The 288,358-nt window shown below is 40.9% G+C and overlaps 10 protein-coding genes and 3 non-coding genes across 23 annotated transcripts in view; 10 read left to right on the top strand and 3 right to left on the bottom strand.

Moving 5' to 3' along the window:
- stau2 (staufen double-stranded RNA binding protein 2) overlaps positions 1-5,437 on the top strand; it is a 103,701-nt gene extending 98,264 nt beyond the window's left edge. The window contains exons 14-15 of one of the 2 annotated variants that reach the window (XM_087846112.1): positions 2,769-2,839; positions 3,921-5,437. In XM_087846112.1, coding sequence (XP_087702238.1) covers positions 2,769-2,839; positions 3,921-4,014 — 165 coding nt within the window. In that variant the 3' untranslated portion in view covers positions 4,015-5,437. The remainder of the gene's footprint in view (positions 1-2,768; positions 2,840-3,920) is intronic. The other variant, XM_035909425.2, reaches the window with a different exon arrangement.
- A 4,100-nt stretch (positions 5,438-9,537) lies between these two features.
- On the bottom strand, positions 9,538-20,695 carry rdh10a (retinol dehydrogenase 10a). Its single transcript, XM_006794611.3, has 6 exons — positions 20,062-20,695; positions 19,474-19,709; positions 13,068-13,166; positions 11,887-12,032; positions 11,181-11,312; positions 9,538-11,053 (listed from the first exon to the last, which is right to left on the bottom strand). Exons 1-6 carry the CDS (start codon positions 20,345-20,347, stop codon positions 10,930-10,932), a joined length of 1,023 nt encoding a protein of 340 aa, XP_006794674.1. The 5' UTR covers positions 20,348-20,695; the 3' UTR covers positions 9,538-10,929.
- A 1,657-nt stretch (positions 20,696-22,352) lies between these two features.
- On the top strand, positions 22,353-26,623 carry rpl7 (ribosomal protein L7). Its single transcript, XM_006794610.3, has 7 exons — positions 22,353-22,437; positions 22,940-23,039; positions 23,139-23,305; positions 23,704-23,841; positions 25,406-25,515; positions 26,042-26,257; positions 26,567-26,623. Exons 1-6 carry the CDS (start codon positions 22,424-22,426, stop codon positions 26,248-26,250), a joined length of 738 nt encoding a protein of 245 aa, XP_006794673.1. The 5' UTR covers positions 22,353-22,423; the 3' UTR covers positions 26,251-26,257; positions 26,567-26,623.
- Positions 23,934-24,025, top strand: LOC118454485 (small nucleolar SNORD12/SNORD106). The gene has a single exon (XR_004843759.1). It is a non-coding gene; the product is annotated as a small nucleolar SNORD12/SNORD106 (small nucleolar RNA).
- Positions 25,583-25,675, top strand: LOC118454487 (small nucleolar SNORD12/SNORD106). Its single transcript, XR_004843761.1, has one exon. It is a non-coding gene; the product is annotated as a small nucleolar SNORD12/SNORD106 (small nucleolar RNA).
- LOC118454486 (small nucleolar SNORD12/SNORD106) lies at positions 26,303-26,395 on the top strand. The gene has a single exon (XR_004843760.1). It is a non-coding gene; the product is annotated as a small nucleolar SNORD12/SNORD106 (small nucleolar RNA).
- Positions 26,624-27,043: 420 nt separating the features above from the next.
- Positions 27,044-32,125, top strand: c9h8orf89 (chromosome 9 C8orf89 homolog). The gene is made up of 7 exons (XM_006794608.3): positions 27,044-27,406; positions 27,497-27,542; positions 29,961-30,055; positions 30,334-30,472; positions 30,903-31,010; positions 31,103-31,158; positions 31,427-32,125. Exons 1-7 carry the CDS (start codon positions 27,208-27,210, stop codon positions 31,564-31,566), a joined length of 783 nt encoding a protein of 260 aa, XP_006794671.2. The 5' UTR covers positions 27,044-27,207; the 3' UTR covers positions 31,567-32,125.
- A 6,587-nt stretch (positions 32,126-38,712) lies between these two features.
- Positions 38,713-43,066, top strand: sbspon (somatomedin B and thrombospondin type 1 domain containing). The gene is made up of 5 exons (XM_006794606.3): positions 38,713-39,270; positions 40,198-40,392; positions 40,529-40,607; positions 41,203-41,379; positions 42,608-43,066. The coding sequence occupies exons 1-5, from the start codon at positions 39,045-39,047 to the stop codon at positions 42,723-42,725; spliced, it is 795 nt and encodes a 264-aa protein (XP_006794669.1). The 5' UTR covers positions 38,713-39,044; the 3' UTR covers positions 42,726-43,066.
- terf1 (telomeric repeat binding factor (NIMA-interacting) 1) lies at positions 42,827-48,931 on the bottom strand. Of its 2 annotated transcripts, XM_006794607.3 has the most exons (10): positions 48,703-48,931; positions 48,189-48,272; positions 47,663-47,790; positions 47,189-47,275; positions 46,935-47,084; positions 45,427-45,536; positions 45,314-45,337; positions 43,890-43,987; positions 43,700-43,773; positions 42,827-43,601 (listed from the first exon to the last, which is right to left on the bottom strand). In XM_006794607.3, exons 1-10 carry the CDS (start codon positions 48,884-48,886, stop codon positions 43,440-43,442), a joined length of 1,101 nt encoding a protein of 366 aa, XP_006794670.2. In that variant the 5' UTR covers positions 48,887-48,931; the 3' UTR covers positions 42,827-43,439. The 2 variants fall into 2 exon arrangements, with proteins under 2 accessions (XP_006794670.2, XP_035765271.2); XM_035909378.2 differs by lacking the exon at positions 45,314-45,337.
- Positions 48,932-50,627: 1,696 nt separating this feature from the next.
- Positions 50,628-143,997, bottom strand: kcnb2b (potassium voltage-gated channel subfamily B member 2b). Its single transcript, XM_006794605.2, has 3 exons — positions 143,355-143,997; positions 141,638-142,350; positions 50,628-56,447 (listed from the first exon to the last, which is right to left on the bottom strand). The coding sequence occupies exons 2-3, from the start codon at positions 142,220-142,222 to the stop codon at positions 54,465-54,467; spliced, it is 2,568 nt and encodes an 855-aa protein (XP_006794668.1). The 5' UTR covers positions 142,223-142,350; positions 143,355-143,997; the 3' UTR covers positions 50,628-54,464.
- Positions 143,998-166,212: 22,215 nt separating this feature from the next.
- trpa1b (transient receptor potential cation channel, subfamily A, member 1b) lies at positions 166,213-185,347 on the top strand. Its single transcript, XM_006794604.2, has 29 exons — positions 166,213-166,273; positions 168,045-168,171; positions 168,419-168,544; positions 168,953-169,115; positions 169,285-169,460; positions 170,004-170,111; positions 170,269-170,377; positions 170,859-171,004; positions 171,734-171,870; positions 173,408-173,456; positions 175,627-175,726; positions 175,826-175,926; positions 177,091-177,266; positions 179,283-179,447; positions 179,595-179,709; positions 179,871-180,037; positions 180,138-180,228; positions 180,396-180,455; positions 180,557-180,649; positions 182,136-182,206; positions 182,333-182,489; positions 182,641-182,730; positions 182,963-183,132; positions 183,213-183,342; positions 183,808-183,990; positions 184,178-184,246; positions 184,452-184,553; positions 184,665-184,783; positions 185,117-185,347. The coding sequence occupies exons 3-29, from the start codon at positions 168,449-168,451 to the stop codon at positions 185,328-185,330; spliced, it is 3,357 nt and encodes a 1,118-aa protein (XP_006794667.2). The 5' UTR covers positions 166,213-166,273; positions 168,045-168,171; positions 168,419-168,448; the 3' UTR covers positions 185,331-185,347.
- Positions 185,348-188,222: 2,875 nt separating this feature from the next.
- Positions 188,223-189,536, top strand: msc (musculin (activated B-cell factor-1)). The gene is made up of 2 exons (XM_006794603.3): positions 188,223-188,856; positions 189,087-189,536. The coding sequence occupies exons 1-2, from the start codon at positions 188,434-188,436 to the stop codon at positions 189,162-189,164; spliced, it is 501 nt and encodes a 166-aa protein (XP_006794666.3). The 5' UTR covers positions 188,223-188,433; the 3' UTR covers positions 189,165-189,536.
- A 24,852-nt stretch (positions 189,537-214,388) lies between these two features.
- Positions 214,389-277,259, top strand: eya1 (EYA transcriptional coactivator and phosphatase 1). Of its 9 annotated transcripts, none has more exons than XM_087846115.1 (19): positions 236,619-237,102; positions 242,673-242,817; positions 244,415-244,542; positions 245,169-245,234; positions 246,554-246,631; positions 249,129-249,195; positions 249,576-249,721; positions 250,588-250,725; positions 254,966-255,048; positions 256,671-256,857; positions 257,486-257,628; positions 258,348-258,431; positions 261,638-261,727; positions 270,445-270,503; positions 270,613-270,773; positions 271,000-271,114; positions 271,460-271,581; positions 272,379-272,479; positions 274,791-277,258. In XM_087846115.1, the coding sequence occupies exons 3-19, from the start codon at positions 244,419-244,421 to the stop codon at positions 274,869-274,871; spliced, it is 1,845 nt and encodes a 614-aa protein (XP_087702241.1). In that variant the 5' UTR covers positions 236,619-237,102; positions 242,673-242,817; positions 244,415-244,418; the 3' UTR covers positions 274,872-277,258. The 9 variants fall into 9 exon arrangements, with proteins under 9 accessions (XP_035765303.1, XP_087702241.1, XP_035765300.1 ...); XM_035909409.2 differs by lacking the exon at positions 236,619-237,102 and adding an exon at positions 242,248-242,603; XM_035909410.2 differs by lacking the exons at positions 236,619-237,102; positions 242,673-242,817 and adding an exon at positions 214,389-214,601 and having other exon boundaries at positions 274,791-277,257.
- The last annotated feature ends 11,099 nt before the right edge of the window (positions 277,260-288,358 follow it).

The following is a 288,358-nucleotide window of genomic DNA, read 5'->3' on the forward strand; positions in this document are numbered from 1 at the left end:
TGGTTTCGTTGCCTTTGAAATGGCTGCTACGAGGTCGATGATGATTCACAGTCAGATGCTGTCTTCAAACCAACTTTTAAGCAGGAAGTTGGCAATAAAATGGGAAACTCGGTCTGCTATCAGTTGGCAATCGGATAGTATCAAGTTGGCAACTACATGCAATCTGTTACATGCAATCTGTTGCATTGGACATACACAGAAAATCAAATAAACTCCTTACACTCAGAGTCCAGCCTGAACCTCACAGATTTGCAACAAAAATCGACAACTATTGCTGTCTGAGAGCGACTGCAGCCAGTTCAAGTGGAGCCGCGATTATTTGCACACAGGTTGCCTCCCAAAAGGTGTCATATATAATCACCTTTCAATTAATAGTCACCTCAACTACTTTTTAGTTGATAGATGCAAAAAAGTTCAATGTAATCACCAGGCAACCATTGATTTTTCCTACTCATAACGGAGCTGCCTTTCAAGTTTTACTCAAGGGTAACTGAGCTATAAGGTGGTGGAGTGAGTCAGCTGATTTCCATCCCATTTGGTTTTGTTGTGTTTGGCCTGTCTTTATATTCCTTTTCATTTTAGGTATGTAAATCTAATTATATAAAACGAATTCAGTTTTAATTGTATCCCACATGCGGTCTTTCTTCATCTCTCCAGCACCATCACAGATAATTGCTCAGAGACAAAACAGTAGAACAAGTTCCTCCTCAGACAGATAATATGTGTACTTTTAGACACAAAGTGTTAGTATCTCCAACAGTGATCACTCGTGTAGACATATAGATTGATATTTTTCCCTTAGGCAGTGTTATTAGAAAACATAGCATGCATTTTCATTACTATGCAGATGATATCCAGCACAGACCAATTCGTTTAATTACAGGCAGGTCTTAAAGACATAAAGACCTGGATGTTCTATGATTTCCTGCTTTTAAATTCAGATTAAACAGAGGTTATTGTACTAGGCCCAAGAAACACGATATCTAACCATATTACTTGGTCTGGATGGCATAAACTTGAGGAATTTCTCACATTTCTCTGTGAGGAATCTGTGCTTCAATGCACATATTACACAAGTATGCAGGGCTGCTTTCTTCCATTTGCGCAATATCTCTAACATTAGAAACATCCTGTCCCTCTGTGATGCTGAGAAACATTATGTTTATGGATTTATCATTTCTAAACTGGACTACTGTATCCCTGAAAAGCTTTCAGTTGATCCAAAACGCTGTAGTGAGAGTACTGACAGACTAGAAAGAGAGAGGATATTTCTCCCATATTGGCTTCTCTTCACTGGCTCCCTGTTAAATCCAGAATTAAATTTAAAATCCTTCTGCTCACATACAAGTCTTGAAAGTCTTTCACTCACAGACTGCTAGTTTACTTGTGTCTCCTTGGAAAAGTAAAATGAGATTTCAGTTTCCACTCCCAGGTCAGCTCCCAGTTTGGATTCACGAGATGGATACCCTCTCTACTTTTAAGATTATCCTTAAAACCTTCCTTTTTGATATAATGTATAGTTAGGGCTGGATCAGGTGACCCTGTAGACATCTGCCCCTTCCTGAGCCAGAGCCTGATTCTGCTGGAGTTGTCTTCCTGTTAAAAGCAAGTTTTTCTTTCCCACTGTCGCCAAGTGCTTCCTCGTTAGGGGGTCATTTGTGTTGATACCAGTGGTATTAGTTCTGCTGTTGGATATATTCCCCACCTACCCTGTATCCTCAATCTGTATTAAGAGGAACAAAAGGGCTCAGGTCATCTCGACCTTCATCCAAGATGAAGGTTAAGAATAATGGCAGGATCTATGATTTTTCCTTCACACTTGTCAAGATCAGGTAGAACAGTTCATATTGGGACATGTAAACAGCTGTTATATCAAACTGTGGTCAAAGGTTGTAAAGTTTTAATGTCACAGTACAAATGTTAAGAAAACACTGGTAACAAAACTCGCTTGTTGTTGTTGTTGCCTTCCAGGCCCAAGTTGCATTGTGTGTGTGTGTGTGTCTATGCTGCACCCCTTGACTCCCACACATGTTGTATATGTTATGATAGCAGGCGGGACCCTTCTCACTTTGCTAGCAGCCCCTCAAGCTGCCACAGGCAGGCAGGCAATGAGCAGGAAGGAAATGACTTCATGGGATTTTTGGTCCAAGTTTGAAAATATAGATAGCATGTAGTGCCGTTTTTAATGACATCGCATCGGATTGCTTCAAGTGGCTGGTTGTGATTATGAGCTAAATGTGGCAGACACGGTAAATTCTAAGATAAATATTCTGTCGAGCACATGAGGCTGCACTACAGTTTTCTTTCTCGGCCACAAATTAACCCTAATTAAGTCATTACACAATTAACAATAAAAATGTTACATACACACTTGTCTGTCTTTAGTGTGTTTTTTAGGCTAGACTGATTGGATTTTTCTGCGCACTGTGCGCCGAAAACTTTATGATTTATTCCGACCTGCTGCTTTTGTTTAGCTACGGTCGCCACGAATACAGATGTCACTCTGGATTGACGTAGGAAAATGCGGAGCAGCCAAAACATAAAGTGGAAATGTTAACCCAATAACGCTAGATAAACAGTGAGAAGAGAGAGGCCAAAGACAACAGAGAGTGAAGGGAAAGTGTCCTGCTGGCATCAGGTTTCCCAGACTAAGTGTTATTTGAAAAGCAGCTGAAGGGTGACACTCACTCTCTTCCCACCCAAATCTCCCTTCCTTCCCTCCCTCCCTCCCCACTCACTCGACCATCTGTTGTTCCTTCTCTTCTCAGGCTGCTCTAAGTGCCTTGAAACAGCTGTCGGAGCAGGGACTGGACCCAGTGGATGGCCCCATCAAGGTACAGTAAGACCTGAATGATGCCCACATGGCTGCTGGGTTTATTAACCAGCTCCAGCCAGTGATGGTGGGCTTAGATCAGCTCCATGTACACCCACGCACACACGTCCATCACTTCCGCTCGACATTTTTCTTCCATAGGAAAGCAGCGGTAGGCGTATGTATTTACATGCACTGCGTTCCTGTCAGTGCCGAATACTTTGCATGATCGCTATCACTATTAAGGCTCAGTCATGACAGACACAAGGGCTTCCCTTCATTCATTCTCTCCTCCACGACGAGGAAGGGAGGGAAGGAAGGAGGAAGGCCGACAACAGAGAATCAAGTGGGAAAGCAGGAGCACCGCAGGGGGGTTTTTGGAAAACCGGGGAGGAAATTACTGTCAAGCGCCTGTGGTGTATTTTCATAGTAGGTGTGCCCTGGAAGAAAAAAAAAGAAGAAGAAGAAAAAAAAGTTTTTTTTACAGCCCTGTGTCTCCTTTAGAAGAAAAAAAGGGGAAAGGAACAAAAGGGAGGAAAAACAACTGCAGTGTTGCAACAGCTTTATTTACGTCACCAACAGAAATGAGGAGCAAATATGGCAGCAATTACTCTTTCACCTGAGCAGTTAATCACTCCTTTCTCTTTCCAGTCTTTCCCCTTGTGGTCCTCAGACTCATTAAGTCACCCATACTTTTCTATTAGCACATTCTCAGTTGTTGTTTTCAGATGGTTGCCGTTGCCAAGATGAAAACACAAAGCAGTACAAATTTGAACCTACTGTCTTATCATTGTCAGTGCTATCAGAGATGATTATGTCCTCCTAATAAAACAGCCCGAGAACAGGAGCCACAGCTGATCAGTTAGTGTGAAACAGACTGAGGTCAAGGGCTTGATAAGTGTCTTGACTCATAGCTGAAGCACTTTCAGTCTGTCCGCTTGGACGTTCTTTTACAACAACAATCACCTGTTTTTCTTTTTGACAAAGTATTACTCATTAAAGACTGAGGGAATCTTTTCATGAGAAACCCGTAGAGTAAACTTCCCAGTACAGGAGTAATTATTGGCAGCATTCCCCTCCTAACTCACAGTTTCACTTTTCGTTTCAGACCACTGAACCATGTGGGAGGGAGGACGGACATTAAACAGACTAACTCAGGCACCACCACTCAGGTCTGCAAGGATTCAAAGGCTGTCGTCTAGGAGCTAACAACCCCCCGAACCTCTCCTTCAACATACACACTCCCACCCCCACCTCCTATAACCCTGATCCCACATAACCTCCAGCCACCACCCGCAGTCCCCACCCTACCCTCTCTACCCCTCACGATCGCCACTGTATCCTGCAAAACCTGTCAACATGCAATAGGGTGGATGTGCACCGAGAAATGACCGACTAAAACACCATTACCCGAGTCTATGTGAAGACAACGCTATCTTAACACGTTTATTGATGATTTCAGTCAAAATTTAGAGGACAAGATAAATGAATAAATACAAAAACAAGCTAATGATAAATGCATGGTACTGTGTAAAATCAAGGGAAGTCCAAAGCGATACCCTGCATAGACAATTTTCCCTTTGGATAGATGTTGGTATGGTTAAAACAAATAATGTACATCATGCCATTGAAATACAAAAGAAACACATTAGGGGAGAAAACCAACTTCCATACAGTAGCTTTTCTTTTTTTTTTCTTCGGGGGTTTTATATTTCCTTTTAATTTTTTATTTTATTTTTTATTTGATCTTATTTGATTTTATCAATCTAACAATGCTTGAGTACTGTATTTAAAATTAACCAATGCCAGTGCTGTGAAAGTTGTAGTTGTTGTCTTCATATATAGTCACCCAGCTTACCTTGTATGCTGACATAAAAAAAGAGTTGATCTATCTATATGGATGTGTATGACTTTGCAAGAGTATCATATTCCAAAAAATAACACAGAAAAGTTTTTTTTCATGTGGACAAAAAGGACAAAACTGGTGTTAGCAGTAATCAGTAGAAGTGTTGACCCCCCAGGAGGAAAGGTTGGGTTAACCTTTTCACATCCTGAGGGGGCCTACCTGTTTTAACATGACCCCGCACTGGCATAGCATCACTGGAGCATCACCTGATCAACGGCGGTGAATGGGCCGCCCCATATGTACTTTTTAGGTCATAAAATAGGCCAGTTCTCCTCAACAGTGGCTAGGTTTTTTATTTTTTTGCACACATCCTCCAGTGCCAGTAAGCTTTCAGAATAACTCCAGAGAGGTTTTTTTTGTACGGTCTGCATGAAAAGTTCTCTCCATTCCAGTGATTTTATGTCAGTGGATCGTCCCCCCTTCCTCCCCCCTCCGCCCCACAGTTTTGTCGATCACATCTACACCCATTGTGTGTGTTGTATTGACCCACCAAAGCATCAACTGGGTGCTTTTAATGCCTGCATTCTGGAGTGCAGCTTTTGATTGAAGAGAGCCTGTAGCTCTAACCTGCAGGCTCTCTCTCCCTAAAGGCCACTTTGGATCACTTTGTCCACTGACATTGAGGATGTGTCTTCTTCTTCGCTGTGAGTGCGATGTGTAATAAGGCTGTGTCTGTTACTGAAATGCAGTAAAAACACCTCAGTTCATGTGGAAAAAAACTGCTTCTTTGTCTCTTCTTTGCTTCTTCAAACAGGTGTAAAAAAACAATATCTCAGTGAATGAAATTAATGCCATTTTCTTTCTAAAAAAGCCACTTTTCTTTGGCACATTTTTAAAGGAGACAATGTGAGCTTAGATTAGCTGTAGAGCCTAGCGATGGCGAATGAACACTGATGGGATGTTACCTGCTGCTATTTAAATGGATTTTCATCAATTTTCCATAAAAACTTCCCCCATCATACTAAACCAAAGTAAAAGCCATTCATTTCTTTATCGTGTAGAAAAACTTGTAATTGCGCTTGTTTTTTCTATATTGAGAAATCTCAGGGATTAAATGTGGAGATAAACTATGTTACAGTGACAGGAAGGGGGTGTTTCACAGGTGTAGCCCACTATCCCTCAAAGTGGGAGATATGGTCCTGCTGGGGAGACTGCTGCCATCGGGGAGCGCCATTGGGCCGTCACTCACCAGTCCTGGATGGTATTCACATGAATCCCAGAACCCAAATTTTCTTAGCATTATTATGATTACAATGATTTTAAGTTTTTGGCTGTCAAAATTAGTCATCAGTAAAATGTTGATGTCCAAAATTAACACCCCAAACTGCCCTGCAACAGATTGGCGACCTTTCCAGGGTTTATGTCCCGCCTCTTGCCGTATGGTACCAGGGATAGGCTCCAGCCCGCCCACAACCCTGATAAGGACAAGCAGAAGACAATGGATGGATGGATGAACTCCACAAACTGCTGTTTCTCAGTTACATGAAAAAGTTAGTGAGTCCTCCAGAATTGTCTGTATCCGTGTGTAAGTCACACAAATCCTCCTGTCTGATAAAGATCTTCCAGTGTGGGATGTTGGTGGATTTTCTTATGACACATTCACATCTGGTCCTTTCTTATTGGATCAGCATCATGGACTTCACTCGGCTGTTCTAAAACACTACTCTTCTCCTATCTTTCTTTGGTAGATTTGAATTGATTCCTGAAAATGTAAATCTTTGAGAAATTGACTAATTTCATAGCTAAATTTTGCACTTGTTGAGGACAAATTTCAGCTGCTTCCTTAATAAGTAACAGTTTAATATCCTGAAGTGTCTTTGAGGGAAACAGCATGTCCACATTGACCTGCTTATTTGCCAAAAAGTTCCCAGATGTCCTTCACTTTCACTTTACTTTACAAATGAATAACTACAAAATCTCCGCATCATTCCAGCTAGTTAATCTCTACCACAAGCAAACCTACTTCTGTTATTTTTCTTCCTTGTCATGAAGGACACAGTTGTGTGCTCTCCTTGTAGATTATCAGCACAGGGGTGTATTATATCCACCTTATCGATCTCACACTTCTGTTGCCGTTCTGTCACTTTTACTTGCCTCCTTCATGTAACTCCACCACCTGTGCCGTTCTCCAGAAATCCAACAGTCTCTGCATCACTAGACCCGCTGTGCTCTCCCCCATTAGAGAAATGGATGAGCGAATGGGACAGTGGCGCTCTAATTCAGCTTCACTGACTAATGGACTCAGCTGGCAGCTACATCTCCTAGCTATTGAGGAGCGCCAAAGCTGTTCACATACATTAGCAGCAGATCTCTGTTCCAGAAGCTTGTTCAGGTAGTGGCGGACCAGCTTGAGGCCATGTTAGACCCAAGATGAATGGCCTCACTTTGAACCAACCAATATGGGAAGTGAGCATCACGTCCCAAAATAGAACAAAATCAATGGGACTGTGAAGCTTGTCTGTGCCATGCAAAAGGAAATGCCAGAGTCATTGATTTTTCTGTCTGAATTATGTCTCATTGACCCCCCCTTCCTGAAGTCCTCCTACTTAACACCAGGATTTTAAAAAAAGGGAGGGGAATCCTGTAGAAGCTGATGAATGTCCAAGAAACGCTACAAGGCAAAAACCTAATCTTGCATTTTGTGTACTTCACCACTCTATGTAAAGGGTTGTTTCACATACTTACTGAGCGCCACTCAGTCCCAACAGTAGCTGGAAATGGCTGCGCTCGGTGCTGATTGCCTCTGTACACAGAGGGATTGAGACTGTCAGTACAACGCTCCCTCCTATAAGAAGTAATTTGCCACCGAGCAACTTTATCCAGCCCCGATTAGTCACAGCAGAGGAGCGCTGTACGAAGAGGCTTGATAGAAACTTGCAGGGACCGATCAGCAGTGTCTGGAGGACGGCTGTGTTGTCTGTGGCGGACAAAAGGAATCGATTTGCTCTGTGGGGAGATAAGGGTCCGCGATCACACTGATAGCTGTGAGGAGGATTGATGCCAAGACTTGCCAGTTTAACAACTTAAGCATTTTTGGACTTGACATTGATTAGCTGAGTCCAGACAAGGGGGGGGGGGGGGGGGGGGGGGGGGATCAGCGTCTGGTAATGAGTTTTATTCAATTGGGTTTTTGTAATCAGATTTTTGTAATCTGTTTATGGGAAATTAGATTCTAATGAACCCTGATCGCATTTAAACATGTGTTATTAGTTAGAGTGACGAGAATTATTTGATTTTCATAACTACTATAAAATATGGCTGTTAAAATGTTTAAAAATACTTTTTTTAAAAAAAAAAAGATAACTCATTGAAAATGCACAGGACCTGCAGTGAGTATGTACTGCAGTGCTGTTTTTGAGTCATTTTACTAATTCTTAACATGAAAGATGCTTAAAGAGAAAAATGTATTTGCAGATTATTATGCCAGTGCTTGGTGGTAATCCAGTACATGAAAAATACAAATGTTTGCTTATTATGAAGTATTTCAGTGTCATTTTGTTTTTTGGTAGCTACTATATTTCGAGATAGTTTAACCCTGCTTAACTCACATTTACAAATGTTTCTAATTTCAGCTCAAAGAAAGTGTGCAAGCCACGTCTACAAGATAACTGCAAGAAATACCAGGGCTTACAACACAGTCGGTTTCTAAAATTGTCTTTGTCTTATCAGTGTTTTCCTCAAGTTTCAGTTAATTCACTGACATAATTCGGAACTGGTAATGTTCTAAAATAGATTTACACAATTTTATAAATAAAAGCAGTCAGTTTTTCCATGCTGGTGTTTGACTTTCTGTAATAAACTGCACCGTCTCTCACTAAAATCCCCCGAGTTGTTGTCAAATACCAAGAATGTGACCTCAAAGGCAACTCCAAGCCTGGTACAAACAACTCAGCAATTTGAACATGTGAATCCAAATGCAGCTCATGATAATGTGATGCTTTGCTGACACCAATTAGGAAATTTAATTTTTCCCCTCCTCTGGGTAAGTAAAAGGTCAGGGTCAGATACATAAACAGCTCCGACAGAAGCGGTAGAGTTTTTGTGGCATGATGGGTCCTTATTGTTCTTATTCTGACCTTCTGATGCCTTTTCTGTCATTTATGACTTTTAGGTCCTCTTTCCTTTTTAGTGGTTCAGTGTGACACGCCTGACTTTCTGTGACCTTGATTGACTATTTCAGACTGTTGGGTAAGCACAAACAAAAAAAAATCACATGCTTGCGTGTGCTGCATATAAGAGTATATTTACTTACAAAGACAAATGATTCTTACCATCTTTAGCCAACACCCATGTCTAAAGGGTGCCTGAGTCACCGTTTGAGGGCAGTGATACCGATACTAGTCGAAAAGAGAAGAAAAGGGCTGGGTGGGTGTCGCTGCAACAATGGAAACTGCACCCAAGAAATTCATCAGCATTGCAGAAGATCCTCTTTCCTGTCACTCACTGCAGTAATTCACTGAATTCAAAATAATTTCATGGTGCTCTGTGCTGAATAATGGTTTGATCTGAGGTTAGAGTGGATAACTACAGTCATCGCTGTGCAATTTATGACTGCAGCTCAGGTCACCAGACTTAGAGGCAGGAATGTGGGTGTAAACACTTCGCTGGAGGTCAGGATGCGAGTTTCCCCTTTTGATTATATTTAGATTTAGAGCATTTGTGCCTTTATTAGATGCAGAGATGAAGTGTGGGAAAACAGGAGTGGAATGACAGCTGCAGGCTGGATGTTGCACTCATGCGGTATGTCAGTATAAGTCAAACGGACAGTCGCGTGGTGACTGGCGGCTAAGAAGACACCGTGTAATAATCTAAATCACTTTATTAATTTAAGTTAGGTAGAGACACTAAACATTGGAACCACATTTGCTCTTCTATGGAGCAGTCTTCAGAAAAATTACAAAAAGAGGCTTATGTCATACTGTCAAAAAAAAAAAGGCAAAAAATAAGAGGTAGAGAATTTAGGCTCATCACTGACTGAAGGAATGATGCCTATTGGAATGTAGTTGAAATTCAGGGAAATAATAATAATAATAATAATAAAAAGGGTATATAAAACAGTCATTTATCAAATATGGTGGACACAGTTAGTTGGGGACACTGGGGTAATTCACAATATTTAAACATATACACTTTAACTGGACGAGGTGGACACTGGGCAGGTGTTAACTTTAGGGGAAAAATAATAATGAAAAGCTGTCTTTAATACATTTCCCTCAATCACATCAGTGTTGAAACAGCAGTTTAAAGTGGAGCTTTTTTTAAAAAGAAAAAAAATACAACAATAGGTAACAAATTTACATTATGAACGCATTAAAAAAAGAAATTAAAATCATCTGGATTTCTCCCTAAGCAGTACATTCTGAATGTGTCGCGCATGCCAATTCAGCCCAGGACGCCACTCCCTCGTGCGCTTTTCCTGCAGTGACAGGACCGCCGAGGGACACTGCTGAATCCCATTAGATTGGAAATGCTGTGAAGATTAAAGTCCGCTACAATCTGGCTATTGCAACGTTTCATTTGGATTGATATTAATATACGCTATATGCATCTAATGCAAGTACTGAACATAAGAAAAAAAAAGGAGTATAGTTAACTTAAATGGTGAGATTTTTTTTTCCTTTCCTGTTACTTTACTTTTGATGGCACGAGCTAAAAATCAGAGCCGGAGAAACTTGTTTCCTGACTGAAAAAGAGCCTCTGTGTGGGGTAGACGGAAACGCTGTGTTAATCCTTTCTACACGGAGAATGCTGGCAGTGTAGAAAAATCAGAAGAAGATAAACAAAAACCATCAGAAATTACAGTGCATGTCTACAAAAATAAAATAAGTGAAAAAAGATTACTGTTTGTACAGTAACATACTGTATATTTCCACAATGACACTAGATAAGGCTGGTGACTACATTACGTAAATAGTTAATTACTGGATATCTTTTTCTGTATGATTTCAAAACTAGTGACACAGTATATAGATGTTGGTTTCTTTAAACAAACTTAAAAAAAAAAAAGACAAAAAATAAATCCTTTGTAGTACACAGCTTTCTTTGTTCCAGAGGAACAATATGGTAAACCTTTGCATTTGCTCAATGCAAGTGCACCAGTCTAGATTCAGTCTTTTTTTTTTTCTTTTTTTCCTTCCATCTCCGTCCTCAGTGGTTGTTTCCTCATACTTGCAGGTTTAAATTCCCCTGTTCATATTGCAAACAGCACCCCCTAGATCCCATTCTTTGCCTCATTGTTGTTCATGGCCTCCTTTCTCTGAGCTAGGAAGGGGTACATGCACTTGTCGGCGCCTAGGAACCGGTACATGCACACAATGGCCTCGAAGGGCAGGATGCTGTGGAGACAGGACGGAGATAAGATTAGCGAGAGACACTGGATACCCCTGCGCAGTACACTGAAGGCCGATGGAGTGGGCCAGGAGGGTGGGGGTGGAGGGTTAAAACAAAAAAGAGGCAGCTCACCTTTTCATGAAGTTGACCATGTAGACGATGCGAGGCGTGCAGATCATGGGCTGGTCGGTGAGGATGGCCCTCATGGCTTGTTTCACGCAGAACTCTGGCTTCAGAGGAGGGAGAAAGGGTTCGATTTCCTTCCTGAAGGGAAAGAAATCACGGTCATCATTGAGAAAGGAATTCAGGGAAAATGTGCGTCAAATTTAGTTAAACTAATTAAATTTATGAGGAAATACAATTAGGGATGATTGAAGTCATTCAGTAAATTAACGTGGGTGGAAACATGAGAGGAAGTCTGAGAACACTTCAAGGAGCGCTGACAAACTTCAGGAAATCCATGAACATAAGTGATACTGGTACTAAGGATTGCTCCAAAATGGTGGGGCAATAAAGACAGAGCACATGCCAGCTGCTGACTGCACCCATCAAACAAAGTGAGGACTATTAGAGCAGCACGGAGGGCGGAGGGGAGAGGAGGCTAGCCCAGGTGCACCTGTTGGTGAGGTTTTCCCCTGGGAAAACAAAGTAGCCCTCTTTGTTTAAGCAGAGTGTTGACCTAAGGAATACCACTCACTTTATAATAACTGTAACACCACAGATTGTCAGCTGCCGCTTTGAAGTTTTAAAAATGGGTGTTTGAGGCAGTTTAATGAAGTGGAGATTACAGGTGACAAACTCACTGCAGGTGCACGAAAGCTTATTACTGGCCGCTAACCTTATCCTGCAGCCTTTAAACATTCCTGTGTCGACCAGGTACGGGCACACCAGAGTCATACTGATGCCGTCCTTCTCCGAGGCCTTCAGCTCGTGGCTCAGCGACTCGTGGAACCCGATGGCACCGAACTTGCTGGCACAGTAATCCTGAGGGAATGAAGAGAGAGGGAGAGAGAACGGGTTAGCTCCGTAAACCCCCTGCCTGCACCCAGGGACTACAGAACACTATGAAACATGCCCCGTGGCCACAGAGGTCTCTCTTTGCTGTTAATGATACATCCTCCACACACAAAAAACAACAAGGACAAAAAAAAAACACCCCAGAGTGAGTCCGCTGTTCTACGGTTTCATTAGCATTCTTCTCCAATGCTTCAGGAGACTGCGCTGCTTGGCGGGAAGGTTTTGATGTGGTTCACTGTGGAAATAATCTATTTTTTTTAAAGAAAAAGACCTGGGCAAACACGGATGCATGTCGATAAACAGAAAGAGGACAAAGGGATTGGTCTGTGCCCACATGACAGGCGAAGGCTTTGGTTCTAACTTGCACGTCTGAAGTGACATTTCAGGCATTTCCAGGAACCGTAAAAGCGTGACCAAAAAAAGAGTAGGCTTAATTTTTATGGATAAATGCTTAAACAAAAGTCAAATGTTATCCCTACAGACTGTTAGAAATGGATACTGTTCTCAGCTAAGGGGATAAATGAGAGCTCTGTTCCCTGACATATGAAAATGAAACATTCTAGGAGGACCACCGGTTAAATGACCCCCCAGTAAATATTTTATTATGCATTTAAAAAAAAAAAAAAACTATAGGAAGGAAAACCAAAACCATATCCATTGAAAGCTGCTGTGAACTGAATACTGAGTGAGCACCAAGTTGTTCACAAAGCAGTGATGAAGATGTCTCTGTCCCTCGGGGGAGCTGTCAGCTCATTCTGGCCCTGGGGCCAGAGCCCAATAGGGGCCCCACACCCCCACTGCTGAAGATAGAGGAATCTATAAGAGGCTCCCAATGCTCATCTGTGTTCCTAAATTTAACGGGTGGAGGGACAACTAGAGAAAGGGGGCCTAACCTCCCCCCGTCTCAGTGTGCTAGCTGGCACGGACGCCTTTGGGGAACAGCACTGGTTTTGGATGGTGGGAAAGATGGGATGTGCATGTGTTGTTGTGTATGATACTAACCTCCACTCCAGCTGTGCTAAATAAACCCAGGGAGCTGGCAACCGTCACAATGTGGCCATGATTCAGCTCCAGCATCTTGGGGAGAAACGCCTTGGTGGTCTAAAGGGGGGAAGGACAGAAGAGACAGAAGGGCAAAGAGAAAAAAGAGGAAGGTTAGTTCACTTGTGCAGTTTGTCTGTGCCAGAGCCCTTTGATCCTCTCTGCCTTCCCTCTCATCCCCCCCCCCCTCCTCTGTTTCTCTCCCTTCTCCATGGTGATGCAGAGAGAGGCGTCTGAATGAGAATTCATAACATGCATAAAAACAGACCGAGCGCTGGAGGTGCAGCATTTGAAAATATAAACATAGAACTTCTATCCTTTCCGAGTCAGTTACTGAAGAGGGGAAAGATGAAATGTCGCCCTCTCCGTACAGTCTGTGCTTTTCCCACACAGATCTGGTGCCCGCCGTTGGGCCCTGCACTAAAGAGCTGGTGACAACACCAATCACGGGCCTCCGTTCACTCAACACTTCCAACAATACAGTCCGGCTTCTCATCTACCTACACGGCCTCGCGCCCGGCCGGAGCGCCAGCCAGCAGAACAGTCTACAAGATGAAAGCGTTTCTAACTGGAGCGGTTCCACTGGCGAGTCCGGTGGAGCTAGCGAGGGTGGTGAGAGGAGCAGCACACACAGAGTTAGCCGTTACACTTGATTAACCTATGGATTCATTCCTCATTCTGCCCGTCAGCTGACTTTGGAGTTGCCCTGGACACAGCGTGAGCCAATCAGCAGGTGTGACATGTGACGGCAATGATAGGAACTGACCAATCACTCTCCCACTAGGAGGTCTACAAAAACAACCATCAGGCCTTTTGTTGGGAGCAGAGCTAAATCTATTCCAGTCAGATGTGTGCTGCCATAGTGAAGAACAATGCACGTGTCCTTGAGGACTGTTAAAATGTTACTGAGGCAAGACACACACACACACACACACACACACACACACACACACACACACACACACTAGACTGAGACTTCAAATAGCTTAGTAATTAATAAATAATGATCCTCACAAGGGCTACAGCTACAGCCTGCAGTATGTATTGCTTTTCAGCCGAATAAATGGACCTTTCCAAGACATCTTTGGGAAAGAAAGCTGTTTTCTGTGGTTGCTGTTAAATTGGTTAACACTGTAGAGAAACGATTCAGCCTCCTTTATAAACATTTTCCTGGATCGGAGCGCAGAGCCAGCGAGACGAGAGAGCGCGGTACCAGGTAGTACAGCCGTGAAACTTCTGGTAGGGGGAGGACGAGCCTCATTAAAACTGCACCCAGAGATTAACTGCATCGGCCCTACTGACCTGAAGCATAATCTCCGTTAAGCTTGACATTTGCGTTTAGAGGTCCCTCTCCTTGTTTAGTGAGGTAAATAAAACTGGAAGCAATAACTCACGTTTACAGAGTGGTTTAAAGGAAGGTGACTTCATCGCTTTGGAGTTTATTCTACAGTCAGGTATAACTGATCTGACTCCGTTCCAAACATCTGCACTTTTCCAGGACATAAATTGCTGCAATATTCAACTCATTGAATGATGGGGCCTAAAGAGAGGGAGTGAGAGAACATGAAGCCCGGGCAAAAGCTGAGAAAGACCTCTGCGAGCCAGAATGGCAGTGAAAGAGGGAGGGAGTTGCGTGCAAATGAAGCATTAACTTAAGATATGCCCGTAGCTGATTTGAGCCAGCGTCCCCCCCACCCCACTCCCACAGCAACTTTTAGAGAGTGGGGAATGACTCGATCTGGCACATACATTACTAGCAAAGCCAATACACAAATTCAATTGGACAATTCTGCTGAGTGGTCTGAGGGGAACTGAGAGGAAGGATGATTTCCTCTGATGGAGGACGGGTCTAAACGTGACCGACCGTCCCATCTCTCCCCACCCGTCCTGCTTCTCATGGCAATCCTGGCATGTGGGTATGACCCCCACTGACCTCTCAGACACAAAATGTGTGAAGGCAACCGGGGGCTCGTGTCTTACATCAGAGCTGCCGTAATTGGGTCTCAACGCTCCCTTGTTCCGCTAAATTACCCGCTGACACAGCCGGGCCTCCTTGGCCTATGTGGGGGTGCCCTGCCCGCTGCACCCCCTAATTGGTGCGTGCCCCCAGGAGCATTTAAGCCACACAAAGCTTCTTGCAGCTGGGGTGTCAGGCTGCATTAGTGCTAGCGCCTGACCAACAGGAATATGAACGAAATATTGGCCTTTGCGTAGGACCAGATGGCCATTTAATTGGGCTGACTTCTCCCTGGACGAGAGAACCAAGTTGGGAGGGAGAAAAAAAAATGCCTGAGCTCCGGAGCTTGTCCGATCCTGTAGTAGATCATGAAATCTGAGTGGGCTGGGCTGACGTTAGTGGTCATCGGGGATGACTGATGCAGATTGTTTATGTTGTATTGACCATACCAAGTGGTAGCCATCCCCTGCGTACAGCTCAAACTCTCAGTTTGGAGAACTGCTCTCTAGAAAACATCAGTGCACAAACATAACCTCAAAGCTCATCTGTAGGCTCAGGTTTTCCCCAAGTATGGTGTTTTATGACTGGTCAATTTGATTTTCTGGACAAATTAGGAGCTGGATAAGGAATTATAATTGTTTTATAGTCACGTTTTAAGCCACGGGATTTATCTGAATAATGAAATCCTAATTTTAATTCTGCTTTTGTGGTGGTTCAGGAGGTAGAGGTCATCTACCAATCGCAAAGTTGGTGGTTTGATCCTTGATTGCTCCAGTCCAACGCCAAAGTAACCTTGGGTGAGATACTGATCCCCAAGTTGTATAGAAAGCACTTACGCAGAGAGAAAAAGTGATTGTATGACTGAGTGTGACTGGGTGAATGAGGTAAGTTGTATAAAGTGCTTCGAGAATAGTAAAGCACCATATAAGCACCAGTCTATTAACATTTTCCTATAAAAATGTTTTATGTTTTTTTTATAAGTTTCTATAAAAAAGTAATGAATATTGTATGAGAACCATTAATGTCACAATAGCTGCTCAGAGTGATAATTCACAGAATGTCATGATCTTCTTTTGTTCTTTATCGCTTTTCTTAGTATCCACTTTATTAGTTTAATTCTATTTGAACTGAAAAACAACTTTTTCAAAGAATCAGTCAAGTTTTTTTTTTGTAATGAAAGGAAAAAGATTCTTTAGTACCATCTTATAAAATCTTTGGACAGAACAAGGAATTTAAAAGAGGTTTTTTTTTTTAAAAAAACAACAAAAAAACCAAACAATCATAATTAACACTCTTTCGCAGTTATTTTAAGAACTAAACTGCTAAATGGACGGGGGTAATCTTCAGACCAAAACACTAGAAAAATATAATTATCTACAGCCCATGAACAGGTATGTGCGGGAGGAGAACAGTGACACGGCCATGGCTAGCTTCACTGCGGGGTACAGGTGCACTGGGCTTGAGGAGGGGCCCATATAAAACCAGTCAAGTAGGACCCTTCTGCCTGGCTGCCTCCTTTCTCTGGCTACAGCAGGAATGCGGCCTGCGGAACTTGGCTCCTGTCGCCTGGCATCTTGTCAAGCTGATCCACAGACAAGAAACCAATTGTCAGATAAAGTGGGTCAGCAGCAGCTTACCATTACCCTCTCGCCTGTGGATGGGACGGCAGTGCCTTCCTTCCCCTTTTCTTTCCCCTGCTCTTTTCCCGCCGTGTCGCTCCCGAGCGCTCGGTGAGTTCGTGCTGTCGCACAAGAGGTGTAGGATTTCCACGAGAGGGCGGATAGCCGCTTATTGTTCACGAGCCACCTGTTGGATAACCAGCTCAAGATGCTGAGGATAATTTCCTCTCATGTCATTCCACTAAACACACACGCTAATCCTCAAAAACAAACTCTGGTGACACTGGTGGAATGACTGCACAGCCCCTTTCCCAGCATGACTAAGAACCGAGTTGCAAACATCACAAATTGCCAGCTGGACTAATCAAAGCATCGTCAGACAAATTCAAAGTGATGACCCCCCCCCCTTCTCATAAAAAACCTAAAGGGAGGAAGGGACTGAATCATAGCGGTTAGCGTGTGTGTGGCAGAGCCGGATGAACAGCGCTGGCCTCCGTGACTCCCATGCAGCTGCACCCACTGCCTCCAAATCAGGTTGGGAGGAGTCAGAGGGGCCTGTGGAAGGAAGACAGAAGAAGTGTGGGGTCTGAGCCGGGCCTGTTTGGCAGACACCCACGCGACACTACGATTACCATCCGCTTCCTGCTCACAACTCCATCCCTGCCTTATTCCAATACTCTGTCCAACAAATGAGGACTTGCTTATTTTTACACCCAGCTGTGCCATTTGTGGGAAACGCTTTGAACTTGCAGCCATTTGCAGTTGAAATCGTGGCTGTTTAAAAACCATCCGGGATTATGGAGAGGAGGAAGCTGGGTTTGGAGGGCTTGACATTGCCATTACAGTGTTTTGCCAAACAGTGACACAGAAAAAGCAGAGTACGATGCGTGCCTAAAGAAAACACACACCGGGCCTTTTTACGCGCACTGCTGAGACATCAAAATATACTTTTTTTTTTTAAAAAGAGAAGCTTGTCAGTGTGAGAAAAAAAAAAATGGCAAGCACACTTGGAAACCTGCTTCTGTAAACTGATCTGAATAGCTGTTCTTGCACTTTTCAAATACAAATTCTCCTATAACATACCTTTAGGGATAGCATTTTGTAAAACATGTGAAAACACGTGCCTTAACAGGTTTTTAAAGCTGGCCTAAAAGCCTTTCACGACGCGGACATACACTGAAGTTATTTGTTGAGTCAAAAACCACAAGTAAGCCGTTGGAGGTACCTGTTGTTCAGAAAAAAAGGGGAGAAAAAAAAAATCAAAAATCAAAAGGTTTATATAATACCTGCCACCTGCATGCAGTGACTAACTGCAGTGAGTTTGAAAGGAAAGTGGACAGTTCCCCTGTTAGTTTAATCTCTATTCATCTAGCTTGTGTCATTAATGAACCACATCCTCCATTCTGGCTGTCGCCATTCATTAAGTCCTTCTTTCATCTGCTCCCCCCCCTCCGCACACACACACCTCTAAAGAAACCGCGCTCACCATAGAATACAGGAAAACACAAACATCTATTTAAAAAAAAAAAAAATCTACTACCAAATCACTGGACCCTGACTCCAAATCCTGGATTTAAAGAGCACTGAGATATCCAGCAGAATGCTTGAATGGGGCATCCATTAAAGAGGAAATCCGCACAACCTGCGTGAGCGATACCACAAGAGATTTTTCATGCTCGATTAGGAAGCTTGAAGTCACTGTGGTTTCATGGCATGACTGAGAATGCCGTTCTCTGTAAACAACAAATAAAATAAAAAGATAAGAGCCTGGGGCCAACGCCTCAAAAATGAAGATATTCTGGATCACTTGACAATATGTTGTGACAACTAAATTCACGCATGAAGTGGGGAATTCAGAACCAGTCTGCCAGGTGAAAGACTTATTCTCAATCCATGCGGTTTACTCCAAACAAAGCTTATAAGCCAAATTTACACAGTCATTGCTGCTGTTCCACAGGGGGTGGCTATAGTGAAGAAATGCAATCAATTCTCATTAAGGTTGGTCTAAAGGCTCCAAAAGAGTAAACATCCATCTTTAAATTGAATAAAGCTCTTTATTAAATTTCTAATAGCTTTGGCAGTCTGCAACCACAGTCTTCCCACACCCCAAAAACACACAGACACACAAAAAAACCTGTGATAGCTGGTTACACGCTACAGCTTGTGCTTATCTAAAGCGCAGCATATTCACTCCATCAAGTCCACGTAGCCTCTCAGATAAGTAGTCACACTGAAAGGCTCGAGGAACGGAGCCAGAGTAAAAATCTGATATGCAACAAATCACCAACTGCCAGCAAAATGTGGTGAGCTGATCTAAGACAGATCCAACCTACGTACAGAACCCCGTTTCCATCACGCACAGTCGGTTTGTGCAGATCTGTGCAGCTGAGGAGATGAGACGGAGCCGCTGACATACCTCTGGGATCATCATCGGCTGTGGCTGCCAAAGCGGAGCAAAGGCAAAGATTTAAAAAAGCCAAACCCGTGACTTTCCTCTGGCAGAATGAAAGCAAGTGGAGCTGAAATCTGAACATGCAAGGCAACTATTTATGGTCATAGTTTCTTAGGCCTGGAGGCACACACACACACACACCTTTGATTCTTCAGTTTGGCACAGAGAAGGATAAGATTATGAACAGGCATACGAGTCAGAGCGGAGACATTCCTGTGAACCTGGCATCACAGTAAACACATTCAGCAACACTGTTCTCACTGAAACTTGGGCACACACATTATACCGTCACAATAACCTCAGAGTCGCCTTATTACAACAGCTTCTACATTGGCTCACCCAGAAGTGTGCATGACAGTTGACCACCATGGTCCGCTCGATCAGCTCGTCGGGACACTCCAGGAGGTGATGGCCAGAGACGACGCCGGCGTTGTTGATGAGTATGTCCACCTCTCCCACCTCCCGACGCACCTTCTCCGCTGTGGAATACACACTCTCGCGCTTCCCTACATCACACACATAGGTGTAGACCTGCGGCTGGAAAGGTGGGACTTCCTCTACCCCTCCAACAGGTCCTGCAGAGAGGGGGGGGAATAAAAGAGAGGGAAAGCAATAGATGATCAGTGAAAGTGTGTTTAGTAGGTTGATTAAGATTATGAAAGCTAATACAGCAAAGTTAGGTGAAACTGTTTAAAAACGTACTGTCTCCATATGGAAGTATCATTCCACTGTTTGGTTATTTAAAATGAAACTTTTGAAAATCTGAGGCTGTGTCCAGTTTAACTGACTCCCTCTGACACACTTTAGTTTATTCACTCTTACACTGATCAGGACTGCAGTGTGTGTTCTTTAAATAACACTCCACCGCCCAGAAAGCCGGCTGCCAGCCTTAAAGCTTAAACCTTAAAGCAAATAAAACACTCTTACCGTCTTTGGTTACTGGAGTGTCCAGTTCATGGTAAATCTGGCGCACCATCTCCGCCGTCTCCTCGTTGCTTTGGCTGTTTATGTCCCATAAGACCAGTATCGCTCGTCTCCGGGCGAACTCCTTGGCGAACAGCCGCCCGAGGCCGCTTCCAGCGCCGGTGATCAAGCACACCTGTCCCGCCACGCTTTTCTCCTTTGGCCGCACAATCCACTTGGCTCCGGCAGTTAAAAAAGCCCAGAGCACCTTCAGAATAACTACGAAGAACTCCGCAATTATTATCATCATCTTGGCCAAAGCTTTCTATCAATTCAAATAAGCGGCGGAAGACGCGCAGGGGACTGTTTCCTTCTTGCAACCTGTTTGCAGCAGACAGGATCAGGGAAACACCGACAAACTTGGATCACAGGAATAACGGCTTATAGAAATATGGTTTAAAAGACACAAAAAATGCGAAAGAAACTTAGGCGCATGCAGGACAGATGTATGAGTGGAGTGCGAGTTCAGATGCTGCTCGGTAAGAGTCCAGTTGCCACTATAACGCACAGTTGCAGTGAGTTATGAGCAGCTACTATCAAGTGAGCCTCCTACTTCCTCTGCTGCCTCTCCACTCATCTCACTCTGGAGCGCACCTCAGGCGCTATTTATGCTGTTCAGCCATCAACGCTGGACCCAATAGGAGAGGGACTTGAGCGCCTGTCAGAATGAAGGTGATGTAACCTGAAAGATTTTAACACGAATCTCGGACTTTTTTTGTATCCTCAAGGAAGATTAGACATTAAGCTTCCCTCCTGTTTGAAAAGACTGCTTACTTGTGCGTCTCTGTGTGCGTGTTTGCGCGTTTTAGGAAAATCCCAACAATGTAAAGTTTGATAACAAGCTGTTTAAAGATATAATTAATCTTAACAGCTTAAAGCCACGAGCCACAGATCAGGCCGCACTGGACCTGCAAGTCCAGGTCAATGTCCAGCCATACGTGGAGCAAACTAAAATATCATGTTTACAAAGTATTCCCACTTTACGTTATTATTATATATTACACATTATTTTTTCTGTTAATCAGAAACTACACTTAAAGTTATAAGCCAGCTCAAGACATATCCCAGCTTTGCCTGCAATGATTTCCTGAGATCCCCACGGAGGAAAGTGACGTCGGTCGGTTAGGTAAGCCACGCACCCGGCCAGAAAAGTGATACGTCCACGCGCAAATCGTTACGCGATCACGTTTCTTCCTAATTAATATAGCCTAATTACCCTTTAATTACAATAATAATAATAAACAAAACAGGCGCACACGAATCGTCTCCATTGTGAACACGTTCATTGCCGCTTTGCAGCTCCCCCCGCACCTCAGGCTATTGTTTACACCTCTTCCAGGTTGTGCAACCTTTGCCAGCAGCCTCTCACTTGTGCTTGTTTTGTGGGCGTGTCTGAGGAACAAACAGCTGATGGAAGAATCCTTTGTAGATTCTAAGGATAAAACAAATACGTGAAAAACACCTCCGGGGAAATGTCCTCTCCAAATGTAACAATGTGCCCAAAAAGGCAAGAAAATTACAGATAAAAAAGGCACTCTGCTTTTTCAAGAGTATTAAATGATTGATGGGCTTTATCGCTGGCTCGTTTAATACAAGGCAACATTTTTAATATAAAACTACCTGCATTGGAACAGTCGAATTGAGAAGCTGACCAATGGCAAAGCTCTATTTGGGCGACGTTTCACAATTAAATTAAAACTTGTGTCTTGCATTTTGCCTGTAAAATAAAAATAAATAAATGAACAAATAAGTGGCCTTCAATCGAGTCTATATCATTTTATGATTTTTTTCATAACCTACTGGGACATAACAGTGTCTGTTATACAGCCTGAAGCAAAGTGCTGGGCGGGAGGTTCAACGCTACAGGCGCTCTCTGATCGTGCGTTGCAAAATGAAGTGTTTGTGCCCTCTGCTGGTCAGATGGCTGCATAACGCCACCTGTAGCACGGAAGTCGGGCAAAGTAGCGTTTAGATTAATTAAAAAACGAAAAGAAAAAAAAAGAAACAATATAAAATAATGTATTAAAATAAGGCCAGGTAGTTCTACACCAGAATACGTATTATAGCGTTGTCTTACCTTTAAAACATTTGTTATTACAATAATATTCCTTGCAGCAGTCTTAGAAAATAGTTGTTGATATATTAACCTATAAATTTAAGGAAGCATTTATCCAAGAGCATTATTACAGCGGGTTTTGCTTAACTTTAGTTTTGAATACATCGCTATAATTTATCCATCAGGCAGTCGGAAGGACGCTCCGCAGAGGTCCTAACGCTTTTATCCCGCACATGCGCAAACGAAAAAGCCTCTTTCTCGGTGATCGCAATGGCGGACGCAGAGTGAGTGTTTCCCTCTGTGTTAAAATCTAATCACATCCAGCATTAAACTAGCCTCTGCTGTTAATTTTACAACGCGAATAAGCTATTTAGTTCATGTATGATAGAATAATAGCAGTATTGTTACAGATGGTGATTATTACTGTTGTTAAGGGTACTTTATAATAACTGAGTCCATATAGCCGAGTTCAACATGGCTGTCTCTTTAGCGTCTGTGGATTTTACAAGTGTCCAGTTCTTGTGGTTAAAAAATTAGAACTAAAATAATAGTCAGCTATTTCAGCAACCTTTGAGTTTATGCTGTTAAACCTCTCAAGTCTCGAAAGCTATTGTATGAAGTAGTATTTACCTGTGTGGAAGCCGGCAAGTGACAGACTGGCAAGCTAGCAGCCCCCATGATTCAGTCATCGTTTCTGTTGAGCGATGTACATGTGTTCAGGTATCTTGTCCCCCATCTCGCCTCGGATTTTTTCCTTACAGCATCTTTTTTTTAACGTTTAAACAGAAAAAAGGTTCCGGCGGTCCCTGAGAGCCTTTTGAAAAGGCGAAAGGCCTACGCGGCCATGAAGGCCATGCGTGTCAAGAAGCTGCTGGCTGAGAAAAAGGTAAAGTGAAGCTTTGTGCAGACAGAAGTATTCCCGTATGGATGGAGATATCGGATAGAGCTTTGAACTGCTTCGACGTGTTTTCCCTTTTGCATCCAGGTCCGCAAGGTGACCAGGAAACTGATCTACAAGAGGGCTGAGAAGTACCACAAGGAGTACAGGCAGATGTACAGGCGTGAGATACGTATGGGCCGTATGGCTCGCAAAGTGGGAAACTTCTATGTGCCAGCTGAGCCCAAACTGGCCTTTGTCATCAGGATCAGAGGGTGAGTGATGCGCACTGCTTGGGATTCCTCTGTATCTGGCTTAAAAGAACTGCACAATCAGTTGTAAGGTGTTGTGCAGGCAGTGCCACATGAGAGGATGTCCAGCAGCTGAGCCTAAAACGTTGTGTTTAGCTGCTCAGTTGCTTGTTAATTCAGTTGCTATTGAGAAGTCATTTTTATTGAATGATTAAGCCAGTCCTTGTGGATAAATACAGTTGAGTGGTTAATGATGCATGCTCTTTCCCCGACTTATCGACTCTGCTGATACACATTTGTAATAAAAAGCCAATAATGTTCTGAAACCACTCTAAGCAGCTTAATTAGGAAGTTGTACTTTGATGGTAAGTCCAAACCGTAATCACAACATACTTTTTTTTGTTTGTTTTGTTTTTTTTCAGCATCAACGGTGTGAGCCCCAAGGTCCGCAAAGTTCTGCAGCTGCTCCGTCTGCGCCAGATCTTCAATGGTGTCTTTGTCAAGCTGAACAAGGCTTCAATCAACATGCTCAGAATTGCAGAGCCTTACATTGCTTGGGGGTAAGGACTGTGTCACTCTGAAACCTGCTGTTCAGAAATAAGAAGTGATGGTGGGGGGTATTAGCACGTCTCTAAATAGGTGATACACTTGGAATGTGGTTAATGATGCTGAACTTTTTTCCCCATCTTATCGACCATGGTGATTACTGACTGAAACTAAGCCAGTTTTGTCTGAAACCACATTTCATAGTGGTAGGTGCCAGTGTGTTGACAAATGTGAGTGTGTTGGCTTCATACTGTAATGATGCAGCCAGAAACTTTTGTAACCTGGCATTTACTACAGTGGTCATTCACTGACACTTGAAATCAACACATTAAAGTACTGTTAAACAGTTTATATAAAAATAAGCCAGTGTCAAACTAAACACAGTAAATGCTTGGCTATATTTCACAAAGCTTTAATGTCTTGATAAAGACCCAATGGAAATGTTTGTGCTCTGTGTGTTTGACATTGCTGTGTGCTGCTGTAATGGAAGAATTTACCTGATATTCACTACAACAGCCCTGTGGAAGTGTGTGTTACTTGGCACGGGAGTACACTGTAGGTTAGACTTGTAGTGTTTGCTTTTTGGTCACCTTAAGACTTCCATTTTTGATATTTATATAGCTGGTTGGGGTTACTCCTGTCCAGTCATTTATGTCAGTCTTGTTTGGATGTGTCTAAGTGACGCTTTTAATGCAGATAACTTGATCTGTATTGGTAGATGCAATATTGTTGCCAATGTTGTACTAGGTTACTGATATTTCTTTATACTATGATGGAGTCCAAGAAACACCATCATCTGCCACTGTGTAATGCTTTGTATTTAACTGTATTTAACTTTGTATTTAGTTGACTTAACATTTTTTGCATGTTGTTGACTGTGTTAATTTGGCACATCTGCATTTGGGAGGAATTGTGTAGATTTAATATTTAAAACTAAACTTTTTCCTTCATAAGATCTTAGCAAAGCAGGATTGGTTATAACACAGAACAACCCCATAGATGCATTACACAGTGGCACAATATCCTGAAAGAAGCATCAAAGCTGCAGAAATTTGAATTGTTACCATTCAATCATACCAATTAGATTAAAACAGGATCCTCAGATTGGTCAGTTGAGTCTTGAGCCTAAATTTGAACTGTCAGGTTTAGTATCCAGGCAATCTGTAACGTTAATGCAATGAGTTTTACTAAATCTGTGGGGAGAATTGCCATTCAGATTGTAGATCATGCTTCTTCCCCAAAACAATAATTTAAGTGGCATTTACAAAAATATTAAAATATGAAGCCCAAAACATTAAGAGCTCAGATTTCATCTCTCCAAACCTGGCACTTTCATGTCTAAGCAGTGGTGGGCAATTTGCCAAAAAAAGATTATGTACATCAAACTCATTAGAAGAACTCAAATTACTTAGATTTACTAAACAAGTGTTTTTCAGGTATGCTTGAAATTTAAAGTATCTTTTGAGCTAAATAAAACAAAAATGAGTATTTATAATCCTACTTCTTTATAAATTAACACACGTTAACATCATTGATTTGTGCTCCTTTCAAAACTGTAACCTTTGCTCCCCCCCCCAGGTACCCCAACCTGAAGTCTGTGCGCGAGCTCGTCTACAAACGTGGGTACGGCAAGATCAGGAAACAGCGCATTGCCCTCACAGACAACGCTTTGGTGGAGAAGTCCCTCGGTATGGAAATGTTACAGTGCCGTTGAAAATGTTTGTAGTATACCTTTTAGGTAAATGGTTGGCGGTTGATGTGGTTAATGATGTACACTTTTTTCCCCGTCTTATCGACTTTGGTGAAAAAAAGGTTGAAAACTTTGCCAGTTAAGTCTGAAGCCACATGCCAACCTAACAGGACTTTACCAAAGAGAGATTTGTAGTTGATAATTCTTGGCTTGTACTGTATTTGTTGGTCAGACGTTTTGGAACATGAAATGGAAAGATGAGGCTTGCTTATCAAGCTCGAAGAGTTTTACTTTGTGCCTGAAAAGATTGAAAACATCAGCGCTTCAAATGGCAGCAAGCACATCTGGAAATGAGTCTTGTTGTCTAAATTAAAAGAAGAAAAGCATGAGTTGCTCCAAGCAGTTTCATTCTTGGATTACCTCTATTGGTTTAATCAGCCCTTCGCTTTTAAAATTTTGAAATGAAACACTTAAATGCTAAAGCTGGCTCGCAGTTCAATTTATTAAATGCTTTTCATCTGTAGGCAAATATGGCATCATCTGTGTTGAGGACCTCATCCATGAGATTTACACAGTTGGAAAGAACTTCAAGCCCGCCAACAACTTCATGTGGCCCTTCAAGCTGTCGTCCCCACGCGGCGGCATGAACAAGAAGACCACACACTTCGTGGAGGGAGGAGATGCCGGCAACAGGGAGGATCAGATCAACAGACTGATCAGGAGGATGAACTAAAGTCGTGGTGAGTTTCAGTGATATTTTGCAGGTTTTGAAAGTAGACTGATTCGATGTGGTTAATGATGCATATTCTTTTTTCCCCATCTTATCGACTATGGTGAAAACCACTTGTTAATAAGCCAACATTGTCTGAAACCACATCTTTAGTCATTGAGCTTTAAATCACAGACTGGGAGATCTTTCTCTTTGAAAATCTATTTAAATCCAAACATGGATACATGTTGAATGCTATCTATTTTTTATTAAAGATGTGTTCCTGAGACTTTATATAACATCAAAATTCTTACCTCATTGTCTTATTTTCTTCCCCCAGGTTTTCAAAAGGACTCAAAATGTACAATAAAAATTTGGAGGAAAAAAACCTTCCTGGTCCTGTCATTAATGTGTAAATGTGTTATGAATCACGCAGGTTGTTTGGTATTTACGTGTGGGTGTGGTTGTGTACATTATTACTTAATATATTAGTAATATAATATCCACCGTTAGCCAGCGTTAATATAATATCCACCCAGGGAGTTAACTACATAAATTGGGTAGTTCTCAAGGACACACACTTTTAACTTGTAAAAATTAACTAAAAACTATATTTGAAGGCAATTTACTGCATTTATCAAATAATTGTGGGCTAGCGGTAGCCTGTATGGATAAGGGATAATGGATAAAATACATATATATTTATCTAGGTATTATAGGACATAGTATTTGGGTACATTTCTATTAAACCTGGTTAGGAAACACAGAAAGCTAAATAAAATAAAAAAAACAATGCAGGCGAATTTTGAAGCCTGTTTCCATGGTGACGTGATGACTCGTTAGCGTTGTACCAGAGTGAGCTGCAGCCTAGCACTGCTGCTCAGGGATAACCGGTTTTAACCCATGTACCGTTAGCTGTGTCGTAGCTGTGTATAGCACTAAGGTAATGTATGAAGTATATGTTCGTGCGGCTGCTCCATCATGATAACTTGCCAGTTAGACCCGTCGATAATCACCGTAAAGGGGCTAATATCCCGGGAAAGCTCGAACTGCGGGCACCGCGGCCCTGATGCGGTTGGATATCCGACATACAGGAACTTGAGGATGGGAGCAGGTGGAGGGCAAACGGCTTTAAGGCAAAGTCAACCAAGGAAATTTCCTGTTATACAACCTTTGAGCAGTGAGTAAGCGTGCTCCATAAATGTGCCAGATTCATTCAAAGAAGCTAGCTTAACGGTCCGTAAAATGCTGAGCGCTGTCTGTGTTGTAGAGTCCAGGGACGGGAAACCTCAGCTGACTGGCTTCATAATTGGAGGGTAAGCTATGTGAATATTTTGGAAGCTATAAAAAACTACGCCACAGATATAATAAAAGAGATGTTCTCACAGTGTTTCACACTCGTTGTTTTTAACCACTATGCTAGTACAGACTGAAAGAGAGTGGGTAGCGTTACTGTTTCTGTGCCAGGCTTATATGGAAGACCCGAACTACTGTAATCCAACGTAATTAACACTAGACTAATGTCTGCCTGTTTTTATTTATTTTATTATTATTTTTTACCTATTATGCAAGTAAGGGAGGCTGGCACCTACTTATTGGCTACTCCACATCATCAGGCTTGCTCAAAAATACATAAAGATACGACTGCAAACATAAAATAAGACAAATTAATGCGGAAGTTCCGTAAAAACAAATGTAAAAAATTGCATGGAGATGCAAATAAATACAAAGGAAAACGAAAAGACCAATGCATTTCATCTCATACTGTATGAATAAAACACATTTTTAAATATTTGTGCTATTAATTGCATATCAATATATTTATTCAGTCATTTATTTAATTTTGATTATGGCATTTTTAGTGATACATAGATAACCATAAATAATTCCTTCCTGGGTTCCATATCCAGCCCACAACATGAACCACTTATTTCCTTTATAGAGCCCTGTTTTAGGGTGAGTATGAGTATATTAAGGTATTTTACATGATAAAAGATCCAAGAATTATACATAAACGGACTGGTACTTATATAATTGAACACTCTTTGACTCAAGCCTCATTACATAATAATATACATAATAATCACACTCACATTCATACAAGCACTAAGGACCTTGTCTAACATTCACACACAGTCACCCTGATGGATGCATTGGGGGGTAACTCGGAGTTCAGTATTTTGCCTTAGGGTAAGGATCCTTGCAGGACTTGCAGACTGGAAGAGCAGAGAAGTGAACCACCGACCTTCTGATTGGTAGATGACCCACTCCCTGAGACAAGGTCGCCCTGAATATAATGCTCAATAACACCAAGAAAATGTCATATTTTTAAATGAAAAGCCATACTTTTTTGCATACTGAATAGGAAATACTGTCAAGACATTGCAAAATAATGATTTGCTAATGAAACTTTACTGTAAAAGAATCGCCCACCTGCAGAAATCACAGAGCTGCAGATTTCAGCTGTCAGTTTTTTAATCTGGAAACTTTTAACCCCATGCTTCCTGAATTGCTTACTGTAAGCCGGACTGGTTTGATCTGTATTTCATACGTAGCATATGGCCAGAGTGTTCCTACATCATCTCTCCAGGACTGAGATGCAGTGACTGTGCCGGCTACTCTATTAGACACAGAATACCAGCTGGCTGCTTCCTCTCTAGATAGTTCCCTGCAGTGAAACTGTGCTTTGGTTCATTGTACTGCTGAAAAATGAAATTAGCTCCGATTAAGTTGTGTCCAAAGCATATGGCATTACGCATATGCAAAATGTAGTAATAGTATTTTGCACGTCCTTGTTCAAGATCCCTTTTGTTCTGTAGAAATCTTCTACTGTACCTGCTTGAAGGGCAGTGTATGGACTCCTCCAGCATATTTTCCTTTCTACTACATTTACAATTGTTCTAACTTTCAAATCTAAATACCTTGATCTGCCCACAGTACATTTTCCAGTCCTCCCTTTGTCCATTGTGCTCTTTCCCCCTTTCTAATCTGTTTATTTTATTGGCTAGTCTCAGATTTAGCCTTTTCTTTGCACTTCTGCCCAGAAGACCATATTCACGAGTCACCTTTTGACCATTATCCAGTTCAGGACCCATGAGGCATCCCTGCTTCTGACACTAGAGACTCATACACTGGCCTTCTTAGTCATTTGAAGGCGTCTCTCACATATTTTTTATTGAGGTTGGTGTTAGCTGGTGCTGTTGAGCGAGTTAGTGGTGTGAGAGTACCAAAAACTATTGTATGAAATATTGTTTTGTTTGACAATTTTCCATACGGGAAATCACAAAAATACTGTGACAAGTTTCAGAGGGAAGATTGTTTTTTAAAATTCATATTGAGCACAGTGCTAACATAATTATTGAAAAAGGGGGATTTCTAATCACCATTCAGCATTTTAACATGATAAAACTCCACTAGGAAACACAACATGCCACTCGACAGTGGAAGTAATGATTGCTGAAGGTGGGCCTCCCCTACGCCTCCACTGACTTTCCATTACAAATCAGTAATGGAAAATTATCAGTGAATCGTAAGAAATTCATGATGATTAATCATAAAGATTGTTACTGAAACCATTTTTATTTGATTTAATGTAAAAATAAAAAAGTATTTCTTTATAAAACTTTGACATTTGTTACTGCCATGACATGTTTTAGTTTTTTTTCTAGGTGGTATTCAACTATCTAAAATATAGAATCCACGTGTGCTGATATATTTTTCTCCAATTTTTCTAGGATGCCTACTTTAACCAAAGATGACAAGCTGGAGTTGCAAAACACCAACCCAGAGAGGGATCTCAGCGGGAGGCGCTTTCTGTTAGATAGAAAATGTAAGAACTGCAGAACAGGAGACAGCCTTATGTTAATAAAACTGAGAGGAAACTAAGGAGTTTATTCTTACTTCCCCACTCAAAATGGGCTGAATTTAAATTTGTGGCATGGGGTTTGTGTGAACTGACTGCCAACAGGTGGAGCTGTTGTCTTACATAGTTTTTATAGGTCCCTTTCCATTGACTCCAAAGTGGGACATTAGATACTTGCGGGAAACTTACAGATATAACCTGACAGTGGAATTAATGCATAGCAATTTTCTTATTCCCTTTTTAAGGTGTGATGTTAGAGAGGACCAAAACTGTGATTCCTCCACTGCCAAGAGACTACCATGTGCACAGACCTGGTAACCTCCCATCCTTCAGCCTCTCCAAGGAGCTTTCCCACAGCCACACAGGGCGACCCTTCACCCTGGGGTAACCTTTGGATTAACATCTTTTGGGCAGCTTATTGTAGCTGGAATTTCTTTAAAAAAAAAAGCATATTTCACGAGACAGCTGCACAGATATTAGTTATTATACTGAGTCACAGTCTCATGCGGGGTATGACAGATAACGTGAAGAAAGAGAAACAGCAGCCAGATAAAAGTATTGTTTTGACACGCATGCATTATCTGTCAGAAAAAAAGAAAAGCTCGTGTAGCTTTTAATGTTTAATTTTCTGGCAGTTCAAGGGCGATTACAGCTACAACTGAAAATCATTATGCTGCACAAAAATATTATCTCAATAACAAATTATTCTCAATCTTCTATTTATGGGAAAAGTGGGGTTTGATGGTCTGAAGCTTTGTAAAATGTCAGCTCTGCGTTCATTATACTCCGTAATGTTTTTACTTGCGTCTTCCAGGTACCCTGAAAGCTATAAACTGAACACAAATCGAGCTGTCCTCATTCCCTCAGCTTTAGTCCTCAGTGGCAGAAACACCTTTTCGGTTGAGAACTGCAAGCTTGGCAGGTATTTTGGCTTTCTAAACAAAATGTGACCAAGCCAGTGTTTTCAGTTATTTCTCAATGCAGCCAGCTCTGTTGTCCTTGTGTCGTCTGCAGGCCCAAGATGAAATATCCATCCTCCAACGTAATGACTGTTAAAGACAATCAGAAAAGTGAGTTCACTTCCTGCTTTGACTTCATTCTCAGCCTTAACACATCAGGGCCACGTGTACTGCCTTTACAGCACACTTAGTTTTGAAGTGAAAAAACAAACAACAAACATATTTTTGTGTTTTTATGTAACATGCTGCATATTATTCAAAAGTTTATCTATAATTAAGATTATTACTACTTAATAACAGGGAAATGTGTGCAGGATATTTAGAGATTAAATATGCCCTGTGCTTCTCTCCATCTCTTTCCATTTCTCTCGCCACATAGGCCAGTCCTATCCGGACCCAATGGCTGGAGCCTCTCGCTCTTTCATCCACAGGATATCTGAGCTGTCCTCTCTGGAGGGCGAGACGGTGAGGCAGGAAAAGCTCAAGAAAATGAGAAACCCTCGAAAGCCTCCATCCTGACAATCACCTCCTTCCCAGTCACACTGGTCGAGGTTAAAAACATTCGAGTCTGTGCCAACGACGGAAGAGAATAAACCACTTAGGGCGCCATGTTCATTTCAGTGGCTCGTTCTGACTGCTTGTTTGTCCTCGGTGATATTAGTTTGCTGCTTGGTATGGCTGGTGGTTACATTCTGGGATTCATAATTACATGTAGTATGGACTTGCTGCAACAATAAATGCCGGTGATGATTATTAGGTAAACATTTTCCAGTCTGACGCACAGCTGTCAGCAGTTTTCCACCCAGCACCTGCATGCAGGATATTTAATTTAGCTTTCTAATGGCTCTTGTATAATACGGCCATATTTCTTTCTGTATCATCTGTATCATATTTCATATGGTGTCCAGCTTTGGCCTCATCGTTACCACAGTGTTTCAGACTTATAGCATATCTAAGCTTTGTTAAGTAAGTGAAATATTGACATATATAGTAAATAGTTTAGCAAAGCCATTATTGTGCCTTGTTAACTGTCTTCCTGAAATTAAATAAATTTATTTTTGTTATTTTGAGGACCTTCCTTCATGTGTATAGCTTTTTTTTCACCACACAGGTTAATATGTGGACCGTCACACCACTTTTTGGTGCAAACACTACATATATACCACTACAATTAGCAAAATATGCATTCCATATTTACGAAACAGACACAAAACTGTGCCCCCAGATTCGAGAATGTGGTGCTGTCCCACACAACGCAGTGTTTTGCTGCTGAATACTCTTGTTCATTGTATTTGACAGCAGCCATGCAACTGTCTATTTTTGTGTAGAGAGAAATCGGGACGTGTGCGGAAATATGAGTCTTTTTGAATCGATATAAAAAGAACTGGTCCTTATGCTACTTTCTACAGCCGTCTATACTGGATAATTGTGCAGTGTTTGGCTACATATTTGAACCATTAATTCATTACTTGAACTATTTATAAGTTTTGTCCCTTTGGTGGAAGTAAAGGTTGTGAAAATGTCACATCTGACGTCACTTTAAAGTTTCTTTACAACCCTTTAAAATTTAATAAGATTAAAATTACTTGGCTCTGTGTGTAAATAAAGATGGAACAAGAAAAGAAAGAATTAATGGCTGAAATCGTTTTTCCACTAATTGCTGATGCGTGTTATCACGCTGCTACAGCTCCCCTCTGCGTTGCCCTGTGCCAATCAGAAAGGCGCAGGGGAAACAGCTGAGATGAAGTTCTGTCGCTGAGATCATTTAGTGCTGAAAGTGACAGATGAAGGCTTCTACGTAGTCTGATATACATTTAAGAGAGTTTTTGTTTCAGTTATTGTTTTTTTTCTCTTTTTGGCATTTCTGCTGGATTTAAACAAAGCAGCAAGGGAGAGGAGAAGAAGCCATCATCAAGGATATCAGTCAGTATGCGCGCTCTGAAACTCAACTGTCAACTGTGTTTAATTTCAGGGAGTGTGTGCCTAAGCTCCCTATTAAATAGCACTGAGATGTTGTCAAACGTCAGGCTCTGTTTGCGTCCCTCCCTCCGCCGGGATTGTGAGGTGTGCATTTCAGGGGCACACAGTGACCTAGAAACACAGAGCCATCCCCTTATTCATACCAAGGGAAGGGGGTGCATGAATGCCCAAATGGAGGCCGGGGCTCCCTCTTCTTGCAGGGTTTTTAGCGTCCCTTTCAAGTGTAGTGAAACAAAATGACCTGGAACAAACAGTCAACAATGAGGTCTTTAATAGGAGCTGTTCTGGGGCCTGCCCACAAGTGGTTTATCGTTTCACTGTAGTTCCACAGGAACCTTGAACAAACGAGACAGTGCTGAATCAAAAGTTCAACTGTCACTTAAGTCAAGGATCCGATAATGACGAAAACGCCAATTCATTTTATCTCACACTAAAGGCATGAAAGCATCAGAAACACGTTTTATGAACTGGAAAAAGAAGCCAGGTTGTGTTACTGTTTCACCTGACTTGACATTGTGCCAGGTGACTCTATCAGCAAGGATCAGAGAATGTAGCCTGTGTGCCAACACCTCAGATCAAAAATCTCCCAAATATGCTGTGCTGCTATCTAAATTTTGATGAGACAAGGTTTCCTCGAAACAGTTCAGGAGACTCAGATGTAAGTTTTTATTATTATTCACTGTGGCTGACTTGATAACACGTGTTCTCGCTGATCATTTTATCTTCCCACTTCTGGTTTTGTCCTTAAACTATGTGCATTTTTATACTAGAGAAAAACTCGTGTTCATTCCTTTTATTCATTCAGATGTGGTGCATTTTAAATTTTTGCTTACAACTCAGCTTTTTGACCTTCACGATGCTGCAGTCACGGCTCGGTATAACATAGACAGATGCCAGAAAAAGACTTTGAGGCCACCGAGATAGACAGGCACCAAAGATAGGCTCCGAGGCCACTCTTCATGCTGAACAGAGTCCTTTAGTTTGAGCAATTTAGGCTTTTCTGACAGAGAGGAAGAAACCCTGTGCTAACATCGCTATTAGGTATGAGATGAAAAGAGCCAGCTCGAGTCTGTGGAAAAGCACAGCGCTTTTCTATATTGAAAGTGTTGATCATTAGCAGTTTGCTGTGCACAACAATTATCACTTCGTTTGTATACTCTGGACCCCGTGTGTCTGGATTAGCATAAAAAAGGAAACATGTCTGGTAGTCTGTAGTTTGTCAGTGGTCTAAAAATTATGTTTAAGGATCCTAAAAGACAGTTATACAGTGATAAAAAAGAGGTCAAATCTTTTTTTTGTCTTTTTCAGAGCATCGTCAGTCAGGTGACATTTGTTTATTTTCATGTCATCAATCTATCCTACTAGAGTGATCTGTTATTCACAGGCATCAGTGAAATTTGACATGTTTGGTAACGATATATATATTTACACACTTTGCCCTTGACAGAGAAACGCACGCATGCATGCGCACTAGCCCGAGGCCCTAACCTCTCCACTGCTGTGTGACATTTAACGATGTGATTTATGAAATCTACCCTGATAGCTCCACCCTGCCACCTAGCCATTATCATCACTCGAAGCGTCATCTCTCTCAGGGGCAGGGCTCGGTTTCGCTCCCCACCCACACATCTTGACTCATCTGCCGGCTGCTGCTAATGTCTGCATTGATTTACATACATATGGATCCATATGCCAGGTGAGGTGACTCATGAGGGGACAATTATCAGTGACGATGTCAGGATCAGGCAGGGGAAAAACTTTCATCAATATCACATTCTCTGATGTCATTACACTGGCAGCTCTCCAAGGCCAGCCAGCTTGTAGAGCCATTGCTAGAGTGTCATCAGTCCTCTCCGGGGCCTACTGCTGGATCCGTAAACTATCCAGCAGTAATGACCTGTAATGAATGGAGTATCATTAGAAGGACGTACAAAACGTCTTGCCATAATAGACGCTGTTGTAAGTGCGACATGAAGAGCAAGGCTCACTGAGTGTTTGCACTGTGAATACGCCCTTTTAAAAACTTTTAAAAGTGTGATTTGGTGACTCGCCCTAAGTCAAACACCAAACTTCTCAACTCATTAAATAATAACTCATGTCACTGTGTGGCATAGATGCATACATAATCCACAAGAAATGCCCGTGCATGGATGAACTCAAGTTACAATGAAGGAAACTACTGAAACTCAGTTACATAAGAACAGATAATAAGAACAGACGGTGCAAAACACTCCCGCACTTGGAAAACCACCCAAATGTACAAATGTAGACGTGAAAGAATGTGCTATAAATTGAGAAGATAATAGACAAAGGCTTCCATTCATGTGGGAGGAACCGACTGTACTCATCAGGAAGAAAGAAACTCGAACTAATTACTTCGACCAGCTCTAATCAAATATTCTCTAAGAGCAAACATTTGGGTCTTTTTTCGCTTTGATGTTGCTTTTTTGTTTTTTCAATAGAAAGGCTTAAAAATAAAGTTTCTGTGCAGCACAGAGGAAGCATTTTCTTAGTCATGGATGACATCATCTTTACAACACATGCCATCTTGTAAAGGTAAATTCTAGTATTTGTCAACCAGAGCTTTTGATGTCAAGAAACTTTTTGAAACTATGGGAACCCAGGTCAAGTCTTCCCTTGAGGAGAGCCAGTTTACATTCCCCATATAGATGAGATGAAGCTAGGGCTGACCCTTCTACCTTCCCGCTGCAAGAAGGGGAGGACAGCAGACTTTCATTTATTACTAAATCGATCTTTCTTTGTATCTCCTTCTATCTCTGCTCTTGCCACAAATGAAGGGGATGGATGACGCAGCAACTTGCGACACTGTTTGGAGATCATAAATATGCTCTATTACTGTTGCCCGTCTTGTGAAACATTAACCGATGTACACTAAGATGACTGGGTGTGTTGCTGTAAGGCTGATTGTCTCCGACAAATGAGCAGTAAGGGCAGGAGGTCCATGGCTGGGAGCCTGTCACATGGAAAACACACATGCTTTGATGTGCGCTTCCTTCATGCTGAGGCTGATGCTTCTGAACGTCTTGCATCAGTGGACAGATCAAATCAGCACTATAGTTGGACTTTATGAGAAAGCAATTGGTTAAAAAGTAAGATACTTCACAGCTTGGATTATTTATTGTGTTTAATATTTGTAGATTTAACTTTAACGTACTTTAACTTTAACTTAACTTTAACTTTCACTGATTCAGACACTTGCTTCTTAGCGATGCCTCTGCTGATGATTGTGGTGGAGATGAAGGCTATTACTGTCGCTTGACCTACCTGCTCCATAGCATGAAGAATAATCAAAGGATCCAGCCAGACCCCCTTGTGAAAGATTATTTTTCAAGACAGCGAAGTATCCAGTTATTACTAGTGTCTAACTCTTCAATAGCAGGAGGCGTGAGGAGGCCTCATTTCCTGCTGATGCTCCCTGCAGAGGCCCCATTTGTTGGCCGTAATAATGTGGAAGAGGCTGAGCTTCTTCAGCAACAGTAACAGTCAGGCCCCCTGGAGCATATAAGTAAAGAATGGTTTTTGTCTGCCCTCTCCAATTTGTCATCATCAATCAGCAGCAGCATTAGAAATCCTTGCCATATATTGTGTAGCCCTCCATCATGCCATTAAAGAGGGCACGACTGGGCTTGTCCTACATTATAAAGTTGATAGTCTTTCATTTCACATTGAGGAGTTTCAGTTTTTACTGAAGAATTGTGAATTATGAATATTAACACTACACTGCGGTTTGTAAATAATGCAAACTGGAGCTCCTGTGCAACGTACAGCACTGTGAAAAAGTATTTGCCTCCTAAACCTAATAACTGTTTGTGCCACCTTTGGCAGCATGAACTGCAATCAAGCGTTTGCAATAACTAGCAGTGAGTCTTTTGCATCACTGTGGAGGAATTTTTGACCCACTTGTCTTTGCAGAATCGTTTTAATTTATCTACATTTAGGGGTTGTTTGAGGTCATACCAAAGCACTTCAACTTGAATTATGGCTGGACTTTGACTAGGTCACTGCAAACCCTCTTTTTGTTTTGTTGGGCCATTCAGAGATGGACCTGCAGGTGTGTTTTGGATCATTGTCCTGCTGCTTAAGCTGAGGGCTCTTGAGCTTTAGGGCATGAACTGATTTCTCCTTCATGATCATCTGGTAAAGAGCAGAATTCATGGTTCAATCTATTATAACAAGTCTTCCAGACTTTGAAAAAAGCAGAGCAGCCCGAGACCATCATATATTCTTTTTATAAAATGCTCGAAATGTCTTCGAAATGGATCTTCAAGATGTTTTTTGGCAAATGTGAGATGAGTCTTTTTATCCTTTTTGATCAGCTGTGGTGGGAACTCTCCCATGGAGGAGATTTTATCTCTTTATTATTGTTGAATCATGAACTCTGACTTTGACTGAGGCAAGTGAGTGAAGTTCTTTTCATGTTGTTCTGGGTTCTTTTGGGAGCTCCTGGATGAGTCATTGATGTGTTGTTGGAGTGATTTTGGTAGGCTCATGTGAAGGTTCACCACTGTTCTACATTTTCTCACTGTGGTTTGCTGGAGCCCCAAATCCTTAGAAAAGTCTTTGTAAATCAAAATATGTGGTTAATGACAATTAATTCATGATTTAGAAGAGGTGCAACTACTTTGTCACACATGGCCAAGTAGGTTTGGATACGTTGTTTTCTTTATTAATAAATAAAATAATCAGTTAAAAACTGCATTTTGTATTTACTCAGGTTATTTTTTTTACTTATATTATAATTAGTGTGATGAACAGAAACATTTAAGTGTTACAAATATGGAAAAAATAAGAAATCAGGAAGGGGGCAGATAATGTTTTCTTAGCATTGTATTGAAATGGGTTTTCATGTTGTATGCAGGTTATAACAGTATATAACAGGTTATCAGTGATTGGTAAAAGGAGATCTTTTGGGGAATATGATTCTTTGTTTCCTTGATAAGACTGATACCACTTTCTTGTTTGCCTTCATAATATGACCTACAACCAGTAGATGGTTATCTTAGATAAGCATAAAACTGGAAACAAAGTCAAGAAGGAATTAGCTTCCAGCATTTAGGAATTGAGTAGTGCATTAAAAGTCCTTTGTTTTTGTTTAAAACAAATAGCACACATGTTCAGAATTGCAGGAAACAACTGCACGCATAAAACAATTACCTTATTTATGGCTGAGCTCAGGGGAAGCTGATATGTAGATTTTTTTTGACAGCCTCTGACCAAGTGAAGCTAATCTTTAGTCTACATAAACCTCACAAGCAAAACAAACACACAGACAAAATCATACCCGAACGGTTTGGATTTCTGCTGGATTACAGGAACTTGAAAGGGAAAGAGAAAAAGGGAGAGAGGTGAGAAGGGGACGGTGTTATACAGTAGAACAATTGATTGGAGACCTGCCAAATTCTCACATTCCTCCCTTTCTTTTGGGACTCGGAAACCTGGGGTGGCAGAAGGGCACAGGTATTCTGAATAAAGAGGGTCAGAAAAAAGGTAAACAAGAATAAGGCAGGTAAGAAAGAGGCAAAAAAGAAAGAACAGAGGCGGGATGGTAAAGCATGCATCACCAGCTCACCCCTCCCTTGTCCTCATCGTCTCCTCCCGAGTGTGATCGACTGGAGGGAGGTGCTCAGCTGGGAACAGGGAGAGAGACACCAGCTTTGAGGAAAGGCAGGCACACACAACACGAAAGCCAGTGCTGGAATTGGGTGTTTTGTACTGTAGGTTGCATTGCAGACCTGTTTCTGGAGGGAAACTGAAGGGCTGGACACAGGAGACGGACACAGGAATTCCAGGTCACAAGGGCTCCTGTGGCAGAGCTCAGTCCTGGCTGGGTTGGGCTGGGCTGGTATTCCAACCTCTCCCTCTCACGGTCATGAGCATGAAAGAAGCAGAACCAGAGCAGGAGTAAACACAGGTAGAGACGTGTGTGAGCACAGACTGGGGGGAAACCAAGAGGCTGGCATCTTACTTCAGAGGTTGACTTCTGGCCTCACTCCGTCATGATGGGATTCTCTGTTGAGTTTGCCTGCTGGTTGCTGGTAGTTTTTGCTCTAGGTGAGAACCACCTGGTGAGTGGAGGTTGTTCAGGGAAGTGCTGCCGAGGCAGAGACACAAACTGTTTGACAACTGACTGGAGGATGGACCGTGTGCACGGCACATGCTACTGTGATGAAGGCTGCGTCAGAACTAAAGACTGCTGCTTTGACTACTTCACAGAGTGTCCAGGTGAGTGATGAATGGAACTGTTTGTTTTTTGGTGCGCACCTTAACTTTATGATACCCGACCTCTTGCTATCTTCTAAATCTGTTGTCCAGAAGATAAAACAAGACAAATTATCACCACTATCTGGTCATTAGTGGGCTGCTTATCACACAACATACCTCTAATGAGAGAAGTGGCATGGGTGGATGCGTTCCACATTTTCCCATACATGTCAAATTGTGTGCATTTAACTTCAGTCCTTTCCAACTCTTCTGTGCCTTTTGTTGTTTTCTTCAGCTTCTAACATGGCGCAAACCTCACATAATCTCTGATTTTGTGTTTCTTGCATGTGTCTCACCTGCCGCATTACAAAAAATAATCAGCACACCAAATAACCCCAGTAGCTCTGAGCCTAGCCTCATTTCAGTGGGCTGGCTGGCCCACATAATGGAATTAGTACAAATATTTTAAGAATGTGGTTCTGTCAATCAGTTGTAGCGATAACAGCTACAGTCAAACAAGCTAGGCACATTTAATATGTGTTATGGGCCAGTAGTGACTAAATCTGAATGTTTAATGCATCAAAGTGGAATCATAGAGCAGGCACAAAGAAAATAAATCACAGGACTCAGTCACTGATTGAGCGGCGCACTTGGCGCACTGTCAGAATACTTGTAGCAGAGCAGGAAGCACTAATTCCACAAGTCACAATCAATGCTTCATTAATCCAAAGTTATTTCCTGGATATTGAGTCACATTCCACTCTTCCACTGGAATATTATAATTATTCGTCCCTTAAAGAACAATGGTATATCTTATTGTCGATGGGAATCCTGGCACAAAAGCTAAGATCTTAGGGAGTGAGTCTTTGGTTTAAATGCAGTTTAATTGTTCGCTGCAACAGAGGATTTCCTCTAATAACGTTTCTCTCTTGATACTGGTGCCAACAGCTCAGGACTGTGTTGTGAGCGACTGGAGCTTTTGGAGCGGCTGTGCCAAACCCTGCCAGCCTTCGGTGCGAATCCGTGTTCGTCACATAGAGCAGCAGCCCCACAACAGTGGCCAGCCCTGCCCCGGCCTTGAGCAACGAGCTGGCTGCAGGGAATACAGAGACCACCTGGGTAGACACTGTGGCTTCAATTCAGGTATGCAACCAGATAAACACTCTCTGGTTTTACTGTATCTGCATTTTTGTGTGTGCGCGTGTGTGACGTTGCATGCATATTTTCTTGCATTTGAGCCTGTTTTGTAATTCATAGATGATCTGGTTTCTCTTATCAGGTCCTGCACTCATCACCAGCATGGCGTTTGCCAAGGGAAGGCCCAAGCACGACAGCTACGGAAACCCCCTAAACCCTGGGTAGGTTTCATATCATGGTACTATAAAGCCTGCAGACGCTCTCTGAAACTGCACATACCTCAGGAATCTTTGAATTCAAGAGTTGAAAGGTTCATGAATGCTTTCAGGGGAAAAACCTCTTTTTTTGTGCTTTGTATCACAAATGAAATTGAAAGGAGATAACAGCTCCACGTTTTCCTACCAACGAGCTACCTGTAGGTGTTTGCCCACCTGGCCTTCTGTCTACAGACCATTAAACATAGCGATGCTGAAAGACTGCCAACAATCCTTTGAAATGAAATACTCAAGGCTGTCACATGAAAAGCGCATACACAAAAGGTTGGGATGACAGTAGGTGCGGTATTGCGAGCAGTTCAAAGCATCTATATGCTTAATTATTGTTATTCCTTTCATTAGAGCTGTGTCCCTGCTACTGGGGATAAAGTGGGTTTTTCTTTTTTACTGATCAGTAATTCCCAATATCGCCTAACCAAGTGATGATGCCTCAATGTCCCTCTCCTGTGCGTTAAGGGTTTATTTTGTTTGAATTCTACTGTCTCAGTATTCCAGGATTTACTTTGTTCACCTTCATTACTCTAATCCTGTCACCCTTTAGGTTTTGTGTGGAATTCAAGCTAGAGTCACGGACGCCCCACTGCACTGTGGAGAACCGGCCCCACACACTGTGGATGCGCTACATAACAGAGGGCTTTAACGTGTGTGTGGCATGTGAACCTCCTGCCATGCGAAACAATACCAGCAGCTGCCAGGGAGACGGTCGGGAATCAGACAAGTATGCAGTTATCGGCCATTTTACATGTGTTTTTCCTCCAGTCCAGATATATTTAAACTGTTTGGCTGTTTACCAAAACACATTTAATTTACAGCTGAATGTGGTCTAAAAGGGCAGACTCTCAGCTTTTATTCTTATTTTTTTACAAACTGAAGGAACATTTAGGAATGGTGGTTATTTATTATGTAGCCCCCTTTTTCTTTAGGGACCAAAATATCTGACTGAAAAGCTGCTTCATGGACAGATGTGGGCTTCTCGGCTTAGTTTTTGAGCAATTTTGAACGTAAAACATCTGGAAAAATTCCAAGTGTACCATTTGCATTTGAAAACTGTGGGTTTGAACCCACAACTTTCAGATTTCAGTGGTAAAAACATGTGAGAGAGGCAGAACTTTAGAAGTGGTGAATGTTTAACAAAGAGATAATAACTCAATGGTGTGCTAAGCAAAGTAAAAAGGCATGATTTTCCATTGATAATTAAATAATTGTAGATGATCCGTTCTATGGTAAAAGAACACCCCTCATAACACCTAACCAAGTGATAACCATTGCCCAGGGGCAGAAAAACACATTTAAACATCTAACAATACCAGACAAGTTGTGAAACAGCATTTGTTTGGACTAATGAAAGTATAACATGTATATTAAGAAGAAAAAGACTAAGAATGTTTCATTATTTGAAGCAGACAGCAATACTTGCAAGATGGAAGACAGAATGAGAAGGGAACACAACCCAATCGAGCATGCACTTCAAGTCCTGAAGAGCAAACTAAATGGCAAAAAAAACTAAAGGCCTGGAAAACCATCAGGGAGGAGGAAACTCATTAATGTGCATGGCTTTCAGTCAGTCTGTCAACCATAACTAACAAAATCCTAAAAGGTAAACATTTTGGTTATGATTATGCTCACTTATCCAATTTGAGACCCTGAAAGGAGCTGAATTAAAGCTGAAAGTCTGCATTGAAATTGCACTTTAATCTATTGCACTACCGTACAGAGCCAAAGTTATGGAAATTGTGTTCCTGCCTACAAAGCCCTAACTGCACGATTTCACATAAAAATCTAAATCAGTTCATAAAACTTAAAACAGCTACAAAATTAGTCCACCTTCTGCTTCAACACTTAATGTGCCCTTGCCTTAAGCTAAGCAGTGCTGAGATCTTGTGAAATGACTATGTGAAACCATGTGCATAAAGTGGTATGAAACCAGTGGTTTAACTGTGCTGCAGGGAGACTGTGCTCCACTGGCAGGCGGTGGGGAACCCGCAGTGCAGCGGGACTTGGAAGAAGATCCAGAAAACTCAGCGGTGCGCCTGTCCTCCACAACACAGTTTTGTCTTCATCTGATATGGATTTCACGTGAACATCTGAAAACCAATAATCAGTGGGCAGCCACATGCCTCAACACATCGTCTCTCTATCAACACTAAGAGGAGGCCTAATTTTGCAGATATGTCTTTTAATATGGTCCAGATCAGTGTAAAGTATTTTTAAAAAGCAGATTTTCATACACATTAAAATAGAAAGACACTTGTACAGCATTCCACCTTTTCCTCACACACATTAAGCACACTTCCTTTTATTTTGGTTATAAAACAATGCTATTGTACTCTTTTCCAAATGTCTTGTCTTACACCTTATTTATCTAAAAAAACGTGGCCTTAAATATAAAAAACTAAAAACTTTTACATCGTTTCCTGTGATTGCTCTCTGGTGGTATGACTTGGTGCACACAGCAGCAGCAAAGCACATACACTGACACGGTTAAGGAACTAACTCAGCTTTAGCTGGTCAGCTAAAAAAGACTGAGTGAAATATACAATTATGTTTTACTGACACATTGTCACATTGTTACACATTGTCAAATTTACCCAGTCACAGCAGACCAACTTACCCAGATCACTGTTCTGTGCTTGAGCACCCTCTGGTGGTAAATTGTTTCAGTGCAAACATAGCAGAGCATGCAACTAAAATCATTAAAAAAAATCAATAGAAAAATCAGGTGATTTTATTTACAGGTCAAATGCTACATTGTACGAATTAGAGAAGCTCTGTGTGTCTTTATCCCACTTTATGTGCCCTCATTAGAACTCTCCAGCGGTCTTTGAGCATGGTGCCGGTGCGCCCTTCAAAGTCATAATCCATTAAGATACGAGACCACTTCCCCTGCCCGTGACGTTTAACACCATCCTTGAGGTACTTGTCCAGCTGGGAGGTCCATTTCTAGATAAAAAGGAAAAAACATAAACTCCTGCTTTCTATGCTTAAAGGAATATTTATAACTCCTTAAACTGATTTGTGGATTAATTGGTTCTACTTACTTGAGGGGGTTTTCTTGTTTTTTGTACCTTTTTTGTGTCTGGTGAATTTTCTGTCATCTGGGATAACTCTGATGCTGTAAGGTTTGAAATTAATTTACTTGTATTCAGGCTCAAATATGATGTGCTGGTAAATAAATTTCAAAAGAAAAATTCAGAAACCAATCAAAGCCACAAGAAAATTAAAACCCACCATTACTGGAGATTCGACGTGGAGAAAAATGACGCTTCTTGCATGTATCAGGCTTCCACACATCTGTATTTATGGTTGAGAGTAGTTTCCGTTTTGGTCTGTGGAAGAGTAATACAGTGCGACACAATTATTTCCTTAACCTACATGTGTAATTTAAGTGACCCTGAATGTGACATGGCAGTACTTCAGACACTGCAGATTTACTGGGATTTTCACAACCATCTCTAGAGAATGGTCCCAAAAGAGAAAATGTCCAGTGAGCGACAGTTCTCCGGGTGAAAATCCCTTGTTGATGTTAGGGGAGAATGGAAACATGGCTTTGAGCTGGTGGGAAAATATGCTGCAGGACAGCAACTCTGAATGCGCATCAAACGTCAAAGAAGATGCGCGACAGCAGCAGAAGGGCACACTGCACATCCTGATGGTGGGGGTCAGAATTTGGCACAAACAATATGAAAACACGGTTCAGGCTGGTGCTGTAGGGAATATTTTCTTGGCCTGTCCCCGAAATAGGATTTATGTTTCTATGTGAAATCTATGTCACAGGTACACTAATCAGAAACCCCTCTGAAACTCACACCCCAACTACTTTGAGTGGCCTCTTGATTCCTCCTGTGCATTTCCTGCTTCTTTCGAATGAATCAGTGAGAGAACATCAATCCCTGCGTCAATATATGGACTCTCAGATTGAATTCCTTGAGGGAGATTCCTTAAACTATCAAGACTGATGTGAGGGGATGTAAAAAGAAGTGGAAAAACTTCACCAAGGACACATTTTTTTAGCCTCTGGGGAGAAAACAAAACTAAACAAAAAAACCCAAAAGAAACTGGAAAAAGGGGACCTAGGAAGAGAAGAAGTCCTCGAATCATTTTGGCTGGCAGAGGACATAAAAGATCGGGACATAACTGTAACGCGTTGTGCACAAGTGCGAATGCCGACAAAGGCATTGGCCACAAAAGTCTGAATCAGCCGTTAGTACCAAGCAAGCATAGTTACAATGCCACAGGCTGCCTGAATATTGCCATATGTCCATCCCTTTATGGCCACAGTACTCCCATGTTCTGATGGCTGTGTGCCATGCCACAAAGCTCAGACCATCTCAAACTCGTTTCTTGAACACAACATGAGTTCACTGTACTGAAATGGCCTCCACAGTCACCAGATCTCAATCAAAGAGGGCAGCTTTGGGATGTGGTAGAACAGGAGATTCATATCATGGATGTGCAGTTGACAAATCTGCAGCAACTGTGTGATGCTATCATTTCAATATAGACCCAAATATCTGAGGAATGTTTTGAGCACCTTGTTGAATCTGTGCCATGAAGCATCGAGGCGGTTTAGAAAGCAAAATGAGCTCCAATACAGTACTAGCGAGGTGTACCTAATAATGTGTCTGGTGAGTGTTAAACATATTCTTACTGACCTGTGACATGTGGTGTTTCCTTTCCTGTTAGGACATAAATAAAGCTGAATATTTAGCATGAAGGAGAAGCCGAGTTTAAATAAATGGGGCTTTTCAAAAATACTACGACTTACTTTCTGTCCTCCGTGACATCACTGGCCTTCTTTGAAAGAGGGTTGTCCCGAGGCCCCTCGTCCTCCAAACCTTCAGTTTTGTGTGAGGACTGCACCATCTTTGAAGCTGCCTGATGATCGGAGATGTAGACATAACACAGACATTTAGCTCTGCTAATTTATGCATATAAATATGACCCTTTCATAAACTTCTAAAAACAACTAACTTTCTGGTCCAAGTAACGCTGTAATGAAAAGCAAAATTAATGAGGGCATTCATTAGCATACCCTTCCAAGTACAGCCATCAAGAGGTCATTGGCTTGCGTAAATCATTCATAAAACTTTCCTGAATAAGCGAGTCTGTTAGGCCCTGAGGACGACTCTACAGAATGCAGCAGTTTGCCCTTCTAACTAATTTGATGACAAATTGTCAATTAGCTATGACTGATAACATCACATCAGCACCTTCAGTTGGTCTGAGCGCCATTACTCAGGAGGATAAGAGCGTAGTTTCAGCACAAAAGGAGAAAAAAAGAGGAGAAATTAATATCTGCAAAAAATTGTTTGTTAAGCATTGCCTGTTAACTACTGAGAAACTTTGGACACCTCATGTACACCCATCAGCAAGCCACAGCATTAAAACAGGCACTGTGATTATCTCTTCACAACAATCCAGAGGTGCGATATATCAGGCAGCAAGTGAACAGTCAGAGCTTGAAGTCCACGTGTCAAAAGCAGAAAAAAGTGGGCGAGCACAGATCTGTGGATTTTCTGATGATGGCCAAACTGTAACTGTTATGCAGCCCCAGAGTCCCCATGATGACTAGTGTCCACTGATCGGTGTATTTACCCAAAAAAACCTTCCATCTCACAAAGAGTGCAAAGGGTCATACATTTTGGCTTGGACATAAGTTTGGAGAGACGAGGCTGAGATGGTTTCGACATGTGCAGAGATGGAGGTATGTAGTGAAAGAGCATATGCAGAAGGTTGGTGTGACAAAAGATGATGCTAAAGAAAGGGTGAGATGATCCCCTGTGGTGCTCCCTAAAGCAGAAATCCAAAAGAAGTCGACAACTTTTTGCAAAAAACCCCAAAACATTTCTAAGAGTTTAAAGTGAATTTTAAACTTACAACTTAGGAAATAAAATATTCAGCCCAGAACCTGAAACATAATACGTATAAATATATCTAGTCTAGTTTTTTAAACAAATATTTTAAGTGAACACAGTGCTGTATGACTTGTAGAAACTCAGTATGTAGGCCTGACAAACAACTTGTGAACTAAGGTTTGGATGGACATCATGTTGGCCTTGATTTTAAATGCACAAGTGACCTAGTAGAGCTTTAAATAACTGAGACACGAACCTGTAGGATCTAAAGGTTATTCTCAAAATTCTCAGAAGTGTGATCTCAATATTGACAATGATAGTAGTGAGTGTGATTTTTCACATAGTTGAGCAGACCTGTGTTCCAATCTCATTCTGATACTGGCTGTGACATAAAACACAGGTTCTGCAGGTGCTGTACCTTGAGAAGGTAGTCAGAGGGATTCTTCTCCAAATAGGCATCCAAGTAGGACTGGACTGTCTCTAGCAGGCAACTGAAGCTGAAGCTCATGAGGAATGGGTGGTAAGTCTCCTCCTGTGCAACTATTTTCGAAAGCTTAACTCTCAAACCCTGTTAAAACACATTAGTTGTTAAAATCTGTTACTGAATAATTAAAATGTTCCAAAATTGACCTTTATTTTGAAAAGGAAAGGGAGAATAACTGCCATACAGACCTGTGGAAGTTCACGGTTATTCTCAAACCACCTGAGGGCAGAGGAGGCAGAAGACCTTTCACCCTTCTCCAAGCAGACAACAACAGACTAGGCACAGGGTAAACGTATGACATTAGACTCAAAATCAATACAAGCAGCCAACATCAGGACTTAAACCCTGCTCATTTCATAATCAAACATCTGTATAGTTTCAGCACTGGTGTTGTGTTTTCCCCCCCACATAGTAAAATGTTTAGTTCCCCCAAAGAGAGCTGAAGGAAAACCACCAGCACTGCAATAGATCGTGTTTTAACTAGTTTTATTAATCACCGTTTCCTTTACTCAAGCATGACGCTCCTTTGTGCTCTCAAAATTGAAAAATGCATATGAGGTTAAACAAACTCTTTCCCTATATTGTTTGTAGCTCAATTACAAGTGAAGTAATCCCCCAAAGGCCCATACTGAGGCAGGAAAAACAAAACAAAACTTTATTACCTGTACAATCAAAAGGATGGCAACGTTTTTAAACAAACTTTCGTCTGTCACAGTGTTTTTGAGGTCTGACCAGAGTCTGGCAGCCGACATCAGAGGCATCACAGAGGCATCATCTTCAAACTGCACATCTGAAGAAAAACAGTGTTTTACAGGACAAGGAAACAGGAAGCCAACTAGGATGAAGGACAGAAAGAGTCTGCTGCTGTTAAATTTTTTTTTAGTAAAACAGTAGTACAACTACTCAGCTCCTTGTTAACGTAAATATCTAGTAAGTAAGTAGTAAGTACATGGCAGAAACTCAATGCAGGTAGACACTGTCAAGATGGGATGTGGATGTAACGGGAGATTTAGATCATGGATGTGGAGCTGACAAATGTCCACAAATCTAGGCCACAGAGAGTTAATGCATCACTGATGAAGAGACAGGTGGGTATATATATTTTTAGTCTGTGATTTCCAACCCCTTTCTCATCTTTAATAGTTTTTAATGTGTATTTTAATATAGGCTGGCATCATGTTTTCTTACCCAGCAGTTTTCCATGCATGACTCTTGCCAGGAAGTCACAGATCTTTGCTTTCTCATTTCTCTTAAGAGATAATTTCTGAATGGCTGAGGAAAAAACAGAAGAATAAATGAAAAAAAAAATTGTGTTAGGCACAACATTTTCAGAAACTTTGTGAAGACTTGCACGTATATTTACATTAAAGTTACCAACGAGAGGTTCCTCTTCCTCTCGTTTTTCTGAGTAAAGGTGCCAGTTGCATTTAACAACAATATGACAGGTCTTAACAAAAAAAAAAAAAATACATAAAAATAAACCTGGCTTAAAGAGTTTCATCTCGGACGCTGTTTTGGCGTCTACTCCTTAAACATATCTCACCTTTATATCTGTCATATTTTACGTGATATTTGGTTCTTTTATGTTTGTCCATAACAACCTTTAATCTTTAACTAATGGTAAACTTAGGAAGCTAATCTAACACCACTGGAATAATCATAAATTTAGCATAAATATACGTAACCTAGGTGCCTCACTCACTCTGGAAAGCTGAGAGCGTTTCGTTGAATTCATCACGTTTGCTCTCCTTAAAACTTCGACACAAACTTAGAAACATGAAGTCCGACATCCATCCTGTAGCTACGGCGGTAATGTGAGAAAAACTGACATCTTCTTCGAAGTTATTTACATCTGAAGCGGTTCTGTTATTATTTCCAGCCGCCATGTTTATGAATACTCCTGTTTTTCTTTTAAAAACACCCGCGCGCTCACCATTTACCAGCCAGTTTGAATTCGCTAATCGGACTGCAGCGCCCTCTGGCGTCCAGGAGGAGTAACTAAATATCAATATCACCTTGTTCAGATCGTGCCAAAACAACTTGAGGCAACTGCAAGTTGAAGAAGTTGTTCACTGCATTAAGTTTCAGATATAACTTGTAGACTCGTGGGGTAGTATTTAATTTTAGGTATAAAGCAATTCTCAACCTTTTATGCAGTCAAACTTTGAAAACTTGCCTTTCGTATTGTGGAGAACATTTGAGTACAGAAAACTCACTGTCATGTTTAAGATTTGAGGTTTATGACTTGCCATGTTACCCTGCTGAAGTAGCGTCTTAGCTGACAGGAGTGGCACCTGATGTGGTCTTCTTCTGCTGCAGCCCATCAAGCCGTTTCCCTCTGACCTCTGGCATTGCCATTTTTTGGGGGGGGGTGGGATGCCTTGGAAATATTTTCTTTTTATTGGATCATTCACTGTGAACCATACAGGTTGTGCAGGGTATCAGGTGAAATCAGCTGAGTATAACAGTTATAATAGTTATAACAGCCTTAACTTTATTTACTTTTCTGATTGTATCAGTTCTTTCATTAGGACCCTTCATGGAACTTGGAAGCAGGTCTGGAAGAACTGATTGTTGCAACAAAAAAGTGTTTTTGTGTGTGTGTGTTTTTTTTGTAAATAAAAATACATTTTTAATAAATATTTTGTTGCCATTTGTGTTATTTCTTTCTTATTTCTGACCCATTTTAGGCACTGAGTCATAAATTCAGAATTTTCCAAAAATGTAATTATATTACCTTAACTGATCCACCTGGTAATCCAGCAAATCAGTGACTTAGCTTCCTCCCCTTACCCCTAACAAGCCAAGGGGTACATGGCTACCCCTCCCTAAGCCTGGTTCTGCCAGAGGTTTCTTCCTGAAGAGACTTTTCTCTTCCCTCTGTCACCAAAATGCTTGCTCACAGGGGGTCATATGATTGTTAGGATTTTCTCTGTATCATTGCAGGGTCTTTACCTTAAAATGTAAAGCACTTTAAGGTGCTATATTTGGTGCTATATAAATAAAATTGAATTGAATGAGAACCTTCAAATGCAGTTAACACTGTAAGTATGTTTTTTATCAGAAATGACCTTTTCCCCCAAACCTAACAGAAACTTAAAGTGTAACTATTTAACCTAACCCAATAATTATATTCCTAAACTAACCAAAAATGGCCATAAAGATAAAGTTAAAGACAGAAAAAATATAAAACTAAGTAAAATTGTTGCCACACTAGAAGCAAAGAAACTATGTGAAAGCCTCTGCCACCACACCACGAGCCTTATTTGGGCTTAACTGGTTTTTACATTGCAAATTATTATTGGACAGAGAATGCATTTCCCTTTAAACACACTATAAATGTTGTTTAGTTGCATTGGAACATGCCTGGAAATGCACACTTACATTAATTGCATCGAATGGAACACATTTCCGTTCTGTAATAAATCATTTATCAACCAGCCATACTGCTGAGTTGTCCACATTTCTGTATATGGAAAACAAATTTGCTTTCTTGCAGCAAATGCAACATATTATTTTAATTGGTGTCCTAATTCAAACTTAAGTCTTTTCCCCCCCTCTTTTTTACTTTCCTGGCCTACAATCATCATCTCACATGCAGAGCAGGAAACACCAAACACACAAACGCAGGAGTTATACATTTATTTGTTATTCTGCATATGCTAATAGACGTAATGAGGAACAATGCTCTACACAAATGTTGACATACATACCATAACAAAGTGTTCTGTGGTCACATAATTGTTCAGACTACTACATGCATACAAAGATGTTGCTTTGTACAGAAACAGTCTGTAGGTCAGGATGTGTCTTGATGATAATGCTTTCTCAAAGCTGAACAGAAAAAACAATGGAGGCGGCAGAATATACAGAGATATAAGGACAAACAATGATGCTGTTTGCATTTTAAGGAGCAAGGTAAGCAGGTATGAGTGACACGGACAATACCATTCTCTCAGAGAGGGTAAAGACACGACGTTTCCACTCTGTACAGCATCACAGATGAATACGCCATCATGAGACAGTAAGACAGAGCACAGTCCTTTTTGCTGTCAGTTCACAGAATTAGCTGCAGTATCCACACAAACTTTATCCCGAGGGGATACAGCTGATCAATTCAAATCCCTTGTTTCTCTACCCTACCTGTCAAAATGAAAGATTACTTGAGGCTAACACAGACATGGTTACTACAAACAAGGGATGAAGGATTAATTGGAGTACAGAAAAAAAGTACAAGCTTACAAACAAGAAGGTTATGATCTAACCTCCCTTTATTATAAAGAAAAAAAAGAGATGAAAATTCAAACGAAGACCACCGCTGACTCCGCATTTTACTTCAGAGAGTACCAAAGAATCTGAGTTTCTGATGAGGGATCAGTAATATCACAAAGGTAACTCCATGAGGTCTCACATGAATCTCTGAACACTGAGTCAGAATATGCTACTTTGGGCAAATCGTATGTACACAGACAAAAGAAAGAAAATATGGACCACAACTGACACAATGTAACCATTTGGGAGAACCATTTCTTTTCTTGTCCTCGCCTTGTTTTTACCCGCTCGTAGCTATTCCTGAGGGCATGCCATGGGGTTAGAGCTTCTGAAGCCGGAGGGCACGGAGCACTCACTGGTGTCAGCATGGGAAATAATCAGATGGATCAGCTCAGAGACAGCAGGGATCTCTTCCGGGCTGTAGCCGCGCTCCCTCTTCGCCTCCCTTAATGGTCAGATGCCCATCCCTTTGTTTGTACTTCTTCCTGCCTCTCCGAAGACTGATGGGAGTGGATACTGAATGTGGTACACACATTACTCAGAAGAAGGGAGAAATATTGCAGCTCCCTGTTCTGGAAGCCAAGACATCGAAGTGGATTTTGACAACAACACTTCTCAAAAAGTACAGAAGCAGCTAGCTGACATTAGCTGTTCAAGAAAAACAAAACAAAACAGATAATCTATCCAATCAGAACATCAGAGAGTTATAGAAAACCTGAGAACTCAATATCATTACTTGTTTCTATTACATAAAGACCTGATTTTTCCTATAAAATTAGAATTTTTTTTCTGTACAGTGCTATATGAACAAAGCAAAATGACTCGCTACCTTCTCATAAACAGCCGTGTTATGAAAAGGCACGCATCATTTCAACCACCATATGGCAGGAAATTGTGGTCGTGCTCCATTTTGGTTTAGAAAAAATAGACTCATTCTCCACGATAATTCACAAAAAACAGAAAATTGTTTGTTTGTGGCCATTAAAATTAGATAATGTTAATATCTTCCACACATTTGCTAGATTTTTTTTTATGTAAATCTAACAGCAGTATAAAAGGCCCTGGTGGTCAATTTGGATTCTTATTCCGACAGATAATCAAATTTGAGGTCCATTAATACCTGGCTTTAAGGTGCTCAACAGCATTTTGCCAGTCACGCAATATGAAAAAGTAAAAGTCAGATTCTCATTTGCATTGTTTGTGAGATCCTAGTAGTCGTAATACTCTTTTTGCCTCATATTAAAGATATAACATCTGAAAAATACAAGTAAATTTTGCCTGTACACTTACAAATTCCCATAGACATAAAATAAAGTGCCACAATTCTTGGCCTGCATAGATTGCAGTATGCGATATTGCACATTCCACACCTTTCAGTAAAACAAACAAACAACCAAAATATGATTAGCGAAAAAGAATGATAACAAGAAAGAAAACAACAAAATAGTTCACCCACGTTCCTTCCTATCACTGCCATTCCGGTTCGTGTGGCTTTCACAAACCCCTCGCTAGTCTACGCCGACACGTGTCACGCTGAAAGAAATAAACAAATATTCCAGCAATAAATTGGAATCAAAGGCAACGTAGAACAGATATATTTTCAGTCAGTGTAAAACAAAAGCAAGAGAGACGACGAGAGAAAAAAAATCCTTTGGGTTTAAGTTTGACTGAAAATTGTTCACAATAAAACACGATAAATTACAGTCCGAGACACCACAGATATACAAAAAAATGCTTATCAGCAGGATTGGGTAAAGTTGCAGTAGTATGGAACAAAGGTCAACATTGATATGAGGCTGCTGAGGATGGGCCAATGAACACAACTATAATGAAAAAAAAACCTCCAAAAGCATACCTACTTTCAAAATACATGTTATTACCATATATGTTATAATGCATTCGAGATAGAAGAAAGCTTGCCAGTGTGCTTGATTTGGTCCATTGATATCAGAAGGAATACTGTCATTTTTTGTTGTTGTAATCTACCCCTTTTAAAAAGCCAAAATAGATAATGATAGTGTAACACATATATCTGTGTTAATGACCAAATCTACCTTGGTGAATAATAAGTCTTACCTCTTTTTTTTTTGTTTTGTTAAATGGAGTCTCACCTACATATTGTAGACTTTTCCTACAACCAATCTAGCCCTACTTATCACATTTCATTCTTAAAACTACTTTTAGATAGATAGATATATTTATTTATATAATTGATGTTAGAGAGTAAATAAGATTGTTTCCTCTGATTTGGATGGACTCAAAAGGCTGAACGAGGAGCATCTTAAATCTCAACCTAACGCCTGAAACTGCGTGATAAATATTGTCAGTAGCTTTAGTGTCTGATAGCTCATCTTCTTACTGGTTTGATAAATACTTGGCAACTACAGGTGTTTTTTTTTGTTTTTTTGTTTTTAGAGAGAATTCAAGGTGTTTTTATCCTTCTTTCCCACATTCATGAATTCAAAGATGCTCAAACTGAAAGTTCAACAGCTTCTATGAAAAACAAATATATTAATCTCAACGTTACAGCTTCATCTGTTATTCACGAGAAAAAAACAACCAAACAAAACAAAAACGAAACAAAACAAAGAAACAGGGCCATCATGAGAACACTTTGCATTGCCACAAAAGGTAATGATATGTTTCTTTTTTTTATAGGTCGCTACGATGCAACACCCAATCTGAGGGCTGTCTATCCAAATCCCTACCCCTTCTTTTTCACATTACAAATATTAGTACCCTCAGTGACTGTCTTCCCTTGCCATCTTGTGCATTGTCATTGCCTCAGATGTCCTAGTATTTACAGTGGAGCGCTTTCAGCAAACTAAGCACCGTAAAATATCTGTCCTTTGATTTTTTTTTTAAAAAGCATGCTTTTACAGTTCCTCTGTGCATTTCCTTCTTTTGCTAGAAAAGGAGACGTTATGTACATCTGGAGGACCTGCGTGTACGTGATTTGATGAATTCTCTGTTTCTCAAAAGTGTCCTCTTTGAGCCCACTGTTTCCCAGGATCTGCACAAAGCACTGCAGTTTCTTTTTCTGCAATTCAACAACAACACAAGTATAAGAGACTTGTCATGCCATGCAAAAAGATCTTTCACCACCGCTGCACCCTTGACTTTCCTCCCTGCTCTCCCAAACTTCAGGCTGAGGCTGTACTAGGTCTGTTGTCCCTCAAATGTCCCTTACATTCACATGCTGGTTTCACATGTTGGAGAGAGGCTGCCATCCCCGGGTATCAGGTGGATATCGGATGTAAACATGTGGTTCTCTACTTTGTGTCCACTTTGGTTGCTGTCAGGCTTAACCTCCTCGCCTGCCCCAACCACACCTTGGGTGCTATTTTGTGCTGCTGTCTTGGGTGACAATGGTGCAACCGCTGCTCCTGCCACCTCCATCAGGTGCTTCTCCTCATGATTCTCTGTGGATTGTGGATCTTCATCCCCTGGTGGGGTGTCCACCACCAGCCTCTTAGGGGCCAGAGGGCAGACGTCTTCCATTGTGACTGGAAGAAGCCCCTCTGAACTAGGGATGAGTGGTGATGTCTCTCCCACTGGAGACTCATCTTCCAGGATGCTGGAGCTGATGTCTCCAGGAGAAGTAGTACTGGGTGGTGTCAGAGGGCCTTCAGCAGAGGTCTTTGTGTAATTGACCTTCAACCCTTTTATTTTTAGAGGATTAATCCGTCTTGGAGAGCCCTGGATATTCTCCACAGCACTGTTAAAGCTTTCCCCTTCGTCTATGTAGAGCTCTGATCCATCACTTGGGTTGACAGACTCATAGAGACCATCTTTAAGAAACCTCTGGTCATCACTGGGCCTCAGTAAGCTAAGATTCAGAGGTGGCGGGGCCCTGGGGTGTCTGATATGACATGATCTAGCATCCTCCTCGTCTGAGTTTGAGCTCTGTTTTTCGATGCCAGCTGAACAGCTTCCAAAGTTTTCTGGCAAGGAGGGCTGGACTTCCTTCATCTCCATCCCCACCTCCTCTTTTAATGCAAATTCAGGGCTCTGGGATTTCTTCGGTGATGCCGGGGCAGTCATAGTTGTGCTCAGAGTGCTCATGGAGCTTGTAGTGTTGAGATTGCTGAAGGACTGTGACTTGGTTATTTGACTGTACATCTCCTCCAGTGTTTGAGCACTAAGGTGCTGTGGGGTCCTGCTTGTCCGCTGTGGACTTCCAGTTGTGGTGATGGTTATGTGATGGGGAGAACTTTCCGGCAGAAACTCTGGGTTTCTTTTGTCAGGTGATTTCAGATGGGTTTCAGAAGAGGCATGCCTGGTATGGCTGCCCCAGCGGCTAGGCGACAGATGGTTGTCAAGAGGCGTCTTGTTTTCTCCTTTATCTACCGCTACATCCATCAGTTCCATACTACGAGCAAAGGCATCTTTTAGGTTCATTGACACAATGCTACCATTCCTTTTGGCTCTCTCCAGAGCCTCCCTTCTCTTGATGGCTTTCTCCTGCCTCTTCTGCTCTTTGTAGAACTCGGAGAAGTTGTTTACAATGATGGGGATTGGTAGGGCAATGACAAGCACACCTGCAATGCAACACAGTCCACCTACAATCTTTCCAAGCAACGTCTGTGGGTAAATGTCACCGTAGCCCACCGTAGTCATTGTAATGGTGGCCCACCAGAATGAGGCAGGAATACTGGTGAATTTGGTGGCATCTTCATCTTTTTCAGCAAAGAAGACCAAGCTGGAAAATATCATGATGCCCATGGCAAGAAATAAGATAAGTAGCCCCAGTTCGTTGTAGCTCCTTCTCAAAGTAAATCCTAAAGACTGGAGCCCCGTGGAGTGCCTGGCTAACTTCAGGATCCTCAGTATTCTCATGATTCTGAATATCTGCACCACACGACGCACATTTTGGAACTGCAGCACGCTCCTATTAGACTCTGTTAGGAATATGGTGACATAGTAGGGCAAAATGGCCAGCAAGTCAATAACATTAAGTGGGCCTTTGAAGAATTTCCACTTATTCGGAGAAGACAGGAAGCGAAGGAGGTACTCCATGGTGAACCAGGCAATACACACGGCCTCCACATGGGCCAGGTTGGGGTTATCATTGAAATGGCCAAACTCATCTTTGTGCTGGAGCTCTGGTAAAGTGTTGAGGGAAAGTGCGATGGTGGAGAGGACGATAAACAGTATTGATATGATGGCTAGAATCTGAAAAGAGAGACAGAAATGAAGAAAGTATTAGTTTAACACTGGTAGAGGACACACTCTGCCTGATTTGCATTAAGGATTTTAAAAGATGTATAAATAAAGGTCTCCAGTATATGATATGAATCTAATGGAGGGTCTGTCTTTGGTTCAAAGGCACTGTGGGCGTGCTCATGAATATCAGAGCTCCATTATCCATATAAAGAATATAGAATATGCTAGAGTATTACATAAGGATAGGTCAGCAAGATAATGGAAAATGACACAAGGAACCAATGAGTGATTAAATGAATGAAGCATTGCGGAGCTTACTGACTGAGAAGTCATTTAAATAAGGGCAGTAAGTAGGCCAGAAATCTGTTTAGACAATAACTGTGAGCACGCGCGTGTGTGTATGTGTGTTTGTGTGTGTAGTCCCATCTACACCACATGACAGAATAAAATGATTTTGGCGCCATCTGTTGGCAAATGTCTAAAACTTCCCCTCTCATTCATTACTTTCACTTTAAAAAACGCACAAAGCTTTACAAATATTGTTTCTTCTTATGAAACATACAGTGAAAATATTGTTTCCCGTATGCTTATTTGAACAGTGAGGGGACGGGTATAATAATAATCTTGTATAATGCCATGAGGTCAGCACAGCATAAAGCTGAGTTTTAGCTGCAGCTCTTTATCTCGATGAGGATTTATTGACACAGATTGATTAAATCTGGCCTTAGATGCACTGACAATGGTTTAATATTTATAAAAGAAGTGTGTCATCTATATATGGCGAAGACTTTATGTTACGTGATGAGCTGAATATCTTCCCTCTTGCGCTGCAACTACACATAAAACTCTTTACAATGCTGCTGGGGTTAGCTGATGTCCTCTTTTTATTCCTCTCCAGTTCAACTCTGCTCAGCTGAGCGTCTCTTCCCACACAGGTGAAGCATCTCTGCACTACACTCGGTGCAACCCTGCATCACAACATCGACTGAAATCCAGGACATGTGAAAAATTAGCATTCTTTTGTGCAAAGCCCTCTGTGACTCGAGCAATATAAAGCCTATTAAAATCTAATGAAGAGAGATTGAAGCGACTCAGTCAAATAGGAAAACAAGGCACGCTGAATACTAATCACAAATCACATTAAGTTGCAGAACACATTGATGATCTTACATAAATTTACAATGTGTAGTCTGGAGACGCTCCCAGTATCTCCGCAGAGACTTCATTAATTTAGCAAATATTACATATTAGCAATACTTTTTTTTCTTTCTTGCAGTGGTTAGGGGTCAACCACTTCTGCAGTCCATCCATTAGCCTGTGGCTAACAATGACAAGCTGGAAAAAGTGGTCAGAAGGCTAGTGGCATTTCCTGAAGCAAACATATATAAATGCATTTTTGGTGCTGTTTTTAAATAAAGCAGGATCTCTTCTACTAATGCAGAGCAAAAGTGGAATCATGAAGCAGAATAAAGAAGGTGGTGTCCTGGCTCAGCAGAGGAAGTGTTATCGCTAAATGAATGCTGGTACTGATTAGGTTAAACCTATTAGCAGCTAAGTGAGGCAACTCAGGGCAAGCTTGGCACTGAGCTGAGGAGTCATAGTAAGGACGCAGATTGCTTCCACACCCCTCAACTTTTTGGCAAGCGCATTTCAGACTCACTCCCTGCTGCCAAACAATTTGATCGGAAGACCTTTGCTTGTACTCTTGTTTCTGAACAGCAACAAGGTAGAAGAGCAGATAAGAGCACGAGATAATAATTTTGGGGGTATACTGTGTCTTACACAGATGATTTTCTGATGTGGTACAGTATGGAGTGGAGTATATGTAAATAAGATTTACTGACGTGCAGGCAAGAGGTAAGTCATTCTTCATAGGTCGATTCTTTATTTAGATTTTACATTAACTGCCTCAGAGGACACAGTTAATCTTCTGCTGTTCCACACTTCAAAAGCTACACTATGAACAGCTGAAAGAATGGACATGCGGGCACGCACACAAACACACAGACAGAGACAAACTGATTAATGTTTTCATTGACCCATAGCCCCGCTGTCTCACTTTCACACACCCAAGCAACCTGTGTTCGGCAAATGCCGTGTAAGCTCGGGGATAAGAAGCGCTGAGGTGGCTTGCATTAACCTACTGTTATTGAGTGGGAGTAGTTAAGGAGATCAATTACTTGGACTCCTCTTTTCTCATGATTTGCATCCGCGGTTGCATTAAGTATAGCATCAAATGTCGTGAGTGGTGGATTAAAAAACAAAATAAAAAAAAGAAAGCACACTAAAGCCAGTTGACCTAGACGTGACTGTGAGGACGAAGGCTAACAGACACAGGAAGTGAAAGAAGATTTTTCACAGATGCGGCCACTTTCTAATCTGTGGAGCTCCTCTCTGACCGTGAGTTCAAACTGTTAGATAACTGAGATTAAACTATCTTTCAATTCCACCACTGACCGATGTGCCAGCACGCACCTTGGCAAAATGGTGAATGCTTGTTGTGTTAAAATGAAGCAATTTCATTTAAAACAATTAAGAAAGTTAAATATCAAACTACTGGTAATTATAACTTTATTAAATACATAAATTTTATACTTATCTATCAAAATATATTTAGACTTAATATGTAAGAACATTATATTTTATGTCAATTTATTTTCAAGCACAATTTATTAATTTATTTTTAAAACACACCAGGTTTATGAGTACAATTACCTTATTATTACTTTATTACTGATTTTAAGCATCAGGCTCCTTTTTGCGCTGACATTTTACTTCTTTCATAGTTTGTTTGAAATTTTTCTCCTCTTCTTGTGATTCTGCCTCAGGATTAGCATACCAGTCAGGTCATGGTCAGGCTGCTCCTGATTGGCTTAGATGGGCGGTCAATACATGGAATGATTAGCTGGTGTTTGACATACTTTAGCTGCCTGTGACCAATCGGGCTGCTGTACTCCCCTCCACTGGCTCTATAGTAGCAGAAAGCATATTGTGCTCTGAATAATAAGAGCACAATCAGGCCAAATCGTACACACAAGTGGGTCTGTACGGCAGACTTTTGTTGTAATGAAGGATTTCTTCTCTGTGCGTCACATGGACTTTCAGATGTATGCAGAGAAGATTTGCCTATCCTTTAAAACCTCATAGAGTCAATCAATTCCCAGGAGAGGAGTTTGGCCTGATGTCACAACATCGATTTTCCTTGAGCTCTCCCTTTGATCTGAGTTGTCATGTTGCTCCCAGAAAGAAACATTTGAATAATACCTGCATTTTTACATTGCATTATTTTGGTTAGTATGTTATGTGATGAGGTCACGCCCATGAGGTGTGCTCATCTTGGATCACCTAATGTGCACTGCTCTCGGTAGCTGTCTTGCATTCATACATTTAAGCATTTTTAGCAGATCACCCACAAAAAAAAAGCAGACAGCTTAGCACGACTGCACTGGGAAGCTGGTTCACTTTGAGATTTACAATGAGAAAGACAACTAACAAAATAAAGTTCTGAGTGTCATGTCTTACTTTTGAAGCTCAACCGATACATGGTAGGACTATCACAGTTTTCCTGGTATTTAGAGATAAACTATTTCCTTATATGAAAAGTTAATACATAAAAAGATGTTTGGGATAATTGAAACATGAAGCCGTCATGTGGTTTTTCACAACAAAGCAGCTCCAACTGTAGCACTGTTGGCTCCACATGTAGCAGAGAATGGTAAAAATAGTAAATGGCCTGCATTTGTATAGCACTTTTCTAGTCCCTAAGGACCCCAAAGCGCTTCACACTACATTCAGTCATTCACCCATTCACACACTGGTGATGGCAAGCTACGTTGTAGCCACAGCTGCCCTGGGGCGCACTGACAGAGGCGAGGCTGCCAGACACTGGCGCCACCAGGCCCTCTGACCACCACCAGTATGCAAACATGGGGTTAGTATCTTGCCCAAGGATATTTGGCATGCAGCCAGGAGGCAGCCTGGGATCGAACCACCGACCTTCTGATTAGTGGCTGACCTGCTCTGCCACCTGAGCTACACCCATGCATAACAAATGAGCAGAAGGTGGTTCAGAACAATTCAGTGCAATATTTTTTATAGAGCGTCAAATCACAACAACAGTCACCTGAAGGCACTTTATTTTGTAAGGTAAAGACCCGACAACAACACAGAGAAAAACCCAACAATCAGATGACGATGTCAAGAGGTTAAAATTTGGAACAGGTATTGCCACCTAAAAAACTAAAATAATCAAATGCTCTTTAGCCCGTAGCAAACACACTCTCCTCATGATTTAATTCCGCAGATCCTTAAAAGTAATTGAAGATATCCTGGGCGGACAGAGAATGGGGAGTGAAGTTGATCCAGAGGAGAAAACATGCAGGAGTCACAGCATTAAGAGCCCTCTTGAGTCGCTTTTCTGTGCCTCTCTTGAGCTTTATCTTCAGCCATCTGTCATCTCAACCACTTCTCCTGAAATTGCAAGAATCACCTTTCTACATCCTCCTCAAGAGGTCGTCAATAGAGGCACTAACTCTTCTATAAGTGTCCTGTCATCAGTGGCAGCTCGTGATTGCACAACTACATCCCTTTTATTGCGTCACCTCCTCTGCCTGCATTCGCATCGTTCCTGACTTTGAGAGGGGAAAGCTCTTGTGAGGATGAAAAATATTCTGCACCACACCAGTGGCCCACCTGCCAGCTATGTGGAGGCTATTGATTGTGTACACATCAAATTATGGACACTGAGCCAAGTCCAGCAAGAACCTATTGATAACCCTGCCCGAAGCTCTTATGGACTAAGATCCACCCTACAAGTCCCCACTGGCCAAACCTCCCCCACTTGGTTCATCAATTTGCGCTTGACAAATTGAGCCTTTCCTCAGGTATGATAATTTTTTGCTGCAGAATCAATCCAGATGATTATGGCTATGGTAATGTGGATTGATTTCAGGAGTTGTGTGGTATTTAATCTTCTTGGTCTGTATCTCTTCCAGTGTTATGACCCCATAAGATGTTGGATGGCACATGACAACTTGGCTTTGTGCAAAGTCTACTTTGCTAACGTAATGAATTACTTTATTAAGTTTACACGTGCCCATTGCGCTATTATTCTCATTATTAGATGCACATGCAGGATAAAGGTAAAATCCCCCTTTGTGCATAAATTCTGCTAATTAGCAATTGACAACAATTAATGGAAGCAGTGAACAAACATGATAAGACACATAGCTGGAATATTACTTAAATACACACACCCTTAGAGAGACCAAATATAAATCAGCAGCAAAGCAGGGGGGGGGGGGGGACCCCACCCTTCCTACACCATTCTGTCTGGTTGAGTGCCTTTACTATGGCCAGTTTCCAAGGCATTCACCAAGAGAGGGAGAGCAAGAGAGAAACAGAAAGAGATGGTGATATTTGTTGGCCATCAAATGTTTTGTTCCGTAGATCCTCCGAGGTTCAGAGAGGTTTGGAGAACTGCCCAGCCATTACGATTTCAGCCTCAATTCTAAAGCCATTAGTCTGCAGAAAAAATTACCGAGTTCATAAAGCACTGGGGACAAAAAAAAAACAAAAAACGATGAATCTGATCCAAATGAATTTCTTGAAACTGGTACAATACTTCATGTGTCCAAAACTGCTTTGTTACAATTTGCAACAAAATGAGAAAAATAAACCAGTTCAGAGTCCGTCTGGTCTACAGTTTTTAGAGACTCCAGAGTTGGATGCATGATAATGAATACTGATTATTTTCTGAAATCTACTGAGCTATTCATAAACTTTTGACAGCTCAAAGTGCAGTCAATAATTGCACTGGATATGACCAATGTGTCTAAGCATAATGCAGTATCACCGCTCTGTGTCACTTACAATTTAATTTGTTATCAGTCAGCTAGAATATATTATGTGCCCCAACTGTGCTCGGGAGCTTTCGCCAGAAGTCACGTTGTGATTTAAGTCACGTCTTCAGGGTCAATCTCAGTGAGGTGTCTTACAATCAGTGTGAGAGACGATCTCTGCATGTAAACATTTTATCTTGTTGATTATTTTGCAAAGCACGGCAACATCAACAGGGGATGCAGAACTCGCTGTCACCTTCATATTATCCTTGCTGGAGGCATGCAGCACGAAGAAACCAGAAGTTTTCAGCCAGTGTTTATGTTGAAACTGTGCTGGGTTCATTCAGCAGCACAAAAAATGCTCAAGTGGGCCTGACAGTGTATGAGAAGAAACCTTAATCAATAACCAGGACTCATCTGCTTGTAGGCCACCTGCACGTTTTGTTACCCAACTTTTTAAGTTAACTTTTAGGCAAAATATGACAGGTGAAAAAATATTGAAAGACCCACTAAGACCCACTGGCTGCAGAGTCTGATCTCTTTGCTAAACTTCACTGTTTCCTGCTTTCGTCTTGTAAAACACACTCTTCTGCGCAAGCTTTTCACACTCCCCCTCAAAGCCCTTTCACTTCTGTCCAGGCTTTATTTATACTGGAGGGATGTTTGTTTGTGTGTTTCTTTCTTTTTTTCCCTTTTTTGATGAAGCAGGGAGGGAAGTGGGCTAGTATGAAATATTTATAGAGCACATTCATCCAGTAGTCGCACAAACACGCCTGCACAGAAAAGGCAACACAGTTATGGTGTGTCAGCATGTGGTGCTCGATTACAGCTTAGAGGCAATTTGGACTGAGTGACATGCCCATGATTAGCAGTTTGAAAGATCATACATAGAAATTCACGCATTAGCTGACACAATGTGCTGACAATTCCTCCTTTGGTGTTTGTTCAAACGACACATTAGGCGAAGCTCATTAAGACTTTTACTAATTCAATTAAACAACAGCAATACGAGAGAAGTGCGCCAGAGTCATCTTTTGCCGTGTTGCACTCCGGAGGCATGGATATGCGGAGGGATGGATATTGATAAGCTTTCACTGAAACCAGTGCCATTATTGATTCTGCTTATAGGTCCAATTCTTTTATAAATCACTTCCTTAATGATTCATGAGCAAAAAAGTAGGCCGCCATAAATTTTCCAATATGAGCGTGGCTGTTTTATTATCTCTGAACCCTAATGCAGTGCATAAACAGAGCAGAAAATAGGCCTGCATGTAACTCAGGTGTGCAAAATCTCCAACTGACATGAGTTTGAATCACTGCTTTGCAATGCCAAACTATCTCAAAAGCATACCAACAATGATAAGACAAATTCAGTCATGATCACTGTATTTCACTGCATTTCAGTCTGCTGTCATTTATATTTGCCAGCATGGTTCTCTTCTGGGACCTTCTTGTCCTTCCATGACCTCAGTGACATTAACTAAACCAAATACAATGTAAAAAGTGAAGGTGGGTTGCAGAGCAGCTTGCACTTGTGCTGCAAGTATAGGAGAGCTGAAGCAGCTTAAAAAGTTTGTCCTATATGACAGCGGTCCCCAACCCCCGGGCCTCAGACCGGTCCCGGTCCGTGAGTCATTTGGTACCGGGCCGCGAGAGTTGAGGCTCAGGTGTGAAATGTATGGTTTTCAGGGTTTTTATCGGTTTTCAGTGTTATTTTGTTATCGTTTTTATCGTTAACTCGGTTTTCCTGGGTCTTTTCACGTGTGTTATGAATAAATCTTCTTTTTTTCGGTACTAGTACTAGTTTTATTTTGTTGTATTTATGCGCGACACCTTAAAGGCCGGTCCATGAAAAATATTGTCGGGCATAAACCGGTCCGTGGCGCCAAAAAGGTTGGGGACCGCTGCTATATGAGACAGCCAATTAGACTTGTAGACGGGTATCTGAGCCATCAGCTTATGTGGTTTCAGCTGCTCTACTGGGATTGCAGATGAGCCTGACTTCGAGGGGTGCCTGAACTAATGTTATGCTCAATTTGATTAGCTTGGCAGCATACAGTTCTGATGGGATGGATGATTTGTGGATTGCTGTCCCCAGAGGAGAGAGCATAGCATTTGGCTAATGGTAAGTGCAGCCTACTTTCAACTTTAGGCCAAAAGATGATTTTTCCACACTGCGGATATAACAGACTTTCTCTGACTCTGCTAAAAAATCGAGATGTTTTCAATGATCGAAATTTCTATGGTAAGAAAATTATTTACTGTTGGCATCATTGTAAAGTACTGATAGGTTACTGCTGTAGATGCTAAATTAATTAGCTGAGAATGCTAACATTTAGCTTGTGCTTTTGACAATGAAATGTCATTTTCAACTAATGCTATCAAGTTAATACTGAGTTAATAAACATTATATTTTATTAAAAAGTAAACAGGGAAGCCTATTACAGCAAAGCTGACCGATGTACCTTCACTAGGTCACAATGCAGCACAGCACTCAGGTAAAATTCAACATTTATGAGTGAGCTGCCACTAAATACATTTGCACACTTAAAGTAGCACCACCTTAAGGCCATGAGACACCATGAGTCAGCTAGGACAGCTAGGTCATGTTTCTCTCCCAACTTTGAGAGAAACTTTGTAACTCTTCTTTTCAGTTAGGGCCTGAGATGGATTTATTCAAAGCTCTGATAGCATCCTTGCGCTATCGGCTGACTGAAATAGATCCCTAATGCATATTCCATCCTGTAACACAGTCATCTACCTAAGTTATCTGATCTCTACGTCCAGTACAGTCTTTAGGAGAGATAATGATTGCACTTGAACAATGCTTCACGAGTCCATTAAAAAAAGATGTCCCATAACGTGGTGCTATTTTGGTCGTCGACTCAGCAGTTTGGCAAATTAATAGTTGCTGCAAAAGTGTTTCCCGCAGAGACCGGGCCTCCCAGGAAGGGCAGCGAGGAAAGACATGCAGAAAGCACCACAAAGACTTTAACGTAAAGAACAAACTGAGTTTCAGGCCAATGTCTTAGAGAGATCAACACTTTCAGCTTTCTCAGTTCTGGCAAACTTCAAAATCACACCAATCTTTCTTGCACTTTTCGCCTGGCTCTCTCTGTCCTTCCTCTGTAATCAGTCCAACACTGCTGCCCTCTTAGCCACTTTGCAGCCAAACATGGCCCATGACTTTCACAAGACAAATGTCAGGAAGAAAAAGAGACAGAGAGCGAAGGAGAAGAGAGCGAGAGAGAGAAGGCGGGCCAAGTGCAGGCTGTATTGACTGTGAGGCTGACATAAAGTTGTATTTCCTATTACACAGTGGAAATTACAAATATAGCAGAATCAACTTATGAAATTATGCCAAATCCTCACAATTTTAAAACCTGCAGTAATAAACAAAATATACTACTTCTATCAGGAGAAATATCCTATAAAATTAATTCCACTACTTGTAAAAAATATGTAAGAACTTGCCATGAGCTACGAGACAGGCAGAGCTGAAAGTCTGCATGTTTTTATGCCTTTTGTCTCCTGTTATCATTACTTTGTTGCTGCTATGGCAATTTTCTGTGTGTGTGCATTTCTACGATGAACAAGCCTTAGGCCCTTATGGCATGACAGCATTATTAACCTCTGTGCCTCTGACATCCTCCCCCCGAGAGAAGAGAGCAGAAGGCAGTCCACAGATAAAGCCAGTACCTACCACAACACACATACACACATTTACTTTATACGTCATAATTTTCATCTTATCTGTAGGAGCATATGACGTTTTTTCTTTCTTTAAAGAAAACAACAACAACAACAACAGATGACTTTCTTACATTTTTAATCATTTTCAGCCATGTGTCCTGCTTTCTCTCCGCTCTGTCTCTTCAGGGGGTTACAGAGCCAAGGCTGGAGAGAGCAGTCAGCAGGGCTAAGTATAATTACCGCTAAGTGTGCTAGCCCCTGTGCCTGTGTAGTGATCAGTGTGTTAATCACACAGGGCAAGGCACCATAATCAACACTTCCTCGAGGTATAGACCAGAGGGAGGAAGCAGAAACAAACACTTGGACCGTGTAACAGTTAATATTCATGATGCGCTGAGTGCTGCAAATAACTTGCAGGGGAGCTTGCCTGTATATATGCAGATAACAACACGGAAGGATCTCTTACAAGCTCCCATCTTCCTCTCCCCCCGAGTCTCCTGATAACATCATCCATCTGAGTGTGGAGGCTGCGGGAGGAGGGAAAGGCGGGGCGGCGGTGGAGAAGATGCATAAGTGTGTGCGCGTGTGGTGCTTTCTCTCCTGTCACCTCTCCCGGGTGCTTCTCCTTCACAGATAAGACTGGGAAAACCTCGCAGCAAAAACTCACTCTTCCACACACCTCCCACACGCATATGCACACTGGCCAACCTGTCTTAAAAAGACGCACAGTGTCACACTGAGCCAGCTCTTATGGTTTAGAGACAACGCCCTCTTATTAACCCCCTCAAGGCAGGCGTTGCAGATTTGCAACAGTTAAAAACTATACATATATACACATACATATTTTATGAGTTTTTTTTACTCAGAAGTACCACTGCAGGACTTGGTTGTGCATTAGCAACAAAAAGTTACATTTGAGCCTGAGAGGGTTAAAAAGAAAATCCCTCCCTTTCTCTCCCCCTCCTCCTTCTCCCTCTCGTACCTCTGTCTGTTATCCTCAATGACTACGCGTCACCCTGCTGTCTGAGTCAAACTGTGTAACCATGGAGATATCTCCGAGCACTACTAACGCAAGTCAAGTAGAAAGCAGCTTTGTGACTTAAACATAGTTTTTTCTGTGATGCTGAGCCTCTTTACCATTCTGAGCGCTCTGCAGAAGCCCTTTGAGCAGCAAGTTGACAGAGACAGATCTCAGGGTAAGGAGAGGTTACTTGGCGCATTGTAATTCAAAGCCAAAAATTCTGACAGCCTGTACAAATGCTATGGTGAATGCCAACAATATATATATAGATAACATTAGCAGTTTGGGGGAAACTTTTTGTTTAAAGTGGAGGTGCTTTAAGGACATTTTTAGGATATTTCAAACCGGAAAGAACCCTGACACCTGGGATTACCAGTCCACTGGTCATTTGCTGTTGTTTTAGTCAACTCAAGAGTGACTCTGCCCATAAGAGAGAGATTCTTCACCATCATGAGCTGAATTAAGGAGGAGAAAATGTTTGCAGCTTTGTCTTTTTTGCTGCAAGGAGGTTCATTGGAGTTGGGTTAGAAAGTTTCAAGCTTAATTTTAATGCCAAAAGAGCGAGTTGTGATAATCCGTAGCTATCCTCTCCATCCTTCACACACTTTGTGTCTGTCTTTCAGTTGGGACTGCAGAAAGACTAGCGGTCACCGAGGAGCCAGCTAATCCCAATCAAGTGTAAGGAGGAAGAAAGAAGAAAGCACAATGCTGAGCCCTAAGTGGCACTCCCCTTCTTTTATATTCCCCACAACATCAGCATCCACCTAAACACCATCATTTCAAAATGTGGACTTTATGAGATCTGCACTTTATGCAAATTGCATTTGTTGCTCTCTCAAAGTCTCTTTCAAGTTATATGCTGACACTGCAAAACTACACTGCTTCACTCTACCTTGTTGACTTATTGTTTCACAGCTTCACCTGCAAAGACAGGCCAGTGCATTCACATTTGTCTTCAGCACTGAAATATTCTTAACTTATATACCACACATACACACAAAAAAAACAAAAACAATTCTGGAGGCGAGCCTCAGCACACAGCCTATATTTTTGCCTCATTTTTTGGAATGTCTTTTTCTGTCTTTCTGCTGGGAGTCTGCAATAAATATAAACCAAATTCTGTTTACCACAAGTCAACTGACAACATGGGTTTTCTTTCTAATGAGATGCACCCTGATGATGTTTGCATGAATTTATTCATGAGTGAGGCTGACACGGGGAAACAAGACAGGCACAAGAGCAGCCAAGTAAGTGAATATGTAAATAAAAACTCAAACAACAGACAGCAAGAGCAACAAACGCCAAAGCCAATAAAAACTAATTTAAAAAAGCTTGAAATTTGATGAAATTACAGAATACTTGTTTTATATATCAGCTCTTAATATAAAATCATCTGGTCCTTAGCAGGTGTTAAAATGAGGAACAATAGCAACACGTGGCATATTACACTGTATCACTATATATTTGACAAAACTGAAGCCAAAATGCTGAAACTGTATGTGACAAACTAAGTACACCATTACTGGTTCCATAGAAAATTAAGAGGGTAAGTAGCAGCCAGGTGCTCATAATGAGATGCACTTAATTAACTGATCATCTGATCATCAGGACCTCTACAAAAGCAGACGTTATGGCAGTTTGCTGGTCTGCAGCATTGCATGTGGGAAGGGTTATATGGATATTTCCAAAACCGTTTTAAGTCCATCATTCTAAAGTGAAGATGATTAATCACAAGTGGAAAACCTTTACGGCACCCGGAGTGACCATCCCAGCAAATTCACTTCAAGGTCAAACTCTGAAATGCCAAAGAACAAAAAAGACCAAAGAGCTACATCTCAGACTCTACAGGCCTCAGTTAGCATCTTAAATGTTAAAATTTATGACATTAGAATTAGAAAAAGACTAAACAAGTATGGCTTGTTTGAAAGGGTTGCAAGGAGAAAGCCTCTAAAAGAACATGGATTAGGTTTGCATCTGAACAAATCAAAAGACTTCTTGAACTTTTAAAATTCTAAATAACCTGGCCCCTAGCTACTTAACTGATCTCCTCTATCCATGCAACCCGAAGAGAGCACGAAGATCCTCCAGCCAACTGCTCCTAATGCAACCAGGGTCTCGTTTAAAAACCAGAGGTGACCGTGCATTTGCCATCGCTGCCCCTAGACTCTGGAATAATCTCCCAGTTGAAATTCGTACTTCGGAATCAATTCAATCGTTCAAATCCCGTTTCATAACTTTTGAAACAAATTAGTTTGACTTTCATTCGGCCTGCACTACACCATGTAAATGCAATTTTAAGTATAATTGTACTATTTGTTCTGCCTGCACTGTGGTTTTATTGTGAAGCACTTTGATGTACACTAGTCTTTTAAATGTGCTATATAAATAAACTTTGAATTGACTTGGAACAATGTCTTCAAGACAAATGAGACCAAAGTGGAGATGCTTGGCCATAATGCACAGCTCCATGTTTGATGAAAACCAAACACGACATATCGGCACAAACACGTCCTGCCAACTGGTAAGAAGGAGGATGGTGGAAAGGTGGTGATTTGGGCTTTGCTTTGGGTTTTCCTGCCACAACAACACCTCGTGACTGCAAAACACCTGGACACCTAGTTCACCATGACTTCTCTGTATACAAAAGTATTTTAGAGTCAGGTGTGAGGCCATCTGTCTGACCTCTAAACTGGGAGGCGCAACATTTCTGGAGCACAAAGAGATCATCCTTAGATCAGACAACAGATTGTTGACCGCATACAGACACAGATACGTGTGAAAGTAACACATAAAGATCACTAAAATTCTAATAATTAAAACCCTGGCACGCCTTTGTTTTTTACAATTAAGCATGCAGCAGGTGATATTATTTGTCAGATGATTTCATAAAAAGTGCTCCAGAGGGCACCAACATCACAGTAAAGGTTGAATCTGCAGAGGTGACACCTAGTATGGAGCCACTGGGCTAGTTGGCATCTACTTGTTACTCTTAACACCCGTGCACCAAATTTAAAGACAGAGGCAGCCTTATGTGACTATATGAACTTCTGCATTGACTTATCTTCGCTGCTTTGCTGCCCTAGTTGATCTTTTCACCAACGTTCTGGTTTATACTGTAATTTCAGTTTGGCCCAGTCACCACATAACACCTTGACTTTGCTGTCTGCTTCTGGGGAAATAGAGAAGCTTAGCAACCATGGTGTCAATAACATATTGACGCTTGTCTCTGTAACCATAGAAACTTGTGAATGGGATCTGTGGTTCTCATGTGTGTAATGTAGCTGTTTTCACAAGAAAATAATGGAAATATTAGTGGAGATTTTGTGCTTTGATGTCTTGCTTTGCAAATGAAGGTTTATAACTCAAACCTACATCTGCACATATGAGTACACAAATACACACCTTAGAGCGATTTCTGCAATTATCTAAGCCGGGGCAACCCCTTTTACGAAGAGCAACACATGCTGCTCTCTCCCTTGCAGTTTCCCATGATGTTTGCTTTGGTAATGACTCATACTGGATCATAGTCAGTGGTTGTCAGCAACAAAAGAACAGCCAACAGACCACAATAGAAATGTGATGTTGAAAAAAAAAGTGGTATGAATGACTGAACAATTGAGCTCAGTGCTGCTTCATGGCTGAGACAAGCAGGGGGCACTGATAAGGGAGCTGTAATAGCAGTCAGACGTTTACCAGCCTTTGTTCCACAGCAAATGAGAGTGATGATCGCCAGGCTTGGGAGCGGCACTGGGTGACTGTTTCCATGGCGTTAGAATGAGTGTGTGTACATCTGAGTGGGTGGTAGCGTAGGTTGGGGTGGAGGCCTGGGTATTATTGATAAGTTGCTTGTCCTTGAGAAAAGCCAGATTGGGACGCCCCCGCTCTTCACGGGAGATTTCCTTTAATTAATCCAAATGAGGACACACTCGCGCGCACACACACACACAAATGCAGGCGCACACAGATGACTGCGAGCAGTGAAACAATGAAAGTGCAGGAGAGAGAAAGAGCAAATTTTTAACAGATGTTATTCAAAAAGTCCCAAGCTAGAATAATTTAATTACATTTTATGTTGTATTTATAAAAGTTTACAGCCATCTGAGTTGTGAGGATATACTTAGACAGTGTACCGCTTTGAGTTGTCAACATGTTCACAGTAAAATCTTGTGTGTGATGTTTTTATCAAGCTAATTACTACCAAATATAGCGTAAACATCAGGTACAAATCAAACTTTTGCTTTTTTTTGGATTAGAAAAGCATTTTTAATCCTTTGGATAGGATACCTCATCTGAAAACCATAAACACTTAACATCTTGCCTGCAGCGGTATAACTAATAATTGGTTTTAGCTTAGGAGGTAGAGCAAGTCATCTACTAATTGTAAGGTTGGTGGTTCGATCCCTGGCTTATCCAGTCTGCATGCCAAATATCCTTGGGCAAGATAATAACCCCACATAACCTCAGATCAGAGTCTGAATGTTAGACAGAAAGCACTTAAGGATTGGTGAGGTGTGCTGCATAAAGCAGGAAGAAAAGTGCTATATAAGAACCAGTCCATTTACTTAACTTTCGAAGTAGCGCTTTTTCTGTGTAGAGTTTTGTGTGTATTCTGTGTAGGTCACTTGTACAGAAGTACATTTTTGCATGAAATGAGTCAGTGTGACCATCCAGCTTATGGTCCAGTCAAATCAGTTGATCGCCACAGCTGCATTGGAACAGGTATGGGATTATCAAATCGGTAAGACGATAAGCTTCCACAATAGTCCCACAGCAAAAAGAAGCTGGATGCCTACCAGATTGTTTTTCTATTATTCCTCACATGGGGGAAAAGGTAACTGGTTACAGCCTCTTTAGATCCTTACCAAAGATAGACTTTAAATCCTATTACAATTATTCTGAATCATACACAGAGAGAATGATGTTAATGCTCATGCAGATTCAAAAACCCAAACTGCAAGCCCCTGCGGGAGGATGAGGAGGCACAAAAAGGGGAATTTCTGGTGTTGCACGACCACACAGATGGTAAATCCTGAATATTTTGATGGTACCTTTGCAGTACATAGGTTAAGTGCACCACAGCACAGTTTTTACAGCCCAGTGTGTGGGATTACAATGAGAGACGAGAGAATTAGAGGGTTGACGATACACGAGGAGACGCAGGAAGAGGCAAAAATTAAAGGCAAAAACTTGAAGACGATAATATTGTTAACAGTCCCCAGGAGGCTTGTGGATGCACAAATCCAAACGCATAAAAAAATCTACATGTGGGCCATGAAACGGTTTAGACAGAAGAAATGCTGCACTTCAAGCGGAAGAGCCATTTTTAACCAGCACGCTGGCAAGAATTTGCCACGCTGAATGTGCAAAGCACAAGCTCTGCGGATGAAGGTGACCTTTGAACTCCCTGTTTAGAAGAGTGCTGTCAGTATTAATAGTGCAAACATAATTCGACGTTCACAGTATAATACATGCAGCATAATAACAAACCGGCTTAAGTGCTGTAACACTTTAAAAATCTTTAAACTGAGCAGAGCGGAGCAGCGATGTGTTACTGCTCGCTAAAATACTGAAATTCTGAAATGTTTAAAATAATAAAAGAAACCAAAAACATTATACCATAATACAGGCAGGTTGCACCTCATTAGCTGAAGAGTTGCTACTTTCTCACATTTATAGGATTTCATATGATTGAAAATAGGATTCATCAAACACATGAATTCAAATATGACTCCCTGGCTTTTCAAAAAAATTGACAGGCGTATTTACTATTTTCAAATGTAGGCCTACAAATTCTTTAATAGAGTAATTTTGGGTATAAATCTGTAATGATGAATAGAAAACGTTTATTACTGCACCCTTGCTAAATTTTATGTGACAAGCATGCTCTTGTTTAGCCACAGCAGAATACAGAATAAGGATTTACCCAAGCAAGACAAAATTAAACAAGTAAGAGGGTGATAATGATGCTGGCGTGACAAAGAGGAAGGATAAATGTTATATTGTGCTCATACCAAAATCCTGTAAAGAGCGAATAAACAATTAAACCTTGACTTGTATATAATCCTATTAAAATTGTGCACACGCTGAAAGATCATGAATTTATTTCCTTAATTAATAACATTGGCTCCACAGTACTGTTTGTCTTTAAGAGAAAGGAGACAAGACAAAGTTAGGCAGAAAAGACACAATGTACTCACAAGAAATGAGCTCTGTTCAGGCTACTTCTAACACAGCCAGCCTGTGAACTTTATCTATCTATCTATCTATTTATCTATCTATCTATCTATCTATCTATCTATCTATCTATCTATCTATCTATGAGTGTCTGGAGTTGCTAATATATTTAGTTGTAGCTGCAAAGGTTCTAAGTGTCCATTAATCACTGTTATTACAGAGTAATAAAAAGCAAACACGGTCAAAGGCTACATTTTTAAAAGCCTAATAATTCCCATGTAGCACAAGGAGAAAACACAATAAAACCGGCAAATTATATCTTGATTAAGAAGGAGCCAGGCGTATTTCATCTATGGTTACATAAAGGTTATAAAACAGAGATGTTCTCCGATGACCTAATCTTCCCATTTTTCTTTCTTTGATGTAAGGGTCTTTCCTTCTCAAACACCAGAGTTAAGTTATTCCCTCTAATAAAAGCCCAGTGGAAAAGAAGCTAAAGAGTAAATCTCTGTGCGTAAGAAGTCTGATTTTGCAGATGTCATCAAAGAACGATGTCTTTGTTTGTTTTATTTACGGTTTTCTTGATGTAACTTGGAAAACAAACGGATAGGCTGTATTCTACAAAAGCCGAATCACAGTGTTGTAAGACCAGAGTTGACAACAGAAATCTTTGTGCTCTCATGAAAGTTTTAATGGTCAAGTTTAGCAAACCTGCATTTATAATTCATAACTTTAGATTTTAGTTCTTACTGAGCATGTGAAAAAGTTTGAGAATTATTAGTAAGAGTTTGCAGGCTTTCAGAAATTGCCCTGCTTTTTGAACTTTTATTTCCTACTCATTTGCCCCAGCTCTGCAAAACTGAGTAAGAAAACATTTGAACAGCACTTCCCACTGTGATGCCTGCTCCAGCTGCCTATGCTGGAGGAAGTCGAGGTCAAAATAATTGGCTGTATCTCTTACGGTGTCACTGATCCCTTTCCCTTGTTCTGCTATGTTGACTCTGCTGTGTGGCAGCAGGTAAACAATTTATTACAGTTAAGTTTCCCCAAACGGCAGGGGAGCTCTTCCTCTACATAATTTAAGCAAGGGTACAAGAACATAAGTCCCCTCTGTCTCACCCTGCTAGTGATGCACGTCGAGCTAACACCAGGCAAAGTGATTCTTCGCTGAGCAAACAAACATAACCACTCTCCACAACACTGCTTAACACGATTGATATGCTTGGGGCAAGACTTAGGAAATGCAGGCTCTCTTGCACACACACATAGAAAGATGACTAGGCTAATGTAGAATATAACAAGTGTTAATCGCCGCTCCTGGCTTTCAAGGTCGAATACCTTTACATACTATTAGGGAAACTAGCATAGCAACACATTATAGTGCAACAAATACAATTACAGGACACTTCTTATAGGATCTGACAATACTGTATAATTTTAACAGGATGATCATGTAGAGTTAAATGCACAGTATCATCACTGTCAAGTGGGAAGAGAAATGTTTGCTGCTGTTCTGTTAGGGTATAAATGTCACTGACAGGAAGAAACCTGCGGTAAATGATGCAGCTCTTAGTGACTGGCCCACTAGCAGACAATGTAATGAGGAGCATTAGAAGCCTCTAACTTTCCATGTTGACCTCCCATCAACATTCGGCCTCGTGCTTCAAAATTTATGGCACTAAAACGGACTGCTGAGGTACCCTGTGCTCTCAGAAAATCCCACAATCAATGTCACATATTGATTTTCTTTCATTAATTCAGGTCACACGGCCTCCCAGTGTGGGGCTTTTACTTTGAAAAGCCTGTTTGAAATTTTCATCAGAATTAATGGGGAGGGCTTTGCAGGGAAATGAGCTTGCATAAACTGGGAGGTATGTTTGTAATAATGGATTGAGAGGTATGAGCGCTCAGATGGACCAAAGGGATTAGTGGTGCAGCGAGTCAGATTTCTTTGTCCTCAACAAATCGAGTTTAATTCTTCTCCCTTTTCTCCTTTTGCATCTACGTAGTCTTCCTTTTTAAGGATAAAAACACTAGCTGGACTTTGGCGCGATACCAGTGTGCCACAAATATTGTCTCCGCTTGCAGCACATAAAGACGATATTCCTGAACCGCTGTCTGCTGGTCTTTGTGTAACGTGTGTGTGCATTGTCTTGGGTTTAAAAGCTTTCCGGTGCATCTGAATGATGATGTCATCGCTGGCATCAGTAGTTTCTGCTTGACAAACAGGAACAGTGGCTATCGTGGCTGCCAGCAGTTGTGGCTAAATTAGGCTTGGGGACAGCAGGCCACACTCTGATGTCACCGGTGGTCTCAGACCAGTTGCCACGTGAACATCAGTGGCTTTAACCTTGGCACCTAGATTACATTGCTTTCCATGACTGCATTCCCCTCCGACTATCCCCTCACTTTCTCCGTCTCATTTTGCACGATGAGAAAACAACACTGCCCGCCCCACGCTTTAGTGTTTCTGCTGTGGAACTGTGGAAATCGCAGATAAAATTAAGACCTCCAGATCCATATTTTTTCAGTGTCTATTGTCAGAAAGAATCACACGCTAAGTAAATACCCAGTAACATGCAGAGACAGCACTACAGCTTAGATGAGCCTTTGAAGTCTTGCAGGAATCTGTGACCTTGCTTTGCAAATTTATGTTTCAATATGGTGGAAATTGAAATCCTATGGTTAGATAACGATGTGGTTATTGGGAGCCTTTGCAAAACCCTGCGTAACATCAAGTGGCAATTATGAAAGCAGAAAATAAAAGGGATCAAAAACTTCTTAGAGTCACCAGTTGAGGGTGTCAATCCCCACAGACTTGCTGAAAAGACCTAACTTTTGGACATCTACGTTTACAGCTACATACAAAAAACTGTCTCTACACAGGACTTTGTGACACCCATGTAGGAAGCAACTTAAACTCTGCTTAAAAGTTATGCATGATCAAGGTGTGGCTTCTTCGAATAACAGGTGGCTACAGCTATCATTTATATACAGCGCCACGGTGACATACCACCCCTGCTTTGACAATGTCGAGAGTCCTTGTTGCACTTCTAAAAATAATCCTAAGAACAATCTGCAGCATCAGAGAGCGTACAATGAGAATCACTCGACACCACACACACACTACAATTTACTTTCCTGACCAACTGGCGTCATCTGGAGCAGACTTGATCCAACTCGGTCTGATCTGTTTTAATTCCACCAACGCAACTGTAATAAGCTTATTACAGCCATGCTTTGGTTGTCACGTAATGCCCACCCCTATTAATATTGATATTTGCCTTCATTGCCTCTGGCTCTTCTCCTCCTTTCTTTCCTCTCAATTTATCTCCTTATTTTAGCACAAATCCTGAGAGCGGTGTCTTGCACCCATCTAACACATCGTCACTTGTGAGTGAATGACTGGATGGAGAATCAGCGCAGTGTGACGCGGTCTTTGTTTTCTCTAATGTCTCTGTTCAGGGAGAGAAAAGAGACAAGTTGCTGAAGCCATCTGTTGGAGGATTAGGAGTAATCATGCCCGACAAGCAAACTCCCATATGATTCTGTGTGCCACAGTCAAGTTTATAACCACAAAGCAGGCAGATATTGATGATAGCAAGCGGGACCCACTCGTATGCTGCGTTGCGCTGGAGCGTGCGGCTTCACTGTGGGCTGCTGGATAAACAAACAATATTTTTCTCTTATGTCTGTGCGATGATGTTTGAGGCTGTTTTAGGAACACACAGAACATGTGTATGCCTTTAGGGCAAAGAGTGCTGTCATATTTTATGCTCTTGAATGCCTACATACCACATGCGGGAGCAATTATACACAAATGTTATTTGTATGGACACCAAATATGCTTAAACATTAATTTAATCTGTTGTATTCATTTAATTAGTTAAACTTATTTTTTAATCCCCCTCTTGCACATAATGAGGCTTATAGAATTAAAGGGTTAACCCCTGTGGACCTTTAGAGGCTCAGACACTGACCATTAGAGACAAATGACCACTATACATGACACGGCCCGGCGAGGCATTTCTTGCTGAATCAATCTCTCTTAATAATTAATCTGTAACTTTCTCTCTTTGTTTCCCAAGAGTGCCATTGCTTTGATCTTAATGGATCTGCCGACACATAATGCTGATTTGTCTGTAAAGAATTGTTACAAATGCCCTCCACTTACTTTATCTTTATTTGGAGCTGCCTGTTCTGGGTCAGCACTTTGGGCAGGTAGGCTATTTAAAGGAGTGTAAATGTTCAAAGACTTTTCATGGGTCCCAAAAGCGAGGCTGTAGAGGATGGATCAGGTGAGTGTTTTGGGGGGCAAACTGGCCATAAAATTTCCACAGAAAAAACTGCAATAGTGAAATGCTTAAAAAGGAATATATGGGAATATTTGCATTTCACTTATTCAGTTATTGGGTGTGTGTTTATAAGCAAGAGTACACTCATCTATGAATGAAATACACCTATCAGACATTTTATTAGGTACACCTTTCTAATACCAGGTTGCCTTAGTACTTTGTTCCACCACATACCTAAGGGGCTCTATTGGATTGAGACAGCTGCAATAATCAGCAGTTGTATTTAAACAATGCTCCATTCTGTAATGAGTGGTTCAGAGTGTGCCAAGATAATTTCCCCAACACAATTACGCCATCATCATCAGCCTTTGATACCAAGCAGGATCGATCCATATTTGATTTTGTTTACATCAAATTCCGATCGTACCATTCCAGCAGAAACCTAGACTCATCAGACCAGGCAATCTTTTTCAAATCATTTTCTATTGTCCAACTTTGGTGAACCCATGTAAACTGTAGCCTCAACTTCTTGTGCTTAGCTCTCAGGAGTGGAACCTGCTGTGGTCTTCTGTTTCAAAGTTCTTTATGTTCTGCTTTCAAAGATGCTCTTCTGCATAACTTGGTTGTAAAAAGCAGTTATTTGAGTTAATGTTGTCTTCCTATCAGCTCAAAAAAGTCTGGCTGTTTTCATCTGACATCAGCAAATCATTTTCACAGAGAACTCCTTTTCAGATCACTCTCTGTAAACCCCAGAGATAGTCGTGTGCAAAAATAGTAAATAGAAGTTTCTGAAATACCCAGATCAGCTCGTCTGGCACCAATAACCACGCCACATTCAAAGTCACTTTAATCACCTTTCTTGCCACATTTTGATACTCAGTTTGAACTTCAGCAGATCATGTTGACCATGTTAGATCTTGTATTAAAAAGCAGCAGAACATGTGTACCTAATATAGCAGCTGTGGAATGAAAAACAAGTAACCTTTGAATGTTCTTGTGATAAAAATGAAATGGGTGGAAAAAACAGAGCATCAACAAAATGAATCAGAGAAGGACGTAATAAGAGTGAAGGGAAGAACAAAGGAAACAAGGTCACGTGTCTGACTATCTGAGGAGCTGGGTAAAAATATCCTTTACCACTGCCTGCTTCATGACTAATGAGCTGCATTCACACACACTTTCAAACTAGGGGCCAGTAATTTATTTCTTTCTTTATTACAGCTTTTTTCCTCTTTCATTTTTAGATTAATTTCCTTTGTAAATTCCTCAGAATTCAGCTACAGGGCCAAAAAAAATCTGCATATACAAGAGCTCTCCAGTAGATGTGAAAGATTAGCTTAATTTTACTGTTCTGCTTGTCCTGTCTATGTGCATGCATTCACGTAGACACAGTGTGCGTGTGTGTGTGTGTGTGTGTGTGTGTGTGTGTGTGTGTGTGTGTGTGTTGGTTGGGAGGAGATGGGAGTCAGGCACATTGACACAAAATACTTCAGATGGAAGTAGATGTGGGAGGACCAAGGAATCTCCCCAAGAGTCTTTGCTGCATCCATGCCATATTTGGTGCTTCTCCGTTTCACTGTCAGTCAAGCCAAGTTTCAAGCACAGTGTGTACATCCTGTGGACCTAGGATAAAAAGCCTTTCCAAATAATTTTTAGTGTTTGTTTTATCTTGCTTGTACTGCCCAAAGGTTGGCATTTATGCTATCAGCACTATAAAGATGTGCCAGATGCTGTTGTTCACAGAAAAGTTTAATGAATTGGCTTTGAAATAGTTTTTGCAACTCAAGTTAGTGCTGGGTACGTCTGTGAGAATTCTAACCCATTTAACAAACTACACCAAAGTCAACTAAAGTAAATCATAAGAACTCTTGTGTGACAGTAAGCCACCTTCAGCTGTAAATAAGAGGCTAGTCCAAGCATGCCGGCCCCCATGAAAGAGCTACTGTCCTCCCAGCTGCTAAAACACCCCAGGCATCATGCACCCTGGCTTATGATCCCTGACCAGAAAACAAGCACAATCTTTGGTATCCCCTTGATAATCTACACTCCTCCAGACACACACACATATCCACACCCACATACGCCCATCTCTCTGTCCCTCACTGCTTTCACTTCAGAGCAATAGCTGAGTGTAGGAGCACAATCTGTATTTGTGCAAGTGTGTGGCAGTTTCTCCTGCCTCTCTCCACTGATCTGCAGCAGCGTTGGTGGGGCCGCCTACACACCTTCCACATCATCAGTTGCATCCCGACTCCTCTAAAGTAGTAAGTCCTGTGAGTGAGTCCATTACCGATGCCAACATTTTGCCACCATAAGCCTTCACAGTGGATGTTTGGAGGGCTGAGAGTAACTTGACATTGGGGGAACTGTTCCATTTTTAGACACTTGCATAGTCACAGGCCATTGCTGCTTTTCATAAAGGATTATTTCACAAGGGGATGCACCTATGCAGGCAGGAACTGAAACCTGTAACAGGAACTCCAAGACTTATCTCACACAGCAGCAATGAAAAACATCCACAGACGGCTACTTCTGCCTTGCGTTATAGCATCCGGTTAGATGGAAAACACGAGATGAAAGATGAACCTACAACAGCAAAGGACAGATTCCGACACAGACACAGACACAGACGAGTCTTCTGTGAAACTTATTATATATTAAGGCAGAGGAAACCTTCTATTAACTTCCCTCGGGCCTGAATGAAGACAAAAAGAAATCCTCTTATTATTTCTGTTACCCATCCCAGACTCCTCCTCTTCTTTTCTTTAAGAGACCACCTTTAACCCAACAGCAAAAGAGGATCCATTGTTTTCCTCCCTCTTCCGCCACACCTGTCACTGTTTGTGTGAACAAAAAGGCCTCGTGATGGGTAGATTGGTGCCTTTCATTTGTCTAGCCCATTGCAGTGCTTACTGTGAAGCTGTAATTAGTGTCAAGAACAAATTTGTTGGTGCTAATAAGGCTCCAAGCTGTGGTGCTAGCAAGCGCAACATGGCAACACACAGAGTGGAGGGACCAGATGTATCTGCTGTTGGCTGACAAATAAGTAGGCTGGAGAGCTAGAATTGGAGGAAGTGCCTGGCATTTTCTATCCAAGCTAGAAAAGTGTGGCTGTAAATGTGCCAGTGTTGGTCTCCTGGTGTTTTTGTTGGTTATTTGGTGAATACTGAAATAGTTCAAGAAATAGTGGATGCAACGCTGACTTTCATGGTGCTCAAGAAAGTTTGAGCACCACGAATGTCTCTTCGTTCCATCGGCAAGTCACATTTTTCTTTCATTCACTAATTAGCATCCACAAGATTATCATACACAGTTTTATAAAGGTAGTCATTGTATTCAGGTGAAGTAACACACTAATCCACTCTGGAGATTTCCCCTGGTAGCTCTACCATAGGGCTCACATTTATGGTTTTGTCCAAAAATGCTTAATTACTGGAGGGATTGCTGTGAAATCTTATAAATACAAGTAAGAATGAACCTCATCAACTTTGGTGATCCCTGACTTTTTACCTATTACGCTTTATTCATTTCCATCAGATTTGGCTTAACTTTTAATCTCATGCCAACTAAAAAGTGTGAACACGTTACAACAGAGACAATGAACGATGTAAACACTGTGTCCACTAAAAATCAGCCTGACTGTGATGTTTGTGTTATGATCACAGATGACACAAACGCATGGCACCTGCACTTTATAAGAAACATGCAACATGCAGGGAGAAAATTTAGAAGAAGCAACATGAGGAAAAGTGGTAAAGAACAAAGACAGAGACAGAGGGAATAGGAGAAAAGGTGCAGCTGCCTAACGAGGACCAGGTGAAACCAATAGAAGGTAATCACAACGCAGGAATATAAACAAAGACAGGAAGCAAAGGAACTGAAGGCAAACAAGGCAGGTAATACTTTCAAAATAAAACTGGAAAACAACCAAAATCTAAGAAACTACACACTACAAACTACAAAGTACACAGAGCTATTCTTTCATTCAAATTTGACAAAAAAATGTGCAACGCAACAATCTTATCGACCATAATATGACTGAAACCCCAAAGAGGCACCACAGAACAGCGAAATAGAAATAAAAATAACAATGAATCCACAGGATGACGCAATAATATTGCTGATTTACTTGATCTAAGATTATACTGTGGCACAGCAAAGAAAGCCTTGATGAAAAGATTTATGTACACTGAGATAATCTCTAATCCATAAAATGATCCAAAATGAGAACACAAAGGCCAGCTGAAACCACGCAACACTAATGGAAACCCTAAAAGGAGGAATTTTCCTACAGACTGGGGCAGAAAACATAATTTCATTTCCTGTAGGATATAATAGCCAAATCAATCATACCCATTTGCAATGGGTACAAAAATTCTGGATTAATCTATCTCTCTTAAGAGCTACCAGTTCTTTCTGTTTAAGATACTCCTCACCCTTCAGTAGAGTTTGTTCGCCGAGGAACTAGATCTCAGAATACCAATGCAACACCTAGGCTGTCTCACAGAAGCATGTTATCAAACAAGGTATTACTCCAATATATTCAGACAGAGATAATCCATACACGGTATGCTCTCAGCAGATATATGCCTATCAGAATTTTATTGCTAATAACTGAAGAACTAAAATCCTTTATTGTAGACTGAGGTATTAGATAAGCTCCTATGAGCTCAGAGAAAGAGCAAGAGTGTTGGTGCAGCTCAATTCACCTTGTTGTTTAGGAGATGAATGTAATTCATAAGTGAGAATATAAACTCCAATATGGGGAACGATTCTTCAAAACAGGGCTCAGCGTATTGGTTAAAGCAACTCAATTACTGTAGTTCACGGGGCCCATCAACGTAAGTAACAGGGGATTCAGGCAGTTGCTCAAACTGTATAAGCCCACTGAATATTAGATTTGATTGTCTATTCCCTTTGCTTCTCTTTATTCCACCCACCTCTGGCTCCTGTCCTTGCCTCCCTATCTGATGTCCCTGTCAAGACTGTCAACCAGAAATAAAGTAAGCCTGTTTATCAGATAGTGGACAGCATGCCAGTGTTGATTAAAGCGCTGCTGAACAATCTCTATTTTTTAAGAACGCAAATTGAGCTATATATTACAGCAAGACTCCCTGCCAAAGAAGAACTGGGTTCTCAAAATATAAGAGACTTCTGCTGTTTGTTAAATTACACTTCATGTCAGAATATAATAAGGATAGAAGCTTCCTTCTTTTACACACACAGTATGACTCATCATCAGCTATTTATCATTACAACATTTTTTCCTCTTACTGATTAAAGTCTGAGATAATCTTGGCTAGGTGAGGAAATGGACTCTGCTGCTTTGCCTGTGCTTCCTTTGTGTTTAATTGGCCTCTTTTTGTTGGGAAAGGTAAAGCAAATGCACGTACTGTTAAGTTAATCAGTTTAAGTTAGAGCACAGAGTGCACTCTGTTTTTAATCTATCTGCTATCAGCAACAGATGCTGAAAAAATGTTGTGTCTACTATAAATGGAATACATATTATATAAAAGCAAAGACATTGAAAATGGGGGGAATTAAATCTCCTATTATGGTATATACAATCTGACTGGACCTTAGTACATTTACAAGAGAAACCTCTTTTTTTTCTTTCTCCCTGTCTTTTTTTTTTATTTATACAAATGGCTCACACTCAACATCTGCTAAACATGGACTCATCTGTTTCACCCCAGCTGTTCCCGAAACTAAACATTTATGTTTAGGCAAATCGAAGCACTTGGTGGAAGTAAGATAAGGACCACTGTTAATGTTAAAAGCTGAAACTGTCAGTGTCTGGAGTGAAAGGGTGGGGGAGGCAGACTTCAACAAGAACAAGCAGGTTCTTAATGTAGGTTACAAACAGAAGTACAAAGACACAAGAAAAACAAGAAAAGGAAAAGAAAAACACAGGTATGGACACAGGGAACTTTACGGAATTATAAATTACATTGAGTGTTTAGTCCATTTAAATCGAACTCTGTTTTTTTTCCCCCTCGGTGTGGTTAATTTGTGTAGGTGTGAACACAATGACTGCACTCAGGTGTGGACAAAAGCAACAGCACCGAGACCCTTTGGAGGAGTTGGTATCGGTGCGATTCCAAATGAATTCCAGAGCGGTTCGTTTATGGCGTGAATGTGATCTGACCCTACTACCATGTGAACATTGCAAGTTTGAGCTAAAAAAACTTAGCTATGCATCAGTTGTATTCTTGGATGCAGCAAGGCACTACAGATGTGCAAAGTCAGTAACTTACTGTGAAATGAATGAACTGATTTGGACCAGAGTAGATGAAAATGCCCTTATATATACACAGAGGACTGATTAAGAAGGAGGATAATGAAACACTGGCGAAGACAATCAGGGGGAAACAGAACACAAAGCTAATGTAGGAGATGAAAATAAAACAAACCTTCAAAGTAAAACAGGAAATAACCAAAGTGATAAAGGCATAAATTGTAACACATGGTGAACTTGGAGCAAAGAAGACTCACATTAAACATAAACACAGACTAAGGGAACACTGGAGGACAAAAACATTAACACAGAAAGATGAGACAGAGGGAGGAACAGATACACCGAGGCAACCTGAACTAGTACTAATAGAAAATAAGACATTATTTCAGTGTTCAGCACTTAGGTCAGTGGCTGTGTTTTCAAAGTGCTTTATAAATGAAATTGTCTGGGCTTAAATTGGCATGAACTAAAGCACAGGATGCAACACTTAAACTTACGACTGGAATAACCACAAGGTTAACACAGGAAGACTTTCAGCCTATATATTTTATATAGACATCATATATCTATATAATATAAGCTTATCATATATATATCTAAACCAAAATGCACCTTAAAAACTATTGTTATGAAAAATTATGTTATATTGACTTATTGTCAAGCTCTTTATGTGATTAAACAACAAGCTGATCTCCTGATGCACGCTGACTGTAAGGTGTCAAGGATAAGCCCCAAACAGACTCTGAGCAGTAGCCGCATCACTGGTAAGTTATTTGTAACCCCTGAAACCAGATGGTTGGGAGACGGAAGAAACAGACAAGACAAGGTGGCTGGAAGGGCAGAAAAGATTACATAGAGGTCTGTTGCGATGAAGTTCTCATTTCTGTTTTTTTCACTCTTTATTCCTCTTGTCTATTTATTGCTCTGACCTGGGCCCTGCTGCTGTCTCTCCACAACATCTGCCCACCGGGGAGCTAAGCAGATTAATTGAAAGATTTGGATTTCTCTTCATTTAGCTTGCCTCACTCTGAGACTCTCCTTCCCGGCACACACACACACACACACACACACACACACACACACACACACTCACAACTATCCTGCTCAAAATCGCTCAACCTTTTCTCACGCAGTCCTCCCCGCCCGCCGCCTCCCTCAGCTACCACGTATCACTTCTCAGGCTGAGATGAAGAAAGACAAAAATAATGTCACAGGATTGTTTATAGCAACATATCCGGCTGCAGTTTCGGAAGCCCTCTTCTGCTTTGCGAGGAGAGTGGTGAGTTATGCTTATCGTTTATGGAGGAGATAAAAACAAGCTGGCAGCAGAAATTACAGGCCTGTGTGAGATGAGGACACAATGAGCTAAATAAAAAGTATCAGTCGACAGGGACATAAAGTTATGATCAATCCTCATGTAGGTTTCCACATTTGCTGATGTGCTAATGAGATTTTATGCAGCAGTATTACTGATCCTGTTACACAGAAGGGGTACTGGGGTTGCCCCCCAAAAAGACACCCTTCTCTGGTATGTGACATACACACATTTACTGAGACCGAAAGATGCAATTCCTAGGAGCAATTCCTGCTTTCGATGATGTGATATTCCCAGACAGCGAGGTGATGGGTTTTGAGGACATGCATGAATTACAGCAGAGGTAGATGGAGAAACTGGGGAACAGGGGAATAAAGAGAGTGGAGGAAATCAGGAGAGAGAAAGCAGTAGGTACGAGTCGTAATCAGGAGTTTTGAAGGTGAACCTTCAAGGTAGCTATTACAAGCTGTGGGCACTTGATTCTTCCAACCTGTGCATGTGCACACATGATAACTCCCCCCAAACCCCCCCGACCTCCTGTTTTCCATATAAAAGGTCAAGTTGCTTGCTTGTTTCCGAGTCAACTGATTGTCATTCATTTCGCATTAAACTTGAAAGTGCTTAAACCTGAAATTTGCTGATGAACTGAAGACCAATTTAAAAAAATGTCAAATGTTATGGCTTATAAAAATGACATTTTGCCTGAAAACCCCAATTTCATACCATATTAACAGCACTGAATGTCTTGAAATGTCAACTGAGACAAATCCAGCTTAGGTACCTTAGAATGCCTTAATTAGATAGGACTATGGTTTGCACGAGCTAATGACTGAGCAAATAATTGCATTACTAAAGATAGGTATAAACATGTACTTAATGTACACACACACGCGCACACGCAAACACACAGAGCTTGACTAACATGAATGAAAAGCTCTTTTATATAATAAACTACATCCTGCACTAAATTTTAATCCCGCTGGCCACACACAGACAGACCCAGACAAAAACACAGATTCTCAAGAGTGCCATAATGTGACTGTCTGATTTAGAGTATTGATCATCTGTGGTAAGAGGGTCCTTGGAGAGCATGGCATCACATAAAAGACAACATTACAGCTTATCAGCAGAGGCCAAAAACAAGGTGACCTTCACTTTACTGCCTCGTGGTTCCAGCATCCACCATCATCGATGGAGAGATAACTGTGTGTTCCCGGGTTTCTCTGTGCATGCAATTTATGTGCACATGTAAAGTGCGTCAGAGCATTTTCACAAGCCCAATAAGAAATGTCAGTAAACAACAGGCCAATTATAATAAAAAGTTAGATGATTGCCAAGAAGCCGGATCATTTAATGCAGATTTACCTATTTTTAGCCGAAGCCTAATAAGAATGGCAAAAATCTGAATAACGAAGGTTCAAGTAAAACTAAAACAAAAAAAAGCTTTAATAAAAGTCTGTATATCCTTCCATTTTTAGGACTCATTTTTTCCTTTAAAAAATTATTATATTTTTACTTGCCTGCAGTGATTTGCAAGCAGCAGTGAACCATTGTGCACAAGGAATTTATTGTACACATACGATTTTGAACATCCAGCATAATCCCAGCACAGCAGCCTTCCTGCCCTTCAGTCGTGCACAGACTGGGCTGAACAGCTTGTCCACACAACAAACAGCATAAAGCAGAATCATTAGCTAGCGACTGCAGGAGGGCTGAACACTTTTGCTTCCATTCTTGTATTTCTAAATAACCATATGGCTTATGCATATTTATGTACTGTATATATTTTGTATTTATCACACCAGCAAAGCAATCCCAGTCCTCTTCCACACTGTGAGGTACAAGATTTTTCTACTTATTGAACTTCTCTCTCAAATTGTTGCTGTGTGTGTGTGCGTGTGTGTGTGTGTGAGACAAATACATTCAATGTCAGGCAGCAGAGAAGTGAGAAAAAAGGAATCTTAGATAGACATATAATCCTCCCTGTGTCATTTATCGCTGAATATCTAGTAACGGACGCAGCCCATAGATGAAAGAAAATACAGGAAGGAGAAATGTATCTCTCTCCTTGACCCTGTGCTCTGACAGGAGTTTGGAAGTGCATCACTTTATAATCCGTCCTCGGGAGATGACAAATCTGAAGGGTCATCAAGAAACAACATTTTGTTGCAGTGTGATAAAACGCTTGTGCTGCCAAAGGAAGTTTGGAGTGATTTTATACATTGAACAACTCTCTTTTTTTTTAAATGACACAATTTGTAAAATGTAAAGAATTTGTAAAGAATTTAAATCTGACATATAATTGAAAGTAGAACAAAGATACTACATCAAATAGGGGAAAAGTTTAAATTTTATAAGGTTTTTTTAAGTGCTCATTTGAATTTGTTTTCACAACTTTTAAAATAAATGGGATAGAAGAAAAGTTGCATTTCTGTTTTAAAGACACCAAATAAACACTGTGGAATTGAGAAAACAACTGCTGTAGTTTTGAACGTTAATTGTTTGTTCGTTCATTCTCATCTCTCTATTGTCTTCTTTTCTTTTGTTGCGCTATCGGGGTTCACTCTAAGATTTGGGGATTTTCAGCTTTAAATATGAAAACTTTTGAGATTACTTTTACAGAGATGACAAATCTCTTTACACAGTAAGGCTATCAACCAGTGATTAGTTGCCTTATCTTGGTTAAAAGCCACAAATGAGAGAAACGCAGCCTGCCTAACACTGAATATAACCAACTTTATGAAATCACTACTTTGGATAGAGCCACAGCAGCTACACTGTACGGACAAAAGTACTCTCTGAATTCAGGTGTTTTCAGTCCCGTTGCCACAGGTGGATAAAATTAAAGCATGCACTCTGCCTTTACAAACATTGGTTGTTCTTAAGAGCTCATAAACTTGAGCATGGTATTGTAATAGGATGCTACCATCAGAAGAAATCAGTAAGTGAAATTTCTTACCTACTGTAAGCGTATTACTGCAAACTAGAAGCACTTAGGACTGGTTACAAGTTACAGAGTGGTGTCCCTCAGGCTCATAATGTATAAAAGTCTCCAAATATCTGCAGAGATCCAAACGTCCTCTAGCATTAACATCAGTACATAAACTGTGCACTGGAAGCTTCACACAGCTCCTGTAAGTGTAACGTGTTGGTAACCCAGACCTTTTGTCCATAAAGTGTATTTTAACCATTTCCAGATTTTATTCTGACCTATGCTTAAACAGCTTCTTGCTCTATCACCGTATTAAACACAAACAGATAGAAATAGAAGTATTTGTACATTTATACAGTTTGACTTCTGGTGTGATTTTGAATCAAGCCCTCGTAAGGTTGATGATTTAGGTTTCTATGCCTGTTCTATGCAAAATTAACAATGTAATGGATGTACATATTTCCAACTTGAACATTTCATTGAAAATCTGAGATCTGATGTGTGGTTGTAGTGTTCCCTTATTATTTTATTTACTTTTTTGAGCAGTAGTTTTCCTGGAAATCTCAGCAAGGAAGCTACTATCACTGTTTTATACAATATGAGCATGGAATTCTTTAACTAAAAAAATAAGTGATAACACACGCTACTGTGTGCTAAAGATAACAAAGATGTCCAAATAGAAATTATATTGCCTTTCCATGATAACATGGTTAAAATGCACTGACACATACTGGGCGAACCTCTTAGTAGTTTTCTACTCAGCAGCAATTTTCTTCAGCAAAAATAAAGTTGCAAAGTTTTCTGCTTCCCTATTTGCCCAGAGGGGTTAATTAAACTTTAATCTATCCTAACGTTGGTGAGAAATATAGACATTTCTTCAACCTTCATTCATCTTCATTTCCCAAGGCCATTCAATTATTTATTAGTTGTAGAGTAACTGTGGAACAACTGGGGAGCAGGCTCATATAATGTTGCATCCCTCAAAGAAGCCACAAGTTCACATTAACATACATCAATCACCTACGACCTCAATGTGTATCATCTGCAGCTTTCACACCAAGCTGACACTCGATTGGTGTAGTCCTCATACAGATGTTTACAATGATGCTAAAATTATTTCAATAATACGATATATATATCCATTTCTAATAGAAACAAACTAAATGATGATGAAACTGCAGGCTCCTTTTCAGGAACAATGATGAAGGCCGAAGGATGGTATATTGGGGAAACACTTTCTAAGTGCTCTGTCCTCCAGAATAAGAAACTGGTACTCCTTGCCAAAAACCAAAGAGTACCATAATCAATACTGCCACAGCTATTCCAGGAACAATGACAAAGTGGGCGTATTGAATTTTCCACATTTTGAATCAAGAGAGATGATTCTTTTCCTGAAAAAAAGTAAAAAAAAAAAAAGTCATTCCCGAGAACATTTTAACAAAACTTTTCTTTTTATATGCTTTGAAATACGCCACGCCGTGGTAGGAGATGATCACCCTGCTTATGATAATATATATAATATATATAATATACTCGTTGAAAAGCATCCAATTGATATGCGTAAAATATGCCTGACCAAATGTGACACGGCGGTAACACCACTACTTTCAATATGTTTAACCGCTTGCTTAAAATAACTCACATTTAATACTATGGGAGTCATTTATGACCTCTTAGAGTGCTTGTGAGTGTGTAGGTGTTCATGGGTGAGCATGTGAGTATTTTGTAGCGCTTTAATGCTGTCTCTTTTACCATGATTGCTCTTCCTCTTCTCCTTTAATGAGGTGACCAATGTTATGATTTTCTACATCCCACAGTATGAGAGGATGGATAAGGTGACCATAGCCTAGCAGCATAATCTATTGTATTTTATGAACTGGTGGCCATAGACGGACATTACAGCCTGTAAGGATGACCAAGTATCAGGAATATTGGCTATGGCAGTCATATTTCTTTATATAGTCAACTTTCTATTGCTTTTTCCTCCTATATTGTGCTGATGGCAAGGTATGTGTGACTATGAAGCAATCTACTCTGCTGGGCTTTAAGATTAGGTGCTTTTCTTCCCTCCATACTTTTACCTCTTCTCATTTTAACAGAAGTAAAATATGCCAACTCCGCTTCGATGTGTCTTTTGGGCTGAGTGGGACAATCTCCTTTATGGGCTCTTGGAGTGGTTGCTCATTTCTCAGGGTGTGGTAGCCCTCAATTTCACTTGGCCCACTGAGCTTTATCTCCTATGTATATTACATTTTACTTTAATCCACAAGAAGGACACCGTATCCTCTGTTCTGCAGTGTAATATTGATTGAACATAGTACAATATGCAATATGCAACATAAAATGTGATGTGAAACATGAATCCTAGAAGCAACGCAGTAAACCTTGCTAATAAGATCATAGCAGATGAAACCTGCCACGGTGATTTAAAAGACATGTCATAATTTTACCATATCCACAATATGTAACTGTAATAAACTTGCCCACAAACGCGCCGCTGTAAAATGGGAGAAGACTGTATCGGCTGGTTCTGTGATAGCCGGCAGAGCTGGATAAGGTGTTTAAAAAGAAATTATGGAAAATGCCGTTACGGAGAAAATGATCAATCTCTTTTAAGAGTGCAGCTGGTGGACCAAAGACTAGGTCAAAAAAGATATTTTTACATCAAGTGAAAAAATGTAAAAAAAAAAAAAAAAAAAAAAAAAGATCTTGGATTGGTTATTTTTCTGTCAAAAATACAGCAAAGTTCATTCATCTGGCCAACCTGTGAAAAATCTGGAAGTGGCTCTGCGAAATGTTTTTAATCATGAGACTTATCTGGCTTTAAGAAGTTACAAACTGCACACACTGACAAAGTATTTTGTTAAAACCTAACAAAATTTAAGATCCAGTGTGAGCTGAGACTTTCTGCTTACTTCTTAAGAGTTTAACAATTCCTTGTGAAAAACTACTTCCCGTTAGTCTCCACACTTGTTTGAAGTACTAAGATACGTAGTGCCCTGTAGCTGCTGTTTTCCTGGTGCCATTAAACTGGCAACTTGTGTCATAATGCAATAAGACAGCTATAACAAATGGAAATGCTAAATTAAGCTATTTAGCTATAATACTGCACCCGTTTTGTTAACAGACTGATAAGAGTACCAAAAAGTAGTGAGTCTTAAAGTCTGGCCATTTTTTGTTTTACATCATTAGTCTGTCAAGCATGCTGTTTAAACATTATTAAGCAATTTTCTAAAGACTATGGTCATAAAGACTACAACACTCGCTGGAGAATAACCCTTATACACACCATCAGCTTAGCGTCCATCCAGTTTATGTGAGCGTCTGCCCTGTGAGTGGCTGCCCTGAACTTTATAGGAACTGGCACCAACTTGCTTTGTTGATTTTTACAAGGAGTCATTGGACTCAGTCTTAATTCAGAAAATACAGCTTAATGCGGCTTTAAATATCAGAAATCGCTGCCAAGATACATCGTGCCCCCAGGTTCTGTCAACATGAGAGCAGATGGACAGACAAACAGAGCTCAATCCTCAACTCAAGGCCCAGCCCGTCATAACATTATATTGTAGCGATAACAGTCATAAATACAGATTTGTAGCCCTACTCCCTCATATTTTTATATCCTGCTCACAGTATACTGTATCTTGATCAGTGTTTAACTCATGAGGCACCATAAGGCAAAACAAAGCACTCAAAGTGAGCTTGTTTATACTCAAAGGATTTTCTGCATTACGTAACATTGGATTTCTCCACTTGGCACGGTCATGTTTCAGTTTAAATCAAAAGTGATGGGTTATAAATATTACACGCAGAACTGGCTTTATAAATAGCATAAATATAATGAGAAGGCACAGCTATGACCCCCCTCGTGCTAACCTGATTTGCTGAATAAAACACTCTTGCTTAACGATGATATGCTTGTCAAACGCAGCTTGAAACATGAGAAGGAGATTTAAGTGAGGAAAACAGGATTCGAGCTGAAGTTGGATCGATAAAAGAAACAGGGGCGACTTGGCGTTCTTTTTAAACTTTGCAGGTGTTAAAAAATAAAATGACTGCTGGTGGCTTTCCTGAGTGCTGCAGCTTTCTGATACTTGTAAAAAGGAGTGCATATGCTCTGCTGCTGTTACTCAAAAGCATATTTTCACAGATGCCTGTGGAAAAACAGTCGGTGACAGAGGAAGATAAGGAAGGAGACAGAGAGTTGGTGGCAAAGAATCTCCGAGGTGAAATCAACCCTCAGGCCAAGGAGTACGTGACAGTTTGGGAGGTCGAGGCAGGTCAGACTGTCAGGGGCACAACTGCAAGGTAGTGATTAAGAAGAAACAGTCAGCAATATGAAAATGGGATTTAGATGACTTCAGCCATGCTGGTTGGGTATCTTTAGTTAAGGGCTACAACAGAGTGGAGGTGAAGAGAAAAGGGAGGATATGTGGGAAAAGAGAAGATACTACACCCAAAGTGAAATATTATAAAAAGAAAGGGTTGAGTCACACTGCCCCTTTTCCTTTCCTTTCCTTTCCTGTCCTGTCCTTTCCTTTCCTTTCCTTTCCTTTCCTTTCCTTTCCTTTCCTTTCCTTTCCAAAACACACCAGAAGGTGTCGGGGGGAATTCTTTCAAACATGTTCACATAAGCTATTTGGTTTGAGAAGCATTGTCAAGAGTGTGTTTATACCCAACTGTTTTTTAATCACATTGTCACCGCTCACGTGAAAGAAAATTCGAGTGGAAATGGAGTAAAGTCAGTTTTGTTCGCTTGGCTGATGCAGAAATTTGATTACCTAGAGGAGTACTGCACCCACACTGATTTAACACACATAAAGAGTGGGACTTAAATGTTACCCTGAACAGATGAAAAGTGGCAGCAGACCAAAACTGTGTGGAGAAGCCAATCCCAGTTTCTGTGTTTTCGAAGTCTGAACTGTTCCTCCTTTTGGGTGTTTCTGATTTTCTTTCTAACTATAATTGATTCATTTTGTGACTTTTCGAGACTCTAACTTGGTCTTAGTCTATTGTTACCTTGATTAGTTTTATAGTTGGGATTTTATTTGTTTTCTTTATTTAACTGAGTATGTTTTTATTTTGCTGTACTAATGTAAGGTGACATTGAAGGTCTTTCAATGTGCTTATAAATAAAATGTATTATTATTACTTTTCACTTAATGTTCACACCGACTACTGGATTTTGTTATATTTCTGCTGGCATTCTGCTTTCACTACAGCAAATAAAGTGTCCCAGGTTGCTGGAGAGAGCTTTATTGTAAATAAGCTGTAGTATATCCCCCGTATTCAAATTGAATTCTGACACAGCTTTGTAGGCGTGTAGAGTGGGACCATTAAAACTCGGCTTACATCCACCAAGGTTTTAAAGGCAAACTTAGAACTTAGAAACTGAGACTTTTACAGGTGTGTTATATATTGTAACATATAGAAAGCACCATGTAAAGACTTAAAATGTCATGTCACAATTAACCTCTGACCTCTCCTTCAAGGTCAAAAGATTGATCTGAAGATTAAATGGACAACAATGCTAAAAAGAGCTGTTCAGAAATATGTTTCCTACTGTCATTGACACCATTAAGGTGACATATATGTAAATATCATGTTACTTTGGACTGCTTATCTCTTCTTAAAGGTCAAAAAGGTCAAACTTTCATAACTTTCACTCCTTTGTCTTTAAAACTATGCTTACATTTCTATTGCCTTTGTTTGCATTGATAAAATTTAGGAAGTGATACTGGTATATGGAGATTCTAAATATATTACAATATAGTTTGCATCCAAATATCACATTTGATCTCTGATGTCACTTTTACATTTCATTTCATTTCTTTCAACCTTAGCCCAAAATGTTTTATTTTTACTGCACTACAAACTTCAATTACATTTTAAAAGAACAAAGAAAACCAAATAAATATGTAAAACGTAATAAAATTCCCTTAATGGTAAATACTGGTTTAGATGCATCTCTCAGGTCCTGTGTCCGGTCTTTCCTTTTCCCTATTTCTTAATAACATGATTTTCAGATAGTGTTCATCTGTTGCAGATAGTTTTTAAGCCTGTCATTTCTTTATTTGTCCTCCATTTGTCCAGTTTCCTCATCTTTTTAATAGCTAATTTTGCAGAAGTAATAGAAGGGAGTGCCTCATCCTGCTAATGTCTGCTATATACAGAAAAACAAGATTGCATAGCTCTTTCAAAACCCATATTTACACTATCATCTCCTTTTTCATAGCTGTCTGTATGCTTGTGTGGAGCAGTTACTGTGAGAGATTACATTAAATAACACCGAACAGTGTAACGTGGCTAACAGCTCTGATAACTTGCTTCATTTGGAGCTCTCTTGGCTCTCAGTTCCCCTCAAAGGTCATCTCTGGGAAGTCAGCTAGCAATTGATGTGATTCAGGTTGAATGAGCTTGCAACAAAATTTCTGTAGTTTTCAAGCTGAATTCCTCTTTGACAAATGTTTATTTAAGTTAAAGTATTATCTCTTGTTCTCTTCGTTAAGAAACTCCGTAAACTGTAAAATGCATGTCCAGAGAGCACCCACGAACAAACCATAATCTGCTGGGACACACAGCAGATTCCCTCAACCATAACGCAACTGTTATGTGGTTACATTATCTCTCATGTATGAGATTAAATTAAGAGCTACTGTCACTTTAGCTTTGTTTCTTCTGAACTTCACATGGCAGCTTATGAGACTTTGACCTAATAACCAGAGGGTGACTAGCTTTTGTGTCTCTCTTTGTGGAAAGAACAACGATTTCTCAGAAATCGAGCAAAGGCAAACATTTTCCTCTGCCTCTGAATGACGGCAGGACTGTGATCATGTCACACTGATTTTTTTCTGAGGTCTGAATATAATTTTAGACATCTCATGTTTACCTTTTTGTACTTTTTTAGTGGTGCAGGGTATGAACAGAAACACATGAAAGAAATTATTTTGTGCTTATTCTCCATAAAATTGACAAATAAACAATTAAGCCGCTTAGGGTCCAATCAGTGAGTTTAGAAGCTGGCAGAGACAAGTTACCAAACTGCCACCTTCTAATAACACTGCTACTGTGCTGTGACGTGAAGAAGCAGCGGGAATATCACGCTGTCAGCAAGCACCACTACACACCCAAGTACATTTGCACACACACAGACAGACACACACAAACTTTCAGACCAGAATTAATGAGGTAAGAATGCCAGCTTAAAGCTCACTTGGGATAAATCCATGAATAGATGAAGCAAAGCTGAGGAAATTCAATCTGTTGTCCTAACCTTTGCTGCTAAGGCTAACGCCGGCTTCACACTCCTGCCTGTTTCATTTGCGATCATTGGACACTGTCGAATTTAGCCGATACAGCTTCCATCCATCACGTCCACATTGGCGATGATGATGGAGAGGTAGCAGCCAACCCAAACAAGTACCTAAAACAGATCTGAATGCATTCAGACATGGCATAATAAGGAGAAAACACCACTCTACATCGCTTCATCTAATTGTAATTATAATACCAGAGTTTAGAGAGGGAGAGTTGTAGCTGAAGCTAAGAACAGAGCGAGAGTAAAAAGAGGAAGGAAAAAAAAGAGCGAAAATAACGCGCCTGCCTTTTATTTTTCAAGACAGCAGTTCAAGCACACTTCAGGTCAGCTGCATAGCAGGGTCTTATGTAAGTGCCATGTTGTCAGAAGTCAACAAGTCCAACATCGATTTGCTCTTGCAAGAGTACAAGCAGTCAGCTGAGGAGTTTTAGACTACTGAAGTGAATCATAAAGTCACTCGGCCGCTCTGGGAATGTTGAAAATATTAACCCTTAAATGCACACGATCAAGACAAAAATAAGCAATTCTAATTTGGTTCCTGAAATACGATAACCCGAAGTTGTGTGAAAAGGTTCAAAACCTTCTCTGTCAAGTGATCAGTGTCAGAGTTCAGGTTCAGACTGAACTCTGACACTGAACTCTGAACTGATGGAAGTGAGCTGATTATTCGAACCACAGTCTATTAAAAGAACTAAATCATCTATTGCATCCTCTCCATCACAGGCATCTTTAAACCGCATTTCCCACTGATATGATGTAAAAGTCACAAAGACTATAGAGTTTCGTACGGCAGATGAATCAAAGTAAATTAAATCCATGACATTTAAGTCTATAAGAAGCTTAACACAATACTGAAATGTTTACATGAGAAATCCATCCTTTCTGGGAAGTTTTCCACAGACATCTGCCCACACCGGGCCAGGAGGAAGGACTAAGCTTTTGCTTTATGCATTCACATTCAGTACGCAAATGCTTGCGTGCAGGTCAGTGGGTACGCAAGCACAGGTAAATGCTTGTGAAACCTACCACTTGCACAGCCCACAAATAATAAATTTACACATCAATTTACCTCATGCTTTCTCACACCACGAGACAACCCTTTCGATCAACACTCCGACAATGCAAGCATTACTGTTTAACAATGAGCATTTCATGGTTGCCTACTCCACTGTGGAAACAAACTGCTGCACAGCATCTCCCATGTTCGGAAATCAATGGTCCTCTGGGTTCATTTCACCAATCACCTTCTTTTCACCCTCCTTGCTGCTGCCCCTCCCTGCTGCTAGAAAAAAAAGCTTGCGCCACCAAGCATGGCAACAGTTGCCTGGAGCTACCAAAGCTAAGAATAACTTGATTTTGGAGCAAAGGCTAGAAGAAAATCATTCACAAGAAAACCTTTGTAGATCCAGTTAATGAGTCCCTGCTCTCATACGCACCGTTCATTTTAATGCGATGCGGTCCTTTCAATTTACATAATGATCCCTTCACAACAAAATTAATAACAATTGTGCAGGAAATCAATCACTTCTAATTATGATATCAGAACGTAATTCAACCCCCCCTTTTTTAATGTAAACATCATTACTTATGCAGGCGGTTTCTTTACAGATGAAAATTCTGAGCTCATAAAAAAAATAAAAAGCGGCAATCTTGAATTAAAGCCTCTCAAATTGTTTGTGTGCCATTCGGAATTGAAGATGAGCGGCAGACAAGCCCATGAAACTCCGGACTTAAACACAGCTGTCAAGGAGTCACTGTGTCCTGCAGTCAGTAAATACAGTGCTCAGCCATGGCAACAGCTAAATACCACAGCACAAGTGGAGCACATTTTACCCACTGGGATCTTACACACAGATCCAACAAGTAAATGTCAAAAGAATATTCAAATAAAATATCTCAGGGGAAATAAAACAAGCAACTGTGTCCTTCTTAGCCGTGTTTAACATTTGGAATGTGAGAACATCGGTTCGGGACATCTCGTCAGCGTTTTAGGTTAAAGTGAGATGCCACTAGGATTTTTTCAAGAACACACTATTGTGCTGAATGCATACTACGCTGCGGTGACACCGCAGCTAAACTTCAGCTGATAATGTGAGGAAAAACATCAATCCTTCCTTGCTGACCTTTAACCATCTGTCTCTTTCTCTGCCCTTCTTTCCCTTATACCCTCTCTCTTCCTGCATCTTTCTTGTCAGTGTGTGTATTGCCATTGCTCTGCTGTTTCCTTATGGCTTTCTACTCAGTGGGATGCTCCATGTGACTGTGGATTGTGTCCCGATGTGCACCGGTGCGAGGAGACTAGGTGGGGACACATCCGTGTACCTGGCTCTCCTTGTGTGTCTGCGGTGCTATCATTAGCGCCAGCGCCTTTCCAAGAGAACTCTCTCTTTCCCCCGCCTTCTTACCGCGCTCTCCTCTCCACTTTTCTATCATTTGCTCACTCACCTGGGAGCGACAATTAGGGAGGCATTAGAGTGGTGAGCCAACCCTCCCTCCATGACCTCCCCCATGGGGAAAAATGGAGGGAGGCGAGCTGTAAAACCGCCAGCGCACGGCTGCACCCCTTCCTCAAAGGCTCTACCCTCTAAAAAGACACCCAGACGAACAGGACTGGCTGGAACAGTTGAGGATAAGTCATGACTTTGTGTTTGTCCAACTGTGGAAGGTTAGCAAGTTAAGGGATGAAATAAGTTACAGCAGCCTCAGTCTATCTGACCTCCCCCCATCTGTGAGTACACCAGCTGCAACAAAGCTGACCCCCAGGCTTACAGTTGAATCATTTTTAGTGTTGTTTAGATCTGTTGTGGCAGCATAGCTTTGGCATGATCCTAAATGACAGAAAAAATGAAATCAGTGCAAATACTTCCTTTGACCTTATTCTTCAGTGCTAGTTATAGTCTAATTATAGACTTCATTCATTCTTAGAATGATACCAGTGTGAAAACAATATATATGGAGCACACTGGCAAAAATAGTTACAATCACAGTGTTGAAGTAGTCATATAACAAGGCTTGAGACGGTTGCCCAGGTGAATGTGAGGTGCTTTCTGGACACCTAATGGATTAAATGCACTGAGCTGTAAAACCTGCATGATTTGCACCAGGTTACAAACTACCTAGATGCCAGATTTCAGGGTAAAATGCATCCCAGCACTGTTTGAAAATAATAAAGGGGCAGGTCCCAACACACGCAGAACAATCACAGACCTGGAAACTGCGAGTTAACATGCCAATATCGTTATCTGATAATAATGTCATTTTTGTTCTGCTGATTTGATATGCACTATTTACCCTTTCCTGCTTAAAATTAAAGGCTAATTTTTTGATCTATGTAATTTTTTCTTTTCTTAATGAAATCAGCCTTGAATGATTACAAATGTATGCTTTCTAATTGATGTTGTTGACTGCGCATCGAGATACGTGTTGCAGCATGCCGGAGTGCTACGCGACCTATTCATAAACAAAAATGGCCATGACTAATTGTCTAAGCTAAAGCTTAAATAACTGAAAATATAGTGCAGTGAGAGGAACTACTTACTATTCTACAACCGAACGTGGCCCTGGGGCTCATTTTCCTTCTCTGCACGGCTCACCCCTCTATTATTAGGGCAGAATTTGAGCAACATCTAAAGATAATTTCAGCAGAAAGCTTTCCTTATCACCTTGCTTTTTCTTTCAGTGGGGAGGATATGATCCACAGGGATCGTCCTCTACTGCTGTTTAGCACTGATTGATTTCTGATATTAGCCCATTAAGCTCTTATCAATGATTACATAACTCATCACATTTACATATTATAATCAACTCAACCACCCAACAACCTTAAACAGCATGTGTAAAAAATCAGTAATCATACATGTGACTCAATCCCCCCATGTCTTTAATAAGCTGTGAGGCACATGCATTCATATACATAAACATGAGCACTTGCCTAGCCATGTGCACACATCCCACTATACAGATTTCACATCCTTTCCAGCCAAGGAACTTGAATTCTCTTCAGCAATTTGGAAACCGCTCAAATGCCCCCTGACTTTTGTGTTGACTCTGTTTGAGTTTGAGAGTGAATAACAAAGACGCAAATCAGCAATAAAGAGGAATCTGAAGGCAAAGAGGAGGAAAAACTGACAGCCAAAATGAAAAGGACGACGATGGGGCCAAGAAATGAAGGACAGAGAGGAGACGAGAGGAAGAGAGAAGTGTAAAAGAACATAGGAGAGTAGTTAGAGGAGTAGAGTGGGTACAGTAAAAGCTCTCCTTTGGTTGGCATCCTGCCAGCCCCTGGACAGAGATGCAGCTCGCTGCTCTCCGCCTACTGACCGCCTCCTCATCTGAACGCTCACTCTGCATTAAGGGCTCCAATCAAATATTCATTCTCCAAAACCAGCACTTATATAACCAATACAACAAGTGCGTCTCCGAGCTGACCTGACTGAGCAGAACAATGTGTTACACCGAGCGAGGAGCAAACAATCAACCGTGCAGCAAACAAAGGGTCGGCAGCACGGGCCCACTCAGAGCAGAGGATATTCTTGTGCAGCAGCTAACAACCTTTGCCTGCAGAGTGCTCTGTTGCTGCTAATTAACAAATGGATAATTTCAGAGGAAAAGCAGGAGGCGCCGTTTATAGAGCTGAAAAAATGGGTTGCTTTTAATAATTACGTGGGCAAAACAGCTCTAAATAAATGATAAGGATGCAGAGATTAGAGAGTTATTTGCTCTTACATTAGAGGCAAATGTGCTTTCTGTTATGAACTCAAAACCTAGAAGCTAATGCGACTCTGCACTGTGTGCCGAAAGCACTTATACAGCAAATTTTAATACACTTATATCATTGTCTAACATTTTTTCTTTGCTACATTAGGAAATGTTTAACAATTACAGCTCAAATTGGCTGATTTTAAAAGAACAGACCAGACAAGGTGGAATTTAGACCTAGAAAAGGGCATCCTCTTATACTTTACCCAGTGTTACAGTGAAGTGAAGTCATGCGTCTATCACATTCAGTACATATTTTCCTTATGAATTGAGCTTTAGCTCTGCAAATGTTAACTCAGTCATTCTGCATCCTACTGGTTCAAACTTTTCTCAAAAGTTTTGATGGCTGGGAAATATATTACTTGTACTTCCTGACCTTGCTTCTTGGCATTTGTGCAAAATGATCCCAAACCTGTTGACGTCACCTATACAACAATTCATTTTTCTTATAGAGCAGTTCGTCAGCGCAGCGGCATTTTGAATTATGTTTAGCAAACCAAAGCAAAAGGCTGGTGCTTGGAAAAGACAGGAGACGAGAGCGGGATGAGAATGTGTTGTCAATGACTTTGCTGAGCACGAGGCCTGAATGGGTGACGTTCTGATGGGTGACTAGTGTGTGTCTTTGTAAAGGACTGAAACACTGTTACCTCGCACATGTTGAAAATATGTAGTACGTGTAAATGATACATCTAAAAGCTGGTCTGCTGGAACTCATTGTTGAATGACAGAATCTATAAATGAGTGACCCATCAATTCAGTCTATGTGGACCTTTTTTCCTTTATTCCTTGCCAACAGACATTATAGTAGTCACAATAATAAGTTATTTTAGCAAGGCTGAATCTATTTTGAACTTGCAGTTGCCTAGTTAAAGAAGATGGCGTGAGTTTATATCATAAACTTAAATAAATGTGTCTATTCCCCCCCGATCTCTGACTGCAGTTTTGCTGATTATGAATTATTATTAATTATTGCTATATATTTTGCACTTAGAGTGTGTGTGTTTGTGTGAGAGAGAGAATATGTGAGAAGTTGTTTTTGCTCCAGTACAAAAAAACCTCTGCCCCAGGGGCCGATCACAGAGTTGTTACACCTGTGCTGGAGTGTAAAACACTTCTGGTGTCATGGTTCTGGGTCAGTTGGACCCAGTATTTTGAGTTGTTATGTTAGGTGTGTTTTTGTTTTCTTATTCTCATGTAGTGCTTGCGGTGGTGATGATGATTATTATTAGAGTTTCATGTTTCTGTTTATTCGTGGTTAAGGATTTGTTGTCTCATGTATAGTTTGAGCTCCATGTATTATTTTCTGTCTGCCTCTCAGTGTCTGTGTCTTTGTGTAGTGATTCATGTTTCCTGTTTTATTGTGAAGGTCTGTGTCTCATGTGAGTATGTTCAGTTTTACTGCTCCCCTGTCTCGTTAACCCTGATTTCTCCCAGCTGTGTCTCCCTCCTGTCTTCCATTCCCTGATTACTTCCCTGTGTATACTAGCCCTGTGTTTGCCCTTGCTCAGTGTCGCGTTGTACCCTCAGGTTCTGCCTGTGTGTTGCCGGTTCCAGTATTCATTGTTCTATTCATGTTTTGTTCGTTGCCAGCAATAAAGCTGTGGTTTTCTGTTGAAATTTGGCTTCACGAGTCCTGCGTTTGGATCCCCACCTCCGCCTGCCCGCATCTGGTGAAGTAGTCCAACAGGGCATTGAAACTTGAAGAAGTACACGCCACAGAATTTATCCAATCTTAGCAGTAACATCAGGACAGACGTATGGTAGCACGTCTGTGGAGGTTCTCATGGTAATCTAAGGAGCTTGGAAAGAAAGTGACAGGACATCTTAAATTTAAAAGGCGTTAATTTAATTCAAAGGAGTCCAGTAATTTTCTTTCCAGAAAATGGACACTTACCTGATCCATGTGAGCTACCAGGAAGTCGGCCTGCTTAAAAACAGGGAGTCCTAGTTTGGATGGGCTCTGAAGCTCAGAGAGACCCATTCACCTCTTTGAAAGTATTGAACCATCCCTGATTCAATCTTATCACCATCCCAATAATTACACCAAGGGCAGGCCTCATCAAGGATTCACTCTTTACAACTCAAGGGCCATTAAATGTTGTCACCATGGTAACTAGCCTTATCAGCAGACACCATCGAATGCCTTTGTTTTTTTAGGGTTGTTTTTTGTCAAGTTTTCTTTTCAAGCATTTGACCGCTACGCGATGCCATCTCAGCAGAAGAACACTAACCCAGGACAGGAGAGGCCTGGCTGCACATGACAGCATGTAATTAAGCAAATCATACTAAACGCACTTTTCCTACCAGCTTCTTGCTAATTAAAAATCACAAGTACGGTATGTTTAAAGGGTATTGATGTCAATGATTCTTCTGGTTTCTGATCTTTGCCTTTTAGGCCCCTCTTCCGTGGAATCAGCTCCCAGTTTGGAGTCAGCAGACACGCTCTCTAGTTTTAAGATTAGACTTAAAACTTTCCTGTTTGATAAAGCATTTAGTTATGGCTGGATCAGGTGACCTTAAAGCCTCTCTTAGCTACACTTCAATAGGCCCAATTTGCTGTTGGCTTCCCACTATGCACTGTTTCTTCTTCACTCCCCTTTTATCACTCTCCATGTGTTTGCATTTAATCACTAGTTATTAGTCATTTCTGGCTCTCTTTCACAGTGTCTCTTTTGTCCTGTCTCCCTCTCTTCACTTCAAGCGGGGACAACAGATGGCTGCCCCTCCCTGAGCCTTGTTCCGTCAAGGGTTTCTTCCTTTTAACGGGGAGTTTTTTCTTCCCACTGTTGCCAAGTGCTCGCTTAAAGACATTGTTTTAGCATTGAAGTTTATTTCAACAGTACTGGCACCAAATTCCAAATGTATGATATTGTGGCTTCGGTACCCACCATAGCTTTAGCTCTGATGCTTCCTATGGACCCTCTTCAAGGTTAGTTGATTTAGGAAATGAATCAAACCTCCATACTTCATTGAAATGTTTACTGCATTTCTGACTTTTATGCTACATTAGAGAGTTTCAAGTCCCAACAGTAGACTTTGGCAACTGGATGTGTTTTTCTAAGTTTCCTGTTTCAGACCTCAGTCTCCAGGAAGTGAAATAGAGTGCCTACCATCAAGACTTTCATAACCTAGATGTTACTGTGTGAGGGAATGCCAAAGTCTCCACTGTTAAGTGGTCAGTAATGGCAAAGTAATTCAATCTGAGTGGGTTTTTCTCTTTCCACTCAAAACTTCCGGTACAATCGCTTCTTGTTATGCGGGCGAGCAGCTTTCCGGAAAAACACACCAAGACATCTTAGTGACTGCCAACAAGCCAATAATGCAATGGCAATTAGAACCCAATTATGGCTTCAATTGTTCTTTAATTGAATTGTGTTACTGCCTTACAGGGCTGTGTGAATAAAGCATATAGACGTAATGTGCATGCTGCTACTTGCTGAGGCATCACGAAGATGCTGGGGTTAAAGTCTGAGATTGTGTCTCATTTAGATCAAGGCTGTGTAGGATGGGCTCTAAGGCGTGAGAAGAGAAAGAAAGAGAAAATACAGACATTGAGAAAAAGCTCCAAGCTTAAGGAGAAACAGAAGCAACTGTGTTCTAGCACTGATGAAAGGTCATGATGACTCTTCTCTCACTCTTATTTCTCCTGCATAAATCACATATCCACACAATCATCCAACTTCTTTGTGTCCATTACGGTCTGCAGCTGTAATAGAAGAAGCAGTCAGATCATTTATTTAAAGTGGACCTATTATGCTTTTCGTTATTCTGTGCCTTTAGTGTCACATTAGTGGATGCTGATGGATATTAAACATGGCCAAAGTTTCAAATAATGACGTCAGACCTATGTAGAAGCAATTTCAGTGAGCCAGACTGCTTTGAATGTTGCTTTTCAGACAGTTTTTATTCTCTAGGATTGGTAACACATCAAGAGAGGGACATTTCAGAGTGTGAGCACAACAGCCAAATGCACCTACTGTTCACAACTTCTGGTTACAATCGGCAGCCAATCAGAAGAAAGTTGCCTAAACAGAAGGTCGTCTTTAAAGAGAGAAGAGCTAAAATGGATTGTATAATTATCCATTGTATAATTTAAATTTTTTTGAACTGTAAATCATGCAAAGCTGCTCTAGCGGATTTTAAAAATAAAAAAAATGAGAAAACTTGAATATAACATAACAGGAAAATGTAGTCCTACATTTATTACTTAAATTATTACATAAAAATGACAACAAAAAGTTGTTGTAGCTCCATAAAGAGGAGCTGTTTCTATACTTTGGTATTTCCCAAAGTAGAGGTTTGGGTGTGCTCTACAAAGCCACAAGATAAATTTAAGGCTCCTGAGTTGATTAATGGATAAGAAAACAAGAAGAAAGCTGTTCCCCTACACACATTTGTATTAATGTTCATTTCATTTGAATTTGCTTGCTGTTTCAACAGCAATATTTTTAAGCAATTTCTCATCGTTGCTGACTGCGTTCCAAATTTTAAGGCAAACTGCGAATTTATGATAGATTCATCTGACTCATATATATTTAAATCAGCATATCATTCAGGTGTTTGTAGCAGAGTATCAAGAGGTCAGTATGAAACAGAGATGGTTGCTAGAGAGGAACAAAGGTCGTCCTTATTTGCTTGATAGTTCATAGAGCACAGGTCATATTTGGCTGTCATTAGAGAAGGTTTATTGGGTGGCAAAATGTCACAGCATCACTGACACTTCCAGCTCACTGAGCTGAAGCGTTGTGAAAACCTAGAAGAAGCGGTCGGATATCATAACTGGTGCCAAGAACTGCACTGCTGTGTAACTACAAAGCATATCTTCCATGATGAGGTTCAGGGGATAACTGAGCTCAGCTCCCCTCCACTTTGGTTTCTGTAACTGGGGACACTTTACTCCTAGTTGCTGTACCTTCCATGGAAGCGGGCACAAAACTTTTTAATGGATGAAATTGCTGATAGCAAACCAGAGAGATTCTTTTATTATGTGATGAAAAACACAAGAGCATCCAATTACACACTTCACCAGTTACTTGTCGTGTATAAATGGTTCCTCAAACAAACAAACAAACACACACAAAAAACCACTCATTAGGTCAGAGTGTTTCTTAAAACATAAGTCAGCTATGCTGTCTTCTAGTCATTTTTTAATGATAACTTTTGATCATAAGATGCTTCTTCTGTAAATTGTTTAATCCCAACAATATTCAAAATTCACGAATAAAGCACTGGGCTTATGGCCTGTTGGTCGTTGTCTGCTGCAAACACCTTTATGTGACTAACATTTAACTGGTGTTTCTTTTCTACAAGACACGGATGCACACTGCCATAGCGCGCACACACACACACACACACACACACACACACACACACACACACACACACACACACATATATATATACACATGTATATATATGTATACATATATGTATATGTGTGTATATATACATATATATATATATATTTGCACGTATATATATATTTGACACATACACTTTCTCCCATCCCTTTTAACTAGGTTACCCTCTGTCAAACACTCGGTGAACACTGAGTCAAAAAGAACATCTCTGAACATACTGCTTGTTAAACACGATCCAACCGTCTCCCTGCTAAATGCAAACAAACGCACATGCAGAGAAACCAAAGTGAGTGTCTTGTATATATGTCACAATGTTATGAATTATGGATGTCCTGCGCTGAAATCTATAGGTGGAAAATCTTATGCAAGCCAGCTGTGGTGTCATATTCGATGAAGCGAGACGGTTCTTTAGAAAGTCTACATCTTTATTTTGGTTGACGCTTTACTGCATGCACACGTGTAACTTACATATTGGTGTACCTCAGCTCGTGTGTCGGCACACTAAACACTACACAGAATGCATTTGGGTGACTTTGTTGCACACTGTGCACCTAACAGTGTTAGGTGTCGCTCAGTAAAGTGATAGGTAGGCTGGATGCCAACATCCATCCAATTATTTACTGTCATTGTTGTGTTTTCCAGGAGGGCACTCTGACAGTACACATAAAAGACATGATGAACTTGAAGACAGCACTCTTCACTGACCCTGCCTCAGCAGTTGAGTCTAAAACGAACGCTGTGACATTTTTATAAACTGTTGAGAGCATCAATAAAGTGAAAAGAACACCACTTCGTAGAGCTTTCAATTTAACATGAGTTGATAACCAAATAGTAAGATCATACATTATAATCGAGAGCAGTTACACCAAGGAAATAACCATTGATCCTAGCGACGTGAATTGAGACAAATGGGAGATACGAGCAGGTGATTCTACCTGGAGGGTGTGGATGGAAAAAAAAAGTCAGTCTGTAATCGAACATCATCAGATCCAGACCTCCAGAAACACTACTCTTATATTTCATTCACACCTATTTCATGGTTGTGCTGTAGATCACTTCCTGTTAAAAGGGAGTTCTTCCTCCCCACCATTGCCAAGTTCTTAGTCATACAGGATCACTGACTTGTTGGGGTTTATATATTGTAGCTCTTTAAAGTGACTTGAATTGAATTAATTTAACACTTATTTTGAGTTTACTTTGAATCTCTGAATCCCATATTTATGTAACTTGGAAAAAAAACAAACCAAAAAACAAACAGTGCTTTATCTCAGCAACAACACTGCTCTGTGCACCTGTGACGTTTTTTGGTGTAAAGAGTAAAATCCTTGCTCAGTGACAACAAGTGCTTACGAGAAAGACACTAAATACCCACTACATACAATTCTTATCATTATCGGCCTCTTTAATTGCTGTATGGGTGTTGTATTACAACCAACCATGGCATGCCTAATTCCACTTTGCAACCCATTAAAATATAAAGTGGGTACAGCTAATGGTATAGTTTTAAAATGTGTAATGTTCCACATCTATTGAGCTCAACAGGCTCTCTTCCAACAAGTGTATTTAGCTTTCTAACTCAAGAACACACTAGGGACTGAGGATGGCCCTTTGTGGTAAGAAAGCCTTCCCTGGTAATGGCAGTAATATCTAAGGGCTTTTACCATCTCTATTTCCCATAATACACTTTATAGATGTTTCAGTATCCAACAATTAGTGGCATCCTCCCACAGTTTAACATTAAGGACCACAAAGGCCAGCTAATGTGAATATTGTGATGCTAATGCTTGTTTTACCCTAATGTACATCCTTAAAAGGGGACTGTCTGAAAACCCAACAGGACAGCTGTATCTGCATGTTCAATAATTTTTTTGTATTCCCAATTAAAAGTATATAAAGTTAGATCCATAATTTGTTGGACAGAGACACAGTTTTTGCAGTTTTGCCTTTTTTACTCAAGCAGCCAGCATGTGATTGAACTGAAGACTTTCAGCTTTAAGGAGTTTTACAAAAATGCTGCATTAAATGCTGATTACAACCATTTCTATACACAGTCAACAATTTTCAAAGCCTAAAATGTGAATGAGCAATTGACTGACAAGCGGTTTCATGGCCAGCTGAGGCCTATTTTCTTGTTATTTCATGACAAATTAAGCAGACATAATATCTCAAGTTCAAAGAGTTAAAAACCAGTTATACCTTCCACTGCTGAAATCGGCAGTCAACAGGAGGTAGCAGGGTGAATTGTTTACTGCAGCAAAAGTTTACCAGCCTATACTCTCTGCTCTCTCCTCAGATTAAGCCAAATGCTGCAAAACAAATCAGACACAATACAAATGGATAATGATCCAAAAAATACTCCGAAAGCAACCAAAGAGATTCTCAAGGAAAGGAAATGGTATTTTTCAGCGGCCGAGTCAGTTACCTGATCTAATCGGAACATAAACAGGGTGCACCTTTAAGACCGATTGTCTGTATGATCAACTCGGTCACCTATTACATCTCCAAGTTTCTGGCTTTGATCCTCAACCCGCTGATAGGCAGCTCTGAACATCACATCCAGAACACCCTGGATTTTGTTGAGAACGTGACAGATGTCATTATGGAGGCAGGTGGAACCATGGTCTCGTACGACGTTACATCTCTCTTCACTTGCATCCCAGTCACGGAAGCATTGGAGGTAGTCCGTAAGAGATTACAGGATGACCCCAACTTCAGCAACAGGACCACTCTCAGCATCGACCAAGTGTGTTTGCTTTTGGAACTGTGTCTTCATTCCACCTACTTCACATACAAGGCTCAGTTCTACAGGCAGAAACATGGGTGTGCCATGGGCTCCCCAGTTTCACCCATCGTGGCCAATTTGTACATGGAATAAGTGGAAAAGAGGCTTTTGCTATCCTACCCTGGAACACCACCAAGCCAATGGTTCAGATATGTGGATGACACCTGGGTGAAAATCAAATCTCAGGACGTACCACATTTCACGGGTCACATTAACTCGGTGGACGGACACATCAAATTCACCAGGGAGGATATGAAAAGTGGCAGGTTAGCCTTCTTGGACTGTGAGATTTCCATCAGTAATCGGGGACATCTAAAAGCTGACGTGTACCGTAAACCTACACATACGGATCAGTATTTAAGGTTTGACTCTCATCATCCACTGGAGCACAAACTGGGTGTCATCAGGACGCTACAACACAGAGCGAACATGATCCCCACTGACAGCGGCCAAGGAGGCAGAAGAACAGCACATCAAGAAGGCCCTGAGTAAATGTGGTTATCCCAGCTGGAATTTTGTCAAAGCTGGGAAGGCGCCAAAAGAAAGCTCCAGCCAATCCAGGAGAGAAGGACCTAAGGGGGCCTAAGGGTACATCTTTCGCCATCTTACAATGCTGTGATTGCAGCCATTCCCCATCTCTGTGAATGGTACTCATGGCCATTGATCAGTGGGTTTTGGTCAGTGGTTGTTGATCAATGGTTATGAGAATTTGCATAATTAAGATTAACGAACTGACCTCCCAGCCCATCGTTCCTTCAGTGAGCTGGTTTCAGTCATTATGCAAATGTACTGTTTATAAGATTTGGGGAAACCTGCAGTCAGCTGAGACTGAAGAAGTCACTTGGATGAGTGACGAAACGTTTCTCCCACAAAACGCTACGTCCAGATGAACAGAATCAACTTTTGGAGAACAGAGTACAGTTTACAGTTATTGAAGAGGGATACAAAAAAACAAGAAGCAACTGAAGGAAAAGTCCTTTCCTAACGGCCCAGCAGAGCATTTCAAGGGAGGAAACACAGCATTTGGTGTTGTCCATGGGTTTTAAGATGGCTTAAAATGGAGGACTATGTATAAAAATGGCTGTAATCCATAAACAGTTTATGCAATATTTTTGGAAAACTTGCTTTATAATCCACTTTGTGCAACAAATTACAGATCTAAATGCACACATTTCTTTAAGATGAGTCCTAACAGTAACATCTAAGATAAGATACATTAAAATGTAGTATGTCAAAAACACAGGGGAACAATGCTACAGTAAATGGCAAGAGGTATAAACAATAGCATAAAAGCAAATCAATACATATGATACATGATTTATGAATGCAGGCAGTTACAGGGAGTGTGCCAGACTCTATGCTTGCTGCATGGGTAAGGATAAAGTAGAGCCATGAATCATTTTCACATGGCAAAAGCCATGGATAAATTGCAGCTGGCTAGCACTGAGGCATGTGCTGGTGGTGGCTACTAGACTGGATCTGCAAATTGCCAGCGCGACGGACATTATGATGATGGCTTTCTTCTCTAAGTTGCTGAAATGAGTCTCATCAGAGAGCACGGACAAACTCTCTGTCTCAGTTAACACAGCCTTTCATGCAATGCCACACCTGCTGCACTGTGCGCTGAACGGGCCGGTGCATCCTATATGTCAAACCATGACCAGAAGAAACAAAAAGGAAAGTCATCAAGTCCTTGACACTTGCAAAAAAATAGACCTTCACACACACCCAAACACGCACATCTGTGCTCAGTGTCCATCCCATCCTGATAAGCATTGTCAGAGATAATGGCTTTGTTAATGAAGTGAGACCTGCTTGAGACCAGCAGCTGATACAGCTGATGGTTATCAGTGGGTGGAGATGTCAATGGTGCAGTAATAAAGTGAATATTTCCTGAGGCACACTTTTAGGACGAAGATGTGCCTCACTATGTACTAACACGCTTATCTCTGCAATCAGTAATATATTGATCGTGCGTCTGTCTGTCTAACGTTATAATCGGGCATGACAGCGACCTAATGAACATATGGTGCGCGTTCTGTATTTGCACGTGAATCTATAAAAAGCCTTCAAACTGATCCCGCACCGCTTCCTGCAGTCAGCAACATCACTGAGCTGTTAATGATGGCTTTCATGTGGAGCCCTTGCAAATTACAACATGCAACTGTAACAGAAGATCACTGCAGGTGTTTTTGACCATTAGTAAGCCTACCTAACGCATATCACATATATTTAGCTGCCATCACAGAGAAACAGCACGTCTCGTAATAGCCAGCAACTTGGTGGTATGTGAATGTGTGGAACGTTCCATAATGTGTTGGTTATTTCAAGCTCCACATTGATCCTCATTACATCTCTTCACCTGTTGTTCGCTGACAGAATTGCTAATAGCGCTGGACTGGAGAAACTGTTTACGGGCTTTTGTGATAAAAGAGTGCATCAGTGCTTTCAATAAAACCGGGCTGGCTGAACAAATAAATTCTGCTCACGTTCTTTTATCCGCCACTGAAACCCTTCAGGTGCGTCAGAGTGTCATAGAAGCAGCTCGCGTTAAATTAGACCAAGGCTAATGTCACCCCAATCTCAACAGGCTGGCTAATTACTGTCATCCTTTCATTCCCCGGAGATGAGAGGTCACAGAGAGGTTTGGGAGAGGCAGTCAGTGTAACTCCTCCAAAGAAGGATCTTCCAAAAAACAAGTCAAAGGCTGCCGTCTTCAGAGTAGGAAGATCATCTCATAACACTGCAGCGATGATCAGTCCTGGTCAGTGTGACAATAACAATAATTTGTAATTTGATTTTGTCAAACCTGAGGCAAACACGTCGTTACCACAAAGCTGAATTACACTAGTAAATTACACTGATCATTCCCATCTATCTATCCTTCCCTTTTCAAGGTGACTGACAGCCGTCTGCTCACACCCACTCCTAATTCCCATCAATCACAAATGTTTCCGGCATTATGCCCATTATGTGTCATCCAAAAAGAGGCAGTGACACAAATCATTCACCACATGCTCGACTGTTTCTGTCAGATAGAACAAGCATAAAAAATTGAATGAGGAGATATGGAAAAACGGGGAGAGGAGAGGGTTGGAATGAAGACAGGAATGGAAGGAAGGAAAGAAGGAGATCTGCACACCCACACAAAGGCCCCATTAATCAAAGGGCTGTCCTGCACGCCTCGTGACAAATGAAACAGAATAATGGTTTCTGTGACGAGGAAAATATGGGATAGAATGGCCCTCACATTGTAACGATTCCCACATTCTTCGTCTATATCTGGATATCAAATTAATACCAGCGTACCGAGTGCCTGCACGACTCCATTTGCCACATCAGCTTATCTTCATGGATTAAGCAACTACTAAACATGTGCAAAAGAATTTAAAAATTAATTTACTAGTTTGGGTTTTTTTCCCCGTCAATTTTCAGCCTTGATCAACGACTGCATTACTCCCCAAATGCAGGCAAATTGGCGAGCACACTAATGATAACAAATTGCTCATCGCCTCAACTTTTCCAGAGAGGGCTGTGACATGAAGGTATTACAGCAAAGAGGCAGGTTGTACTTCATTTCATTGCAATTCACTGAGTTGTGAGAGGCCTCACGAGATACACAGTGGATTTCAGCATTAATGATGTTATGGCCTTGGGCTAGAAACAAACAAAAAAAATCTACACAAAAGTGAGGTTCGCTTACTTTGAAACACTCAGTCTGAGGAAGAGCACGTAAAGACTACCCAGCTGATGACTTATATAACCTTTGAGCCTTAACTCTAAGGGTAACAGTGAAAAGTGCAATTTTCTGATCTAATTCAATCATATCATTTTAAACAATGCTTTGACATTCATGTCACGTCTGAACTCGAGCTACATGCGTGCACGGTTGTATATCATTCACACAGAGGCAGGCAGTAACACATTAGTTTGCCAAATGTTGCTGTGCTTGTTTGTTTCTTTAGTAACGACCACTGCAAGGTATTACTCTTTGAAGCTGAAATTGCATTTATTAATCCCAGTAATGCAAACATCTTTCAATGCTTTGAGGGGGCTTTTTTTTTATCAGCAGTTTAAGGTCATTTTTTATTAATTCGGTCTTTCCGTGTTCACTGGAGAGACAGTCCAGTACTTCTAGCTCGGGGCTAGAGCTCTGTGTGGGGTAGTTAGCTTTTACTGAATGGGAAAAAATAGACAAAAAGTGAGCTTTCACCAACTCCAAAGTTGTTTTATTTATATAATATCTGGGTAACACTTTATATAAAACACACAAACCTCAGTAATGATGATTTAATGCATGAATGCAGGGTTAATCACAGACCCGTGATCACCCTGAAGAACTGATTAAGTCACTATCACTTTACATTACTGTTCACACTTGATAGATCATCAGTTAAGGGATGTCAATTCACAGTTAGTTCATACATGAAGTGATACAGAGCCAAATTAGCTGGATTAGAGTTACATAACTTGTTATTTTAGCGCCTATTTTCTCCTAGTTATAAGAGTATGTTGCTGTTTTTTAAAAGCAAACTAGTCATCAGAAGCAAGCGCTTACCAAGTAACCCTAAATGAATCTTGTTTAATTAAAAAAATAGCGTTTGTTTTGCTAAATTAAAGCAACCCATATATAAAAGAATAACTGAATTGCATGGTTAAATTCCTAAAAAATAGAAAGCTCACCAAAAATCGCATCCCTTGCTCAACGATATGCAAACAAACTTATCATCTGAGTAAGTGTGTTACCAGCATAGCCACGGTGCATGTGAAATGCATGCAGATAGTGGTGATAAGGTTATCGAAATCAACCATGAAACATAGATATACAAAAGTTTTACCATAAGAGCTTGTTGCGTGCTTGGTGCAAAATAAAGTAAATGACAGCCTTGTTCATGCAATGTTACAGTGGTGAGTTGGTCTAAACAGAAAAGGATATGAGCTAACAAGCTAGCAGGATTTTGAACCTTAAAAAAGAAAAATGCAGAAACTCTGGGAGTAAAAAACTGGTATTTTATATAACAACAAGGGTAAGTTGCATAGAGATGGCAGATGTTGCTCAGCAGGCAATGCTATGATGATATTTAATCATTTATTTGTTTATGTGCATTCCTAAAGCAACATTTTAAAAAGGATGAATATCCTTAGCATCCAATTTGACTGACAGAATACCGACGTAGATGATTTATTTCCTGATTCCACAATTAAATTCACATTCTTTACATTGCCCACGAGTTCCTGCATGTGGCGAAACTATATGCAGAGGAGCAATTCCTCCACACCACCCGAAAGAATAAATTTGCAGATTTTCCTCATCACGTACCATATCCAGCTGCACAGCACCCCATCAAAACCCTGCATTTGTTCATAATTGATGGTCTGCAGCACTGTGGGACTCAAAGGGGAGAATACAATATTGCGTTATTGCTTGCTTAAAGTATGAGGACGATACACACAGTGTGTTTGGACTGTGCTAACACCACAGAGAGGTGAGGAGAGAAACAGTTTCACATTGAATTTTGTATTGGATGAGGAAATGAAAGATATTACTGTAGCCACACACATGGTTCTCAGCTCAGGGTTCTGCCCTTCATCTGGGGGTTTCACATGAAATGGATGTTATGAAGTTTGATGAGGTAAGGGGGGCCCTTGTGTGACTGCTAGCCTCGATGTATGAACATAAAAGAGAAATGTCAAATATGTATTTATTCATGCAGTATGATTAGATGATGTTTAAAGTATATATTTATCATAATAAGCCTCTGTGTTGCATATTTTTCTCCATGGAGGTGTGGGTGTACATACTGTACATCTGTGCATATCCGTGTGTGCGTGTGTTTGTTCTGGCTATGCAATATAGCTGTTGTTCTCTGCAAAGTAAATATAAAAGACAGGAATAATCCAAGAGAGATTGCCTTTGAAACCACCAGCATCATCTCACAGAAAAGAGGTTTATTCTCTCTGTCAGGTAGAGTTCAAAGAGAAGAAAAACTCCCTTTTCTGATTCTCTGCTCAATTTGTCTTCCCATATCTCAACAGACTCCCCCCCCATCAAAAAAAAAGAAAAAAAAAGTGTGAAAACGAGCTAATGATGAGCCAATGATGTTATGATGTTGTAAATGTCACCAAGTGGACATCCACACAGATTTCCTCTGAGTGCTTCCTTGCACTCCCACAGAAGTCCATTAGCTTGTCATTCGCTTTCTTTATAGTCATTCAGCTTTTGCACATGGCCCGTGGCAGTATGGAGCAGCATGATCCACATGAATAACAATATCTGATTATTCAGACAGCAGCCAAGTGACTCAGCTGTCTCTACTGTATTCTATCATCTCATCTCTTCCTTCCTTTTCCTTCTGTCGTTCTCTTGCATCTCTGTCCAGCCATTTTTCTTTCCCTTCTTTCTTCCATTTATCTCCCTCTTTTATTAATCTCCTAGGTTATGGTCCATGTTGTTCATTTTACATCCTGTCTTCTTTTCTCTTCCTCCCTCTTCTTGTGTGTGTGTGTGTGTGTGTGTGTGTGTGCATTCTCTTGTGATGTGGAAAGGCTAACTTTGCCAACGGTCATGTTGGCTTTTGTTGTGTGGGTGGAATCACAGAAGGATGAGGGGGAGTCTGCCACATTCATAGGACAGGTAGAGCACAGTGAAGTTAGTCCTGCTGTCGAGACAGAAATAAACCCTGGGACAGCGTTCCCACAGGGACCCCCTTGTCTGTTTCCACCTTAGAATACACCTCCAACTGGATATATTTAGACTAAATGGTCTTGTTCATATTTCTCCACATATTTCTGCCTTAAACTGTGAATGACTGAAGAAACAAACCAAGTCAAAAATACAAAAATACAAGCCTGTCAAAAGTTTAATAAGACATAAATCAACTAAAACAGCGCAGACATGAAAATTATAAGCTTTTCTCAAAATCAGTAACTTTATATTCATAAAGATTTCAAAGCCGACATGAAACTGGACGTCTGCAGCCTGCAGCGTGAAGTTCTTTATCAGACCGCTTCTCTTCATCGTTATTTCCTGTCATATTTAAACATTTGCATTTAAACAAATCAAAAATACATAATGTTGCTTAGATCTGTAGACATGTTTTAGTCGGATAGGATATGTAGGATATGTTTGGGTGCACTAGCTGTAACTTAATCCACCTCTTGCTATATGTAAAGCAGGTATACAGTAAACAGAGAGGCTGATCTTAATGATGTAACCTTACACCATGCTAGAGTCTGCTGCCACCAGTATGAAAACAACAATATGGGCATTATTCAGAATACTTCCTGTATAGTGGCTATTGACGTGAAAAGAGGATGACCAATAGTACAAATTAATTATTTGTGAAGTCAGTATTTCAAATGCAAACAAAGAGCAGCAACATGGATTTACTGGCAGGTTAATAAAACAGCAAAAGCAGCTTCTGGTGGTCCACGATTGCTATGACGTGAATGGAAATGTGCAAGACGCCCATTTTTTCTCCTAACCATCACTCACAAAGTCAGCCAACATTGCAGTCATGCTTTCTAAAATGCAGTGGCCTTTGATGAGGGAAATAAGCGCCACCGAACTCCAAAGAGCTGTCCTAGTCAGCTTGTTTCACGTCTGTGCAAAGTGCACCTGAACAGTAAAGGTGGTCCTGTCACACGAACCAAACCAACTCATCAAAAGAACTCTGTCCTTTACTTTGCCTTTCGCTGCCACTCTTGCGTCTTTATTCCCTCCCTCGCTATTTTCAAAGGACTAACTTTTCTTTTTTTCCTGTTTCCTATTATCAAGAAGTCCTTTTTTCTCCCCCTTGATGAAATAAAATCCCCTCCCCACGCAAATACTGAGAAGTAGAAGCATTCTCATTAGCATAAATGCAAGGACAGATAATCCCCCCCCACCTTACCCTTCAGAGCAAACCCACATTCTGCCCATTTCTCCCCCAGTGCTTGCTTTCCCATGAGCCTCTTTGTGTCTTTCATTTCACCTTCTCTGAAGCGGGAGACCTGTCAACCTGAAACATAAAGCTTTAATTGTGGTAACGGAGTGCTACCCTGTGATGATTGGGGCCACAGGGATCACAGTTGCAGCAGGGTCACTGTGTTGCTAGCAAATGTTGGGATACGGTGGCACTGATCGGGAACACGTGCAGAAATGCAGGTGCCATTAGTCGCCTACAGGACACTTACTTAGAAACCATTAGAGCGTTTAACAAAGGCTGAGTCAGGACGTGTGTAATTAATGTAGGCACGATAACTTAGCTGTCCTACTGTACCAAATGTTGTGCTACCAGTTCTGTGGCTTGGGGCTTTGTTTGATAATTACCCTGTTAATGAGAGTAAGAAGGGAAGGAGATCAAATCAGTGCAGATAACCGGGGTTAAGTGAATTCTAAAGACCAAAATGTCCTTTCGTATTCTTCTGATGTACTAATTACAACTCAACAGACCCATATGATAATCCCTGTTGCTGTTGCTCTTTGCAACAAAAAAGATTACAGTCTGGAGAATTCGGATCAATCTTGAGGAGATCGAATGCCACAGAAGAATAACAGATTCAAATGATGATTTCGCTCAAGCCCAGATGAAATTTAAAACACGATATGAAGGACATGCAGTGTCTTCTGCTGTGAAGGATAGTTGGACCTGTTGTCCACACCTTTCCTCTATCGTGTTTTACTGTCACTCACAGACCAAGACCAGCTGGCTGATAACATCATGCCATTCCTCTGGGGAAAGCCACCCTTAATAAAAAGGAACAAGGTGACGAGACTAGTAGGTTAAACAACATAGTTCTGCAGCATAAACTATGTGAGGCTCTTCCCCCTTCGTTTTTCCCCTAGGTTACTTTTCATAGGAGATTCAAAAAAGAACAGATGGAAATCAATCCGGGTAAAAACAGACAGCAGGTGCTCTGGCTCTGTAGAAAGGCCAGGGATTGATCGGGGGGGGAGTGGAGGAGAGATCGTGGGCACGAACCAAGGCCTGGGCCAGTGGCCAGAAAGTACGCAGCTGCACAATTGCCACTGTCCTGGCCAGAGCTGCGGCGAGGCGCCTCCATCTTGTGCTCAGCGTGTCTAACGCGCTTGATCTGCCAAGTGCTCCTTTTAATTAACTACTCCATACAGCTGCATAATTACTCCTCTAACCTCCCCTAATCAGTCGCTCGCTGGTGCATACCATATTTTTCTGCCCTTGTTCATTGTTCATTACCTGGGTGTTGCTCATACTCAGAGCAAAGCCAACAGACAATGCAAGGTTGACTCTTTTGCACAATGGGGAGTGCGGGCTAAGTGAATGTCAGCGCTACTTTGGCACAAACCTTAAACGCAGGAAGAACAAAGACCAACACAATCACTAGAGTTATTGTCTGAGTGGGTTACAAGCTGCACGCTGTGTTCTCCGGTCGCTTCTGTTTGGATGTATTCACCAGCTTGTGCATGTTTTGTCTCTATAATCATGCAGCTGTATCACAGTAAGGAAAGAGACATAATTGCATGCTTTCTTTTACATTCAGCCCAATCCAGTGGGAAGTGTGAAAGTATCCACTGTTGTCTTGGTTACATCTTCCGTCTTGTCTTTTCTTTCTCTATAAATAACTCTAAGGGGTATGAACTCAAAGGAAGCCCCCAGTGATATGAGTCAACAGTTGGAACACAGAGTTAGGCACCAAGTAGGAAAAGATAATGACAAAGTGTTAACAATCACACTGGAAACAAGGAAAAGTGAATGCAGCCTTACAATGCGTATTAGGATTAGGAAGTGAGGTGGACACGGGAGATTAACTTGAACCACGCAATCTGTCAGTATATCAATAATCAGGCCATGTTAATGAACATTACCCTCGTGTGCGTATCAGCAGACTAATACACAAAGCAACACAACACAATGGCTCGTGATTCCCATGCTTGTGGTAGCATGACCTTCTCTTAAGCCTGTGTAAGAGCAATCTGACACTGGAACAGAGCCGACGTGGATTCCGGTGTGTTGCTGCTGATCCCGGCTGGCAGGTAGGATTTAGCCCAGAATTTTAACTGCAATTTGTATTTAGATGCTCTGTTTTTAGTGGAGGTGTTGATGGTTGCATGTGTCGCACCTGTTTTCTCTGAAACTCATAGAACGTTATAGCAGTTTGCACCAGTTATATACAGTGTGTGGGTCAAGATACAGTACATTTAAGATGACAAGGTGACGCATAGAGGTGACTGCCGACGTTTAACTGGCACTCGAAAGTTTGAGCACATTTCCCCTGTTTTAGCTTCACTTCACTGGCTGCCCATTTCTTTTAGGATTCATTTTAAAATTCTTTTATTTACTTTTAAAGCTCTCCATGGCCTAGCTCCATCTTATCTCTCTGAGCTGCTACAGCCTTATACACCCACCCGCTCTCTCAGGTCAGCTGATCAGCTGCTCCTGAAGATACCCAGGACTGGGCGTAAACTTAGAGGAGATCGTGCTTTTGCTGTAGCAGCTCCAAAACTGTGGAACGAGCTTCCTTTAGAGATTAGACAGGCCAGTTCTTTATTTGTTTTTAAGTCACTCTTGAAAACCCACCTCTTTACCCTGGCCTTTGACACCACGTGAGATGTTGGTTTTTATTTTTATTTTAGTTGTTTTTAGGTGATTCGATGCTGTTTTATCTTGTTTTTGTTTTAATTTAGGGCTGTTTTAATTTGATGTTTTATGTGTTTTATTTATTTATTTTGCTGTTTTCTGTTATTCTATTGTTTTAACTTATTTTCTGTACAGCACTTTGTTCCTGTGCTGGGTATTTTAAAGTGCTTTATAAATAAAATTGGATTGGATTGGACTGTCTGGGGTGTCTGGCCCATTGCTACGGGCCATTCGATCCCTATACAACCGTTGCAAGAGCTTGGTTCGCATTGCCGGCAATAAGTCGGACTCGTTCCCGGTGGGTGATGGGCTCCGCCAGGGCTGCCCTTTGTCACCGGTTCTGTTCATAATTTTTATGGACAGGATTTCTAGGCGCAGCCAAGTGGCGGAGGGCTTTCGCTTTGGTGGCCTCAGGATCTCATCTCTGATCTTTGCGGATGATGTGGTTCTGTTGGCTTCATCGGGTGAGGGCCTCCAGCTCGCACTGGAGCGGTTCGCAGCCGAGTGTGAAGCAGCGGGAATGAGGATCAGCACCTCCAAATCTGAGGCCATGGTTCTCAGCCGGAAAAGGGTGGAGTGCCCACTCCGGGTCGGGGATGAGGTCCTGCCCCAAGTGGAGGAGTTCAAGTATCTCGGGGTCTTGTTCGCGAGTGATGGGAGAAGGGAGCCGGAGATCGACAGACGGATTGGGGCTGCGGCTGCAGTAATGCAGACGCTGCACCGGTCCGTCGTGGTGAAGAGGGAGCTGAGTGTAAAAGCGAAGCTCTCAATTTACCGGTCGATCTACGTCCCTACCCTCACCTATGGCCACGAGCTGTGGGTAGTGACCGAAAGGACGAGATCGCGGATACAAGCGGCGGAAATGAGCTTCCTCCGAAGGGTGGCTGGCATCTCCCTTAGAGATAGGGTGAGAAGTTCGGCTATCCGGGAGGGGCTCAGAGTAGAGCCGCTGCTGCTCCACATCGAAAGGAGCCAGCTGAGGTGGTTTGGGCATCTGACAAGGATGCCCCCTGGGCGCCTCCTGGGTGAGGTGTTCCAGGCATGTCCCACCGGGAGGAGGCCCCGGGGCAGACCCAGGACACGCTGGAGAGATTATATCTCTCGGCTGGCCTGGGAACGCCTTGGTGTTCCCCCGGATGAGCTGGAGGAGGTGGCTGGGGAGAGGGAGGTCTGGGCCTCTTTGCTTAGGCTGCTGCCCCCGCGACCCGGCCCCGGATAAAGCGGATGAAGATGGATGGATGGATGGATTGGACTGTGCACAGAGAGCATTTTGAAGATTTCTGAAAATTTACACAACTTTTTAAGGCACAATTAACACAGTTGGTACAGTGTGCCCCAACTTCAATGATACTCTGATAAAAAAGAGTAAAAGAAGACTTACTACTGCAGCATCAAGTCAGTAAAACATCTGGGATATTGAGCAGAGGGGGTTGATAATCAACATTTCCCTCCTCATCTTTTCTGACTGTTTTTTCACTAGTTTTTATTTGGCTATTGTCAGTGTCACTACTGATATTACGAGGCGATGCCTGGACCTTATAGAGGCTGCACAGGTAATCCAACTTCTCCAGGATGGCACATCAATATGTTGATGAAGGTTTGCTGTGTTCCCGGGGCTTTCCCAGTCTCAAGAGCATGAAGGTGATTCGAGGAGACAGGCTACTCTAGGAGAGCTGGGCAGGACTGTATAAGGCCCTTAACCCAGCAGCAGGTCCAGTATCTGCTCCTTTATGAGAGCAGGTTCACTGAGAGGGAAGCCATTGAGAACGTTATGCTGCCTGTAACATTAATCAGCCTGATCAGTTTGGTGGTGGGTCAGTGATAGTCTAGGGAGGTATATCCATGGAGCGATGCACAGACCTCTACAGGGTAGGCAATGGCACCCTGACTACCATTGGGTAGGTCTAGCTACATTTTTACCTAGATTCCTCCTGGTGCACCACAGTGTTCAGCCTCATGTGACGTGAGTATGCAGGTTTCTATAGGATGAAGGAATTGATACAACTGACTTTGAATTGATGCTCGCCTGAATTAAATCCAGTGGAATACCTCTGGGACATTATGATTCAGTCCATTCGACGACGCTCTAAAGTATTTGTACGTCTTAAGGTCTCATCTTGGTTTTCCCCACAGGTGAAACTACATCTGTGCGTAGAAGAGTGAAAATGTGTTTGTGTGGACACTCCTCAACAGGTATTACTCCTGATTTCTACTGTAGGATTTTCTAACTTACAAGCATGTCGAAAAAAGTATCTCATGTGCTTTTCTCTCTGTCTTATATGTAAAAACATGCAAAGGAGCGGTAAAGCACACCTAACCCACAAGCTGTGGCTGTGTCATACTGGCTGCTCCCATCCTGTCCTCTGAGAGTTTTAACTGCCTGTCTGGGATGGCTGGGTGATGTCACCGATGCTTTCCAGTGCACTGCTCTTGTAATGGAGTCAATTTAGCTTCATGCTGAGCCATTTCTGTCCAGCCCTACCCCATGAAGGAGACATTAGTCCCCCTACCCCACCCTCCATCCTTCAATCTCTTGTTTCTTCATCCCATTTCTATTTCACTATTTCACTTTCTGCTGTTCTCTCTCCATACATGCCGCTCTGCTCTTTTATATCCTTTACGTCCACATTTACATTTTGTTTTTCATGCTACACCTCATCAGCTTGTTGAACCCCAACCCAATCCGATAAATGTGCTCCACCCATCAAAGATGCGGCCCTGCATGAGAATATAAACGTAATTGCATTAAAGTCAAATGGAAACTGCAGCAAAAAGTCTTGATTAAATACTAATCAGTGGCACTGTGAGCAGTGATAGGGCTTGTAGCAATGTGTAGCACACACTCAGACTGAGAAAGAAGCTCACACAGATATCCTCCATAGTCTGCAAGTGTATTTTGGAATAAAGTAAACATCACTCTCCCCGGGTTGTTCAGCTTCTTGGAAGCAGTTGTGTGGGAGTGTGTTGTGTTTAAACACCCCACTATCTGAGTCGAGCACTCCTGCTGCTTCCTTTGAAGCTGCTTCAACTTTCATATTCTCTCTGAACAAACACACACACAAAAACTTTAACCACAAGCATAAAACACAAGTTGTTCTCCATCACTTTCAAAGTCAGTTGTGGTCATTCCCTCTCCACTGTCTCTCCACCTTCCAGTATCTCCAAAAGTATGCAGTATTTTCCTGTAGTTCAGTTTCAGGCATCAGCTTTTTATTACGTACTTACACCCGTCCAGCTGCTCGCTCCATCCCTTCAATTTCTGCCTGCTGCATGACTGCACAAAGGAGGGATTAAGTTATCAGGATGATAAAGTGATATTCATACACTTCTGTGGCTGCGCTAAATTTAACCTGTTGCAGTGGAGATTGAACTTTAAATAGCCCTGTCTGTGTTTATGCCAGATTAGTACTGGCGCATGCACGGCTCACTTGCTAATTTGCCTAATTTGCCTTGTGAGGTGGCATCAGATTAGCCGGTGTGATGACTTGCACTACTGCCACGGTGAGTTTGCCATTTAGAGCCTTCCCAGAGGATACAAGCAGAAAAAAAGGCCACATTTATATATATATATATATATATATATATATATATATATATATATATATTTCAAGCACCAGTTATGTTCAACTGTAAGAAGTTAGAATACATAAAATAGCATACAATTTGGGCTGACAGGTTATATGTGGTCTCCTTCCCAAGGGATAGGTAAAACACAGGGCTGATTTCCCAGCTGAGTAAAAGAACAAGAGATAGGGGGCAGGCGTGTGGGTGGATGCCAGAAAAAGCGACTGTCATCGAGGGGGAAAGGAGAAAGTCAGATAAAGTAAGAGGTTAGAAAGAGGTGAAAATGAGAATAAAAATGGGGAGAAACATCTGTTTTTAGCTAACAGTTTTAAACCTCATCAACATATTCCAGATCACAAACTTCCCGATATGTGTAGCATCCCAAACCAGACCTGACGCGCTTACTTGGGCTTGTTTGTGCTTGTACCTACTGTACATTATGCTCTGTCACAGTTTTTGCTCAGTCGGCTAAAACGAAACATGTCCCCTCATGTATATTATATATTTATATGAACAACATAAACTCCGAACTTCATAATAAGAGACACAAGTCAGGTCAGGTGAAAAAGTGTTCACACAAAGCAGAGAGACCTCTGTGATGGGAGATTCATGTCAGTTCGTTGATAGCTGATGGGGGGAAGCTTTTCCACCAAAAGAACAGAACATATGCTCTGCAAAAAAAAAAAAAAAGTGCCACACTTCAATGCACAGGCTGAACACACAGGGTCATTAAACATTTAGCTCATTTTCCAGTGGCCTAGGAAGGGGGAAGTCACCAGCAGCATTGCCAAATATAACATTATTTTATTTGACAGCAATATTGATGAAATTTTTAGATTGAGCCAAACATCAAGTAAACTGAGTTAGGAAATTATTTAGGAGCTATTGATTTTCAGAATTGTGTTTTTCTTCCACAGTCAGTCTACTATGTGGCCTCACAATGAACACTGTGTGAGGCACTCTCCAGCTGAAGGCAGCAGCATTAGAGGAGAGGAGCCCTAAGTTATCAGTAACATCTCACAAATAGCAGATAGTATCCTGTTACGGGCACAGAGTCACAACCTCAGCCACAGCGCCGTCGCTGTGAAGCTGTGTCGACTCCACTTCTTCATAATAGGCTTTTATCCCTCCAACTGCTGCAGTCTGTTACTGTGACACAGTGTAGCTCTCCTCTCGCTCTGTGGCTGTGGTAGTTCCCTGTTGTGGCTCCATATTTCATTTTTTTCCCTCTTACCCCAAACTTCCCATTTATGTCTGCTAGCACTTTGTTGCAATTCAAGTAAATGTCGTGTCCATCAATATTTTATATCAAAGTGCATCCTTCTTACTAACTTCTTTAGAATAAGACTTCAGTGCAGCTGCCAGACACAAATGAATGTGTTCTCAAAGCACAAAGCAGATATGTCTGGCTAACAAGGTTGGAGACTTCATGATTACACTATTTAAGTTCAGAGGAAAAAAAAACCTGTCTCAGCAGAACTGGAACTCATCTAGAGTCCATGTTAAAGAACAAAGGAACTGAAGGGAAATTTGTTTGACATTTACTAGTTAGATGGTATTTAATGTGTTCTTGTGAATGGAGCTCACACTTTCTGCAGAACACTTGAATTGCAATGTGCTTCAAATGATGCTGCCCATGCAATGTTCTACATGACTGGCTGCAGAGTGCTACATTTGCACTCCTACACAGTCAGGCAGGCATGCACACACTATACATACATGCAAGCAGTGTGCGCTAATGTAATCTGCAGGCTCTGTGCACTGTGTCGTTTGGCACAGGCCCCTGTAGGGGCCAATAGGAATGCTCTTATACATCGCCTATTACAGCAGGTAAGTGAGCTACGCCTGCTGAATACAGGCAGAGATGTGACCACACTTGCATGGAAAAACACACTGCAAAAGCATAAAAAGAAATGGACCCAATATATTTTCAAATGACTGTATGTCTGAAGAACCTTTTACAATAATGCAAAATCCACAGTTTCTTCAATAGTCAACCACAGAATGCACATAAAGGAAAAACTATGGTCATAGCAAATAAGGTATGATTCAACATGGCAACGACTCGCAAAATCAGGCAACTCAAAAAAATGTCCATTGTGTTAGTAATATTTTACCTCTATTCTAGATTCAACATTAACATCAGTTTAGAAGGCTGTTACATCCCATCCATCCATCCAACCATCCATCTTCTTATTCAATTCAGGGTCGCAGGGGTACTGGAGCTGACCCCAGCTTCCACTTCCACTGGGCAAGAGGTGGGGTACACCCCAGACAGGCTGCCAGTCTACTGAAGCACTAAGACAGGTTAGAAAAACAACCATTCATGTTCGCATTCACACCTATGGCCAATTTAGAACCACTGGTTAATCTAACATGGATGTCTCTGGATTGTGGGAGGAAGCTGGAGAACCCAGGGGGAACACACAAACTCCCACTACACAGTATATACTTGCATCAGTATTTACCTACATCAAGCGAAAAAGCCACTTTTATGAATAAATCATAAAATGAGATGTGCAAGTCTTATCAGATATGCAAAGTATGTTATATATTGCATGTAGACAAGCTCTGTTTTACTTTTACAGTTAATATAAAACCAAACTGATGCTAGAAAGTTGTGCAAAATGAATGATGAAAGCTAAATAGCTGATTGATATTTGCATGTGGGGTTTGACACTACAAATTACTGTTTTCAGATGACTTATGTAAGTCATCCGACCCACTAACATACAAACCAATTCCTTTTTTAAGTCCACTTTTAACCTCTCCCCTTGCTGAATTTTTCTACAGAGACAGAAACGTTTCCTCCAGATTAGACCGTCAACCTCAGCAACCCATAGCGTCCCTACGTGACTCCAACCCTTCCCCATTAAGCCAGCCAGGCCACACAGGCAATCGTTTTAATGAGCTCACCTATGGCCTATTTGGACTTAATCAGATTTATGTTAGTGATGCTAATTGATTCCTTGCCATCACGAGCGTGTGTTTGTTGTGACAAGCAGGCGACTGGGACGTGGCAGCTGATACTACGGAACAGGGCTTTTAATTTCTGCCCTTAGACTTTGCTGTGCCGTCACAGAGGATTAAGGCAGCGGCACATCAGGTTGGTGGTGTGTGTGCTCGTCAGACAGACACACACGAGGCTGGATTTATACCTCGCCACGCCAGACTTAATCCTTGCAAAAACACAGACTTTGGCTTTCAATTAGAAAAGAGTAATTTGTGGAATTTTTTTGTGTTCAGTAAGACAAATTACACCACTATGATTAAATCAGTGTGACTCTTACACAAGGGAAAATGGTAAACATTTTTAAATTAATATTTATTAAACTTTTAAACGGTTAAGCATAAACAACATTCCTCTGGCACAACTTTCCACTGGCAAAGTGTGTTTGCTTCTCCAGACACATTCCTCTAACTCGGAGGAGATCCATCGGCTGTATAAACCTGTAAATGAGAGGGTTACTCATCTCAAGAAGAGAAATGAAGCAGTGCTAAAGCAAGCCAAAATGCAAACAATAACAAAAAAAATCAAACAAATTTTTGATGTAAAATATATCAGCATGCAAATTTGAATGTGTATGCTTCAATCTTTGTAGAATCCTGAGATAAATCTAAAGCGGTATAGAGAATTGAAATGAAACTGGAAAAATTTTATGTTTTTTTTCTTCTTTTTGATTGGATTAAATTGTCCTCAGTCAGAAGTGCCTTCCTCCCACATAGCAAAACTGGTATGGCCCAGATCTGGCCCACACAATGTGCTTACACAGGGTCCACATACCGCAAAGAATGACAGCGATTTGGTGGCCCAGACCTGGTTTGCCAGAGGTGGCCCAGCACAGGGCCAGTTGCAGACACACTGCTGGCCCTGTGCTGGCCCAGAACAGCTTAAGCTCTGGCCCCAGATGTCAGCCTAATGTGTACCTTAATCAAGCCATGTAATAACAACATGTGCCGGAACATAATAGTGCAAAAGGAACATGTGAAACAGTAAATGGACGGATTCTTACATGCCGCTTTTTCTACTCTCCTGGATTACTCAAAGTGCTCTATACAACACTCACACACTTTCTCTAAACTGAGCGCTTCTAAACTGAGCGCTTCCAAACTACATTCATACACATTCACACTCCTGGAGGAGCCAGGGATGGAACCACTAACCTTCCGATCAGTAGGTGACCTGCTCTACTTCCTGAGCTACAGCCACCCGGTGGAAAACATGAGTAAACCCTCACTAGGTTTTGGATAAAGTGTACACTGCATTTGAAACGTTGACTACCATAGCAGTATAGTATTGCAACATGGCATTTAGGTCTTCTAACTAAAATAGGAAACTAGGAACATTTATAGTGCCATCATTGCCAGACCTGGCCCACATCTGGTTGACATACACTCTGCCATGACACCAGTCAGTCAGAAGTACCAGCTTGATGCTGGATCCGGGCCAGACCTGTTTTCTATGAGCCTGGGCTACATAAACCAAACCACAATCGGGCCAGATATGGCATGCCATCACATAAGCAGTGCCATCTATGCCAGACCTGGCCCATATCTGGATGATATACCACTTACCATGCCAGAAGTCAGCCAGCAGTGCTGACTTGACATCACATCTGGGCCAGACCTGTCTGCTATGTGGGATATATACTCCATTGGAAATGTTTTTCCAGCTTTCTGTTGTCCATTTTTGGTAAACCATGTTAATTTCTTTTTATATCTGATAGGAGTGACACCCAGTGTGGTCTTTGCTGCTGTAGAGCATCTACTTCAAAGTTCAATGTGTACCACATACCTTGGTTGTAGTGAGTCAGTATTTGAGTTACTGGTCCTTTCTTATCTGCACAAAGCAGTCTGGCCATTCTCTTCTGACCTCTGACATCAACAAGGCATTTTGAGAAAAATCCCAGTAGATCAGCAGTTTCTGAAACACTCAGACTGGTCCACCTGGCACCAACAACGATGCCACGTCCAAAATCATCTATATCACCTTTCTTCCCCATTCTGATGCACTGTTTGATCTTGAGCAGGTCATCTTGACACACTCAGGTTCTTGAATGCATACCTTGATTGCTGCCATGTGATTGGCTGATTAAATATTTGTTCTAACGAGAAGTTCAACAGGTGCAGCGGCTGGTGAGAGTATGTGCGCATGGATCTGTGCTTAACAACTAAAAATAAGTATTAGTCTGCAAAAAGCAAATAAATGCAAGTGAAATTCTGGTCCCCAGGTCCTGAAAAATTAAATTTGGAATTATATTAATTCAATTCACAATGTACTAATCAAAACACATCTTACATGTTTGTACTAATTTTTGACCATCTGCATCTACAGAAAAAGTCACATGAAACAGGACAATACTGCACACAAAAAAGAGCTTCCCAACAAATCAGCTGTTCAGGTTCTTAAATGCAAGCTTTAGTTATTTCACCAAGGAAACACTGGATGGCCTTGAATTTGATCAGAGGAATACACACACAGACAAACAAATCTATACATGCATACATATGATATTGCCTCTACAGTATGCTCTTATGCATATACAGCCAAAAGGTAAACCTTCAAGTGCATCACTTTGTAAATTGCATTGCCTCCGCTGAAATTATGTTTAAAGGGCACGGTTTCATCGGCTGTGACATGTGAAGAACGAGAATGAGTGCGTACTGAAACAATAACAGATATGAGTCATGCATCCAAATGTGGACGAATCAATACCTTACTTGATCTAATGCTTCACATTATAATCCACATTAGCCTTTGCCCTTTCATACTGCAGCTATATGTTTAAATGAGACCTCTTAATCTGTCCCTGTATTTTCAACTAGTCAAGGTTTTAGTGTGTGCATGATTACAAACGGATCTGTACTCCTCCATGTGTCTTAATGTGGCAACCTGGCAGTTTTGTTGGTATTTTTTAGAGATAAGCTTCTCCTTACTTCTGCCTCTAATAGAGTCAAAATGTAAAGAATTTTAATACAGAGCTTTACGATGTCCATCTGTTGCGTGGAATTAATTTTAATGCAGCTTTTAGGAGGTTAGTGTCACTCAAAAAGGGCAGAACTGTTATAATAATAATAATAATAATGATAATGGATTGGATTTATATAGCGCTTTTCAAGGCACCCAAAGCGCTTGATGGTATAGTTGGGGAACGCAAGAAGACAGAAAATGTGAGAATAGCGAGACTGGGAACGGGACAAAGGCGGCTGCTCCTTTGCCTCGTATCACCAGTCATCCATCAACATTAGTATTGTTATTTGCTTTTAGACACCTTATTCATTACCTTGTAATAGGAGGCAAAGCTAAAAATGCTTCAGAGTCTTAGGTGGCCTTTAGATACTGTCATGCTACTTAAGGGGGATTTATTGCAAAACAAGTATACTTTAAAAATCTTTATTTGGGCCAGTGCCAGGGAACAGTGGCCAACGCCAGTAAGTGTGGGTGCGAGGCAGATTAAAGATTTACAGCAGGTTTGGCTTATCCTAACAGAATATGTGGCAAGTTCAATGAAAGGCAAAGGGGAAAAAATAGCTACAAGGTGACATTTCAAAACATAAGTGAGAAATATGCATCTTTTCTCCTCAAATATTGTTTCTGCTGAGTCAGCACAAAAAGACTTCATTTACTCTTTGGGGAACTTTAGGAAAATTACCTCTTTTATTTGCACGCGGCACCTACTCAAGTCATTATTATTACTTTATAAATCCGGGGACTTGAATAGCTCACGTGCTCATGTTCAAAGTGTTATGCACAATCAAAACACGTCTCACACGTTTGCTTGTTTGCGGTAATTTTCACCATTTATGAACACCCCAACACAGTTTCAGAAAAAAAAACCCAACAACTTAAACTCCAAAAAAACACAAGTGTAACTTACTAGGTTTTAAGACTTTGTGAGATAAATCTAATAATATCAACCCACCACCTGCTTTTGCCTTCTGGCTCCTCCGTGATTATCAACCTGCCTGCATGCGCACGGCACCAGAAAAGATGAGAGGAGGAGAGGCTGTGCCACTGCTGACAGACCTCACAACGCTATTGTGTGTATGTGAGTGTCTTCAAAAAAGATTCAGGGGCTATTTTAGCTCATAATTCATACTTATATGTAAGTAGTAGAAAAAAATAACCCAAAAGAGCCACCCCTGTTGAAGCCATTGTTGCATGTATATAACCTTGCTTATATTCACGATGTTCATGTTTTAAAAGAGATACAATATAATATATGACACAATATAATCAGATCTAAATGTTAATCTTCACTTTCAATTCAGAGAGAGGGAATTCCAGCAAAATGTTAGAGAATTTGCACTCTAACAGTACTGGGTGCTAAAGCTTCCTGCTATGCTTGCTCTCTATGCAGAAGCAGTAATGTTTCTAATAACTCTGAAAGATGGTGTGTACAGATTTTGTAGTTTTACAGCACAGGCGGGATCCCACCATCACCCTAATCCATCTGAAATCTTATTTTTTTTGTTTTCCTTCCCGCACTTTAAAGGAAACAACTGATTTGGGAGCAAGGGTGAATGATTGCAGGACAATAAAGTATGATGCAGGGCAGAGAAAAAGAGGCAAACAAGTATATTTTACACAAAGATATGGATAATCAAAGGAGGCTGTAACGAGAGTCAACTTAACGGTGAGCCACTGAAGGTGAATCGCATGAAGGAAGGAGCTGAGATGCTGTAAAAGTAGCACTGAGTTCGGAAAAATAAACAAAAGGATCTAGACATAAAATACACAACATTGGTCGCAGCTGAGGGAGAGAACCGGCAAACATCAAAAAGGCACACAAGTCTAGAAGCAGCACTGTATTTCATTGGCCACTGACGTTGCATTGTTTAAATAAAATGAGACTGGTGGACCTTTCAGCACACCGGTCAATACCTGAGAGTCACCCTATCGATTGGCAAGGTGCTGGAAAATGTCAACACCCAAAAGACCAAAAGTCTTTCCAGATCATGCAGATGGAGAACAGATCCTTCCTGAGCTGGCAGCAGCACATAAAAACACCAAGAAAAATTGTGCTGTTATGTCTCTGACAGCACTTCAGATAAGGCACAGATTTATTGGGCTTTTAGACTTTAAGATGAATGCAGACCTCTTTTAAATGTTTGCCTGCTGACAGTGGAGAGCAGGCATCTGCACCTACACACAGGGATACTGTTAAATGTGACATAGGTCACGTGGTCTGTGTGTAGTGTGTGTGTGTCATCGTCCCTGTGTGCACTCTGACCAGCCGGGGTCACTCTCTTCATTGGCACTAAGCTGATTACAATCACACTAGGGAGCCAAAGAGCTGTATCAAGGCCTCTTGTCACTTTGCCTCACTAGATACAAACTGTCCATTCCTGCTGAGGGCACATTAGTGATTTGTGTGAATGACTTATTGCTTCCATGAATGGCCTGGGAATTACATAGGAAGTGCCGGATGAACAAAACCTTGCCATCCCTCTTTGTAACTTATAGAGTCATGCTGCGCTTACTGTATCTTGTTGTGACAGAAAATGGAAATAAAGTATTTAGATTAACTTTCTCAGTAAGATGCAATTTAAGCACTCAAGCATGTAAAGCAAAGGAAAGTTACTGTGGTCAGCAATAAGGCGCTCTGGTGGTGAGGCAAAAGATGTGGGAGGCTTGCGTCGAGCACGCAATATAATCATTTCTTCTGTCACTTCCTGGAGTGCGGGGAGACAGCAAACAGCTGGCAGCACTTCCCACAGAGACGCCAACGGCATGATGACACAAGAAAAAAAAAAGTGATAAAAAGAGGGAAAGACGGATATGAAAATGAAGGCGGTCCAACAGAGGAGCTAAAACAGGAAAAAGACTTAAGACTGGAGAAAGGAGGAGGTGGTGGAGATGAGAGGGAAACCCGTTTGCCCAGTCACAATCGCTTCTGCTTCATCAAGCCAGTATCCATGAGGCAACGAAGGCTACCAGGTTGCTTCAGCCTCGCTTTGTCTGTTTCCTTTTTTTCTATCAAGTCTTCAGAGGCTCCTTCATAGAGCAGAGATCTCCAATACATCTCCCCTGTCTTGCAAAATCAAGCCCCTCTTTTGTTACTGATGCTCTGGAGACCCTGTGATTGCCCTAGACAGGACTTTCACAAAAGCCAATTTCACTGCTTTACTAAGTTTTGAGCAGAGGATAACTCATTTTTAAATCTCGGCATAACTGAAAGGCAGTGTTTTCCCTGAATATGTGAAAATGTGAACTCATTTAAATGCTGCACTGCAAAATAGGAAATAATATTAGTGTCAGCGAGAATTGTTAAAGCATCTGTTATAAATGATACAAGCAGAAAATTAAGGAAGACACCTAATTGGAAAAAAGAAAATGATCCCAGTGGGGGGCGGGGGGAAAGTATTTTGAAAGCAAGTTTTAATCAGTGAGACGTGAACCGTGCTGAAAATGTAGAGCAGAAGCGTTTCCCTTAAATTTGCATCAGGGGTTGGCTGTGGGGGCTGAGGTACCAGCTGCTCTGCCTCACACACAGCCTGTATAGAGATGAATTGCTCCCTGGGTGTCGATAAGTCACCATGGCACACCACGGTCACCATGGAAACAATGCAAACACAGCATTTCTGAGGAAACAAGTAAAAAGTTGATTACACACTTCTTTCTGACTGAAAGGACTCTTCCTCCTTAGGAAATCCCCTCTTATTGTCAGGATTTTCAATGCATATTCAATGTTTTTGTTTTTTTAAAAGCAGCGATTCTGCTTTTATGGCACCTCAGATGTCCAAAAAAATACTAAGACAATGCACAACTGCAGTTCCTGAAGCAGCCACCTGAGGCTGTTCTCAAAAGCCAAGCCAATCCCAACATATCTATCTATAACAAATTTTCCCTTCATAACCGCTGAACTGAGCTAATTATTTAAATGGTGTTAAGGCTTAAAGTTATGCATAGGGGTATTGTTGCTTTGAGTGACTGTATCCAGTACGCTGCGTAGATCAGGACAATTAAATGAAATCAAATGTAATCAAAAGTGACACTCAGAACCTCTAACTAATCTCACCCACGTTGGTTTCTCTGGGTTTTTTTGTTTTTAAATTGTGTTAATACTTCCTCTGTTATGTAGCCTCACTTTGAAAACATTGTGAAATGTCTCATCAGGTCACTGAGCAACTCTAGCAGATTCTACCTAATAAAAATGCAGTACTTGGAAACATTTTTGCCAAACAGAAAAACTAAAAAACTAAAATAGTTTCAGAGACCAAAGTAATTCCACAAATCTGTTCCTACGCACAATTTCCCAAAAATATCCCAGCTGTAGAAGTTGAGTATTTACAGTACAGACCTACCGAACTAGGGTTAACTAGCTCTAACTTTGAGCCATGTGTACTGTTTACAGTGTTTTCGTGCGTTTCTGTGTGTTTGATTTTATGAAGCGTTATAGGCTGTTGTGAAGTTATTATAATAATAATGTATTCAAAAAGTCCGCTCTTTGGTTATGCAGAGTAAAATAGTTTTTACTTTTATGTTACGTAGCACCATACAATCTATGGATGAACCTTGCTAGCCATTCTTGCTAAAGTTAGCTGACAACTCTGGATCCCACCCTCTCATCTAAATGCTGTCCAAAATAACATGCCTGGGGTCACTTAATAATATCTAAGAGTCACAGCTGGATTTCAAACAAACAGTGGGTGATATCTTGATTCATACCATACATCTGTTTTCTAGGTAGAACCAGCAGCATACTGTCCTGCACCTCTGGTATTACACAAAAAGTGAAGACACTGAGCCAATGACCAGGATGCACTTCTCTGATGACTGGTAGTCAGTCACACACATGAAAGACTGAGAGCCAAATATAAACACCATAATGAATAGTAATGCACTCCCATGTCAATGCTCCCAAGATGGAACAGCAAGAAGGATCACAATTCAGCTTTCACGCTGCAGGGAAGTAATGACAGAAATGTGGAAAGAATGGAAAAACAGCAGAGAGAGGAAAGGGCGTGGGAGGTATATAGGAGGAAATGGATGATTGTAGGGTGAAGGTGATAAAAAGAAATGTAAAGGGAGGCTATGAAGAGGGTGGGGAGACTATTAAATGGTATGGAGACAACAGCATCTCACTCGCTGTGTTGTGAAGCCCATAGAAAGCTGGCTCAGCAGCATTTGAAGGTTTTCAGATAAACAGGTGTGTTATTGTGTGTGTGTGTGTGTGTGTGTGTGTGTGTGTATTGCACATAGACGTATCTGCTTGTGTGTTTACTGAGGGCAAAATGCGTGTCTTATTCAATGTATGTGCAGAGATTTGGAAGACTGGCTGTGAGCTCAGCATACACAATGTGTGTGTGTGTGTGCCGGGGGGACTACTGGAGCACGTAAAAGAGACCCGATGCTCATAGCATTTAGAATGATGACTCTCTTCTCGCACCTGTCGTCTCTCCATCTCTCCCTATTCCTGATCTCTTCTGGGACAAGAAAAAAGAACAACAGACAGGGTGAGCAAACTTCCCTGAGAGACAGCAGTGGAGGAAACAGGGAGGAGATGAGGAAGGCAGAAGGAGGAAGGAACACATTAACCTCTTACTCTGGGCGTCACTCGAGCTGCCAGCACTGGGCAGCGCTAGCCCTAGTTGGTGGTCCATATGCAGCCACTTCCAGCATTTCAGTGGGGTTTATGTAGGAATTTGATGGCAGTCAGATCTGAGGTATGCCCTGTGCAACGTGGAATATATGTAAGAAATTGTTTATTGCAGAGCTTTACAAAGCTTTGCAGCAGAAGGCAGCTGTTTTTGGCATACAGACTCTCACCCACTGTTGCGCACCACCTGTCGTGTACAAAAAGGCAAGAAGGAAATGCTAATGATGTGAAACATTTGGCAGCCAGAGAGCAAGATATTTTCCATAGCAGCTGGTAGAGACCAAAAATGAAGCAAAAGGGTAGTAAAAACAATTTAGATTTATTATGACACACAGAAAAATTTAATTAGAGCCCAATCAATACCTGTATTCCAGTAATTTTCCAATATTCCATTTTTTTTCTTTCAGACACACATAACAGTTATGTGGCAGGGGTGTGGTCTGGCCTGTTGCAGTGGAGGGGTGTTACAGTGAGCTCTCAGGGCAGTGCCGAGGTGTGGCAGAGAGGGCAGGTGTGACCGCTCTAGGTGATCATCTTCTTCTTCTCTGTATGTTTAAATAGTAACGGCAGGGACGGAGAGGAGGAGGAGGAAGTAGCTGCTCCTGTGCGACTGGTGCCAGAACATCAAAATACAGTTGCTTAAGCAAAAATAAAAACAAACCTTTAGTGCAATCCAGTGTGCGTGTCGGGTCCTTACAACAAGTTATTTATTTACTTGCTTACACAACGCCCGACTTTGCTCAGATCCGCTGTTTGATGTGTTCCAAACATGGTTTTCCAATGGGAAAGTTGCAGAGTGCCCTCTGGTGGAAAAACTATGCAACATCAACACTCGTGATATGGTTGAAGGGTGTTTCTTCCATCTCTTCATTACTTTTTAAATATTAATATATCGGTTATTATAAATGCTGATACTGATAGACTGGCAAGTAGCTACCGACGAATAATATTGGCCTGTTGATAAATCAATTAGGTCATTGTCTAAATAAATTTTTCTTTATTGTTCAAAGGACAGCTATTGCTCCAATTTTTTTAAAACTTTGATTTAAAGTAAATATTTCTCTATTATTTTTGATTTTTTTTTTTTTTTGGGGGGGGGGGGGGGGGGGGGCAGCGTCCAAGTGGTAATAATTTTGTTATTCTGCAATTTAAGTATAAGATTAGGGAAAATTAATTGAACACTCCCTCTAATATATTTTACAATCACTATACAGGGTAATTTACAAGTTAATTTATTAAATATAAAAATAATGGCAGAACAGTATAGCCGTACCAAGCTTGCTCAGTTGTAGGTGAGGTATTAAACTGAGGGTATAATAGCACAGTTACTTAATAGACTTCAGCTATCAGCCCTCTCACACCATCTGGCCACTCATTAGCTTTGGTTTGTATTGACCTTGTTGTTTATGCTTTAGACCAATGCTTAAAAAAAGAGGATTTGCTTGTTGATCTTCTCCTTTTCTGTATTAGTTAAATTGTGTGGCTAACATAGTGAGGATTAGACGTGCCTCACGAGTTTCACTTAATGATGTCTTCATTCATCAATCACTACACGCATTGTCAACTGCAATTAGCCATAAGACAGGCCCCTGGGCTCTTTTGGGATGCCACTGAGCTCCATTCAAACTGTAATTCCTCGGCACGCAAAATCCCACTAGTGATCATAACTAAAGAAAGCAGCACTGGGTTGTCACAGAAGTGTGTGTCACAATAAACGCATACACTGATGGAGGGGAATTTTTGAAATAAAATATACAGCAACAATTTAGTACTGAGACAGATGAACTTTATGTGCCATCCCCCTATTTGTCTTCCCCAACCTCTTTTGCATCACTATAAACGTTCCCTCGCAGATACAAGGCTTTGTTTGGATCAATAAAGAACTGCAGTGTCCTAACCTCCCCCTCATTTTAAATATGACCCTGGGATACCTCTGCTATAAAATCCACATGGGATCCAGTCTGCCTCTTAGCAGTGCAGGATAATCTGACACAAGCTCAATTTTCGGGGTATTTCAAATTAAAAATTGCTTTTGCGTGATGAAATGTCAGTGTAATGTTATCTGTCTGTATTTTATGCCACACTTACCACTATTTTTGTTCATGTAGCGGTCGATTACAGCAATCCGAGAAAATCAAACACACCTAAGGCATGAGTGTAAACCCTTATAAATAAATGCAGTATTAAATTCGAGCTGCAAAGCAGGATTTCACAAGTTTTAATGCAATTTTATTCCTACAGAGCCACGTGAAATGACCCTGTCAACAGATGTCATAGTACTCATCAACGTGGAATGCTTTTGTTAGGAAAGTTGATATTTGCTGCTTGGTAACATAACTATAAATTCAGACAGCACTAACAAAACAAAGGACAGTGGAAAGTACTCTACTGCTTACAGCGCTAGTGCCATTTGTTGTCCATGTGTGGAAATTCATGTTTAGAGTGATTAAATAGCAGAACAAACTGGTGAGTATTCAATGTGCATACAACAAATCAGCCACTTCAGCCACCATCAAAAAACGCTTTAAATGAAGGAACATAAGCACTTCTTTTTATAGATGAAACTGATCCAGGGTATATTTTGAGGGAATGAAAATCCATTGCTTGTTATTGTCAGGGCTCTTGCAAAGTTCTTGTTATCCCCAAAACAATATTTGATCACTGCACAAGTGATCGCAGCCAAAGATCATCTCAAAAATTATATTTGGTTGCAGGTGACATAGAGAGAGAAGAAAGGCTGCGGTGGATGGGGTAAAGTTTTTCCTGGAACATCCTGATGACAAATGCTTCTGCCTCTTCTCATGGCGGGACTATAAGAACTCATGCCACCTATAATCTAGCAGGTTCTTTCTTATCTGATTATGAATGCTGGGTAAAGAGGATTTAGGTGCTGGTGTCTAAATGCTAGGCTGTACTGATTACAGGCCTGATGGAAGGCTTATGCAACGAGGAGGCTACACGAGGAGAGAAGGTGCGCTCTGTCCAAATGACAAACTCGCTTCGGCTATGCATCCTGATAACGTCTTCAAATGTAACACGATAACTCCCATAGATTTGAGTTACCATTACTTCCTGTACATGGATGCATTGCTTGAAAAAACAAACAAACTTGGAGGCACAAACAGTATTTGCAAAATCAAGGTCGGTATTAATCGGAGAGGCTTTTCACAACATAGGTAAAAAGTAGCTACAACGCACGTATTTCCCCAACAAGCTGAGTTTTTGTCAATAATATGCCAGCACTTATATATTTAAACTTCTGAGAACAGACCACGAGTCAGGCAGAGATGAAAGAATGATTATGAAAGACAGATTAGCGGGTCCACCTGCTGCTTGAATCTGACACAGAGAACATTTGACGTAATGCTGACGAAATGCCACGCTCATTTTTCCTTTCCCCATCTCGACTCATCTTTGACTCAGGCAATATCAGAAACTCCATCGATGTACACACAAGGCCAAATGCTCACTTCAGTGCTATAAAAGCCTGGAAGGAAACAGATGGATGGACGGGAAGGGGCTGCCTGCGCTGATGTGAAACAACGGGCGGCATCAAACGCCGTGGAGTCGTGCCACAACAGTATGCTAATTGAATTTGCTCCTATCACATCCAAAGCTACGCATTAATATTGTCACTTCTGCCGTCGCACATGTCCCGTTCTATATGCGATTCTATAAATGAGCCAACAAAGCCAAACGGGCAGCGTGTACTGTGGATTTACCGCACCGCATTGAGACGGATGATTATGACAACACTGACATTCACACAGTGACATTTAGGATGCGTGTTACAGTAAGGTATTTTGTTACAACTTCCTTATACGGTGCCATCATCATCATCATCAACAGTGGACCGACTTTGGCTGCTTCCAAGCGTGGGAGGACCACACAGCACAAGGCTGCGCCCATGCAGTCCCACTGCTTACCATTTCCACTAGCTAGACTAGCTTATTAGATAAAGGGGAGAGTAATGTTGCACATCCACATTAGGAGCAAGCATAGGGCTGGACATGGCCTGTGTGTGTGTGTGTGTGTGTGTGTGTGTGGGTGGCTGGCTGGCTGGCTGGGTAGGAAGGGTGGGGGAACAGAAAGAAACACTGGTCTCTTTAAAATGCTCTGAATCCTCTGCTATTATTTTCCGGGGCTGCCCATATAGACTTTCTCTTTTAGAGTCACTGGTGTATTAAAGCTCTAATATTGTGCATTACATTATTAATGTTCGGAAAGGTTTATCTGCAAGCACTGCATGAAACAAATCAAGATTAAGAAAAGATGCTGCTCTTGCATACTGCACTATTAAAACTGAGCACTGTACGCACCCATGTCACGACTAATAGCAATAATTTTTAATACTGACTAAACCGCTAAGATCTGTAGCAACTGTTCGTTAGCATCGTGATACTTTTTATACGATTTGGTTTGGGGGTTTTTTTGCATACCATTGTGTTTATTTAAAGGCAGAAACAAATGCATTGGGGCCATCTAATAACATTTTCCATCTCACTGACAAAAACCACTTCAAGTGGAAAAACACAGGCAGGTTACAAACTGCATGCACAAGTTACATTTGCCATCTTGGCATCGTGACTGTTAAAGTGCATTTACACAGAGAAACATCAAGGCAAAAATAAATTCATATTTCCCAAAGCAATCCAGCCATTTTAATACGACTTCCTTGTGCAAGCTAGTGTTAAGAATATTTGCTGTAGAACTATACCCATGACTCATTATAAACAAAAAAGGTCGGGGCAGCACTAAGTCCTTCTGGCTCAATATCAAGGATGACACGTTCTACCGGATTACAAGAAATTATAGCCTCAAGGAGGGAAAAGATGCAAACACCATCTTAGGTTTTATTTTTCAGAGCACAAATGCCACTAAATTATTATATACAGTATCTAATTGACAAGTAGAGATAATATAAAAAATGTATATACGTGTGTGTTTGAGTTTGTATTTACAAAGAGAGTGCAGTGACAACATTTTATGTAAGAGGTGGAAACTCTATTATTTGCATCTATACTGATTTACTAAACAATATTAACGTTTACAAAAAGGTTCTTTTAATTTTTTGCGCTTGATATTAAAATGTACTGACCGCACCTCTGTTTAGAAAACAGCGCAACTTTTTGTAACTCCCCATAAAGCTAACCACAACTACGAGCGCTCACACACCGTTTACGAAATCTGTCCCTTACATGTGTGATTTAATTCAACTCGCGGGAGCTCGCACTACAGTGCACGAGCCTGGAAGATCTTTTCTTCTACATGAAATTCTCGCACGCCAAACACCCGACAGTGCCCTCCCCGCCCACCCACCCATGCGAGAGGGCACTAAACCAAAAGTCACAGCAACATTAAGAAGCCACCGCACTGCCGAGTGTTCTCTTTCTTTGGACCATTCATAATTCACTGAGAAAGATTTGCAAAGATCCAGCTCAGCATCCTGAGGCGTAACTTACATGACTTCATCTCTTACATCACTCTCTCTCTCTCTCAGGGCTTTCCTTTGCCACTATCTTGTCCACAGCAGCTCTCCCTTCACTTGTGGCTCTCTCTAAGCACCTTTTTTTCTGTTTTGGTGCAGTGTGTGCTAGGCTTCTGCCTTTTCCCTTCCTCTGCCAGTGCTCCCAAAGCATGAATGAAATCCTGAAAGAATGAAATCCTAAATTGATGGACCCTTCTGAAAAGGTCGGCCCTCTTATGCGTTACCTTTATTTAAGGGCAGAGCGGGCCAGCGGTAGCATTAAGTGTCAGACTGGGTTCCTCGTAAATCTCATAAAGCCTGCTTTACAGAAAAACAAAGAGAGTGAAGGGAAGGTGTATATTCTATGCCGTAAGACTCTGTGATTGCATTTGACAAAGGGCTCATATTGCTTTGAATAAAAGCACATTGCTGTGTACCAGGCTTGTAATGGCATTTCCCTGGTAAAGGGCTTTCAAGGCACATACAATATGTGCCCCATAAAAGGCTTCCCTGACCTCAGGGAGCTGCCATCTGACAGTCCAGCAGCCCTGGCAGGTTATTTCCAAATGTACTTTCAACTGCAGATAACCTTAGTGAAATCACAAAGCCGAGGCATTAGAGTCACATTCAAGCTCGTCTTGCAAAGCATTCTCCAGAACGTCAGTGCCATTTGAATTAGGGGGGAATTTCCCTTTCAGGTTTCACAGGCTTTCCCCATGCAATAGTGTACAGGTCAGCAATACGTAGACGTGTCTGGAGACTATGGGACTATACTTGGACTTATCAGTTTAAAATCCACACACATATCAAGTTACTACACTGCTATCACCAAGGTTTGCCTTAAATTAAATATTGCCAGCTCTTTAATTAATTTAGGTGATATAAAGCTTCCCCCGTTGAGGATGAAATCAATCATCGAGGTGAGGCGGGGTCCTGGTCAGTCACATATCACTAGTTGATGTGTGGGTAAACAAGCTATATGCATATAATACAGGAAGGCAGGAAAAAAATAAAACATCTATAGGAGCCTGTAAAATGAGCTGAACTTTATGCATTGAGAGTTTGCATAACTGTGCCCATTTCAAAGCTGAATATTGCACCATAATTTTAGCACCGGGGGTCTAAAATTGAATCGAGCACGAATTCCAAACTGTCCCAGTTGAAGTGAAACAGCTTTTGCTTTAATGGAAAAGGGCTCAGAACAATGCATCATCCAATGTGCACTGTACAGTACATTAGACGGGGATGATGTTTCTTGGGTCACGCACACAGGTCCCTGTGTTTATGATCCTCTGACGTGGAATATAATTCCGATGAGCCCTGCCCCGCCTGCACTGCTTGATGATGGGATCAGGATACTAAATTACCAGTGATTGGATTTCATCAAGGCTGACCATTCTAATTGAGGACTGAGTGAGGGTGGAATGAGAAGGTGGAGGAGGAGGAGATGTCATCGTTTTACAAGGAGCAGCCATGACAAAATGGCAAGACAGTCACTTGATGTCTGTAGTATTTATCATGTTGATTCAGGGCATGAATGAACACGGGGCTGTATGTGACTGATGCAGCATTTTTCTAAACATGTGGAAAGGTGGGTAGTAGCTGCACCGATGACTACCTCAGCCCTCAGTCACACCAAATAAAGATGCCTTTATTTATATACAAGTATTTATAAAAAAGGGCTATAGAAACTGTATTTATCAATACGTATGCAAGCACCTTATGACATTTTCCTGACTCACAGTCTGAGTGAGAAAGAAGTACATCTAATCAGTAAGACTTACGCATAATAGAGCCACATGAGAATATATGCTTGTACCGCTCTGTCCAAGAAATGTACCGTTTTACAAGTCATGAACAGATGTGGTCTATTTTATCCAGGCAAAGAAAGCCAGACCAGAAGCTGACACTCCTACCGATTATTTCATCAAAGCAAATGAAGTCAAACTCTTTCTAGTCCAGTGATTCCCACTCATACTAGAACTGTGCGTTTTTACTTAAGGATGATTTTTCATCCCTATATTCTGCTTTTCCTCCATCTGTACAAATTGTTATCCACAGACAGCAGCTTTCACTACATTTCAAACCGATGAACTCATCAGTATTTTTGTTTTTACAGGATAGATCTGGCCTTTGATAACCATGTCTGCAATGTGTTGTGGTCCAGGGAGCATGTTCAGCTTTGAATGTGAACATGAAATGTGAGACGGTGTGATCGCACTTCCAGTTTGGGTTTCCTACCTTGGCAGCCACTGAGGAGTTGGGTTTCTCCAGGAGATCCCACAGTTTCTTCCTCTTGTCCGGGCAGCAGGTGTTATCAAACTCTCCCTCTCCCTCCCTCTCCCTCATAGTCTCTGCCTCCCTCCGCAGTTCCTCATTCATCTGCTCTTTTTTCTGGTGGTAACGGGCCTGGCAGCAAGACTCCAGGTAGATCTCATCAATACCCCAGTAGTCTAACTCCTGGCCAAACGACAGGGCGCACATCTCCTCCATCATGTGCAACTTGCCTGTGCGGTAAAAGTTCAAAATGGAGGTGAAGGCCCCCGGGTGCCGATCGAAGAAGTATTCGTTTTCATTCAGGCTGTAGTCGTCACAGATTTCCATCAGGGACTCGTGGCTGTTGCACTCTCGAAGCTTGCCAAGCCGGGTCCTGGGTAGCCGATCCAGGGTCCGCCACAGGACTTCATGGTTCAGACCCCCGACGTTAAGGCGGACTCTGCGGGAGCGGGCTTTGGTGCGGATTATGTCGATGGGCTCAGGGGGAAGCGAGGGAGCAGTTCGGATGTTGATGGGCTTAACTCCGATTGGTCCGAGTTTCTCAGCCATGGTGATGGAAAAGAAGACTTCTGGGAAGATGTTAAACTGACCTCCTCACCCCCCCCGAAATATGGGAAAATTATTTAAAGCTCTTATGTCAGTTATGTTGGCTCGTCTTTAGGCAAGTCCCTCCATGGCTGAGAAAACAAAAGAGAGAGGGTGTGAGATGAGTGAGTGACTGATGGCACATTTGTTAAATCAATTGCAGCATCAAAAGAGACACATTTCACCTCCAAAATTAGAAAACAAATGCGATCTCTTCAGTTGGGAACAGTCACCTGTTACTTCATATTGTCAAAAAATAGCATCAGCCGTGCAGCGTTATTGATCCCACATTTCTATGAAGGTGTTAGGCAGAATCAATGATTTTGTCAATATGGCTGCTTTGCTTTGCATTCCACTCCAGCAGCGTTGTAGTGAGGAAATGAACTCCTGCTACTTTCTGTGCAGCCTGTCGGCCCAAATGGGTCATGTGCCATTACTGTTTAGATGCACCAATCTGGAGGCATGTGAGGCAACAATTTTTAACTTCTCATTATCATATATCATTAGAGTCATATTTTATCAGTAAAATTTAACTCCCTGCACATAAACAAAAAGCTACTAAGGAAAACTATTTTGACTGGGATATATACATATATATATATGTATATATGTGTATAAAATTCAATATTTTATAATTAAAAGTTGTAAATATATCCCTTTTACTAGCCGCACAAGGGTTTAAAAAATAAATTAAAAACATAAAAAATAATGAGAAATAAGTCTATGTAGCAGGGAATAATGGGAGTACCCTTGGATGCAACAGTTTTTAGTTACATTCCCAACTGCCGTATTATCTGTATCACGAATTTGCCACTAGGAAGCCAATTTTACTATCCACATGGATGTGTATAAGAGGGGCATGCACAGCGATAATATAACTGTAGTATAATCTGAAAACATCGCATACCTGTTACACTGCTGTTTTTTCTTATCTGTGTTCAGTCCACCACCTACCTTCAATCTAAATCAGTCTAACAATCCCTGCTGCTCTGGTAGCGCACATTCGTTTTCGACTCACTTCAAAGTAGAGTTTAAAAAAAAAGAAAAGGAAAAAAAAGAAAAACAGCAGAATATATGGTGTAAAAATGAATCTCACCTTGCCTTGACAAACCACCTTTTGCATGCAAACTCCTCTTGTTCCTGAGGGAGCAGAGGACGAAAAGGGAGTCGGGATCTCCCCTTCAGTCAAGCGGCTATTGCTGTAGGAAGCACTCCGCCGCGCAGAGAACGCGCGCCCCACATTTTGTGTGAAAATGAGTCGAAAAGAGAAGAAAAAAGCGTCAACGTCTTCCTCTGAAAATGTTCATCGGGAGAACGGACAGTGTCGTTTCGCCATGGGAACGCCGAGGAAATGAGTCCTGCGCCTTCATCCAAAAGCTTGAAGACAGGGGTTCTGAATCACTGTAACTGCAGACGTAGAGCGCGTAAAAGGCAACGAGAAGGAACGGGATAAGCGAACTGCGGAGTGTCCCGCTGTATACTACATAAGGAGGAGCAGAGGGGCGCACATGGGCTGCACCACATCCTAGAGGTGAAACCAAATCAGAAGCGGGCGGAATATTATTTTTCTAAAACAGAACAAAATGTTCAGTTGAGAAGTGTTCGATTTCTAATCACGGAGAGCAGAGATTTTTAAAGTTACTGAGCGAAATCCTGGATCATATTACCCTACAAGAGCAGTCACGCACGGCAAATCAAAAGCAAAATCTTTACAATACGTCTATAGTATATAATACACCACTGCCCTATCGTTGCTGTGCGTAAAGTGTTGGTAGCAAAGGATAGGTGCACTCCTTGCCGTAGGTGTGACTGTAAATATTGCGCTGTATTTCCTGTTTCGGTGGAGATTTGAAGTTGGATTATCACAACACGCTGCTGTGAATAATCTTCAACAAAATTTCTCAGGATAGCAGTTTTTACATTTTACCAAACTACTTTCGGTCACTCACACACTAGCATGGCCGCCACCTATTGTAAGGAAAACAGCTAAAATCTCACATGTATTTGGCATTATACACCAGATTGCTCCCGTTTCTCCATCTCTCGCTCTCTCAGTGCACAGGAATATTGTCCAGTACTGCGGTGATATTTTCTTATAGAGTCTACTCATGTGTCAACTGAACATTTCCCCCTTAGCTAAGCACTTTTCCAGAAATTTGATTATACGCTGCATATGTGTAATCAATTTCTCTGCCATGTTCTTTCCTTCGAGTGACAATTGATCAATACTGCTGCACTGACTAAAGAGAGCCTGGTGTGCATGTAGCCTATACTATTTCTTAACTGTGTGGGCACAATGTTTGAAGGTCAGTATTGTTTTGGTGGTCTTCACAGATTTTGTACATTCCCACAGCACACTCATGGCAATCACATATCACCCCGATTAGTTGTTTGAATGTGACCTCAGCAATCTGGCGGTCTAGTGCATAGACTAAGCTGCATTTGCTTTGGGACTGTTTTTTGGCAAGAGGATTGCAGGATTTGTGCGAGTCTACAAATGCAAAGAATCTATTATTTTACACCCCAATAAAAGTGTTTACCACTTAATCAGGTAATGATTTAAAGATGTATTCATTTAACCCCTTGTTATCATGGGTGTATTAATATGACAGGCCTCAGGTCTGCTGCAGTGAAGCATGACTATGACCCCTAAGTGACAGATGTAAAATATTCTGCTGTTGACAAGAAAACTGCTGATGACAAAGGTTGTTGATGAGGGTACCGAATAATGATTAAGAGTAATCGACTGTGTCCCCTTTCATTAATTATTGCGAAACTGGCAGCCAATCAGTTATCCCACGTGAGGTAGCGCAACAGGGCAACATTGTGCAGCTTCTACAGCAGTGATTTGTGTTGCGTGCAGTAATGTGTACTTGCTGTAGATGCTTCCAGCCCTGTGCTAACACCACCTGCATGCGCGGGTACTCCAGGGAGTTGAAGGCAGCCTGCATCCATCCCACCATGTGGGTGGAATAATTCTAGTTACCAGCTTGATATCTATAATTACCAACTTTCCAACAGGTTACAAAGACTATAAAATGTTTGTTTTCTTTGGACAGTTTTCTTCTTCTCATTCCTGTGTACTATGTGGGCATTTGTGCTTGTGTGGGCTGTTGCCATAGCAACCCAAATTGTAGCATCATGCTGAAGAAACACTTTAGGCCACAGAGCCAGATAGGCTTGGATATTTAGATAACCAGCGTTGCTGTTTTGTTACCGCTGAATGATTGAATCACTTGTTTGGCCAATTAACCTTGGGCGTCTGTAGTCGTCAGATTTCCTCGCACAGTTTGAGCATGATAGCGGGCTCATGGAAGAATTCAAAAGAAAGTACTTGGCCACCTTCCCACCTACCTGCTCTCTCTGTAACATTCTTATCAATCTCTGACCAAAGAGAAGTTGACTGACTGCACCGGCTGTCTCATCCATGAGCTGTCACTGCCTGCTGTATTTTCCCTTTTCAGTTTGTCATAAAATGTGTCCACTCCATCATCCAAACAACACCGTGGACACACTTGCACCCCACAGCTCCTGCCTCTGACGCTGTCAGCACATAAGAGAGACACATCATCGCCCGTTCGTCACACAGTCATTAGACAGATACACCGAGGAGCATCACACCAATGATTTTTCAGCTTCCTTTTACTGTACTGGGTTCTGAAAGTGTGAGTGTTTCACATAAAAAGGAAGCACATGGGCTGATCTTAAAAAAGAAAATGTTAAAGAGGCGTGTGTGTGTGTGTGTGTGCATGGTGAAAGAGAGAGGAAATATGGATGCTGTAATTTACTGTCAGCTTCTGCAGGAGTGGGAGAGCAAAAGTTAAATCCACTTAAATTACAATAATAAGCATTCAATCAGTTTGGAACACCTTTCTATTATAGGAAGCTGTCATGGATTTGAATATTTGCGTTAGAAAAAACCCCACATGGGTGGATAAGGTTAAAAAAATCTGCTTTCTCTTTTTTACTGCTTCCTGATCCTTGCTTTGACAGCTTGAATGTAATGTAATTTTCCATTTTTGTCATTTATTATTCTGCAAAGTTCAAAGTTGGAAAGGTTTTTGGATGGCTCGATGTGAGGCTGCAAAAATGTGAGCCCGGAGACTTTGTAAGCGTGCCGTGACACAGTGCTCAAATGTGCTTGTGGGTGCGACAGCGTCTGGTGCGTGCTTCGTTTTGTTTGTGCGTGTGTGTTTGTCAATAAGAGGGAGGAAACACACCATAGCAGTAGCCTGTTTATTCTCTTTTGCTATTTTTAGCTTCTGGTCATGTCAAGGTCCACACAAGCACCCACCCACAGTGGGCAGCAGTGGCCTTCACTGTAACGGTCAGCTGCAGACTGGAATCATAAATCTATGTCATGTCTTCATTCATTCCACAAAACACACCTGTTCACCTCTGATGCTGCCAGCATCACCTAATGTGTCAAAAATACACACAACACAATGAACACGCTTTGGTATTTGGTTGTACAAACTGCATGTATGCTATGCAGGCTTGCCCTCAGGGGTTAGCGGTCTAAGTATGTACCAACTACTAAGTCCTGGTTCAAATCCAACCAAGGACTTGTGCAATATGTCATCTCCCTCTCCATCTCCCCATGTTTGTTGTCACTTTTCACTGCCATCAATCAAAATAAAGAAACAATACCCTAAAAAAAATGTATTTATCAAAGTGTATGTCCATGGTGCTCTGGTCTCAGCTTTCTCTCTGGAGCCGATGTTAGCTGTGGACAAACAAACATGATTGATCACCCCTCTGTGATGCTGGTTATGTTTGCATAATACATCCAGGGGCATGGATCACTAATTGACTGGGTGTTGTTTTCTTTCTATATTATTATTGGTATCTCTGCAGCAACTGCCTGTCAATTGCTCTTTAAAAAAAAATCGTCGTGTCCAGCACAGCACAGCAGAGGATACATGCTGCCACATAGACACATAGATCCTAGAGTCTTGTTACAGCTCAGCATCACTGTTTTCCCAACACAGAATGCCACATCCGTTGGAGCACAGCTTCTCCAAATTTCAGGACTTTGCACCACACTCATCTGCATTCATCGGTGTGAATAACACTGCCTTGCAGAGCAGACAAGATGCTCAATGTCCCACCTTAACCCAAAGTGCTTGTGGCAGCAGGATAATGTGAATATAATGTACTTGGCATAATTGCTGCAAAAACACCCACTCTGGCAATTTGACCTGCTACTACTGTCAAGAGACAGCTTATAAGGGTAAGCATTTTTTTTTACAATCAGGGCAGGTGTGAAAGCAGTGATCACTGCATGTTGTACGTTTAAGTGAAAGACAGGGAGGAGAGACCTTGGAATGAATAGCAATGAAGTGGTGTGGCTGCCAGAGACATTAAGCTCCGATGGACAATTCAGTCTGCACCCGAGCTCCATGTGTCGTTTAACTATCGACTTCTCTGGAGCATAATGCTCTGTCAGCCTTTATAATATCATGTAAAAAGAACATTAGGAAAACTGCTTTTATTTTTACTTGCAATGCAAGACACTTACCAGCCACTTAATTAGGTACTGTACACTGCAAATATCTATCATGGCAGCTACTCAGTCCTTTAGGCACGTAGAAATGATGAAGACATGTTCAAACTGAGCATCAGAATGGGGAAGAAAGGGGATTTCAGTGACTTTGAACACAGCATGGTTGTTGGTGTGAGAAGCTGGTTTGAGTATTTCCGAAACTACTGAACTCTACTGGGATTTTCCTGATGAAACCATCACTTGAGAATGCTCTGAAGAAGAGAAAATATTTGTCTCGTTGATGCCGGAGGACAGAGGAGAATGGTCAGACTGCTGTGAGCTGGTGGGAAGGCAACAGTAACTCAAGCAATGGTTGCAACTAAGTTATGCAGAAGAGCATCTCTAGATGCACAATATGTTGAGCCTTGGAGCAGATGGGCTACAGCATCAAAAGAGCACACCGGGTGGCACTCCTGTCACCTAAGAACAGCGAACTGAGGCTACAGTTCACACAAGCTCATGAAAACTGGACATTTAAAAAAAGGGAAAACACTGTCTGGTCTCATGAGTATTGATTTCTACTGTGATATTTTGATTATAGGGTCAGAATCTGGTGTAACCAACATGAAAACATGCATCCATCCTGGCTTTTATCAATGATTCAGGCTGCTGGTGATGTAATGGTGTGGGGGATATGTTCTTAGCACGTTTTGGGCCCATTAGTACCAACTGAGCATCGTTTGAACACCACATAGTTGCTCACCATGCCTATCTGTTTATGACCACAGTGAAGCCATCTTCTGATGTCTACTGACAGGAGAATAACATGCTCAAAGCTCAGATCATCTCAAACTGGTTTATTGAAAGCCGTTTGGTAGCGAGTTCACTGTACTCAAATGACTTCTACAATTACCAGATCTCAATCCAATACAACATGTTTGACAAGTGGTGGAACTGTGATGGGTTGTTGAATGAGAGATTTGCATAATGAATGTGCAGTAACTGTGTGATCTGTCATATCAATACAAACCAAAATCTCTGAGGAACGTATCCAACGTATCTTGTTAAATCTGTGCCACAAACAATTAATCAGAATCACAATCATAAAAAATATATCAATTCCAGAGGAAAACAGAGTAAGGCAGTTCTGAAGGTAAAAGGGTGTCAAACCAGACACTAGCAAGGTGTACCTAATAAAGTGGCCAATGTGTGCAATGTTTTATAAAAAGAATTATTCCACCCAGATGGCTGAGTTGCAAATGATTCGTTCAGAATAACAAAACTTTCAGGTTGAATATGGTGAGCTGAAGAACTTTACATGAGCTGAGCTCTCGGTTCAAAGCAAAGTTTCAGGGATACACTCTAGACTTGAACTGAAATAACAGTCTAAGCCTTTCACTTGACAGATCAGTCATTTGTTCATTGATCATCCACAGCTACACAGTTCAAACTGCTGGAATAAGGTACGGCAAGTTTAAGAGTAGTGATAAATCATAGAGCTTGGAAAAAAACTTCTAAGTCATTAAAAGCTCTTGTAAATGAATCATACAGTTTGATGTGCTTGTAAAAACTGTTCTCAAAGTGATAGTGGAATGCAGCATATATCAGTCTGTCGTGTTTCAGTTGAGCGAGTGGGACTATGTCATTGAACCTTTGGTCCTTTGGTCCAGTTCCTCTCCTTGATTATAATCCAAATTTAGCTACATTGTGAGAATGGCATTTTCAGTTTCCATTTTCAGAGCACTCATAATCTGTCAATAGATGCATTTGGTTACAATGTTTTCTCCCTTTGCTGCTTTTCAGTAATTTCAGGAAAGTGCTTGTGGTTCTATATTTATATCTACTCCAATTTCATTGTGATCCCCACAGTTTCTGTTTGATCCGTCTCACCAGCTAATGTTTTGCTGGTGTAATGGCAGAGAGACCCATCTACCCCTCTGAGGCTTGCCTGTAGCTCTAGCATACTGCTTCATCTTCAACAGTCCCTGTAAAAAAAGCTGTACTGGAGTAATTCAGCAAATGGAGTTTAAACTGGAAACTGGATCCTGAATCTGAAGAAGCAGAAAAGCAAATTTAACAGTGTCACCTAAGTGGGTGGATCAGAATGGCAATTGCTCGCACTGTGCAGTGTTAGAAATTGGAGAAAAAAATAGCCTTTGGCTTGACAACATTATCGGAGGTCTAATAATATGATGCTAATGTTTAATAAAACTTTTTCAGTATCACCAGCTTTGATAAGTTAAGAAGAAATGCTTTGAACACCAGCATTCAGAGAAAGATTATGCACATCTTTTGTATGTTGAGAAAAATACTGATGACTTAACATTTCTCTAATAATGTCTTTTAGTATGTTAAAAACACACTTATGGGTATGCTAATGATGTTAGAAATTTGATTTGCACTGGACAAAGGTGAACTGTTTCTGATGATAAAAGACTGGTTTTGTGCAACAGACTTAGCAAAACAAACACAAAGCAAACTGTTATATCATCATCAGCGGCAGCAGCATTTCATATTGATGCTGGGCTGCGCTAATCCATTTAGATGATTTCTTTTTAATTTATACTGATCGAAGACAGAGGCTCCTGTGCTCGCACTGCCCTAGTCAGAGAGTTGCATTGATACAGTTGTCAGTGGTGTAATTAGGTCCACAGGTAGTGTTGTGGTGTTATGACTCTTTCTGCAAAATAATGTGAAAGATTAATCATTTGGACAGGAAACCAAAACTTTCCCAATCCTGGGAGGGATACTGTGATGGGCAAATCTCTTCCTCGGCTTACAAATGAGCACAGAGGAGAGAGAGCAAAGTGAGAAAGTCCAAAGTCACAGTGAAAAAGCAATGTTAGTTAAATATTTCTAGCATTAAAAAGTATAGCAAAAGGAGAGTTTGCTACAGCACCAGCACACATACTGGACTGAGGTGTTATAGCCCATTGTATTATTGATACTGTAGTTAACTGCTAATGTGTTGCAAGGCCAATAAAATTGTCTTTTTGAGGGAGAATCGTGTCCTTTATGGCTAAAACAAGCCTAAAAGACCCATGAGTATCCTCCTCATAGACTACCAGGGAAAGGAGCAACTGCCACAACATATTATTGCATGCAGCAGCTCATGCGTTCTCTTTTTGTGTAATAACTTTTTGTTCATTAATATGATGTTTTATCAGTACTTTATGTGCTGTGCATTTGTTTACATTTGATAAACACATACAGACTATAATAAGCTAACTATATATGTCCACACATGCTCTATGTCGATGTATGCAGGCAAACACGTGTGTAGGTCAAACTGGGTCAGACGGTGTGGTCTTATCTTGTTTCCTGCGGTTTACCTGTTGATGTGCGTCTGCGGTCATATTGAGGAGGGAACTCAGCACTGAGCTGTCTGGGTTTAACTAATGAAGATGGCATTGCATTGACATTCAATCTCCCCTCACTTTAGCGCCACTTCCAACAGGACTCTGTGTGTGTGAGTAGGAGTGAGTAATGACCTTGAATATGGGTATTAAGTAATTTGTCAAGTCAATAAAAACTGAGCAGTTGTTGTAAATAATCACACATTACTACACCATCAGCATCCACAGATGATATGATTTTTATTCAGGGCTCCACATTTTGAACTTTAAGCATAATGCAAACTGCTAGAGGGCTTTTGATGGACATGCTCTGAGAAAGTGTCTTTCATTTAAACCAGTCTGTTGAAATCGTTGCTAGTCTACGTCTTGTTTTCTGTCCTTGATAGTAAGTGATTCCTGGCACTTGTCACACAGTCAGCGACCCAGAGAAGTGTCATATACAGAAGACTGCTTAGCAGCCTTTCCACTGCAGGAACTTGTGGGTATAAAATATTTAAAGAAGTAGACTCACAAGGTAAAGTAATTTTTTGACAGCTTTAAGTAAGTGCACCTATAAAGGTATGCACCTTCAAGGCATTCCTCAGGAGACTTAGTTGGAAGTCAGGGCGGCTAAGAGGACTGTATTTATGCAGGCAGAGTCATTCAGGAGGCAAACTTTGAAAGGTGGAGCCCTTTTGGAGGTCAAGCAAGGGAACAGAAGCAAAAGTAAGGATCTTCTGGGGATTGAGCAGCAGTGTGTGCCTAGTGACAGAGACGCTGGAGTTCAGGGCACCGTGCACGAACATGCAGAAGGCTGAGATCTAAATAGTAGACAGCTATTAGACAGCACAGACAGATGATAGATAGAGGTCAGTGGCCAAGGACAACTATGCAGAGGGCGTCCTTCCAACTCTAAAGCTGACTGGAGGTCACTGGTTGATTTTGGGCTGTTAAGGTCATAGGCCAACTTAGGGAACAGACGTGGTATCGGCCAGCTCAGTGACTGTCTACTGACTTGGGAAAAGACTGGACAACCGAGACTCAAGAACAGAGAAGATATCGACTGGCTCGGACTCAGAAAGAAGAAAGAAGGGAGAATCTGAGTCAGTCTAGGGAGTGTGAGGAATGCCATCTAACTGAGGAGCAGGAGGAACGTTGGCTAATGTGGGATTGGGAAGACCCTGGGCCAGGACTAAAGACCCAGGTCAGACTCAGAAATAGGAGAAACTTCAACCAACTCAGTAACTGCCCTGAAAGTGACGCGTTGAATGTGTTGCTCAGCCATTTAAGGGATCTGTACTTAAGATATAAAATAAAAAGATTGTTTTAAAATAAAACAGGAAACAGACAAACAAGACCATAACACCTACTCCATAAAAATAATGTTTTTCTCCCCCCCTGAACAGCCCTGAATGAGTCCCACAGGAGCCTTATACACAGTAGGAAACACGCACAAAGGTGCAGGCTGCTCTACAACAGGCTGCTAGTTCCTGCAGTGGGATGTTATATTAAAATATAACATGCATTGACAATATGAGGGTTTCATAATGGTGATAACAAAAAAAAAAAATTGGTTTATTTAAATTATCCACTGCAAATTAGGGGCCAGGCACTTTTCCAATACTCTACTTGTAGATAAACTGTGCACTGGTAAGAAAATATGGTGAACAGAAGTGCTGACCAGCAGGTTTGCTCTTGCGTAGTGCTTTAACCCAGACAGAGCTCTGGTTTCTCTTCTTTACTTTCACACAACCTATGTATATTGTGCAAATATCCACAGTTAAGGTAATCCCTCTGATTTCAACTGAAAAATGCAACAGTGCCTCCCCTCTCTATGCATCCATTTCTGTCCCCCTTTCTTACTCTGACTATACAGCAAGACACAAGTACTATACAAACACAGTGAGACTCTCAGGTTCGTTTCACCAGAACACTGTGTGTAAGCATTTTCACTGTCCATTAGTTTGGAAGGCCATTGTTGTGATTCAGAATGGGGCCGTTGCAGAAAGTGAAGTTACGAGACAACCCGAAAAGGAACTTTTGCAAGAAAGATTTCATTTCTTAGAGAATGCAATGCAGTATATCATCCAATTGCCTTTAAAGGTGGCAGTTGTTCCACAAAGACTGCAGTAGCTCATTCTGATCTAAAGACGACACTGTGGGTCTAATAAAAATCTGGACTCGTGTCTATATACAGAACGCAGAGTGCAGCTCATAATGCCAATGCACTTCTTAAAAGGCTGACATAAGCATTTGTTGTGGCTTTTTTTTCAGGTTGGTCTGCTTGTGTTGCATGTTGTGTCATACACGCACACACACATGCACACGCAGTTCTTTATTGCCTGGTATTTCAATATACTTAGCCATCAGGAGAAGTCAATAAGGTTTTTCCTGCCTCTGTAATTCTAAGGCAGGCTATACTCTGAGTGTTTTCTGTCTTACCCACACATTCTCACATACCCTGTCCTGTCTGTATCAGTTACATTAGGAACTACCAACCCTTCAAACTGAGCCAGGGGAAGACCCGGGTGTATAGATTTTTTTTTTCTGAAAGGAGTCTAGATATTTATCTCCTCTGTGAAGAGATTGCAGTGAAGAGTGGAAAAATGGAGTACCCGTTTCTCAAAATACATTTGAAGTAAAGCTCTAATTTCTACTACGTATACATAAATCTATTAAGCTTTAGCACTGATTTTGGGAAACAATGTCTTTTAAAAATAAATGTATATTATAAATCTGACACATGTCCCACACTTCAAATCCCCACTGACAAGGAAAGCTCAATACTAAGACTCCCCTTCCCCTCATCCATCATGCAGAGGGCTTAGCAATCCCAAGCAACTCAACGTGCCCTTTACCTAGCACACAGGTCCAAGCCCTTGTCCAAATGTGGAGTCATAATGAGAAGTATCAAAATGAGCTATTGCTGTCATCATAAAGAAGGACCCCTGAGGACAGTTGGCGGTCCTTGGATCATTGCACCCACATTAACCTTCCTGTGAAGGGATCAGGCACAAGCTTTCTTTCACAAGGGAGTTGGGTCATTGTTCTAAGAATACAGTTTCTGTTTTTTGGAGGACATTGATATGATAGAGACCTGCCTCTGGGAGCTCCCGTGGCAGAAAGCCCTTAAGGGAGACAGAGAGAAAACGAATAAAGCCCTGAAAGGAAACGGCAGACAGCCTTTGGCAGAGACGGTAATGTTATCCCCGAGGTGTAAGTTACAGAGCAGAGGTTAGTGTGCTATCCAAACTCTAGCCTTTTGATTACCGTGACTGCTGCAGGTGTAATTAAGTTAAAACAGTTTAATTATGTTGAGTAGGATTCAATGAATGTTTCATTGTAAACCCTAGTTAGTGGGAGTGCTGTAGCCTGAGACAGCTGGACCACCCAACGGTACATGAAATACAGATATTTGGATGGGATTCTTGAAACGGGACCTCCAACTGGCAGCGCGCTCAGATATTTAATATGAGCCAAAAGTCACTTTAGAGGAGCAGGTGATCAGTTTGATAGCTCGTCCAGAAATATCTTTTTTCTTTAATAATTATAAAAGTCATTAACATTTAATTCTTTTTTTAAAGCTAATCCTCCCACATCCTGTGGAATTAAAACTGTAGCTGTTTGATTTTAGCAAACCAATTTAAAATCCATCATCCCTCATGCTGTGACAATAGATGGGTCCCATTACTTTAGTGGATTTAAATGTTTATATATTGCAGCCACTCTGTTGTTAAGCATATTGTTGGCACATTTTTCCCACGTGCATTAATCGAGCTCTAATTGAGAGCTTTCAGCAAGTCATGGGATGATTTAGTCAAATCAACATTAAACATCATCGCGCTTCTCTTGCTTTTGAGTAAAACACACTGTATGACAGCTTAACCTTAAGTACACAACACAATTTTTTTCCCAGCCCATTCTGCCACAAGCTTGGCTGGGTATTTACTGTCCATTGAAACGGTATTGAGTCCTGTCTTTTTTAATGACTGCATTCATCAGTATAAGCTTTCAGTCATTTGAAATACAGCTGGACTGCGTTCTATGCAAGGTGTTTAATTGTCTGTTCTCTAAAAGCCCTCCCGGTATTTTATTGAACTAATTTATTCTGAATAGAAACCCTAGAGGGTATAAAGCCATCTGTTTGACATTGCCAGCTGGACTCTGTCCGATAAGAGACATTTTTACAATGGGGTTAAGCTTCAGGGTTTAAAAATACACAATGAAGCGAGATCGGTAAGCACGGACTGGAAGAGGTACAAAACTGTTTCCGAACTATGAATGAGAAGTTGCTGAAAACACACTGATAAGGTCTTAAATTCTGATCTTAATCTTGTGTGTCCTAAACCAAAGATAGAGTGTTTGGAGGAATCAATAATCTACAGGATGCAGGAAGAGACTATTTAAAACCAGCTGAGATAAAAGCCGAACACCTAATAGTAGATAGAGGGAAATTTGTGCAACAGCAATGAATAAATTATCTGCCTTTTTTTTTTAACTGCAAGGTCAGCTCTGTTGGCCTCCTTCTCCAGGGAAACCTCCGCCAACTCACATGAGTTCACCCACAAACACACACTTTAAATCTAGTCCCACACACTGGTCAATAGCAGGCACCCCCACCAACACATTTCACATCTTCCTACACAGGAATGCATCTTATGAGAGCGGGCGCGCGCACTTGCATCAAGTTCTGTCTGCTTTTGTACACATGCATGCATTTGTGCCCCCCCCCCCCCCCCCCCAAAAAACAAAAAAACAAAAAACAAAACAAAACAAAACAAAAACCTCAGAGGACGGTGTGCTATAATGAGTACTGAGTTATACAAAGGGCACCTTTACAGTAAGCCTCTTGACCTGTGTATGTGGGAAGCTGTTTGCTGTGAGAGAGGAGGTGGTTAAAGGGTGAAAACGGTTCCCAGCAAATACTCTTACATTACTGCACAAAGGAGGCAGCCGATAGAATACATTTACATTCAATATAACAAAACTCTTTTTTAAAATTTCCACATTGGGGCTTTCTCACAATAATGCTGGCACAACAGTTTTACTTTAATGTACAACTTCATTAAAAATCTTACACATCTAAAGGTGATACACGAGGTAAGAAGAAGCATATTTTAAGACCCTGCCTCGGCTGTATGTATTTTACAGTATATATGGCCTCATATAAATTTCTCCAAAATAAATCGAAAGGTTAGAGAATGATTAAATTTTTTTTTTTTTTTTAGAATTATTTATTGTGTGCTGAGCCGACATGCTGGGAATAATTTATTTGTGGACCATCAAAAACATTTATGAGTCTGTTTCAGCAGTATGCTCTAAACAAGAAGTCATAAATCTACCACTGTATCCTCACTCGCCTCTCTCCCTCTCTCTCTCCACCTTGCTGTCTCTCCTTCCGATTCTTCTTCCGCCCATTTCTCATTTTTCAGGGAGCCGCATCACTCGAGTAAGTGCCTGGGCCTAAAGATTTGCCATCAATTCAAAATTCATCAGTCGTGATTGGATTTTGGCGGTGGAGAAAAAAATCGAGGAATCTGTTTGATTCGGTGTTGCCTCCTAAATAGCAAAGTGGAACACATTTCAAAGGTAATGTCCTTCATACAGCAGTTCTGGAAAAAATATTAAAAAAACAACAGCCACAGGTGCCGCGCTCTTGTGGACGGTGCTGCACTTCACAGCCATATTTGCACATTTGTCAGATAAGCATTTCCTTTCCAGTTAAAAAAAAGCACAGGCTGTGTGTTTAAGCACCACATAATATTTATGAAGGGCGTGTTTGAAATATAGAAACACCTCCTTCCATTTGTCTCTCAGCATAAGTGTTCCAATCATTAATCTGTGTTGTCTCCACAAGGTGGTGTCATGCTCATTAGCTCACTGTTGCAGCTCATTGTGTCAGCTAGTCTGACTCCTGCACTGATGTGGATATGTCACATGAGCGATGCTACTGCTTCCATTCCCAAATCTATCTGATAGAAATAATGGAAAGCCGTGTAAATCAAGCCCGCAGTTAACTCTGATGCATGCTTATTTATTTTGTTTATTACAGTCAGTTAAAACTGTCTGTGTGGGGCCCTTGTTATCCTGCAGTGTGAAATGCCAAGCGGGTCTGTGCAAACCATTTCATCGCTGAGAGCAGTTCAGTAAAGTGAGACAGTGAAGCCAAACACTCATTACCACAATTTGGAGAGTGTAGCTGCCTTGACCCGTGCACTGACCTTCAAAAATAATAGTTGCAGTGGTGTGGATGCAGTTCATTACTCACAATGCCTGCCAGTCTTCCAGCTCACACATCCGTAGTCACAAAATAAGGGCCAGAATATAAGAACATCCTGGAGCGGTGCACTGACTCTCGTGTCTGTTTCTCGCCGTCCTTCCAACCAAAACAATTCAGACTCACAGTTGTACTCAAAACTTAAAAAAAGCTTAAAGAGTATTTTTTTCCTTCTAATTCCATGCACTTTTGCAGAAGCAAATGTTAGCTAATTATGCAATGCAATTAGAGTAATCCCCTTTTGTTACCAGTGGCACATTACCCCAGTGGCCAGCTAGGATCACAGCTAAAGTTACTTAAGCACGACCCCCCTTTGGCGTCAGGGTTAACAAGCATTGCGTGTGTCAAGTAGGTAAGACTCAATATTGAGTCATGATCAGCTTACTGATTCACAACCAGCATTTGAAGTTTGCAAGAATGAGCTGAGCTTTAAATGTTTGTCAGCCTACATCTCTGTGGTTATATAAACTCCGGCACAAATCGGAAGATGTTATTAGGATTTTGGCCATTTTTATACTGAAAATCTGATCATTATATGCTGAAGAGGTGGAAGTATATAGTATGTTCTGCCTAGCAACAAAGCCCTAGCAACAATTAATGAAAAAATACATTGTATGATTTATATGAAACTGCTGCTCTAATTCATGGACAGTGGATACAGGATACACTTGCAGTTTTCTCAGTCATTTTGGTCTATTTCCTTATACCAGGAGTGTAATTTTCACCTCCCTCAATGCTTGTCTCAAAACAGTAAAGGTATTTCTCATAACACATAGTCAAGTGTGCAAAAAATAGTAAAGAATCAAAACCTTTTTCACATATGTCAAGTCAGTCCATCATTTCAACTCTGTAATCAATCAATAAAAACCTTTTTACTACCATTTCAAGACAGACACCTTGTACTTTTATTAAAACCTTATTAGTTTTGGAGAGCCCTGAGTACTGAGGTTTAAGAGTACTACAAAAATGTAGGCCTATGTATGTTTATAAAGTGTTCAGATGCAAAAATGAAATGTGAAGGATTTATTTGAAATTTACACAGTGTCACCGAGAAAAGCAAGATAGACATGTACAATACATGTGAAACTTTTCTTCTTCTTTTTCTTCTTCTTGCTCCCTTCAGGGGTCACAACAGAGAATCATCTGCCTCCATCTCCTCCTGTCCCTAGCATCCTCTTCTGTCACACCAACCCTCTGCATGTCCTCCTTCACTACATCCATGAATATTCTCTGTAGTCGTCCTCTTCTCCTCCTGCCTGGCACCTTCCTTGTCAACATCCTTTGTCTAATATTTCCACCATCCCTCCTCTGCACATGTCCAGACCTTCTCTGCCTTGCCTCTCTAACTTTGTCTCCAAACCACTCAACCTTAGCTGTCCTGCTGATGCACTGATTTCTGATCCTGTCTATTCTGGTCACTCCCAGTGAAAATCTTAACATCTTCAGCTCAGCTATATTCACCCAAAACACATTTTTCATCTGGAATAATTCTACAGTTTGATCCTTTTATGTTGCTGACACTAAAAAAGTAGAAGCATCTGATTTGTAGCTTATACACCCTTAAATAAGTTTAGTTGATAGTTTAATGAGCAATGGCCATAAGCCAAAAAGAGAGAAAAGCAAATTGTTGTGGAAGATGAGGTGAAAGCAATGGGAGGAGAATCTGAAGCCGGGCATTATGTATTATTCAGTGGATTAAATCGAGAGTTGACAAACAAAGTCAACCATTGAGGTTAGGAGTGTGTCACCCCTGCAGTGAATGAAATGAGGCAGAAACACACCCAAAACTACACCACCCCAACATAAACAGCAGGAAAACCACTGAAGTCAAGCCTAGAAAGAAACTGAAGAAGACCTTGATTGTAACAAGCAGTCTGACCATTCTCCTCTGACCTCTGACATCAACAAGGCGTTTTGACCCAGCGATCTGCTGCTCACTGGATATTTTCTTCTTTTTTTCTGATCATTCTCTGTAAACCCCAGACATGTTTGTGTGGGGAAAATCCCAGTAGATCAGCAGTTTCTGAAATACTCAGACCAGCAAATCTGGCACCACCTTTCTTCCCAGTTCTGATGCTCAGTTTAAACTTCAGCAGGTCAGCTACACCAGTCTTTCCCAAACACTGAGAAATGATCAGGCATGCCGTGGAAGATGATCTGGTTCCACCTCATAAGTACTCTAAGTCAGCGGTCTCCAACCTTTTTTGCGCCACGGACCGGTTTATGCCCGACAATATTTTCACGGACCGGCCTTTAAGGTGTCGCGGATAAATACAACAAAATAAAACTAGTACTGGTATCGAGAAAAAAAGAAGATTTATTCATAACACACGTGAAAAGACCCAGAAAAACCGAGTTAACGATAAAAACGAGAACAAAATAACGCTGAAAATCGATAAAAACCCTGAAAACCATACATTTGACACCTGAGCCTCAACTCTCGCGGCCCGGTACCAAACGACTCACGGACCGGTATCGGTCCGAGGCCCGGGGGACCGCTGCTCTAAGTAACCGGCGTTAGTAACGGGTAGAGTAATTACATTATCTTCCACTAGAGGGCAGTACAACTACCTGCTCTAATTAAATGGGTTGCTGCCAGTAAAACAGAAGAAGACAAAGAAGAAATTACATAATAGTCATGCATTGTGTAATAGCAATAGGCAAATATTTGAAAAGAAAAAGTAGTCAATCTGACCTGGGTCCTGGAGAAAATTCCGACCCAGATGGAGGCCCTAGCTTGAGTAGAGGTCAGAAGAAAGCAAGAAAGGTATACTGGGGACAAACCAAACCTATTCTGATATGCCTGGTGGGCAGGGAGAAGTTATCAATATGCTTTTTGTGACATTTTTGTTTTGTTTTTGTGATTTTTCTCATGTGAAAAATGTGCCGTGGCTCCAAAAGGTTGGGAAACACTGAGCTACACCATGCCTACATGTCTAAATGCTTTGAGCTGCTGACATAAAACAGGTATTTGCCTTAACAAGGAGCTGAACAGGCATACTTAATAAAATAGTTGCTGAATCTATGTAGTGTGACTTCACTGGACTATATGATGGTTGGTCTACATTCTCAGATTGTTCATATTTTCTGTTTTTTGATGCATATAGTTTCATGAGTATCATTTGGTTATTGAAGCTAATGTTTCCAGTCGCTGCCTGTGTTGGTGCAATGATTCTTCAGGTCAGTCACTCAAGTGTGACTATAGTGTTAACAATGTGCACAGGACACAGCAATGACAGATGGAAGAATACTGTTAAAGAGGATTAAAGGTTGACTCAGGAGAAGTGGTCCTCGGGGTGCAGCAGAGAAACAGCTGCAATACACATTCTTCTATTCTTCAGTCCTAATCTGGTCTTGTCTTGGATCTGTCTGTTTGGTGAGAGACAATTTTTTACTATAATCTCTTGCATAAATGTATTTAATCACAGATAATATGTGGAAAGAATGTCATCAACTGTACGTCTGTAATACAAATAATTAAAAAAAGAAAAGAAATTGAACAAAAAAAATTAAAAAAACGAAACAAAAAGGGACCGCCACCAAACACAATACTCCCCTCCAAGTGTGTGAGGGCACGGCCTTACAAACTGAACAGATGGTGTAGCTGGGATGGAATAATATGATACTTTTTTTGACAAGCAACAGCAGCAGTCTGTGTAGCTCATGATTGTTTTTCCAATTTGACTGGTGCGAATCAACACAGATAATCACGAGCACCAGGATCAAGGATTTAGATCTCAAGGGGGTTCCAGCACTCATAATGCTCACAGCAGTCTCAAGACAGTGCAGTTGAGCTCACCTCAGCTCATCTCCGAGCAGCTGGGGTTTGATGTGAAAGAAAAGAAAGACAATAGAAGTAAGAGAACTGCAGCAGTTCCATGTTGCCTGCTGTAAGGGATTCAGTTGCTCTTGCACAGATTCTCATTCACTATAACTTTAACATGTTTTTGAATTGCTGACAGAGCAGAGGCAAACTACAACAGGCTGCAAAACTACCAAACAATGCCCCTATTAAAAGCACTTATTGTTAAAACTCCTTAAAATTTTATTAATCTCCCACTGCTTTAATAGTGTTGGGTTGGGGCTCTGAGGAGGCCAATCCATGACTAATAGTATGCTGAAAAATGAAGCTGCTGTCGGTGAGACACTTTCCAGTAGATCTGCATGGTTGTGGTGGCTGCAGACACTCACTATGGTACCTATCTCCTGACCTCCAACATAAATGTTGACGCAAATTTGAACCCAATACTCCATAAATAGTAAATGGGCTGTATTTGTATAGCACTTTACTAGTCCCTAAGGACCCCAAAGCGCTTTACACATCCAGTCATGCACCCATTCACACACTGGTGATGGCAAGCTACATTGTAGCCACAGCCACCCTGGGGCGCACTGACAGAGGCGAGGCTGCCGGGCCCTCTGACCACCACCAGTAGGCAATGGGTGAAGTATCTTGCCCAAGGACACAATGACCAAGACTGTCCAAACTGGGGCTCGAACCGGCAACCTTCCGATTACAAGGCGAACTCCCAACTCTTGAGCCACGATCACACAAGACTGTTCCCACTCATTTTCTCCCTGTTTGCCTTCCCAAAGAATGGCTTCTTGATGGCCACACTTCAGTGAACAGTAGATGGATCAACTGAAAGGCCAGCTTCATCTCTCAGTTTTTTAGACTATTGCCTTTTTCTTTTGGCCACCACTTGTGCAGTTTCCTCAGATATTTTAAGGCCCAAGACCATAATGAGATATGCCAAGTCATTGACTAATAGCTCTTTGGGAATCACCTTGTTGGGATAAAATACTATTGCCAAACTGTGTTATTTTTGGTATTTTTCATATACTTAACTAAAGAAATTGAAATAAAATATATAGGGTAATATAACAGAGAGTTTTCCAGCGTTGAATTTACCCTCACTGATGCAGAAAAAGATGACAAAGCAACTGAGGACTTGTCACAAGTCAACTGAATGTACTACAGTTCAGTAACACTATAAACTAGATATCCCAATGTAGACTCAAAATGACTACACTAGTATTTTAACAAAGCTCTACAACAGCTTATTTTATAAATTTAACCTTTATTTATACAGTAGTCCCAATAATACTCAATGTCTCAATTACAACAGAGACCTGCTTTCCACACAGCTTCAATGATACTGATCACCAAAACCTTCGTAACACTGTTGTATTCCACCTTAATGCCACTGACAATGCAAGCACCATACATTTCTTCCTTCCAAAAGCGGACTGTATAACAATATGTCTCCATGGCATAATTTCATATCTCAGTTAAGCCTGAAAAGAATCCTTTGAGCTCTTAATTATATGCTTAGAAAGAATCTAATCCCCAGTATGACTAAAGAGATTTCCTGTGCAAACATATTTTTATTGAAATTTGCATCCTCATTTCAGAGTCGTTTACAATGGCTGACAAGCCAGTCATTCTCAGAGAGGAAAATCACTGGAAACATCATAAAATGTTTTGTTTGCGCTGTTGATTTAATGGATGGGGAAATGACTAGTTGTTTTCACTGCAGATCACTCACTGGTGGCACACGAAAAACCAGACACGCTCAGTAGGTTTTCAGCAGGAGTCAGACTGGCAGCCGTAGTTCTGCTGCCCGAGGTCACCGCCACACTTAAGAGGTAACCTCATTTATAAGTGATGGAAACACCAACACACTTGCACACGTTTCCAGGGCCCCATATGTGCACACGCATATAAAGACGCACGCAAACAACACTGCAAACTTCTGATGGACGGCTCTGCGCTAATGCACTCAGCATATCTCTGCTCTCAGCCACGTTAACGTACCCTTTCTACACTTTGTAAACTAAGAGGTTTTCGTTCTGCAACCGTGGCAATTTAAACACCTCCTTCACATGCATCACAGTTAACCAAACCATGCAGATGTGCAAAATTGCTAATAAACTTCTCAGTGTTTTAATAATATAGCGATATCAAATATGTGCATGTGGAAGCATGTATGAAATGAATTTTTGTTTTGTTTAATGGTGATTTTTCCACCTTTGGCATGCCCTGAAGCAATTCTGCCCACAGGTGCCCTTCCAGCACTAGAGCCCAGTCTGTGACTCATCACCTGTCCTGAAGTCATATGATGCACACAGCCCAACTTCGCCATTTAGAAGTTGCTGCGCTCTAAATACACCTGCCTGTCATCTAAAAACTATTCAAATCAGTTTGCCATTAAATAACCATCACACATACAGGGACACTCGTGAATGCTGTTCCTAAAGCAAACTTAGTCAAAACACACACATCCTCATCACTTGTGCGCTCGCGCCCACCGCACATTTCCAAGACAAACACGGACTTATTGCTGCGCAATAGTGTTTACTGTACATACTGCATTCAACGTGAGCCTAGAAAGTCATCAATCTCAGCTGGAGAGATAGTACATGCTTTGTGACTCCACATCTGCTGCATGTGTGGCTTTCCCCTTGGACAACGACACACTTCAAAGATAACCTCGCAAGAACAATAACCGGACAAATATTAGTTTTGCTCTGTGAGGCTTATAGGAGGAGGATGTGGTTAAAATATACCTGCTGACATTTAATACACCGGTTTGTTATTTGTTGGTGTGCAGCAAAACAGACCTTAAGGATCTTTAATTAACTAATAAAAATGTTTTGTCATTAAATTGTTTCATAAATCACAAAATGGTGCCTATAAATCAAAGCTGTGTCAGGTTTTGAATTACAGCTCGTTTTCAGAGTTTCATGATGTTTGCAATAAATATTTGGTTGTTTCATAAAGTTTTTGTACATTCTTAAAGACAGATTTCAAACATCTAGGTATTTCTGTTCAGCTGTTTTCAGCTCAAGTAATAGAGATATCCATATATTAAAATGAAACAGAGACATGGTGATGTTTCAAGAGGAAACTCTAACTATTTTTTAATCATAGCTCATCTTTTTAGTTGTTAATATTTGCTCACTAGGACAAAATTGTCACTGGTTAGGCCATGAAGGTTTTCTGGCTGCTGGTTTTACTTGTGCACCCCACTGCATGTTCTCCACTGATTCTGTCCTCTGGTTCCTGCTCAGCCCGCTGACTTCTCTCATCGTTTTTACAAATATAGACTTTCACGGATTAAAAATGCATGCAGAAAGAGTAGCAGTTGACCTTTTCTGTGGCTGGACATGTCCTGTCATGGGGAAAATACTTTTTTAAGTACATGAGATTTCTTTTTATTGTAGCAGCACAAGCAGTGACTGGGGTTAAATTGGGCCTATTAATCCATCCATGCGAGAAGTGCAGTAGTGAAGGAGTGAAATACCATCAGTTTTGCATGTATATTGTCATGAATGAACTCAGGAAAAGGTGTGTTTTCAGCTACAATAATAATAATAATAATAATAATAATAATAATAATAATACAGATATCCATATATTAAGATGCTTCTAAATACACAGAAAAATGGTGATTTTCAAGAGGTAACTCTAACTATATTTAACAGTTCTTTCATAACTATAGCTTGTGTTTTTAATATTTGCTCACTAGGACAAAATCCTCACTGATTGGGCCATAAAAGTTTTCTGGCTGCCAGTTTTAAACTGCACGTTCTCCACTGATTCTGTCTTAGACAAACTGAAATTTTAATCTAATAACACCAGTTATTAGTTCATAAATATCTGCACCAAATTGCATGGCAGTCCATCCATTAGTGGTTGAGACACTTCACTTAAAAATGCCACAAGGTGGCATTAGAGGAAAAGTCAGGAAACCTCAACCGTGCTATACAACTGTTGTTGTTTCCAGACGCTGACATTTTTATATGATAGAAGAGAAGTGGAACTAGACGATAAGTAATATGATCTAAAAGTTATTATGATTCATACACTGGTGAAATGAATCTCTCTTTGTTTCCCTTGTAATTTGTTTAATAGGTATTATTTTGGGATATTTTTGGAAGTCATAATCCAAGCACCCAGCAGGTGAAGATTGTAATCCTTGGAGCTTAAGAAATGGCTAAAATGTCTTTAAGTTTCCTTTTACTCTATGAGTTTTTAAAAGAATGGCTTGCGGTTTTCAGTTTCTTTTGATGTTGTTAAAGGATTTTTTACATGATATCCAACTTAATTCCATAATTGGAACATCAAGCAAAACTTTAATACACATTTCATATTGATCTGAACAACTCTACACTTAGTCTCCTGATTAATGTGGAATAGAAATGCTGGTATAATCCTTAGTTAATGATACACCTTATCTGATAATCCTGCCTGATAAAGATTCACTAGGGAATACTCAGTAATCCTCAACAAGGAGGTCTTTAAGGTCATCTTTAGTCACTTGCTGAGTCACTTCAGAGCAGAAGCACAAGACTTTCACAAAAAACAAACAAACATAAAAGGCTATTGTTTCCATTATAATCACTGATTGGATAAATGGTATACGGTAGGCCATGTGGAGCTGGGTGGTCAAGTTTCATCTGAGGGGAGCCTTGACTTTCAGATGCTACTAATAGGCAGAATCCTACATACTTTCAACCCATTTTAAAGATGAGCACGAGCTTTGGTTTCTTCAGTTCGTCATCACTTTTGTGGGAAAAGACGAGAGAGACGACAAAATCCGTAAACGCATCAGCAACTCACATCTAGACACATTAATTAAACCCCATTGTGAAGGAGAGTGAAGTATCATGTTCGCTGTTTAATGTAATGCTGCCAGTTAAATATCCTATCACGTTACACCATGGGCTTTTCTTCTCTTCTGTGAAAACAGCACGAGAGCCATTTGGTCACAAGGGGCAGCATTTTGCCTGCATTAGATTGGGAGATGGACAGGGAAATAGCCAGCTCACCACACTATTTAAAGCCCTTTCACAGGCAGTAGTGAGGAGAACGTCCAGATTGCTCAGCTCAGTAGCAGCATCTCGCAGTTACAGTAAGTAATGTCTTTGATGTTGTCTTTAAGGTTTTGAGTTTGCGTGGGGACAAATTTAACATTTAATATATAGTCATATTAAATATATGACTATATATATTTGATCTCTGGTTTTATTAGCAGCGGATATGGAAATGTCAGCTATCCCACAAGCCTGCACACTTCATTATGTTCTTGTCCATTAGAGTTCATTATTTATGTAACAACTAATACTGCAACATACAGAAGCTGTTTTTAATCCACTTGTTATTTCTCCACTCATATCTACTCGTTATTTTTTAAGATAGTGTTAAAAATTCACCCTCTGAAGTAAACACAATTTGTGAGGGTAATGCTAGTCTATTCAGTTTAAATGTGAACAATGTGCACTCATGCAAGGGTCTCCTTGTTAAAATTAAATATATCTCCCGCTTGTTTCCGGATTGTTTGGGAAATGTGTTTACCAGTGCCTATTAGTGCACTTCCTGAAAACCATCTGCAAACTAAATAAGCAAATCAATTAGAGAAACCAATGGCACTTATTTACCGCAGTTGCCTGGTAATGACAGGGAGGAGGATATGCAGTGGGGTCGTTATCTAATTCGCTAAATTAGAAGGAAATGAGGTGACGCCGTCTTGGACTGTAATATGATGTTTTATCAGGACCACAGACCAAAAGACATGAAATATCAATGACTTGTATGGTAGAGGTAATGCACTCAAGTATTCAGATCAGTGAAGGTAGTGCTGAAATATTGATGGGCGATCATGAATCATAATGCAAACTGCAAATCTGCCAATAAATGCAAATCCAAGTGTTGGATGTTTTGAGCATTACTGTTGTTTTGTTTTGAACAACCCCCAGAATAAAAAGTCTTCATTAGCCTTCATTTTCACAAAGAGACTAGTTTAGTATGTTAGTAGCATCTTTCATTGATCAAGTGCATGCGATGTCACTTTAGTGCTTTAGCTAAACACAAATTATACTCATGTTGTTAAAAATCATCACAGGTGGTGTGACATGTTTTCCAGAAACAGTTGCACTTACAGTACTTTTATACATGTAAAGGATTTAAACTAAACCTTTACCTTGATGTAAATATGCTTGCGCTTTGGAATGCATGCTTTTTAAAAAATATTTGAATAATAAAAAAAACCCAAATGCAAGTAACAAATAGAAGACCATATTATTAAATATGATTAAATATGCATACATGTGCTAAGTGTGTCTTAAGTACAGCATCTTAGACACTTATCCTTTCATCCACCCATTAGTCCAGCTTGAAGCTATCCCAGCGGCCAAAGGGCAAGAGGCCAGTACATCACAGGCCTACACGATTTAAGTGTTTATTTATTATTATATTGCTCTAATGATATATCAATAGCATACTAAGGGCCAAACTATACTAACTAAAAGCTGTAAATTAAATTAAACCCTATAAATAACCTATAAAAATTAACTCAGTGATCATTTTTGACTTGCTGATATTTGAAGTGGTGTCTTTATGTTTTAGTGCTTAAACTTTTGGATCAGGTTGTTACTGACTGAGCATTAGTCAGTGTGTATAAAGCACCAACAAAATGTGCAAATCAAACAGTAAAACGTAGCTGCTGTTCTGACCCGAGGAACAACATCAGCGTACGGCAAATAATGTAGGTCAAGGAGATTTGCAGTGAAGATTCTCAATAGTAATTTGCTCACCAGAAAAAAAAAATGCCATTTATTGTTTGGCCTTTCGATGGGACTGAAGGCAATAAAATTACAAGGTCTATCTCAATCTCACTCACCCAGGACCACGCAAGGACACCTGGGACTGGCTCAAACAAGCTGACCTGCAGCGGAGGACATAATTGCTTTCTTCAAGTGCAGGGCTTCAACCCCCACCACAAAGACTCAACGGATGTGAATACCCTTCTGGGTAAAGACAATGTCCTGTGCCCATGTCCCCTCTAAACATTAGAAGCCTGTGTCTTAAGGTTTTATTTGCACTATCTATCACATTACGTTCTAAGTTCTTCTAGGCTTGCTCATCTGTGGCTTGATTGAAATTATGGCATCGTTCTATCTGTGTTTTCAAACTGCTGCTGTCATGTGCATCAGTTTGCACAGGTGTGAGCACTGGGGTTCACATGCACACATGTCACTGCTTTCTTTGTTTTTATTAGGGCTCATGTCCACAGAGTCTCAGCTAAGTGATGAACTTCAGCAGGGATGTTGCACGGCAAAACAGTTGTTATACATATGTGATAGAGGATGACGATCCGGGCCTGGCAAATCAAAATATATTTGAGGTGAGGGCAAAAAACTTACTGAAAAAAATATGCATGTCTGTAAAAAACTTACTCATTTCTGCCACAAGTATTCACAATATGAGAAGGTTTATGTAACTCGGATTAATCCCAGCCCAGTGTATTTTTAAGGAGGAGGTTAAGGAGGCCTAAACAATTCTAGTATTACATAATAATAATATTACATGAGTTTTCAACGAATTGGATTGTAAAGTCTGTTTTTATACAAAACTAACAAATGGCCGTTATATCATACTCCAGTGATTATATCAGAAGGCACACAAGAATAGTTTGAAATGCCTTCTAGCATAGTGTGTTCTTTGGTAAAACACACTTTGAACAAACTGGAAAGCAGAAAAATCAACTGTTCTGTATTCTTTGTGTTATATTACTCTATATAATATCATCTAGTTGGCTGAGAAGGGTGACCTAGCTCTCCTGGAGAACCTAGTGAAGAAGAGCCCAGAGGTCCTCAGTGAAAAAGATGAATGTGGAGCCAGTCCCCTTCATCACGCTGCCGCAGGGGGTCACATCACCCTCATTCAATTCATCTCCACTGTCACAGATGCACAGGGTAAGTGCACCTAAGTCATCGATCACAAGACGCAACGCAACATGTTTTGTGACTCGGCGTAATTTCATTTCTAAAGTTACTGCATGGAAAAGGGACATTATTTTTGCACATTATATCTGATACATACGCATACAAACCTTTCTGCATATGCTCTTGTATCGTCTCTTAGACCTGAACAGCTGTGATGAGCAGGGCAATGTGCCCCTTCACTGGGCAGTGGAGAGGAACAAGGCAGAGAGCTGCAAGGCTCTTTTGGACCTGGGGGCTAACCCCAACATCCTCAACACTGCCCTCCTATCCCCTCTGCACTTGGCTGTCAGCCATGGACACAGCAACCTGGTGGGGGTGAGAAGGCTGATACTGCACAGTTGATGTGATAATTTAAAGGACAGGAAGTGTGTTTTTCTCTTGAATTCCTGTAGTTAACAAGGTCAACGCAGAGCATTCTAGCACTTTATTATACAGCACTCAACTAAGGGTGTAAATCCCCTGTGATTAAATGTAATTTCTGTGTATGTTATTATATTTAGATGCAAATAGTTAAAGGTAGGTAAACTACAATAAATGGTACAAAAAGTAATTTTTGTTTGTTTTTTTGCAGGAATTAAAGTAAATTTAAGTAGTGTGACAATTTTAATTACAGTATAAACAAATTTAAAAAAATTTAGCTGGTAATTTAGTCAAATAACAAACAATATTTTCCCACCTTACATCGTATGTACTGTACTTTTTGGGGCATTATGGAATGGCTAAACCTTGTCTTTTTATGTCTTTATTTAATCTTTATTACGTTGATGTGCTTGATGGATTTTCTATTATTCAATTGCCTTTTTTTTTACTTATGCTGTACTTAAAATTAGTTACTGTTTTTATATCTCTTTCATGAAGGTGCTGTTGTCCTACAGCAGTACAGACTGCAATCTAAAGGGAGACCTTGGAAACACCCCACTGATGCTGGCTTGTTCCCTTAATAACTGTGAGGCTCTTAGCATGTTGGTATGTACGAGGCTCCACGTTGTACCGCGTACCTACACCTTACTGCAAATCATAACTGCGAACTCATCATGTAGCTTCCTCTTGCTGCAGCTTTGCTTCTGACAAAAGACCATCTCTCTTTGTTTTCGCTTCTCATTCATTCATATATCCATCAAAGTTAAAGCATGGAGCGAAGCTTTGCCAACAGAACAAGCTTGGCCATTTCGCCATGCACACTGCTGCCTTCGCAGGTGCGAAGAAAGCCATGGAAGTCATTCTCAAGGCTGGTATGATGAAAGAAAAATGCTACATCAAAAACTCAAAGTGCTGACAGCAATGAAAATGTCTTTTACAAGGCCAAGCAGCATATTATGCTGGTAGATTACTCCCCCCCCCACACACACACACACCCCACCCCAGATAAGCACTTGGGGTATTTTCTGTAGGCTAGACATCACAAATGATAGTATGTTTATCCACAGTGGGAGGTCTGTTTGGTAACTTTGGTGCTTTTGGACAAAGTTTAGTAAGACCTTAAAATATTTACAAATGTAAATGCATTTTACATTTGTGTGCTGTCTTTTTTTTTTGTTGCACAGCCCATGTTAAATATACACATTACTCATTACATCTGCCTGCTAAATTCAAAACAAGAAAGCCACTAAAAGTCAAAGACGGAGATGGTCATAAGAAACTGCCATTACGGACATTTTCACTGCATTTCACGTTCAAGATATAAAAACAATTTATTGAATTCTCTCCTGACAGGAGAGGAGTTAGGCCACTCGGCTGTGTGCCACATGAACTATTTAGACAAGACCAAGAGCAGCCCCCTGCATCTGGCTGTACGTGGTGGGAATATCGAGGCCATCCGCCTCTGCATTGCTACTGGAGCCAAAGTTGACCAGCAACAGGTACTTCTATTATAAAAGATAACAAGATGTAAATCACTACATGGCCTTTTCATAAACCGTCTCAAAAAGACTCGGCATACATTCATTTGATTTTCACCACTGTTTTTACCTACTACTCAGAATGCCATAGCCGGATTACACATTTTGGTTTTCACCCCTACTCTGCCAGATTTGCATTGCTTTTTAAACAAATCTGGATTCCAACACTTGTAAAACACGTTGTCACCAGAGGGTCGCCTTCTTTGTACTGTTAGAACCCGTCAGTCTTATCACACCCATCTGGGAGTGATCGTTATGTCTTGCCCTGGGCTAGTGGCCAGAGCTACATCAGCAGTAGCGAGTACAGTAATAGCTTCGGTTGGCCAAATTGATACAAATTACATCCACTTACACTGTGAAGCTGAGTGGAGTGATCACTGGCCTCCTCCTGCCAGTCCTGGTTATCTCATTAAAGGCTTGTGTTACAGTCCCCAGTGTTCAGCCAAGAAGTCTGGGACTTACTTTGCTAATGTTACACAGAGGAAACTTGCAGGATTTCTTTGTGTGAATCACGCATGAGTATACTTATTCATATCTTTCTGTTTGTGCCAGTTTACATCGCTGCAGGTTTATAAAAATCTCCGCAGGGTTTCTGTATGCAGCAGACATAACTGTGTTTGATGAACTTGTAAATTTGCATCATATTCCGCATTCATCACTTGTAATGTATCCATGTTTGTCGGACTCTAGAACGACAGGTCTACACCGCTTCATTTGGCCTGCACCCAGGGAGCTCTTGAGGTCATCAAACTGATGCTGACTTCTGTTGAGCAAGTTGAAGATATCATCAATCTCACTGATGGTGCATGTCAGACCCCTCTACACAGGTGGGTCTCTCCTTGTCGTTCATTTCCGATGCGGAAATTAGTGCACGGATCAACCCCCCCCCCCCCCCCCCCCCAAAAAAAAAAAAAATAAACCCATTGTATTTAATCAAATAATTAATCATTAAGGAGAATATACTCAGTATAAACTAAATCAATACTGATCAAGTAAATTTCATTTGACCAGATTCTTCAAGTCTAATGTTTTACATTGTACTTATGTAACAAAATTACATAGAACATTTAAATCGATTCAGATTATTTAAAGTCAGCATCTGGGGCATAAATATTTTTTGAGTGTGTTGATAAAACTTAATAATGCAGCTGCATGTGGTTATGTAGGCTTTGTAGGCTGATAGTAGCCATCAGAAACTGTGCATCAAAGATGGGCATAGGCATCATAACCACACTCAGTGGTTTATAGTCTTGTTTTGAAACCTGGAGCATATAAGCTTCTCTATCATGGTTTTGGTCATAAGTGAGGGGGAGAAAGCAAAGGCGCTAGGCAAGAAGACTGTGACAGCAACTTCTTTGCAAATTGCTTTTCTGTAGAATTTAAAATTGGTGCCTTTTTGAAATGCAAATTTCATTGTTGACAAAATGCAAAGCATCCTGACCATGCTGACCCGTGAGAGAGCAGAGAGTTGCTGAGACTCCAAAATGGAAAATAAACAATATCTTATTAACTGTATCTCAGCATCCAATTTTAAATTAATCTCCATAGACAAGAGTATATATATATTCTGTTCCTTGTGCTGAACAGTCAGTGAATGAGAGCACAAAAGGGCAAGTTTCCACTATTTCCTAATTCTAGTTCATAATTTTATTGGTGGACATTGTTTTAATTAAAATGATCTTTGTTGCGATACCAATGAAGTTCTGTAGATATGCAATATTGCAATTGCTACTCATTTGCTTGCTCATGCTATATAAAGATCACTTTATCTGCATCATATCAACAGTAAAACACATCCGCAAACAAGATAATTAGATATAAACTCCTTAGGCTTGGCAAACAAAACGACGAGCCTGAGGAAAGCGATAATGATATAATTACATAATAAAGATTTGCTTCCCATCCACATAGATTTTATCTAAAAGCTATTTGTGTTGGCACTGACAGTAGCAGAACAAAGGACAAAGGTCCTCCCTCTGTGTTTTCATTCTTATTTAGACGCCATTGCTGTGATGTGCAGTGAAATAATACCACAAAAGGCCTTTTAAGCACAATAGAAATATGTCATCTGGTATCTGGATGATCAAGTATACTTCAGTCCATCATTTAGTTGTGGGGAAAATCATCCACATAAGTCTCTTTCTTAATGGAGAACACAAACACTTAGTCATTAAAGTGTGTCAACAAAGGGAAGCTGTACAACCCTGAAGATAAAAGTGTGACAATAAAGGGAAATCTGGCTATTATGTTGCCGAATGAGAACTAAATCATCCTCACTGCTTATCTGACAGCATGAGTAAGACCTTGACTCACAAAGTAGTGCGCTGAACGGCTGGTTTACAACAACTGTGTTTACTTTTCCAGGGCGACAATATTTGATCACACGGAGCTGGCGGAGTACCTAATTTCTCTGGTAAATAAGATACACATGAATACACACAAACGCCACGCAGCTAGCTCACCTGACATGACATGTCCGGTTTTATTATCAGATATTTTCTGATTGATTTTTTATCCTTCGGTGCATCAAAGCGACACAAACATTATTAAAACAGCAGTCCCCCCCCACATATGCTGAAATCTAAAAGGCAGATAAACTGTGAATCTCTGATGTGAATCTCTATTCACTGCAGGTTAGATTTCAATGAGTAAAATCTTCCACTCGACTATGTTTGTTCCCATTGCTACAATTAAACAATATTTGCTATTTTAAATACACTCCTGAGTAAATATTACAGGTGCTGCCCATTGCTTGTGGACCACCTGTCACCATCTGTTGCACTTTGATGGTTCTAATAGAATGGTGTTGCTAGGTAGGAAGCATAGTCCAAGTTTATTTCAAGTCTACTCTTTTAGATGCGGCAAGCAGTAGATGAACCTTAGTGTGTTTATCTCAAAAACTATGAAACGGTGGTCTGCACGTGGTGATTTCACCTTGCAGGTGCCAGCAGAACATCAAGTCTTAACACAAAGACGTGTGGGTCATGAAATGTTTATTTCGTTTAGGTACTATTTTAGTTCCCCATCTAAAAACGTTTTTCTCGCGCATGGCACATGTGCATATATTTGTGGAAATCTCAGATAGAGGTGTGCAAAAGCAGGTTCTTGTGTTTACCCTAACTATAGAGCAGAGGAAATAATTATTTGATGCCCTGCTCAATTTGTAAGTTTGCTTACTTCCAAAGAAATGAACCATGTCTAAGTTTTATGGTAGTTTCATTCTACTCTGGAATGATACTACTAGTATCAGCCAGAAATCCAAAACACACACAAAGGTCATGAACTGATTTGGATGTCAGTATTGATCGCCAAACAAAACATGACATAGTATGGAAAGACTGGCTGCCAGGTTTGCACACATCTCAGGAGGCATTTTGGCCCACTCCTCTTTATAGAAACTCTCCATGGCCTTATTCTTCTTAAGCCACTCCTTTGTTGCTTGGTCGTTTGTTTGATGGGTTGATGACCTATCATCAATCCATCTTTGGTGTTCTGGCTGAGGGATGGAGGTTCATGGCCCGGTCCATTTGTCTGTCAATGCAGTTAAATTGTCCTGTACCCTTAGCAGGAAAAACCAAAGCATAATGCTTCCACCTCTGTGCTTGACTGTGATGTTCTTTGGGTCATACTCAGCATTTCTCCTCCTCCAAACATGGCGTTTATAGTTGATGGCATAGAGCTCGAATTTGTTTTCATCTGACAACACCACTTTCAATCGCTAGAAAACTTAAAAGGAGGCCATTCATGTAGCTTCTCGAGCAGGGGGACCTTGCAGGTAGTGTGTTACTGTTGATGTTTTTCGTGACTGTGGTCCCAGCTCCCTTTAGATCATTAACCAGTCCCTCATCCAGCACCTTTCTCGTGATCATCCTCAACCCACGAGCCAAGATCTTGCATGCAGTTACAGACCGGGGGTGACTGATGGTTATTTTATATTTCTCCCTTTTCTGAATAATTGCACCAGTTCTCACTGATGGTTTTCTGGCCCATTCAGCCTTGTGCAGGTCTACAATCTTGTCCCTGATGTCCTTTGGCAGCTGTTTGGTCTTGTCTATGTTGGTGGAGAAGCTGAAATGGAAGAAAGTAATTCTGTGGAGAGTTGTGCTCTATAAACATAACGCATTCAGGAGTATCCGTAATTGTTGGATTGCTGGATTGATTTATTGTTGTTTTTGTGCCAGATGGGTGGCACACAGCCAATCTTATTTCACTCAGTTAGATTCAAATCAATTTATATCTTTTATGTTACTTGTTTGTTCTTGAGTTTTGGTTGATAGTCTGCCTCTCTCCATTAAAATGAGACTACCATCATTTCTTTGTAATTTAGTTCATTTAAAATTCAGCATGGGATCAAATTGTTTCCCCACTGTTTACTTTTTCTGCTATCATTACAAAACATCACCTATTGGTCTGATTTGGTCAAGCTAAGTTAATGAAGTTTGTTTAAAAGGACTTTTAAATGTGTTCGCTGATCCTCTTAAAACTGAGAATACTGTGGATGTGTATTCATTGCTAATGTGCACATAATGCTTTTCATTTGTGTGCTAAAATTAAAGAGGTAACTTAATGCATTCTATCTTCAGGGTGCAGACATTAACAGCACCGACTGCAAGGGAAACTCTCCTTTGCTGCTGGCTACGAGCTGTGGAGCATGGAAAACTGTGGCTCTGCTGCTGTCAAAAGGTGAGCTAAAGTAAATGACTTCTCCACCAGTAGTGCTCATATAATCTGCCTGATAATACAGGTTGTAAACACTTATGCAAATGTTAATGATTTTTTTAGGAGCCAACGTTAACGTGAGAGACAAATGTGGCTGTAACTTTCTTCACCTAGCCATTCTGCAGCCAAAGGGCCTGAAAAACCTCCCGGAAGAAGTACTGCAGGTACTGCCAATCGGTCGGTAGCTTATTAAATGCACTGAATGCTGCTTAAACAAAAATGTCATTAAGTGGCTGGAATCTAATTACTGCACTGTCCTTGATCAGCTTGCCTGGAGCCTTCAAAAGTTGCGTGCTTTCAAAGCCAGCTGATCGAAGTTCATTACACTCTCGCCAAAGCCATATAGTCCTTTAAACACTGTGAGCTTTTTCCTGAAGCTACATCACTGTTACAGCTTTCAAAATGATACACAAAGACAGACAGCGTGAGAATAGCAGATCACAATAATTTTGTAGTTTCTGTTCGAGTATGGATAACTGTCAATTTTGTCATGTGCATAAAATATAGCATTTCAATTTTTTGCATTGCTTAGTATGCACTTGTTGGCCACTTTGTTAGGTACAGTTTCTAGATTCAACAAGGTGTTGGAAACATTCGTCAGAGATTTGGGTGCATATTGACATGACAGCATTACACAGTTTCTGCAGATCTGCTCCCTTCCTCTCACAAATTCTCGACTCTACCATCAAAATACTGCAGAAGAAATTGATATTCATTAGATGTTTTTTCACTCTTCTCTTGTCCAATTTTTGTTGAGCCTGTGTAAATTATATTCTCAGTTTCCTGTGCTTAGCTGACAGGAGTGGGACCCGATGTGGTCCTCTGCTGCTGTAGCTCACCTGCTTGAAGGCTCAACACAAACATACCTCACTTGTAACAAATGATTATTTGAGTTATTGTCACCTTCCTATCCTCTCAAAGCAGTCTAGCTATTTTCCTCTGACATCTGCCATCAACATGGCATTTTCTCTCAGAGAACTGTCATTCACCAGATATTTTCTCTCTTCTCTGTAAAACCTAGAGATGCTTGTGCAGGGAAAATCCCAGCAGTTCATCTGTCTCTGAAACACTCAAACCAGCCCGCCTGGCACCGAAAAACTCATTCAAAATCACTTAAATCACATTTCTTCCCCATTTCTGATGCTTAGTTTGAACTTCAGCAGGTTACCTTGGTCATGTCTACATGACTGAATGTGCTGAGTTGTTGCTATGTGATTGGCTGATTAGATACGTCGAATAATAAGAAGTTGAACAGGTGTACCTAAGTGGTCGCCTGTGATTGTACAGTAAGAATGAAGTAGATGTGTTCATAATGCATTGGATTTTAGCTCAACAGTGTGAAGGCACTTTTAAGCTGTGAGGATAACGATGGCTGCACCCCACTCCACTACGCCTGCAGACTGGGAATCCACGACTCAGTGAAGAACATGCTGGGCCTCTCGGGGCAACTTGGCCTCGCATGCAAGTCCAAGGACAAGAAGTCTGCTCTGCACTTCGCTGCTCAGTAAGACTTAACATAGCATAGATTTTCACTCAGTTACACAAACTTTGGAAATGGATTTGTTCAAACAAATGCAAAGTCATGGCTGTTGAAATTAATCAGATGATATCGACCACTGTATGATGGATGATGTGTAGCATATAAATCGTTTCTGTTTGTTAATTTCAAGTACAATTTTTAGCTGTAATATCACCTAGTGCTGCGTGCCAGTGTAACTCCAGTGTTATTGTAAAACACTATATGTAGGTGTTACATCCACACAGAATTTCAAAGGTAGCTATCCATCCATCCGTCCATGCATGTATAAACAAGTATTTGCTTCTTTCCTGCTTTCTTAGTGTTTTGCATATTTGTCACGCTTACATGTTTCAGGTCATCAAGCAAATTTTAAAACTAGACAAAGATCATTTGAGTAAATACAAAATGCAGTTTTTAAATAATGATTTTTGTTTTATTAAGGGAAAGAAAAAAGGTATCCAAACCTGTGCTGTGAAAAAGTAATTTTCCTCTAAACCTAATAACTGGATGTGCAAGAACTGCAAGAACTGTCTTTCACATCACTGTGGAGGAATTTTGGATCACTCTTTTTTACAGACCATTTTTAATTCAGTCGCATTGGACACTACCAGCGCCTCGTTTAACTGTGGGTATGATGTTCTTTTTATGAAGTGCAGTGTTCATTTTACATATGGGACAAAAACTTTCCAAAAAGTTCAGCTTCTGTCTCGTCAGTCCTGAAATATTTCCCAAAAGTCTGGGGGATCACCAAGATGTTTTTTGGCAAATGTGAGACGAGCGTTTGTGTTATTTTTGGTTAGCAGTGGTTTTCACCTTTGAAACCTTTTGCCCAATCTTATTGTTGAATCATGAACTCTGACCCTAACTGAGGCAAGTGAGATCTTCAGTTCTTTAGTTGTTGTTTTGGATTCTTATCTGACCTCCTGGATGAGTAATCAGTGCACCCTTGGAGTAATTCTATTAAGCTAGGCACTCCTGGGAAGATTACCCAGTGTTCCAGGTTTTCTCCATTTGATTGGCTTTGTATTCCTTTCCAAACTGAAGAAGTCAGTGACTTTGTTTCTTGTCTGTTCTTGAGTTTCCCTGGATCGTAGCATGATGTGTTGCTTTTTGAGATCACTTTGTCAGACAGGCTCTCTTTAAGTGATGTTTTGATTCAGTAGTTCTGGCAATAATCAGTCCTGTGTGTAGTTAGGACAATTACTTTTTCCACACAGGGCCAGTTTGGTTTGGATAACTTTTTTCCCCTAATAATTGAAGTTATCATTTAAAAAGTGCATTTTGTATTTATTCAGGTTATCATTCTCTAATATTTACATTTGACTTATGATCTGGAAGTAAAAATAAGCAAAAAACTAAGAAATTTGGAAGGATGAAAAATCTTGTTGGCACCGTACTGTATGTCCATTTGATTTGTAGTCAATCAAATGGACAGACGGATAATAAAACATCATTCCTTACTGTTCAGCTGTATAAAACCTCAATAGATTCATGCACCTAAAAGCTTTTAGAAGATTAATTCAAGTAACATACCTTAAATATTATGTAGTGACCCAAAGGAGCTGTTACAGGAACAGCATTTAATTAGTGAGGCACATGTGAACAAAATGTTACTCACAGTGTTTAATGGGTGGATTTTCAACATTATTATTATAGATTTTTCTATCATGTACACCCATTTCATTAGAACTAGAGGGCAGATGAAGGCCATGCTATGATATCATACCATAACTCTTACAGAAGCCTCATTCTCTACTGTACAGACAATACTGCTGACCTGCTTAAAAGATTCAGAGACAACAAAACACATCTCCCAACTAAATATGTCACTTCTACTTTGTTCTTCTTACCGCTCCTAGCATTTTAAGCCTTTATTGCTACCTAGCCTACAGCCTACAGATTCAAACCTGCAACAGTTGCCATGGGTGTCTTACAATAAAATTGTCTATGGAGCTCTACCATTTCTCAACAATACAGTGATTCTACTTTTTTTTTTTTAAGGTATGGCCGCATCAATACATGTCACCGACTATTAGAATCCATTACTGACTCTCGTCTGCTAAATGAAGGCGATGAGCGTGGCCTGACTCCACTCCATCTGGCCTCAAAAGAGGGACACACAAAAGTGGTGCAACTGTTGCTGCGCAAAGGAGCTCTCTTCCACAGGTAAAGCCAAACACACGTTGTGTGCACAGAAACATGTACATGTGCAAGCATAAAAAGTACACTGCTCAAAAACATTAAAGGAACATGATGGTTTGAGTGATCGTATTTTACAGTATACTAACCTGTAGAGAAATGTCCTGTTGACAGTGATTACAAGGGCTGGACTTGTCTGCACCACGCTGCTTCTAAAGGATACACACAAACGATGGATATCCTACTGACAGCCAATCTCAAGCTGCTGGATAAAACAGATGAGGATGGGGTATTGCTTCCTGTTACTCCAAAAAATTCCTGACGATTTTTATGCTAGGGTTATTTTTCCAGTTTAAACGTTAAAAGACAAATAATTGCCATTGGCTCCAAATAAGTCATCCGCCCCACACTGTAATGAATCTGAGAAGGTGTGTTCTGTTGTACTGACAGAACTCGGCACTCCACATCGCAGCGAGAGGTGGACACGTGGCTGCGGTCAGGCTGTTGCTGGCCAGGGGGGCAGAGATCATCTTAAACAAGAACCACACTTCATTCCTCCACGAGGCTTTGCAAAATGGAAGAAAAGACGTGGTCAATGCTGTAATTGACTGTGAAAGGTATTTTGTCAATACAAAAACAAACACTGAGAAATATTAAAGTGACTCTACAATCCACTGGTTATAGTCGTGTCTGTAATCTTATTATTTTTTCTTGCAGGTGTGCTGAAGCTGTAAGTCTGTTCAATCCCGAAAGTAGTCAGCGATGCCCCATACTAGACATGATTGAGTTTCTGCCTGAAACTTACAAGGTTTGCTGCTGGCAAAATAAAGAAATAATAAAATAAAATAAAATCCATGTCATAAATCACTGTATACGGTCATCATAACTCACATCTTTCAGCATTTTTGTGTTGTGTGATCTGTTGTTACTTACTAAAGATTTAATTCCTCATCACTGTGCCGCTTCTGTCAACAGCATCTTTTGGACCGCAGCATGAGGGAATCTGATGATGACCACAACAGCCCCAATTACCACGTAATCAAACTGCACAATCAAAAACACACAAAACACACACTAAGGATATTATTTGAAACACTGATCGGGAAAAAGATTAAACAACTCTTTTTGTGGCCTAGATTGAATATGACTTCAAATGGCTCCAAGCTCCGATTGAAGTGAAAGGGCAGACTTACAATGGGAATAAGGTTCTGCCACTGGCCGCTCTCAACGTAAGCAAACCTTTTTTTTTACTCTTTTAACGGCTTCAGAATCCAAATGTTGTACTTCCACATGATTCACAAGCACTCGAGCTCTATTTCTGTCATGCATCAGCATCTAATGAGGCCCTGTAGACTTCACCGCTTGCCTTGATAACTTATGGGATCAGGATTGGCCTGTCCCTCCTCAGGGGCAGTGATGACACTTCCTCTATTAATTATTGGAAAGTGACAGTGACAACTACATAGTCGCAGTGTGCGGCCTATTCAGAAATGTTTTTAATTTCTCTACATAGTTTAGTGAGGATGACACTTTTATAACGACGTTCATTGTGCCTTTTTTCCCCACTCTCTTCCTGCCTTGAAAAATCACAAAAGATCATTCAAGCATCCCTGCTGTGATGCCACCACCAGCACTCTGCCCTTAGCACTCATCAGGAATCAAACTTCTCTGATTGGTTGTTAGCAAACAAATAATAGGCTTCTGTGTCCTTGGGCAAGACACTTCACCCGTTGCCTACTGGTGGTGGTCAGAGGGCCCGGTGGCGCCAGTGTCCGGCAGCCTCGCCTCTGTCAGTGCGCCCCAGGGTGGCTGTGGCTACAATGTAGCTTGCCATCACCAGTGTGTGAATGTGTGCATGAATGGTTGGATGACTGGATATGTAAAGCGCTTTGGGGTCCTTAGGGACTAGTAAAGCGCTGTATAAATACAGGCCATTTACCATTTACCATTCTCCTCTGTTCTTGCTACAACCTCCATGTGTTGTTTACATGGTTTCACCGTTACAGACATTCAGCCCACCCTTATCGATATAAAAATTGTGAACTAAAAGCTTTTGAGCATGTTACAAGAGAACAGGCCAAGAGAAACACTAGCTGTAGCCTCTAAAATGGCCAAAAAACAGTTCACCTCTGCAAAACATTTTCATCAGGAAACAGAAAATTGCTGCCTCCATGAAGGTTGGACATATTATTACAGTGTTACATCTGCATCAATTTCAGCTCGTTGTGCTACCTAAATTGCCAGCAGAGGGTAGTTCAAGCGGGGTTTAATCTGCATGCAAATGTTCACAAATTTGGTGAGTGGCCAAGTCTACTGAGACCTAATAACAGCCTGTGCCAAATCACTGAGGCCAAGATACATTGTGCAATCTTTCCTCCAGTCCTCTGCACAGCAGCCACCCCTTCTTTTCTTGATAGCTTTGCACTATTTGGAAAATTACGACATCTTTCCGTAAATGTTTTAAAAAAATACAGCACCAGTTTACTCCTGCTGATGTCATCGTTTGTTAGGCCGTCAATAACTTGCTGTCAATAAAGAACAGTCAGGGTCAAGAGTGAAGTTTCTCACTGTCTCCGCCCTAAACCCAAACAACAGAGCGGCGGAGCTGGACTATTTCCAGCGTAACCCCTTTGGTTCTGCAGTGAGTACCACTGCTTGTGCAAAATGTGCTGTGTGTACTGACTGTGGGTCATTATTCTGTTACACCTCCTGCAGGCGATGGTGCAGTACAACCGCATCGAGCTCCTCAACCATCCCGTCTGCAAAAAGTATCTGGCAATGAAGTGGTGAGTATTCAGGAGGACTTGACCCATGACCCATATTTATTTTTACAGATTTATTCACCCTAGTCCAACTCCAGTTAACATTTTACCTTGAACGTTGGTCCATGGTGTCCTCTGTTTTGTCCACAGGGTTGCTTATGGGAGCATAGCTCACGTGCTCAACATGTTTCTCTATCTGTTGGGCTTGCTGCCCTTAACTCACCTTATTGTGACTCTGAGACCCTCCGTGAACACTAGTGACACGGGCGAGCACAATATCATCATGGTTCCCGTATCTTTCACAGAGGTACTAATGGCTGTTGAGATGAGTAATAATGACTCTGACAGCATTATGAGGAAATTGTGATTGAAAACAAATGATCTGTCATTCAAATTACTAGAAAAATGCATCTTTACAAATGTGCCATTCAAAGTACGTCTCAACATTTGTTTCACAGCAATGTGTGTCCTTGTCCTTCTGCATGGTGATGGTCTTGGTTATGAACATCTACTCGATAGGAAAGGAAGTGGTGCAGATATCACAGCAGGTACTGTCCTCTTATGGAAGTGTCATTACCTCACATAAAACATGTGCCCATAAATCTGTGCAGCACCGGGTCTGTGTGGACGCACAGGCAATCAAGTGTGATGAATGCGTGCCCCCAGATTTAGATTTACAGCCCCTACTGAATAGCAAAAAGTCCGAATGTCACCTCCATGCTTAAGCTTAGCTGTTAAATTAGAAAAAACCCTGATTTTATTCATCTCGTTGCTTCAAAGCGCTGGAAATACTTCACGGATTACTCCAACCAGAGCGACTGGATTTCAGCCGTCTTCTCTATACTGTTCGTCGTCCCCCTCATGATCAATGCAGAGGGTTCTTTACACTGGCAAGCGGGGGCCATAGCAGTTTTAAATTCCTGGATCGGATTTCTCCTTTATCTCCAGAGGTACTATTCACTCTGACTTAAATCCTCCACTTTCTCATAAAGTTGAGGTCACCAACCTGTTTATTCTCCTGTTTCCTCAGGTTTGAGGGAGTTGGCATCTATGTTGTGATGTTCGGGGAGATTATGAAGACACTGGTCCGTATTGTGTTGCTGTTCTTCTACCTGATGTTGGCTTTCAGTTTGGCCTTCCATGCCCTGATGCTCAATCAGGTATTAAAAGAATGCAGTGATGCATATAACCATACATTTCATGCAGGATGAAAGGGTATCATCAGATTTTCAAAATTTTGCATGTATATCAATGATCTCCAGAGGATTCCTTCAGTAACACGCAGACCTTTTTAATAACATCAGGTCACAATTTTTGTAAGAACATTCCCCCCACCCTTTCTTGTACCATCACACACACCTTAGAAAGCCACCAGAACGCTGTGTTCATTCACCACTGCATATTTTATTGACATGGCTGCTAAAGTCACCTAACTTTAAAACTTCACTGTTGGTCAAAATTTAGGCCTGCACAAAACACTTGTGGGGATAGAACAATTCTTTAGTGTCCAAGCTGGGTACAGAAATGATTAAAACCTAGGCCATCTGGATGTCTGTTATAATAAAGTGTTAGACTGATTGTTACTAACATGCAATCACACGTTGCTGTTCTTTTTGTATCATTAGAGGGAGTTTAACAGCGTGCCGCTCTCTGTGGTACAAACCTTTGTGATGATGGTCGGGGAACTGAACTACCAGAACAACTTCCTGGATGAGTATCTGAATCATCGACTACCTTTTGGTATCCTGACATACTTCATTTTTGTGGTCTTTGTTCTGTTCATGCCAATCCTGCTCGTGAACCTGATGGTAAGCACACCCTGATCCCCAGCTGCATCTTAAAGTAGTTTATGTGGCTATACATTTGGCTTGTATGTTACTATAAAAATTTCTGTTCTAGTGCTTTGACAGCAATTGTATCCAATCATGCTCTTGTCATAAGCTTTGTATTTTCAAAGGTCCTAACCAAAGATTTTTGTCTTTGATTGTGTTGTAGATTGGTTTAGCAGTTGGAGACATTGCTGAAGTTCAAAGAAATGCTGCGCTGAAACGGATAGCCATGCAGGTTTGTATTAAACCAGGTTATTTTTTTTAACATAAAAAATACTTTGGATTTGGACTTTTTTTGATGTTGTGGTGTTTTGCTCTTGAGCCATTTTAACAAAATGCATGGAGCACTGACACATAACAAGATGATATATATGATATCAATGATATATTCCTCGCCCAAAATCGAACCCCTGACTAAATACCAGCCCTTCTGACCCCAGATTGATCTGCACACCGCTCTGGAAGATAAGCTCCCTTATTGGTTTATGAAACGAGTTGACAAAAACTCCATTACCATCTATCCCAATCACAGGTGTTCCAGGGTAAGCTGAAAAAAAGATGAAACAGATGATGTGCAACATGATGATTTATGTCTATAACTTATAGCAGCGAAGGTTTTCTCCTTTATTAAACCTTCACATTTTTGATTGCAGCACTTTCTGAAGAAATTTTTCTATGGTGAAGAGGAAACCAATGAAGTCTGGAATCATCTGCAAGCCAAATCAAAGGCATGCACTTTGATCGAGAATGAGCTCAAAAAGCAGAAGACCAGGTAAGGCATGCACATGAAAGTCAGTTTTCATATTTCTAAAATCATAAAAGTGTGCAAGCTTATTATTGCGGTAATGGATGAGTATTACAGGTACAATGATCTAGACTGTGCATGCTGAAAGCTAAAGTGGGAATTAAGGAAAAGTAGTTTTTGATGCATGAGCGACCCCTACAGATCCCACTCTGTATCTCTGTTTCTATAGTAAGCGCATCAAGTCACCCAGGAGTCTGACCTTCCAGCAGTCTCATTATAAATCTAGGCAAGAGCGAATGAAGTCTGTCACTAAGTGACATGAATTGATTGTTTTGTCTTTGTTTTTCGTTTTCCCTGCAGAATGAAAGAGATGTCATGCCTGCTAGAGAAGCAGCACTGCCTCGTAAAGCTCATCATCCAGAAAATGGAGATCGCCTCTGAGGCTGACGAATATGACGGCCCCGTGAACGTCAGAGGGAGCACGTGGCCCGCTTTAGGTCAGGCTAAACCAAGCAGAGATACTACATCTCGGTGGGTCCCACTGATGAAGGCCATCGAGGCCAGGCGAAAATGAAGACGATGAAACAACACAAAGTGTTGTGTTCACTGCAAAGTGAATTGTCTGAAAAGACTAGATCTATATGGCATAAAAAGATATTAAATAGGTATAAATGTAATCACTTATATTCCAATTTAACAGCAGCGTTCACTATTTACATGTTGTAACAGTAGTAACAGTTAATTATATTGTTATTAATAGACTTGTCCTAACTTATATGTGGTTTTTTGAGACATTACATACTTAAAACGATAATATTAATGGTATTATTGCAAAATCCTTCATTGTTGGATAAAAAAGTAACATTTCTTGTGGTGTAGGCTACTTTTAAGTTATACCACTGAGCTACTGATAAATGATTTCATAGTGTGCAAGCAGTACTGGCATATTTCTATTACACACTTTTTGTAAAGTGGCTTGAAGTCCAACTCCTGTTCTTTTACTCTATAGATAAGAAGGTTCATCAAACCTAATTTAAATCTAGTTTTTCATTAGATTGACATAATAAACATAGAATTTGTAGCTACAATAACAGTGTGCTTGCATCTATGTATCGTCCATCTGAAATGTGTGCTGTTGCGCCATCTTCTTTGGCTTGTTTCTGTCATTATTATGATGCGCTTTATCACATCTGCTCTTGTAAAATGGTACACAAATAAACATCATGACATCAACAGAAGCCTAATTCGTATATTTTGTCATAAAATTCCAGCACACTGTTGGGCACAACTTACTAAATAGCATAAAACAATAATAAATACATAAATTAAAAAGGTTACAGAAATTGATGGTTATAGTCTCTGATTTGTGCGCTTTTCACTCAGCAGCTTAATGTGCTGCAAGCTTCTTCAAAGGCAATCATGGGAATCATAAGTGGCTGGGAGGGAAACTGAGTCAGGCCTGTGACATCATGAGCCCGCACCTGTCTCTCTGCTTTTCCCAGCTTAGGGCTGTGATAGAGGTCAAGACCCCTGAAAGTCTTTGCTGACGGACAGATGCTTGCTCTCCCTTCAAGTCAAGTTTTCAGTGTTATTTATTATCGCTGGCCCTGAATCTAATTATTCCCAAGGCAAATACAATAACCATGTAGCCATTGGTTAAACTTATTTTTTGGACAATATGTTCTTCTTATTATTCTTCTCTTTCTTTCTTTTTATTGAAGCACAATATGCACAAAATGACAAACGAGCAAAGTTTTATCTCAACCTGTTTCTCGGTGACAGTGAATGAAGCAGCAATGTGAAATATGTGTCATACAGCCAATACCTTTCACTGTTAGGTTTTTTTTTTTAAAAAAGAGAGAAACACTGTAAAAAGAAAATTAAATCCGTCAGCAGGATCCTATAACTCGCACCTTCAAGAGTGTCACTCACCTTGCTGACGGATGCAGTGATGGAGGATGAGTTGGCAGCATGCCTGAAGCTCTGACTGTCATACCAGCACAAGTAGAACCTAATATTTCAGAGTCGTGACATATCCAAGGGTGTGCTGAGCAGAGGGATCCCTCAAAGCAGCAGCTGATCTCTGCTTTTGTGAAAATTGCTTGGAAAAGCAGGATTACAGGAAGCAGAGGAATGTGTCCTTGGATTAAGGAAACATTCTTGCATTCTTCTTCTTCTATGACAGAGGAAAATTGTTGGAACTGGTAACAATCAATCATATTACAACTGAGGTTTTTAGTTGTTCAGAAAGGTGTGACTTGAAGCCAACATGCTGGAATAAAGCTTAACTGTCGGGGTACAAGGCGGCATCGGGCCCAGTGCCATACAGTAATTTCCTTATTTTCTCTCATGGCCCCTGCGTGGCTGCAGGGGCTGAGATGTATGCTTGGCCAAAATCAAGCATACATCTCAGCTGCTGTTAAGTAATCCTTGGCAATGCCTGGCTATTGTCATAAAAAATATAAAATTTCACACATATTACGTGGTGTAATAGCAAACAGGGACCTGGGATTTTCTGGAAATATCTTTCTTGACAGACAAAGAGACGGCGCGAGCAGAGAAAGTATGAATCAAAACTTGAAGAGAAAGTGTGGCCATTCAAGTTTCTTCTAAATATTTGTTTGCATTTTTGAGAAGTGTTTGCATCACACTGGAACACGAGCGGTCTTCTTAGTGTTGCACAAAAGTCAGCTTCCCATGGGATCTCAGCAGAGACACTTCTGTCCCTCTTCCCCTCTGCTCTACAGCTCAGTCCTCATATCGCTGATTAAACCACCAAACCAACGCACAAAAGAAATGCAAATATGGCCAAGACACCCAGTAAAAATATTTGTGATACTACAAGAATGAAGATGGTGCCTCCTTGCCTCTGCCACACCCATGTCATGCCAACGCTCCAGATGTCATGGGAACCAATAACAGCTGGGGCTCGTACACACAGGCTGCGTGTGAAGCGCTGCTCCATCTGCAGAAACCCAATCCCTCTGTGAACGCAGCGAAGGATTAAACACTTTTGATAAGGTCCTCGAGACCAAAACACATCTGTGGGACCACAAACCGGAGGACTTTTTACTGAATATAATGTAGTTGTAATTGTTGCAATGGACTGAACCTAAATCAGGGAATTAGTGCTCGCCAATAAATTTAGAATGTTTAAGGAATTTGCAAAAAAAAAAAAAAAAAAGGGGGTAAAATTATTGCACAAACAGCTTTGGAGGAACTTCACTGCATCTTTTGCTTTAACTATCTCTGAGGGCAAATAGTTGACAGGACTTAACTTTTAAAAAAAAGATGCAAATGAGCAACATGTGTCTTTAACAGTTTACACAACAAGATGGAGTTGTGGTCTCACTGAGGTCATGGTCGCTCGGACAAAAAAGGGGGAGGAGAAATGCTCAGAAAAAAAACCTGTGCAGATGCCAAGTCCATGACACTTAAATTAGAGGGATAGCTAGGCCATGTCTCTTTAGACAGAGCTGTCTTTAGTTCGTGCAGATGGTACTGTAGTGAATCAAGGGTTGACGTTGTAGCGCTTCTGTGGGAAAAAAGTTTCAGGGTTACCAAATGGAAATTTAAAAAGGAGGTGCTGACTTGCAGCCTTTCGTCATTTACTTCACTGTTGTCTGTCGTCCACATTGCCACTCCGGTCTGTTTCCCCAGGCGCAGGTGGAGCAGCCATGTCCACTGGCTCTGCTGCAAGTGATGCCGAGGACGACGAGACACGCCACAAAAGGACTACCGCTGCCTTGGAGGCCACCGCGCGAAAAGTCACCTGCTACAATCCCAACCGGTACTCGGAGGAGGAGTTGGAAGACGAAGGTGTTGAGGGGAGGATCAAGCAGGAGCACAGACTTTCCAAAGCGCACCAGAGGGAAACGCGACAGTCGCAGAGGAACGCGGCTAACGCCAGGGAGAGGGCGAGGATGAGAGTGCTGAGCAAAGCTTTCTCCAGACTGAAAACCAGCCTGCCCTGGGTCCCAGCGGACACCAAACTTTCCAAACTAGACACCCTTCGTCTCGCTTCTAGCTACATTTCCCACCTTAGGCAGCTTCTGCAGGATGACCGATTCGAGAGCAGATTTGCACACCCTGTCAGTCTGGTATGAATGCCAAACTTTTACAGCCATGACAGAAATCAACTTTTTCTTTTATACTTTTACACATTGCTTCAGCAACTATAAAACTAACTGTCCTCTTCTTCTGGCTTTCAGTATGAACCCTATTGTCATCTTTGCTGACATGACAGAATGCATGATTTTTCCAAAATGAAAGCCATTCTGAATTAACCATTGTCATTCTGAGCAAATGAATTTGTATTCTTCTCCAACAGACCTGGCCATTTATGATGACAGGAAGGTCAGAGGAAGACATCTCATCATCTATGAGACTTTGTGGAGCAACAGCTTAGGCGACACGTCTTCACCCACCAAGCTCAAGCTCTTCGGCTAAAACCTGAAAACAACAACAACAATAAAAACAAAAAGGAGGGGCATCAGTTTGACCCCATTTTAACCACATGCCCTAAACAATGACTGTGAATTTAAAACTATTGTGTTTTACTGCGTGCATGTTTGCTGAAATCAGTATTATGTCACATTTACACTGAGTGTAACTTCTAATCTTCATTTATGCTTGATTTTTTTGTGTGTAAAATTTGGATTTAGCAAACTTCTTTAATATCTTTCATCCCATCAGTTTGTGCACAGCATCATTAAACTGTTATATGGCTGAACACACTTTTGATACATTAAACAGTTTTGGCAGCTCGGCCTGTGCATGATGTCCAGTTGCAGTTTGATTCTTTCATTCTGTTCTATGAGGGAATTTAAAAAAAAAAAAAAAAAACACCTCACAACTTAAAATACTTTCTGCTTTTTGCTAGTTTGGCTTGACACTATGACAGTAACCACAATAATTCACCTGTATTGTAGATCTATTTATTGTATTTGTGTTTTAAAGTCTTTGCATTTGAGACAATGTGAGAATCTGTCTGCATTTATTGTTTCCATAGAAGTTCACCATTTAGCCATATGCATGTATCCATGCATTGAGAACTGCTGGATAATTCGGCACATCTGCAGGAGATGAACATCAGAAAGCGCTCACACGATAAAAAGCGAATTATAAATGTTGAATATCTGTGCCACTTGCGTAAACAAAACCTTTTAATTATCAGTGTGTACACATTCTTGATAGATGCACTGAAACGATAAAGCCAGGGCAAATATTGGACTTGTCACACACATACAGGCTCCGTAATGAACTCTAAATGTGACATTTAGCGTTGTCACAAAAGGTCCAAATAAGTGGCTCAACCAAATCAAAATGCTAAATTTGTGGTGGTCACAAGGTTAAAGAAATTCATCTAAGTCCTCATATCAGCTGCTTGGAGCCGCCACACATGACTTCTCATTTTTGGCAGCAGGAGGTTGGAAATCTTGAACACCGCACCACACAGTGATAATATTCACATTCATATAAGAGACAAGTTCAGCGAAAAAATCAAAGGTCACTGGTAGAATTCCTCAGTAACCTGCACCCCTCCATACATTGCATATACCTCTTGCGGGAGCACACACACTCATCCAACTCCATGCTTAGTTGGCAGAGAGAATGGATAACGGTGATCTCTTGATCTGGGGGTCATTTTATCCAGTTAAACCCCCCAAAATGATGTGAGTACAGATGGGCTGAGATCCAAGCCCGGGCAGTCTGGTGGGACAGACTGACAAAACAGTTTAAATGAAAGAGAAAGAAAGAGGGGAGAGGATGAGTTTTCATCAGGTTCATGTAGAGCTGCAGCTGTTGCTGCATTGGTGAGTTTCCCAGAACTCTGAACTGCTCTCCTGGGAGAAACTGGCCACTCTCTTGGACCCGGAGTAGCTAATGAGCTGCCTTCTCACACTCACTCCGCCTGTTGTCGTACCATCTACTTAAAAATGTGGCACTGAGGGACAGCATCTTGTAAATGTCTGATGTGCAACTTGACTGCACTGCAAATGAGGTGCCATTAATCAAAGCGTGGCACGTCAACAGAATGATGATATTTGGGCAGTGAGCTGATTCCTTTCCTGAAGTTCCTGAACGACTGAAGGTTTTTTGGTTTTTTTGTGTTTTTTCACAAACCAAACAATTTGTCTCGGTTTATGTCAACACTGGCCAGAGCAAATGAAGACGCCTAATGAGACTTAAGCTGTGTTTTAGAGCTCGTGCATTTTGTAAATGTTGCATGAGTGGCATCTAGTGGTGAAGACTGTGAACAAAACACGCAGAAGTTTAATTTACTCGCATTTATGAGAGGAAAAAATATTTAAATGTATATTTTAGATATATTCAATTTCCATAACTTTGTAGATTGGGTATGAAAGACTCTTTTAGAAAAAGAAAGTCCACAGTTTCCAGGTAAAAATGCTTCTTCTATTGTTGATTTAATTTACAACCATACACGCACACAGTGACAGTCATTTCTAAGTAAATGGACAATGTCAGTTTGCTTCTTCTGGTTTAATATTGTTAAAAGAAGTGAAATGATTTCATTTCAGCATACAGGATTTGTATATATTTTAAGAAAAGCAACTCTTTATTAAAGCCATGTCATCTAGTATTGGAAAATAGAATAGAATAGAATAAAATAGAATAGATTAGAATAATCCTTTAATTGTCCCACAAGGGGAAATTCGGTTGTAACAGCAGTAAGAAAAACACATATACAAACAAACAGGACACAGGACACAGAACAGAAACATACACAATATTTTTACATATTTACATCAAGGAAAATAGTTACCAAAAACAGAGTTCTGTACAGTTATTAAAATTAATAAAAATTAAATACAGATAAGAGGCAAACCCAGGTTGTAGTGTGAATCGGTTGATAAAATAGTGCAAGTTAAAGTGCTGATGTAAACATCTTGGTTTGTTGGGAGCAGTTTTGATTGTACAGTCTGACAGCTGCAGGAAGGAAGGACCTGCGGAAACGCTCCTTCATGCATCGAGGATGCAGCAGTCTGTCACTGAAGGAGCTCTGCAGTCCTTCTGTCTCCCATCACCTGCACTGGGTCCAGGTAATAAAAGCAGAGACATCAGGGAACATTTTTTGTATGGTGTAAAACTAGAGCTGTCCATTATAACAATAGTGACTGAGTTTAGCTGCCTCTGCGTTGTGTTCATGCTGGCACTTAAGTTAATACTGAACCATTTCTGTTCTATCTATTCTAACGGAGTCAGAATATATGAAAAACTACAAGAGGTAGTTTGTACTTGTTAAACTAAATCCAAGTGTGTAGAAGTCAATTAAAAAAACAAAAAACAACAAAAAAAGACCTCAATTTCAATCACCCCTAATTTAATAAAGCTACAGTGACAATACTTTCAATCCTAGAGTGTTCCCAGAAGTCCTTTGCTTTTATAGTTTTTTTTTTGTTTTCTTTTCTTATTGCAAAGCAGGAAACCCTAAACGGTTCCTCATCTGATAAAGGGTTAAAAATCCAGATGTAGAGCTGTAAGGTCAGCTGAATCAGAAATGAAATGAGTCTACTGTCAGTCAGACTTTTAAATGCGTTTACAAAATGTTTGAATATTTATCACCAGCAGAGGTCAGCACATCTTCACGTAAGTATTCAGGGTAAGGCCAGACTGAAAGTCTAACTACCCTCCTAAAATTGTACAGCATATTTAGAATGATGTTAAATTGATATTACATTGATTTTCAGTGATTTTTCCTCTATTGGTTATTTATTTATTTATTTTTAACAATAATTCGAATGAGAATACACCAGCAGCTCATTTCCTCTCTTGGTTCTCGTTTCCATTCTACACTGAAATATGTATTTCTTCTTTGTCTTATATATATTTATTTTATTTTATTTATTATTCTTTTAAAAAAATCATTAGAATGAACACACTGTTTTGATATAAAATTACCTAATCAGCCATCAAGGCTCAGCACCATCGAGTTTTTTCTTCTTTTCTTCCCCTTTTTTTTTTGTACATCTGAATTTTTTTTTTTTTTAGTTGTAGAAGAATTTCCATGAACAGGAAGGAAGTGTAGCTCCAAAGCCAACATCGGGGGGTTCAGGAAGGCTGCCGTTGTAACTACCCCAAAAACACTGACTTTAGGCCTGCAGACTGCAGGAATCCAGACTACATGCTTTGACCTTTTCATAACCACAGTCAGCGTGTTTGTTGTTCAGAATCAAGTACGCCAATACTGCTAATGAGAAAAGGCATATGCTAATCCCCAACTGTTTAAATCATGCTAATGTACCTGCTTCTCCATGGGGAGATTAGTTCCTCTCCAAGGTTAATTTAAAAAACAAACCTACGATTGATTAAAAAAATGAAGTTGAGGTGATTTCTGTAATTAAAAAAAAAAAAGTAGTATTTTGTATTATCGGTAATTAGTTCTTAAGATAACTTGCTGTATTCTCATTAGCTTTTATGCTATGCCTATATGTGCCTACATCTCTATGAATACGGATGTGATCTCGGCAACTTCCTTTTTTAAGGTAGTTCTAGAGTGAGGGAGAAAAAAAGTGTATCTGTTTTCTCTGGTGCGTGAGTGTGAGAGATAGGGGCAGACGCAGCGAGGCGATCTGTCTGGTGCACAAGACTTCCTGTTACTCAGTGGAGATGACACACTCTTCTGTCAGATGATTGGGTTACAGCGCAGGGCTGGTAGACTCCTCTCAAGAGAGGATTCAGGCTCTTTGTGGCAAGACGAGGTGGACGCGCTGAAAGGGAAGGCAGACGCAAGTGAATAATAAAAGAGCAGAAGAAGACGGCAGAGAAGATGCACAAACAAGGAGGGGCGAAGAGAGCTGAAGGTGAGGTGGATTGACAAAAAATAAAAACAACATCCACGCAAGCCTCCAGGCCCTTGCTTGGCCTCATTCACCATTGTCTCCCTAACTGGGTGACAGGACAGGAGTATCAGCCTTGCACGGCTGTCTGTTGACTGGGTAAGCTGCTGAGCTTCTTGGGTGGCGTCCTGGTTCCAGTGTTCCTGCAAACAGGAGCCAGAAGAAACAGATATTTGCGTTTGCTCTCAGGGCATGTGAAACAGTCCAAGCCATGTTTACAAGGATTGGGCGGTGCCCCTCGGGCTTATTATCTTGTCCTCACCTTTCTTTCTCTCTCACAAAGAGATTCACACCAACAGGTTTTTTTTCCCCCCACTATGCTTGCTTTATGTTCACACTGACTGCACATTTTCACCCATTGTCTCTGAGTTCCTGCTGGTTTTGGTTCTGCAGATATGTACATTACTGTGTTGCAATAAACAAGCTATGAATCATGCCATTTGTGCCCAGTAGTAGGTGCACATTAAAAAAAAAGAATGAACGAAATCCCACATGCAAAGTTTTACCTAAACACTCTTTTTAGGTTGAAAAAAAAATCCATAAATTCATTATTAAATGGAATATAAATGACACAAAAACATCTTTTAAAAAGATGACTCCTTTGGCATTAACACATAACCCTAATGAGGTCAGAATTTTTTTTTTATTTAAAACAAGGATTTGCACTAAAATCCTCACCACTAGACCGAATAGCTTTCACACTTTCTAAGCTGGTACCATCGTCATTCCAGTTCGCCCTCCGGTGGCATATTCTCCCCGAGTTCATCTTCTGATGTTACAAAGATGGCCACAACCTGACAATGGAGATAATATTTTCCTTTACAATGGCTCCCACTATCTGCTCAGGGCGAGGGCTCAGTAAGTAGCCCGGGTTTTCCCATCCCTGTCAGACAGCAGCCCAGCCCAGTGGAGAAATGAGTCCCCAGGTTGCTTAAAGGGCTAACCTGTCAGCGGTCCAGAGGGATTAGCCATTCACAGCCTCCATATTGTTCTCGAGGCCACAATAGGCTGCATGGGGCCCGACCCTTTGTCATCAACTCTGTTGTGAACCTTTGCTGGGGCAACAAAAATGTAACACACCTGCAACTGTGGATTAGAACTTTTTACCACATTCTTCTCCTCTTGTTTTCTCTTGTCTTTTCTTTCTTTTTTTTCTTCTTTCCGGGCACTTTGCCCGTGGCTGTGCTGTCCACATCAAAAGGCATCTTTAAGATCCCAAAAAAACAACCCCCAAAATCCTTAATTCACGAAGGAATAGTGGGGAATACAGGCAGAGGTTTTAAAGTGCAATTTCAAAAAGAGAAAATAAATATTTTGGAAGATACGTATCTATACAATTTTTGAAATCATTTACAAAATTTCACAAAATTGCTCTAATGAAACCATTTACGTGCCCTGAGTGTTTTCACAAGATCAAATAAATGACAGGAAGGCTATCTCTTTCAGGCATCAGTCTTATTTTGACATCCCTGCATCACCTTTAACCTTAAGGAGAAAATATTCTGTCAAGGGTCTCTGACTGCCACATCCCAGCAACTAAATCCCAAATCCAACCTTTTTTCCTAAGAGCCTTGAACTTTCCATGACCACATCAGAAATCAAAGCGTTTGCACGGTTATCATGTGGAACGTGATGTCTTTAAAAAAAAAAGTGGAAGAGAAACATTTATTGTAATATTTTCTTCTTTAATGCCTCTGAGGAGGGCTTAGTCTGCACAGGTGCAACACAAAAGTTTTAGGTTTTTTTTAGAGAGAGATTAATATTATGTTAAATTATTATGTTATTATGTTAAATCTTAATCTTAATATTAATATTAAGATTTAACATTTTTTTTACACTCATTTAAATTTTGCTGAAGCATTTTTTTTTTTTCAAAATAATAGCGTCTTTTCATTTTTTAACTTGAAAATTGATTCAAATTGGAAAGTTTTTCAAAGGAAACTCAGTTTGACTCTGAACTGGAACGTCAAATAGTTCCCTGTAACCAAATTATTCACATTGTATAAGTGCCAGAGATCTTCATCATCACCATACATTTGGGATCATTTTTTATGATACATCCAGAGCCAAATTGCTGGAGTGGGGATTATCATTACTGCACAAAATGATCTCTTTGGGCGAACCCTGGGGTCACCGTCATACATAAGACACAGCTGACAGTGACACTTGGCCAGTTAACACTGTGTGATTGATTACCTGTAGGCTTGCAAGTGCGCATGCAGGGTTGTCTGCGCGTGTATGAGATGTACGTGTGTCTATGTGAATGCGTGCGTGTCTGCAAACCCCCTCCCTCCCCGAGAGAGCCTCTATGGCCGGATGGTGTATCAGATGGCACGTTAATTACTCAGCCTTCAAAAGGGGGCTGTCCTGGGTAGAAGTGAGTAGAGGACTGATGGCTGTGCGGTGGTCAGGAGAGGCTGCCTGTAGGGAAAAGGTGTAGAGATGAGGGGCACATGTGGAGATCTACATGTGTATCCCCCCCGCATCACACAGATGGGTGAGTGCTTGCACAGGTGAGCGGCGAGGTTATCATAATGAGAAGACAGATGTGAAAAACTGCCACTCTTTCTCGCCCCGCTATGTTGTGTCTTTTGGAAATTGAATTGAGTGGTGGCAGTTTCAGAAATGTATGCAATACAGCTTGTGCTGTATCACATATGACGTGTAAAGTGGCAGCTCTTTACACATCAGCAATTGTTATTTGTAGTACTTCCTCTACTACCCAACTAATTTTGGACCAAAAGTGAATTATTCTGCTTTTAAATGTGTTTTGGTTGCCACACCTACCAATAAAGAATACATGCAATGTGTAAATGTTAAACACTCTGCTATATTCACCAGCTGGACACTGAGTTTGTTTGAGAGTGCTTTAGAGATGGGCTTCTGTGGGTAAATATGATGATAATGGTATAAATTAACACAATTAAAGGCTGGAAAACCAAAGTAGCAATCTGAAAGATGCTGTGGAGAGCACCTGGAAACGTTCTTTCTGTGGTTTTCAGCATAAATCTAAAAAATTATAAAAAATTATTGATCAAAAACACTTGTTTGTCTTTACATATTTGTAAGCACGTGTTTGTCTGTGCGCTTGAGTGTGTGCGAGAGCAGTCCACAGCCAACAAACAGGAGGACAGTGGAGATGGGCACTGGCCTTTGACCCCACCTGACCCTAACCATCCCCCTGGCTTTCAGTCTACTACCCCATCACACACATAGACAGAGCTTATAGTTCCCAAAGCCCTCTCAGACCCCCTTCTTCTGATCAGATCAAAGACCCCGGGAGTTGAGAGGGACCTGACCCGTGGGAGAGGTGGAGGATCCTGCTGTTTGGCTAGTCGTTGGTGTGGAAAGAGGCAAACAGGCAGCTTCAAGGACAGACTGATGGAGCCCTAAATCCATAGAGGTTTTTCAAGGCCATGCATGACAGAGGAGCCCGTTTGTTCTGTCGTCATATAGAGACATAGTCGCAGACTTGAAAAGACACACAATCAGTGTTTCTCTCACTATCTCTTCCTCCCTCGCAACAACGGAAAGGCACCCACTCAGACGCTCACGCACACTCTGTATCTCGGCTTTCTCTTTGCACGTGTAGGCGTCTTTCTTTATATTCTGGGCCTGTCACTCTGATTAATTGGTGCCTAATAACGGACACACAGCTAATATTAGGGAACCTGTTTTTATCATTTTCTGATGTGTCACATTTTAATTCTCTCATCTATATCAAAGCTCAGAGTGTAGATGCAGCTCAGCAATATTAAAACACAGTTCCCTGAAAGTGATTATGCTGTATCTAAACTAATACATTATTATTTATGACTGAATGCTGATATTTTGGAAAGAAAGTCATGCAAAAGGCCTGCTGCCTCAGCCCGTGGCTTTGATTAATCGGTGCGATAATGACGACACGTCACAAACCCTGGTGGGTGTGTAATCACCATAATCATTTAATAATTATGTTGTATTCATAATGACTGAATGTTTAATGATGTGTTTACTCAGTTCATCCTCACTTGATTAGATCTAATAACACCTCAGAAACAGAGAGTAGTTCTTTTGTTTTTTTTTTAATAATAATTACTTGCGGCTCTGGTGGATTTGTAATTGGCCTTTTTTTACGCATCGAAATGTACAAACAGTGATGGCTCATTTGCATCTATATTGCAAATGAGAAAACTTAATAATATCTAATGTCAACAATCATAGGCTTGAATTTCACAATCTCTCATAGCTGAGGACCATAAAATACAGTTTTGTAGCATGAAATTTCCTTTGAAATCCCAGAGACACCTGATGCTTGTTTGAGCTACTCCATGCGTCTCAAACCAGCCTCCTCCACGTTTTTATTAAGCACCCTGCAATTTCAGATCCCCGTGTTCCCCTCCCGGTTTCCTCACCCTCTGGTGTGCAACAAAAAGACACACCACAACGCCGCTCGCCGACTCCCTCGCGCTTCTCTGTCTCTCCTTTTTCATTTACAAGGTGACAAAGCTCGCTGCAGTGTCTCTGTGCAGCTGGCATCTCCAGTTAACGGGGAGCTCCCATGCGATCTATCTGCACAGTGCTCATGTTATCTCCAGCGAGGGCATTTAAAGCTCTATGTCTTTTCCACATGGCCCAGACTAGTTTAATTACTCAGCTTTGCCTCAGCTGTAACTGTTGCACGCCCACCCCTCTGTCTGACTGTGTGGGAACTAGAACGGAGGTGGACAGGGTCTGTATATAATACAGTGATATAGTACGTTAACATACAGGCATATAGTGTGCACACTAAAACAGGTGACTAATAAAAGGAAATCCACAAGTTGATCACTGCAATGAAGGAATCCGGTGGCTGTGGCTATGGTGTTTGGGGGACATTTTTTCCACTTGTTCTGTTTGATGAAACAATAACTGCACAACCAACACAAAAAAAACCAACACATAGGATGATTTCTATCCTCAAGGGAGTGCTCTCTTGTGGCATGCCAGTGTTGCAATCTGGAGATCACAAGGGGTTACTGGATAATTTGATGAGCTTAAAAATGACGTAGATAATTTAGTACGGCCTTCACAGCAAGAGAAGTGAGCAGACTTCTCCCCAGCAGACTTCCAGAGACTCCAAGAATCAATGTGAAGGTGGCTCAACACTTTACTAAGACACTTTACAGGGTTTCCCCCCCTTTATATCTCTTCCATTGACGCCTTGATGGACAAGTACTTAGATTTTTATCTTCTAATACAATTATTATTCTAGTATTATTATCGCCATGATTTAAACAGTTCTTACTGAGTTACATTAAATCACTCTATGTCCTAAATAAACTTCAAAAGAAGTTCCCACTCTTATTCTTGATTCTTCCACAAAAAAAGAAAAAAGACAGCTATGCCATTCATGAATTCTCCCAGCCCCATAACAAAATCTGACACTCTACAGCCCACTATAATTAGGGGAGGGGTCACTATGATCTAAATATGTAAGTTTTACTGTTGGCAGAGATGCGCACAGGGTACTTATTCTTTTTTAGATCTTTTCACCCCAACATGAAAACATTTTTTTTACTTTTTTTAACTGTTTATTTGTTAATACTCATCTTCAGTGATGTGCAGTAATAAAAAGCTTTGCCTTGTGTGAAACAAAAAGATATAAATTCTGATTTGACCGGGTTTAAATTTAATCTTGGGTTATTCCAAGAGGTTATTCCCATAATTCAACATTGTATAAAATAATGTAATTTGCCCGTACAAAAGCTAGCCAGAGTTGCGTTCATGTGATACTGCGGGCAGACTGGGTCAGGATTCTCTGGCTCTGAGCAGTGCGAGAAGTTGAGACTCTCTGATAGGATCAGCTCGAATGACCTTTTCACTCCTCTACTCTCCTCATCCCCCCCTTCGCTCCATTCCCTCTTGGCACCACTGGCGCTGGGTGGCACCCAAGAGCTGCTCGGCCCGAGGGGTAGGATTGCAACAACCAGGGCCTTGACTCACATGTTTTAACAATTTCCTCCATTCTCAGCAAAATTATGCAAATATTTTAGTCCAGTTTCCTTGAGTCTGGAACACCAATTAAGAGTGTCTGTTTGGTTTTCATGACAGCTGTTGAGGAGACTTGCAGACAGGCAGGCCCTTACGCTGGAGGTGAAGGGCTCCCGGCATGGAGGCTTGGACCCAGATGTAAGACATGCAGATACACAGGAGGCTGCACACAGCGAAGCGCTACTGATGAAGTGAGAGTGGAGCATAAAAAGCAGGAGAGTATTGAGATAAAGAGGCTGAATATGAAGCCTGAGAGGCGGAAGATTAAAGCTCACAAGTGGGATAAAACATAGCAAAGACAGATAGGAAGATATTAAGAAGATATTAAGATAATATAAGTGGGATTTCAAAGACATTAGTATACATGGTAGGGTTACTATAATTTTCCAAAGCCAATATAGATTTTAGAAGAATAGCAGACCTTCGGCTTGGCATTTATTTAAAGAAAACCTCCTTTCAAACTTCCTTTTGGCTTTCAATGCACCAACATAATTGAGGCTTATCAATCTGTTGTGATGAACTTCCAAAACTGCTCTTTCAGCTGCCAGTAAAGCCTAAGTAGTGTGCTATTCCCACCATTTAAAACTAACAACATCAGCAGGTCACAATTTTAAAATTAATTCAGTGCTTGTTTCTAATCAGCCCTGCTTGCTCTGTGATTGATTTTTTATGCTGTCCTTTATTTTCCTTTTCTATCTCTGGCACGTCCACCCTTAATATGCTTAAAAAAGGCTACAAAGTCCACTCTAACGCTCTGGAAACCCAGCGTTGCTTTGAAGGAATGATGGCCCAACAAACTCTCCAGCATGGTGAAGGTTTTAATCGAGGGGATTGTGCTGTCTGGATAAAAGTTCCCCGTGCTCTCCAAGGGGGGGATGGATTGAGGTCATGGCATTAAAGTATCTCCCTCAGTTCAAAGGTGCGCATGAACGAGAGTCCAGGAGAGAGATTCATCTTGGTTAGGAGAAAACCTCTTGAAAGCAGGGCATGTAATTGCACTATGGGGCGTGACAGACCATATCGTTATTAAACGGTATTGTTAAAGGAAATAGGAGAAAGGGGTCAATTTTGATGTAAGTCACTTTATTGTGACATTTGATACGAGCCCGTCACAGATGCTGGTGATAGATTTAGGTTTAGCTTTGATGAGCCTATCAATCATTATAAAAAACAACATGAAAGTTGATGTCATTTGGGGGGAAGGAGGTATTTTATATAATTTATGTGATATTGCTTTCTAAAAGGGCGAGATGAAAGGTCTAAAAACATTTTTTAGGTCAATATTGGTAATTTATTATAGCAGGATTTCCCTCAATACGCCATGACAATTAAACATTTTGGCTCACAACTTTTTTCTTCTTGTCTTTATCTATGATTGTGTGCAATTTACCTGAAAGGAGTTGCTGAGAGTTGAATAGGGGAATCAACATCACTCTCACATTTTCTCACAGTCCACCAACTGGTTTATAGCTCAGCACAAAGACGATAAAGGCGATAAAGGGTGTTACTTAGCTCTGGCCAAAGTTGTTTGTTTCAGCACTCACACTGTTTTATTCCATATAAAACGATGTATACAGCTACTGTGATTCAAAGAGGTTGTGATACCTGCTGCTGGGAGAATTTGCTGCCTTCAAATAACGTTAGTGATTTATCTCTTTCTACTAAGCTTAGCCAACTGGCGGCTACCTGGTTTTATTTCTCTTATCAAGTCTTGAGAGGAAGCTCAAGCAAGTAAATGGTACAAAAATGTGCTGAGTATTTTAAAAGCCCACAATAGGAAAAGGTGAAATCATTTAGTGTCACCTGCCAGTTGTGTCTAGTCCTTTTATGTCATTCAGAGTAATGGACTTCTTCATCTCTCACTCTGCATAGTCTCCCTCTCTCTTTCCCCTGTTTCCACACTCCCCCCTCTGTGGTGTCTCCCAGAGTTCTTAGCGTGGCTGGGCCTTCCTGCTCCAGGTGGTCTGCAGCCAGCCACCTGTGTTGTCTTTGTGGCCCTGTCATCTGTCTCCGGGCAGGCTTTGTGGGCTTGCCAGTGTGAGGACAGGCCTGGTGAGCTCCGATGATGGAGATAGTTCTCTCTGCTGCTGCTTCTCCCAGATTCTCCCAGGACTCCAGTGTTGCTGGACACAAGGAGCTATGTGTACACTCCCAGCCAGGACCAAAAAGAAATCCTGGGAAAGTGTCTGAATTGTCTTCAATCTTCTAATGTTGTAAAGGATAAGTCAAAATGATGACGTTCATCCAAAGGATGGATTCACAAGTTCGCACATTTAGATTTTAAATAATGGATTAAAGTTGATTTTGGGTCACCTCAGGCTTTATACAGTAAGTATCATTAGATGGCATTTTATTTTTTTTTAAGATGGCCTAATCTGGTTTCTGTGAGTTTTTCTCTTTTAAGAAAGTAAAAAAACAAAATCAAGCTCTGACTCACAAGCTTTCTAAGCCATTGCCTTTCCATAACACTTGTATACAGGTACTAAAATAACACAGCATCAGAAACACAAGCTGTAATGTGCTTTACCAGGATAATGCAATTTTCTTAATTTCCAACTGAGAGAAACATGATTCAGCCATGGCGCCTATTTTTTCTTTCTCTCTCTACATAACACCACAGAATAAAAACCCAGGTGAAGAGGAAAGAGCTTTGTAAAGTTTTATATGAAGCAATTCTGGTTTGTCTGGCAATTATTATCTCAGTTAACAAATTCATTTATTTATTAATCATTTAATAGCTACCTGACAGGTGAACTAGTCACATTTCAACTACAAAAAATACCAAAAAAAAAATGTTGTTTGTAAGAAATGTATTGAAATGGGCCCCAGAAAGCCATTAAAACCCAGTCAAATGATTGTTAGTTCTCTCATGTACCTCTTTGATCAGGGCTGTCACACGGGCTTTATTGAAGTGGCAAAAGAATGACGTTAATTTACCGTACAGTCACGTAAAAGTAACCAGGAAGGACGTGATTTAGGAGCAAACACTCAACAAATAAACAAAATAAACTGATGACTGCTGTGAGGTCATAGTTTAGCTACTTCTTTATTTACCATTACACCAATACGTATGCTCAACATCCCGGGTAACCCTCCCCACTTCTTCTTCCCTCCATTTCCCCTCCGTTACATATTCAGAGTTTTATTTACTCCTCATCCGGAGGGGAGAGTGTTGATAAATGACGGCGCGGCGCCCTGGGACTCTCCTGTTTAAGGAGCGCCGAGGCGATTTATGAGCGCGCTCTCGCAGGCTTCACCGTGATTAATCGACGCCGTCCTTCGCGGCCACAGGCGGGGCAGGGGCAGCCGGCCCTCCACTGTTTGGATAGGGAGATAACATCAAAGCAGCCTGCTGCTTGTGTTAAGAAAATACTGCATTCTGGGTCAGCGCAAATGAATCCAGGAGGAGCCTGAAACTGTTTTTAATGGCGTTCCCATCGATATATTATCACTCTGCACAATTTGGGCGTATAGGTCCTTAAATGACATGTGCAAATGTCTTTGTACCTTCAACCCCAGATGGTGCTTGAGGCTAGGCTTGACTTTGATGATCTAACTGTTTATGGCATGCTAAATTTATGAGTGATGTGTGAGTGTGCCTGTCAGTGAGGGTAAACATTACCAATGTGATTTCCCTTAATTACTAAGTAATAATATATTAGGTTTTTTTTATAGCTAATTAGATTGTGGTCTAATAGTAATAATATTAATAATAATATTAATAATAATAATAATAATAATAAGAAGAAGAAGAAGAAGAAGAAGAAGATGAAGAAGAAGAAGAAGAAGAATTGAAGTGGTAATAAAAACATCAGTTAAATTTGCACACCTGCATCGTTGCTCAAAGGTCAGGGTGATGAGCTGGATGCTTCAGGGCTGCTCTTGCTGCAGCTCTTTTGATCTCTTCAAAATGACCTGTTCACCACAAGGCTAGAAAGCCCTCTTGACTCGCGTTGGCCTAAAAATAAGAGTTTGTCCTCAGGAAATGACACTCAGTGCTGAAATCTCTGTTCACTAATTTGCCCACACAGAGACCACACATGAATCAAAAATGTTTTTTGTTTTTGAATGCAATGAATACAGTATGCAACAAAGTAAAACAATCCCTGCTAAGTCCTCCTCTATTTCTTATCTCATTTACACATCAAAATAGTTTCTTTCCTTTCCCATTGTGAGAACACCGTACTCCTCAAGTCAGCTGGGAATCACTGGGCGAATTTCCGCTCTTTATTTTCTACTTCCAACTGCTTCCCCAAGTTCCTAAAAGGATGCCAATTTAGCTGAAATCGGGCTGAATTGAAAGGCGCACTGTTACCTGTCCGCTGGGGTAGAACCTCTGCGGTGGCTGCCCTTTCCCATGCTTCCACCGCAGGACCTCAACCACAGGCAGACAGAGGGGACACCTGTTTCCTCAGAGAGGTTGGCCTGCATCTGAAATCTTAGTGTCGGCCCTGCCTATTGAGAGTAGGCAGTGTGATAAGGCCCTCGCACTGTGATGGGGTGGAGGAAACCTGAGGAGAGAGCAGGAAAGGGGATGCCTATAGCCAGATGAATCTGGTGCAATTTGCCAAAACACTGTGCCTCCTTCCCCAAGACGATTACCCACACTTGCAATAGAAAAGCCTTTGTCTGCTATGAGTCTCCACTTATCTATTCTTTATCGTAATGCAAAGGGAATAATGGTCTACCTGTGCTGCGGTAAAGGACAAAGTTTAGTGCAAAAGGGAGGAGGTGAAATTTAATGTGTCTGTAGCTGCTGGTGTAAATCAGCGCAGTTATAGTCTGGTAGGAAAAAACATTGGCCTCTTCTAGAAATACCTTTGACTCAAAATCATAAATTGTTGGCACAAAAAGCCCATCAAACTTTACTTTCTTTGAACTGTTTGTGTGTTTTTGGCTCCACTCTGCCACCATTCAGCTCCTATAGAAACAAAAGAAGCACAGAGGTTGATTTGAGACCCAAGAACTCGTGCAACGGCCCATTGAACATACTAACTTTTTAAACATGTGGTAAAAACAGTGAAAGACTTAAAGATGAATGTGATCTCTTTTTTCTTTTTTCTTTTTTTAATCCCTCATGGTTACAGCATAAACTAAGCCCACTGCTATTTCCTGACTTTGTTCCGACTACAGCTTCTGAGCATCTTTTGTGAGGAAAAGCAACAACATCTTTCTTTCTTTCTTGACTGAATGTTGCCAGGAACATATGGGTCACAAGGGCAAACACATTCCAGCGAGAGTTTGTCCAAAATGTTTCCGCATGAGCCCCTCAATGAGGCTCATACTGCCTGTCTTCTCACACCATATATCATCAACCTTTCCCACTGAGCTTGTGTCACCTTCCCCACACCCCTCCCCTTTGATGTCATGAGATACTGGAGTACAATTTGTAATCACTGTTGAACCAAGCTTTGGCGCAGCCTCAGGCAGGCCCCAGTTGATCACGCTCTAAGTTTTTATGTTTTCTTTTTTCCCCCTGCACTTCCATAATATCTCAGGGCACCCCCGCTGATATGCCTATATTGCATAAAAATGTCATGCGCCTCAGTCCTCAATTATGTTGAAGATGTACCCTAAAAGACTAGATGGGCAACAAGGGGCTTATAAGAGAGGCCTAGGTCAATGTCTTTCTGCTGCCTTTTGGGGAAGAAGAAAAAAAACAGCAGGCAGCTCTGCTAAAGGAAGTGAATAGTCTGAGGAGCAAAGATGCAGACTCCTGACATTTTTAAAGATTTATTTTTTTCCTTTGATTTTCACTTTTGAAAAAAGAGTGCGGTGAGAATAGTTTACCTTTAAACTACGGTAATGTTTAAATGATCGTTATGTTTGTGTATATATCTCATGGAAAGCACAAGAGGTGATTTTAAAGTAGGGCAGTTTTGTTGTTTCTTATCACAGTCTCCATAGAAGCTGCTTTTCGTGTACTAATGTTTAAAGAGCTTGAAAAGAAGGTGACCAGACTTCTTCAAGTTTTGTTTTTGTATTTATTTATTTTGATTATGATTTATCTCTCATTGAAGAAGCTTCTTCAGTTCTAAAACCAAATGGTGGAGGGTCCCGGGTATTTAAACCCTAGTGGAGGTTGCCCCTTACGAGGTGGTACTGAAAGTTGTTGATCCTCTATTAATCATGTGTGTCACCACAAAATGTGTATTTATAAGCAGCGCTATATAGACAAAGCTCCATAGAGTAGTGGTTTCCATGTTCACCTATTAAATGAAAGAACTCTGCTTCAGTTCTAGATGCATCAGGAAGGGCAACTAGTGTAAAAACCCTGCCGTGCCATGTGGAACTACCTGCTGTGGTAAGGGAACAGCTGCAAAAGTAATTGTCTCTGCCTGATTGCTTAGTTTTGTTTTGTTTTGTTTTTTATTTCATATTTTTTACACTTGCATTTTTGTAGATCATCAAATAAATGTTAATATTAGACAAAGTTAACCTGTGTTTTGCAGGTTTTATAAGATAATTTCATTTATTAAGTGAAAAAAAGATATCTAAACCTGCCTGGCTCTGTGTGAAAAAGTGATTGCCACTCTTGATAAATCATGAATTAAGGGTGATTTACCAGATTTTCTGGAACACTTTTACAAGCCACAGAGGCCTGATTACTGCCAGGCCAGTTGAATCAAGAAATCGCTTAAATAGAACCTGTCTTACAAAGTGAAGTGGGCTAAAAGATCTCAAAAAGCAACACATTATGCTACAATCTAAAGAAACAGCAGAGAATCAAAGTATTTGACATGTATTAGTCTGGAAAGGATCACAAAGCCATTTCTAAAGCTTTGGGACTCCAGTGAACCACACTGGCAGCCATTACCCACAAATGGAGTATATTTTAACAGCAGAGAACCTTCCCAGGAATGGCCAGCACTCTAAAAGTGCAGAAACATCTCATCCAGGAGGTCACAAAATAACTCAGAGCATTACCTAAAGAACTGCAATCTTCACTTGTGTCAGTTTAGGGTCTGAGTTCATGATTCAACAATAAAAAAGAGATTTTATTTGCTATAAATTAAGTCCTGATGATCACCAAGACTTCTGGAAAAACATTCTGTGGACTGATGAAACAAACGTTGTATTTTGTTGAGCGTTTGAGTCCCGTCTGGCACACAACTAACAGAACATTTCAGAAAGAGCGCATACCAGCAATCAAACATGGTGTTGGTAATATGATGGTCTGGGGCTGTTTTGCTGCTTCAGGATTTGGACGACTTGTTGTAATTGATGGTAAAGCTCAAGCACACCCGGGTTATGCAGCAGGACCACCAGCAAGTCCATCTCTGAATGGCCAATAATGACCTTAAACAGTCCGTCCATGCTCGAAAACCCTCCAATGTATCTGAATTAAAACAATTCTGCACAGAGGAGTGGGCCAAAATTCCTCCACAGTGATGTGAAAGACTCATTGCCATTTACTGGAAATGCTTGATTGCAGTTCTCGCTGCCAAGGGTGGCACAACCAGTTATTATGCTTAGGGTGCAATTACGTTTTCCACACAGGACCAGGTAGATTTGGATAGCTTGCTTCATTTAATAAATAAAATCATCATTTAAAAACTGTGTTTTGTATTTTAGCAGGTTATATTTGTCTAATATGATCTAAATTTGCAAAAATCAAGAAAGGGGAAAATCTTTTTTTTTTTACAACACTGTAGCTGCTGCATACAGTTTTTTTTTTTAATTACATTTTAATCAATTATTTTCTCAGGTCATTAAGGTAAATTTTCTTTTTGTACAACAAAAAATCAACATACCTTATTAAAAAAATAACCCACATCAGTTTTACCTCAGGCTGTTTATGTCTGAGCATGCATTAAAGCTGCACAAATAGCTCACATGTCTTTCTGTGAAAAGTCAGTATGTGTTCAAAGTCTTGGGTAACACCTTAGTATGGCTTCCTAATTTATTTCCCCGCCCATCCTGTGGCTCAGGACCAAAGGAAAAAAAAAAACCTCTTTTGTGAAAACAATAGAAGACGGCGTGTTATTGGGGACAGTCCGTTAAGCTGTCCTCACCTCTTCACCTGACCCGAGATTGCCTGAGATGCTTTCTAGCCGAGGCATCCTTCCTGCCGGAGAAGAGCGAGGGGTGATTTATGGACCAACATGTTGAGAGGGAAGTGTAAGGGCACCGGTCGAGAGTTATCGATCCTGGGAATCATGAGTGAGGAAGAAGAGATGAAGAAACAATGAGAGAGACAGAGACTGTTAGACAAGAGGCTGATAAAGAGAGGGAGGAGAGGGCAGCACTGTGTGCAGCTGAGGCCATTAGCCTCTTACCCTGTGCAGGACAGACCAGGCAGTGATGGGTGCTCTCCTGCAGAAAAGGAGTGGAGCACAGGAGGGGCTCTAATAGGATAACTCCCCCATTAACACAGGGGAGCTGCCTTTCAGAGATGCTATCACTCCAAGCCTATGTCTCCATCATGCCTGCCTGTGTCGCCATGCAATACAAGAAATGCTGCATATATCTATCTTTCAATCAGGGGACATATGGTGTATGTCAAATCTGCCAAGGGGAACACATTAAAATGGAGCAAAATTAGCTTCACTGTAAATCTTAGATATTACAAATAAAAAAGCAAAGTAGTGTAGGTGGTAAGTGGCTGCAGACCTTTCTTCATATCTGGGTTCATGCCATTCTAATACTCACTATGTTTACAGTACAAGCATCTGTGCAGAGTTGCTAAGCACTTAAGGAATTGTGCATTTAACAGGGAAAATGTTTACTTAAAGTAAACATAATTGTCATGGTGACTGTTTTTTTTTTCCTAAGGCAACTGACAGCATTCATAAAACTTCACACGATGCCATTGTAGCCCCCATTTTAAAAAATATGATGTAATCGGTGTCTAATTTGGTGTGTTTACTCTTCACTTGCATTCAGCGAGGATCTGTTTTTGCCAGACGAACCAAACTGCTAAAAAGGGAGGGGGGGGAGCTACTTTGATTGTGCAGTGAGAGAGAAAGTAGGAGAAACTGTTAAATCCAATTTACCATATCAACATAACAAATGAAAAATACACCTTTTCTTGCCAGATATATGAACTTGTTTTTCTTAATGTTGCAATGTTGGACAGGTTCTTTGCTTTTTGAATGCGGTACCCGCTTTGACTGAATAAGGCCGGCAGTGTATGAAGAATGAGTGCCTCCGGACACCTTGAGTGGATAACCATATGCTGTCACAGTAGACCAGACGCGCCTCATATTGGGAGCTCTGTTGAACTGGGAATTGTGTGGGAGGTGGGGAGTGGGGGTGGAGGGGCACAGGGGACTTGTGAGAGTTTTGAGAGGTACAAATCAAGGATTTAACTGCTCTTGCTCCGTCCAACTCAGACTGGTATAGACCAATGTTCGATTTGGGGTTGGTTTTTTTTGTTGTTGTTGTTGTCTTTTATTGGGCTGTCAGTGGCTCGCAAATTACTGACATGAACAGTAAGGAGAAGAATCAAGAAATCGTAAAGTACAGAGTCATGTGGTGGCTATGATGGTCTTTGAATAAAGAGAAAGAGTGAGAAAAAGTCTGAGGGAGAATCTAGGAGGAGACAGAGAATCGGAGGAAGGCAGATTTTGCACCAGCACCACGGCTCTTTATTGGGCCCACTCATTAAATCAAAGGCAGATGTTCATTCCCTTCGACCTAACCACATCAGCTGTCGCTTTCCTTGTTTCCTCCAGCCTCCTCATTTTTTTCTCAAAAGGGAAAAACCAAAACTAACTATCAGTAAACATGCAGACTCCTCAGATTCCATGAATGTCAAGCAGCACAGGCAACAACTCAGTCGGCATCCGTTTGTATATAGCTGGGAAACCCCGCTCTGGTTCTGACGCAGGGGCTGAGTCTAGCACGCTAGTTTGCGGGGGGAGTGTTATTATGGTTTAACATGCCAGAAGTTCTCCCTCATCATGAAACAAACCCACCAGTCTGTCAAACAACTGTTGACTTCCTAGGAAAGCATGTTATCATTTGCTGCTGAAGTCCTGTTTGTGATCGGAGGAAAAGAATCACTTTTTTGTGAATAATCAACGCAACTGAGCAAAATACAAACGCGCCTTTGTAATTCAAAGCGAGCAGGCAGCAGTGTGCTGGAGTTAAGGATTTGCAACTTGGAAATGTGTCATTCTAAAGGAAAGAAAATAGATCTCACAGGCATTTGACAGCAGAGTGACACTGCGCTATTAGAGGTGAACCGAAAAAACACGGCAAACTCTTTCACTGGTCCATTTCTGCTTTAAGTTTCATAGGAGATACATCGTGTTCCCTTTCATTACTTAGACTGTACATGAAAATGAAACATTTCAGAGTGATGCATATTCAGCCCTTGCTTGCCTTAATGGTGCCCAATCAGTTCCACCAGGTCCTTTCCAATGGGGTAGGCGGCCTCTACCCCTGATTACACTGAATTGTGGGTATTTCCTGCCTCTAAGCCTTGCATATGGATTGAGTAAGGCAGTGGCTGAGGGACTACTGTTTCTCTCCACTACATCTTCCTTTCTTTCTCTCTCACTTTTTTTTTCAACGGGAAAAGCAAAACACTTTTGTTTTTTCTGGCTCTGCTGTCAAAATACTGAGCTGGGCCTTGGCTCAGTGTCTGCTTGCATGTAGCCAAGGAAAATCCCATGAGACAAGTGTGGCTAAATGCAGTTTAATCCACATGATCACTATCCGTCTGCAGGACTCAGCCACACCTATTGCTGACCTATTGCTATGAGGCACATTTCTAGCCAGCATTTTTCCCAGTTTCGGATATAGATGTTTTCAGTACACCCAAAGTAAAAAGTTGATATGATTAAGTCAGTCCCACCATATGTCTGTGGTCTTTTTTTGTCAAAAAAAGAGAAAAGATGCATTTCCCACTCAAAAGAAAATTATAATATAATCATGAAATGCAACCTTCTGGCCATGGTAGGACCAATAAGCGACTATTCTTGGAATTTACCAGTTATTGTATTAGCAGCACAGTTTGTAAGGCAAACCTGGAGGAAAATGGTGTCTGCATAAAGGAAAGGAGTGAGATTTAAGAATAGCACATCAGTGGAATCATATTATATCCAAGGAGAGTCAATAAGGTAACCACTCTCTGGAATTCCTTATGACATTTTTAACCTTCAAGTACATTATTTCTTCCAAATGTGTTTTCTACTAGAAGCCAAAAAGACTCAAGGCAAAGTGATAATTCAAATAGGGTAACATATCTCTCTTGGTGAAGTTTCATCTCTATATGATGAAACTCTGCCAGCTTTGGCAAAGTTTAAGAGATCCTTGTTTAATTTAAAAAGGATGTCTCATCAACAATCAAGGAGTAAATAAGGAGGGAGAAGATTTGGCATTTGTTGCTCGTTTACTTTATGACATATTAAAAAGAATCCGAACATACCAAATATTTGTACCAAACAGTTTTGGAGGATTTCCCCTGACAGCAAGTTTCCCTTACTTTATGTTCTTCCACTGGACCGCTGCTTTGTAAGCTCTTTCTGTGGAAGATTCTGGCATTTGATGCCAGTGCTTGTATGTTTGCCTTGAATGTTTTTTTGGAACAGACAGCTCATTATTTGGCACTGTGCTTTCAAACCCCGGGCACGCGTCTTCTCAAATAACGCCTCTGATAGAAGGCAGATTGAACTGCGCTTTTTTTTTGCATACTAGCAGGGGTATTTGATTTGGCAAATGAACAGCTTTTACATCGAAGCCATATCAGACACCAGAGCCATGAATCAAAGTATTTGGGTTGTTTATATATATATTTTTTATATTTGGAGGCCGTTCAAGTCCAACATATACAAATTTGCCGATGGCAATTAATTACTCTTTCTGGAGTACTTTTGCATGGGTGGTTGAAAAGCCTCTCCTCTAAAGGCACAATTTATGATCTGAAGCTGAAGCATGCAGGCTCAAAAAGGGAATTCAGTGATTGGATCTTCAATTTGAATAGTGACTACCATATATTAGCAGTACCCATAGAAACCATGCACCACATTCCTTAGTTTTAAAGCATAAAAATGCATTGCTGTCCTAAACTGTGCATAAATTGTTACTCTGTTCAGTTATTTATACAAACTGCAGGGTTTGTTCCATAATCTGATTTTGGGAGATTTCCAAAAAGGCATTTTGTTGTTTCTTCCTTCTGTGAACTCCCCCTGCCGTCCTGTGGCTAACAAAAGAGATAGTGTGACACCTACTGAATTACTGCTGCGCACAGTGTGATTGATTGACTTGTTGTCGGCCTGCCAAGACCACTGGAATGCACCTCGTGTGAAAGGTAGGTGCCTCCAACAAACACACTGGCGCATACCTCCTCAGGTTACCTGGGTGGCACTCGGGGTACTATAAATTTCATTGTGTGCTTAAAGGACAGAAGACAGAAAAACAAAAATCAAGAAAATGTGTGCTTTTCTTCAGGTGTAGGTTATTTCACTTTACGTGTAATCTGATAGGAGAATAATACAAAACACCTGACCTCAAAATGAAATGCTGCATATAATGTAATAAAGTACATTGTCTGATTGGTTATGGTAATTCTTCATTTAGTCACAATAGACCTAACCTCAACCGCCTCGCGTCCAATGAAATCACTTAAAACAGATGTGGCTGACGTGCGGTTCTAGATGGATCCATGAAAACTGTCTCACAAAAATGAGGTTGCACCAAAAAAACCCTCAAAGACGGGTCCTCAAATGTGCAGGAGAGTGTCCCCGTGAAGACAAAGCACGGGTGCATTGTTATATTTTACAGTCTTGCGTAAATCAAAAATTATAGAGGTGCTGAGAATAAAAAGCATCTGACGTTTTTAGCGTGACAGTTCCGCCATTCCTGCGTTTAAGTGGCGGTGGGAGCTTTGTGGCGCTAGGCCGAGATCTCCTCCTGTTAAGTACACATCCTGTAAGCTTTGTCCCATGGCAGTGACCTGATCCAGCAGAAGGAAGCAACCAATCAGGAAGATATTAGATCAGCTCCAGGAAAAATTAATAAAATTCTCTCAAGTCGGCCTCACCTACTGTACTGAGCCCTGAGATTCATACGCAAGACTGAAGGCGTTCACTTTATATGCTTTCATCAGAGTGACTCCATTAAACTCCCCTCTCTCCAGGTTCTAATGATCTATGGGCATCATGATATGCCTCTGGAAGGTGTTGTGTTCCTTACAGCTGATGTCCAGACAAGGGTGGTCTGTGCAACCGGATCCTTTGACATCACAGAGAACATGAAAACATGAAACATAGTTATTGATCACGGAGTCCACGCTAATCAAATAGCACCCTGGTTTGTTTGAAGTTAAAAATGGTTACAGTGGGTGTTTACCATTGCACTTCAGGACCCTCCAGCCGCACCCCTCTTAAACATACACAGACAGAAGTGTTATTTGTATTGTTAAATTTACATTAAGTCCATTTTAATTGCATCAACCCACTAAACAAATCTCACAATAATGGGCCTGACAGAGAAAATTGCAATCATCTGTGAAGAGCCTGTGGCGGTATAATGGACAAACCTGATTAATTTAATCTTGTTGCACTCCATTATAGCTGCACTTTATCATTTCAACAGATGGAGCACCAAGAAATTAAAAAATGCTCTCAAGGATATGTGGCACTCTCTCATCCACTCGCATCCCTTTATCTGAAGGTGTGTTGGCTGCTGTGCTAAAATGAAGGCCTGGACTGGAACCTTTGGATGAGTGCATTTTCAGGCCCAAATGAGATTATGTGAACAGTCAATTGATGCAACAAATCATCAGAATTGTCTTGTGATGTATTGCTGAAGGCTGTTAGAGGCTGTCCATCCAATCATCTAGCTCAATTACTTGATATTATCAAAGTAGCAGAATGACAATCGCTTTACTATATGGAGGCTTTTCACGCAAGAATGAATGCCGCATTCATTCAGCTGCTGTTTCAAACTGAAACTGTTTTTATAGTGCAAGAAAAACATATTCCTAATATTGCCAGTGAACTGGAATTTTGTAACACTCAATTAAAAGTGAAAACTGCAGCAACACAAACAGAATAAAGAGCAAATTTATAATTATTAATTTACATTACAGATGTTTCTAGAATTTATCCTAGTAGTTTATACAATAAAGTTGTTGTTTGTTTGTTTTTACAGGTGGCCCCCTTGATATGTATTCTTGTTATAGTGTATACATCCTCTATAGATTACTCAGTTGGACTTGTTTTACAAGCCTTGAAAGGAACAATATCAGAAGAAAAGAGCATAAATCAGTTTGAAAAGAAATCCTCATAAACACAATTTGTTGTTCTTATTTCCTCCTCGTCATCGTCTAAAACTATGCTATACTAAAATGCTAAAAAAGGGGAAAAAAACAGGAAGCATTCATACACACATTAACAGCCAAAAAACGATAACTAAACAATGGCTCCCGTAGGTGGCGCTCTAATTCATATCCAAAAATTGTGAGACATAAGGATTACTGTATCTACAAATAATCATATTATGACTCACCAGAGCAAATGTCATTTAAAAAAGTGGATTTTTTTTCAAAAGGCAATTGAATGATTTTCTGACTTTTCTGACTAATTATAAAACTATGCTATCAAACCAAAATGGTGGTGTGGGCTAATCTTACTGACAATAACTGCGGTTAAAAATATATATATTAAATTATATGACACCGACAAGTAACAGCCTCTTGTTGAAGCCAAAAGTGAAGTGAATTATACCCTGGGTAAGCTTTCCTCGTGCCTGCCACATTTGATACCAGCGAGCAGCGCTCGCGTACAGACGCATGCGGATATCTTGCCAATTCACTGGAACCTTCCGACTCCGCTGCCATGAAAACGTTTAGCTTTAATGACGGACAATGATAAGCATTTTTACGTGATTAAAACCCCCTCCCTATTTTCCAGCCAGCAAAAGAAAGAAAAAAAGTTGACGGGCCAGCCGACTCTGGCGTTAATCTTTATGGACATGGATACTTGTTGCATGTGGTGACAGCGGCGGTACATAACAGCAAGGTAGGCAGCAGTCAAACCACTCGTTTCGCCTTTTGTCTTTGTTCTGTTGGCCATTTCTGCGCAGTTGTTCAGTATTTGTTTGACTTGTGTGGCGAATTTGACAGCGTGATATTGAGCCATTTCCAGAATGGGCGGGGACAGCGGGGTTACTTCCAGCGGGGCAGCCTCACAGTCCTCTGAATCACAGCGCTAGTCTAAGCTGCGGAAGGATCGGTGCTCAGTGAGAAATTAAAGCTCCCTAAACTGCGGCTTTTTCTTTTAGGGTGACTGTGAATCGGTTTGTTTATTTTAGTTACGTCATTGTAAACATTTTAATTGCAATTCAGTGTTTTGAAGTTTTCTTTAAATTTATTTTATTTCAAGCGGTTTATCGTTCTGTAAAATTGACAATGCGTCAATGAGTATGAACACTTTAGAACTTTTTTAATTGAATTTATAAAAAAAGCAGCACCAAGCCACATTTTGCAATAAAGAAGACCTATGCCTGCCCCTGCACTACACTGTGATTCATTACATGTGTTGACTCACCTCAATAACATATATAAAAACGTGTTTTTACACCCAGAAATGCAGTGATCTACGTACCAGTTGCGTAAGAGACATTTGTCAAAATATCATTTGCTCAAGTTGACAGGAGCTGTACCTGAGTTTCGCTCTCATCCATTCTGCCCCAGACTGCAGTCATTTTTCTGCTTAATTATTTCCCCCCTTTTTTTAACCGTACACCGCATTTGACAGTGATGGATAACAGGTTAAAAATGGACATTTTCTCCTCACTTAGTGTATGTTGGATTGGCTCAAGTATGCATGGTGTTCTTCCCTCAGACCAAAAGTCCTTGGAAAGATTGTGTTCCCCCTCTGTTTCCCCCATTCCTGTATGATACAGTTTGTCTTCATTTTCTTCTGCTTCAGAGTTTTTGTGATGTATGGCTGAATCACATCAGCAAGACAGAAGTGTAGGTTATGTCAAAGCGGTGGTTCCCTGATTCCCACCAGTCAGTGTCATGCGTGCAGGCTCTTGATGTTCATAATCAAGCTGAATTTCTTCATCAGTATCCTGAATTTTAGATGTTTTGTTGTATTTTAGCCTTCAGTGCACAGACATGAGCATCCATTTATTTCCAAACTTGGTTTTATTTTATTTTTATGGTTAAACCTTAAACATTGTTAAACAGCATTAACATCATTTACGATGTGGTAAAAAAGTTTGAACCAATACAGAGTTAAACACTCAATATTTAGTTGAAGAAAAGCAGCAAATCCTCACATATGAAATAATAAAAAAGAAGTAGCATTTGGTATTTTTTGCTTCAAAATATCCTAATTAATTAAAACAATCAACCTGTTATCAAAATAGCTGCCATTCCTTTTGATTAATTGATTCATTGTTATAAGATTATTCTGTAATAGTCTTCTCATTCTGATTACGTCATTTGACAAAGCCACAGTTTAATGTTCCTTTCCGTGGACTGCCCTTCAGAAATATCATCTATTATAACAGGGGTCTGGAACATGGTCAAAATCCACAACATTGTAAATGACATATTTATTGTGACTTGTGGTCAATACTTTTTATAGCTTTTTATATTTCATAGGGTGATCTCACATCCTCTGAATACCGTATTTTATGGACACATTTATTGAAATTGTGGAATATCTTGTTTTGTTTTGACCCAATTTCTTTTCTTTTCTGTTGTGTGTGTGTGTGTGTGTGTGTGTGTGTGTGTGTGTGTGTGTGTGTGTGTGTGTGTGTGTATCCTCAGTGGCCTGAGGTGGAACAGCTGCAACCCAAAGATCTGAGCTCAGAAATCCATCACTTTTTTAAAGTGTGGCTGTGCAGTAGAAATACTGCAATGTATCATGTCTGCAGCAATGAGGAGAACAATTTTCATTCACACATGTACTAGATTCCCTACTGTACTGTACATATGCTTCACGTTTTCTTTAAGACTTGACTTCAGAGGAAAGTTCTCCAGTCTGTTCTCCTTACTTTTGAAGTTACATGCTCCTCCTATTACTGGGGCCATGCAGTCTCCCCCATGGTGTCCTTGGACAGCTCTTTGAGTGCCTGAAAATGTTGCGGACCATTAATTCTGGATTGTCTTCATCTGTTTGCATAATTTTTCCTCCGTAACCGTTTTCCTCCCCCATTTTCACAGTCTGTGTTCTCAGGTTTATATTATTCTCTTTTACAAATGTTTGAGGCTTCGGCAGATTTCAGTTTTATATCGGTTTTTTTTCAATACCACTGACAGTTGTTAAAGTTTTACATGAGTCTGTTTTATGGTATACAGCCTGCCAGCTGTGTACTGTACACAGAATGCTTTACAGCCTCTGTGCTGATGCTGACTGTTGAAACTCTTCACCTGCCAGCAGATAGGTTTACAGATATCTTCAACAATATTTTCTGTTCTTTTATTAAAAATTTCCAGAAACATGTAAAAGCATGAGTGCAACAGAGCTGTCAGTAAACGAGCAAAAAAAAGAAAAAAAAAGTGGGTGTTCTCTTTAACCTTATATATTTTCTATTTTTTTCTGTTAGACTAATTTGCTGTCAGGCGGGAGGTTGTTTTTGCAACTCAGGCAGACTCCAGAAATTAATTTATCCAAATAACCAAGTCCTCCTGGGCCGTGGAGGTTGGGACACTGAAATGGCCCTGGTAGGCAAAGCCGTCTTTTGAAGTCTGGAATGTTTTGGCTGACTTAGAGCAGGCGACTGGAGTGGAGGGATCATTTTCACTGACCCATGGGATTTTTAACCATTTTCATATACCAAGAACAAAACAAAGTGAGGAAAAATGCCTGAGCTGATATGCATTGACTTTGCTATCAAAAACCAAGGGGAAAAAATTAAGTGAGACTGATTTAGCGGGGCAGTAGATTTTCCTTCTTTTTTAAAAAAAGTCATTTCTGGACTATGCTGCCGATGGTATATGTTACTTCATGGCTTAAAAAGTTTGACATATATTAAAAAAAAGAAAATGTAACTTAATGTGAGATGCCTGGTTGTCATGTTTCCATTCGTTCCATTCCTTTTCAAGACTACAGACTTTTTGCTGGTGGGATTGTCCTGTGATTTATTTAAAAAAGAAAAAACAGATCTAATAACAATCACCCTTATTAATGCATTGCATTAGTGCTAATTAGGTGGTCATTTGGACCGAGGGCAGAACAAATACAGGGCACATCCTAATAATCCAAACACTTTAATTGTAAATAAATGTTCTCATTAAGAGCATGCACGGGCAGTAATTTATTATATCCATTATATAAAATCAGCAAAATAGTCACATTAATAAAATTAATTTCTGTTTTTATACTCTATCCTATTAAAGACTTTAATAACAGCACCTAAATGGTATGCTTTTATTTAACAAGCCCAAGAAAAGGGAAGTGCAGTAAACCAAGCGGCGTGGAGTAAAGGGGCACTTGAGTTTCCAGAGTAATAAATAATTCACAGGTCCTGTGTGATGAGCTGCTGAGGACAGAAATCCCTAATGACAGCTTTTTATAACCTATGACTCAGCTCCCCATTATGCTTCTGACATCCCTACATAGACCACATCCACTCTGCTTGCCCAGTGCTCACTCTTCTCTCGCCCTCCGCTGCTTCGTCTACTGCACTGACTAAAAGGAGTTATATTACACACTACTATGTGCAGTCACTTAATGAAAGAAACTGAAATGGGAAAACATATAAATTTTTTTAGAGGCTAAATGTATGTAATTCATATAGCACATCCTAATGAAATTGTTAGCATTTAATTTATTTTACTTTATGTTGAAAACGTTTTTTGTTTGTGTTTTGGGGTTTTTTGTTCTTTCCCATATGCGCTGGAGTCACTTGCTAACTTCTTGAAGTGTAATGTAACCCGTATTAGTCAACTGGCCTAATTAAATCTGTATGTGTATATTTTAACGTTGTAACAGTTATTTGTTTGTGTTCACAGGAAGAGAGAAAAAAGTATCTTTGTTGAATCAATATCTGCCTGTCTTGCTATCTTTTTACTGAAATAGTTTGTCAAAGGATTTTAGTAAAAACAGCAGTTTTACTTGGAAATGTGTCCAAGTTCATGCGTGGTTGTTCATTTCTTTCTTGTACTTTGCTGCCTTAAGTGAATGCTGGAAGAACTAAGCTAAACTCAATACCCATTGCTACTGCTTTGTATGTGTGAGGTAAGAACCTGAATAATTGAGTTTCTCCAGTCCAACTTAGGTCTGTGACTTAAAGTGCTGCAGTGTGTGATTGGCATAATGGCACCATACCCCCCCAGGTAAGGTCAGTGCGAGCAACATCTGGCTCTATTGTGCATAATGCAGCTCCCAGTATGAAAAGCAAGGCCTCATATGGTTTTGGTTGATATCATTATTGTTATCATTTCCAAACTCCAGTTCTCGCTAAGAATAGGTGGTTAATTTTAGATGCAAAAAAAAAAAAAAAATCCAATTACTCAGACCTGCTTGCAGTTGTCCCCAGAGTTAGTGCATGGAAATAAATCTGGTGGCCTTGATTAAGTACCTGACAATAGAGTTAGCACAGTGCTAGTAGTTTATAGTAACACAGCGGACATGGGCAATTAAGCCCACCAAGTAATTTACAGTACTGCTTGCAGGTGGTGACCAGGTACGAGCTGGGGACCACCTCAGTAACAAATTAGATCATATAGGCAAGGAGAGTAGAGGCTCTGTAGGACTGCCAAATAAAGTAAAGCAATCAAAGATTTTAAAAAGCTTGGCACGTATTTCAAATTTGTTATGATTTTGGTTTCTTTTTTTTAAAGGAACAACATAGGGCACTGGGGTTTTTTTGTCTGTGATTTTCTGGAGAATGAATGATCACTTTTATATGTTGTTGATCTTTTTACGTCAACGTGGACTGTTCTCCTCTCACTGCTGCCTATTAATTATGAAATACTGTAGGCCTTTCCCATTTAATTTTACTGCTTCTTCCTGCTGAACTTGGTGTGAAAGGCTGCTGTTCTTAAATAGGTGTATAAAAGTAGGAGCGGAGCGTTTCCCGAGTACCAGCTCTCCCCACAGCATTATGTCATCAGAGTCAAAAAGGCACAGCTAAAGAAAAATAGCTTGTTTCACACATAATAGACACCTTAACACGTGGAGCAAATGGAGCGCGTACAGGGCTACTTTTCTTTCTGGTCACAGGACAGACAGTGGCTGCCTTGATAAGAAAAGCATGTTTGAATGCATCAAATTTAACACTGCAGAAAGATGTGAATTTGGAAAAAATAATATAAATTTAAAAAAAAATTAACTCTAGGTGAATTTGTTCAGTGATGCCTTTATCATTGTACTGTACTCTGTGTACTCTATGTAACAGTGTTGAAAACAGTGCCCTCTTCTGCCTGCTTGCCAGTGTCTGTGCTGTTTGTCCACAAACTGAATGACTTGCTGTATTCCACAGTGCTGAGATGCACTCTGTGTGGCACCTTATCTGTCGTTTATCAACCTTTTGTAGAGGTAATGACTAGGCTGTTCAGCCTTGGAAAAACTTCGACTACGTTGAGCTCTACTGTCAGCATCCTGGCCTTTGTGCGGGTGGATTTCATCAAGACCAACACAGTATGATGGCCCTGCTCCCTGTAAGTGTCCACTGCTGGGCTGGTTTCCTCAGTAAGGCCATTTCACTTAACAGTCCTGTGCGGCTAATCCAGTTCCCCCATGGCCCCTCTTATATTTTAGGTGTTTCATAAAACCCTCATAGTTGTATTTTTGTAGTATTTTGTGTTGTATTTTCGCAGCAGGAATAAAGTAGTAATAAAAAAAACTTAGCTGCTTTAAAAAAAACTGTAAGTGATTTGCCTCTATTTTTATTTATATCTTTTAAACCTTTATAAATACATGTACATGTTTATTGCCAGTCATACCAAGCACAGTGGTTGGTGAGTAGCTTTGAAGGATGTACCATCTATTTTCATTTATGACCAACACCCTGCAAATAGTCTTAACAGCTAATTGGCATAAACTCCAATGATGTGAGCAGAACCCCAGCACCAGCAGCTGTGTGTGGTCCACAAATGCTTGCACAGCTATTTTAGAACCCCAGTCCAAAAGAAATATACAGTGTGTTCATGCTTCGCTTCCAGTGCAACTCAGAACATTTTGCCTTTTCTCTAAGCAGAGAAAAGTCTTATTTCTGTAGTCTTCTTTAATATTGATATTTAAAGCATTCATCATGCAAGTAAACATCAGATATATTTTTAATGTGCATGCTCTCTTTGTAAAAAAAAAATATCCTGAATAGTCTTATAATAAAAATTGATACTTTTAATGGAACATTTCCAAAGGTATGGGTTTGTTGGATATGTTGCGTGGCTACTGAGCAATAATTAGCATTTTGGCTGCTGATGTTTAATCTCTTATTAGCCTTCAGGTGACATGAAACAGCATCGGCTTCATTCTAGTGTTTGCCATTCAGACGCAGGTTGAGTGACAGCCACAGAACAGCACGTCTCTTATGTAAACCTTCCCTCTACTGCCACGAAATTAGAGTGCCTGTTGCTACACACTGCTGCCTCCTGCTTCTGCACAAATGAGAAGTAAGCACTGTGGTTCAGAAGTTCACATTTTGGATGCATGCCGGAACTACTTAAAACCAGTGACGTTTTCAGGGAACAGGTGGTCCGGGTGACATAATTCTGGCTTACTGTTATGATCCCTAGAAATTAGGCCCTGATACGCTGCCAGAAGGGTTATTACGCTGTCATTTTCTATAAGTTTTAGTGTATCTGTCTTGTTATTAATGGAAAAATATATGAATGCAAAGATATTGATACAAAATACTTCTTTGCAACTGCTTATATGCTTAAAGATATTAAATATCGCTACAGATAATTTGCGTACATGTCAGACATTAACACCCATCTTTTACATGTCTCAAAGCTTGGCTAAGAAAGCTATTTATTCTCATCCACTGTTAACTACTGGCACATATGCGTTAGAGTGGAATGCCATTCAGAATGCAGAAAATATATTTAGTTCTTGCCAACAGACAGCAAAAGGCACCAGTGGGTCTAGCCCCTGTGTGAGAACAGTTATTTCTGTCACAGTATGGACTTTCAATTACTGTAATCCGCTCCTTAAAGAACATTGATATGATTGATAAGATATGAATTTCAGCACATATTGTAAGTCAATGGTGTCTAAAATCATAATGTAATGATTTGCGAATCATTTAAACTCTAGTATATGTAATTAATAGAATAAAGGCTATGTGTCATATACTGAAACTGAGATTTTTTTTTTAAAATACATGTGCTGTTGTTGCAAAACAGTGCATTTAGGTGCAGCCCTCGCCACTTTTATGCAGACATAGTGGGTGCAAGAGAGAGAGAAAGAATAAAATAAAACAGAATAAAACACATCTCCCTGAGCTCGACAGGTGGGTTGCTGGGCCTGCATTTCAGAAAAACTTGGAAAAGAGGCATGTTTAACATTGTTTTGCATCGCTGCTTCTCTCAGCATTGTCTATTAACTACATCTACGTGTTCAGGAGCTGCAGTTGCTGTAGTTTTGAAAGCTATAGCCTTTCTTCCTTCATACAGGATTCCAGCTGCTTTACATTTCAAAGGATCATTTTTTGTAGTTTTTTATTTCATCATCTGCCCGATGTTTTCTCTGGATTACACGTCTAATCTTCAGGCATGTCAATTTAGACTTAACCCAGACAATTTTGCAATGGAACCATGCAAATTTAATATGTATTGAATGGGTTTGGCAGTGTCTTGCTAAAATGAGCAAGGTCTTGCAAAAAACATTGCCTGGTTGACACTAAACCACTAGTTATTGCTTTAATGGTGCCTTCACAGATATGTGTTTACCCACGTGCACTAAGCACTGCCATATTATCACAGTTACTTTGCATTTATTACAAAACAGATGTTCCCTGTTTGTTTTGTCTCAGTCCATCTTAAAGAAGCTCAGACCCACAGAATGTAGCAACGTTTCTTGATTTTATTTCTGCGTTTCTTTTTAAATTTGCCTCACACAGTTTTAACTTGGAATGAACTGTGTTCACTGGCAATGTTTTTAGTTATGACATTTATCACCGGTTGGGATTTTTATGTTCTGTTTTTCATTTTTATTTATTTATTTTTTATTAAATAGAGGATTTAGATAATTTAATTTGGTAGTGTTTATTTATTTTCGGATGCAAGGTTGGTAAACCTTTATTTTTACATGATGGTTATCCGTTACACTGGCTTCTTGGGTGTTAGTCTAGGATCTTGTGGAGTGAATATTTTGGGACATTAGAGCGTATTGTACCCTTTGGCTTTGTTGCTATCTGCATGCCTGCTTTTGGTTTGATACAAAATGACTGCATTAGAGAGATTTTAACAGTGTGACAGATCTAAGTTATTATTTTGAGTTTCTGTAAGCCCATTAATAGGTAGGCACTTATGGATGGTGGAAATACCCCACAGCTGCAGTCTGGCTGTTGCTCCATATGTTTCCCCCAGAAGAGCCTCAAACTTCAGTGTTGCACAGACATGTGTCCAGCAAACAGTAATACAAAGAGAAACAGATGTCTTGTTTTTAGTCACAATCAAATTAATAGAAAACATAGTTAGAAATCAGCTAGTATTTTCCATGCAGATGAGTAGTAATCGTTAATGTTTAATTTATTATTGATATGCATGTTTACATGTAACTCCATGGTGTTACATGTAAACATTTTATTTCAGGACACACTGTGAGGTCTGATAATTGGAGGTTTTATCTAAAACCAAGTCTACCAACAAAGTCAGGTGATTCAACAAGGGTTAAATGAGAACAACGCCCTGATAAGTGAATTACTTTCCTGGTATGAATACACAACAGTAATGTCCAAAAGCCCTCTGTTTATATTAGGAAACTATTGACCAGCTCAGGCAAACACTACCTATCCTGTTTAATTGTTAAGTAATTCCTGCAAAGTTGTCTTGTACAAACAGTACAGAGCAGTGTGAATGGTTGCTGAGTGGTAAAGTGCTGCCTTCGTTAGAAAGGCAAATAACTGTTGGGTTGAGTTGTGTAAATATTTTAGAACCGAGCTGCACGACTGACTATTGCCCATCAGTAAGGTTGTGTATGCAACACCAAGCTCTATGACCACTCATGTATAAAAATACTGTTTTATGGATGATTAAGCATATTAAAGACAACACTGCTGTGTAACTACTAAATACCCTGTTTTTCCTTATGAAATTTTCCAGAGTTGCCTATTGTAACCAGTTTGTAAACCTTTTTGATCAGGGAGATAATAAAAACAATTTTGTTTTTGTCCAGGTTTTCACAGGCTCATTAATAAGTATTTTCAAGCATAACCTCATTAATGCCCAAATGACTGCAAAGTGATGATTCATTCATTTGCTAATTGTTTGTTTAATTAATTTTCATGTTAGCTTCAAGCATGAGATAACTCTGATATTAAAAAGCAAATTTATGCCTTCCTTGTACAGACCTTTAAGACAACTTTGCAATCATCTGGATATTAATAGTAGTAGAAAACAACGTCCTTGCTGCAAGTCAGACTGAATATTGGATTAACTTTATTATGATTAAGAAAACAATCTTGCATGATGGCAAATGAAAAAAGCTTAAAATAAACATGCAACTAATAGCTGACATTGCCACCATGGAGCCATTTATTTAATAAACTGTAATGAATAACCTGAGCAGACACTTCATTGGTGGTTCTGCATTATTGAAGTAATTCACTAACGATAATCCATATGCAAATGAGGATTATATAAATGAAAACTTAGATATGCTGTGTTTGTTTCTCAGAGCAGATAACTGTGTCCTCATCTCTGAAAAATATTCCATGAGGTTTGACTAAAATAATCAAAAATAAGTTCTTTGGTCATTATTCTGATTTGCTACCATGAGTGAACAATACCTTTACCTTCTTTCAGTACTCAAACTTTTTAAATGTCCTAGAGGAGTTCTTGTTCGAGTCCCAAACCTACTGAGATCTCTAATGAAGGCTTTACCTTCCAGGCAAGCATATTTCTCCAAATGACAGTAATTTACATATGATGTATTTAGAGAAGAAGAGGGCAGGCTAATTCCATTTGGAGAGTTTCCTTTGTTTTAGGAGTCATTAGCAGCTAGCTCAAATCTAATTTTTACAATTTCATCAGGCCATCTTGGAAAGCCTCTGTGAGCTCATCAGAGAGGAGCATTTATTGCTAAGTGTTCTCTATTGCATTAGCACACAATAAAGCGGCCAGGGACTGCTACAGACGTTTATGGGGAATCCAGTTAACACTCTGGCAATTCGTTTTTTATTGGGACACAATCAATTTTTATTCATTTTAAAGCCAGAATGCTTTCTTTCATTGTGTGCCTACCCCAGCTTATTATCCCCTAAACTAATTACTCAGTTGTTTTCACAAAATGCTAATATTTATGTTAAAGATTTCCTCTTTTAAATCCAGACATGGCGTGCATATACATGCACTTCCCGCTAAGCTTTAAGAATAGTAATTGCATTCATTTAATTTGTGTAAGTCCTATTTTAAAGTATTACAGTATTAATCATTGAATCTGGCCCCTGGGTCAAATCTGGCACTCTGAGTCATTTGGTCCATCTTGAAATTTGAATTTTACCATTTTTAAACTGCAACAAAACTTGTACTAGCAGAAACGTGTACATGTAGTGGACATACCGGGGGGGTTGAAACAAGTTTTGCCAATATTACATATTCCATAATTATTATTAAACCAGAAGGAATTTCAGTTTATTTGCTAGGAAGACACTCTGCCCTGGCTTTGGCAAAAGCAAAATAAAATCATATTTTCACCACTCCTTACTAAAACTTCAGGTTTCAATAAACTCTGAGTGACTCTGTATGGTTTCTTTAGCTTTTTTAGTGCCCAATGTGATCTCTGCATAATTAGAAACCAAGCTGTACTTTTTAAGAGTTGCTATTTCTATCCTAGATTTATGTTGATTTTCCACCATGACTTCAAATGGTATCCTTAATCACAGACAAGTCAAGCCCTATCAGATAGACATGAATGTGACTCTACCATACATGTTTATGCAGTATATTGTATTTAAAATTAAAGGTACTATTTGCTTTACTGGTTGTGGGATTGCTGTTTGTGGTGTGAGCTAGATGAGTACGTCATCATTGATAATGTTTTGTGATCAGTGCAGTATAATAATTAGATGCCTGTGTTCCAGAAGTCGAGACAAGGCCCCTCTTCCTCTGCAGTAGTCTTTTCTCTTGTTTACCAAGACCGTCTTTAAAGGCTCCCATTTGATGCTGATATTGTTTGTATCAGGTGTATATCTTGCACCTTTCAACTTTTTGTACCGAAGCAATCTTACCTCGTCGTCCTTGATCCACCACATCAGTAAAATGCACAGACACAACTAGAGAATATCCATAGCTGCTATTAATGTGTACGTGTTTGCAACTGTTTTACTTTCTATGTGTGTGCACGGATATTCTTTTCTTTCAGTTTTGGGATTTGTTCTGCAGTGGCCTCTGGAATGCTTTCAACACATTGATGAGATGACAAGTTATCATTGATCTGTCCTTACTTAGTGGGATCTATTAAATAATGTATGGGCTCCCGTGCATTACCAGGACAATCTCCTGTCCTCGACCCATTAGAGGAGTAGGGCATGGGGCCCTAGTGACTCAGGGCCCTCAGAGGTCCTTGGGCTTTCATTTAATTAAATTATCCTATAATGAAAACTCCCATAAGGAGATTAATTTTAATTATTTATCAGCGGCCGATTTGAGGGAGAGGCTGCATTAATAATGCATGAAAGGGCTAAACATTTTTCAATTCATCACCTTTTCCTTTTGTTAAAGGTGCAATTTATTAAGTGCTCTGCAGCTGCTAGAGATATTGGTGGTGGAGATGTGGACAGCCAGTCCCAGAGGTCAGTCAAAGGGGCTGCTCAAGTGCTCAAATGTCATTTGATAATGTTCATATTTATTGGTCAATTAATATCCCTAAAATTCTTCTGTAGTATTAAGTATTGTACTAGTGTCTTTGCATGCATTTGTACGTGTTTTGAAAGATTTATCCAGACTGTGAAAAGAAAGTAACACTTTTCCTTTCCTCAAATATACAGTAATGTTTTCCTCTGTTTCTCAAAGCTTGATGGATTTCATATTAATACCTAAGGCAAGGAAGTAATCAAAATTATGCCGGTAGTTCTCTGTTGATGTTTGTATATCTCCATCAGATTGGCATGTTGATTCCCCTTGTGTGAGCACATTAGAACGCTTTGGTGTCTGGCCAACAGAATAGGGGAAGATTGTCGACTGTCGCACTGTGTGAAACTGTAATTAGCTGGCTTGGTAATGTACTTATTTGGGTCCCCCGGCTGCAGAGATAGCAGCACAGTTGAGAGCTGTAAGATGATACATTGCTGAAAACAGCTGCCTTTTTGTGTTATAAATGAACAAAATCCACATTTTTGATACCGTTTTGTATCACGGGAACATACAGGCAGACAAAGTGCCAGAAGTGGCTCAAGGCAGGAGACAAGAATGTCATTGGGACGGTGAGCGGGGTGCATTTATCAGCCTTCATCAATAGTTAATAAATAATTCAGGCAGAGTCTGGGGCTTCTTTAGGGCAGGGTTTCAGCTAGCTTGTAATTTTGTAAATTGCATAGTCATCATGCAATGGATGGGCCAGGCTCCTCTGAGAGCCACAGCTGTGAATCTAGATCTGTATTTATACATGCACTGCAGCCCCAAATCTTTCTAGAATCACAAAGCTGTATGTCAAAAGGCTAATGTCCAAATCTTGTAGAGTAAGTGCTTCAGGTAACTGTCCATGTCTGCCCAGATACAACCTAAACCACATGGAGTAATTTCATTGGGGAGAATGCAAATAACGAGGGATATCTTCCATTGTTTGCAACATGTGAGAAAGTGCAAATTTGGATGATGTGTAGATTAGATTCTCCTGAAATGGTCCAGAGTTCATGCCTTTTGAAGATGCAAGAGAAAGATAGTGTTAACCAACTTTGTGTCAAAAATACCTGCATTTTAAAGGTTTTGTTGCCCTCAGTATATCTAAACTAGAATGAATTTCTAGATGTAACTATAGATAAAAGTTTGACACTCAGTATTTCGGGTTGAAATTTTCCCAAAGCAGATCCACAGTTTGCCACATAAGCTCGGCTACAGCATGAACAATTTAAATCAATATTCAGAAAGTTGCTTTTTGTTAAACCATTCTCCCATCTTCCACCAGATACTTGCACCAGCTCGCACCAGAATAAACAGGCATTTCTTCCCATTGTGAGTTGTTCAAATTGTTTTAGCCCAGGTGCGGCTTTAACAGAACAGTCCATGCCCATTGAATGACCAAAGCCTTCAATTACTCAAAGTCAGCCTTCTGATACTCCTCCTTCAACAAAATAGGCCTTCTAATTGCCCCGACCAGTATTACCAGTTCTGAAACCAATAGCACACTGTTCTTCCACATTGTTTCCTAGGCAACTGGAAGTTTTGTGACCTATAAAAAGTTGCTACTCCTGTAACTGATCCGAGCCTTTGCGGTTGTTTGTTTCCATGGTAGGCTGCTGAGCTATTTATATGTCTGTTTAGTTGGTAGTAGTAGGCAGAGAAAGTATTGCTAACAGTTTTATTCATTTATTTATTTTAGGCAAAGTTTATGTTGGTGTTAATAGTCTGAGAGTTGACATGTGTTTAAGAACAAAAAAACACCTGGGGCTTCAGCAACTGAGTCACAAAGTTGAGAGGAAGAAGGCTTAACACTCTCATCCCGGTTTTCCCTCTGTCTGCTTCTTATAACAAATAGTGTTTATTTTGGAGTCAGAGGCAAAGTCCCGGTCGGCCAGAATTTCTTTGTTGTGGCTTTGTTAGCAAAGACATGCAGATCTGCTGGTATTGATGAATCATGTGTTCATCATCAGAGGTTACTAGCAGTTCATCATACTTTCCCCTTGTGATGTTTGACTATCAAAAGGTTTATCAGGGATTCCTCATTATTAAAGTGATAATTTATCTCTGATTCACAGGTTTGAAAAGGTATATTATTTTTCAAAGGTGCCATGTACAGAGTTCAAGAAGAGATCTCCCTGAAGGTATTTGGCAGCTGTAGCAAGCTGAACTCCAGTTTTACTCTTGTCTCTTTCACTGCCTTTACACACAGCATGCAAAAAACACTATAATATCACTTGTTAGAGAAGTGTAACACCATTTTTCTTAGTTTTGTTTTAACTCACAGAGACATTTACACAGATCAGCCACGAATTGTACTGTCCCAGACATTTGTGCAGACCAGCACGCACCTATGGCAGCAGGCTCCCTCTGTGCTACAGTACGCCCAGCATATCTGTTCAAAGACAACTCAAGGAGTACAAACGAGAGCTGAAGCTTCAAACTCTACTGATCCCGTTCTGTTCAAACATTGTTTCGGAACAAGCACGATCCACCAAGGCCCCCCCACCTCCACTTTTCTCCCACTGCAGCTCACAGTACCCAAAAGATTTGGTGCCAGTGTCCTTGTGTCAGACACAACAATACAATTGCAGAGGTCCTTTGTTTATGTCCGCAACGAGTCAAAGAACTTTTGATGGCACGAAGGAGACCTAAACAATAGTAGACAAGTCCTGTTAATGCTGTGGCTGTGAATATTGTACAGTTGTTTGCTTTATATGCATGTTGTTGCAAATTTTTTTTATGTCCGTGACAGCATTTCTTTTTTTTAAATCAGTTCATCATCTGTAGCATTGCCATTTAGATTACATATATGCAATGCAAAAATAAGACTGCTACTTGGTCACTTATTTTGAGTTCCCATAAAAGTGGGAGGATATTTGTTAGATGGACGTTTGCACCAGGTGAATTATCAATAGGAATTTATGTAGGTTATAGTCTCAATACATTAATTCAACTAACAATCAACTACTGCCATCTTTAAAGCCTTTTACACTGCGTTAATCTGACCTGGCAATATACATTTCCAGGTACTGCACACTTTTAATGCCATTCTTTTGGTTACATGTCTGCCGTAGCTGGTTTGTTGCTTTCCCATTTAAATCCAGCTGTTACTTCACAGTCTGAGTCATTTGGATAAGAGAAAACTTGGCACAGGCAAACAGGCAGACACCAAATCAATTTTTTTCTGCAAGAAGTATCTTTTTACCCTTACCTTCTGCCTGCAACAATGTATTTTTTTTTAATTAAAGGCAATAGGATTGCGGTGTTACGGTACTTAAGTTGATACTAAAATACACAGAAATACTGCACACTAACACGAGCCATATTGACAGAGAAAAGCGTAAATTCTGAGATTGTTTTTCTTTAAATCAGTTATACCAAAAAAAAAAGAAAAAAAAAGAGAGAGACAGAGAACATATTTTCTCACAAGCACAAAGGGAGAGTGTTCTGAGTGGAGTGCATTGCAAATTCCATTTCCTCATAAGGGAAGTCACCTTTTAGAGGGGCCACTGCTGCTCTGAACACATCAAGAGGAAACAAACATGGCATATCATTGACTTTTAATGATTTCGTTCACAGTGTCTGTAGAAAATGAACTGCATCTCAACTCTTTACTGACTTTTCAGTAAATTATGTATTCGTTGATTCTTCTTGGTTTAAACTGTTAGCGCTTTTCCTGGCGGTGCCATCTTTGTTTTTTCATATGTAAAGTAACTTAGACAGCCCTTCCTGTCTACTGGATATTGATAGTGCAGCAGTAGTACTCTAAGAAAAACAATAAATGAAAGGCTGTCTCCCTTACTCGTGATGGCTGCAGCAACAAGTACCAGACACATGCACAGAAGTCACCTAGAAGTACTTTAAGGTGATATATTAGTAGAAGAGTCAGTGCTCCTCCTGCATTGTCTGAAACTACAATTAATGCATTGCTTATTTTGAAAATCTGGAAATATTTCACTAGCTAGCTGCTGTTTGTTAACTGTATTCACAACTCTATTGTGGAGCTCAGTGTGTTTCTTGCTCCTGTATAAAATAAATGAATAATCTACGCATCAGCTGACCGAAGTGCAGAGTATGCAGATAAACCCAGCTGTTAAATCTGTCGAGGAGTTAAAAATTACTGAAAGCTGGTGTCCAGTGGCGGTGCTCATTCATCACTGGAAATACCCAAGCTATGTTTGCGTGCACTTGTTTCTTTGAGAACAAATGTGGATGTAGGTTAAATATAAGTTATTTTCCGGTCTGTGCTATTTCTGTTTATTTATTTAGGACAAATAGCTGATTGATAATGCCCCTGGCTTAAATCCTCATCTGTGCTCTTGTATCATCCCTTGGCAAATATGGCACTGCAACTTGAATGTGGAAGCATTTTCTGTTAGACAAACCGCTGGCTTGCACAGCAGTGCCTCTTTTGTAACTGTATTTAGTCACTGAGGAGAATGGCACAGACCCAATCCAAGTGTCTTTCATCTGGCCAATTCAAACAGACGTTTGACCCCAGACATTTGCCTAATGTGTTTTTGTTATGTGGACTCCTGGCTTCACAAATGTCACAGTGGTTGGACTAGTGGGGGTTTGGTAAGTGAGTCAGAGAGGAGGACAGAGAGTTTGCCTGGAGGGGTGGGTTTGAGAGGCGGCAGTTATGTCTATAATGTCTGCATTTTGCACTCTAACCAATTGGGAGTTGGTTGGTGGTGAACATAAGTTCCACTGATGACCTGCCGCCCCCCCACCCCGCCCCCCCTCGCCTCCTTGTGGGCCAGACCCACTGCAAGCCTGTTGATCAGTGGCCTGGCCTGTAGTGCTTTGCTGACCTGGGCAGCTGGGGAAGAGACGGGGAGTGCCACATTTCTGGGTTGCACAAGTCAGAAGTCTGTCCGAGACAGTTGGGGCAACCCTGACAAATGCTGCCATTAAAGGGGTGGTGAAAATTTATTACCAAACATATTGGTATTTTAGGGTGCAGCTAATTTAGATTTAGTAGTGTTGCTGTGAGGCTGTATAGTTAAACCAGAATGCTAGAGAAATTCTAAAGTCTTACTCTTCATTATCACAACAGTTATTAATATCTGCTAAACCTACTGAGGAAGAACCCTCTTTACACTCAGATTTGTTTCTGTGCTTGATTGCAAATTTTAAAATGATGTGACAGCTATAAGCAGATCCCACAATTTGTTATATCAAGTGAAAATGTGCTTTTGTGTGCATTGCCAAAAAATTGCTGCTGAATGACAAAAATGTGCCACTTCAAGATGTTTTGATTCCTTTTTCTGATTCTTATTGCATTTGCGGGGAAGGCATCTGAAAGCAGTTATCCACTGTGTAACTTTTTTACATTAAATTATGAAACCTTTTTGGGTTTTGGTAAAAGCTGATGGCGAACGAGGGCCTTCTATTTTAAGTCGATTTCAGACTACTGAGGCTTGGCAAAATTATATCGATAAAAAAGACAAGCAACTGTAGAGGGTGAAATTGTTTTTCCCTGCTTTCATAATGGAGCCGTTTATGAGTAACATGAGCACAATAAAGAAACAAATACAAAAATAGCCGTTTCATAATTTTAAAAAAAATTATATTTCAATGCTATTATGAAGGGGGTTGTTAGGGTATAAACAGCTTAGATAAAGTCTACCTGTTTCGTGGTTAATAATTTCTCCGTAAAGCCATGCAAGAGCAGTATTCAATGCAAACTTTGTTTCTAATATGGACAGCAACATATAGATCACATTCATGACTAGAATCAGAAGTTTAGAATATAAGTCTCTAAAATTTTATAGCCTTATATTTCAGTGTTTTTAGCTTTAGAGATTATGATAAGAGCAAACTATAGATCATACTATCATAGCATACCATTGGGTTGCACGAGCATTAAAGCTGGAGAACATGTTGATGTTCCTACTCATCAGTTCGTAATTACATAAGTTCCCAGTATTCATAGGTTGGACTATACTCTTCTTTAATCTAGTTTTTGTTCTTGTACAGACATCTATGAAATGTTTCACTTAATTTAGCAAAATATGTCCACCGAAAGATGAAAACAACATCAATTACACAATTAGGTATTAGGTAAAGCTTTTTCTTGCATGTTCAAATATGTTAATGTCAGCTGTAAAATGTGTGTCTATATTTGCAAGGAAAGTTTGGTCATTGTTAAGCCAAATTCCAAGAGAGATAAATCAAAAATCCACATTTCACTTACTTATTAGAACAAATGTTCTATTAAAAATTTCTTTATCTTTCAGCAGGACGTATATTATGTATGTAATGCCCACAGTGATAGCTTACTTCCAGCCCTAGCAATGTCTTATTCTGAGTAATAGGTCTCTGAAGTGTGCTTGTTTGGCTTTTTTGGGGCCATTGGAGACCAATAAAGTATCTGTCTGAGGATTTTCAGGGTTCCTTATAGACTTTCCCCAGGTGTGCTTCACTGGTCATAAACTACACTTGTCTCTTATGGCGTATTCATGGACAAATGTGTCCATAGAGAGTTTTTAACTACATGCCAGTTAGCAAGCACCGGGGCAACTACAAAATATAGTAATTGCTTTTGTAAATTCTTAAATCTGAATAAGATTGAGTTAAGTATATGTGTGTGTATATATATATATATATATATATATATATATATATATATATACATATATGTGTGTGTGTGTGTGTGTTTTCACGCATTTTCTCATAATTCAAAACATGTTTCTCATCTTTTATTTGGAATCAAGATGACTGCAACACTAAGGTCACTCTGTTCATTTAACTTTGTGACGTCCGCTGAGGTTAACCATTTCCTTTGTTCCTTGCTTTCTGGAGAAAAGTGCTAGTGTATCATGTCGAGGTATGCTGTGTTTACTTTTATCGCTGCTCCTCAGCGAGCCAATCCAACCTGATGTTTGTTTATAAGGAATTCAGGCTTCACTAAGAACTTTCATTCACCACTTGAAAGCACTTGAGTTGCTACTAATTTACCTTGAGGGATTTCAAAATTATCTGTCTGCACTGTCAAAATCTTTTTTGTGGTGGCAGCTTATCATCATCAAAGATTCTCTTTGGATTTAATGAAAGCCTGTTAGATGGGCAAATGTTATATTCTGTTTGCTTGAATACTGGATGCAGAAAGACATTTTGAAATGTGTTAACATGTTTTTGGTCATCAAAACGACATTGGTTTGCTTTTTGTTTTTGCTTCGAGTGCTGGAGTTGTCATTGTTGCTAGGACAGTTGCTTTTAAGTCTACTATTACAGAGTTCAGAAGAAAATCCATGCACTCGAAGAGAGAAGGAGTGGAATGGTACTTAAAGTGATCTTGTATTTCCCTTGGTCATCAGACTACTCTTTCTTTACCAAGGATATGTTGCTCTGTGTTGCTTTGTTTTGAACAGGAAACTTTACACATTGAATAGCTCAGGAATATCCAGCAACTAGCACTTACCAAGCTCCCTGACAAACTGCGATCCGGCAAACTTCACGTCACACTTGGGTCAGGGGCAAAGTTAGGAGTGGGAGGTTTGTATAGTTAAGGGGTTTTTTTGCATGTACTCCATAGTTAAAAGCTGAACACTTCACCGGTAATGTCTGTATAAATATATAAAACTGTTATTTTATCCAAAGTTATCCCAAGTTCAGATTTCTCTTCTTGGGGGAAGGTTTTGAATGCAATGCTTTGCTGAGACGTATGTCAAAAAAGGAACTTGATCCTCCAACGTGTGACATTGTGCAAACACTCTAGTAGTTCTACCCAAACAAGTTTGCAGCATATGCATATGAAAATATTGCAACTGTGTCACCGGGGTGTTAGCATTTTGTTTCATCTGGACCACTTGATCCCTTGTCACACCGTTCCTGCTCCCTTCACACTGTTTATATATTCTTTGTCAAGTTAGGTAAACTCACTTTACTGAGATGTTCTCCTTTGTGGAACAACAGAGTAAAAAAATTGCCACAATTACTTGAGTTAGATCTATGTTAACTCTTAATTCTTTATCTGAAAAACTGCATCAGCCAGTTGGAATTGAAGTCTCTTTTTCCATGTGTGCAAGAAGCTGAGTGGATAACCTATTGGCAGTGGAGGACAGTGCAGATCTCTCCTCACTCTAAATTGCAGTTAGGCATCCCTGCAGCCCCTCATGAAGACCATCGAGTCCCATCAAGATAATCCTTAATAAAGAACGGCTTCGCATTTAATCTTAGCTCTCTTCTCAAATTTCTTACTTGATATAGTTTTTGGCAAGTGCTGTTTTAGCGCTGATGTCAGTCGAACAGTATCAGTGCATCTTTTGTTAAGCTTCCATCTGGCAGATGTAGAGGCACTCTTAGTTTTTACAGTTCCACAAACGATTATTTTATTGCTCTAATCTGCAAGTTTTTTTTTTACTTTGAATATGTTGAGTCCCCCTAACTGCGATAGTATATCGTTGCTCTTTTTGATTGTGTGCAAAACTTCAGTTTTCAAACTCATAATATTGACAATTCAATTCGAAGTTTAATCTGCTATTTTCCGTAAGCTAATTTTCATTTATTGACCTTAAATTTAATACTCCGTGACATGAACATAGTAGTTTAGCAGTAAAACTGCTAGATTGATTGAAACTTCGATTCACAACATTCAGATGCAGGATGCATGCAAGAGTGTAAGAGGAAAATCTGAGTTTACTCAATGAGACATAAACAACTCTGGATAATTATACTGTACAATTTGAAAATAACTCACTTGCAAAATTACATCTCAATCTAATTTTACACGGCCACTTAAAACGGAGAGTCACTGAATGAATGTAGTATCTTAATTGGCATGTGTACCCGTCTGCTATTAGAACTAGTTACTTGAGAGCCCCCAAGCATCTATTAGTCAATTTAGCTATTAGGAATCTGTTCAATGTGCAATATATTTCATGATCTGATATTGCAATGTGATCCTGTGGATTTACCTGTGGGCTGAGGGTTTGGAAAGGCAGGCAGCGCTTGCATTTCAGGCACGTCCACATTATTACTGGACTGTGTTTAAATCAGGAGTAGTGCAGCCCGGATCTATTTCTGTCAGCTCCTCGTTGACTACTGCTGCACAGAGGCCGGTTGGTGGCGACCTGCTTTCAGTACGGGCCTTGAACACTACAGCTGATCAGGTGCAAACTGATTAACTCATTTTCATTAATATTAAATAAATACTATCATAATCATAAAGATTTGAACGTGCTTTTTCGGTGACATGTGTGACATTATTTAATTTCTTATCATCACCAACTGACTGGGAGTTAACAAGATATTCAAGTAGCACACAAAAAGCCCAGCCACTAACACAGCACGCTATTCTTCTGGCCGTGGGTGTTCTTTTTCTCTCACCACCTCTTTACCATAGTAAATGTATGGTTTCCTCTGTCTTGGTAATCATTTGTCAGTACTACAGTTGGTATTTAACCCACAGTTTTATTTTGTGGAAATTAAACATATTTTAAACGGTTCATTGATATCTCAGCCATTATTTAAACAGACTTGATATTCTTGAAAAAAAAATGTCATGACACATTGAAGCAAAATTTGTACACGCCTCATCACCAGCCTGAATAAATCACCAGTTCAAGCTCATCAGTAGCAGCGTGGCCTTGTGTTGCTGCTTTGCGCAGTTGAAATAATAACCTGGAGCAGACAGAAGGCAGTCATTACCTTGCACACAGATGCCGTGTGTATGTGTTGACGGAGGACTTCCACTAGAGTGCTGTGGAGATGAACAGAGCCGAGTTTCTTGGCCGCTTTTAAAACCTCTGGCTTCCCATCACCTTAGCTAATGACCTAGCCCCTTGTTTACTCTCTGAAGTCCTTCTGTGACAGAAAGAAATCCAGCAATGACCCAAGGCTCACAGGAGAAAGAAAAAAATGTGGTTTGTGGTGGAAAAAAAAGAGCATAACAAAAACAACAGAGAAAGGGGGGAGAAGAAAAGTGTGAGCCCTGAGGGTGTGTGAGCAGAGCAGTGGACAGACAGGGCAGTGGAGAGATCAGCCTTTTCATTGTCTTAGTCTCCACTGATACAATCTGGAGAGGACTCTATTGCTTAAAGCTTTGAGTTAATGACATATGGGAAGCTGGTGTGAGGCACAACTCCCCCGTGCCTCCTCCAGACCCAAAGTCTTCCTGTGAGAGCACCGAGCAACTTTTCTGCTTTTTCAAACGGCAGCAGCCTCCCTCTCCTTTCCTCATTCACTGCCTTTTTTTCCTCCCTCCCTCCCTCTCCCTTGCGCTCGCTCACTCTCTCTCTTTTTTTCCCTCTTCCTCAGACACTCACTAGTCACTGCCTGAAGCAGTAATCGGACAACTCTCTTTCTCAATGGGACTGAGTCTCCTGAGATACCGCGTGGGGCTCAATGGGTTCCAACACCTAAAATGAAAAAGAAAAAAGTAGTTTTGTAGTTTACATTTATTGTGCTACAGGTTCTACGGACAGCTGAGACGTGTTTTAGAAAGTTTGCCACCCGCTCTGCTGGACTGAACGATCTTTCTCAAGAAGATTTTTTTTTAAGGAAGATATAAGAAGGGATAAACACACAGTGATTCAACCATAATTTTAGTGAGTATGACTTTAATTTCTGTGCGATAATTATTTGACATTCTGGTTTACTAACTGTCTTGACATGATCAGTATTTCTTGAGTCTTATAGTGTGTGTGAAAGTTTGTCTTATTTCATACATTTCTGTCAGTGTTTAAGCAAGCATATAATACTCAATTAAAGCATTAATGTCAGCAGAAAGAGTGACAATTATGACTGACATTATCTTTTAAAACAGCACCTATGACAACCCTTATTTTTGCAATTTAAGAAATGTAATACTTGAGTGCATCTTACAAAAATAATGGTAAACAAACTCAAAAGGAAGGCTTTAAATTTCACGCGGTAGCTGCAGTTTATTAATGATAAAGATAGATAGCAAAAGTATTTAATTATATTTCACGTTAGTAAATCCAGCTAATATAAAATTTAAAAATTACACAAAATCATACACTAAGCTCTGTTTTTATACTACATACAGTCCGACTGAGTTTTACAAGTTTCCAGTCAAATATGGCTACAAAAATAATAATTTATTGATGTAAATTACAAGTGTAAAACAGATATAATTTTTTTTATAGTCATTAAAAAAATTCTTTTTTTTGGCCTAAGTTAATTTTTTGACCTTTGAGTAAAAATATATTTTAATTTTTTTTAAAAAAGCCCAATGTCTTTAGTGGCATTCAAAATAATACAAAGACCGTAAATACATCAAAATTCACATTTGAAATATGGGAGCCTCTTTTTTTTCTTCCTTAACACACTACATTTTGTTGAAGTGTGGGAAAGATGCTGGACTGTCGTAGTTCCTTTTTTTTGTTACTGGCGGAACAAACAAAATGAGCACAGTCAAAGCAGTTGACATCTAATGCCATCTGCTGAAGCGAGGAATGTTGCAAGACCTGAGAGGCTCACAGCCTCTAAACACGACAACAGACCCCGCTTCTCGGCCGTGCTGCGTCTCTGCTCGCCAGTGTTTCACGTGTAGAGAAGATGACTCACCCACTGTAATCACTAGCCCCTCTAATTGAAGGATGTTCTGGTTTAATGTTCTGCGTATGATCACAGGCTTACATCTCAAGTCGAGGAATTATTGTATGGTGTGTGTGTGTGTGTGTGTGTGTCCGTGTGAAGCGCATTTCATCTTTCTGAAATCTTTTTCTTTTTCATCTTCTAATTCTTGCCATTTTCAAACGCCTGCCCTTTTTTGGAGTTTAGAAAAGGTGTGTGCTGATGAAAGAGAGGAAATAGAGAGGTTAGGATCGCCTAGTGAGCCTCCGCTCTATGTAGACAAACATGACAGTGTGTTTGACTGCCTGCTGCAGCCATTCATTCACACAATAACCGTATTTATCCAATTAACAGATAATGAGCAGGCTGATTTGGGGCTGTTTACACTGTGTATTTGCTTTACACAGAGAGAGATCAGGGTCTCTCTGCCAGGCTGCAGTGCTTCATGCATGTGTAGCAGCAGTGTTTATAAGCAGGAGTGGTCGGCGGTGATGGTGGCATTGTTTGCCCAAGGACTGATGCCTTCCGTATGGATGTGTCTAGCCGGCCAAGCTCTCATCCTCTTCTCTCAGAGAGGAGATTGAAAATGGTGAAAGACACAGACGGCTAATTGATCGAGCCTCACTCAACTGTTAGGGAGGAAGATGAAGGGGTGGAAGAGAGCTCGAGAGAAGGAAGAAGGTAATAGGAAAGCACCTTTTAAGTAGCCCATGCTGGGCATTTAGTGGAAAGGGGTTGTTTACTAAATACTGTGGGGTGTTGTTTTGTTAACACACCCCTGTGTAGATCTGGAATATGTGGTTGAAAGAGCAGGAAATGAGTGCTCCGAGCCTTTTCTAAGCTTTCCTGATGATTGCTATTGCAGGTCCTCAATCACTAATACCCACTTTTGTGCCTTTTGTGTTAAAGGGCAACGTGTTTATGCCGAGTCAGAATAAAAAGCAAGGTGCTGAGAAAATGTATTTCATTTCAAATGCATTGCACAGAATTAATTTAATTTATTTATGTTTTATGTTTTTGTTTTTATAAAAAAGATATTGCTAAAACTACTTTGCAACTTTTGGCGTTGTCAATTTGAAGTCTATTTAAAATGTGTATTGTTTCCTATTCTGTGCAAGCACTAATTTTTCTCAGTATAACAAATTGCTTTTTCAGGATTGAGAAAATTAAAACGACGAGTATTAAAGCTTCATAATCATTCCGATTTGTCCCTGGACTTTCTTTCACCTTTTTCTCGTAAAGCCTCTCTCATTCTGCAGCGGTCACGGTGGTAGGCAGGTTGTGATAAAATGTCCACCTTAAATCTTGTTTGATGGCCCCTCAAAGGCAAAGTGGCCTTCTGGAAATAATTTTGAGGGTTGAAGAGCACAGTATTAACAGATTTAATGTAGCCATTGAGCGAATTGCTGGAGCACAATGTCATATTGAACCAAATGAGAGCGACAAATTGCACATCAACAAACAGCACATCTGTTAATAATTGTGCTTTTAATTGTAGACAAGTACAAAATTTTAAATTGCATGTCAAGTACCATGCGCTTTCAGTTGTCACTGCACGTCGCACGCAGTGCTAAAATATAAAGAATACTCCTCCATTATATGTATGCATTAAAAAACAAAGTAATTTATTATATTTTAAGTAATAATAATTATCTTTAGATTTATTTTTTAATAAGATATATGGGCCATGATGAAGTCGTAATAAATAAAACAACAGAAATAGTTTTTCTTGTAAACAAAAAAAGGATATTAAAACTACAACAGTATTGAACTTCGCTTGTCACTTCATTTTATCAGAAATGTGCAGTGCTTATGTAAAATTAATAACACTGACAGGGTGAAAAAGCACCAGTGTATTTAATGTTGCGTTTGTTGGCAGCCGGCTTTTTTTTTTTGGCCTCGTATGGAGACACAAGTGAAGTGTAGCATTTTGTAAACTGTGCCTAATTCCACTCACATCTGTGTCCAATTGTTGTCCGCATCTACATTCTTTGCGAGTGGATTTATTTTTCCTGGGCCACCATGTGGATTCAGCTGACCAGCTTAAGTGGGGATTAGTTGTTTTAAAGTTAGATTTTGATTAAAGCATTGTTTTGCAAAAGTTGTAACACACAACACATGGCTTATATACTCTGTAAAATACAAAAGACTTTGTGTAGATTATAAGATAAATATGTATTAGAAATGACAAAGGGGGTATTGACTGAAAAATGGCACTTTTTACTTGTCTTGTGCATTTTTAAAATTTGCATTAACATCTTAAAATACTAAACAAATCACAATTTTTATGTCAGTGCGTATATGAAAATAAGCAACCCTTGCTTGTATAATAACAGGTATATGCAGCAAAGAAGAAACAGTGTGTGCTTGGTCAGGCACCCTGCATGCTCAGATGATCTAGCTAAAAGCTTGGCTGTAGCTATATTTATCTTTGGAAATGCAGGTCTTGAAATAAGTAAAGCGTAGGAAAAAAAAAAAAAAAAAAAAAAAGCCTGCTAACGGCTCTGAATGAAGCATGTTGTGGCACTTCTTTTTTTTTCTTTCTTTTGATGACACTTCCAACGCTTCATCTTGTCAGGCTTTGTTCTTGTTAGCTTCAAAGACCTGGCAGTTCAGGTTGAAGTAAAGAAGCACATCAAAGATGCTAAATGCAGACCTTTTTTAAAGAAAAAACTAAATATTTAGCGATGATAAAGAAAGGCATGTTTTTGCTTTTAAATCCAAGCCCCCTCCCTTCTCCTCTCCCATCTTCCCCGCTCTCCCTCACCCCCTTCACCTGGCTGGTTTCACCTGCTGGCAAAGGCTGACACGCCACTATGGTAATGGCTTTATTGGCATGAACTGTTGAAGAGAGAAGCCAGCCACCACACACACCACACCACATCAGCCCACCACAACACTCTCGCTTCACAGCTTCCCCCAACTCTGTGATCTCTCTTAATGTTCTGTGGCAAAATGTGTTTCTCTTTCGTCTCCATTGCTTTTGCCTCTTCTTTCTATTCTATAAATATAGATTTTACTCATGTTGTATTTTTTTCATCCTTTTTGTGTATGTCAGTATTAAGAAATTATTGGAGGAAGAAATGCTGTGTTCTGTGCTTTGTGAAAGTATAAGTGAGGTGTGAGAATGAAATATACCGGTTATTTTTGCTAAGATGGCTGTGTTGTAAGCACGGGGAGAGAAGGCAAATTGTAAAGCTGGAATGGTGTTCATGAAGGCTTTGCCTCGGTGTGAAGAGCAAAGCCTGTTGGGAAAAAAAAGAAAAAAAAACCTTAGACCATGGAGCTCAGGTTACCCTGGCTCATGTAAACAGTCAGCCATTAAAAAATCATGGCAGGATTTTTGAAAAAAGACTTTATACATCTTTCGCTCCATCTCTCTCTCTCTCTCTCTCTCTCTTTTTTTTTTACCTGACCATATGAATACCTTTGACCTTTTTTGGACCCTGTATTCCCATGGTGGGCTGGAGTCAGGTCTAATATAGTGTTATAGCCATGCAAGTATATGGCTCTGCTTGATGTTTGCAGTGAGACAAGCAGAGTGGGAGTGGACAGCAAAATGTAACTGTCAGCTAAAGGAGAGTAATAGAGGCATTCGTAGCGTCATAGGAAACATATGTGGCTCCATATGCTCTCCATGTTCTCCTTTCCAGTCTCTTTCATTGTCTGAGATGCACCACTGATCTGAGGGCCTCTAAAGTGCCCTGTGTGTGTGTGTGTGTGTATGTGTGTGTGTGTGTGTGTGTGTGTGTGTGTGTGTACGCCACTCATCTGGGGGCCTCTGTAGTGCCCTGTGCATGAGCGTGTGTGTGTGTACACATGCAGACATACAGAAATGAGTTATGTGTCTTTGTGTGCTAAAAAAAAAAAAAAAGACATAAGCATGAACCTTTGTGTTACCGCAAAGAAAGCGTGTGTGTATTTCTCCCGTTCTTTATTTCATGGCCATTGTGAGTCGGCTGTGAAGTTGTGCATTTTTCTATTGTGCCCCAGGCACAGGCAGGCCTAGGGAAGACAGCCCTGATGGTCATTAGGACCTGTCAGTATGCCTAGAGGAGGAGTGCTGATAAATTTCAGATAGTGTCAACTGCAGATGAAAGATCTGCTGAAGATGCTAGGGGTGTCACGCTTGACTTGCCACTGCTCAACAAGTCCCATCTTCCTTCCAGCAGCAGCAGGCTACCTCAAGCAGGAAAGTAGGCAGGCTCTCCCACCCTTTACTGGCCCTCAGCCCCCTTCTATCCACAACCCCTCACCCCTTTGCCTACCTTCACTCCTTCACCCCCTTCCCAACACCCCCTCACCCCCCTCCACCCCACCCCTTCCTGCTTACCTTGGCTAAGCCGCTTTGCATGTTGATTGGGGGAGGGCTAATCCAGTTTGCAGCTGTCGTAGACCAATGATGAATCACCTTTCCGTCATTTGGCCATGCTCCCCTTGCTCAGGGAGGAGGGAGGACCTGGAGGAGGAAACAACAGTGGAGCGGGGCTGCGGCTCAGAGCGAGACAATGTGAGCCTCTGTTCCCCAGCTAGCCCTCTCTTCCCATTCTGCTCCAGAATAACAATAATGTTTTCTCAGACAAGCCTTTTTGTGTCATGGATGGCTCCGGACTGTGACATCGAGCTGCAATAACAAGGAGTGACATTGTTTCTGCTGGGGCAGGTGGAGGCAGAATAAAGAAAGGGAGTGTGGTTTGAGAGGACTCAAAGCCATCTAGGTCCAGGTAAGAGCACAGTTGTGCCAGTGCCAGGAGCATCAGAGACATGTAGCTCTCTGTGTGGCATCAGAGATTTGCTTTAGAAATTCTGCTAAAGAACTTTCTCGGCTTGACTGATTAGAGATAGGAGGCTTTTTAGCCGTCAGTTAATGACAAAAAAAGTTTGGCAAAAGGAAAAGAAAACAGGATTAAGCCGTGTGTGCAAGAAATAGGGTCAGTTTATTCTGGATCATCCTTAAGAGTATGCTTAGCGGGTGTGATATTTTTAGGGGAGGAGTAAATTAATATACCTTTGGGAAAAAGGCAATGCAGCTTCCATTACTGGAGCACGCGTGAAGAAGACTGACTTGGACTTTTGTGTTGCTGTTTTTTGTTAATTATAATTACCTTTTTGGTGTGTACTGTCTTGCCTAAATGTATATATTTTTTTCCCATAAATAATTGATTTGGATTTAAACCCCAAGAAATGACTACATCTGCCAAAATCTACTGGAAAGTATTACAACATAATATCATTGCAATGTTATTTTAAACCCAGTGAATGCATATCATAATTTAATGTTTTTATCTCATAATTCTGTTTCTTGGTGGCATCTGATATCACTCAGACTAGTCAGAGTTGCTTGAGCATTTATCTTTGTGGCCTTTTGTAAAGGCCGATGTTTATCGATAGCAGAGATACCCCAAACCCTGCAATATAATTAAAAATGACAGTATAATGTACAAAACATTTTATCCTAATTTCATTAACTCACTGTTGCAATGGGAGCAGCGGCAGAAACAAATGGGGTGTAGAGTTTGTGGCCATACTTTTTCAAATCACTCGTGCCTTCTTTTAGCTCCATTGTCTGTGCTCAATCAGATCCTTTGAGCGCACAAATGAGAAGAGAGAATAAGGTTTTCAGTGCCGTGGTCTTTTGTATAAACACAGAAACAATTAAGGAGCTTGCCAGAGCAAACACATGCCTCATGAGCTTCTCATCTGCCCATCACTGAGGCATAGACTCTTATAATCAAGCAGAGTGCTGCGTTTTTAACAGGCATGCTGAGCGTTGCTTCCAACCAGCAAACATCTGTTAACAGTCTTCATTATCGCACAAAACGATATATACTTAAGGCCATTTTTGTTTCAAGAAGCATCAGACTAAATCAAGAGTAAACATTTTGTGTTCACATTACGTTAAATTGTGACTGCCAGTGAGAAATCTCAAACTGTGCTGTCAAAATGCTTAACAGTCATTTTATCACTCTGTTCCACACAGTTTTTTTTGTGTGTGTAACATTTTGTCTTTCATTTTAATCTGATATTTTTTTTTTCTGGGCATTTAGCAAAGCATAAAAAATGCTTTATTTAAAGTAGTAAAGTAGAAAAATATCACATGCAAGATAGAAATTAGTAAACTTGCATTAAATTGTGTATTTTTCTACTGTAAGTGCAGTGGAATACACTGTACTTTTTACTCTCTCATGTTCACCATTTTATACCGTGCACGTTGTGTACACAGAATTCTGCATGAGAGCTCTGCGCCTTCCCTGAAACCAGACTATCTAATTTGATTTGATGTGTGCCTGCGTGTGTGTGTGTGTGTGTGTGTGTCGTCAGGTCTATGGAAATGCAGGATCTAGCCAGTCCGCACAGCCGAGTAAGTGGAAGCAGTGAATCTCCTAATGGTCCCAACCTTGACAACTCACACATCGGTAACAATTCCATGACACCCAATGGCACTGAAGGTATGTGTGCAGTGCTATTGTGCGTACATTTACCTTTCTCTCTTTTCATGCTTGCTAAAGTTCCTAAAATAACTGAAAATTGTGACAGTAAACCTAAAAGGATTTTATCACAGCATCGATGCTTTACAGCAATAAAGCCGGCGTGAGTGTTGAACTGATATTTAGAAGTTTTTTAGGATATATTATCAACACTTTTGCTGTAATATAGTATTAACAAGATACTAAAATGGGGCGTGGATTCATTTGACATTTGCTGGTTCTCAGCCTTAACACAGTTCAGTACCTCTGTTGGTCGTTTTCTCGTGACTATTAGCTGTTTATTTAAGCACCCATGTAATTATTCAAAGCCCACAAATGGAAATGATGGCACTTTGCATATGGTTTCTACTCTAGATAGTTATAGTCACTCAGGCGATTCACCTGTGCTTCAAATCTGAGCCTTTGTTTAGTGAAGCAGTCGTGCCCAAATCATAAAACATCAATTTATTAAAAGAACCACATTGTCAGCTAAGCTTTAGAAGTATTTTTTTTATTTATTATTTTTGTTTGTTTGTTCATGACACACAGGACCCGTAGTCATGATGTAGACTGTCATGTGTTCCTTTGCCATTCTGTCTTTCCCATAGGTGATAACATCACAATGCTTACCACTGCAGACTGGTTGTTAGGTTCAAACTCACAGTCCGCTGCAGGTTTGTCTACTGTTGGTGCCAATGAAAGGACAATACTTGGTGTTTTTGTTTTGTTTTTTTGTTTGTTTCTTTCAACTCAACTGAAAGCACTCATTGTAATTTTGAACCATCTACTTGACTCATGAAGAAATTTGTATTCTTTAAAATCTCCCCTTAAAATTATATTACTATTTACGCCTCAACTATTGTGCCTTTCATTCAGAAACTCTGGTACTTGTTGTTATTTTTTGTGGCATTCTGTTTCAAGCATGGTTTGACACAGACTTGACTTGAGTTCATTGTTAGTGATTGGTTGTACTGTGAACTTATATATAAGCATTATAATTCTTATTTTTTTAATTTGGTTGTTCCATGCTGATTTCCTGAATACAGTGGTTATTGTGTGCTCTGTGACCTGAATGCTAGTTTATGCATGCATTTGCCACTATTTTTCATCAGTGTGCTGTTGAAAAGAACTACCCTTTGTCAGCATATGTTCCTGCACTGAGCAAGCATAGTGGAAACATGTAAAACATGACAGCAAATGGCTTATTCAACCATGAGGGATTCCACTGAGCATGACTCCTTTGCCCACATTGTCAATCTGTTTTTCCAAAAAAGGAAGAAAACAATCCTTCAGCCCGCCTGAAGTGAAATGGATAGATTTCAAAGAACCCTGAGCTGTCGGATAGCTGTGAAATTGTCTTTGCAAATCTATTGCTGAGCTGTATAATAGCATCAAGGTCAAACAGCGTTCCCCACCCTCTTAAAAAGATTTTATACACCATATATTTCTTTGACATTTCAGTCATACTTGCGTATCGCTTTTTATCAGCGACTTTAACGCACATCTACTGCACTTATTTCATTCATCCCACATCTAAGTACTGATATGTCAGGAGGTTATTTTCTTTAAATTAATAATAGAAAGCTTTAGTATTTTACATTTACTAGAATCCACTCTCATGTGAAAGTTTAATTCATGGTTCTTTTTTAAGTAGATAAAAAACTTTCCTATTGCAGTTTTGATCTTTTCTATTTTGTCACTCTGAAAGATAAATAACAAGAGATCAAAAGAAAATCTAGCTTAGGAGATACGCTACCAAAAATAATTAGACAATTCAGCAATACATGTACATAAGACTACCACAAATGTATCGTGCATTTAAATTACCTGACCTTATTTTACATGCAATACACTTATCAAATGTTATTTTTTTTCCAAAAAAATATTTTTTCTTTGTGAAAATGTGGAAGCCTAATGTAGTGAGACAAGATTTTCCTTTTTTCCTGACATTGATCTGGTGCTCTCGCTGAGAATGTGTCTTCTTTGTTTGCAGTTAAAACAGAACCAATGAGCAGCACCGAAATCGCCACCTCAGTAGCAGACACCTCTCTAGATAGCTTCTCAGGATCAGGTGAGACATTTTGGTGTGTGTGTGTGTGAATGTGTGTGAATGTGTGTCCGACTGCCTCTCTCTCATAAACGCAGCAGATGAGCATAGAGATGACTGACTGATAAGCCGGTACCCGGGAAATGTCCCTTCAGCTAAAACTGCATTACAATGTGTGTTTTTGTGTGATAGTGTGTTTAAGAACAAGGGGATCTACCTCAACTGTCAGCATATATATTTGCTGTGCTTGCTTGCATCTGTGTGTGTGTGTGTCCTCACTCCACTGGTTCCCATGTCAGTGAGGACTGAATTATGACCTGTAATGCACTGAGCTTGTCTGTCCGGTGGAGTGACGCGCTATCCCAGTGGCCCTCGATCTCCACGGGCTGTTACCCAATCGGCCTATCAGAGCCAGGCTTTTCACACCTTCCTTTCAGCAAGGAAACATCTCACTCACACACACACACTCTAACATAAACACATTGTTAAATTAAACAAAGGCCGCAGAGTATGATAAGCATTGTTGGAATTATCATAGGAATTATAACTATTTAAAATTTGGGGGGTTTATTTTTCCACCATCTGCAGTACATCTTCGCTGTAAACATTTGTTAATAGCACTACGTGCAGCTGTACATGGTATTAACCTGCTGCTAATTTGCCTTTATTTCCTAAGCTGTTTAACTAAATGCTTGATACTATACGCTCGGAGGACATAAATCACGGCATGACTTTTGTCTCTGACAGTATTAATGAAATTTAGTAATCTTATACCCCATATCCTCCGTGGGGGAAACCCAAAGCGCTCTTCAGAAGAGCAAGTTTTGTCCAGTGGCAGGTGCTACTGATGTGGGAAAAGTGTTCAATATTAATAACGTGTGTGAGGGGTTTGGGCTTACAGTTACATACAGTTAGCGCCCCCCGCAACCAAATCCCTTATTTTACATGTCACGACCGATTAGACAGATGTTTTAAACTGCGTCTCCGGTACAGTTAAATGCCGAGACTGAGATTGTTGCTTCCCCGAATTGTTGTAGTTTTAAACTAACTGTGAATTATTTTGTCAAGCTTAACAGATTTTAATTTATACAGCCATCTCTTGCATTTTATTAGCTTATTTTGATTTCATTCAATATGACGAATATTGTTTTTTTTTTTTAACATTTAAAGTTTAAATTTGCAAAACAACATTCAAGGTAGCTCTTCCACTCTCAAATTTAATTTCTTTTTAAAGATTTTCTTTCTATTCAGAATTATTTACCAGAGTCCTATAAATAAATTTATATTTTTTGTTAACGTATACGTGGTCTTTGGTTTTACATGGGTGCACATGCACACACACATCAGCAACAGTAACCGGGAAGATTTTCTACAAATAATCAAATTATAGATATTAAACGTACTTTTGTGACTGTTGTTATTTGACAAGCTGGAAAAATGAACCCTGTGCTGTGAATGTGTCAGAATGCAAAGCAGCCAAGTACATTTTGAGTTGTTTGACATAAAACCGCACTGGCTAGTTTAATTCTCAGTTTAATCTGAGCTTGCTAGCAGCTTTGTGTTAAAGTTGCCTGTCTTATCTAAAGTAGGGCTTTGTGTTGATCAAAAGGCATATTTAAAAATCAGTATCTCTGTGATTTACCATGCATAGCAGTCTGATGCTTAAAAAAATGTTTTCGTCTCAGTTTATTTCCCAACTTTGCACCTATCTACCTATCACCTAGTCTCACCTGCACAGTTTGACTGAAGATAGGGTTGATCTGTGAGGCGGCTTTGGGAGAAACCCTCTAACACTATATAGGAAAATGGAGTGAGACAGCTGATATTGCACAATTTTACATACCCCACAACTATAATTAGTGTAGTAATTTTAGAACTAATTTTATAAGTGAATGCATATTATAGTTATTCTGATGAAGGCGGGGAATTGTACAAATATGTACATTGTTGAAGATGGATGGAGTGAGTTTGGGCGTCCCCTGATTATTGCACAGAGAGCCAGAGCCTCATACAGCATGACTGACAAAGGCAATCTAGAGTTAAATAATTTTTTCTGCACTCAAAATAAAAAAATCTTGTAGAGTTGTTTGTATTTCAACCTTAAGAGCACCGGTGAAGCATATACTCATCAGTGATGAAACGAGTAGCACTCATTAGCTCCAATCAGTGACATCACTTCAGATATGGCTGTGGCTAGAAAGACCCAAAGCATCTTAAGCCACGAGCTGAGACTGATTCAGGCCGTCGTGTGTGTGTTTACACCAGTGTTTGTCATAGCGGCTCACAAGTATCTCAGAGATACGTGGGTCAGCAGGAGGACCTGATGTTTTTACCTGATTATTTTGCTTCATTATAACTCTCCGGTTTTCAACCTTAAATAAGGTTACCAAAATAAATAGAGTAATGCAATGTAATTACTGTTTCCTTGGAATCCAGAAGTTCTGTTGGCAAAAGATAATATTTACCTTATTTCTTAATGTTTAAATATGTGCTTGCCTCTTTTCTTTTTAACTCTCCTCAGCTATTGGAACCAGTGGCTTCAGCCCAAGACAAACGCACCAGTTCTCTCCACAGATTTACCCTTCCAAGTAAGGTTTCTTTTATTTTTCTGTAAAAAAATAAGCAGCATCCAACTTCATTTCGTTCTTTAATTAGATCCTTCTGCTAGATGGGGGTTTTCTGACTGGCTTTGTTTGCATGGGTGTCTGTAGCCAGCGCACTCTGAAATCTGTTGTAATTATTATCTTGCAAAAATTTCCTTTGCCATTTATTGTTCTTTCACTATGTATATGAGCTTTGCTATGCTGTCTATCTTACAGCTTGGCTGGCTGTTTAGAACGAAGTAGCTCAATCACAAGGAATTTCTCAGTTAGCAAAGTTTGTGTTATGGTTTTGGGGGTAAAACACGGGCCTCACTTTTCCTGCCTTCCTTTTCTCACTCTAGTTTCTTGTTTCTTTTCTCAAATAGCAGAACATATCCGCATATTCTTCCTACCCCTTCATCCCAAAATATGGCTGCGTATGGACAGGCGCAGTACACCACAGGAATGCAGCAGGCCGCAGCTTATGCTAGCTACCCCCAGCCTGGCCAGCCCTATGGCATACCAGCTTATGGTAAGATTAACACAAATGATTGCCTCCTCTTGCAGGATAGAGTCTGTTAATAATGTCAGAGTTCTTGAAATTGTATTAACCCAAAGTCTTGGAAATGCACAACTAATTTTTTTTTCTTCATGAAGTTTAGGAAAAGTACCTTGCTCATGTTCCCAGAATTCCTCCTGTACACCAAAACCAACAGAGATGCTGAGTTGTTGTTTAGTGCCTGCATACTCTCTTGCAGTGCAATAGAAGAAAATTTGCTTATGAAGCTGTTCAGATAGATCAGAAAGATTACTGATATAAATCTGAAAACAAGAACTGGTTTCCTCTGGCATTGCAAGAGAAGCATAGAGTACATCGCTTACTGTAGACTTTATTTGTCCTAAGTCTTTGGAGTGTTTTGACCCCAGAAGACTCTCCAATATGTGGAGGAATTTACACTGTTTATTTGAATAAAGTCCTGCAATCTGCCGTCGCATAGAGACTACATTGTGACTGACTCAGCCAAAACAGTGGTCAGGGTAGCTCACAAACACGGGCAGAATGTTTTGTTACTTGTGCATATTTTCATGTGACCTTTGCTAAATGATAATAACAGTTATTAATAAAATCATAAAATAAAACAAGCCTAATCCAAACATGCGTTTTGGTTTTCGAGCAAAGTAGTGTGCTGTTGTGCAGAGTGATGGAACTCAGCGCAAGATAAAATTTCCAAACAACAAATGATGAAAATCAGTAACAGATAATCACCAGTCATCCACTGTGATTAGTGTGTTATGCTAACAGACAGAGGTGGTGTCCCTTTGCTGTCCAGTGTAATTTAAAACTGTGTTGACTGTTGTCTGTGCATCAAACCGATCTGGTGTCACTAACTGATTTAGGTCCATTGTGGGCAGGCATAAAGACGGAGGGGGGTTTGAGTCAGTCCCAATCCCCGGGACAGACAGGCTTCCTAAGCTACAGCTCTGGCTTCACAACACCACAGACAGGACAGGCCCCCTACAGCTACCAGATGCAGGGTGAGGACATCATTGTGAATTCTTTGCTTTTTCTCCCAATTTTTTCCGAAGTTTGAATTTGTGCGTTAGAAAACACACCACTAGATGAAATACATTTTACTTAAACCCAACAGCATATGAAATAGATGGCAAACTATTTTTTATTTTTTTTGCTGTTTCTTTAGTGGGTCTCTTTTTGGATGTAATGCACAAAATCCTGTCTTTATATTCGGCCCTTCCAAATAAGGTTTATTGTACTTTTTTTTTACGTTAGAAACATAGCTCTCTGATGATGTTTTATCTACATGCAGAGGAAGACTTATTCACAGCACAGCCCTCGCCCTTACCCTTGATAGTGGTTGCAACCCAGCGGTGTTTTGTGCAGCCACAACGGCTGCCTTCCTTTCCTCTTCTCTCTTAAAAGAATCAACACAGATGGAAAAATGGCAAGCACTTAGGAGGCAGCAGCCATGTCGCTCCCCAGCCTTTGTTTTTTCTCCCCCTGTGATCATATTTTCATTTGTTTAAGAACTGAGAACACAGAGATTTATGCCCTTGAAACCGATTAAGATGAGTTGTGCACCCTACACTCCCCCTTTTTGTGCTCTTTCTCTCCAGCCATACAGTTTAAATGTAGATCAGGCCTAATGCCCAGTGGAGTGTATCTGTTACACTCGTTCTGCTTCTCTCTGGTTTAGAAAGCCTCTGCTCTGGGCAAGCTAGCTGCTAGTGCAGTCTTTGTATTCTCTCCTGTAATATCTAAAGTGTGACAGTTGAAATATCTCCACATGTTGCTGAAAAGCCCCCAGAACATCCCACAATAAATAACACCAGCTCAGCAGCAGATGTGGCAGGGGAAGCCTCTCTTCCACGCCTCTTAACCAAATACAGTTGGCCACATTCAGAGATTTTGGAGCACACTTCACACCTGAAAAAAGGAGAGGCAGAGAGAGAACGACAGGAACAAAAGTCAGAGCATGTGCGGCAGAGTGCACAAGCTGCTATCCTGCCCTTAGTGGTTTAACTCATGATGACAGTATTATGTTCCCATTCATCTTCTAAGTATTATGCTCTTACTCTGTCTTTCTTTTAACCTCCGTCTATCTCAGCCTCTCCCTCACTCTCTTCAGCTATCTCTGCCTATCTTTTCCCCCATGTTAGCGTTAAGTGCGTTAGTAATTGACAGCCATGTAAGATGACAGATTGACCACTATTCTGGCCCTGGGTTCTCTAACTGTGGCTCTGGCCCTCCGCCACACCATCATCATTACTCTCTCCGGCCTATTGATCTGCCTGGGCAATGTGCCTCAGGCCTGGGTGTCCCAACCAAAAACTCCTTTTCCACATCTGATACTCCCCTTTCTTTCAGTGTCGCTGCCACCAGCCTGTGGCCAGCTGTCAAGGCAGAGGACGATTAGATTAATGTTTTTTGCTCTTTGCTTTCATCTCTGATGCGATCGAGCTTTGTGTGGTTGCTAAAGTCAAGGCACCAAATCATAAAGTGGACACTTGGGGCTCTTATTTTGTAGGGCATTTCAGGGAGTACCGAAAATGGCAAAAAATATTAGAGGAGCGTAAACAGACAGAGACATTGTTTTTATGGTGGTGCTGAGCAGATGCTAATTAGGTGAATAATTGGGTTCCAGCATTCTGTCCCAATGGTAGTGCGAGCTGAAGAAGCTGAAGCCTTGGTTGCCTTTTAAAAGGAGAGCCCCATCTGGACTTGATAGGCTATTCCCAAGTGGGGCATACAAACTTCTGCTACAAATATTGTGCGCTGATGATAGACATAGCCCATGGCAAGAGACTGATCAAGCAAAGCAAATGGACTTCCAATTGTGGAGCCAGAAGGCAGGAGGGAAGGAGGAGAGGAGGGAGGGATGATGTCTGGTCCTGAGTGAGTGAACTAACTGGAGCAGGACAGGGGGAGGGAGAGAAAACATGCCCCCCGGGGAACCACAAGGCCCTTTCTTTCTCTCCCTGCTATAACCAGCACCACCACTCCAAACAGCATGGGCTCATTCTCACCGGGCTAGCGGGGGTCCCCTCAGCTTTTATGTGGCTCCTTGTTCTCCACAGAGCAACCCTCAAACCTGCCAGCGAGAGCTTTTATGACTGTTTGAACTGTGCATTAGGCTAATTTGTTGTTCTTTGCAGCCTTTGCTCCTTGTTTTGGTCTTATTGTTCAATTGAACCTTCGCAGTATTTTGAACTTTCTTCAGCGAACACAGGAAAGTTTTACGTATCTCCTTCCCCTTAAAATATTAAACAAGAAAAGAAAGAGCAACGCTGATAATTACCGGGATGTAAAACATGCTGGAGGAAAAACTGCAAATGCTGCACAAATAATTATTAAATTCTGGTAATTTAAAGGTATTTCTTTTTATCTTTTAGCCACTGTGCTGCAAGTGTAGCTAACTGACAAGTCAAAACTCAATGTCTTCATGCTGCTTTGGATGCACTGCCATATCACCCCCGCACCCAAAAAAAGACACACGCACAAAACACACACACACTCCCCTCCACCCACACAGAAAAACTTCCCTAATCATTCCCCCCTTTCTGAAAGCTGCTTCATGTTTGTCACGGTGTGGGAGGGCCCTCCTGATGGGGCCAATGACCATAGGATGAAAGGAACTCCCTCTGTTTGTGTCTGACAACAAAAGTGTAATTACGTCCTCATTTAGGAACAGTAAATCTATCTCCTGCCTCGTTTTCACTGAAGCTGTGGGATACTTTCTTGGCCTTGGTAGGATGACTACGGTTATAGGTAAAGAAATTGTTTAAAGAATACGACGGCGGCGCCCTTTTTGTGTCCCCTACGGCTATGTGGACAAACAAGCTGCTTTTGTATGGACAGAAATGAGTTACAAAGCCCACTGTTTTTTGGGCTCAATGTTTTTTAACAATTCATTTGGAATTAATTAATTAAAATTGAATCATCTGTCACTGAGAGTGAGTGACCAGAACTGACCAAAACCCTTGATTTTTAGTTTTGTTTATTTTAATGTGTGCATTACACTGTTGGCAGAATAATTTGCTTATACTAAACTCCACAAGTAATCATTTCTTAATTGCAGTCATTATTTTGGATCACAATGAATTACACTTGAGTGAGAAATCTGCACATAAAAGTCACATCAACACATCGTGGCGCCTACTCACAGCTTTTCCGATGAGTATTCTTCAATTAAACTTCTATATAAACACAATTGTTGCTCATTTGCTCAAATGGGAATCCCCTTCACTACATCTTTATAATGGATAAACCAGTTTTACTTAGTTGACCAGTTCGCAGTCATTGTTTGTGATTAAATAAATATTTGAGTTCAGTTTAATGCCGTTAAGCCTTGGGCAATAAAATCTGGCAAATTCTCTTTCTTTTTTTTTCTTTTTTTAACAGTTAGAAGTAACATTTATATATTAATTCGTGGATCAAAATATGCAAATGAAGACAGATTTTTATGTTAATTATTCAGTTCTTTAAATCGTCACAATAACTGTTATCTCAAGAATTAGGATCTGGTTTCTCTACCAGTGTATGACCCCTTTAAACTGTCCCTCCTGCTGTTCTCTGACTTGACATGACAGTACAGGTGGATGGCCACTGAGGAGAGATGTTGTGTCCCAACAACTGCTGCTGTCCTATGCTACAAATCATAGCATGTATGATATTAGGGCATTAGATACTATCGACCCTTTTGAGTGATTTAATTACCCAGAAGAACCATAGTTTGAACAAGTGGAAAGGAGAAGCATACATATTCATCAGGGCTGGATTTCAGTAGCACACCATGCCAGAGCTGCTCACCCCAACTTCAACCCTCTTTTTCATATACATCTCTGTCACTATACCCCCACCCCCCACCTCCTACTCATGTCCCGTCCAGAGTGCATCCACCGTTTCCACCCCCTTTACTCAACGCCACCCTTCGGTAACTCGCACACAACAGTCTCTTGTGTTCTTCGTATTGTGCGGGCTTGGAAGCAGGTTTTGCCCCCCCACCCCACCCCACCCCACCTCTGCACTGTCATTCATCAGGCCTGATCCAATCACAGATAAGGGAGGAAGAGCAGAAAGATAAGGCCACTGTTTGGAGCTCTCCCTGAGGCCTCCCTCTGTTCACCAACTAAAATAGTTGTTTCAAGATGAATCTTTTTCCCCCTCCTAACAATGCACCATTTTATTTACACTACTGCAGATTTAATTTTGTCTTTTCATGTAACATAACTTAAAGTTCCAATGTTTTTCTCCTCATAGGTGGGACTTTCACAACAACGTCAGGATTGTACACAGGAAATAACTCCCTGACAAACTCAACTGGCTTCAACAGCACGCAACAGGTAGCTGCGGATTTCTCCCTTATCTCCTTATTCCTCTAATCTGGTATCAATTTGCAGCTATCATTTTATACTTGAGGTTTGAACTGATCTTGGAAATCTTCATGAAACACGCGTACTCAATATGCTACATTTCACCCATGACACATTCAGACATAAATCATTCACAATGTCAAAAGCTTTGTACACAGGCTTATCTACCGTACCTCCTCCAACACATGTATATTATGCCACAGAGGAAAGGAGGAGGGGAAAAAACAAGACAGATCGTTGTCCAGATGTAGGACAGAACAGAACATGTGTTTGCATTTATTTTTTGGAATCTGCACTGTAAAGTAGCAACACTGGTGCAGGGCATTTCTCAGATTACCCTGCCAAACCACCTAGTTATTTTCTTCAATTCTGCTACCTTTTGTCTTTCTGTCTGCCTCTGTGTTTTGATCTAAATCTTCCCTCTAACATCCCATTGAACTTATCATTCCATTTGACTCTTTTTTTTTTATGTATCCCTGCTCAGACATGCACTTCTTCTCTGAACATGTTGATTTTATGTCTGAGTGAGCACCCTGGTAATACTTATGTAAAAGTCACAATGGCAGTATTATGATGCTGGTCCTAGTAAGGATAAGATGGTAAATGGCCTGTTTTTGTATAGCGCTTTAACTAGTCCCTAAGGACCCCAAAGCGCTTTACACATCCAGTCATCCACCCATTCACACACAGGTGATGGCAAGCTACATTGTAGCCACAGCCACCCTGGGGCGCACTGACAGAGGCGAGGCTGCCGGACACTGGCGCCACCGGGCCCTCTGACCACCACCAGTAGACAACGGGTGAAGTGTCTTGCCCAAGGACACAACGAGCGAGACTGTCCGAGCCGGGGCTCGAACCAGCAACCTTCCGATTACAAGGCGAACTCCCAACTCTTGAGCCACAATCAAATATCTCCATTTGCATTTGCAGACAAGCAAATGACCCATTGTCTGGAAAGCATCTTAGAAATAAGTCCAGCCTTTTGCACGCTTGGAACTGGGCAGGCTTTTGGACAGAAACTTAAGAAAAGGGAATTTAAGAAAAGGATTCTCTAAAAGTCAGGAACTAGCCATGGAGATGATAATGTTAAATGAGATGCAGCGAACTTAGGACAAATTCTTCAAAGAAATTTTGAACATGATGTCTCTTTTAACTCTGTCATCTCCATTACCACAGCACCATTTCCACAAACCATGAACAGAAACTCCAGTGCTGTCCAGTTTTGTGTGTATGACATCATGTGTGTAACGTCTCTTTTCATCACTATTGGGAAGATGTCTGAATGAAACTTTGAGGGACACTGACACACAAGTGACCTACAGAGTTGTGTCAAATTAAAGGAAAAAGCTGAACACTGAACCCCTACAGTGCTCTTAGAGGGAAAAGTACAATAGGGGTTAATAAAAAGTTGTTCTAAGTGATCGTCTGTATCCTAAAAAGGAAAATCATGAGTGTTCTTCCCCTGAAAGAATTCAAGCAGTTTTTGGTTGCAATTTATTCCCTTACATGTGTCTGACTAAATTAAATGCCATCACTTTAATCAACTAATTAAAAGTTATCAACTTTTTCAATTTACCCTACTTACTCCACAGGACTACCCAAGTTATCCAGCCTTCGGCCAGGGCCAGTATGCTCAGTATTATAACAGCTCACCCTACACTTCACCCTACATGACAAGTAACAACACCAGCCCCAGCACGCCCTCAACCACCACTACCTACACCCTCCAGGAACCACCCACTGGCATCACCAGCCAAGCCCTCACAGACAACCCTGCAGGTAGGAATTAAACCTCAGTTAGACCTGCCTTGTATAACCTGAATATCACCAGTTTGATTCTGGTAAGAGGTGTGTGTCTCTTGGAATTTTCTCTCCATAGCAGAGAAAATGTTCACTTCCACCACATAAGAACAGGACAGTTTGAGCCACTACATCTAGTGGTGAGATAAAACAGAATTCAGATGTAAGGTTTTCCATAATTTCATGTGACATTAATGCATCATCTTGCAACTGAGATTGTATATTATAAGCCACTCAGAATTTTATAACTGCATTTGAAATTGTCATCATTCACACTGAAGACAGCTGGCTTTAACTAAATATAATTTCATGCTTCCATCATTCAATTTAGATAAATTACATTTTAGCTATTTCCAGTTGACATGCACTCCATTACCTCTTGTTTATTAAATCAGTATGGCGCACAGTAGCCTTTATTATTTGTTCTGCATCTGATTTATGGCATGCTTGTTACCTGCAGTCTTATAAGTTATGTCTCCTGCAGGATGCTGTCTGTCCTCCATCAAGACAAATGGTCCCTTTAAACATCTTTTCTAAAAGCAAATAGAAGCTCGTCTTCGGTGCGCTCTTTTAATACTCCCCTTCCTCCTTCTTTCCTTCCTTTCAGGAGAGTACAGTACCATCCACAGTCCATCAACCCCCATTAAAGATTCAGATTCAGATCGATTGCGCCGAGCCTCGGATGGAAAGTCACGTGGCCGTGGAAGAAGGAACAACAACCCATCACCGCCGCCCGACTCTGACCTTGAGGTAGGGTGAACCCGCTACCTTGGCGACAGACAGCCTCGCCCTGTCTGAGACACATGGACACTAATCCACTTACTATATGGCTGCCACACCAACTTTAACACTTGATGGACATTAATACTTAAAGACATGATTCCTTAACTTTAAATGCATTATTAATGCATTGTGGAATATATGAGTCATCACTAAACGCATATCATCTATAAAGAGCTTTGTATATCGTATAAATAAACAATAAGGCATGTGATTAAGTGAGTCATCACTGATGAGATACGTACTACATATATACCACGCACTGAAGACTGCTGTTGCTTACAGTGGTGTTATTGCCCACTTTGATAGTGACCATGTGTCAAAATAAACTTGCTGTAATTTCGAGGACTCTTCATTAATATGTTATTAATTTGACTGAGGATAATAGCAGCCATTAAAACACTGACATCATGGCATGTTAACATATCTAGTTAATTAGTTTGTCACTATTGATTACTCTAATGTAAAGGGCATGGGGTGGAAAGTGTGTATTGGGGTGGTGAGAGAAGTGTTGCGGTGACCAACCCAAGCAAATGGATCCTGGTCCCTGTGGCACACGAATACGCTCCTGGCCTATTGACCAGGAGGATCACCTTGCAGCCCTACAGAGTGCACCATTGATTTTGCCTCTTTTTTTCTCTGTTTTTCTTTGTTTCTTTCTCCCCCACCTCTGCCCCCCATCTCTCTAGCGAGTTTTCATCTGGGACCTAGATGAAACAATCATCATTTTCCATTCCTTGCTTACGGGTTCTTATGCCAACAGATATGGACGGGTGAGTGACATCAGACTCTGGCAGTAGCCATTCACTTTATCAGAAAAATGCATGAATATTAAAAGGAGGGGGGCAGAGGATAGATTTCACTTTGCTCTAACCCCACAGTGAGACGATAGAGCAGAACTCAATGTATAGATAATTGCTTCTTCTTTTTTTTAAATAAGTCCAATGAGATCTGACAAAAACCTTTGCAGCTGTTGGGGGGCTCTGCATGGCCCGGCTGTAGGGGCTCACAACAGTTGCACTCTGGATGTCTATTGACACATCTTGAGTGTTCCTTTCTCCTTCAGAAATGCCACATTGTTAGTTTAATTAAGTGCTTCTCAATCCATCCTTTTCAGGCAGGGATCTCCCTGGAGACCCTGGCAGGAGAGTGAGTCCACTAAATACAGCCCAGCCAGAACTCAAACTAGAGCTTAGAAATTCTGCCAAACCTGGCTTAATTAAGACTCAACAAATATGTATGTATTAACAAACATATATTTTTATTATAGCGAAAGGTCATTTCTATCCCATGTAACTTTGTGTGCTCATGAAATGAAGAGTTTACTTTTCCAGGGTTTTCTATTTGTTGTTTCATGTAAATTGCTTCTCTAAATTTAAACCTTCAAAACAAATAATTTGGGAAATAAGCCAGAATGCTTTTCTCATGGTTATATTGAGGTCATAGGTTCCTTTAAAGTACATCATCCTGTCTGTTTTTCCCCTTCTAGATATAAAAACTGACTTTAATATGAAATTCATAAACTAATATGCATTTTTATTTTAATTTTGTTTTAGAACAGTGTTTTTTTTTTGTTTTGTTTTGTTTTTAAATGACATATTACTCCTATGTCAGAGAGCTTAGCGTCTGCAGCCCATGCTCTATGCCTTTGTTCTGGTATGAGGGGTGTTTGATGGGGGTAGTGTTTTGTTTTGGGGGTGAAAGAGGGCTGCCCCACGACCCTTTACTGTTTATTTACTTTATTCCCAGCCCTGCCTGCTGCGTAAAGAGAGAGCTAAACGCTTAGGGAGCTGTGGCTCCGTCATGAGGGTCTCTTGCACCATGCACACACATAATCACACATAGGGTCTCCAGTGTGCTCCTCTGAAACTCCATAATGGCCCATTCCATCAGAGCTCATATAGGATGCGACAGCTAACTAGAGCCACTCTGGATTTTTTCATTTGTTCTCTGTTTTTCTTCCTCTCTGCCCATTTTACTCACTTTGTAACCCATGTTTTTGTCCCTCTGCCATGCCCTTATCTGAAATACAGATCTATAAACTCCCTTAGAAAGGAAAGTTAAGACTAACAACCAGCACAACCATTACACCCCCTTCTCCTCCTTTCTGGCTTTCATTGATGCCAGGCATAAACAAAAAAGATACAAACCAGTTTTCCCTCCTAGCTGCTCTAAACTTGCTATAAATAGATGTGTATCTGAGTGAGTGCACATCCACACTTTCGCTCACTCTCTGTGACCTCCCACCCGCACACTCTCTGACTTTTTTTTCTCTCCCTCTCTTTCTCTCCCTCATACACATAAACACACTGCTGTTCTTATCAGCTCTTTTAATTGGCATCAAGGCAGCTCACCCCCATAAAGCTGATGGCTAAGGCCAGCTGTGCTGGTACTGGGCTGGCCAGAGCGAGAGCTTAAAGTGGGTGGGGATGGGGGTTGTTATTGGTAAGGGGCTTGAGGGTGGAGGGGGAGGCTTGGCGTCCCCCTAAAGCCACTGACATCTCAGGACAGGTGGTGCTGGAGCAGTGACAGCAGCAGCACTTTGGCCTTCTGGCCTGCTTGTATTCTTAACTCCCTCACTGACTGATTGTTTAGATTTAATTGGAAAGGATTCACTTGTGCAGAAAAGGCAGCCTTTTCCCACCAAACCAGTCCATAAGAGTGAATCACCCAACAGCGCCAGAGGTTGGGAAGAGGGAGCTGGTAGCCTGTTCATGTGGGAGGCTAATTATTTTTGATGAATTCTTACTGAAAGATTGGTTCAAACTGGGAGGTTAAGAGGAAGGAGAAAGCCTCTAGAAGTGGGGATTGAGCTCTCCTTGTGTGGTTTGTACTCTGTCATTTTAGAGAAAACATAAGCATTGTGGGGTGTGACAGCTAATCAGCGGAAAGCTCAGGTGTGTCTTTAGGTGGTTTAACTCTGTAATCCCTGCTTCTGGTCCTGCCTGGCTTGTCTCTTATACAGGTCTGACCCAGCTGCAGGAAAACCTCCTCCACGGGAAGCTTTTGTCTTGACTTTGTCCTTTACTTGCTGAGGACATTCTGCTGATTTGAGACTTAAAATGTAAACGGCATTCAATATGTATGAAAACAAACAAACACAAAAAAAGAATGTAACCATATCTCTCAAGTTATTTAATTAATAGTAATATTAATATATATGAAAACCCAAAAGTAAAACAATAAACAATGGACAATTTTATAATCATAAGAAGTTTCATTACAATTACAGTCATTAGGGTTTATAATTTTGTAGATGTTCATGTGAGAATGATCTGATGACATTTTGCCTATACGTTAACTTTTTAAAAGGAAAACTGCACACATTGTCACATGCTCATTAACTATTTACAGTGTTGTTCACTCCTCTCTTGGTATTATCTTACAGACAGTGCAGCCATATCACCATTGCAGCACGTGTCACATTGCTGGCAGAGATCACAATTTAAGGAGGAATTTGTCGTTGCGCCTGATATAGGGATTAATATAACTGTTGAATTATTTTGCAGTTTTAATTTTGAACAAACGGAGTGACTGTCAGTTAACTAAAGAAACTTTACAGGGAATCGTATTTTATCATGTAGAGAGCAATCAGATGATGCATCTGGACAACTATGTGGAGAATGGGCTATTTACGATGAGGCTGTGACCCCGGCTCTTCCATTTAACTGCCCCTCCCAAGAACAGGCATGGTTTTACTCGGTTCATTCTGTCTGTCTGTGGCATTTCTGATGACTATTCTAGTCCCTTTCAGAGGGTCGTAAACAGAGGCTGAAACTTTCAAGTGCGCCTAATGTCTTCTTTTATGGGAATACCTTGCTGTAGAATTTAAAGGGATTTCTGTGTTAATTGACAGACTTGCAGGGAACTTCATTATTTACTGTTCTGCATTGCTTCTTCAAACATACAGTATATACACACACACTTACGTTTCAGAATAATGTGGTTTGATTTAATTCGTTTTGTCTGTTTTCTGTAGGACCCGCCAACATCTGTATCGTTAGGCCTTAGGATGGAAGAAATGATCTTCAACTTGGCCGACACGCACTTATTCTTTAACGACTTAGAGGTGAGTCTGTTTGTGTGTGTTTTACTCTGGTATGTTTTGTTTCTGCGCAATTGCCTTCTGTTTACTTTCTGATGATTTTAGTGGCCAGAGGAGTGGATGTGCTGGGGTGTGAGAATTTTTTAGTAAAAGAAGCAACTGTTACGTAGCGTAGAGCCTCTTTTACTAATCTCTTAGTAATCTATCCCATAAGCGATGGCATGAATTTTACATGCGCTGTCAGTCTCCTGGGTCACCAGCCCTGCCCCCCCCCACCCTCCCCCACTTCCACTGTCTTCCCACTCCCATGGCAGCTAGTCCAATTTGTCAGGCTCTAGTGTTTCTGTGGCTGCTCTGTCTGTGTGTCATGCTGTGTGCTTGGTGTCGCTGTCCACCTACACCACACCACAGACCCCCTCTGTCACAGCATGAAATCCCTGCCACCTCCCCTCCCTTGCCCCCCTGATTCATGTACAGTTAGTGTAAAATCTTCCCCTGGGGCACAGGAATAGAAGGATCAGGCGTGGAGAAAAATGTGTGTCACATTTGTCGAAACAAATGTGACGCACACTTCATGCATGGGTATGAAGCATACCCTCTGTGCAGATTCAAATGTCAAACCCAACTTACAAGCAACTGTCCACAAATTTATCGCATTTTCTATATTTGCATTTTTTTTTGTCCACGCCTCAACGTTTTTCTCCCGGTGAATCTGATCCCACCGGCCCTGCTTTTTTCCTCAGAGTCCTGCTTTATGCTGACCTCACAGGAGAGGAAATGTTTTGTTTGATACTTAAGTGTGAAGAGATCTGCGGCCGGCCTGCCAAGTCTCATTACTCACCACCATGTTCGGCTGTGCTACATGAAGCAAGCCCAAGAACGAGCAAAAAACATGGGAGACAGGGAGACAGAGAAAGAAAATATGCATACTCCCCCAAAAAGACAAGCGACTGAGATCCCAAGTGCAGTCATCGTGATCAAAGTTAATTGGCTACAATTGGCTGGTTAAATATTTCCTTATGCCCTGGCCATGTAGAAGCTGTTGTAGCTGCACTTTATTTAATAGATGTGCCCCAATCATTTGAAAAAAATGGCACTTTGTGACAATGCTTAAATGTGGTTTTGCTCAACATCTGTCCCGTGTTTTGATCCTTTCATGTGCTTTGAAAGTGTTCGCAGATGAATTGGCAGCTCAGTCTACTTCAAAACTCCAGCACACACATTTCTTCTGCTCTGTCTCAGCAACAGTATTATTCGATTTTGTGTTTAGGCTTTAAGGACTCAATTTTTGCAGCTTAAATCGGTGTAGTATGCTTAGGTAGGGATGCTTTTTACAGTGTCCAGTGTAAAGATGTCTCTGCAGATTCTGCAGTAATTGTCACTAACAATCATACCAGAGGAGGAGTGACATTCTCTTGAAGGCATATTGATCTCTCCTCTTAAGCTGAGCAGGGCCAGTGTGAGTGTTAAGTGCCAGGTCTCAGCAATGCCTAACCAGTTGTATTTCCTCTCTGCTGATTTACGGTCCTGCATCTCAGATAGAGCCAAGTAGAGTCCAACTATAAATACCACAGCCAGCAGCAGTTATGTACTTAAGCATGTGCAGAAATGCATATGGTCCATCTAATTTGGTCTAAGCCATAAAGGGAGACCCCAGAGGCTGTGCAGAAACACAGGTGCAGAGTTAGTGGCCTGACGGTGTGTGAGTGGTCCATCTAAGTCTTAACACTGTTCTGACAGCCACTGCACGAGGATATTAAATAGGAGCTCAATAAAATTTCAAAGTGTGTATAATTCCTAATTGTTTTAATTTGAATATGGTTTCTTTTAAAAAAAAATAGATTCAAAGTTTTTAAAGCATTGGGCTGCTTTATAGGACATCTAAAAACCACAATTAAGCATAATATTGTACTGAGTCTGCAGAGGCCACATGCCACAGGCCACAGCGTATAATGCGTGTTAGTGTGTGTGTATATCTGTGTGTGAATAGAGGCTGGACTGTGTTGATAGAGCTGGTGAGTGACGATTCAGGGGAAAGTCATAAAAAGAAAGAGGGCATGCCGAAGGGGTCAACAGGGATCAGTTTCCCCCTTATGTCTCTCTCTCTCTCTCTCTCTCTCTCTCTCTCTCCCTCGCCCTTTTTCCTCCAACCATTTTTTTCTGGATCAGCACTCTCTTGTTTTTGTTCACTGTTTTTTATATGAGTCCCAGAAATACTGAAGTTTCACTAAAAGACCTCCCTTCCCAACTTGCACGCGCAATTCTCTCGATCGATTGTCCCACACAAGCCATTTGTTATTAAGCTCTATTATAAAGGAAGGGTGTATGATTGTATGAACAGCACGATCTGTTTTCTATCATCAAAAATGCTCAGTATAGAATAATCCATACTGAGGAGATCTCAGCTCTATTAATTTTTTTTATTCTGGTTAGAAAAATCGTATTTCAGTATTTACAGAAATAAGCAAATACTTACTTTATTACAATTTGTAAAACAGAACAAATACTGGTTGTAATCAGTTAATAATAATATCCAATGTAATGGGGTTTTTTTTCAGTATCATACTCTGACAATACCAAACCTGTTATCATCTTTGAAATATAGCAGATTGGCCTCACTGAATGCCTTTGTGGCAGGGGATTGCATGTGGAGTTAATTGATGGTCTGAAGTGATGTGTATAATGAAGTCCACTGAGGCTGAGCGCATAGAGAAGACTGACAGCTCTGCTGTGGCTCGGGGTGTGAGTTTACTGTAGGTGTGCTGCTCTAGGCCGAACTCTAATGCTGAGCAGTATGTGGGAACCAGGGGCCTCTTTCTCGCTGGCCGAGCCCCCTGTGTTCCCCTCTCAGTGGGGTACGGGGGCTGCCGTCTCCCGCCTCCTTGGGTGAGAAAACAACCCTCCCAGTCTGGAGAATAAAGGCCATGGGGGCAAACCACTCACAGGGCAAGAGAGGGGGAGAGGTCTCTAAAGGTGGGAACATTTTAAATTAGTCCACTGATGCCTCTTTGCTCTGTGCAGCACACACTCACACACTCTAAACACGTGGAGCTATACCCACACACATATGGAAACGCATGCATACTATACGTAAGTGTATAATCAAACGCTGACATTCACTCACACATGCCTGTGTAACAATCCTGTAACACTGTAAGCTGACTACCTTTTATAGCTCCCAGCCTGCAGTCACAGGGTTGAAAACTCCTCTGTCACTTTCACCCAGGGGCTGCCTGTTAATGAGAGATGCTGTGAAACACACGGTTACCTTTTCCTACTGGCTGAAATGGCCCTCCAGAGCCTCTTATTGTGGAGCCTTTCTGTTGGTTTTATGTCCCACTTTAGAAATGCAGTCCTGTACTTGCAATTCTATATGACTGGTAGCTTTATTGTGTTTTTAGTGATAGTTTATTTCTTGGTGATTTTATTCCTGGGAAAGCAGGGCTGTGATGCTAGCTGTGATTTTCATTGCATCACAAAATTAAGTCATGCACTTGATCAGTTCCCAATTAGCACTACAGCAGAATTAGTGATTATTTGTATATTCATAGGAAATCAAAAACACAACACTGTCATCATGTTAGACACCTTTATAATAGCACATAAATCTGGGAAGATCTGCACCAGTAAAAAGCTTGGAAACCAGAAATTACAACTTTATTTTCTTTTTTTTTTAATTCATCAACTTTCAACATGCTGCCGAAACCAAACTACAACATTTTTATATGTGGTATATTTTGTCAGATGGGCTTCTTTGGGTCTGCGCACAGTGATGTGGTTATTTTAATCATTTGCTTGGCCACTGATGCTGCACTCAGACATAACTCCATCAGGTTTCAAGGCGGGGTTGATGGTGTGTTTTGGGAGGACTACAAACAGAAAGTGGTGGTTTCAAAGCCATCCTGTCAATCTTTGCTCCACAGAGGTCCACATCAACCCCATCCTCCACTATCCTCAAACAGCTGATTCATACACCACTAAGGGTTGAGGGTTCATGGAAAATATAACATTACGGTCTGGTGACAAATGAGGAAATTTTACAGGAGTTTTCTAGTCTTGCATTAAAAAGAAAGATGCAACACCTGCGCAACGTGATTTGTGTAGGAAGAGATAGGAAAGTGCACAGATTTGTCCAAACAACACACCACTCGGCAGGGATAAACTCCTTCACTACGGATTTGTTCATTGCTGGGGGAAAATGCTGAAATGACTGAGATTTGATATGGCATTTAATGTTGCTCTCCTTGAGGTGCAGTTTGGATTTGAAGTGCCAAAAATAAGAAATAATGAGGAGCAGCTCATCTATCACACAGAACTAATTTATACTTTTCGTTGCCTACCTGTGGGGTGTGCCTTTTTCCCTTCTTTCTTTTCTAACTTTAAGCTACAGAGCTCTAAAAAACATTTTGTTAAAATGCAGTTTGCTTCCCTCTGTGCCCCCTTTCCTGGTTGTTGGATTTTTTTAAACCAGCATAGACTTACCTGTGCTTTGTTTGGCACTGCTGTTTGAATTCCATGACTGTTCAAGCACAGATTGTGGATTGGAATGAAGTGGGTTTGAAGAACTCTCCCTTTGTTACCCACATCCTGTGTTTGACCCCCAGATAATCACAGGCCCCCCTCCCATCTGCACCCTCCTCACCCCCCTAGACAGGGGTGCCTTTGGTGGGAACATAGAAGGAAGTTGCTGGGGGTCACAGACCACTGGGGGGGGGGGGGGGGGGGGGGGGGGTGACAGCCTCTACCGGCAGAGTGTTGAGAACCTGCGAACCATGGATGAGCCTTTTTCACATGGCATTAGCCTGTAGGGTCACAGGGAATTTCGCGATGATGGCTGTTATCGCTCACACTGTGGTGTGGGGTGGGTGGCCAAAACACACAGCTCACCTGAGAGAGAAGATGAGATAGGGGGAGAGAGGGGGCGGCTTGGATCTAAAAAGTGGACCCTATTGTGTGGCAGTGACCTAGACCTTCATCGGGGGGGGGAATGGTCAAAGAGGGAGTAAACATGGTCCTTTCTGTGTTTTGGTAGCATGCATTGCAGAGTTACCCCGTCTTTCTTCTCCCTACCTCTGACTGCTGCAGTCACCACTCTGAGCTCGATCCAGGGCTACAGGAAGACTCATGCCGTCATCACTGATTGCTTAATGACAGATGCCAAGGGAACAAAGAGGGCTCTGATAACTTCCTCCCCAGTGAAAGGTTTTCAGCAGACTAGTGGAAAGACAGACAGAAAAAGGAAGAGAGAGTGAATGATGCCGAGATGGAAGCATCCTGTCTTCAATTCGGTTTTTTTTTTAGTTTGCGTTTTCTTCTTTCCTGTACAGATGAAAACTGCTCGGTAGCTGAATGAACTCTGATAAAAGAAAAGAACGCCACTGATGAATTTCACAGAAAGACTTGGTGTTTGCATAAGGAGCAATTGCTTCTGGTGGAGGGTCTTCACTTCTTAGTACAGTAGGAACATCTGGTGTAAGTTAGCAGTGATTGTAGGTTTTAGAAAGACCACTGTTTGCTTGGTGAGGGAAGAACAGGGGGATTCAGTGGAAAAGAGGTGTTCAAAAGGTTCTAAGAAATTCTGACTGCCCCTCAATGTGCCACCGTCATGAAAGCCTGTCAGTCTATAGTTAGGATTATACAAACAAAATATTTTTTCTTCTAAGGCTTCAAGCGACAGCAAGTTCAAGACCCTATAATTTATTAACTTTATGAAGTCCTGCACGACTGCAAATAAACTGCTCCTTCATAATGTGGCAATATATAAGTCATAAATTATTATGGTCATGTGATTAAGTACATTTTTTTATTTGCCCTCTTTTGACTGAATTTTCACAAACTATTGTAAAATCCACAGCCTGCTAGTGTTTCCTTCGTTCTGTCGTCTTCGACCTGCTCTGTTCATGGCCCTGTGGTGTTTATGAGGCCTTCAGAAGTGGCTCCTAATGAGTATGTGTAAGAGTTACTGTACGACATTACCCACAGCTACCTCCTCTATTAGCTTTCCCAGGGAGCCAGTGCAGAGGTTTATGCCAGCCCCAGCTGGGAAACGTAATTGTTGAGTTGAGTCTTCTCATTCATCCAGCAACCCAAAATCCACACACGCACACACACACACACACCAAAAAAGCCTTTTCATCTATTAATAAAGCATTGTAACATAATCAAAAAGCTATGTAAACATTTCAGAAACAATGAAGTTCAAATGGTGCAGACATTTAAACTCCAAAACCCTGTATTTTTCTTGGCCCCTTTGAATGTTTAACACTTTACATTTGTTGGGGTTTGATGTGTTTATTAGGTTAAATGTTTGGACCCATCCATGAAAAATCATTCGTAATCAGGCAGCAGGTACAATGGCTCCAGTTTGGCCTAATTACAGAGACGTATTAATGTGCTTCATGCCATAGTGAAGTATCGCTTGTACGACCTAAAATAGCTCCATTATTAACGTGCTAACAGTGTTCTCAGATATGCTTTGATACACGCTCGGTGTCATACTCTGAAAGAAAACATTACAAGTGAAGAATATAGGGAGCTGTTTTAAACAAGGCTCAATAAAGTGGGATAGAATTTTGTAACCAACTCAGTGAAATTGGTGGCAGAAGCTGCTCATCAGCCTATTGTGTCTGCTTCGTGAGCAGATCATTACTAGATAACAAAAGCATTCCAGTCACTTACGTTGAAATGGGAGGTCTTTAAAACGAAGCTTAATGAGGGTAATGAGGTTAACCCAGGATGCTGTTTTTGTTTTCTGAAACAAGCACACACGCCTCTACTGCTTACAGAATTACGTGGAACAATATGCCTGGGTTGAGAGCTATTCTCTGGAAAATTTGGGGATTATTTGTGAACACAAATTGTCTACAAGTTTGTTGGCAACAGACCCTCAAGCTGGGACAAATTGTCGAGTTCTTCAACTGCCAGCGAGTGTCTGGAAACAGATTAGGCCGACAGAGCAACAAGTCCCCACTTGCAACCCATGTCAGTTGGCAGTTCATCTTCTGAAACACATTGCTTCAAACTCACTCCATGTGAGGTCACTTTGGACTCTATCCCCCAGCCTTTACCCGTTTCTCTTCTCCATCTCCACCTCTCTACCCTTCCACCCCCTTATCGGGGTGCCAGAGCCCCAGAGAGGAGGGGAGAGGGTCACGGGGTCAAAGTCTTTTCCTCTTTGGATCTCGGGGCTTGCTGGGAGAGGCTTGGCGAGAGAATGGCTGCATTAGAGCTGGGGTTGGGGGTCAAGATTTTAATTCTGTTAAAGAACAGCTGGTTTGAGTTTTTCTTCACGTCGCTCTTCCCTCCCTCTCTCCACAAATCCAGGGAGATGAAAAATTTGTTCAGATGGGAACCAGTAAAATAAAAAAGGTTTACGGTCCAAAGCCCTTACCCTTACCCTGCTCTAGCATTAGGGAGGAATGTAATAACGTCAGCATTTGGCCTCAGTTAGACTGACTTAAAACAAGGAAGTCCTTTCTAGGTTTTGGTGTCTTAACAGCCGGATGAAACTTAATTAAAAAGCTCAAAAAGTTTTGAGGGATTTTTCATACTTGAGACCAGAGGAATTCACTTCCTCGTGTTTCATTTTTCTTGAGAAATTATTAACATAACTTTAAACAGGTGAGACAAACTTTTTTGGCAATTGCGTAACCACTTTAAAATCTTTAGCCTTCCTAAAAAATGAGAAGACATACGAAATCATGGTGGATCAAGTGCTCTCTCTGTTATTCACACTGGATTAAAACTGACTGAAACAAATTTAGAAGTAACATAACATGAATTTCAAACCTTTTTCCTCTTATCTAGGCTATTGCTGAACCTCCTTATGGCAAAATTGCTAACCACACAACATCAAAGAAAAAAAATAGCAGCTGAGCTACTTTGTTTTTCTTTGCCCCACATGTCATATGCTTATCTAGATGCCAAGGCAGGACTCCCTCACCTTTCGCCACTGATGGGGTGGAAAGAGGGCAGGAAGGAGGAGGCACTAGAGGGCTCCCATAAATGGAAAACTAATAACAGATTTTATTTTAGTCTGCTTTCTCCTGCGCTCTTTTACCGGTTGGCTGGCTCACTAGCCCTGGGGCTGTGTTGGTGTGTGGCGCAGCAGCAATCAGAGGTCATAATTTCATTGGCGGTTAGCATCAGGTTCAATTTTTCTAGTAGGTTACATTTACCAAAGTCTGGATTGTGTTACTGTGTACCGGTAGAATCAGTGCAGGGCTGCAGAATCCTGCTACCTTTCCAAGAGGAGCCAGGCACCCCCAAAGGGGAAAAGGAGTGTGCGCATATGTTTGGAGATGGACACACACAGAGACACATACACATGCACAAACCATTAGGGCCAAGATGCTTGTACTAGCTAGCTCTAGTCCTTCTACTATGTAGAGTGTGTGTGTATATATATATATATATATATATATATATATGTGTGTGTGTGTGTGTCTGTTCATCTGTAATCTTATACATAGAGGAGGAAACCTGGCGAGTGTTTACAGTTTCTTGATTGAGGCTTATTGGTTATGTGCAGGAGTGTCCACATCTTTAGATGTCTTTTAGGCTGATGGTACAGTTTATTTTTATTTAGACCTTTGAGCTGCTGCATAGTAAATCAAAAAGGGGAAGAGCTAATTCAAAAGGAAATGGGGAGGCTGAATGTCTACAGGGAGCACAAAAAATACTGGGAACATACAGGAAGTGTCCCGCATTACACAATTAAGTGATTGTTTTGTGTATTTTAGGAATGTGACCAGGTGCACATCGACGATGTGTCCTCTGACGACAACGGCCAGGATCTAAGGTACAGCAGTGATTCATAGTTAGTCAACAAGAAATGCATCATATGCTCGGCCGCCACGAACAGTGAAACAGTTTTGTGCTAACACATTCTTTCTCTGCCCTTATTTTAGCACGTATAACTTCAGCGCTGATGGTTTCCATGCAGCAGCTACCAGTGCCAACCTATGTCTGGCCACAGGCGTACGGGGAGGCGTGGACTGGATGAGAAAGCTGGCCTTCCGCTACAGACGAGTAAAAGAAATTTACACCACCTACAAAAATAACGTTGGAGGTAATCCCCGGCAAGCAGAGCTGCCCTGTACTGATTTTTTGAGTAGAAATGACTTTGCAGATGTACGTTCCCTCATTATGTGCGTGTTTGTGTGAGGGTACGCTCATGTTGGTACGTGCGTTCTAAAAGCACACATGCCCCCACCACTTGGTCAGGGTAAATTTTGAAAACTTCGCTGGTATTCGGGGGGCCCGTCCAACCTAAACAATGTTACCCTGCGTTTCAGGTCTGCTGGGCCCGGCCAAAAGGGAAGCCTGGTTGCAATTGCGAGCAGAAATTGAAGCCTTGACGGACTCCTGGTTAACACTGGCACTGAAAGCACTAACATTAATCCACTCAAGGTAGGACTCCAGTGAGGAAAATTTTACACAGTCCCATACCGCAGATATATAAATTTGTATGTGGTGTGGAGTACCCCATACTCCCACATTATTAGGAAAACAGCAACGCTATGCATTTGTCTTTTTTAGACAGTCTTTATCTGCTCGTTTAGAAAAATACGTGTGCTAGGAGATCCGACTTGAAAAAGGAGCTGAAACGCAATCCTTCATTGCAGGACACTATTTAAAGAACTGATTCATTGCAGTGTCTTTATTTTCTGCACACTGTGTTTTCTTTTGTCCTCCCACAGAGTGATTTTGAATGATGTCACCTCTTTTTCTGCTCCTCTGTCTTTGTTACTGCAGGTCAAACTGTGTGAATATCTTGGTGACCACCACGCAGCTCATCCCTGCCCTGGCTAAGGTCCTGCTCTACGGATTGGGAATTGTCTTTCCTATCGAGAATATTTATAGTGCAACCAAAATAGGTAAAGACTGCATTCTGAAATAGCTTGTTTGTTTTATTTTGTATGTGGCTTTGAGACACAAATGTCGATTTATTTATTTTTACCCCGGTCAGGTAAAAACAGTTACAACATACATGCTGCTAAAGTGACAGGACTGAGGCACGGACGGGGTGGGAGATTGAGTCACCGGAGAGGGTTGATGTTCTTGTGTGAAGGAGTAGTCCCAATCAGCCTAGGATTATTTTCTTGGAGCTGGGCCTGTGCTGGGCCTCTTCAGGCCTCTCCTGCTCAATCTCTGCATATGAAACCACTTCTGCACATTTATGTCATTCCAGCGCAACAGGGCCCCGTCCTCTTCCTCCTCCTCCTCCTGCTTTTACCTCCTCACTTTCCCCTTTTTCTTTCTTTCTTTTTTTTTTTTTTTACTGTTTTAAATGCAAAATAAACATCAAGTTTCACTCTTGCATCAATATCTGACCCATCAGCTAAGAGTTCAGGGAGAGAAAGAGACACAGTGGAGCACAGTGGTCTTCAAAACCAGACCCTGTAGCAGGACTGATTTGCCGGTTTGTTCTAGATTTAAAGAGGAGAGGGGAAAAGTTAATGCTTTTAAGATTGTCTTTATCTGGGGGACAATCTTATCACATCTCCTTCCTGAACCCACTGTTTACACTCTTCCCTTCTTTGTAGATTTGGTGTTTTAAAGAGGCTCTTGTCACCCTCGGCTCCTAAATCAACTTTGAGCGTGTGTGTGCCTGCATATCTTTTTTGCATCCACGTAATGCTTTACTAAGAAACTGCCCTCGACTTCTTCACAGGGAAGGAGAGCTGCTTTGAGAGAGTAATTCAACGGTTCGGGAGGAAAGTTGTTTACATTGTTGTTGGAGATGGGGTAGAAGAGGAGCAAGGCTCAAAAAAGGTAAGAGGTTTTAAAATAATAGATAAAGTAAACAACATGCACACTTGTATGTCTTTAGGGTATATTTACATGGTGAAAACAACCATGAGAACCACATAAAGTGTGGAGCAAAGAACTCGTGAGTAGTTTTCATAAGGTCAGGAGTTCATTGTGAGGGAACACCGAACATACCTGCCATACTTTTCCAAAGAAAGGAATCAGCGCTCCGGCTTTCCTTCTCAAGAGTCTTTGCTTTGCTTTCATTTGTTTATCCTCTTATACGGCATCCAAGCACAAGAGAGAAAGTCTGTAGTGTGTAATCAGCCCTCTTCCTCCACCATCTCAGGTTTACAGAGCAGGGGAGGGGAGAGATGGCATAATTATATATTCCTGCTTGGTGCTCTGAGCAGTGTGAATGCTGTATGTGTAACGCTAGACAAGCCCTTTCAGGCATGTTGAAGGCGCATCGTAAATAGAGCGCACATAAAGGCGACTTAAATCATTGTTGATGAAATTAGAATATTTACTGCAATGACAAGCCTGTTAGCACGAGATGGATCAAGGAGGGCTCGCTGCCGACCTCCGCCCACGCTCTTGCAGGAAGCATGACAGTATCTGTTCAGATGAATTTGATGTCTCGCTGGGTTTTTTTTCTCTTCCCCATTTTTTTATGTTACTTGTTGGCTCTTGCTCCAGATCTTGTGCATTCAGCATTCCTGTCAGGTTTGGATGTAAAGCAAATGCTGCATGTGAGACTCACACAGCAAACACGCTCTTTAGCAAATTAATCAGCGGCTCAGGAGAATACTTCCCTGACAGTTATGGTGAGCCGCCGTGTCACGCTGAAGACATTGAGTTTCCCTTTGAAAGTCCTCCAGCTCCTTCTTCACCTGTTTCTCCGTAAACAGAGCAAAAGCACGAGGACCGACGCAGAGCGATTAGGCAGCTATTAGAGAGAAGTAAGAGCCTTTACCCTGGATAAAAGCGTAAAGCAATAGCTCTGTGTTATGAAAAGGCGAACACGCCCTGGGAATGTGGTCTTGAGGGATGATTGTGGAAAAAGATGCAAATATTTTTACTCAGCTTTGAGTTGTTGGAGAGTGACATTGATGGAAGAATAAGGTGTTTTTTTTCCCTCCATTTGAGTGGTGCAAGTCCCGCGACATGCCATGCAGTAAAAGGTTTCTGTGTCAACATCAGAGAGAAGGTGAAATAACACAACAATTTCACCCGTCAGGAGGCGCATATCAGACGTGACACATCGTGGAACTACAAAAGCAAAAGTCTGAAACTTCTCCCTGTTCTCGTTCCTTCACTTACAAAAAAAGAAAGAAAGAAAGAAAAAATTCACAATCCCTGTCTTCAGTTATTGCCTTCGCTTGGGAGAGACAGCAGAGATAACATCGCCAGCTTTTAAACTTAAAAGCAAAGACAATTTACAAAACAAAAAGCAAAAGAGCTTTTTAAGGGTCAGTGCAGGCTCTCCTAAGCGGAACATACGCCTGGGAGAGGCCATACCTTTGATAAGGGGAGGGTAATGGGCTCCACACACTGAGGAGCTGAGGACTCTACCTGACAAGCTCCTTTCATTCTCTACGACTCAGGTTTCTCCCCCCATCCTTTGCCTGGGAACAACAGCTCATTTGCACTGTCCTAAACACACACTGGCAGGCAGGAGGTTCATTCAAAAGACACTGTGGGGAGTTCATTTCTGTTCAAGTTAAAGACAGTCAGTGCATTAGTCTGGTGGTATAAAACTCCACTTTGATGCAGCAAAGAAATTAGTTACAGGTACAGATGTACAATTTGACTGCGCTGACTTATGCACAAGGGAGCAAGAGGAGTAGGTGGGGTGCGTTAATGATATGATTGCTTTTCCTGGTGAGTGGACCAGGCTTGCTTCATTCACTAAACATATTACCACAGTATAAAGAATAAGAAATCAGTTTAGAAGGCCTGCAAGTGTTGGTCTGTCCAATTCTAACAATGTGTGTTCAATGTTAAAGGCTGACTAAAAAGTATATATTTTGTCCATAACTTATTCCAAAATGAATTGATATGATTTGCAATCATAAAAAGAAACAAATGCACTCATCTTTTAATAAACTAAAAGGATTGATAAATATTTTGCTCATTAACATCTTTTTTTAGCAATTTTACTCTTTTATACTCTAAGGTGCATTTTCCTGATTGGAATAGAAGTCATTTTTATTCATGTAAATGGCTAAAAAGATCATTTTAAAAAACGGATTAATTTGTTTTTTAATTCGTTTGAGAATTTTGAGTTTTGTGTTTAACAAAACTAAAAATATGCTTTTTCTTCCACCCACAGCACAACATGCCCTTCTGGAGGATCTCCAGCCATTCAGACCTCATGGCCCTCCACCATGCTCTAGACCTGGAGTACTTGTAGCACCACACCACCAACGTGTACCCCCTGCTCCGCTTCGGCACACCACACAACCTTTCACCTTCGCCCTCCAGCCCCATCCCACGCTTGCCACGGACCCCACAGCTCAGAAAAAAAAAAGACAAAAAAACAAACAAAAAAAACAGCCGTGTTGCTGTGCTGCCTGGCGTCTGTCTGTCACTACATAGGAAGAAAAGAAGAGGAGAACGGAAAAAAGACTGAGCACACGGTTAATGTGCTGACATACGGTCACACATCGTCTTAACCCTAAACTCTTTCCTTCTTTCTTTTTTCCGGCGAAGCGAAGGAGAGAGAGAGAAAGAGAGAGCGAGGTGAATTTACGGCGCTGCAGCTGCTTGCCCTGGTTACTGTGAATTGGCCGCTTTCTGAAGCTGTCAAAGTGTTTTACAGCCCCCTGTTTGTGCCGGGACTCTGTCAGGGTTCACACCTGTGAGGAGAGCAGAGCTACTGATGGCCTCGCCTCGCTTCGCCTCACTTCGCCCCAGAACTCAGTTACAGCGAACTGCAGGGCCCACAGCTACTGGTGGGGACTTTTCTGCGTCCCTCTGGCTCGCCCCACGTCTGCTCTTCGCCTCCGCTTTATTTCTGTTCCTCTGTTCACCCACTTCGTAGCCTCCCCTTGGCTGTGGGGCAGAAAGACAAAGCAAGTGCTCCTCTGTAAAGCGTCGGCCTGGGAGCTCTGTGCTTCTTATTTATGAACAGACACTTTGTGAGTGGCACCGCGCCACTGAGAAGGTACCTCGATGATAAAAGACTCGTGCCTTTCACAAAGTACTATTGATTTCCACCGCAGCGAGAGGAAGACTTTTATGGAAGAGAGAAGAAAAGGGGGTTTTCTAATAATTTAAGAAAATTACAAAAAACTTTATTTACAATGCTGAGACAATCATGTACAGAGGAAATCTTTTGTGTGTGTGTGTGTGTGTGTGTCTAAGTTTGTAATCACTGGACTATTCCTTCCTATATTCATTTTAGGTACATGCTCTTGAAAGATGGCAATGCTTTTTCATTGAAGTTTAAAAGAAAAGGCATCCCATCGCACATAAGCTTGTGCGAGGACGCCTGAAAGTGTTGATGTGTTAAAGTTACGTTCGATAAACAAAATATGTAGATATTGGGATTTTGTGATAAATTGTTTTGTCAAGACCAAAAGCATGGATGTCAAGTGTCAAGGACCTTTCTTTTCACTCTGTGATGTTTTCTCGTCCTTACAGGAAACTTCAGTCACACACTTTATATAGAACAACAGGTCTCTTCTTACTATACGACACATATATCAAAGGGAAAATATACATTGTTTTTTTTTTCTTTAGTTATGCAGGAAGGTAGCTCACAACATTGTGTCCTTATGGCATTTCACCAGCTTGCAGCCCTAACCCCATATATTCAAAGGCAAACACAATTCTGACGAGGGTTTTGGATACGGCAGACGGGAATTTCTGAGAGCCATTTTAATGTCAAATTTGAATAAATCTGATGTTTGAAAAAAACAAACAAAAAAGCAGGCTTGAATAGGTTTTATTATCTTTTATACAAGCACTATAACAACTCTTGTACAGCAAGCGTAATTTTGTATACTGTAGTGTTTTTATTTCGACTTTGAGAATACATTCTGTGTCCCTCTTTTGAAGCAGCTGAAGTACACGAAGCCCTTTTTCGTAGCACTTCTGCATCTGTGGACGGGGAAACCATAATTAGCATTGAGAGAAAAGCCACTAACTTCGAGAGGTTTGTGAACATACAGGACATGTGCTATCGACTGTGAATTTCTTAAACAGAAACCGACTCGTTCTGTTTCTAATTTCTTTCCCTCCTTTGCACATGATCACTGTTGTCCTTTTACATTTCAATTCAAATCCTTCTCTCTTCTGACGTACCCCTCCCCCCAGCCCCGGCAATCACACGGGGTATCTACATATTGCTGCTAGATCAAGGTAATGGTAGGTAAATAGAGGAAATGTTTTATAGATTCATACAGCACGCTTTTTTTTAATTATGTTGCAATCATAAATGCAAACTGGAAATACTTTACACTACATGGGCCTCATTGTGGAAAAAAAACGCAAAAGATTGTCGTGTCTGCAAATTATGTGTACAGATGTTTTTGACATTATTATTTGATTGTGTTTAAATTAATAAAACTGATTTGTGAACTGTTACACTTTGCTGACATTTTGTTCCCTTTTCTTTAAAACTACAACTTAAAATTTAACATTTTTGTTTTTTGAAGAGCAACATTACTGCCCCCCCCACAACCACCATGACTAACCACCAGTGTCCAGATTGACACAGATGCCATAGGGTTCAGACACTAATCCTACCAGGAAGTAAACAGAAACCGGAGCTCTTACAAGTCTAGACCAAACAACAGCCCATACCCTTTACACACACATGCTAATCACATCCCTTTATTAATCTTCCCCATGACTACAACAATGACTTTTTTTTTAACACATCAAAGCCACATATGAATTTAGACATGTCTTTGTGACTGTTAGAGTATAACATAACATTAGGATTCTCTAAATGCCTGCGTCTTAAGTGTCTCTTAAAACATTCTTTACACTGTTTTTGATTGCATCTCTGTTAAAGGCACAGTTCAACCCCAAATCCAAGTTATATATTTTTCTGCTGAGAAGACGAAAACCTGTATAAACTGTCTTACTTGCATGCTTTGTTATGTTATTAGCACCTTAATGTGGGAACTATTGTCTGTATTCTGTCTACAAAAGTGAAGGAGGATAGCAGAGGATGCCAGAGATAAAATAGATGGATGCAGATGATCTGCTGTGGCGACCCCTAAAGGGACCAGCCGAAGGAAGAAGTCTACATCCACGATCCAGGCGAGCTAGCATTACATCTCAGTCAAGGAGGATCCCATTCATTTGTCCGTTCTCAGAACATCTGGTCACTGGTTTCACGCTTCCTTTTGCAAAGTTCTTTGGTACGCTCCCTCTCGCAGCCTGAGATCATCTAATCAAAGGCTGTAGTTAGTCCCACGAACTCGTTTTAAGACCAGAGGTGATAGATCTTTTAGAGGGGTGGCCCCCAGGTTGTGGAATGCTCTCCCTCCATCATTACGTTGCCTTGATTGTATTTATTCTTTTAAAAAGCAGCTTAATTAGGTTGGCTTTTAGTTAGATTTGTGCTGTATGTTTGATTATTAATGTATTCTATGTATTTCTGCTTTATATTACTGTGAAGCACTTTGTGTTTTTTATCCTGTGAAAAGTGCTATATAAATAAATTGATTTGATTTGATTTGATTTTGTAGAAAGAAAATAGTTCCTAATATGTAAAGATTAAGGGTGTCCCTTTCATCTGAGCTGAAGGTAGCTAGCTGACTGCTTGTTTTAGGGAGGCGACAAAAAAGTTTGTAGATTTTTTTGGTGCTTCCAACACCACAAGAAAAGAGTCAAAGATTTCTATAGCCCCAAAACTGGACAAGCCACAAAAACACTCTAGATGGCTAGCATACATGGCAGCTCAGCAGAAAAAATGCACATTTGATATGGGGGTGAATTTCTCCTTAATTTGATTTTTTTTTTTCATTCCTGTGAGAAAGTTTACTTGATACCTTCAACAATATATAACATGCATCATGCATGTTTGAGTCTCTGGAACCTGAGCCAAAATATAACCTAATATTTAGAATGCTGTAGTTCTATCTTAATAGCCTAACGGAGCCTCCATGCATAATTTACGCTTATCAAACCACTCCAATTCAAAGAGAGCTGAGTTAGTTTAAATAACATATGAAAAATATTTATGAGCATCATTTTATGAGGTGGTCACAGCTAAGACAGTCCAGTGTGTTACACTAGCCTGGACAGGGAAGAAAGTGTCTGGCCTCCAAAACCACGGTGGGAGAATTAAGCATGCATGGAATTTTATTTAGAGCCACATGGCCCGTTTAATATCCAGATCAATTATGTCTTCAGATGGAGAGGGAGTGATGGCCAGGGAGAGGCATGTGTGTCTGCCAGGCTGGACAAAGCAAGTCGGGGCGCTGCCATCGGAATGCACCAGCACAATGACCTCTAATGTGCTTTTCCCACTTCTGAACAGCTGAAAGACTAAGTGGTGTCTGAGGTCCCGACTGGATTTCTCTTTCGAGGAGCGGAGCGCTGCTCTCTCACAGAATAGAGGTCTGTTCTCTTTGATAAGTTTTCCCGATGTTCAGAGACCTGGCAGAACTAGTCAGACACAACCAGACCAGACATTTTGAGAAAGAAAAAGTGGGTGTCGAGAGTGTCGGCCAGCCATTCTGGCTGCTCGGACAAAACAGACGGGAATAAAAACAAGAGCCAGATTGTGTCTGTTTGGCTCGTGTCACTCATCGGGTTTAAAGTCCTCTATCAGGTCTTTCATTTCTGGCGAGTTCTACCAACCTTTGCAGGGCGATGTATGGCCCGGCTGTTACGTGTAGGTTTCACAGTACTTTAATCAGTCTTAACAGTAACCACGTAATTCTCAAGAGGCCTGATCTTGAACTCCCACCCACATCCTTGTAGAAATAAAAGGCACCACTACCTAGCAGATCCCATGTTGGGCATTCCTCTCCGGGACGTCCCAGCAAAGTGCCCGCCCTCCATAAAACTGTACTGCAATAATAAACAACATCATTGGTGATTTACGACCTTGCCCAGACAGTGATTTCATGCAGATTTTCATAGAGGGGGGCCTCTGACGGTGCATCACAATTGAACTAATATTGTATTACATGTATATCAAACTCCCCTCCAAAAAACCTGATCCACATCCACATGAGCCACATCTCTTTTACGAGCAGGAAGCCTATTAATAGTCCTGTGTTCTCTTGGTGTCTCAACTTTAGGGGAATTTGTGTCTGTAGCGAGCAGATGTCCACAGGCTGAGACAATAAGAAAGAGGGGGGAACTGGAGACATTTTGACACAAAGCTTTTACCCTCAGCAGTGCTGTGAGGAGTTTCTGCTCAATCTAAGAAGCAGAAGCTCATGCTGTTGGGACATTAAATCATGCTTTTCTTCATTCTTGGTTTGCCTGATGCTATTTGTCTTGGGGCTGGATATCAAACCCACTGACACTGATTACAATGCCTACATAAGTGCTTCCAAGATAGGGAAAAGCTTCCAACTCAAGTGCATGGCTCTGTTAGCACTGGCAGGCAGCGAGAGTGGCAAACCTGTTGTCATGCTGTGGTGGGCAATGGTGCTAAACTAGGCCCTTTTGTTTACTGTTTGTTTATTTCTCAGTTACTGGGATTTGACAGACAGAGTAGGACAAGGACAGCTGGCAATCAGGAAGCTGTGGATGCCAGGGATCTCGGCCAGGAGTGTCAATGCCGAAGGGGCCGGGTGTCCACAGCTATGCCTGTCCAATGCAGACGAGGCATTCTCAAGTAAATCAAGACTGTGACACGCCATTAGTGTATGTTGGTGGAGGGTCTGATTGGGCCAAAATACTTTGGTCATGGGTGTAAATGAACTTGCTGAGTGGATTGTGCTGCGTAGAGGTCAGCCACGGTTAATTTGCGTACACACATTCAGACGCCTGCTAGATGAGCCATGTATTGTATTAGGATTTTCCAGCTTCTAGTGTTGCAAATTGTGTGAAATCTTACCAGAAGTGGTTGTTTTGATAGAGCCCAGACTGTTAATAAAGCATTGAGGTACAGTGGTAGTCACTGTGGATGGAGCCTCTCATCGTGCGTCCCACATCGAGGTCGGAACCATACTCGCTTGCGGACACGGAAAGCTGTGGACGCAATGGATAAGAAGTCTTTCCTGTTATATTTTGTTTCTAAGTACACTTGGAGTACAGCTGAAGGACAAATGCATGGTTCCAGTGATCATAAAAGAATGACGTAAACAGATGTGCAATCGTTGCCCCACTCAGACTTGAGCTGACTCGTATAGTTGGACATAACTCAGCAGTAGTTGCTGCAGCTTATGTTTAATTAATATGACACACAGCAGTGTGGCACTGCTGTTTCTGGGTAGTCGGCATTTCTTTGTTGAATTTGGATGTTTTCCCTGTGCCTGCATGGGTTCTCCCTGGATAAAGCATGCATGTTAGGTCAGTAGGTGATTCTAAATTGATCCTATGTGTGAACGTGAGCATGAATGGCTGGGACAGTTGGGATAGGCAACAGTCCCCCTGAGATCCTGAATTGGATAAGCTGCTGAGAAAAGAGATGGATGAAGTAGAAACATGTTATAATGTAGCTTGATGTCCGTTTGGTAGCCTAAGCCCTAACTCACTGCTGTGTATCATCTACAAAAATACTTCTACAACAACTGATGTAGTTTGGCAGGTATTGAAACTCCTTCTCTAAGCAAATTCAGCAGCACCAGGCATACTTTCAAATAACCTCACACCACAGCTCATAACCTCTGCGAGGTTGCAGTGTTTGAGTAGCTATGAGAGCAAGCAGCGTTGCCAGGCCCAGAGTTGGATCTGTGCTCACTTTCTGCCCAACCACACGTCACCTCCACCTGCATCTGTGGTCAAACACACACACACTCCCTAGTATTTACTGGGCCCACTGCACCATTCCATTTGAAGGTGAGTGCCACAATTTTATATGGCCCGGCTAAAGCCACCCCCACAACCGTGAGCGTGCTTGCGTGTAAGTGTGCAAGTGCAACACTTCTAAGCTAACTCAAGAGCTATGAGCTACCAGGTCCCTGAGGGTTTATTTAACAGCCCTTCTAGACCTCCCTGTTTGCTGTCTGTGTGTGTGTGTGTGTGTGTGTGAACATGTGTAGCATATTTACGTGAATGTGCATTTGTGTGAGTTTTTGTAGCGTTAAGTGTGTGTTTGCATGGACCTCCCCTGCGGGTGTTAATTGGACCAGCTCCCTCCAGTTAGGTCTCGGATGGAGGCCAAGCTCCCTCTCGTCTGGCAGGAGAAACAGCCTCTGAGCCATTTTAATAAACTCGATGTCATCTGTTAATAAAACAGCCTCGAGTCCCACCTTGGCTTGTTTTTGCTCGATAAGTCATGGGTGATGTTTCCGTTCTCCCCACATATTTCTTCTTTAAGAAGAAATGAAGGAAAGGTGAAACCTGTTCATTTTATTTTATGTCCTCAAACACTAAACACAGCAAAGGTAACTAGTTTTCTCTGGTTTTCCGTGTGTGTGTGTGTCTTTATTCAAAGAGTGATTTGTTCTAGAGCTTTAAGGGGTCAGTTATAGTTAAATGTACCCTGAAACGTGTTAGGTGTGCAAATAAAATCCACTGTATTCACTACAACAAACTTAAAAAATAAGGGTGTTTTACAGTAAAATACTGTTGTTTGAGAATACAGTTGAATACCGTTAACCAAATGGTAATAATGATAATAATGTATTAACAACAAGCTACTGTGCAATCATGTTATATATGAATTTAAATCATGTTGCATCAGGGCAGACTCAGGTAGCCATAAAATATTGTAGTAACCTAAAGAAACGGATTATGAACAGCCCAAAAAACCATGGAGTTTCGGTTTCAGTTGTTTGGACAACAGTTTTAACTTTTATCTAGCAGTGGGTAGCATGATGAGCATGAATTAAATACACTATGCAGAACTTGAGGTTGTGCAGCACATATGGTAAGGACAACTGTTGCTAAGACTGGCATCTTGTCATAGTTTAAGAACTAAATAAACTGCATTTAGAGTACATTCATAATGGGAAATAATACTCTGTTTTGGGACACAGTTCTTCAGGTTAAATATTTGTTGGGATTAAGGTGGTGTCTACAAAAACTGGTACTTTAGTAACCATAGTCTTCTCTATGTGCTTTGGTCCTCCATACAACCGTACACGGCATTTTAGGTCAGAAACAAAGGTTCTGACTCATTCAGCGATGAAGAAACTACAGTTTTGTGTATGTACGTGGACGAGGCAAAATAAGATTCTCAAAAAATCCTTGTTTTTTTAAAAAAAAAAATGCTAGTGTAGGTTTGGACATAGTCCAATTCACAAACTTGTTACGTACATGATAACATGAAGGTTGTTCCAAGTATCTCCACTACACACTCATTGTGTACAGCTCCAGCACGATGCTAATGGCAATCAGTCAAAATAATGCTTGTGATTCCATCAAAAAGGCTTCAGAGCATTTCATCGTATTATATATTATACAGTAAGCTTGTGTACTATATAGTTCAATACTGTAGTATTGTTACAAGACGAACCTTGCCTAATTTAGCACGCAAGTTTTTTTAATCATCATAATTTTTACAATGTTGGAATAGTAATAGTAACCTCAAATAAGGACAACCAAAAAGCTTCCAATAATTCCATATTTAGAGTCTAATAGGCGTAAGAATGAAAAAAATCATACAATTTTGGCATCAACTGAAAATACAGAGGGACATTATGTCTAAAAAGAAGGCGCACAATAGTTGTTTTATGCCACATGTTTTTCTCTAATGGTATCTTCACTTTAGTCTGCTGGGTTTTTTTTTCTTTCTTGGGGCCGTGGTGGCCCAGTAGGAATGTTAATGTCCTGTTCCAGTTGGCTGAAAATGTTTCTGCCTCTATCTGGGCCCGGGACTCAGAGGAGATGTTAGGTAGCACAGTGTGACGAGCCGCTGTGACAGGAGAAAATTTTTCTATATCCTGGGTGACTCCGCTCTTCTTGGGAATTACAAAGGGTTTAACTGGGGGATGAAGGAGAGTAAAGTGGTAAGTGACATTTCTGGTCTGGAAATATGGCAATCAGCAGCATGGGGTCCAGCCAAGTCTACCGGCAGGGCCAGAAAATGCTAAAAAGGCTTGGGAGAGTGTAAACAAACGCAGCACTGGCTAGCAGTGCGGGAAGGAGGGGAAAGGAGGGAAGGGAGGAGGAGGGAGTCCAGGGGGACAGATCTGTTAACCATCAGTGGCTGTGTTTCATCCCGCCGCCCGTCTCCAAAACCTTCAAGGGAGGCTTTGTGTACCTGCTCTGCAGACAGGAGCTGGGAATTTGGGGAACAGGAAACCAAGGCTTGCCTCCATCCCTCCTTCCCCACAACCTAAACCCGTTCTCTTTCCCTGTGCCCCCGGCTGCCCTGCAACACACACACCCTGCATTCACCACATGCGATGCCCTCTCTCTTTCGTCACCCCCCGCTAACTTTTATACCTCTACCCTGAATGAGCATGTTGTACAGTAGGCCATTCAAAACACCCACACCCACACACTGGCAGGCAGGACTGATAAGGGGACACTGGCTTGTCCTACTACTTCTTGATGTATCAAAGAATAAATGTTTTTTCATGCTTACTTCAGGTTAACATTTCCATCAGCAGTAGTCATTTCTCAGCTTTGACATGAATGCACAAAGCTTGTCCTGCATGAAGGCCCACATCCTACAGGCTGAATAAACCAGAGTCGAGGGATTTTAACCTTAATGCATAATTCATGATTCTTCCTCTGAACCACCAAACAAGCGCACAAAGCTGACAGAGCTCACGATGTTAATCTTATGAGGTACGTCACAACTGGTGCGCAACTTGAAGGATATTAATGATGACAAACAGCTGATAGGCCTGTTACTTAGGCCTAAGATTAGTTGGGTAGAGTGAGGGTTCAGAAAAATAATCCATGACAAACAGTGACTGTATTCACTATCTGCTATTACAAGGTACAGCAATGCCGTCAAGCTTTCAATTTCTCCATGTACTATTACGATGTCCAAGATGATACGTAAGAGGTCATAAAAACAATCCAAAGCAGAAGGCCAGCCATTTTCTTACCTGCTTATCCAAATCTAGGTTGAGTCGGGGTTGAAAGCTATACCAGTTGTCATAGGCCAAGAGGCAGGTTACACCCAGGATGGATCATTCAGAGGGAAGTGAAGTTTCACAAACTGACTCTTGAGGCAGACTCCCAATAGATCCCGATGTTACGCTGTCAATCTTTAAGGACAAAACTAAACATCAGGGCTGCAAAGCAAAGGCAATTTTGGCTTTTACATCTCATTTTTATATATCTAATTTACCCCATCTATTTTTTATCATTTGTGTAATTTGTATATTCAACTTGTGTCTTAAAGTTGTATATTACTGGTGATTTCTCTCGTTCAGATTCCTGTTCTACTAAAGACTCTCCAAGTAGTTGGCTGTTCCTGCTGTCTGAATGGCTAACAAAAGATAAATAATATGAGTGTCACAACTAGGCCCTGGTGGCCAGTAGTTTGCATGGAAAATGCATAATAAAGATACCACATTTGCATTTCTTGATTCCAGGACCTTTCCTTTAGATTTGTTTTCAGTACGTTTACCATGTAGAATCTGTACTAAAGCAAGGAGGCTTTGATTTAACATAAAAATACAAATGAAGCTTTCCTCATTTCTAGCCATCTTAGGTCACAATCACACAGGCCAAAAGAAACATTTGTAATCCGGGTCGCAAAGAGGTATTCAGTGCTTGCCTGAAAACCTTGTTACCATTACTTTGGTTGCTAGCATCTGGAAGATGCCAGCTTGTCTTCAAACTCTTGCTAACTACTCTCCAAGTGGAAGAAAATCTTAAAAATCTGTGTTCAAATTAAACGTTGTGCCTCAGTACTGCAACCAACACACTTCCAAAGACTCAGCTTTACTTTAAAGGGTGTCCCTTTTCAGATTGTGTAAAAACTTTTCAGTTTTAGTATAGCTTGGAGAGCAGTAATGGTGAGTGTAATGAACACTATGGTCGACAGCAGCAAACTGCAAGCAACCAAAGCAATCGCAAGAAGGGTTTTTTGATGGAGCACCTTATGCCTCTTTGCACGAGTTTCCCCTTTCATAAATTTAGCGATCAGTGGTTGTCAGCTGGTTTCCAAAAGGTCTCTCGGCCTGTTTGAATGTGGCTAGCAATGTAAAAGTCTACATTTGTATTTTTATGTCAAACCAAAGCCTCCTAGCAAAGGTGTAGCAAGTTGTCCTGGAATCAAGAAATGCAAATGTGGTAGTTTCATTATAGAGCTCATTACTGAGCCTGCTGACACATTCAAATTTTAACATTAGCAGTTTCAGAAGTAATATCTTTTTAACTATATTTTAGTGTCTGCTCTTCTGAAGGAAAGGGGTGGCTTATTGTCTGTTAATACTAGTGATGAAGAGCAATACTCATCCCTGGCACTGAGTTGAAGCAGATCATAAAGGCTTCATTGTGAATGTTGACTTGTCTCCCAGAATGCTAAATTAAAAAATGGATGTAACCTAATACGGGATGGTAGCAGCGATAAGATCTAGAGTCAGCCCGTGTCCCTGCAGGCCCTTCTGCTCCTCGCTACACCACAAGGGAAGGCAGTGACAAGAGGTGTTCAGGAAGCAGTGAACACCCAACAGATCAGGAGATTTTTTTTTGTTGTTGTTTTTTAAGGTGAATAAATTCATTCCAGAACCTTAAATTACAATCACCTTTCAAGAAAAATGTCTGCTCTCGAAGCCCGAGGCACTGTTTGTCTAGGACACGGGGAGGGGAAGGAAAGAGGAAGTGCAAGGTGTTAGCTGACGGCAGTTGCAGTCAGCGAGACGTATCGGTGCGCGCGCGTTCTCACGTGAATGTGCGTCTGTGCTGACATTCATAGCATTAGGTGTGTTTGTGTGTAATTAAAGAAAATTTGAGTCACTCCTAAATAGCTCTCAGAAGGGGGATTTTCATTATCGCTAGACTCAGCGGTGCACATGTGAGCGTATGCATGCAGAGCAGGAGAGTCGCCATGCAGTGCCATGACAACAGTGGAGCTGTCTGATCCTCTCTCTCTCTAATTGTCTGTGACCTCGTAACTGGAGAAGCGCTCTCAAGGCAGGAGGAGGGCCTTTCACACGGCAATCACTTTTGGATTTGTCCTCTATGCAACTCCTGAATACCACTTGCCAAAAAGAGGTGTGTGTATATGTGTGTGCGCACGTCAGTGTGCGTACGTGCAGGTGCGGCCACTTCCTTAACTCCCACCTCACATGTATTTGTCTTTTCTCGATTGGCTGCGGATTAAACGTAAGGCATGTCTGGATTAGACACCCAGGTCACATCAGGGGTTGATCTTTTTTTTTGGTCTTATTGTGAAGTTAATGAGAAATTTTAGGTTTGTGAAAATATTCACAAAGTTAACTTCTCTGACTTGCAACAAGGTAGATGATGAAATTCCTGTTAGAAGAATTTGTGTGAATCCAATAATGCTAATTAAAAACAAGTTGCTATCAAACCTTTAAGGTGCTTTTTATTACTTTTCAATTGTTTTGTAAATGTGAATTTTTTCCATATGTGGATTTCAGTATTCCAGTTTTGTGTACTAAGTGATAGCGAAAGTAATTCCAGGGGAATGCACTTTCCTCTATCTCTACACAGATCCCCCCCATCTGTCCTCAGAGATCGGGCTTTTTTGATGTCTCTGTTGTCTTCCGCCATAAAGGGGCCTCAGTAATGGCCCCTGTCACACACAAAGGTATTAAGGCCTAAAGCCTCTCTCTCTCTCTGACGCCACTGGCAGCTGGACCAGGGGAATAATTTGATTTGGTATTTTATGCTGGAAAAGAGCCTTTCTTCCCAAGCCACATTTGCGCTTGGCTTCGCCTCAGCCCAACAGCCCTCTGAAAGACTTTACATGACATTAACACATTTCAGAGAGCATTACGGCTTGAAAAGAGATTTGTCTAGACAAAGACATGGTTTATTTGTAGTTAAAGCTTCATTTCCTGCCTGTTCCTTCCTTGCACTCTTTCCCTGCACCTTTGCTCACCCCTCCCCAGCCCCCACCGTTGCCGACTCCTGCCGAGTGCACAATGGTTGGCGCCCTGACAGGTAAGAGGATTTCAATTAGTTTACCTCGGAATGGGCCCAGCAAAACGTGATTAATGAAAGCAATTAGTCTCTGTCATGTCTTCAGCACACTCCTGCTAAATCACTGGACTGCTCCTCACTGACGCTAAGAGCAAATTACATCACCCGGGCCCTCTCTTCTCCCTCTCTCCCTTCCTCTTTATGAGCTCCCTGTGTCTCAATGAAGAGAGCAACCGAAAGCAGAAAAAGAGAGGTATGAAACCCAGCTGATACCCATGTGTGAGGGTTTTTTTCTCTTCTTTTTACACTTTAAAAGCCTACCCTATAAACATCTACACTTTCTAAGGACCGGCAATAAAAATGACTAATCCTCACCATTTTTTTTTCAGAATACCATTTAAAAAGATTTAGGACACTGCTGCTTAAAAAACTAACAGTTATGATACAGCGAGGAAACATTTCTAAATCATGCTGAATGCTGTATGTGTGTTTGCGTCATGGACTGACTGATATTATTTAGGCAATGAACAGCACTGTGTGTGTGTGTGTGTGTTACTTAATGAGGGGTAAATTAATCAGGAGCTTGGCTTTGCTCCTCTCATTATAGCAAGGATGATCTACAGCATCATACATCATCATACACTTCATAAATGTACTTTTCCCTCCATAGCATCATACTATACACACCGGCGTGTAAACTACAGTGGAGTTTAGGAGGACACAGTTCAAACTTTTAAGCTT

Source organism: Neolamprologus brichardi, chromosome 9, assembly GCF_056152115.1.
Source record: "Neolamprologus brichardi isolate AB-2024 chromosome 9, ASM5615211v1, whole genome shotgun sequence".
Taxonomy (NCBI): domain Eukaryota; kingdom Metazoa; phylum Chordata; class Actinopteri; order Cichliformes; family Cichlidae; genus Neolamprologus; species Neolamprologus brichardi.

Bases quoted from the DNA above. Each gene is read 5' to 3' on its own strand.
- eya1 (XM_035909410.2), top strand. From the start codon at position 244,419: ATGGAAATGCAGGATCTAGCCAGTCCGCACAGCCGAGTAAGTGGAAGC. The intron at 250,726-254,965 runs GTGAGGACATCA...TTCTCCTCATAG, and splicing joins CTACAGCTACCAGATGCAGG to GTGGGACTTTCACAACAACG. The intron at 271,115-271,459 runs GTAGGACTCCAG...TTGTTACTGCAG, and splicing joins CTAACATTAATCCACTCAAG to GTCAAACTGTGTGAATATCT.
- rdh10a (XM_006794611.3), bottom strand. From the start codon at position 20,347: ATGATGATAATAATTGCGGAGTTCTTCGTAGTTATTCTGAAGGTGCTC. The intron at 19,710-20,061 runs GTAAGAGTGTTT...CCCTCTCTGCAG, and splicing joins CACTCCAGTAACCAAAGACG to GACCTGTTGGAGGGGTAGAG. The intron at 11,054-11,180 runs GTGAGCTGCCTC...CTGTCTCCACAG, and splicing joins ATGGTCAACTTCATGAAAAG to CATCCTGCCCTTCGAGGCCA.
- c9h8orf89 (XM_006794608.3), top strand. From the start codon at position 27,208: ATGATAACTTGCCAGTTAGACCCGTCGATAATCACCGTAAAGGGGCTA. The intron at 27,407-27,496 runs GTGAGTAAGCGT...TCTGTGTTGTAG, and splicing joins TGTTATACAACCTTTGAGCA to AGTCCAGGGACGGGAAACCT. The intron at 30,056-30,333 runs GTAAGAACTGCA...TCCCTTTTTAAG, and splicing joins CTTTCTGTTAGATAGAAAAT to GTGTGATGTTAGAGAGGACC.
- rpl7 (XM_006794610.3), top strand. The intron at 23,306-23,703 runs GTGAGTGATGCG...GTTTTTTTTCAG, and splicing joins TTTGTCATCAGGATCAGAGG to CATCAACGGTGTGAGCCCCA. The intron at 25,516-26,041 runs GTATGGAAATGT...TTTCATCTGTAG, and splicing joins TTTGGTGGAGAAGTCCCTCG to GCAAATATGGCATCATCTGT.
- sbspon (XM_006794606.3), top strand. From the start codon at position 39,045: ATGATGGGATTCTCTGTTGAGTTTGCCTGCTGGTTGCTGGTAGTTTTT. The intron at 40,608-41,202 runs GTAGGTTTCATA...GTCACCCTTTAG, and splicing joins GGAAACCCCCTAAACCCTGG to GTTTTGTGTGGAATTCAAGC. The intron at 41,380-42,607 runs GTATGCAGTTAT...ACTGTGCTGCAG, and splicing joins GACGGTCGGGAATCAGACAA to GGAGACTGTGCTCCACTGGC.
- msc (XM_006794603.3), top strand. From the start codon at position 188,434: ATGTCCACTGGCTCTGCTGCAAGTGATGCCGAGGACGACGAGACACGC. The intron at 188,857-189,086 runs GTATGAATGCCA...CTTCTCCAACAG, and splicing joins TTGCACACCCTGTCAGTCTG to ACCTGGCCATTTATGATGAC.
- kcnb2b (XM_006794605.2), bottom strand. From the start codon at position 142,222: ATGGCTGAGAAACTCGGACCAATCGGAGTTAAGCCCATCAACATCCGA. The intron at 56,448-141,637 runs GTAGGAAACCCA...CTCTCTTTTCAG, and splicing joins ACTCCTCAGTGGCTGCCAAG to ATTCTAGCCATCATATCAAT.
- terf1 (XM_006794607.3), bottom strand. From the start codon at position 48,886: ATGGCGGCTGGAAATAATAACAGAACCGCTTCAGATGTAAATAACTTC. The intron at 45,338-45,426 runs GTAAGTCGTAGT...ATGTCCTAACAG, and splicing joins GATGTCACGGAGGACAGAAA to GAAAGGAAACACCACATGTC. The intron at 43,988-45,313 runs GTCAGTAAGAAT...ACTCTTCCACAG, and splicing joins GGAAACACCACATGTCACAG to ACCAAAACGGAAACTACTCT.
- trpa1b (XM_006794604.2), top strand. From the start codon at position 168,449: ATGAACTTCAGCAGGGATGTTGCACGGCAAAACAGTTGTTATACATAT. The intron at 175,927-177,090 runs GTACTGCCAATC...ATTGGATTTTAG, and splicing joins TCCCGGAAGAAGTACTGCAG to CTCAACAGTGTGAAGGCACT. The intron at 182,490-182,640 runs GTACTAATGGCT...TTTGTTTCACAG, and splicing joins TTCCCGTATCTTTCACAGAG to CAATGTGTGTCCTTGTCCTT.